At 40.7% G+C, this 288358-nt stretch overlaps 5 protein-coding genes, 2 long non-coding RNA genes and 4 other non-coding genes across 24 annotated transcripts in view; 7 read left to right on the forward strand and 4 right to left on the reverse strand.

Moving 5' to 3' along the window:
• Positions 1 to 2132: 2132 nt before the first annotated feature.
• Positions 2133 to 2204, forward strand: TRNAD-GUC. Its single transcript has one exon. It is a non-coding gene; the product is annotated as a tRNA-Asp (tRNA).
• Positions 2205 to 2383: 179 nt separating this feature from the next.
• Positions 2384 to 2455, reverse strand: TRNAD-GUC. The gene has a single exon. It is a non-coding gene; the product is annotated as a tRNA-Asp (tRNA).
• A 717-nt stretch (positions 2456 to 3172) lies between these two features.
• TRNAW-CCA lies at positions 3173 to 3244 on the forward strand. The gene has a single exon. It is a non-coding gene; the product is annotated as a tRNA-Trp (tRNA).
• Positions 3245 to 5731: 2487 nt separating this feature from the next.
• LOC117878842 lies at positions 5732 to 9884 on the forward strand. The gene is made up of 2 exons (XR_004646111.1): positions 5732 to 8294; positions 9347 to 9884. It is a non-coding gene; the product is annotated as an uncharacterized LOC117878842 (long non-coding RNA).
• Positions 9885 to 16796: 6912 nt separating this feature from the next.
• TMPO (thymopoietin) lies at positions 16797 to 65195 on the forward strand. 12 transcript variants are annotated; one of them, XM_034773316.1, is made up of 10 exons: positions 16798 to 17245; positions 35573 to 35699; positions 40509 to 40667; positions 54113 to 54213; positions 58048 to 58167; positions 58281 to 58376; positions 58946 to 59056; positions 59912 to 60016; positions 60343 to 60437; positions 63228 to 65195. In XM_034773316.1, exons 1-10 carry the CDS (start codon positions 17000 to 17002, stop codon positions 63520 to 63522), a joined length of 1455 nt encoding a protein of 484 aa, XP_034629207.1. In that variant the 5' UTR covers positions 16798 to 16999; the 3' UTR covers positions 63523 to 65195. The 12 variants fall into 12 exon arrangements, with proteins under 12 accessions (XP_034629234.1, XP_034629207.1, XP_034629244.1 ...); XM_034773309.1 differs by having other exon boundaries at positions 16802 to 17245; positions 58943 to 59056; XM_034773343.1 differs by lacking the exon at positions 58048 to 58167 and having other exon boundaries at positions 16797 to 17245; positions 58943 to 59056.
• A 4452-nt stretch (positions 65196 to 69647) lies between these two features.
• LOC117869792 lies at positions 69648 to 71929 on the reverse strand. The gene is made up of 3 exons (XR_004643858.1): positions 71472 to 71929; positions 70649 to 70722; positions 69648 to 69690 (listed from the first exon to the last, which is right to left on the reverse strand). It is a non-coding gene; the product is annotated as an uncharacterized LOC117869792 (long non-coding RNA).
• Positions 71930 to 76437: 4508 nt separating this feature from the next.
• On the forward strand, positions 76438 to 87090 carry SLC25A3 (solute carrier family 25 member 3). Of its 2 annotated transcripts, none has more exons than XM_034773443.1 (8): positions 76438 to 76585; positions 76741 to 76894; positions 80265 to 80389; positions 83221 to 83400; positions 83585 to 83766; positions 84606 to 84778; positions 85543 to 85653; positions 85732 to 87090. In XM_034773443.1, the coding sequence occupies exons 2-8, from the start codon at positions 76747 to 76749 to the stop codon at positions 85890 to 85892; spliced, it is 1080 nt and encodes a 359-aa protein (XP_034629334.1). In that variant the 5' UTR covers positions 76438 to 76585; positions 76741 to 76746; the 3' UTR covers positions 85893 to 87090. The 2 variants fall into 2 exon arrangements, with proteins under 2 accessions (XP_034629334.1, XP_034629324.1); XM_034773433.1 differs by lacking the exon at positions 80265 to 80389 and adding an exon at positions 80554 to 80678.
• LOC117871407 lies at positions 84019 to 84261 on the forward strand. The gene has a single exon (XR_004644217.1). It is a non-coding gene; the product is annotated as a small nucleolar RNA SNORA53 (small nucleolar RNA).
• Positions 87091 to 91172: 4082 nt separating the features above from the next.
• On the reverse strand, positions 91173 to 113191 carry IKBIP (IKBKB interacting protein). Of its 2 annotated transcripts, none has more exons than XM_034773465.1 (4): positions 113054 to 113191; positions 108108 to 108334; positions 105283 to 105400; positions 91173 to 93381 (listed from the first exon to the last, which is right to left on the reverse strand). In XM_034773465.1, the coding sequence occupies exons 2-4, from the start codon at positions 108293 to 108295 to the stop codon at positions 92626 to 92628; spliced, it is 1062 nt and encodes a 353-aa protein (XP_034629356.1). In that variant the 5' UTR covers positions 108296 to 108334; positions 113054 to 113191; the 3' UTR covers positions 91173 to 92625. The 2 variants fall into 2 exon arrangements, with proteins under 2 accessions (XP_034629356.1, XP_034629346.1); XM_034773455.1 differs by lacking the exon at positions 91173 to 93381 and adding an exon at positions 99591 to 101348.
• Positions 113192 to 113321: 130 nt separating this feature from the next.
• Positions 113322 to 191819, forward strand: APAF1 (apoptotic peptidase activating factor 1). The gene is made up of 28 exons (XM_034777184.1): positions 113322 to 113552; positions 113876 to 113955; positions 123019 to 123199; positions 123720 to 123909; positions 125116 to 125313; positions 125799 to 125982; positions 130076 to 130188; positions 131020 to 131151; positions 131598 to 131836; positions 135504 to 135671; positions 138319 to 138450; positions 141468 to 141587; positions 141648 to 141664; positions 144038 to 144164; positions 149179 to 149304; positions 150247 to 150378; positions 152254 to 152379; positions 157147 to 157308; positions 162840 to 162968; positions 164227 to 164352; positions 164916 to 165035; positions 177118 to 177243; positions 179295 to 179420; positions 181231 to 181350; positions 182063 to 182188; positions 186108 to 186233; positions 187231 to 187377; positions 190189 to 191819. The coding sequence occupies exons 3-28, from the start codon at positions 123062 to 123064 to the stop codon at positions 190333 to 190335; spliced, it is 3597 nt and encodes a 1198-aa protein (XP_034633075.1). The 5' UTR covers positions 113322 to 113552; positions 113876 to 113955; positions 123019 to 123061; the 3' UTR covers positions 190336 to 191819.
• A 12964-nt stretch (positions 191820 to 204783) lies between these two features.
• Positions 204784 to 288358, reverse strand: part of ANKS1B (ankyrin repeat and sterile alpha motif domain containing 1B) — a 757754-nt gene continuing 674179 nt past the window's right edge. The window contains exons 18-26 of the mRNA XM_034778452.1: positions 277110 to 277217; positions 273321 to 273500; positions 258006 to 258080; positions 252093 to 252221; positions 249176 to 249247; positions 233905 to 233991; positions 230424 to 230561; positions 213979 to 214146; positions 204784 to 206640 (exon numbers count right to left, since the gene is read on the reverse strand). Of these exons, the coding sequence (XP_034634343.1) occupies positions 206530 to 206640; positions 213979 to 214146; positions 230424 to 230561; positions 233905 to 233991; positions 249176 to 249247; positions 252093 to 252221; positions 258006 to 258080; positions 273321 to 273500; positions 277110 to 277217 (1068 nt within the window). The 3' untranslated portion in view covers positions 204784 to 206529. The remainder of the gene's footprint in view (positions 206641 to 213978; positions 214147 to 230423; positions 230562 to 233904; positions 233992 to 249175; positions 249248 to 252092; positions 252222 to 258005; positions 258081 to 273320; positions 273501 to 277109; positions 277218 to 288358) is intronic.

Raw genomic sequence — 288358 nt, forward strand, 5'->3', positions numbered from 1 at the left:
AAAACCTAGCTTAATGCTGAGCCTTGCAAAAACATTCTCACACTCTGGTGCTTGACAAGAGATGCAGAGGAGATTGTGCTTTCTGGTAGCAGCAGCTGCAGTTTCCTTCTAACACAACCCAAGTGTGAGCCCTCTGTGCCCCACCTCGTGCAGTGCTAAGGGGGCAAAAGTGCATCACCTACCCAACTCGGGGCTGGAGGAGAGCGAGAGCTGCTTGGTGCATAGTGTGCTCCCCATCCTGAGTCAGCCTCTTTCGGGAGCAGCTACTGGTTCAGGTGTTACGGGAATTCAGGGTGTAAGGGTGCCCTCCCTGCCCTAGAAAAGCGGTGCCATTGTCAGTATATTTCCCTGCAGAAGTTAGTGCTCTTGCCCATGGCATCAATTGCTAATCGGCTGCAGAGCCATAACTAGCTATTTTTGCGCCCGAGGCAAGAATATAAAATTGCGCCCTCCCCCTTCCATATAATTTCATAGGGTCTTGTTCAATAGACTGGAATAAAAATTAAAAATACATAAATAAATGTATTAAATTCGTCTAAACATTAAACAAAATTAATATATTATAGAGATCGCAGGTGCCCAATCTGTGATCTCCATAAGAAATAAGGAATGATAAACAAAGGCACTCTGTCTCTATTGCCCCATCCCCTGCTGCACCACCATCCCATCCTGCTCCTCTGTCTCTATTGCCCCATGCCATCCTGCCCCATGACCTGCTACACCCCGGCCCCTGCTGAACCCCGTACCATCCTGCCCCTCTGTCTCTATTGCCCCATGCCCTGCTGCCCCATGGCCTGCTACACCCAGTCCCCTGCTGCCCCCCATCCCATCCTGCCCCTCTCCCTATTGCCACACATCCTGCTGCATCCCCCTCCCGAGCGGCGTCCCTCTCCCTGCCTTGGCCCACAGGGGTTAACCCCCAGGCCCGCCCCGTGTCTGACGCTGCTTCCAGCGGGGCGGGGGACCCGGGGCTGGCACTGCGGCCCCTTTATCCAGAGCAGAGCCGTCCGGCCGCCTTCCTCGGCCGGCCCCACCATGGTGTGCTGACGGGCCAGGAGGCCAGAGGCGGGCAGGCCCCAGCGGAGCCCTACCTGTGAGTGGTGCAGGGATCCCTGTCTGCAGACAAACGCATTGACATCATCTTTTTCTGCACTCCTCAGCTTTGCGCGCCCAAGGCAAGTGCCTCACTCGCTTTACCCTTGTTACGGCACTGATCTGCTGGTTCGAGTGCTCCTGGGTGCAGGACCAGCGTGGCCACAAAACCAAGCAGGCTGCGGGGGCTGGAAGCAACACACAGGACAGTGTGGCGAGGGACAGATGCAATGCGCAGAAAGCCCTTGGTATTGACACCTCCTCGTCAGTTATTGGGAGTGGACCACATCCACCCTGACTGAATTGGTCTTGTCCACTGGTTCTCCACTTGTAAGGTAACTCCCTTCTCTTCATGTGCCAGTATATTTATGCCTGTATCTATAATTTTCACTCCATGCAGCTGAAGAAGAGGGTTTTTTTTTACCCACGAAAGCTTATGCCCAAATAAATCTGTTAGTCTTTAAGGTGCCATCAGACTCCTCGACTAGATTGGGGCAGGACGAGATGCCCTAAAAATCCTTGTTGGATTTTACGTGGTTTGCCAGCCACACGCCTTGCCCTCTCTGCGATCAGGGCCGGCGCAACCCATTAGGCGACCTAGGCGGTCGACTAGGGCGCTACAATTTGGGGTGCGGCGACCGCGGCAGTATTTCGGCAGCGGGACCTTCTGCCATCTCTGTGGGGGGCGGCATCATGGGGCGGGACCTTCCGCCACCTAGCGCGTCAGAAAAGCTGGCGATGCTCCTGTCTGCGATTAACCTCACTGTTCCCCCTGAGTGTGGAACAGCCATTTTTTCCTTGTGGTTTTCCTAGTTAGGCAGCTGGCTGGGAAGGGATAATAAAGTCTGATGGAGAAAAGGCTGCACCATCTTCTGCAAATTCTTTCACTCAGAGGGATCAGATAGGTGACTGTGTATTAAAGATCTGATCCAAATTCCAGTGGAGTCACTATGAATCTCACCATTGACTTTAACAGGCCTTACAACACTCTCACTAAGTGATGTGAAATAGCCTTCTTGCGGGATTCACTACCAGCCAATTCCTCGTTAGTATAGTGGTTAGTATCCCCGCCTGTCACGCGGGAGACCGGGGTTCAATTCCCCGACGGGGAGGCAAATGTACCTTTTATTCCTGTACTATTTTATTTATTTAAGGTAACAAAAACCAAAATGTCGTTCCTAACTAGAAACGTTAATTTCTTTCACATTTTAAACATGCTTTAATTCTTTAATGTTCTGGTTTATTTAAAAAAAAAAAATGCTCAACAGAGAACGTTTCAAAAAATTAATGCCTCCCCGTCGGGGAATCGAACCCCGGTCTCCCGCGTGACAGGCGGGGATACTTACCACTATACTAACGAGGAGCTGCGTGACAACAGCTCGAAGATGCCCTCACTTGTAGCTGATGGAACAGAACCCGCGATCGTTTGTAACCCTGCAGGGGTTGGCAGGGCGGTGCTGAGCGCAAAAGTGAGCGGGAGCCTTCCGGGCGCCGCTACGGACGGAGCGGGTGAGGGCGCTGGGCTTGGAGAGGCAGGAGATTAACCCGGAGAGGTACTGGGGACTTCATGGGAGTCCAGAGAGTGCGGGGAGCGAGCGGAAGTGGAGCCATGGGGGGCACGGGGTGGCGCGTGAGTTGCTGCCAGGGATAGGTGGGGGGCTGGGAGTGGGGGGTGTTGTTCTCTGGGGGCGGGGGCTGCCGCGCAGTGGGGGCTGGGCGGGCTGCTCGGGGAGGCTGCCGGGCTCTTCCCGCTCGCTCTGAGGCCAGTGGTGGCTGCCCCGCCACGTGGGGGGGAACGGGGTGGCCGAGATTCCGTGCGCGGGGGAGGTGCCTGACCGGGCCAGGCTGGGGGGAAGGGGCCGTTAGGAGCCCTGGCCGCGAGGCTCCCGCGGGTCAGAGCCGGGAGCGGGAGGAGTTCCCTGCCACGGTCAGGGCGCGCAGGACAGAGCCCGTCACTGTCGGGCCGTGTCCCCAGCCCCCTTCGCCTCCGCCAGTTGGGACTCAGCGAAGTTGCACGGGAGCAGCCGTTAGGTTGTGGCGGTTGGTGATTTCTAACGCTGGGCGCCGCACTGCCCAGCAGGACCTCGTGGCGCAACGGTAGCGCGTCTGACTCCAGATCAGAAGGCTGCGTGTTCGAATCACGTCGGGGTCAAGTGAAGTTCTTTTGGTTCTTCAACCGGCTGCCCTGCATAACGCCCGCTGCCTCCCAGTCCTTCGCCCTGATCTGCTCACTGCCCATTAGCGGTGCTGTGGGCGGGGACACAGCTACAAAACGGGGAGCGTCCCAGAGCAGGAGACGTGCTTTCAGCATTTCTGTGACAAGAAACTGGGGAGAAGGATTTTTTGTTTTTCAATAAAAGGAAACCTCAAAACCCCCATTTCCTTTCCCCCGTCTCACATCAATCACAGTTCGCAGCTATCTCGCATTCACGCACCTCCCTGCTGGGGGACCCAAGGGTGCGTTAGTGAGGAGTCAAGGAAGATTTGAGTGTGAGAAAGAGGTGTCTGCGACTGCGTGCACCGATCTGAGGTGCATGGATAAACCTACAGTGGAGCACCCATATAGAGACACAACTCGAAGAAGAAGGGGGTTGGACTAGATGATCTCCTGAGGTCCCTTCCAGCCCTGATATTCTATATTCTATGAAAAGGTTACTCACCTGGCACAGTAACAATGGTTTTTCAAGGTGTGTCCCCCTATGAGTGCTCCACTGTAGGTGTAGCCACATCCCGGGCCCTCAGATTGGGGATGCAAAGACACTTAGAGTGCAGCAGCCATAGGGACACTAGCTGAGGAAGAATCACTATTTCCTGGTAAAACTACATTTTCCGGAGAAGGGTGTTTTAGCAGGCCACGTCTCAGCCACCACTTAAGCATGGTTTGGTTTGGTTTGGTTAGCTGGCTTTGTCCATTAAAATTATGAATGGTACCTGAATACTGCGAACTGCAAAAATAATAACTTTGAGGCACTGACCTTGTAAACGTAGGGAGCAAAGACATACTCTTTGGGCGTCCAAGCCTGGAGATGTATCTAGCCTCTCCGGTATCTTAAAGGTTTTGCCTGACAATAAATAAAAATTGTTCTGACCAAATCGTGATGCCATGCAGTTATTATACTGCAGAATATACTCATCCATGAGTAAGACTATGATTTAGTCCTGGGTATTTTTGGTAAAAGTCATGGACAGGTCATGGGCAATAAACAAAAAATCACAGCCCGTGACCTATCCATGACTTATACCCCTGATTAAATCTTGGGGGAGGGGACCACTACTGGGAGGAGGTGGGGCAGGTCTGGGGAGGCTGCTGCTGTGGGGAGCTGCTGGGGACCTCTGAGGAGTGGCTGCTCCAGCCACCCAGGGACCAATGCTGGGGGCCACTGACAGCGGCTACTCAGGTAGTCCCTGGGGCCAGCCTCACTGGTCACGGCTCGGGCAGTCCCCGGGGCCACCCGAGCAGTGGCTGGTGTGTCTGGCCCTGGGGCCACTCCACCGCGGCTGGTGCGGCTACCTGCAGGGATGGCTGTGGAGCTGCTTCAGCAGTGGCCGGTGTGGCTGACCCCAGGTCAACCTGAACAGCTGGCCCTGTAGCCAGTTGCTTGGGCAGCCCTGGGGTCAGCCACACTGGCCGCCACAGAAGTCACGGAGGTTGCAGAAAGTCACGGAATCCGTGACCTCCGTGACAAACACGGAGCCCTATCCTTGAGCCCCAAAATAAATTGTCTTGGGTGTAGAGTATCTGTGAGTCAACATTCTGATTTTACATTATTTCTACAGTTTTTACTTTTTATCCATAAGGAAGAAAACATTCCTTGGACTGATTATTATGTGAAAAGAAAACGAAATGTACATACATGATTGAGTCATTTAAATTCCTGGATTTAAAAGTGTCTCTTTATATGTTTAGTATGAAAATAGAATCCTACAGCGAAACACTGCAAGTTGACTGACCACTTTTCACTTATCAATACTTTAAAACATATCTAACATCTGACAGTCTGATACTAGTTAATTGTATAGTCTTTCAGGTTTCATGCATCAGATTGGCCAAATCATAGAGTTAATTTGTTTTCTAAATCAATTAGAATGGAAGAAATATAGGCCCTGATTTAGCAAAGCACTTCAGTGCATAGTTATTTAAGTGGCAATTCTTCAACAACAAAAACTTCAAAAACAGACTCCAAGGTGAAGCTGCAGAACTGGAATTAATTTGCAAACTGGATACCATCAGATTAGGTCTGAATAAAGACTGGGAGTGGTTGGGTCATTACAAAACCTAAACTTAATTTCCCCAATACTCATTTCTCCCTACTCTTGCGTCTGATGAAGTGGGCATTCACCCACGAAAGCTTATGCATGCTCCAATACTTCTGTTAGTCTTAAAGGTGCCACAGGACCCTCTGTTGCTTTCTCCCTACTGTTACTCACACCTTCTTGTCAACTGTCTGTAATGGGCCATTCTCTTACCACTTCAAAAATTATTTTTCCTCCCTTGGTATCCTGCTGTTAATTGATTTATCTTGTTAGACTGACCTCACACTTGGTAAAGCACCCCCATCCTTTCATGTATTTATACATGCTCCTGTGTTTTTCACTTCATGCATCCGATGAAGTGGGGTCTAGCCCACGAAAACTTATTTCCAAATAAATTTGTTAGTCTCTAAGGTGTCACAAGGACTCCTCGTTGTTTATGCTTAACCAAGCACATGAGTTCATCACTATTTAGCTTCAATGGAACTACTTGTGCTTAAGAAAAAGTGCTTAGCCGACTCAGGGCCATAGTGAATCATTATTGCTGCACTAATATAATAGTAAAGATCCCATCAGATAAAATTGTTACTATTTCTTTATTTATAGAATGTATAAGAGTGGTTTTTTACTTAGTCCTTGTGCCAAAGATTTTACCATTTAAATTAGATAAATATTATATAAAGACACCAGTACGCACACATGAAAGTGAGGAGATATTCTCAAGAAAGAGCTAGCAGGGTAGGTAAAAAGAGTGATTTTTGTTTACAATTTGTAAAGGGATTTGTTTGTAAGAAGAGAGGAAGGGAGCTTCGCACACAGGAAGCAGGAGGCTGTTTCAACTTCAGAAAGTGGCATAAAAGAAGAAGGGAAGCAAAGACCAAGGGAGTTTTAAGGGCTGGGCGTGGGGGGGAGGCGTAAATGAGAGCAAATATGTAGGAAGGGAACTGTGTTGTAAAGAGTCTTGAAGATGAACAAAAGAAGATTGAATTTGGAGTGAAAGGAGAAAGTCAACAAAGGCATTTCAGGCATTGATAACATTAGAGGGGTATGACAGGCAGATGATTTCAAAGCAGCCTTTGGACAGATTGGAGTGGGAGATGCCAAAGGCAAGAAGTCTATGAAGGAGAAAGTTACAGTAGCCAAGACATGAGATGATCAAGACAAGAACTAAGATTTTAACAACTGGGATAGAAAGGATAGCATTTAATGAAGTTATAAAGGAGGAAATTACAAGATTTGGTGACAGCCTGGATGTTGAGGAAGGAGAAAGAGGTGTCAAAAATAAGAATAAGGTTTCAGGCTTAGGGCATGGCTACACTGGAAACTTCAAAGCACTGTTGCGGGAGTGCGAATGTGGTCGGAGAGAGCTCTCCCAGTGCTCCTGGTAATCCACCTCCACAAGCCTCCCAGTGCTCGGAGTCTGTCTACGCTAGCGCTTTAAAGCGCTCAGACTTGCTGTGCTCGGGGGGGTGATTTTTCACCCCCCTGAGCCAGCAAGTTAGAGCACTATAAAATGTAAGTGTAGACAAGCCCTTAGGTATAGAGAAAATTGTTTAGTACCATTTAAACAATGACAGAAAAGAATGAGATAAGAGGTTTAGGTGAGTTTTAGATCTACATCAGTCAGGTGGTATCATAGAAATTAAGTTACTGAAATTAGCAATGTTCTGTGTGTCTTGCTTTGAAAATAATTCTCTTTTCTTCTCCTAAACATTAAAGACCTGGAAATCTACTCCAGAAACATAAAGAGGAAAATCAAATTAGGTGCATATTCTGCTAGAAGCTTCCCATCAACATCAGTCCTGAGAAAGTCCTTCTGTTTCATCTTCCAAGCATTCACTCTGTCAGTGAAAAGGAGATGGATATAGGGAACAGCCAAATTGGCATGTATCCCTCTAACACCCTCCTGATAGCTTAGGGCTTGTCTACACTGGCAATTAACAGCGCTGCAACTTTCTCACTCAGGGGTGTGAAAAAAGACCCTCCTGAGCGCAGCAAGTTGCAGCGCTGTATAGCGCCAGTATAAACAGTGCCCCTTATTGAGGTGGTTTTTTTAGAGCGCTAGGAGGGCTCTCTCCCAGCACTGCACCACGACCACACAAGGCACATTAAAGTGCTGCTGCTGCTGCTGCAAGCATTATTATCTTCTGCTAGGTGCCCTCCATTACATGTACTGGAGAGTCATTCACTGGCTATTACAGGGGTTACATTTTCAGGGGGTTGCAAGTTTTTCAAAGAGATTGACATTTTAACAACACAGCATTATATTATGTAATTGGCTTGGGTTGTTCCATATGAGCTTATATGTCTCATTGTGGTACAAGAAAATTTGGGGAGTGGCCTTTTTACAGTTAATTGTTGGCAAAGGCAGTATAATTTTAAAAATGTGATTGTAAGTGCATCTGCCCGGAGGCAGAGACAACTGGCATGCTTCTTAAATCTAAAAAAAAAAAAAAAAAAGATTAAATCTACCTAAATCTGTCAACCAATTTGTCTGCCTTCTTCATGCCAGTGAGACCCTTCTTTACAAATTCAGACTTTTGACTTTCCCTAGGCTTCTAAGCTTTTACCTGGATTAGACTAATAGTCATGGAAAGTCTATCCAGCTTTGTGTTCCCTTAACAATACAATAGATTCTGTCTCCAAAAGAACCATGTCTAAAAAGCTATCTGTCTATATCTCTCACTGCTGTTCCTAGGGTTGCCAGGTGTCCGGTTTTCGACCAGAACACCCGGTCGTAAAGGGACCTGGTGGCTCCGGTCAGCATTGCTGACCAGGCTGTTAGAAGTACCCCAAGCGCCAGCTCTGCAGCTCCCATTGGCCGGGAACTGTGGCCAATGGGAGCTCCGGGGGTGGCGCATGCAGATGGGATAGCGCACAGAGCTGCCTGGCCATGCTTCCACGTACGAGCCAGAGGGGGGACATGCTGCTGCTTCCGGGAGCTGCCTGAGGTAAGAACCACCCAGAGCTTGCCCCCTTCCACACCCCAAACCCCTGCCCCACCCTGGACCCCAAATCCCTCATTCCTGGCCCCACACCAGATCCCGCACCCCCAGCCAGAGCCTTCACCCCCGCCTGCACCCAACCCCCTGCTCCAGCCCAGAGCCCCCTCCTGCACCCCGAATCCCTCATTTCTGGCCCTACCCTGGAACCTGCACCCCCAGGCCAGAGCCATACCCCCTCCCACACCGCAACCATGTGCCTCAGCCCATAGTCCCCTCCCATACTCTAAACCCCTCAGCTCTACCCCCCCCCCAGTCTGAACCCCAAACCTCTCATCCCTGGCCCCACCCCAGAGCCTGCATCCTCAGCCGGAGCCCTCACCCCCTCCTGCACCCTAACCCCCTGCCTCAGTCCAGTGAAAATGAGCTAGTGAGGATGTGGAGAGTGAGCGACAGAGGGAGGGGGGATGGAGTGAGAGGGGGCGGGGCCTTGGAGAATGGTTGGGGCGGGGCCTTGGAAATGAGCAGGGCAGGGGGCAGGGCAAGGGTGTTCAGTTTTGTGTGAGTAGAAAGTTGGCACCCCTAGCTGTACCTTGCCAGGCCTGCAACTTCATGGCCATGTCAAGGCACATTCAGTCCAAGGGATACATACTTCTGTAGCTAACATGCAGTCAGTTGACATCTAGAGGGCCTACTCTCCTTCAAAAGGTTATGACAAACTCACACTGAAGTGGGAGAATGGGGCGCCAGGAGCTTTATAAGGTGGCCACACACAACTCTTTTGAAAACATTTACAAAGGATTATTGCTTGGACTCAGCCCCATGGCAAAAATCAAGGTTGACCTATTGGCATTAGCTTTAGATTCTCCAAGAATAGAGACATCCCACAGCATATGTTGTATCTTTGAAGAAGAGATAATTGTGTGCTTGTAATTGTTATTCTCTGAAGATATACTGCCATTTAGAACAGAGCCCTTACACTCACCTCTTCTGAGGTTAGGGGTCTGTAATTCTGTTACTCTTCCCCAAATTTCATAACATTAAAACTCTTGCTTATATAGGAACTGTTGCTTGGGAACACTTATGGTGGCTATATCCCCCTGCTGTAGCCAACAGCTTTGGAACATTAAACTAAAGAAGTTTCTGTCTGCTCTTGTGCTGGGAACACACACTTGAATGGAGATCGAGTACAGTGTTTCTCAACCTTTTTGATATAAGGGACTGGCTTGCTGCCTTCCTAAACTGTCAGGGAGATCTCAGGGACCGTCACTAGTCTACAGACCAGTTGCTGAGAAACACTGAAATTCTAGTACACATGTACATCTTCACAAAACAATTATAGATAATCTTTTTTATAAAATGGTATATGGAATGAATTTGCAAACATTTATGAAAGTGAGAGATGACTAGAACTAATTGGAGGTTGGCATAGTGTGAGCAAGTCCTCTGAACTAACTGATACTAGTCCATAGCTTCTCTGGAACGGAAACTGCATATTGTGCCAGACTACGATGTAGCTATGATGTAGACAAACATCCCCTAGGAACTAAGGTGAAACCACAAAGCACATGTCACTTGTGACCAGATCTAAACATGTGTCCTAAGAATGGAGGGGTTAGTGTATTATAGCTATCAACCTGAAAAGCTTATTGTATACATTTTTGTTATATTACTATGGAGAAAAATATTTCTCTAAGCTGGAAAAAAAATCTAAGAAATGACCCTTTAAGCTTACAATAGTAGTTTTATGGATGGTGACTAGAATTTCTGAGTTACTGTTTGTATATTATCAAGTTTAAACTCACATCTGGAAATGATTCAGCATGGAAAACTATAAAGTAACCATTTTTTACATAATTTCGAACTGTCAGTTCACTCAAAGTAGGAACTGATACTTCTATTTTCAGTCCTCATTCGCTTAGGCTGTGTCTGTCAAAATGCCAGTAGCAAAAAGTTTAAAATATTAATACAATTCAATTGTGATTTTTTTTTCCATACGAGTAAATCATCATTTGGGAATTTTTATGCTTGAGTAAAACAGATTAGGCAAATTCAGCCGTGGAGTAACTCTGTTTTAATTAATGGAGTTACACCAGAGATGAATTTGGCCCACTACAGTGAGATATGTTTCTTTCGTATGATTTTGCAAATTCAATTTCAAGTGTATTAAAAAATGAACCTTCTGATGAGAAAACTAGAATTATGTACAAGTAATTTTTTCATTTTTTCTCTTTCATTCACTCAAGAACATGGAAAAGCAATGTGATTTAACTAAGTATAATTGCAGTGTACAATTATGATTAGGCAACTGTTTCTCTTATTTATAATAGCAATTCCCACCTTCTGTTGCAGACTTAGTAAATACCTTTATTTTCTTTGCCAAACTTTGTCATGCACCTGGATTAAATTAAAATTCAATTTTATGTTTTTTAAAGTTGTGTTTTAGATAAAGGGATTTCCATTTTAATAGCTAAATCTTATAAATCAAGGTGTTTTTTTAAAAAATCACATTCTTAACATTTAAATTTGAAGCTCCCTGTTAAATGCTTTTCTCATCAGTAAGACATGGTGGGTGAGGTAATATCTTTTTTTTGGACCCTTCTGTTGGTGAGACAGACAAGCTTTCTATTTTATACAGAGCTCTTCTGCATTTATTGTTATCTTTACTTTGCACTTAGAGTTAAATATGAAAAAATACCTTTAAAATTTCTAACAGATTAAATCATCATCCAAAAATCTCCATTGGAAATGCATTCTGAATCATCTTTTAATACACAAACTGAGAAAGTAAAAATCTTACATTACAATGCTACATGAAATGTACTTTTTGTTTTATTCACAATGTTATAGAACAAGGGTCATCAATAAAGCAGAGGAAGCTCCCACTAAACTCAAGATTTGAGATTATTCAAAAGCTAGTCAGCCTCGGCCCCTCGCATCAAAGAAAAGTCTTTGACTGGAAATCTCTTCTCACTTTCTGGAAAGCTGAGGAATTCTGGTAATTTGGAAGGGTCCTGTACAGAAAGTATTTTTGGCTTTTGCTTTCAACATATTTCACATTTTTAGGCAGGCTTACAGTAATTTTTCAGCAGTTGAAAATGGACATAATCTCACACTTGTATCCCTCTCTTCTGTTTTCCTCTTCTCGTTAGCATATATCTTGACAATAAGTAAAATACAACTACCTGTCTCTCAGGTAGAGACAGTGGAGAATGTGATTATTACTGATTTAGCCCTTGAAAAACAGAACTCACTGATAGATACAAATTTAGCCTTAATTTCAAATAACGTAATGCTTCACAAAAGGTGTCACCAGCCAATAGCTTTGCATTCAATACTCTATAAGATACAAGTTAGCTAATAAACCATGCTGGCAGTTTTTTCCTATAAAAACATTGGAAGCAGGGGGCCATTTGGGCTGGCTTGTAGTGACTTGATATGTTTTTCTAGCTACTGTCTGGTACTCCAGAATCTAAGCTCTCATTTAAAAAAAATAAGGGCCAGATCCTCAGGTGGACCTGATCTTTAATCCCAGAAGTAGCCACAGGCCTTCAAGGCCTCCAGTATAAATTATAGTAGAAGCAGGAGATTCTGGACATATCACCTACTACTCTTTCCCTATCCCTGGCATGCCTCTAAACACCCATTACACCTAGGAGATGTAGAGCTGGCTATACCATCTTCATGCCATCCAGGGATTCCCCTGTACAAGGTGCACCTCAGGGGCCAAGAATCTGGCCCTAAGGACTTGTCTACATGAGGAAGTTTTACTGGTATGCATTAGAATGTGATTTAAAGTGCCATAGTTATACCTGGATAACACCCCATGTGGACACTCTTATTGCAGTAGAAGAGTACCCTTTTCCAATTTAGCTTATATTGCCTTCTAAGTAGTTTAAGCTAAACCAATAAAGCCACTCTTATCCCAGAATAAAAGGCATGTCTGTAGGCACTACAGCAGCACAGAAGTTTTTCCTTTGAGATAGGTAATCCACCTACCCGAGCAGCAGAGGAATTTTTCTATCAGTCTAGATGTCTACACTGGTGGTTAAATTGACTTAAATATGGCACTCAGGGGTCTGAATTTTTCATACCCCTGAGTGATGTGTCTAGGTCGATCTAAATTTTAAGTGTAAACCAGGGATGAGTCCCTGCGTGGGGGAATTATACCAGTATAACTATAGTGGTTTAACCATACTGGTATAATTATACCAGTCTGACTGGTATAATTATAGTGTACTAGTCTACACTTAAAAGTTAGGTCAACATAGCAACATTATTCAGTGGTGTGAAAAGTCTACGTTTCTTTTGACATAATTACCATAATCTGGGGAGGTGATGTTCCTACACCAATGGAAAAAAACAATGTCCTGTCGGTGTAAGCTGCATCTATGCTATGGGATAATGCCAGAGTAGCTACTGTCTCTGAGGCATAGATATACCTTGGGAAAAAAATGTTTTGTGCTGGCAATCCCTTAGCCTCTAGTTCATATGGTTGGGGAAATAACCTTCAAATTGTAAATTGAGTGTGACCCAATGCAGTGATGTCTACCATAGTCTATCTCTACACTGCCACTGCAGGTCCCGGGTATGAATAGCAATGCACACCAAAGCGTTGCGCTGTAACTCCCCTGTGTGAATGCTGTGGGCGTGAACTAGACAGGTCCTAGTGCGCAATAATGTAGTGCTCTTCATCCACATGGAGGAGTTACAATACAGCACTGTGGTGCTCACTGCTGTTCATAGCCCATAGTCCAAACTGTGGAGCAGTGTAGACAAGACCTGAGTCTGCAGATAGTCTGTAATAATAGCCTTGAGAGGTGTGAAGTTTGCTTATTGACCACAATACTATGTTAACATGGAAGTATAACAATTACAAGTGCCAACATTTTGAACTATTTCACTGTTGGAGGAAGCACACACAGAAAAGAGAGAACCAATCATATTATGAAAATATGCACAGTCTAGTTTGAGAAGCAGCTTAATCCTGCTAAGGGGCAGCAGGGGAAACCTAACTAGAGATCTTAAATACAGAAATCATGTTATTGTTTGCACAGACTTTCAATAGTATCAATGGCACTTTTTGTAAGATGAAGGGGTTTTCACTGATGGCTTTGATCAACATTTTCCAAAGACCATTCTCTCCTTGCAAGCTTTTAAGTCAGTGGTTCTCAAACTTTTGTACTGGTGACCCCTTTCACATAGCAAGCATTTGAGTGCAACCCTCCCCCCCCTTATAAATTAAAAACACTTTTTTATATATCTACCACCATTATATATGCTGGAGGGAGAGAAAGCAGGGTTTGTGGTGGAGGCTGACAGCTCACGTCCCCCCGTGTAATAACCTTGTGACCCCGAGGGGTCCCAACCCCCAGTTTGAGAACCCCTGTTTTAAGTAGTGTAACTCTGTTGACATCAGTTGAATTATTCCTGGTTTACACTAGTGTGTAAGACCAGAACTAGTTTTCCGACACAGCTTTTGTGCAGTATGCTGTTTTGCTCTGCTGCTGCCTTCTTATCTAAGAGTTAGATGTAAGTCAATAGTGCTGTGTTTATGTATGCTTGCAGTTTTTGAAGCACTTTGAGGTTGTTCTAGATGAAAGATACTATTTACATTTTAAATTATTAATTTTAAATTGGGGCAGGGATTCTGTTTTTCTTAAGCATTTCCAAGAACCCATTATGTGCTATCAAATCCGTATGAACCTTGGGTGAGGTTTAATAATGATTTGTTTCATACAAAGATGGAAATGGATGACAGTGGTCAATATACCTTTGTTTAGAAATACTTGCTTAAAATGCTGTCAATAAGGAAAAACAGTCTCCATCCACAATTCAAATTAATTCTCTTACAAACTGACCTTAATACTGTAATCGTACTTGCTCTGTGACACTCTTTCTTCAATAGATGTGAAATTATTAAGAATGAAGGCACACAATCATAGTTCATTAATGGTTATTTGCACTGCAAGGTAACTGAAGTTCCCAAGCTAGCTTCAGCATGGACTTCATCTGGCACAACACTGATTCACCAATGGCAGAAAATCTGTTCCGGGGTGGAGCTGTGATGGTGTATGGGGCAGTCAAAACTCCTTCTGTAAAGGGAGTCCTTAGCTGGTCAGCTCTGCGCTCGAAGTAGCTGTTGCTATGTGGGGAGGAATCATGAACAGTTTCTGATTCAGAAATCTATACACAGGTTTCTAAGGAGCCTCAACTGCAATTTAAAACTGACAGCACTGGAGAACCCCAGAGAAAGATTAGGGGCCTAAAAATTGCCTGTCACCTTGGGAATGAATTCACCAGAGTGCAGCAGCCCTCACTAGTTCTGGGAAGTGCAATTTTGGAAAAAGCTGTAAAAAAATCGAATTTAATTTTCATCACAGGCAGCCGCCCCTAGCCCAGGCTGTGGCCCCACCCTCATTCCCTTGAAGCCAGTGGGGTCTGATATAGGGCCAGTTGCATGGAGCTCAGGGTTCACTGCCCCAGGGACCTTGCAATCTAAGGTCCCAATCCTGCAGCCTATTCCCCATGGGCATGCGCCTGGGGAAGTTGTGGTATTGGAACTCAAGTAATGAGCAATGTCCCTTTCAAGCTTTGCAATACACTAGAAGGGATTTCTTTCTTTACTTTTTATATACTTGTAGTAGGTCCTAGCCGGGGCTCGACCCTTCTGGACAGGAGGGGAGCCACACCGACTCACTGCTGTGGGAACAAGTAGTCAGTTAGTCCCGGAACTCCGGCTCTTTAGTGCAGAGTCGGAGCAGCCACAGTTAAAGCTCAGGCCCTTGACTGCAGGGGCTGAGCGAGCAAAGAGTTCAAAGCCCAGGCCCTGGATCAGGGCGGGGCAAACACGGTTGGCTCAGGCCCGGGTTTGCAGGGGCTGAGCGAGGAAACAGTTCAAAGCCCCGGCCCTGGATCAGGGCGGGGCCAACACAGTTAAGCTCAGGCCCTTGTTTGCAGGGGCTGAGCGAGCAACTAGTTCAGAGGCCAGGCCCTGGATCAGGGCGGGCCAACACAGGTAAGCTCAGGCCCTTGTTTGCAGGGGCTGAGCGAGCAAATAGTTCAGAGGCCAGGCCCTGGATCAGGGCGGGCCAACACAGGTAAGCTCAGGCCCTTGTTTACAGGGGCTGAGCGAGCAAATAGTTCAAAGCCCACGCAAGGCACGCCTAGGCTTGCTGTAGCCGAGTGTCGGGTGAGGGGGATGCCTGCCACCCGTGAGTGGGGGTGGCAGGGGGGAACGCAGGCCCACCCACTCCACTGCGTTCCAGCCCGGGGCCCTAACAGCGGTTGCTGCCGCTGCTGGTCAGTGGGGTATCCAGACCGCAACACACTGACATAGGCTCACATTCAGTTGCAGCCGGACCGGGGTCGGCTATCCCCGGGCCACTTCCGTGATCCCCCTCAGATCCTACCTCGCTCGTCGCGCCGGGCTCAGGCCAGTCCACCTGCATGGGCTCCTCTGGGCCGGGGCTCGGTGGCAGGTCCGGTAGCTCTGCCGGGAAGTCAGGCCAACGGTCCTCAGGCGGCTCCTCTGGGTAGCAGCAGGGGCGGAGGGGTTCGGGTACAGTCTCACCCTCGGGGTTGGTGGGGTGAGGCTCCCAGGGATTCTCCCAGTAGCGGGCGTGAACGGGCTCCGGCGGCCCCTCCTCGTAGCGGGCCCGGGGTAGCTCAGGCCAGCTAGGGTCTTCGACGGTCTCCTGGCCGGGAGCTCCCGGCCGCACGTCTGCTCCCTGTGGTGGCTGGCCGCCGACTGAGCTCTGGCGGCCGGCCTTTATACTTCCTGTCCCGCCCCTTGACTTCCGGGGGGCGGGGACAGGGGGTGGTGGTCCCACCCACTCTGGTGCCGGCACGTGGGCTCCCTCTTCTGGACAGGAGGGGAGCCACACCGACTCACTACAATACTATTCACAGCTTTTAATGGCAAGGGCAATGTCTTGGCTGGATTTTATCTCCTCCGCCCGCTCGGTGCCCAGATCAAAGATGTTTCCTGAAGAATCCAGGAAGGCCAGGCCCGCGTGTGAGGAGGCACTTCACAATGCCTCTGAAAGTGACAGTTTTGAAAAGCAAAGGACACACATGGGACAAGCGGTGCTGTGTAGGGCTGATCGCGCCACTGGGGCTGGCTTCAGACGACCTGCCGCGGCCCCACGCGACCAATGGGAGACTTCAGCCGGGCTCTAGGAGGTTCTTAAATGTCTCACTGAAACACTGGCAGCAAAACCCCCTGTGCTCCTCTCCCAGACAGCGACCACAGAAGAGTCGGGCAATTCCTCCCCAGCCAGAGGGTCTCGCCCCTGCCCTTCTGCAGCTGCAAAGACCTCGACCTCCTCTGCGTATGGGCGGGGGGTTAGCGGCGGCGGGAGCGCCTCTCCTGGGGGAGGCGTCTAGACCATGGCACCTCCCCGCCTGGGGGAGGGAGACGGCATAACGCCAGCGCCTCTCCCGCCTGAGCCGAATTTAAACTGCGTTACTACTCTGCGCGCAAAGCACTACTGCTGGTGGAGCCCTCGCGCCGCGCCCCACTCAAGCCCGCAGCCAATAGCAGCCCAACTTCGTGACTCGCCCGGCCAATCCGGACACGCTTTATTGGAGGTCGGCGAAGCTCTCGCCGAGCGCGCCGCGAGTTGTTGGGTTCATTGCGCTGGGCAGGGGAGGCGATTCACTCCCCCCCCCCTTTGTTGGTGTCTCTCCCGGGAGGGCGGCAGAGGCCGGCGATGCCCGAGTTCCTGGCGGACCCGTCGGTGCTGACCAAGGAGAAGCTGAAGAGTGAGCTGATCGCCAACAATGTGAGCCTGCCGGGCGGCGAGCAGCGCAAGGACGTGTATGTGCAGCTCTACCTGCAGCACCTCACCGCCCGCAACGCGCCCGCCGCGCTCGCCCAGCCCGACTTCTCCAGCGACGAGGAGAGGGAGCCCACCCCGCTCGGCGCCAGAAGCAGAGGAGGAGCCGCTCCCGGCCGGGTAGGAGACCATCCCCCTGCCGCTCGGGTGACCCCAGCGCTGCTGTACAAAGGGCTGGGGCGGACACTGACCGCCGCTCGTGCTCCCGCTCCTCAGCCCTTCCCTTCCCGCGCATGTAGACCCGTCCCCGGGGAGCTGGCCGTAGGCAGGCGGCGTGCGCCGCCTCCCGCTCTATCGGAGGTGCGGAGCGCGCTCTGGCGGCCCCGGCCTGTCTGCGGAGGTTTAACTCGGTTTAGGGGAGAGCTCGGTGCTTTCCTCTCACCCAGAGTTCCTGGCGGCCCCCGCTTGGGGCAACAGCGGCTCTCGGTGGCCGATACGAGCTCCTCGGCGCAGACGTCTTCCCCCGGGGGTCTTCACTCGGCGGGGCGCTCGGGTCTCTGCCCCGTGCTTAGGGAGAGGGGCGCTCTGCCAGAGGGATTTCCTTTCCTAGTAACTTCAAACTAGGGCGTACTCCGTTGTCTGGCACAGCCCACTTCGCCCTGCAGCGCGGGGGCTCGCTGAGTGTCGGCTGCCAGCGCAAGGAGCATCTGCGGGACTAAGATGTTTGGCTAGGCTGGGAGATCGAGGTGTCTTGTTGATGCCTCTGTAAACTTTAGTAGTGAAGTTGCTAGATGGCAAATCGTCTGATGGATGCTTATTTATAATATGTAGAATAAAATAATATGGTAATATCTCTCGTGTTTGTAGCATGCCAGGTTCTTATGCTGTAACTCAAGTTGGCTAAAGAAGTTGTCTTTGTGTGTGTGTTGTTTAAAAAGAAATGGAATTAAGTAAGTAAGTTACTAATCTTTAGACCAATTTGCCCATGACTTTAATGTCCTGAAACTTAAACTTCATCAAAGGAAGAGAGAGTCGGGCTTCTTTCCACAAGACTGTCTTTGTGATCTAAACAAACCTACAGCTCTCCTACAGAGTTTGTTGCATTGAAATAACTCAGACAGGTGTGAACGTTTCTGTTCACATTGGTGGATTGTTACTAAGTCTACTTTTCTTTTCTTTTTTCTTTTTGAAGGAAAAAAATACTTAATAATTTGATCTAAAGAATGCTTTAAGTGTGACTGTACTTACCTGTATCTGAGTGGATATGCTATAGGGAAGTGCCTTGTTCAGTGCACGTGTTTGGGTAAGAACCAGCAATCTAAGAAAGCTGGTTCAACCCCGCAAGTATGCGTGCAAGGAGAAAGTGGGGTGATGGACATGCAGGCCTTGCCTATACTGGGTAAACTTTATTTAAACATTATTTGAGAGGAAATAATTTTGCTTGTAATCTAAAATACATCGAAATACCATGGGGATGGGCCTCATATAAAAGACTTGTAATAAATAATCATTGCTAGGTTGAGTTTTGAGTTGTAGTTCTTTTGATGTTTATAATCCAGGTGACTAAAATCCTGTATCTTTTAAAGGTGATTTGTGAAAGGGGAAACAAGAGTGTCGAGAACAAATCTATCTTCTTCTTTTTTAACACTAGAAATTCAGACAAGTAGTATAGTGAGTACACTAGTACAGCTTGGGTGAAACTAGTACATCTTGGATCAAGAAACTGAAAGCTGAGCAATTGAAAGAGGAAGGGATTTTTATGTATTAAACTTACTTTTTGTTCTAATGCTGAAGTCAAATGCCTGAGTAGAATCTGAGAGACTGTCTTTCTTTAAAGCTTAATGTTTCTTCCTTCAAGAAAATTTCTTGCAAAACCAGGGAAAGCCGGACTTGACGTGCTTCACAATTCTGAGGCACCAAAAAAACCCAGCAGGAAAATATCAAATGTAGACAGATATTTTTGGTCCTCTCTTGTACATCATAAAGAAACAAAAATGTAGTATAAACCCAATTTTAAAAAAATCCTTTGCAGGTGACCTTTTTAAAACAACGTTCTAAACTGAACACACAGCTCCGATACTTTTCCTAAAAGACCAAAAAACCCCACGCTGCTGCCGTGACTACAGTGAAGAATATTATTACATGGGTTATGTAACAGTTGCAAGAACAATAAACTAGAGGTTTATTGTGTGTCTGATGGTGAAGTACTTTTAGCATAAAAATTACAATAAATTATCTTACTGGGAGCTTGTTCCAGTTTGAAAATAGTACAGTTGGTTGTGGCTTACATAGTGGGATTAACACCTCAGTGCTTGGTAACTGATATAGCATGCTAATCTTTCCTTATTTTGGAGTGGGGAGCTATTTAAGTAATAGTCTCCTGCTGTTGGGGATTCGTCATGGAGACGACTGAAATGTTAACGGTCTAGAGATAAATAATTGTAGTTTGGCAATCCAAAAAATTGTTGCTTTTTAATAGCATTGGTTAAAAATTAACATCTTAGGGCCATGCAGCCTTACTAACATAGTTGCAGAACATAGAGCCCTAATATTAACTCAAGAACTCGAGCTCTGTTTAGCCATAAGGGGCAGACTAAGTGTGTGGAAGCTTTCTGCTGTATTCCCTGTTCAAACTTCAATACAAGACTTCAGTTCATAGTTAACATAGTGAGTTTCTGGATCTCTAATGTGCTCTGGGTGCAGGAGTTGCTCTCAAGGGTTTTGATTTGTGTATGATCAATCAGGTGTGCCTATTCACTTTCTCTTAATACAAGAAGTGGGGGGGCACAAAGTGGAAAGGCAAACCTTAAAATATGTAGGAAAAAGAGAACTGTCAACTAATGATGGCTGGTTGAGCAGCACTTGAGAATGTAGATTTAAAAAAAATCTTCAAGGATTTACAATATCAAGCTGTGAATACTATTAACTTATCTGTGATCTCATTACACACTCCTCCTCTGCCCCTTTTCCCTCATACTGTTGCATTTTGTTTCAAATTAAACTTGGTGTTTGGGGCAGGGATTTTTTTCTTTTCACAGGCAGCTTGTTAAGGTTCAGCATTACCCATGATCAGACCACTTTTTCATTTGCTTATAACTTTGCTGAACTTTAATCAGCTGGGCTGAAATTTTTCATGCTGGATGTCTGCCTCAGGCTGAGAGCAAGGAAACTGTCCTGTGTTCTCAGTGAACCTTCCCTAACTTCTGGGCTCAGGCAGTTTGGTGGAAGAAACTGTGTGATTCTAATGCAAAGGGGACAAGAGGGAGGCCTGCCTGAGGGTTGGGAGGGGAGTAGACTGAGACAAAGAGCCTGGAGGATTTTGGGAAAAGACTGGGAACCATTGGGGTGGAGGATAGAGAGCTCTACGAAGAGTCAGGGTATGGGGGGAGAACTGAGACCGATTGTCCAAAGACTAGGACAAGGAGCTTGGGGAGTGGGCACACTTAGGGTACTTCTATACTTACCTCCGGGTCCGGTGGTAAGCAATCGATCTTCTGGGATCGATCCCGGAAGTGCTCGCCGTCGACGCCGGTACTCCTGCTCGGCGAGAGGAGTACACGGAGTCGACGGGGGAGCCTGCCTGCCGCATGTGGACCCGCGGTAAGTTCGAACTAAGATAGTTCGACTTCAGCTACGGGTTTGAGCATTGGCCTGCTAAACCTAGGGTAGCTGAAGTTGCGTATCTTAGTTCGAAGTGGGGGTTAGTGTGGACCAGCCCTTAGGGCTTGTCTACACTGGAAGTGTTAAAGTGCTGCCGCGGCAGCGCTTTAACATGCCTTGTGTGGTCACTCCCAGCGCTCTTAAAAAAAAACACCTCAATGAGGGGCGCGGCTCCCAGCACTGGGTCAATGTTTACACTGGTGCTTTACAACTGCTGCGCTCAGGAGGTTGTTTTTTAACACCCCTGAGCGAGAAAGTTGCAGCGCTGTTAATTACCAGTGTAGACAAGACCTGAGATTGTGAGCTGGTGGGGAAGGGGAATGTAGGTGGGTAGAAGGGTGTGACTGTAGATTGAGGGGGAGGGGCATGCACAGGATAGATCAGGGGTGGGCAAACTTTTTGGCCTGAGGACCACATCTGGGAATATAAATTGTATGACAGACCATGAATGCTCACAAAATTGAGGTTGGGCTGCGAGAGGGGGTGAGGGCTCCAGTTGGGGGATGTGGTCTCTGGGGTGGGGCTGAGGATGAGGAGTTTGGGGTCTAGGAGGGTGCTGTGGCTGGGTTTGGAGGGCAGGAGAGGGATCAGGGCTGGGGAAGGGGTTCAGGTTCTGGCTGGGGGTGTGGGCTCTGGGGTGGGGCTGGGGATGAGGAGTTTGGGGTGCAGGACGGTGCTCTAGAGGATTGAGGGGTTTGTAGAGCGGGAGGGGGATCACGGCAGGGGGTTGGGGCATGGGGAAAGGCTCAGGGGTGCTGTCTCTGAGCGCCGCTTACCTCAAGCAGCTCCCAGAAGCAGTGGCATGTCCCTTCTCCGGCTCCTACACGGAGGTGCAGCCAGGTGGCTCTGCATGCTGCTCCATCTGCAGGCACCGCACCTGCAGCTCCCATTGGAGGAGCGGGCCATGCTGTGGCTTCCAAGAGCCACGTGGAGTGGCCCCCGACTTAGCAAATTTTTTAAATACTTGTTCAGTGTATGGCCCCGTGGCTTATGGCACACTACTCAAACCCTGCTTCTGAAGACAGAATTATTAATTTCCTTATGGGGTTATCACTATAGTATCTGAGAACTTCATTAAACTTGAAGTTCTCAGATATTTTCACAATGCACTGGGTGGTGAGGAGGTTATTATCCCCATTTACTGAGGCAAAACTGAGGCACAAAGACTAGCACAAAAGTATCCACTAACTTTGGGTGCTCAATTTGTGATGAATAGATCCTTATTTTTGATTCCAGAGCAACTAGCATTATATAAAGAACGAGGAGTACTTGTGGCACCTTAGAGACTAACGGGCTTATGTTCAAATAAATCTGTTAGTCTCTAAGGTGCCACAAGTACTTAGTCTGTATCAGCAAAAAGAACAACACGGATACCACTCTGAAACCTATAATGCGGTAAAGCAGTGCTCGGAGGGGGGGCTGCGCACTCCGGTGGATCAATGCAAGTTTGATATAACGCGGTTTCATCTATAACACGTTAAGATTTTTTTTTGGCTCCCGAGGACAGCGTTATATCGAGATAGAGATGTACTTCATTTGCAACTGCAAGTGCTCAGTACTTGAGCAAGTCAGACACCCAGAAAATGAACCTCTAACTATTGACCATCTAAGAAAAGTTTTAAATGACTTGCTTAGCCTCATGTAGGAATTCTCCAGCGGAGTCAGGGATAGAATCCAGGTCTCCAGGGTATTCAGCTCCCTTATCTGTGAGGTCATAGTTTCTCTTCCTGCAGTCCCCTGCCTCATTGACCATACACTTCAGCAGTAAATGAAGCAGGGGCCCTCCAGGCAAGTCTCTGATCTTGTTCTGGAGATGAATCATTCTTTACACTGGATAAATCAGGGGTTCGGGGTGGGAGGGCAGAAGGAGAGGGAGTATGTGACCATTAAAGACTGTATAATGATGAATACACACAAGAGGGCTGAATTAAGGTTGCATGGGTAACCTTAATTTTAGCATTTCCTAACTTTTGAGTGCTTGACTTTACAACTTTATCTCTCAAGAATATTGAGAACATTAGAATATGTAAAATCTTTGTACAGTACAGGAACTTATGCCGATTAGAGCCTTTAAGTAATGTTGGTATACAAACAGAGTGGATTTGATTTAAATCATTAGTCAGGAAGAGTCTATTTAATCATGGTTTTCTACATAAAAGTGCATTCTTGTTGGTTGGTAAACCTTAATACATATTCTTCACAACTCAGAGATAGATGTAGGTTTCATTTTTAGAAGGTACACACTATACATTTTTAAACAGTGATTTATTTTGAAAACTTTTCAGATTCGTTTTACAGCTGTATCTTAAAATGAATGATTGTTTATTTCATTTACCAAAGGTAATTGAAGCAGATAGTTCACCTCCCAATGACTTCATAAATATCTCCAATACAACATGCTAATCATTTAGTATTTGGAGGATTTTCTTGATATGCTGTATTAGGAGGAGAACATCACCAGACAGACAACTAAAACAATTTAAATGTCAAGTACTCTGGATTTTTTTTCTTCAACAGCAAACGTATATTTTAACAAAACAAGCATATGTCCCTCGCTTCTCACATTTATCTCCGGACTTCTTCTCCTTGTCCAGATCTATTCTGCCCCGAACAATCTTCTATTCATTGAACTTTTTGAAACTTTGCACTTTTAGAGAGAGGTAAGGGATTGACTCTGTGTACACAAATTTGCAGAGGGACAATATAATTGCTATTTCTCAACTCTATATATTGATTTATTTAAAAACATTTTTGCTGTTAACAAGCATGTTACCTCTGGACACACAAATCCACTGTTTGAGAACTGCAAAACTAGGCATCTCAGATGGTATCTTGTAGACTGAGCACTGAGTCCCATTGGGTAAATAGAAAGATTAACCTAAATCTATACAGAAGCATATGGAACCCCATAAAATTGGATCCCTAATCCATGAACTATTGGAACTCCTTTACAAAACATTAGATTAATATATTGTCTTGTACTATAGAATTTATAATCCCTATTCCATGATGAGATACGTTTGAGCTATAATAGTTTTAATTAAGATACATCTTAAGTTTTTCCTCAAAAAGCATTTTATCTAATCAAAAAAATCCGATTTTAAATCAAAAATCCAATTTAAGTTTTTAAAAAAAATCATTGATATATTTTTTTTTTTATCCACCCTGACAAACGATAAGTAATGGCAAGGAAATAATTACACCAAGTGCAAATGTAACCTAAAATAATCATTGCTGCAAGGTATTTGAGATCAAGAGCTTAGTCAGACTCCATAAAGGATTAGACACTTTTGGATAAAAACATCCTAGTTACATTAAACAAAAAATATAGGAGGAATACAAATTCACATGCTTTATAGACCAGCCCTCAGTGGTTGTCTCATCATATATTAACATTTTTTTATATTAATAATTCCCAGTGTACATAGTTTCACTTTTGGCAGCAGACATGTGGTGTTGACAAGACTTGTATTAAGAGAGCCCCGTTCTGAGTAGTAGTAAAGATGCCTGAGCCTTGTCACTACCAGTAGTGGAGCTGCACCTGTTTGGGATTAAGGCTTTAGAAAATCCTAGTGTAAATGCAGTGTAGCTGTCCTCATTTTAGGAAGAAACCTCCTCTTATTAGCAGGTTATTTCATAGTTGTCCAAATGATTTCTGGCCCCTTTCATTAAAGCATGTGGTACCAGCTACAGTTGAAGACAAGCCATTGGAGTAGTAGAACAACTGATCTGACCTAATACAACAGATCTTAACTCTTGGCAAAATTCTTCTAGTCATTTTATTTTCAACAAGGGTCCTGGTAACCAGCAATCTCAGTGTTCGATCTTTTCTCAGCAGCAAAGGTGGGGGTAGGACAACATGTAGAAGTGATTTTTTTTCTCTTTTGCATTCTTTCACCCTCCCCACCCCAATCTTAGTGAGACTAGTTAGTAAGGATTCAAGGTGAACAGCGACAGATCCTTCAAAAACCTGAAGAGAGAGTGCAAGTCATAAGCTGTAACTTGTTTATAGTGTGGGTGTAAGGCTAAGACAACAATCTTAGGAAAAAATATGTGGAACCGCCATTGATTTTAATTGCTTGTTTGGACATTTAGGGCTCAATTCTCCAGTCTAAGTTCCAGATCCTTTGCACAAGTAGCTAACGAACATGTGATGGGGCCTTGCTGCTAAGGGTAGAGACTTCCACTTCTTACTTATGGAAGATGGGTAAGAAGTGGATTTTCACTGTGTACTCTTGCTCCTAAAGCCAAAGGTTTGCTTTACTATTATGTTATTGCAATATTGTATACACTTACTAGGTTATAAAAATTCTACAGTTCATATATAATCTAATGTCAAAGGTCTCTCTGCATGTAAAAACGGCAACTCGTAACGCAGCACATCTTGTACCTGTGCGTCTAAGAATCGATGCCATACTTTGTCAAGTTTAATAACAGCTGTGACATAATAGCTTTGTGTTTGCACAGATAGTCAGTCCACACTACTTTACTTTAGGAGAGGTAGTATTCTCCCCCCACCCCCCAATTGAATACAACTTACTGCTTGGGACTTTCAGCGCATGTGTCTCCCTCTTTATGAAATAAAAATAACATATTACCTGTAAACAACTGATTTTTCTCTCCACCTGTTAAATAGTTCCTTGACAGTCTATTTTTAGTGCTCTATAATATATGTGAGGGCCCCCCTGCTTGTATTTCTGGTATCGCTCTGGAAAGGGTGATGGAGTCAGGATGATCAGATGTTGGATTGTGTCTCTTCTAAATATACAGTAATCTGAGGAAGAATAGCTGCACTGAGTGGTAAAATTCCTGTCAGGGTCGCAGTGAAAGGCTAAGCTTATCTGTTTTAGTATGGACTACTAAGGATGTAACCAATTCTGTGGATTGTGATAAACATTATGCTCCTATATTTAGTCCATTAATTCAAGCTGATAATGTATAGTGAACACTAGTGTTGTACATCTGTCTAGAGCTAGAAAGACCGATTGTTTTGACATGTGAAGTGGAAACACTCCTCTTAAACTGTGGTATTTGTAAGCTATCACTTATTTATATTGCAATATAGTCTAGAGACCTCAGTCAGGTGTCAGGCCCTCATCATGATAGGTCCTATAGAAGAATACAAGAGAAACCTTGTCCTTAGCTAAGAAGCAATTCTGTGATGTGGATCTGAAATATTACGTAGTTGTATGTGTTGGTCATGAGTCCATGCAACCAGATAGTTATTTGAGCCACTGTGTGTGTTGCTCTCTCCTTTCTTCCTCATCACCAACTTCTATCGAATGGAGAGGGTTTTTTTTTTTTTCCCCTCCTATAAATCTCTAATTTAAGAAATGAGAATTTTTTTATCCATTCAAAGGTCTAAGAGAAGCTTGGATGAAAAGCCTTCAGATATACATTCTAACTTCAGAAAGGGAGTATCTACATTCATGCACTCTGTAAGTTAGTAAAATATTAAAAAATAAATAAAATTCTAAAACATGTTTGCAATTATTTAGTGGACCTCTGCTAACCAAGCTGCTGTGTCAGAATTTATGTATAGTTATATGCGCTGAAAACACAAAGTGCTTCAACTTTAACAACAAATACTTAGTTAGCCCTGCTATGAGCAAAATTCTTTGTAATCCAAAAGAACCTGAAGGAACTAATCTGGAGTAGTTACGTACCTTATCTCCCAATGCCACAGGAAATTCTAAACTTCAGTGATACAGAGCTAGAGATTGGCCCAGACAATGTTAAGGGGCTGGATAGGATCTACAAGAAAGTCTGCTTATAACTGTAACTCATTTATCAGGGTGGATTTAATTTAAATCACTAGTCAGGAAGATGCTATTTAATCATTGATTTCTACATAAAAGTGCATTCTTGGTTGTTATAAACTTAACACATATTCTTTACGACTTGGAGATAGATGTAGGTTTCATTTTTAAAAGGTACACACTATATTTTTTTTATATATATATAGATAGATAGATTTAAAGGAACATTTTATTTATATATATATATAATTTTCAATGCAGCTTCCTCCTGAGAAGGAATACTTCTCGTGATGTTTCATTCGGGTGACGAGGCCTTGCATTTCTTTGTTGCACTGTTTGCATTTTGCACCCATGCCTGTCTTACCCATAGGTAGAGGAACTTCATTAAAATATTCCCAAACTGAGTCTCTTTTACAGCCTGCTGCCATTATAGGTTTTCCCTTCTAGTGAGAGAATGGTATGGTACATCTCAAATCAATGAACGCTATACTCAAAAGACCTCAAGACTTCTGGAATATGCTGCTCAAACAGTTTCACTTTTGTTTCTACTGCCTGTCCCTCCCTTCCCACATTTCTCTCCAGACTTCTTCTCCTTGTCCAGATCTATTCCGCCCCCCAACAGTCTTCTATTCATTGAACATTTTGAAACTTGGCACTTTTAGAGAGAGATAAGGGATAGACTCTGGGTACACAGATTTATAGAGGTACAATAGGGTTGAGGTCTGTTATTTATCTCTCTCTCTCATATATAGATTGATTGATTGATTTAAAAAAAGGCTGGGGACGGGGCCCTTAAAGTTTTTCTGAACGCTGTTAGCCAGAAGACTAAGCCTACCAGCAAGGGTGGAAACATGCCTGTGCCACAACTCCTCTCCCTTCCATCACCCCCAACCCATGTCCCAGGCAATGTAAAGGAATTAAAACCAGTATGTGCTGTTACATGCTGCATTGAACTACAGTGTGGTCAATCAACTATTCTCTTAAATGTATTACTACTAGGGCTGGCCAAATGTCGGGGGGGGGGGGATTATGAATATATTTGAATTTCACTGGTATTAATATCTCATTTGGTTGTTAATATTTGCCCAGCTGTAAGATTGGTCAAATAACCCAATGTAATAATTGAAGTGTGACAAACACTGAAACTTTATCTAATATATGAGTAATGTTCAAACCTAATTAAGGCTGTCAAACAATTAAAATCAATACTTGGTCCTGCTAGTGAAGGCAGGGGGCTGGACTCAATGACCTTTCAAGGTCCCTTCCAGTTCCAGGAGGTAGGATATCTCCATTTAAAAAAAAAAACAAAAAAAACCAAACAAACACAAAAAAAACCTACTCTTAAATATCTCCAGAGGTGGAGATTCCACAATCTCCCTAGGCAATTTATCACTTGAGTTAAACTGCAATTAATTGACATCCCTAAACCTAATTTTTCTTGCTTCTTTCTCTTCCTGCCATAGTCTATTTTTTTTCTCTCCCTTGCCAATCATAATCATGGCATATCTATCTCCTGAGCTGCTGTCAGTCTATTTTCTTTTTCTCTGTGTTCAGCTTCCTATCATTTCCCCACTTCTCTCCCAAAACCACCTCTGTAGTAGTTTTCTTTAACTTGTCAGTTTCTTTTGCCCACCCCAATCCCATCTGTGCACCTATTCCTTGGGCTTGGAGATATTACACCTGGTTTTCATAGAACTGGGCCTACTAGCAGGCTGCCATAGAGCAGTGGTTCTCAACCAGGGGCCCAGGGCCCCCTGGGAACCCATGAGGAAGTTTCAGGGGGTCTGCCAAGCAGGGCTAGCATTAGACTTGCTGGGGCCAGGGCAGAAAGCCAGAGCCACACTACATGGGGCTGAAGCCTGGGGCCCCGAGGCTGAAGCCTAAGTAACTTAGCTTTGCAGGGCCCCTTGTGGCATGGGGCCCTAGGCAATTGTCCTGCTTGCTACCCTCCCCTAATGCCAGTCCTGGCTTTTATATGCAGAAAAACAGTTGTGGCACGGCTGTGGAGTTTTTATAGTCTGTTGGCGGGGAGGGGGGCAGAAAGAAAGGTTGAGAACCCCTGCCATAAAGTCTATAGCCTTGAAATTCACTCTTGCTTCAGAACTATGACCCAGAATCCCAGCTTCCCCTCCCCTCCCCCTTTTTTTTTAAAGCTTCTATCATTGATGGTTGCAGAGTTGGGCTATCAATTGATTGCAGTTAACTCACAGGATTAACTCCAAAAAAAAAACCCAAAAAAAACCCCTAATCTTGATTAATCACCGTTTTAATTGCACTGTTAAATAATAGAATACCAATTGAAATTTATTAATCAGCATGGACACGTTCTCTGGAATGGTGTTTGAAGCATGAAGGGACATATGATTCTCTAGCACATCTGGCACATAAATATTTTGTGACACCAGCTACAACAGTGCCATGTGAATGCCTGTTCTCGCTTTCAGGTGACATTGTAAACAAGAAGTGGGCAACATTCTTTTCTGCAAATGTAAACGAGCTATTGGCTGAACAAGAAGTAGGACTGAGTGGACTTATAGGTTTTAAAGTTTTACGTTGGTTTTTTGACTACAGTTATGTAACAAACAAAAACCACCTTGATTTGTAAGTTGCATTTTCATGTTAAAGATTGCACTACAGTACTTGTATGAGGTGAATTAAAAAATACTATGTATGTAATTCAAAATAACAAGGTGAGCACTATACACTTCGTATTCTGTGTTGTAACTGAAATCAATATATTTGAAAATGTAGAAGAACATCCAAAATATTTAATAAATTTCAATTGGTATTCTATTGTTTAACAGTGCAATTATTTTTTTTTAATCGCTTGACAGCCCTATTTCAAAGATAACTCTGAAAATGTGAACCAAGTGCAAAATTATGGAAAGAGGTCTGTAGAGGGCATTAAACAGCCCTATGATATGCTCTTCTCATCTGGGTGAGAGGCCATTGGTGTCTTGACTACAGCCATTGAATTTGGTATGTTTCCAAGATGCCACAGAATTCTGTTGTCCGTGTGGAATTTGCTATTTTGCTGCAGCCAGGCACCCAACTATTGTGATATACCTGCAGCTGCCTCTTGCTCTCCAGCTTTCTCCATGAGGAGTGTTAACTGGATTATAGTGCATGCTGTCTGCACTGTTCTGTGGAGGAGGGTAGCAGGGGCTTAGGGAGCAAAAGATGGTATCCAGTTGGCAGTTAGGGGAAAGAACCAGAAAGGCAGCTGGGTTGCATATACAAGAGGTCAGTAGCCAAGGCTTGAAGAGTCAGATTTCCAGTGTCTCATCTGCCTGCCCCCCCCCCCCCCTCCTTTCTTGGATCACAGTAGCTAATGATGCCTATGGAGATGGTTCAACTGAGAACACAGGGAAAAAATGATGGTTGTTGGACTAGTTTTGTAACAATTACTGATTTATTTTTGGTCAATAAGCCATAGTTTTTGTTTTTGTAAAGGCAGGGGGATGATAGAGCAAATGAACACTTCAGAATTTAGGGATGTTTGCATTGTGCTATGGAGGACATGAAAGATAGGGAAGGATGACTGTTCAGGTGCACAATTTGTGAGAAATCAATCCTTGTAGCCTTTAGCTGTTGGGAGAAGACTGAGATTTCCTACAGGGATGCTGTCCTTTGAGCCCTGCTTAGGAAGAGTGTTGGGGGGGGGGGGGGGTCTTAACTTCTGCCTCTGGTTATCTGATAAACTTGAAGTCTTTCCACTCCCCACTCATGTTGCTGGAAGTGGGGGAGAAGGAAGAAAATGTTCTCTTATCCCAGAGCCTTCTGGTTGCCATGAAAGTAGGTTGAGAGTTCTCACATTACTCTTCCCTAAAGCTTCTGGCTTGTGAAAGGGTGGTATTGTTTCCACTATTTAACTCCCTCTTCCTGTCCACACCTTCATTTGAGTGCCCCTTCCCATGGAATTGCTGTTGCTCAGAAGCTTCCCAAGCTTCTGCGGGATGAAATTGAATTGATTCTTACCAATTTCAATGCTGCCCACAGAGATCTGAATAAACAGCAATGAAAACTAGCAAGAGTAGCCAGTTTTCACTCTGCTGCAGCTTGTAGAATCTCCAGGATAGCTGCGGAAACACTAGAACTGGCTGCACAGTTAGGACATTTGTGCACCATTTTAACCTCTGTGGCTGGAAGGTTTTCCTTGCATCCTTAACATCTTAAAAAACTTTTCAAAATGAAAGCTCTGAATTTGGAAAAAGTAATAGCAGTTGCTTGTGGAAGTTTCCTACTTGCCCTAGATGAATTTGTCTGTCCAGAAAAACAGTAAATCATGGTAAATGTTTTATTGCTGGTAACATTCTAAAATTTTTCTTTAAATATTAAATGTCTGTAATTGTTTCCCTCACACCTAGCTGTACTCCTCTGGCATGCTGAGGTATTTGGGTTTGTAATGTCAGTCTGGTCAGTGATGTGGCCAGTGCCTTAACACCACTACAATACAGTACTAGCCTAAACAGATGCTTACTAGAGAATCCAGCATGAGTTTTAACATGCTGACTAGAGTTTGAATCTTTAATTATTTCATTGCCACTAAGGATAAGTAAGAAAAATTGAGCCAATGTGAAACTGGTTAAGATAAATGCCATGTTTAATGTTACAAACTAAGTGTGGCTGACAGACCAATAAGTAAACTTTAAAAAGGCCTCTCTTATAAATTGAGTTCTTCTATTATGTTGTAGGTTTGATAGTTTTTCAACCGTTTTGGAACTAGTTATTGAGGCAATTAAAATGTTTATATGGAAAACCAAAATGGGGTACACGTGGTTTAGGGATATGACTAATCCCCTAATTGGATTACATTTGCACACTAATCTAATCTCCTTGAGATTGCTTGGAATCCCTTAATTCCTGAAAGTGTAAAGAGTTGATAGCTTCTACTGAAGATACCTTACCATTCTTGCTGTGGGCTTGATCAGGCTCAAACTAGACATTGAGAAGCTTCCATTTTTGCATGAGTAGGGAGAGCAACATGCCATGGGCATTTATGGGCTAAAAGAATCCAAGTCTCTGCTCCAGAGCCCAAGAAGATACATATTACTTTTTGGAAAATCCAGAGCAACTGATAACCAGCCAGTTTCAGTTGGGATGCTGATACTATCAAACCCTGGCACTAATGCCCCCTTTAATTTTATTTAAAGTAGTGTGATCCCTAAAATAAGAGCAGATTTGTTTGCAAATTTATACAAAGCTGCTCTGAATGGGCAGCTGCTAGACAGTTGCTGGGACTCTGGCAGAGGGCAGCCTGGCAGAGAAGGCTAAGTGGGAAAACTAGACATTGTCTCCTGCATCTCCTCTGCTGATTAAGTGCTTACATGGAATCTGTGCCTGTTCTGTGGAGACCCAGGCCTCTGAAGTGCTAAGGCAGGGGCAGGGTTTCTGCAGCCTTCCTCCCTGAGTGGGACAGCTCCCAGAAAGCAGTGGCAGTATCTCAGTAGCAAAATCCCCGAGGCCTGGCACAGATGACTGCATCAGCCTGGGATCAGCAAGCAGTGGCTCCCTTTCTCCTCTCCCCTCCCCCACAGTAGGCTGAAGCGTGGTATCAAAGAGTCAGCAAAGCTTCCCACCCAATCACCAAAGTCCACATTCTGACACATTGTCTGGCTGCGGAGCAGCTGCGCACTGCTGCTGCAGTGGCGGAGATCTACTGACAGGGATCCAAGGACAAGGTGAGCCTAGTATGGGGCCCCTGAGCCCAGTCCCTTCCTCCATTCCTACCAGCAGTGTAAGTCCATTGCAGCAAATGGACAGAGGACTCCCTTTGAACGTCCATGGTCAGAGCCTGGTACCCATCACATCTCCAGACCACATGCAGGAATCTGACTTGAACAAAGCATGAGACCCTGGGAAGCCCTCTTTCTGACCCAGTCCAGCACAAACCTCCTCTTTTTCAGGAAAAGACAGCTGTGCAAAAGAGTAACCACAAGGACCACCCACTCCCCTCCCCAACCCCCAGGAACCAGAAGTCCGAAGTTTCTCTCTCTCCTGAGGAGGAGGAGGATCAAGGGGAGGCAGAAGAAAGTGGTCTCTCAGATGTTCAGATCCCCCTAGTTGCCCCAACATAAAACACTCAAAAAAAGAAAATGTTCTCTTATCCCATCTTCTTAAGAGTCGGATTCATGGGATTCCTCTAGTTGGCACACAGTGAAATCAGTTTCCCTCAAGCTGCATAATTCTGCAGAGTGTAGCAGGGCAAATAATACTCAGCACCTGGTTCCCCTGCTCACGTCCACGGAGTATAATGGCAGATACAGTCCTCCAGAGAGAAGCTCACCACCTGATGCATTTAACTGTGCATTCCTTTTGCCCATTTGCTCCCTAAACATCAAAGTCAAAATGGAATGTTGCGGCTGACTGCTCCGAAGGCAAAATTAGATAATTGAGAATGGGAACTATTGCACTCTTCTGGTAAAGAAATTGTCTCTCCGCAGTAGCTCTATTTGTCTCCGACTGGAATCACAAAGTTTTAGTATTGTTCTCTTTCTAGTTGGTTTACAACCAAGGCAACAGATACCTTGTTGCAAAGATGATCAAAAAGTTCCTCTCTATGCCTTTGCCCCACTTTTCCTCTCCTCACCAGAATGCTTAAGGAGAGAAAGTAGCACTGGTAATTCTGGTATCCCCAGTCTGGCCACGGAGGGCTGGTTCTCTGATCTCCTTGACAAGGTATAAATACCTCCCATGTGCTTTCCATTCAGAAGAGAGATGATCTTACAAGGGCTACTGGATAATAAAGTACAAGAGCATTTGTCTTTCTAACCTGACCTGTGTGATGAATATGCACTTGAGAGGTCTGGAGACATCCATATACCAAAATTTGTCTTTGGAGTACAACGGAACTGGTCGGAGTTCCTAAGTCAGCTATCCTGTGCTCAGACAAGACTATCATCATCAAAAAAAAAGGGGGGGGCACTTTGATGGTTAGATAGTAATGAGACACCCTGCATTTGAACCACTCATTAAGGTCTATAATGGCACTGAGATCACCACGTAAGATTCAGTAAGAGAACTTTATGCAAATCGGGAAGATGTTGCTCTCATAATAAAAAAAAAAAGTGCTAAAATGCTGGACATCTGGTGAAGATTAAATTCACTACTTATCTACTACACTAAGGATTCTAGACAAAGCAGCAACCTGACCTCTGAGAGCCTGAAGTGCCAGGCCTAATCCAAGTACATTTTGAAGAAATCCTGAGAAAATGTGGTATTGATGCAGATATGGGGGACAACGTTGTTGTCCTAGCATCAGTGGTTTAAACATCAAATGGGTCCATAAATATGCTGAATTAGTATATTTCTTTCTGGACGCTAAAGTTGTGGATATTGGCACACTAAATAATCTCTTTGGCCTCAGAGGCTCTGTTCAAGAACCAGGCAGCTAAGCTAAGACTGTCTGAATTCTGATCCAGACCTCTCTAACCTGACCTGTGTGATGAATATGCACTTTGAAAGACAAATGCTCTTGTACTTTATTATCCAGTGTCAAAGGGAAAGCGGGTTTTTGAAAGTGGCTGAGATGCTGCATCTCAGACGCATAGCATAAAAGTCAAAAAGCCTAATTCTATTTTCCAATATCAGAGCTCACTCCACTAGAGCTGCGGCACTTTCATGGGCAGAAATATCATTTGCCACATACAAGAAAATCTGTAAAACTGCTATCTGGTCATCTTGTTCATATCACCTTTGAATTCTACAAGCTGGACATCCAGTCATTGGATGCTGGTTTGGTAGATAGTTTTTGTGACATTACAGTGAGGAGCACCTATCAGGAAAGGGTTATCCCCTCTAACATCTGTACATAACAGTATATGGTCCTCTTTCCCACCATCTGAGTGGACACCGCTATAAAATCCTTGTTTCACTGATCTGCCATGTACTTCATTGCATTACATTCATTCAAGCAAGAATAGGAAAATTTATCTATATCTTACTTGAACTCTCTTTCTTGGAGTAAAGAAGTCTGCACATCCCACCCACCCTGAATGGGCTATTCATTGGAAAAGGATAGCGAATTAATTGGCATTCAGTTAGTTATTCACTGAAATCCTTGCTTTGCAGGAGGCTTTTTCTGTTTAGTCTTAATACTTAATTTTCCTCTTGGATATAGAGGAAAATTAACAACTGGCAGTTTCTCAGAGGTGAAGCCACACCTCTCCTGCCTCTGACAGGTTTGGTCAGCCTCCAAGGCTGCAGAGAGCAGAGTACCCAATGTTATGGATCTGCAGGCTTCGTTACTCCAAGAAAGGAAATTTTCAGGTGAGACATGAATACGTTTCCTATTGAGGAATAGTGCAGCTTGGCAGAGAGTTATAAAAGTTGTAGACCATGACTGTTTGTTTGCTGATTGCTCCTGGCTTTGTCTGCAGTGACCAACTTAGAATTTCACCAGTGGTAGCAATAGTGGCAGCAATAATGTAGATAGGATTTGGGTGGTGTGTGTTTATTTGTTTGTTTTTTACTAAAATGTATGCAACTCTCCAGAGAATGGTGAGGAGTGGCAGGAGCAGAGGAGCTCATGAGCCCATTACTACCTTAAGAGGAAAGAGGTGCTCGAAGGCCCAAGACTTCCTGTGTGTCCACAAAGGTAGTGGAGATATGCCACTGGAAACTAAATACACAGAGCTTGTGCGGTGTGATGGCAAAGGTATTTTTCAGCTTGGTGGGCTAGTAGGTGTAGTCTTCAGGCAAATAGGTGTTGGGGAAGTTTTCAAACCTGATCTATCCATTGTAGGAAAGATAAGACTTGTGATGGCCTGTGCTAGTCTCAATCAGCATAGAAGATAAGAAAAATGTGTAGGATCTGATCTCCGAGGCTCTTAAAACATATTGTTCTTTAATGACAACTGGCCTATGTTCATTTAAGACTTCCATGCTGGGTGAAATATTTTTATCTAGTATTGATAAAGGTAACACTACTAAACAAAAATGAGTGAATATCAAAACTGCTGTCCTCTATTGCTTCAGTACAGCCCACATGCATTCTCTCTACTCCTTCAATAGGGACAAAGACTTTGGTTTTGTAATGCGTGGAGAAATGGTGTAATTTTTTTTTCCTTTCTTTCTTTTCCCTTTACAGAAAGCCACAAAGAAAACAGACAAGCCCAGGCTGGAGGAGAAAGATGACCTAGATGTAACAGAGATCAGTAATGAAGACCTTCAAGAGCAACTTGTAAAATATGGCGTGACCCCTGGTCCAATTTTAGGTAGGTAAAATATATCAAATACTACTGATTTACTATGTATAATTACATACAACTATTGCATCACATAAGTAATATATGGTCTGTGCTGCAGAGCTTACAGTGTAAAGAGCTAATACGGTAGTCTAAATTTTCTGTGAGAAGTATGATTTAAGTAAAATAAAATACACTTCTGGTTTTTTATCAGAAGGTAATTGCAACAACCATTGCTAAACAGAGTTTGTACTCCAAACAGGTAATTTAACTTACAAATATCCATACATGTGAAATTAAACAATTTACATTAATGAGAAGACTAATTGTACAACCTTAGAATTAGTGGATTGATTTTAAATCAACAATTAGCATACCTTGATTTAAATCTATTTTAATCTTGTTTTGCTTTTGTACTTTAGTTACTTCCCTAAAAAGAGGCTAATTGGTTTGAGCATGTTTTAATGATTACACATTGCCAAGAGGCCTAGTCAAAAAAATTGACCATGGTTAGGCTCCTGGTGTGCTGCCTCTCATGCTGACCGATATTGTCTCATTTCCTTTCATTTCCCGGTCAGACTCTCACCATCTTTTGGTGACTGATGCGTTATTTACTAGATTAATTTTTTACTTGTGATTTGTGTCAAGCTCTGTTTGGGTGGAAACTGGAATGCAATTAAAAATGCACAAAACCACAGTATTTACTTTTTTTGTTAAAAATAAAGCTACTTTAAATGTGCTGGATACACAAGGTAAAACAAGCTTATCAAAACGTATCTTACATTTAAAACTAACTGACTGTAGTTACGTGAATTGATTTGTTTCTGGTCATCACATCCTTCCAAGATTTTTAGAACTGTAGCTCTCATCCTTTCCCACCTAGTTCATGTTTGTAGTTTGGAAGAGGAAGATAAACTTTCCTGCTGTTTCAACTCCATTTCAGTTTATTCACTTCAATTACTACTTCAAAGCTGACAAATTCATGAAGAGAGCATGTGTGGAAGAGGCTATTGCTGTCAAAAGATAGTTCAGTACTTCAACAAACTGGTTCCAATTGCTTAGCCAGTGACTTCCACCAGGTCAGTCGTCTGACTACCTTGAAAACTTCAGGTTCAAACATATACTGCATAATAAGAAGAACATAAGAAAGGCCGTACCGGGTCAGACCAAAGGTCTGTCTAGCCCAGTATACTGTCTACCGACAGTGGCCAATGCCAGGTGCTCCGGAGGGAGTGGACCAACAGGCAATGATCAAGTGATCTCTCTCCTGCCATCTATCTCCATCCTCTGACAAACAGAGGCTAGGGACACCATTCCTTACCCATCCTGGCTAATGGCCATTAATGGACTTAACCACCATGAATTTATCCAGTTCTCTTTTAAACACTGTTATAGTCCTAGCCTTCACAACCTCCTCAGGTAAGGAGTTCCACAAGTTGACTGTGCGCTGCGTGAAGAAGAACTTCCTTTTATTTGTTTTAAACCTGCTGCCTATTCCATTTGGTGACCCCTAGTTCTTGTATTATGGGAATAAGTAAATAACTTTTCCTTAGCCACTTTCTCCACATCATTCATGATACCTCTATCATATCACCCCTTAGTCTCCTTTTTTCCAAGCTGAAGAGTCTTAGCCTCTTTAATCTCTCCTCATATGGGACCCGTTCCAAACCCCTAATTATTTTAGTTGCCCTTTTCTGAACCTTTTCTAGTGCCAGTATATCTTTTTTGAGATGAGGAGACCACATCTATACGCAGTATTCGAGATGTGGGCGTACCATTGATTTATATAAGGGCAATAATATATTCTCAGTCTTATTCTCTATCCCCTATTTAATGATCCCCCAACATCCTGTTTGCTCTTTTGACCGCCTCTGCACACTGCGTGGACATCTTCACAGAACTATCCATGATGACTCCAAGATCTTTTTCCCAACTCGTTGTAGCTAAATTAGATTGTATGTATAGTTGGGGTTATTTTTTTTCCAATGTGCATTACTTTACATTTATCCACATTAAATTTAATTTGCCATTTTGTTGCCCAATCACTTAGTTTTGTGAGATCTTTTTGAAGTTCTTCACAGTTGAGACCAAAGCAGACTATCTTGAGCAGTTTAGTATCCTCTGCAAACTTAAATAATATTAAAACTTAATTTACATTAGATAAAATATTATCTAAGTTAAGTTTAGGCCTAAACATAGGTTGCATACCTTCAAATTTAAATTTAAATAGGCTTATTTTTATAAAAATATTTAAATCATCTGATTTTTTTAAGTCACTTTCATCTACCTTGTTCAGAATACTTTTTTCTATAGTCTGAACAAATACAATTCATGGAGTAGGTTTTAGAAACTGGGCATTAGACCTCCATGTAGCCAATAATTTATATACCTTTCTGTGGCTCATGACTTTCATAGGTCACCTGCACACCAGTCAGGAGAGAATTTGCATTACTCAGCAAGCTGACTTGAAGAAACATGATGCACAGTAATGTTAGGGAGCTGTTGGGAATGCAGAGGTGGAAATGTAAATATAAATGCTTTCACACTGCAATTCCCTGTTATAGGTTTTTGTTTGTTTTCTTCCCTGTCCCCGAAAAATCCCTTTTGAGTATGCATCCCCAAGACTAGTAATCGCAGAATGTGACTGCAGTGAGATGGTGCCAGTAGTCTCTTTAAAACAACAAAGATTGAACTTTCCTACTCTAAACTGTTTGCTATTGGACGACTCCTTCCCCAGTTGAAATAGGTTCAAACATCTAAATTGCTGGTGTAAGTATATACTTAGCCTGTTTCGTATCCTCTGCAGCAGAGCTCTAATGGAACTGTTGGCTACAGAGATATGTTAGTCCACGTTGCCTGTCTCAGATTTTTCTGTGCTGACTTTATGCATACTTTGGGGCAGAAACAGCCAGTGCAGAAACGTACATAAAAGCCTTAAAGTAACACTGGAGGAAGAGCCACCTACAAAATCCAAATGCTTAACCTATAATTGGGAAGATTCCTTAATTTGAATCGGAACAGACATGGTGACCTACCAAAAATGGATATCACGGTCTTGAGAAAGACACTGCCACTCCCTCCAAAGGAAAACTTGGTAGGCTCATGTTTGAGTAGAAACAAAGCAACATCAGCTACTTTCAGGGCATTGACAGCCTCCATGGGGTTTGCATGAGCATCTCTGATATGGAAGAGATGCACTTGACCTCATACATCTTCAGGCTATAAAATTTTTGTGAGTAGAAACTCCACTTTGAAAGATCTCTGTAGTTACCTAAAGAGGCAGCTGACGTTATTGTATCCTGTGTTTCATAGCTGGAATAATAGACTACAGTGTTGTCTTGTATTTATACTATACCTAGTGGAAGTGGGCATCCAGGCCAAACAGTTGGCACCACTAAGTATTAAGTGGGAAAGCTCTCTGGACAAGAAGTTAGGAAGGTCCTAATGTCTGAATCAATACAAGAAGAATATAAGCCATACTCAAAATCCTATAAATCCAATAGTTCTAAAGTTTCTTAGCAAACAAATACAAGAGAACTAATGCAACGGGGGTAAATAGATTCAGGGCAAATTCATAAGATGCTTGCTAAATTCCTTAAAGCAGACAGAATGATTTGCTAGTATACTTCTGTTTGCAGAAAGCTGGATGCTTACCACATTAGATGAATGACTTCTGGATATAGCCCAAAAGGAATATGAGGAAAAATTGATCAAAACTCTCAGATGCAGATTTAAAACTTTAAACAACCATTTAAAAAAAAGCGAGTAGGAAGGAAGTAATGCTACTTTTAGATATCTCTAATAGAAACTGTTTTCTTGCTTGCCAATCTTGGTTCACAATTGATCGTGTGGGAAGAGAGAAATAATTTATCTGAATTACTTTTAACAAGCTTCTGAGAGGCAGACACTAATGTACACCCTAGTAGCTATCTCCCAGAGATTTTTCTCACCAATAGACCTGAAGGAGATATGTCTTACATACCTATCTGTACTGCTTGCAGGAGGTTCCTTCATTAAACAGCATTTGTCTGTCTAGCCACAGCTCGTTGAGTACTTTCATAAAAGTACTGATATTTCTGATAGGAAATGATTTGTCTGTCCCTCTTATATGAAGTTGTTTACTTAAGGTCCCCTCCAGAAACTAGCCTATAGCTGCCAACTGTGTACAGACCAGATCCTGGAGAAGCTAAAAACTGCTATTTAGGAGGTCCATGGTTCCTTTGATTATTGTGCCTCTAGGGGTTGATTTTGTGTATGGATACCTAACAGTAGACCAAATTCCTTTTGATACTTCCACACTTTCTCCTCTTATGCCATGGATGTCAGGCATTTGCCCAAGCAGCATTCTTTACTTCCAGTGACTAATTCTGGGGGCAGAACCAAACCTGTGAGCAAGCTGAAGACTGACAGGCAGATCTGTGTGCCTTACTAGTTGAAGAAAAGATATTCTTAGCTCAGCATTAATACATTTTCCTTTTAACCCACCAACAACTAAACAATGAAACTAACCTGTCACTTGCATTGATTGGGGAAGGGACACTTATGGCTCAAGCAAAGATCCAGCATGCTCTCTTCATATTATAGGAATAAAACAGGTGAGTCGAATGCTCTGACTATTTTATTATTTCTTATTATTTTTAATTGTCTTAAGCAGGCACATCCTGTGTTGAGTAGCTTTTTACTTTCTAAACCTGTTTGGCCAAACAGACAGAGGCAAGTCATAAGAAGTAGCCAGTAAGACTGCTAAGGGTCTGTAAACCAGGAAGGTCCAACATTGGAGTCAAGTAAAGGTGCACAATCTATCTTAATTCTTTGAATATATTTTCTGCCTTGTTACAGCTACTACAAGAAAGATCTATGAGAAAAAATTGCAGAAACTGAAGGAACAAGGCCCAGAGTTGGGGTCTTCGACACTTCTACCAACAGTTTCTTCATCAGCTGAGAACACCAGACAGAATGGAAATAATGATTCTGACCAATACAGTGACAATGAAGAAGGTAAAACTAAAGTGGAAACTCAAAATAAATATAAATTGCTTGAGTTAAGTTAAGAATGAGTACCGTATATACTCTATCATAAGCCGGTTTGCTTATAAGCCTCCTTCCCCCCACCCTCCGAAGATGGATAAGTAAAAATGGAAAATTTTTATAACCCATTCATAAGCTGACCCTATAATTCAGGGGTCAGCAAACTTTGGCTCCCAGGCCATCAGAATAATTCGCTGGTAGGTCGAGATGGTTTGTTTACCTCGAGCGTCTGCAGGCATGGAAGTAAACCTAAGTAAACAATGTGTCCCGGCGCACCAGCTACTTACCCTGAACAGGGGGGAGAAGCTGGAAATCAGGGGAGTAACCCCTGTGACCACCCTCCACGTGACCCACCCCTAGCCCAGGACTCCCTCACTCTCCCCACCCTATCCCTTCCCACCTTATCTGTGGAGGGCTAGGGGAGGATGTCTCCGACCTTGCTGGAGCTGCTCCAGCAGGCGGGGCAGCGCGGCCGCGGGCTGGGCTGGAGCTGCTCTAGAGCTGCAGCTGCTTCGGAGGCTGGAGGGAGAGCAGTGTGGCCAGAAGCGGAGAGACTCTGGTTCCACCTCTTCCCTTCTGGCTGTGCTGCCTCTCCTTGCTCCCTCTGGGGGGAGGGACTGTGTCCCACTGCTCCCTCTCTATATCCTTCTGAGCAAGAACAAAACATAGCATTCTTTCACACTAATGATGTGTTGGAGACAGAATTAACTTTTCTCAAAATTGGGATGGGCTCTGAACTTGAGCTCACCAATATTGGCCCACTGTATCAGGGTTTAGAAAAAACTTGGTGTATGGAGCAAGTCGGCGTTTGGACATACGAGTGGGCTGACTAAAGCTAGGGAGCAGAGTTGCCGGCTCTTTCCTCTTTGGGAAGTTATCAAGCCAGGCAACAGAGTAGCCCAGGAACTGCTCCTTTGAGTACTAGCTGTGAACACAGTATCTCAGACACTACCACTTCTTCATGAGGAAGGAGGAAAGCCAGAAAATAGAACAGTTGGCGCTGTTACTTTCCGTGGATAAAGTGAGCTAGGAATCTAAGCAAGCCAGATACTCCTGCAGGGAAGCAGACATGGTAAGGGGGGACAACAGGAGTGAGCCTGTGTGTTGAGGGGGGAGGAGGAGGAGGAAAAGATAAATTTGTCAGAGGGAAAATGTGCAAACCTCTAACTGTGAGGAGAACTAACCACTGGAATAAATTACACTTCTCTACAGCCAAAATGCTTCTGAAATAAAAGTAGTCAAACTTTACTAATTCTGGGTGTCAGAACGAAAATTATGCTTAAAATTGTTGATTGGCTCTAGTTTTCAAGATATGCTATTGGGTCAGTATATACGACCCTTGACTTGGGAATGATGGAGGATAAGTGAGTTATGAAGGGAAGAGCTCTCAGTTTAAACTAGAAATGACTAAAATACATCTTTGACAGGATCTATGAATAAATCTATGACTGGGTTTGGACAGTACTTGCTTTTTATTCAAAACAATGAATGATGCAATCTGAAGCTGGTATTGCGTCATACATGATATGAATTTCATCACGTTATTCCTAGAAGTCATGGATGATGCAATCATAACGAAGCTTACATCACTCTGCTGAACAAATTGCCCTATATCAGCTCTAGAAATCATAGTGTTGTGCTCTCTTATTTGTCAGTGTTTGATTTTTGCAAAGGGACACATTTCTGTTTAGCCAAAGTGAGCAGAGATGCCTCGTACTTGTGTGAACAGTGCAGATAACTTCTGCTATGTTTGTGGTGAAGTGACTTTTGCATCACAAAAGCGCAGTATAACCACTATGGTTCAGAAAGCCTATCACCTTTATTTTGGCTGCAAAATTGGAGATCAGGACAAGAGGTGGGCCCCACACATATGCTACAACACAACAAATCTTCGCCAGTGGTTGAACAGGAAAAGGAAATCTATGCCTTTTGCAGTGCCAATGATTTGGAGCGAGCCAACAGATCATACCAGCAATTGTTACTTCTGCATGGTGCCTCCAGTTGGGAAAGGTGTGTCAAAGAAGAAAAAGTGGACTGTGCATTATCCAAACATTCCATCAGCTATACGCCCAGTACCCCATGGAGAAGGACTGCCGGTTCCTGATGCACCAGAATCATTCTCACTTGAGTCAGACGAGAAAGAGGATGAAATTTCTGGTCTTGAACCATCAATGTCACAGGACCCACATTTTCTCCCATCCTCCTCCTCTGAACCACACCTCATAACACAAGGTGAACTGAATGACCTTGTCAGGGATTTGGAACTACCCAAGAGTAAGGCAGAGCTGTTGGGCTCCAGACTACAGCAGTGGAATCTCCTGGCAGGTGATGTTAGGGTTTCCATGTTCCGTGACCGTCAAAAGGATCTTGTCCCATTCTTCTTCATGGAAGGTGATCTTGTAGCCTGCAACAACATCGATGGTGTGATGGCAGCCCTCAACATCGTTCACGATCTAGATGAGTGGAGACTGTTCATTGATTCATCGAAGATGAATCTTAAAGCTGTTTTACTGCATAATGGCAATGTTTTGCCATCAATTCCAGTTGGTCATGCAGTCCATATGAAGGAAACCTATGACCACATGAAACAACTTTTGAGGTGCATAAACTATGACCAACATCAGTGGCAGCTTTGGCGATTTGAAGGTTGTTGCTCTCTTGCTTGGTCTGCAGACTGGATACACAAAGTACTGCTGTTTTCTCTGCGAATGGGATAGTCGTGCAAGAGAGTCCCACTACATCAAGAAAGATTGGCCACTCCAACAGTCATTGGAGCCTGGGAGGAAAAATGTTCAGCATCCACCACTTTGTTGAATCAAGGAAGATTTTGTTACCACCCTTACACATCAAGCTGGGTCTGATGAAGAACTTTGTCAAGGCCATTGACAAAACACAAGGAGCTTTCAAGTACCTCTGTGGAAAATTTCCAAGGTTAAGTGAAGCTAAGATAAAGGAAGGTGTCTTTGTTGGTCCTCAGATTCGTGAACTTCTTCGAGATGATGCATTTAACCATGCACTGCGTTGCAAGGAAAAGATGGCATGGAAAGCCTTCCAGTTAGTGACAATACATTTTCTCGGAAACAACAAGGCAGACAACTACAGGTTGTTGGTGGAAAACCTCCTCAAGGCATACAAAAGCCTTGGTTGCAACATGTCACTAGAGATCCATTTTTTGCACTCTCCTCTAGATTTTTCTCCACCGAACTGCAGAGCAGTGAGCAACGAGCACGGCGAGTGATTTCACCAGGACATTGCAACAATGGAGAAACGCTATCAGGGCAAATGTAGCCCATCGGTGCTTGCAGACTATATTGCTGGACAGTGACAAGAGATGCTCCATTTAATGAGTACAAGAGAAAAGCCAAGAAGCGCCGAGTAGACACTGACTAGGACTAAACTATGTACATAATAGTTTTTTGCCTTTTGTTTCATAACAAATTTTATTTATATAACCCTTTTGCTGATTTTTAAAGTGTTACATAAACCGGACAGGTGAAATATTATCATGTAAAGCAACCATAAACACATGAAAAGACCTAGGTTTACAATTTATGATTAAAACTCTATCTACACAATATACATAGACATAAAATGTGAAAACTTAAATATCTTAGAAACAGTAGCCCATCAGTTGTTTTAATTATCATATTTGAATTCAGCACATCAAAATACATAATAAATAGCACATTTTATCTCTGAAGCAGACGACTTCTCAAAAATTGTAGACCAGTGTTACCAAGCAAGACGGTAAATTTTTCATCACTGAGATACTGATTTTTTTTTTTTTTTTTTTTTTTTTTTTAAAGATGATCTGGTTCAGCCACAAGTTATTAGGCTCATTGCTGGAATTACTGAAATTCAGGAGGTTAAACTTGATCTGAATTGTCTCATCCAGTCTTGAAATCTGTGGGGAAAAGGAGAGCTGGAAAAGATAAGTGAGATGTTGGGGAAAAACGCAATATAGAGAGTCTTTCCCCCCCACACACCCCCCTTAAGCCTGGTAAAGACATGCTTTCTCTTGGAGTTGATTGGTGGAAAAACTCCACAAAGGTTAAAGACGAATAGCAGTTGTTATTTGTCAAGTATATTTATTCCTTAGACATAAAGACACACATTGTCCAGAATGAAGGGATTGCAGTTCTGTAAGTAGAACACAATAAAAGCTTCCAGTCTATTAAGTAGTTAATACTTATTGCTTTTCAGTTCTAGCTCTCAGAGCATTTTACAAAGAAAGGGAAGTTTAAATATACCTATCTTAGACTTGGGGAAACAGGTCACGTTACCATTCAGCTGCAAAGTCAGGAATAGAATGCACATCTCTGAACTCCTGAACAGTATTGCTACGTCCACTTTTGTATCTAGCCTTGGATAGATACACACTGATAGAAGTACTCTTTATTTAAAGCACCTAACCCTTTAAAGTCTTGCCAGAACAGTCCAGACCTGCTAAAAATATTTATATTGACGTTGTTGGACAGGAAGCAGGGTGTCTCTTTAATTCAGAATTCTATCCATTTAAATTGAACTTGAACTATTTTCTGTGGCTCTCCAACAATTTTTCTATCACTTTGATCCAATGAATTGTCATGATTTTACAAGCATAGGTTTGGGATAGAAAATTCAGATTTTTGATTTTATAGTCTTAAATCAGAGCTGTTCCTTTTTATTTCTGTGAATTCTTCCCTTTCTGGGCTCAGCTTATGACCTTTTATATTTGTAATCGGCTATCAAGCTAAACTTCTGTCAGCATCTCAGTCGTAGTGTCACTGTCACTTCTCCAACATTACCTTCAGTTGTTTATGTAAATTCAGGACCTCTGATACACTTTACAACAGGATTCTATGTTATGTTTTTGATCAAAGTCCTCAAGCTCAGTGCAAACTTCAGTTTGCTTACATCAACTGGATACAGACGTAGTGATTACATCTGAAACTCCCAGAAAAATTGTCACTAAGAAGCTATGGCATCCATCCTCCCTTCTCAGTCAAACCTGAAGTTGCTGAGGGCGGTGAAAGAATTTATGAAATTCTTGTATTCTTGAGATGTGCATAGATCTCTTTAGTTTGCTGCTTAACCCTTGACAATATTTACATTTCAGAAGAATTTAGTTCTCACCGCTTCATTTAGTTGAATAGTTTTCTATCACCTCAACTTAAGGTTTTTTTGTTTTTTTTTTGTCAGTAATTTATGCACTGTTTTGGAATCGCTACTAACCTGGGTACAATTAGAATGGAGTCTTGTGGACTCTAGGATGGGTAAGGGGAAACTTAGTTTGCTAGAATCTTGCCTGTAATAAAATCTTTCTACAGAAAGCTTGCTACCTCATAGTATTTCTTTCTGTCTTCACTGTTGACTTCACTGGGTGGTGGTTTCTTATTCTAACATTCATATAAACTCACTTTTTTTTTTTCCCTAGGAAAAATAAAGCTTCAAGCTGCTTTAAAAAAAAAAAAAAAAAAAAAAAAAAAAAAGCATAGATACTGCTTAGCTCATATGTGTTTATCAGCAATATTAGCATATGCCTTCAGTCTTGCCCACTCCCTACCTCTGCTAAACACCAATGTCAGCGCAGGAAGATGGACTCCTTGCTTTACTAATGACCATCCACCTGCATTGTTAGCATACATTTCAGTAATTTGGCCTGGTAACTGTAGAAATAGGCACACCTCTTCACTAATCATTCTATCATCTTGTACAGTTGTGCACTGTTTATCAATAAGGGGGCATCCAAAGTCCCAAGTGTTTATGGAGGTCATTGGACTTTGTCCTGAACCATTTCATGATTCATGTCGTTGAGGGCAGCATTAACTACAGAAGCTTCAACACATAAGCAAACTGATGCATTTTCTGGGTTGCGGTTATGGGGGTTTGGAGCCTAAACTCTCTAAACCATAATCTTCCAATGGATTTTCAATGACTGGGCAAGCAGCCTACAGGCTGGCCTAGACTGATTTTGTGTTTGACTAACAATGCCTTTCTTCAGGATTGTGACTCACAAGGTAGGGGTTCTGAGGACAAAGTTTTTGGTGGCCACTCTCGCACTTTTTCCTAAAATACTTAATTAGCTTTAGGAAAAACATATAAATATGCACATGTACATGTCCAAATCATCGTAATTTATTTATTGCTAGCTAGTAAGTCTGTTGTGAAATACGATATTAACAAACATACAAGTATTACATTTCACAGCAGATTTAACTTGTCCCCAGGTATGGCAGGACTGAGGACGCCCTGGATGGGGGGCAAAGAAAAGCAGCAGGAAGCCAGAGCCTATCACCCCAGGGCTGAAGCCCAAAGCCTGAGCCCCACCGCCCCTGGGAAGGTGGGGGAACTCACTGGCTGCCATCTCCTCCAGCATTGTGTCTCCTGAGGAGGGTAGGGCCTACCCCCTGCTGGCGGCCCCAGCAACCAAGATGGTGCATCTAGGACCAACAGGGAGGGGTTGCTATTTTGCCTGCTTCTCCCCCTCCCCCCAATCATAGCCCAGGAGGCTGTGGTCACAAGAAAAGACCCTGGTGGCTGCATTTGAGAAACACTGCTTTAAGGTATGCTTTCCTTTCTTTGGTTCTCTGCTCAGTCACTTCTCAAAGTCAGACACAGTGAAATCTTCCTATTGTAGTGCTGCTTAATTTCAAGACGAGTGACACTTCCTCCAGTCACTTAGTGGAGCAACAATCCTGTATGGAAGCTTTTCTGCCCATAACGCCTGCATTAGAGACCAGTTCCCTTCATACAACTAAAACTGACTTCTCAAGTGGAAGGATGCGTTTACAACAGAGAACTTTTCTTGCAGTTTGTAGGCAGAGTGCCTCTCTGTGGATGGATAGCTATTAAATAAAAAAAAATTATTTATTTTTTCATTCAGTGTGAAAAACCCTCTCCTGTTCACTGCAATAGGTGTTAGGGCTTGTCCACACTTGAAAACTAACGTGGATTAAGGTAGGGTGTACATTTATAGTGCTTTTCCTTAATAACTTCATGTGTGTACACCTTTTACTGGTCTAACCAAAGTAATGACTAACTGTGAAAGGTGGGTTGGAGGACAAAATGAAATCCACTACTGGTATCTATACTCATCGTTTCTTCCTACCTAGTGTTTCTTCTAACTAAGAAATCCTCAAATGTGGAAGGAGAAATGAAAGTTGGGCTCATACACAAGGTTTTTATAGCTCTTTGGCATTCAAAACAGCTGAGTGTAATGATGTATGGGAGCTGGAGTAAGAAGGCAACATATGGTAAAAATTACTAAGGCTTTGTCTACACTGGCAAGTGAAAGACTAAAATTTTGTCATTCAGAGGTGTTAAAACCACCCTCTTCCTGCCCCCCCCACCCCCGAAAGACCGAAGTTTTGTCGATGACAAGCGCTGGTGCAAACAGCGCTTTGTCAGCAGGAGCGCTGTCCTAGCAACAACACTAATACCGCTCATTGGGGGTGGAAGCCTTTTGTCAGCAGGAGAACTCTCTCCTGCCGAACTACACGCCTTTTAGCAGCACAGCTGTAGCTGTAGCAGCGCAACCGTGTCACTAAAAGCTGCGTAGTGTAGATGTAGCCTAAGTTGTTTGAGAGACTAGGTGGGTGAGAATATCTTCTATTGGACCAAGTTATGTTGGGGAAAGAGACAGACAAGCTTTCAAGCTCCACTGTGCTCCTCTTCAGGTTTGGGAGAGGTAATCAGTCATAGCTAAACACAAGGTGGGACTGGTTAAGTGTAGGATTTAACATGTTGCAAAATGAAGTGTCCATTAATACCACTGTACTTAAAGCAGGCTAGTGGGTTACAGATTGTTGTAAAGAGATCTAGAATCATAGAATTGTAGGACTGGAAGGGACCTTGAGAGGCCATCCAATCCCCTGCACTCAAGGCAGGACTAAGTACAGTGATTCCTCACTTAACGTCGTCCCAGTTAACGTTGTTTAGTTGTTAAGTCGCTGATCAATTAGAGAACATGCTCATTTAAAGTTGCGCAATGTTCCCTTATGTCGTTTGGCAGCCGCCTGCTTTGTCCACTGCTTGTAGGAAGAGCAGCCTGTTGGAGCTAGCTGATGGGGGCTTGGAACCAGGGTGGGCCAGCAGCCCCCTATCCGCTCCCCTAAGTTCCCTGTGCGGCTGCCACCCAGCGGGATATCAATGGCCAGGCAGTTCAGGTGTCCCTCCCCCCCCACTGTCGTGTGCTGCTCCTGCCCTCTGCCTTGGAGCTACTCCTGGGAGCCTCCTGCTTGCTGTCTGGAGGGGTGGGAAGAGGAGAGGGGTGCTGATGTCAGGGTGTCCCCCTCCCCCTGCTCCTGTATCCCATCTCCACAGGGTGGGGTGGGGTGGCGGCATGACAGCTCTCAGGACAGGGAGCTTGCTGGCAGCAGCTGCTGTCTCAATTTGCTGATCTACTTAAAAAGGCAGTGTACTTAGAGTGGGGTGAGTGTACTTAAAGGGGCAATGCGACACACACATACATGATGTGTGTCTGTCTGTCTCTCACACACACGCATGCATTCCTCCTCCTCCCCCTTCCCCTCCACTTTGGAAAGTGGAGAGAGAGGTGCGGTCGAGTGGGATAGTGTGGGTTCATCATTACATTCAGTTTCCGCAGGGAATGTTTGCAGCCACTGCCATTTGTCTATGTCTCCTCCCTCCGTTTTTGCTGCCTTGCAGAGAGTGAGGCTACATTAACAACAATGTGTTAAGCCTTGAGGGCTCAGGCGAGTGCTAGTTCGTCATTTAGCAGTAAAGCATTCCCTGGGAAATATCCCACTCTCTTCCATCATCTGACTCCATCACCTCAACCAAGATTCACAATCATTGCTGTGTACCATATTAAATTTTGTTTAAAACTTGTAGTGTGTGTGTGTGTGTGTGTGTGTGTGTGTGTGTTTATAATTAATTTTTTTTTTCTCTCCCTCGAAACCCACCCCCTCCCACCCCATTTACATTAATTCTTATGGGGAAATTGGATTCACTTAACATCATTTCACTTAAAGTAGCATTTTTCAGGAACATAACTACAATGTTAAGCAAGGAGTTACTGTAGACCATCCCTGACAGGTGTTTGGAGATTAAGAGCAGGTTAGACAATGGAGATCACACAACCTCTCTAGGCAATTTATTTCCGTGTTTAAGTACCCTGAGAGTTAGGAAGTTTTTCCTAATGTCCAACCTAAACCACCCTTGCTGCAATTTAAGCCCATTGCTTGTACTATCCTCAGAGGTTAAGGAGAAATTTTTTTCTCCATCCTCCTTGTGTCAACCTTTAATATACTTGAAAACTGTTATCATGTTGTCCCCCGAACCCCACCCCCTCAGTCTTTTTTCCAGACTAAACCAACCCAGGTTGTGTGGTGGTGGTGTTTTTTGTTTTTTTTGTTTGTTTGTTTGTTTGTTTTTTCCAATCTTCCCTCATAGGTCAGGTATTCTAGACCTTTTATCATTTTTGTTACTCTTCTCTGGACTTTCAGGAAAGATATGGAGAAATATGCTCCCCAGAACTGGACACACTACTCCAGTTGAGGCCTAATCAGTTTGGAGTAGAGCAGAAGAATTACTTCTCGTGTCTTGCTTGCAACACTTCTGCTAATACATCTCAGAATGGCAAATGATGTTTGCTTGTGTGGTTTTGTGGGTGTAACTGTTGACTCTTATTTAGCTTGTGATTCACTATGATCCTCCAATCCCTTTCCACAATACTCATACCTAGGTAGTCATTTCCCATTTTATAAGTGTGCCACTGATTGATTTTTCCTAAGTGAAGTACTGTGCATTTGTCCTTATTGGATTTTATCCTGTTTACTTCAGACCATTTCTCCAGTTTATCCAGATCATTTTGAATTTTAATCCTATCCTCTGAAGCACTTGCAAGCCCTCCCTTCTTGGTATCATCCACAAACTTTTTGAGTGTACTCGGTGCCATTATCTAAATCATTAATGAAGATATTCCCTGCGGTACCCCACTTGTTATGCCCTTCCAGCTTGACTGTGAACCATTGATAACTATTCTCGGAACGATTTTCCAACCAGTTGTGCACCCACCTTATAGTAGCTCCATCTAGGTTGTATTTCCCTAGTTTGCGAAGGTTATGCGAGATGGTATCAAAAGCCTTACTAAAGTCAAGATATACCACATCTACCACTCCCCCCTCCTCCAATCCACAAGGCTCATTACCCTGTCAAATAAAGCTATTAGGTTGGTTTGACAAAATTTTGTTCTTGACAAAGCCATACTGACTGTTACTTATCACCTTCTAGGCGGTTGCAAATTGCTTATTTATTTGCTCCATTATCTTTCAGAATACTGACGAAAGAGAAGCTTTTTGCTCCCACTAAAATGAGCAGCTATGGACTTTCTGTAGAGTGAGGCTAAAACTGACATAAGTGAAACTTGAATCCGATCAGGGAGCAGTTCTTTTTCACTGTCACTTTTCAAACGAGTATCACACATGAAACAAAGGGGTGTTAGCAATACAATTAAAATATATTGTTATAGTCTCCCCCCCCCCCCCAAAGTAGGCCATATATACTCTGGGTGTGATTCACCCTGTGAAGAGGACCAGCACAAAGTCCCACTTAAACGTCCAAGTGGTGAATAGGCTTTGAGCTTACCCTTTGCACGTGGGAACTTTTGCACAGTCTGAGCTTGAAACTACTGCATTTCAGATTTATAACATAGGAGTGATTGCACACTGGATACACTATGTGCTATTTTTTAAGCTGCAAGTTGTAACCTACCTTTGTGGTCAATTTCCTTAAATTTCAACAATGATATTTTTGATTTTTTTTTTTTCTATGCCATAATATTGTGTCTATTGGTTCACTTAGAGTACAACTTAAAAGGTTTGGTAGACTCTCCTAAAAATGATCATAGTTAAATGACACATTAATTTAAGATTTTGCTGTGTGTACTATAGCTATGCTTGTGGTAAACCACTATGCAATAATCTCATTCTAAATACTGGAGGTGATTGAATAGTGGGAGTGGAGGGGAGAATCCATCTTGAATATTCATTCATATTTAAAAACTACCTTGGATTTGACCATGTTCACAACTCTCTTGTGTTTGCTTTCCATAAAGACTCCAATATTTGAACTTTTTGAGCAAAAATACTCCTGGAAAGGTAAATGCTTAGTTCAGATAATCATAGTTGAATTTTAAATTGTATATTCAGTTGTAAAATTCACAAATTGCATTATACTGGCTAATTGCATAAGTCACATTGACTTTTGTTTCTTGTTTGGATGCTTTATGTCCTAATCCCAATTCATGCTATGTTACAACTAAATATAAGCAATGCTGAGTGGGTTAGTTAAATTCATTGATTTAAATTACTATGTAAATGGATCAAACTCCATCTCTACACCAAGAATTCTTCCTTTAAGAAATTCACAAATAATTGACATATAAATTCAAGCGCTGACCAGAGCGGTCAGGATAGGCATTGTGGGCCAATTAGAACGCCATAGCCAAGTACAGCGTCTACACTGATGCTGCATTGCTCTAACTATGCCCCAAAAAGCTCTGTGCTGCTCGCTGAGGAGGCTTTATTATGCCAACATAGTAGGGGAGTTACAACAGCAGGAGCATTTCAGTGTGTACACTTCCACAGTTTTGTTGATGAAAGCTGACTTTTGTCAACAAAACTGTACAGCGTAGACGTCCTAGAGTACCTTTCCCAGACCTAAAGAGCTCTGTATAGCTTGGAATCGTCTCTCACCCACCAACGGAAGTTGGTCCAATAAAATATTCTCACCCACCTTCTCTCTCATAACTTGGGAACAAGGCTGCAAATAGTAAATTATTTCACTGGACAGTATGTAGCTTACATTTTTAAACAGGGAAATTAAATTAGAAGAGCAGATAAATGAACCTCCCCAACACTGTGTAACTTACTTATTTTATCAATAGATCTGGATATGGTATACAGGCCCTCAAGTGAAATCTTGTAAACTTATCCTTGTACTTTTAAATGTAACTACAAGATAGTATGTCATATTATAATTTGAGGCAAACATCTTTGATTTTTTTTATTACTCTGTCAAACTGAGCAAGGACTTTTAAAGGACACTCTGAAAATACATCATTTCAAACAGTACTCAAAGTGTAATTACAGGCTTTCTAGGATTTGTCTGGACATTTAAAGTATGTTCTTGCTAGCTGGAAGGCAGGTGGTGGAATGCACCCCTGTATTCACACCCTAAACACTGTTGAAATAATGTTAGCTCCATAAGGCATGTCTTGTACAATCATTTGAAAACTCATAACTTGCTGATTACTAATGACAAAATGCTTGTGTAGCAACACTTATATAAACATCAGCTGAAATCATGACTGAAGTGTGTTTCCTAGATAAGTCTGGGAAGTGGCTAAACCAGTTTCTCAAAGACAGAGGGCAAACTGACACCCTGGCCAGGTATCAATAAAGCTGATAGGCCATCACCCATCAAGTGGCCATTCTTTGGTAAGAGAGGGGAGCAGGGACAAAAATATCCGCATCTTAGCAAAGAAACATCATGAGGTCTCCTTCCTCCACTTGATCCCAAGTCTCTTGGTTATCAGTTGGAAATCCTTTTCAAAAAGGGACTGAGGTGGATTAACTGTGCCAATGGGAGAGCTCTCTCTAGCCGGTTTAGCGTCTTCATTAAATGTTTTAAGTGTAGACTTGCTCAAGAGGAGGAGGAGTTAGACTTTGGGAGAGGAGTCCTGACCTGAAGAGTTTGGTCAGTAATGCTGCTTAGAAGTCTATGGTGAGAAACTTTTTGCTTTGAATCTAATAAATATAGTTTAAGTTGGGTACTAGAAAACACTTTATCTTTTTTTTTTAATCATTTCTGACTTTTATGCCTCATTGCTGGTACTCAAAATCTATCTTTTTATAGTTAATAAACTTGTTTTATCTAATCTAGCATGTTTAAGTTGAAATGTGTAGGTAATACCATTTAAGGTGGCAAGTTGTGTGTGTATATTCCCTTAAAGGAATAATGAACTTTGTATATTTGGACTGCCCAGGAGAGCTGGGCATACAAGACATACATTTCCTGGAAAATCCAGGGCTGGAAGCATTTTGGAGTCACCTTGCAGTAAAACCATGGCTGGTGAGAGCAAGGATCAGACTGGCAGGCTGGGGTTACACAAACCCATCGGGGAGTGACCTGCATACTGGCAAGCGGTATGTCACAATGCAAACTTGCCCATATTTGTTATATTAAGAGAATATTACAAGTTATAACTCAACCATTCTGGCAGCTAAAATGGTCTATTTTAATAAAGTGCATTATTTGGGTTAAAAGCAACAGAGTCTTTGGGTTGTTATGGTCTTGACAGTTACTTAACATGACACCTTTTTTTTTTTTTTTTTTAATATTCTAGGTAGAATGTTTGATTTTGGCTCTTTCAGATGCCAAAGAGTAATGGTGACTGATTTTATTCTCAGATCCCAAGGTAGAGTTCAGACTTGAGAAGAGAGAACCACTGAAAGCCAAGACAAAGACTCCAGTAACACTCAAACAAAGAAGAGTTGTTGAACATAATCAGGTATTGTTATTTTAATGGCATTTTCTTATCAACTTGTAATTGTGAGTATACTTGCAGTAGCTGAATTTTTCATATTGCACTTGACTAATATTCACATGGTTAATATTTTAAGTGGGCTAAACTGTTTATCACAAGTTTTCCAGGAATCATGTAGAAATTAAACACAACCTAAGTCTTAGCTAATCCTGGAGCTATTTTTTAATATTTTGCCTACTCAGTAACACTTAACTTTAGCAAAATATAGCTGCTAATCTTAGCTTTTGCTTTTTTCTATGATATTGTAGGCAGCACTGCTGTAGTTAAGGTTGCATAACATTTTCCATTATAAAACCATTTTCAGTGACTTATAAATTTGCCAAATTTATTGAAATTTCCTTGTTGAATGTCTCCAAGAAACATTTTTGGAACCTTCAGCAAAACCAGCTCTGTAAAGTTCTCTCAGAACAAAGTTAGGGAAGATAATTGTTTGCTTAATTAAAATATCCTGGTATCTGTTTGAGAGGCTTTAGTGCCTCTGTGCTTTAGAGTGAGGACTTAACCTCCCCACCAATTTTATCCTAAGAGAAGAACATATTATGTGGGGGAAAAACAGTCTTCAGTTGTGGGGTCAAATACTATCAATGCATACACATATGGGCACTTACTAACTTTTGAGTGCCTCACTTTGAAATGCTAATACACTAGCTTGCTTAATGAAGGCTTTTTGTGTTTGGGTTTTAGGGTGTGTAGATTCATTTTTTAAGAAATGAGTTGATCGTGTGGACTTCAGGAGTTTGATTTATCAAATACCTGTAGCTAATCAACCCTTGTGAAGTTAGCATATCAATGTGAATATCCTTTTGTCCAGATTAGTGTATTTCATCAGATGATCCAGTTTTGGCTGGTAGTAGTGTAGTGACCTGACTAACATTTCTTTTTGCTGAAGAAAGGTAGTGGAATCCTTGTGGAGCAACTATTTGAGTAACTGGCTTTTGCAGAACTTTGCAATCATCTGTGCTATGTTGATGAGAGTGGGCTGGCAGTATGAGGGGACAGAACAGAAAATTTTCTTTTAAAATGGTGTTTCAGCCACTGATACTAGTGCACGCTGCTCTGAATCTTTCCTTTCTCTGGAATTTGTCACCAATGGCTGTTTCAGAAATGGTGAACTCTTACTAATTTTGTCTGTTTTGAAACAGACATCCAAGTACCACTTAATTTTGTCTGGGCTGGGGCATATATAGACATATGCTAATGTAACTTATTGTCACAACTGTTCCAGTTCACTTTGATGGGAATCAAAATCAAGGAGTCATACTGAAACACTTCTGCTCTTTCCAGTTGAAGCAAAAATTCAAAATTGTTGACTGCACAATATTATTTTAAAGGATATTTAAACACTTAATCAGCCAAGAATCCTTTTTAAATGAATACTTCAAGTTAGATTCCTAAACAAGTTGCCTGATTTTCCTCCCTCCCCCCCACCCCCCCAAAAACATTGATGCTCTTCCAGCAGCTCCCACTGATTTCAATGTGTCAGAGATGTTGGCGTGTCCAAATCTCTTGAAAAATCAGGCCTCTATCCTGGGGTGTGCATATATTTTTCAAGAGAGAGCACACCAACATCTCTATCTTGTTGAAATCAGTAGCATCCTGTTTTAGAACCATAATGGGAAACAAAGTTAAGACAGAGTGTTGTGAAGTCATTGCTTTAATGTCCATTTTATTAAAATGTGCCCCTTGAATGGACCCACTTGGCAAAATAAACATGCCTGTACTCTGAACAAACCCCTTCTCTCCCAGGACCCCAAGAGATCAAATAGACCTTGCAGTGTCACCTGAAGTCTTTTATCTTAGCAGTTTGTCAAACCAACAGGAGAAATATATGTGAAAGAACACCCTCAGAAAACAACCTGCTTTCACAACCTCCTAGATTAAACAAATAGATGTTAATTTGACTTTCTCGCCTGATCTCTTGAGGTATCTAGGACCTCAAACTAAGTATTTCAAATGTATATAGTCTGCCAAAATAGTACTCCACTGAGTCTGAAATCTGCACCTATATGACCCAGTGGTAATTCAGCTGGTATCTTATCTAATTCACCGGGTTGACTCAAAGAGAATAGTAAAACTCTTCATACAAATCTTTCAAAATGATGAATAATTACTGGTTTAAACCATAATAACCCTCTCTTTAGCTAGGCTGACCTGGGCCCATTAATATTCTTTAAAACCTAGTAAATGGAAATGCTAAATGCCTACAGTAGAAGCTGAAAGTACTGTGAGTGGTTAAAGCTGCAAACAATATAATCTAAAACCTGTAACAGGCAAAGATTTATGAATGACCTTCAGTAAAGTACAGTAAACTTTCAAAATTATCCTTCCTTTTTAGGAAAGGAAATAATCCAAAATTTCTGGGGGGAGAGGAGATGGGGTTAGATTTGGAAGGAAAAAATTGTTTCAGTTGAGAAGAGTTTTTTCTTACAATTTAAAGAAATATTGCCAACAGTTGAGGCTCAGATTTAGCCTACTCCATGAAATTTAGGATCTAGTGGGAAGTGATGTTTTTCTCAAAATCCAAATTAAAAGTTCACCACTTAGTAATTGAAAAGTTTAGGAGACTATAACTTGTCTTACCTACATAAAAGCTTGTACTCCTTCTACTGGATTTGTAGCAACAATAAACAAGCAATCTTTTTTTTTCTTCTCTCTCTGATGTGTTAGGAAGAGCTATCTTATAAATGATAACAACAAACTACCAAACTTCCTGAATTTATTAAAAGGAAAACATGCACATTACATTTGTTTTGTTACTCACTTCAGATTATTGCTCACTTTTTTTACTAGTGTAAACTTCTTTTCCTCAAAAATAGTTTGTTTTTAAATACAGTGGTAACTCTCTAGTTTTTTAACTGTTTAATATTGGCTATCTTATGGATTTGGGATTTTTAATTGTGTTTCAAGTTGCTAGTGTAAAACTGCAGCTTTTTATGCTACTTCTGTAGATTTGGGGTCTTTCCTCACTCTGAGACTTAACCTGAAAAAGATGGCCCCAGTTACTTAAACCCATAATACTATTATTACTGTGGTGAATGACCTCATTCCTCCACTGGATATAAAGCCATTGGAAAACTCCTACGTTAAATCTTATTCTAATACTAGTATGACACTTGTTTTTAGTATCTAATGGACTGGTTTAGGTTTGACCAATTATGTCTCAAGTCTTGGCCATAAGGAATGGGCAAAGCTTAATTTATGGATATAAAACTTGTTACAATTATGGGGGAGACTTTCAAAGGCACAAATGGTATTTAGGCAAATAATTGCTGATGAATTTCAAACTGCTGTATGTATCTTTGGAAACCTCCCTATCTTGTGTTCAGAGGAGATAAAACTGCATCTGAGTAAAGGGTTTTGGTAACACCTGTTTCCACAGATGCACAAGAGGTTTGTTTTTTTATCTATGCAGAGATATCTGGGTTAAATGTAAAATGGCATATCGGCTCATCAGTGGTTATCCAGGTTCAAGCCAGAGATGAGGTTTTAGCCAGTGACGATGTAAACCATTTATACTCTACACTTACTGGAGATAGTAGCTGTCACTTTGTTCTGATAATCATAATACATTGTCTGTTCAACTCCATATAAATAGGAATCCTCTTAAGGATAGTGTTGCGTATAATCACTTGATATCCAATATTAATGCAGGTATTCTACAAAGCAAGATATTTGGAAAGCAAGTGTGCTACACACCTACATCTGGAATATGCATGCTTCTATGGCTTTTAGTTATGGACACTTCAGTGTTGGGACATGACTTTTATATGCTTGCTAATGTATTTGATGCTTGAATAGAACTATTCTCAAGATGGAGTTACTGAGGCTATCTGGACAAGTGGATCTTCAAAAAGTGGACCTCTTCAGGCAGTTTCTAGGGAGTCTACAAGAGTATCAAGAAGAACACCAAGGAAAAGGGTGATGAGAGGCTTATTGCAATCTAGACTCATTTTACTTTTTCCTGAGATTGTCAGGGCCCTAGAGACTCTTTTTTACACTCACTGTTTTTGTTTTGTTTTTTAAACAAACAGGTGGAAACTACAGCACAGTTGCCTGTAGATGATGCAGTAATGTCAGAGGGTACTCCCATAGCTGAAACTATAGTGGCTTCAAGCAACGAGACCCTAGTAAATATATCTAATAAATTATACAAGTGGTATCTTTCTGTAATGTACCTTTTAACTTACACTAGAAAGCGTTTTTACTTTAAACAAATCTAACTCTACTTGATAGCCCCCAATATTTAATGTATTTTTACTTTCTGTCAGATATGCTTCCCTCTCCATTTTATCAGTCTTATATGAGCATATGTTCTTGCACCAACCCCTGAAGCCTCCTGCTGCTGGCGTGGTCTGAGCCAGTATGATAGTTCCTATCTTCTTAAAAGTGGAAGATTGGAGAACTTCGGTACCACAGCCTTCATGGAGGGTCCATTTTATTTAATATGTGCAACAAACCTGCCTTGAGGGTTTGTGAGCTTCTGTCACTAAACAGCTTTAAGAAAAAAATATTGAAACTATGTCGCTAATGTATTTAGAATGTTTTTTCCAATGTAGCTTCTCTTAAATCATCTATTTATTTTTTTTTCCCCGAGTGGTAACTTTTAGTATCCAAATGTTTAACAAAGATTTTGTCTTATTTTTGTTTTTCTTTTGTATTTTGGTTAATTGAGTCTGAACAATTTGAATCTCAGCAGGTTGTCAATAGGGTGCCTGGAAATTTCAAGCATGCAGCTCCTACACTGTCAATCAGTGAATTCTCAGACTTGCCCAGAAGAACACCAAAGAAACCATTGATGACAGCTGAAGTAAATGAATTAAAATTTAGATTATCATTATTTCTGGACAGAGTTCTTGTATTTATTCATTCCTGCAGAAGTGGGAATGAGGGTGTAGTTCTCTAACAAGTGGCATGAGGATATTCAGATCAAACTAGCATTATATCATGGCTTGACTGATGAATGTAAGGTTTAAAAGTTTGGCCAATAAAATACCTGCTTAGTTTTGAGCCATTCTGCATTTCTGGGATCATGTTTGCAGTTTTTGTGCTGCTTCTGTCATCAATGTAGCATGTTGGGGTTTTTTGTACAATTCCTTGTCAAGTTAGTTGAATAGAGAGCGAGTACATGGCTCTCGAATTTTGAAAAATTGATCAAGTCTGTGGCTTAATTTAGAGCATCAAATAGCAGGATTATTTTAACCAAAAGCCTCCAATGTAACATTACTGGAGTAGATCTGCCTCTTCTTTTAATAGCTAAAATGCCCCTGCTTCTAGAGTGTTTGTTTGACTATATTATCTCTGGAAACCCTTTTTTTTTTATGTTAAAAATTTTAGACCTGATATAGTATGCTATTCTGCAGCATTTCTATTTTCCTAATAGAAATCAATAGGATTTATCACTTTTGCATTGCTCATTTTGAGTACAACTCATTCTTAAAAATAGATAAGAAATCTTTAATTAAAAACTAGTGGCTCTGCTTTAAGATGTGTGTCCACGTCTTCATGTAGTATGTGAAATGGGCTACCTCATTTGCTTAGAGATGATCTGACATCATGTTGGTAACTGAGCACTGAGCTGATACCCATTAAATTTATTAAAAACAAGTGCTTTACTGTCTCAAACCCAATAAGCCTTTGCAGTCGGTGTTTTGCTATATTGCAGCACTTTCGCTTACCAGAGCAAGAGGAAACAGGTCGTCCTCATAAACATACTGTTAACATTGGTCACACACAATCCAGTGATCTGCTCAACACAGCCATGATAGAGGTGATGACTAGTCCCTTTTGATCATCTGTATTGTTGTCTGATTGGTGTATAAGTACTGCATAAGTAACAACAAAGTATTCTTCATGTTGAAGGAAACTGAGGACAACGCTGAATACATCTGGACACCAAAAATCACTAGACAGCTGCCAGTAACAAAGCTTAAACCAACAATTAAAATCCAGGAAAGACTTCTTAAAATTCACTGGGTGAACCAAATTCTCTCTTTCAAATCACCTAGGGTTATGGTCACTCTAAATATCTATACTAGAGGGGAAAAAAGCTATTGAGTTTGGTAAGGTTTATAATTCTTCTATTTGTTCCCGTAGGTGGTGGAGAAAACACTAGCAGAAGAACGAAGAGTAGAAAGAGATATTCTTAAGGAAATGTTCCCATATGAAGTATCAACACCTACAGGAATTAGGTACAATTAAAGTATCTTATGTTTCTATCAATCATGATAGAAAAAGACTTTTTCCCCGTGTTTAATTAGGTTGTATTGCTAAGAAATCTCTAAGAATTAATCCATATTCTGTGGCTCAACCTCAGAGCACACCATAGAGCTAGATGGCATGCCTTTCTGCATATAAAATTAACTTATCCCATTAGATCTAAACTGAATTTACCTGGGCTGTAGTATCACAAACATTATTGAAATGTGGTGTGATTTAGGCTTCAGATACTACAAGTAAATAAGCCTTTTATAAACAGAATTACTTCAGATAAGGAATCTTCTTTTTAAAATGACACAGATTGATTAAACCAGTTTAATTTCTTCTGAAATGAAGTCCAGTATTCCACCATGGAATTTTAAATAATAAAAATGGTAAAACTTTTGAGGCTAAAAATATCCTGTTAGCTTGTGTTCCAGGCAGAAAGATATGCACATTTTTTAAAAGTACTGCTTCAGCAGAGCACTGAATTCTGTAGCCATAATCCGCTTAATGGTCCATATCGAGACCAGACACTGGACTGACACTGGTCAGTACCAGCTACTTCAAAGGAAAGTGCCAAAAAAAAGTATAGAAAATTATGGAATAACTTGACCATAACTTTCCTTTGTTTTCTAATCTCGGTCAATTAGTGATTTGCCTTATGCACTGAAGCATGAAGGTATAGGCATCCCGTTTAATGTAACGAGATGTTCTTATCTGTATAGAACTTCCAGTCCTAAATCCTATTCTAAATTTTTTTTAAGCTTTTGGCCACAATATCTTGAGACAGAGTTCCCTAAGTCAGTAGGTGTGGTGTTTTTTTTGTTTGTTTTTTGTTTTTTAGCTTTTTGTTAGTTTGTTTTTGTTTTAATTTAAAAGGGATTTTACTCTAAAAGCATGTTGCCTTTTGAATTCCATTAAATCTCCTTTCCTTCTTGTATAATGTAGGAAGGTAAAAAGAAATGTCTGACTTGACTTCTCCATACCATTCATTATTTTGCATTCTTGTATCATATTTATCTTATAAACTAAGTAACCCCAGTCTCTTTCGAGGTTTAACATACCAAAGACTTTGTATGCTTCCTGATTCCCATCACTTATTTATATACTCTTTCTCTCATTCTTCAGCATCCAAACGCTTTGTTTTTGATCTCCACTTGTTCAACAGTAACACCTAAAGGCCAGAGACCTATTGTGGTAGTAATCTTACAAACACATAATAAAGATGGTCTGTGCCCAGGAGCTCTTATAAATAGACAACACTGGCAACTGCACAAACTGGAAGTGTAAGATGATAATGAGATCATAGTAACAGACTTTCATTGAGCTACCTGCATTGGTGCCCATGTCTTTTCCTTAAAGAATGGTTGTACAGGAACAGCTTTGTTATCTGGCATATTGGGGGAATGGGGGGGTCCCGGTTAGTCAAAAATCCCAGTTAACTAAGTTATATTTATCAGTGGCAGGAGGGAGCTTAGGTGTGGGAGGGGGCTCAAGGATGGGGGAGGGAGTTTGGGGGAGGGAGCGGGCATGGGAGAGGGTTTGGGGTGCCAAATCTGGCGGTGCTCATCTCAGACGGCTGCCTGCAAGCGGCGACATGTCCTTGCAGCTTCTAGGTGGAGGCGTGGCCAGGCAGCTCTGCGCACTGCCTCTGCCTACAGAAGCTGTCCCCGCAGTTCTCGTTGGCTGCAGTTCCTGGCCAATCGGAGCTGTGGAGCCAGTGCGTGGAGCGGGACAGGGGCAGCACACAAAGCCCCTGTGGCCGTTCCTCCATCTAGGAGCAGCAGGGACATGTTGCTGCTTGCGAGGAGCCAGGTAGGGAGCCTGCCGGCCCCGCACCAACTGGACTTTTAATGGAAATATCAGACATGCCAGTTTCTAGAACTTTATGGTTGGTGAAGTGCCTGATAACACAACTTTTACTGCACTTCATTTCAATGAAGTGTTGAGTATTCACTGCTGGTTTGCAGAAAGCATTGATATTGTTATTGGAATTTAAAATGTCCCAACAGAGACAATTTGACGCACATACGTTCTAATAGTTAGGAAATGATATCCATGAATGTCTGCACCCATGTCCCTAAAATCAGGGACTTCCTCTTTATCAGTATGGAATCGTCTGCTTGCTGTGGTACTATTGTAGGGCAAGGAGAGTAGTCCTGCCCAACGCAGCTTTTCTTGTTTTTTGGACTGCTGGTTTGACTAACTCCACCTCTTTACTCTTCCTTCCCCGAGGGACAAGAGTGATGAGAGCTAAGATCTCTACCAAAGTTCTTTGCTCCTTAAGTAGAGGGGACACTAATCACGAACAAATCTTTTTGCCAACCCCTGGAGCCTCATCCAGTCCACCTTGGCAAGCATTCTGTGTAATTAAAATCAATATATTTGAAAATGTAGAAAACATCAAAAAATATTTAAATAATATTCTATTATTGTTTAACCGTGCCATTAAAACAGCGATTAATCGCAATTAATTTTTTTCATAGGTATCAAGCAGGGCTGTCAAACAAAGTCTGGCTATTTGTGTATCCTATCAATCTTTCTGCATATAGGGTTGAAAGACACTCTTCACATTTTACTTTCTCTTTCCCATCACTGGTGAACTGTATGCCTGAAAGCTTACCCATGGGCAGTAGAGAAATCTGTCCTTAACATCTTAAAACAGAGTATCTGATGTGCATTCTGATCCTTAACAGATCTTTAATCCGTTTAAACTAAAACTTGTATGTACTTTAGATTGCCACTTAATCATGTGACTAATTATTCTTTTTAATTAACAGTGCTAGCTGCCGCAGACCAATCAAAGGAGCTGCTGGCCGACCTATAGAGCTCAGTGACTTCAGAATGGAGGAAAGCTTTTCATCTAAATATGTTCCAAAATATGTTCCTTTAGCAGATGACAAACCAGAGAAACCAGTAACAAAAAAACGCTCCATTCCCATGTGGATAAAGATTCTGCTGTTTGTTGTTGTTTCAGTCTTCTTGTTTGTGGTTTATCAATCTATGGAAACCAACCAAGGAAATCCTTTTTCTAAATATCTTGGTGTCCCTGAGGCAAAGATCCAAGATGATTGATCATCTCCTATGGCACACCCAACTTGATCTGTTTTTTTTAATTGTAGAAAAAAAGAACTCTTCTTCCCTACTGTTGTCGCAAGGACTGCTTACAACTGTGATTGCAACTTGACAAATTGAATAATGAAGCATAAATAAACAAGACAGTATAAATGGACATCAGTAACTTTTTCTGGACTAGTAGGAGATAACTTTGTGCCATACGAGTAACATTTTTTAGATCTCTGGGACTTTTTGTAGTCTTTATTTTTTTAATGTGGACATCTTTAAATTCATTTTTGAGAAACTATATTGTTTTTGCAAACTTGGAAGCTGAGAAGGGCAAAAATGTAGTAAAATGTGAAGCTGTGTTTAAATGCTTTGACTTCGTACAGAAAAGAGGTTGTACTTTTTTTCTCTACTACACAATGTGGGGGTAAGGAGGGAGGAGATATTAACTTGACAAAGGGAAATGCATCCTTGGATGCATTTTATTGTAACTGTTCAGCTGAATTTGATATATTGTAGCTTGTAGGGAAAGTCTGGCAATAAACTCTTCTGTAATACTGTAACTTTTTAGTAAATGTAACTGTAACCCTGCTGTATTCATTTCTGTAAGGTCTAAGTAACTTTAGTAACTCCACTTAAGAATAACATCATTTTTTAATTGTAGCTCTTAATTTTAGTGCTTAATACTGTTGTAGGAACCTAATAATTACAGACCTAGTTGGCAACAGATCTGTCTTTATAGAGGAACTTATTTATTAGTAATCTGTGTGAAAATAAAATTTGCATCAAATATAATTTGCTACCAAAATATTCTTTGAATCTGTTTTTTGTTTATTGAAGGACTCAAAGTCTAAAGCACTGTGCTACATCTTAAATCTTTCACCAGCATGATTCAGACTGCAGATAAAATTACTGCAGGGCTAGGTACTTAAAACAAAATTTGTCCAGTCTTTCCCACAGCTTGAGATGATACTCCTTGCAGATGTTCATGTAAAAATGAGTTGCTTCTATAATCATCTTGGATACTCCCTATATCACGAAGTTTCATGTTTGATGTGAAGAGGGCATTGTTATGCTTTGACTTTTAATTTAGGTTAAAATTACTCATCTTGGATTCAGTTGATTATTTTCTTTTTTCAATGGAAATATGTCTAAACGTTCTCAATTCCATAACTTAGTTACAGGCAACAGATTTTTCCACAACCAGTGAAGTCTGAAATAAAAATAGAATATAAAGTGAATGTATAAAATTGGTGCACTTAAGTCTGCAACATATTGCATATTCTATTCAAAATTACAATTGTAACCTTATAAAAGTGGTACTTTTTTTTAAAAAAAAAAAAAAAAAAAGCTTAGGATATAAATTAATATAGTCGTATCTTTTTTACTGTAACTAGATACAATGTAATATTTAGTTCATAGTTGCTCTTATGGAAACTTTTACTTGCTATGTACCTGAGGCAACTTTTACTTATATTTGGTAGCAAAGCAATAGTTTTTTGTCTAAAATAAATGCTTTAATTCTTTTAATTTCTGTTTTTAATCAAATAGTAAAACTTGTGTTTCATCCTCTAGAAAATTGTAACAGACAACATTAATTTTTTGGTGTCAAACTGTGGAAAAATAAAGATGTAATGTGTACTTCAGTGCTTATTTTCATAAGAACTGAAATCAATTACTTTTAATGTGCTGTCTTGTGGTATTGCTAGAATGTATTCTATATGAAGGGCTTTGCTTTTGCTTCTAATCTAAAATGTGTAGAAATATATAATATTTTAAAGTTCTCTGCCACTGAAGTAAAAAATTTTAAACATTCCCAAAATAAAATTTCACTGTGTAATAATCATTAACAGAGATTCCAGTTCCCTCTTTGTTTTGGGAAAATGTCTTGTTTACAGTAATTCTTAATTGAGCCTATTTTTCTCTACCTATATGTACCAAGATGGGCTTTGCTCCATTTTGCTTTTACTGAACCGAGAGGTTTAACTAACTTCACTTGCTGTGGCATAGAAAACCTATTACGGCTCGGTATAGTTTTACAAAAAGAAATATTGTGTATTGACCTGTCTCCAAACTAATTTGTTGACAATTGAATTGTACTTTCAGTGAATGTTGTTTTGTTTCATTCAGCTGTGCTTACTTTAGAGATTTATATATACCTTCTAAAGCTACAGCAGAAACAGCATAACTGTACATTTTATTGGATTAATGGCACTCATTTATGGCATTATGAATGAATCCTTTCAAGTATTAAGAATTGTTTGCCTTCTATAAATACTGAAGTATACTCACTTTCACTTACAGAAAGGAGTTGCCCTTTATCTGATAACTTTAGCATGGAACCTTTCTAAAGGTGCTGACCATGTGCATTTTCAAAGGATTGCAGGGAAGTTAAGGTCCCTGAGCACTTACGGGAAAATAAGCCATTAGCTATCAAAGGAGTAACACTTATACTGGTCAACTTCATCTTATTTCTCCAACATTCAGGAGTGGGCTATTGGCTAGATTCATAAAGGGCCTAAAGTGCTGCAATGTTGAGTTGCAATGCCTAAGTTGTAGGAGCCTTGCTCTCCAGTAGAATACACAGACCTCCTTGCCCAATGTAGGGAGAGATTTAGGCACCCAAGAATGAGATTCATAAAAGCCAGAACACTGATTGGGAAGTCACCTAAGGTAGCCAGTAAGAAAGGGCTTGGACCCCATCCCTGAGGAAGTTAAGCACTTATTACATCTTGGAATGCCTTAGTCATAGAGTTAAGGCCACTGAAGCATGTAATCTGGCCTGTATAGTACAGGCCACCAACACTGCCCAGTACCCGTACACTAAACCAACGATTTTTTTTTTTTTTTTTTTAAGAAACTTTTAGCCCATGGTTAGAGTGATGTGGAAGACTCAGGTTCCAATCCCCATGCTCTAATTATTTAATACACTGTGAAACAGGAAAGAGTGAGGCCTGCTCCGTTATACCCTCTAGCCCAGTGATTAGGGTACTTTCCTGAGGGGGAAGGGAGGAGACCTAAATTCAAATCCTTTATCCATATCAGACAGTGGGACAATTGAATCTGGTGTCCTACCAGCATGCATGTTCTAACCCAGGGGTTCTCAGACTGGGGGTTGGGACCCCTTAGGGGGTTGTGAGGTTATTACATGAGGGGGAGGGGGTCACGCCTGTCAGCCTCCACCCCAAACCCTGTTTCACCTCCAGCATTTATAATGGTGTTAAATATATAAAAATGTTTTTAATTTAAAAAGGGGGGAGGGGTCGCACTCAGAGGCTTGCTTTGTGAAAGGGGTCACCAGTACAAAAGTTTGAGAACCCCTGTTCTAACCACTGAGCTATAAGGGAGGCACAACCTCTGGCTGTTTTGTATGGGAATGGGCATGCTTGTATACTACCTAGGCAGGGGAAGCACTGAATTTGAGGATTCTGCTGGGATGTATGCATGAGATGGGCACCTAAACTGAAGTAGCTGTGTGCATGCTCACTGGCAGAAACTTTAGTGCCATAGAACTCTAGCTGCCTACAGAGTTAGTAGCTGAGAGGGTGTTTTGATGATCTTGGTGTCACCTAAAGTGGCAGGTGCCTACATTTTTCTTGGTAGATCTGGCCCTCAGACTTCTTAAATTACAAGCTTTTAGGGAAAGTCTTTATCCCAGTAAAATTTTCAGAAGCAACTATGTGATTTAGGCTCCTCAGACCTATTGACTTCCAAGAGGTATTAGGTGCCCAAGTACCATTTTCAAAAGTGGCTTAGGGTAAAATTTTCCAAAGCAGCTAATTTACTAGGCTCCTAAATCTATTGCAAAAATATATATGAAAGGAATTTAATAGGGCATCTTTCTTGGGAGTCCACCACTTTAAGGTGTGGCATTCATTCATTCATTCATGCATGACCGTGTTGGTCACTAATGATTGGCTAGATCCCACAGCTCCCAGCCTGAAACGTTATATTCAGACTTGTATTGAAGCCTAACTACTTTGGACTGCTACATTTGATATAGGGTGGCTAATAACTTTAGGGGTGTAGAGATTTGCCTAGTGATCAGTACTCTACTATTCCAAGAGGTCTCCGATCAAATCCCATTCTGGTCCTGAAGCCTTGAAGGTATTTGTCAATTGCAGGGTGGGAGATTAGTTCCTTAGGCTACTTGTTAGTATGCTGTATTGTCATATAGGACACCCTCATTTCCTGCCTTGATCTGTTTGATCGAGTGGGTAATGTACCACAAAAATGTTTAGAGTACTAAAATGTAAATTTTGATAAGTAGCTTATACTAGACTGCCTCTTCTATAAAGAAACACTCAATAGAGCAGCAAAACTCTTTGCATAATAGTACATAAGAATGGCCCTACTGGGTCAGACCAAAAGTCCATCTAGCCCAGTATCCTGTGTCCAACAGTGGCCAATGCCAGGTGCCCCAGAGGGAATGAACAGAACAGGTAATCATCAAGTGATCTATCCCCTGTTGCACATTCCCAGCTTCTGGCAAACAGGTACTCAAAGTCAATAAAACAGGAATGAAAATGTCACGCATAGAATAAAGTGACTGCCTAAGATAGGAAGTTGCCCACTGGAGGTTCTTTCATTTAGTCTTCAGCATGTATGACAGGGGAATCATAGGACTGGAAGGGACCTGAAGAGTCCAGTCCCCTGTAGTAATAGCAGGACTAAATATTATCTATTCCATAATCACAATAATAATTGCTGCTATTAATAATTCCATCACTAAGTCACTCAGGGCTGTGAAAAATTGAATCCCCTGACCACCATAGTTAAGTGGACCTAACCCTCTGTGTAGCCATGGCTAGGTTGATAGAAGAATTCTTCCATCAGCCTAGCTACTGCCTCTCGGCGAGGTGGATTAACTACATCAATAGAAAAATCCTGTCCTTTGATGGTGGAAGCATCTTTGCTACAGAGACACAGCTGCAGCACCATAACTCTGCTGCTACAGATGGTATATTGCAGATGTGCCCTTAGGCAACGTGATCCAGGGGTGTACTTAAAGAAAAACAAACAATCTAGTATAGACAGCTCTATATTACACTGGCTATAGATGCATTTATGGGATAAACACCCTTGAACCATATAATCCTGTATCCTTTTGAATAAAAAGATGACTCAATATAAGTTATACAGTTAAAATAATTTAGGCACCGTTGTCTATATCTTTTTGAATTATTTCCCTCTGAAGTACTCTAGTTTCTTGGCATCCTTGTATAGTAAAACAAAAATAGAAAAAACTAAGTACTATTTTGTCTGGATTGTCTTACATATTTTAGTTTTGCTTACATTTATGTATTTTACCTGTAAGGTTTTATCAGCGCCACAAGAAGCTATTCTCTGTCCATCCTTGGAAAAGCAGGCATGGTAAACTGCATCTGTATGGGGATGGACAACCAAACGGGAGATGTTCTTCATGGATTTTTTATTTCTACAACACAGAAATAATAGTCAATGATTTAAGAAAAATACTAATACGTGAGGTTTCTTCTTTCAATCTAATCCACACAAAAAATGCCTGTACATCTATGTTTTGCAGAACACTTTAATATCTTTCACTTTTGTCTTCCAGATTTCAGGGCATAGGAGTAACATATATTGCAACTTTCTACATGCACTGTAAGGGCTCGGATAGCTATACGATCTGATCATCCAAAAGTGGGATAATTTTTGTATGAAGAGTTAACAATCACCTATGAGCTAACTTGTTGCTCACTAGTAGTGCACTTTCCTTCCAAAAGCATATTTAGAACAAGTACAGAATCACAGAAGTGCAGGACTGGAAGGGACCTCAATAGGTCAGTTAGTCCAGTCCCCTGCACTCAAGGCAGGACTAAGTAATAACAAGACCATTCCTGGCAGGTGTCTGTCTAACTTATTCTTAAAAATCTCCAATGACTGATATTCCACACCTCCCTAAGCAATTTTTTCCAGTGCTTAACTACCCTGACACGTTTTTCCTAATGTCCAACCTAAGCCTCCCCTGCTGCAATTTAAGCCCATTGCTTCTTGTCCTATCCTCAGAGGTTAAGAACAACAATTCTCCCTCCATGTAACAACCGTTTATGTACTTGAAGACTGTTATCATGTCCCCTCTCAGTCTTCTCTTTTCCGGACGAAACAAACCCAATTTTCTTCAGTCTTTCCTCAGAGGTCATTTCAGGGAGGAAACACCTTGTAAAATTGAGAGCAGATTTTTACAAACAACAAAAACCCTGTAGATAAAAGCCATGTGATTTCTCAAAACATTGCACACTAGGTAGGCCAAAAACCTAGGTATAATCAGAGCAATTTTTAGGGCAGGTCAAAACTGGTGTTTGCCAATTTGTTTCTGGTTTTAATTCTCCATGGGAGGTTGGATAACACCTACATTGCTGAAACTTCAGTTCCATAATGTGAGTCCACTATTAGTTAATATTGGTTACCATCCTGATTTAATGACATGACTTAAAACAATCACAAAGAAGCCCTGTTATGCTATTCCTTAATAAGCAAAAGGATTGATCAGTCCAGTAAATGTTACATATTTCTCCTTTCTGCTACAACTTTGTATTTTATCTGTAGGAAGAAAGCTAGGGTTGCTTTTTGCCTACGCAACAGCAAGCCTTCACAGATGCATAAACACAGTAAAGGTATAACTTAGGACTTAGGTCTAAGTCTAACTGACTTTGAAATGGCCATAAAAGTGGCACAATAGAATACCTATATGCTTCATATAAACATCTAACAAACTTTATTTTTCAAATTACTAGGGATGGTCAAACTCATTTGCCTAACTTTAAAACTCTCTAACATTGTTGGTCCAAAAGCTTGACTTAAGGTATAATGGTCTTGACTTTGTATGCAAGCTAGGCAAGACTCCTTTTTTTTCATGGCGGAAAATGCAGAATAAAATTAGGGAGGAAGATGAAGCAAGAAGGGTGCAGAGTAGGAAAAACAAATACAGAGAAACTCATGAGGTGGGAAAACTAGGAGCAGAGGAGAGAACGTCTAAAAAGTATTTATACAACAGGTGGGGTGTGGGCTACTTAGGGAAGATAGATTTGAATGCATTGCACAGAGCTCCTTTAACAAGAAAATCATGTTCCTTTGGAAGAAAAAAAAAGTTTTAAAAGGAAGTTTGCAAACTCACATGTTTGGCAAAGCCCACAATGTAAGATCTACTAAGCTGCAAACTCCTCAAGAATTCCTCTTTCCTTCTGACATCTATGATAAAGAATAGTATTAAATTAAACCAATTATATATTGTAAATACTGATGTCCACTTTTTCCTAGTCATAGATCCACCAAATTGCATAGTGCAATACATAATATTCAATGTAAATACATTAAAAGTAATTTGAATGTCCTTTGCAGTTGAAATATTATCTCTACTAATCAGAAGATAAGTTTATGGAAATCTACATGTACAAAATATTAAATGATATTGGCCCTGCTCATTACATATCTGAATGGATAAAAATAACATTTTGATTTAATATAGCTGCTCTCACTGTGAACCTTACTGCTTTTGATATCACAAGTCAATATGTTTTCATGTCCTCATCACATAAATAACTACCTTTGCTCTGTGTGTAAGAAAACAAAGAATAGTATGGATTTTTTATAAAGCTCAAATTACAACTTTCTAGAACACTCCATATTTTATCAAATCAGACACTAAATCTGAGTGATCATGAACAAAATTAATCTGTTTAACAGGTAAACTTCCCCTAATAAATTAAGTGGATCTCGTTTGGTTTGTTTGTTTTATCTGTAACTTATAGAATCACAGCCCTAATACTCATTACAGTTAGCAGTTACTAAACCATTCCAACGTTTTGTGAGTGAGAACATCAGCATTTCCCTGTTGGATAAAACTATGTTTCCTAGAGTTCCTGGGATACACGTGACTACACCAGGACATGCAAGAACTCATTACAGGATAGAAGAGTTCATTTCAAAGTTTTCTTTACCATGTACTTAGAAACAAAACCGCCTGCTGTATTTTAAACCTCACAATCTGAATTGCATGTCGCGCTCTCCCCCTCCAATGAACTGAACTATGCACAGAATGCAGCTGTATTTCAGCTGACCTTGCCTTACTTGGAGCACACTGGAGCCTGCCCAATCTGGTTCACTCAAGATAGGCTTGACACTACCACGTTTTCTGGCTGGCTGTTCACCTACACGTCATCTTGCTCAGGCAATGCAGTCTGAATTTGCCCTGAAGTTACGGCACTTCTGAGGTAATCAGGCTGCACACTGGGAAGTTCCCCGGGAGCCAGTGAGATGAAGGGATCTTGCTGTAGATTGGCAGCAGAGCTGTGCCATTGCTGTTACTACACCCTCAGGACTGCAGCAGCTTGCATGGCTGATGTGTGAACCACTCCATACCAAGGAATGGCTAAAATTTCTACTAGCCGTATCCCACTCATCTCTCTGAATGCTAGGGCTTAAGGCAGCCTCTGCAATGCATCAGTGTGAAGCTGATATGGGGTCTTAGCATCATAGTTCTGTCGAGGGCAGGAGCATCGATTAAAAAGAACACTTTTGTCACCTGTCCTTAATTGTACAGGAATTTTGACCAGTGTGATCAGACCTACTTATAGGAACCATGGGTGCTCAGCATATCTGAATTCAGGCTCCTAACTTTAGGCCCTTGCTTGAGAAGCTTGACATACGTGATTTCACAAAGGCTACAGTGGGGATTTGTGTTAGAACTGGGATTAGTTCCTTGTTCCCAATCCTATTTTTATCCCATTAGACCATGCTGCCTCTCATCCTATAGAAAGGCCCCTGCTTGTGGCCGGAGGTCATATAGCTGCTCAGCAGAGGAGATGCCTCGATTGATAGGGTGTTTGTGGCAGCACTTCCACCACCAGCAGTAGTCTGGGTGGAAACTGCCTCCCGCAACTGTGAACTAATCTGAGGTCTTCCCAAAAAACAAGGGACCTATTACTATGTTTTTTCCAGTTCCCAAAGGACAGCCCTGAGTCACTGTGAGGAGACTGTGAATAACCTTCTCAAGGGAAATTAGTGACCCAGGCTTGTATTGTTTAACATTGTCAAGGTTATCATTGCAAGGGCTAGAAACATTCTCTCTCTCCCCACTCCCCCAACATGATAGGTGATATTTTCCCTTTACATTTCAACTTGGGATGGGGGTATGAGATACAGTACTGGAGTTTTAAGGTCTACAAAGTCCATCTCTGAAGACAATCAAATTTTAGTACATATGATTTTAGTTATTTTGGTCAACAACCAAGAAATCCTCTGAGAGGGGTATCTTCTGAAAATCAACTTGTTTAAGTAGGAGGAAGAAGAAGAGTGAAAGGTAACAGCAGAATATGAATTTTAGCAAAGAACAGCGAATAGAAGAATCTTATTTTAAATCTTGCATTATAGCTGTTCCTGTATCCTCCTTTCCTGTATCTACATTTTGATAGAATGCCTTTGTAATAAACAAAGTTAATGCGGATACAGACAGAAATGTTTCAAATTCACTGACCAGCCTTTCCAAATCCACACTTAAAACAGTCAAATGGTCAGCTCAAATATCCAAAAACTCAATACCCCCTCCTGATAATGGAAGGAAAAGCTATCTGCTCCTAAAACATAAGAAATGTATGGGGTATGTATCAATAATACAAACACATGCCCCTACCTTCTCCCCAGGAGAAACCTGCAAGGTTTTAACTGAAGTACAAGGCTCATGTTGGAGCATACCTCTGCAAAATAGTATTTCCAGATAATGTAACAGCTAAAAATTTACACCAGTCAAAAGAAATACAGAAAACAACAACACTGTGATTCTAAGGCAATTAACATTTAATTGAATTTAAAATCAAACCAGATGGAAGTTTTCAGAAGAAAAATTAGCAATTATCTCTCCTGTGACACTTGTCTGTGTACTACAACTGTTACCATTTCCGGCCACTGTGTTTATAACAGAGTTTGTACTAGGGGTGAGGTGGGATTGGGTGAGTGGTAGGACAAACTGTTAAAATGATGTTGCAGATCCAGGCTATTGCCCAAGTCTTTACAGGATTGTTATGTTGTTTCATAAGTTAAAAAAACTGTTTGGTCTGTCCATATCGGCAAAACTAAACTGTGCCATAATATGTTGCTTCCAAAACAATAGAATCTGTAATTCAGAAAAAGGACTGAAAAAACTGATTCACCAACCATCGTGCATAGTTTTGTATCTGACAGACAGAGAGCAAGAAGGGTGTCACCAAATAGTGATGTGTTAGGCTGATGCATTTTGAACACAAAAGGCCATTTTTTTTGTGAGCAGCACAAATTATGTGCGTGTTAAAGTAAATCAATATCAGTAGTTACCATTAACAATTGCTCTTTGGCTGTCTCTCTTTGCAGTCTCTCATCTTTTTCCTCTTGAATTTCTGTTTCACCCTTCTCTGCCCTATCTTTCTTATGCAATGCTCCACCTGTTATTTTTCGCTCTCTCTTAGGGATCTATTTTGCAACCATGGAAGTCACTGATATATCTCCTATTGATTTCGGTGGGGGCAGGATCAGATACTCAGTGCCCACCATTTTTAATTTTATTTGTGTATCTTTTATTCCCTTTCCTTCCCCTTTGTTTCTGCCCTCCCTGGAGAATTCCCCTAGCAAAATAAATATAATAAACACAACTGTTCTTGTGCTCCTGCTTGGTACTTACAGTACTTGCTATTGTGCACCAGTTTGAAGGTGAGAGTTAGCTGAGGCAGAATAGGATGATACCTATAACAATTAGAATATATATTTACTTTTTTTGTTTATAAAATATATAAAGCATGAGGAGGTCTGCAAATTGGCTAGATCTTACACACACAGAAAGTAAATCCCAAACAGATTTATCAGTAGAGGCAAAAAAATAATAAACCTGGGAGGAAATTCTCAGTGTTTGAGTAATTTGCAGTGTACTTAGTTCACAGTAGATGAATGAATATTTCCCCTACTTTATGTAACATCACCTTCTGTTAATAGAATCAGACATTAGATTGTGCTGCAAAGCTGGTGTTCTGTGGCAGCTTTAACTATGATTTTTTCAGTCTGTACAATATGTCAAGGAATCTAGCTCGGTCTCATCCATTTTTTCCTGATACTTGCATATCTTTTATTATAGGTTACATAGATTTGGTCCATATAAAGCTGGAAATATATCTCATTTAAAGTCCATGAGCTATTTTTCTGTAATCACAATAACTGTGATTTCTGTTCCAGAGACAATCTAGAATGTTAACTCTAAAGTGCTTCCTTGTGATACAAAATCATTTTTGGCATGACCTTTTCTTAATCACCTCAGTTGGCCTCTAATATTTAACAGTTCTTTCTTATCCATAGGATATGTTCTGGACATTGGAATAAGATCTTGTATATATGGGGAAATGTTACCAAGTTAAAGAGATATAGTTATACTGGTATAACCTCTCATGTGAATACTCTTATTCCAACATAAGCGTAGGTTACCAAAAGGAGATCTGATGTGGCAAGGAGAACAGGAGGACAATCTGAAATTGTGCAGCTGCAATGCATACAGCTTCCTGTTTACAATGGGCAGAAATAGTTGCAGAATGCATTGCTTCAGACCTGAAATGAACTAAAGACATTGGAACTGATTCTCCACTACTCGTTCCTGATGTAGTCATTTACATCTGTGAAAAAGTGAATACAAAGTGGATGTAAAATACTACCACTGGTATATGTGAGTGGAGAATTCTAATTTTACACTGACTTTTCACAGGTGTAAATGACCATACAAGGTGCAAAGCAGTGAAGAATTAGGCTCCTGGTTTTTGCACTGAACCAACTGCTTACAATTAACTCTTGTAAAATGTCTGACAGTTGTATGTGAATACAAGGTGCTGTGGATACAAAATTAAGTTGTTTCAGCTTATGGGTTTGTCTGGGATTTTTTTGCATTGCCCTTTTCCCTGAGAGTAAACAGGGTCAGAGAGTGAAGTAATATAAACTGGACAGAAAGAAATATGAGAGGATAACAGAAACAGACAATAAAAGAAGACAGGGAAGGGGAATGTATAACAGATATTGTAACTGACCCCATTGCAGGTCATTGCTGTGAGTGTAGTGGTACACCTGTCTGTAGCTATCTGGTACCGTGATAGATTTACCACAACCTTGGAGATGAATACTGTGGTGCTACAAGTACTAGGCTCTTCAGGCTCTAGCTTTGGGAGTTCCCAAGAACACTTGCACACATCAAGTAATAGAGAAATTTCTTTGCAACTTATTTCTGGCAGCCTTAGTAAACACCCTAGGCATGATTGCATTGTTACAACACAAAAGCGATGATAAACTCAACATTTCCTAACTCAGGGGCTGTCCAGTCCAGAGGTATACAAGGTAGCAAGGTCCTAGGTTTTCTCCATACTCAGGATGAGGAGTTGCAAAGAGGTGACTGGATGGCCTGGCCAGCCAGGGGCTTCTGTGGGGCAGACACTGGAGCTAACAATCAGGTCCATTTACTGAGGTACCTGGCACGGGCCTTAGGTGGGGGGGGGGGGGGCATTTTCAGCCTGGTTCTAAATCTGGCCCAACTACACGGATGTCACAACTTGCCAAGGCCACAGAGATGGCCCGTTAGAGCCCTTCAAACCCGGGTTAGCGGGACTGATTCAAAACCACCTGGAAAATGTCCCCCGCATAGACACAGAAGTGGACTGTCAAGAGCTCCGCTTCCATTGACGCCAGCAGCGTCACCCCATCAGCCCCCGCCCTCAGCAGGCTGGGCTAGTGCCAGGGCCCCCACAGTCCGAGGACAGAGAATGACTCGCTCTGCCCCTCCCCCCCGCTCCCTTTGCACCGGGCGCTTCCGCGGGGTAGTGGTATAAAGGAGTGCGCATGCGTGAGAAGACGAAGGTTGGAGTTTTCGAGGACGTCAGCGTGGTGACGCCTGTCCGCTGAGCTTCTCCGCCAATCACATCGCTGCTTGTTGGCCGGCTGTCCCGCCCCCTGCGTCGGAGCAGGACAAAGTCATTGAGCAGGGTCGATAGTCGGCCTCTGAGCGGAGCTGCCGGTGGAGCAGCGGAAACTTGAGTGGGCGCCTCCGCCATTTTAGAGGGTGAGTGTCAGTGAGCCGGGCCGAGCCGGCGCGTGCTGTCCCCGGAGCGCGCGGGACGGGGCTTCTGGGTCCTGCTCGCTGTGGGGCTGCGGCCTGTGCCCCGGCGAGCGCGCGGCCCCTGCTAACTCCCGCTCCGTGTCCGCCTCTCTCCCCAGGCCGCCATGTTCTCGTCCGTCGTGCCGCTCGCCCGCCTAAATCCATTCCACGCGCCGCATTTGCAGCTGCTCCAGGACGGCGTGAGGAAGCGCCCGGACCCCGCCGAGCCGCCCAGCCCCCGGAGGAGTCTGGCGGCCGCCGCTATCGCGGAAGGTAAATGGAGCAGCTGGAAGGGAGGCCGCTGCCGCCGTCCCGCGTCCCTCCATTCTGGGGATGGGACGGGTTCTGCCCGCCGGAGCTTTGCGGGGGGGACCGCCCTGGCCCTGGCCCTGCATGTCGGCCCGGCTGGGGAGGGGCCGCCTCGAGCGGGCCTCTCCGGTGCTGTTTGGAGGGCAAGGAAGGGCACGGGGCGGGGGAGCCTTCCCGGCTTGTGTCGGGTCCCAGGTGCTCAGGGTCCGATTGCCCCGCCCTGCGCCCGTGTGGCTCACGGTCACCCCTAGTGCGTCGCGCTCGGGGCGCCTCTGGGCCCGGCTCTATCGCTGTAACCTTGGTGCGGCCAGGCCGCAGGCCTGTGTCTCCCGCTTCTGGGAGAGCCAGAACTGCCATCTTCCCCAGTGCGTGAGCCCCTGAAAACTAGGCTGGGGCACAGGGCAGTGTTGCTGCGGCTGGTTCACAGCCACCCAGGAAAGCGCTGGTAGAGACTACACGGGCTGCCAGTCACTTATTCCTTCCTCTGGGTATTTGCCTGGCACACATCACTAGAGACTGGACCCACCATCCATGTCTTAAATTAAAGCAAGGGCATGTTACCTGTAGAAAGTAAATCTCATATGGCCCCCACCAGAGCTTTTAAAGGGAAGAGGAAGATCTTGGTAATAAAGGGAATAGATCTGGCATATATTGAAAATCTTGAATGGCTTGGATTTTTTTCTGTAATGTGAACTCCATTTGAAAGACTTACAAATTCTGTAAATGTTTAAAAATAATTGGATGTAAACTGGAAATCTGGACCACTTCATCAATTAGTCAAAGTACCACCCTTCTCTCTGAATATCCTAGCCAAACTTTCAGTCTCTAATTTATGCTTTTTTTAAAGAAATCAATATAAAGGCATTTTCTATACATAAAGTGCTGTGAAACTCTGCAGTGTGGCAAATGAAAAATATTTCTATCATGTCATGACCCTAATCTTGTGTGTGTAACAATAGTAATTAAAAATTAGTGACACTTTTATATCAAGGAAAATTTCTAGTTAATAATATCAGCAATTTTCTTCATTAAATCTCCATCCTCTTTACAAAGAGGTTTATATCACTATCTCCATTTTATAGACTGAGAAATTAAGTCATAGAGGTGAGGTGATTTGTCCAAGGACGCTGGCAGGCCAGTGGCTGAGCTGGAAATAGAACCCAGGTCTCCTGATTTGTGGTTTGCTGCTCTAGCCTCTCAACCACACTGCTTCCCATTAAAAACGCTGGGCTTTAGTATACAAAATGAATATAGAGCTAAGACATCTTTTCTTTAAGAAAAGATTTCTCCCTTCTTGGTTGCACAGACACTAATGATTCCATAGAGGGATAAATACAGGCTTTTCTTCAGTGATGAGTAACTGAGCACCTTGCATGCTAATTTATATTTCAGGATGTAGAAAAATATAACCACCACTTTATAAATATGTAATTGAGCTGAGTAACAGTGGCTTTCCCAAGGCTGCACACAGACACACTGGGAACAGGATCCATTAGTCTTGATGCTAGTCAAGTGCACCTAACATAAGATCATCCTTTCTCTGTCAAGACTGTTCTTAAGAGTGAAGTACATGACTTTTGTAGAATATGCCCTATATTGGTACTGGTTTATCAGTTCTGTCCTATTATCATTTCAGAGAGGCTTTATTTGGCTCCTGGGAAAATAACTGTTGTACCTTTGACTTTGTTCTAACCAAGACTCTGGATTATTCCTGAGAAACTGTACTTGCCTATTCTTGTAGAGGTGGCATTGGCCACAGTGTATTCTTCTGGAAAGTTGTCCTTTAAGTTATTTGCTTTATTATATTTAGGTTAGAGTAAACATTCATCTTTCTTTTGTTTGGATGCCACTTGACACTGTCCCTGATTCTTACACTTCTTCGGTTTACTTGGAAGTCAACACTTGTCATTGTCTCTATGCGGAATAATTTGTTTGTACAGTAACAAAGGTGAAAATACTTTAAGTGTGGCTTCATGTGAAGGAAACATCCCAGAATAAGACTCTGAAAGTGTAACTTTTAGATGTAAGATTACTTTGAGTATTTCTGCCCCTGGGGCCCCTTGGAGGGGGGAGAGGGTGTGCTTGTTGCTCCGCATGCTGCTCCTCCCTGCAAGCACTGCTCCTGCAGCTCCCATTGTCCGGGAATGGGGAACTGCTGCCAATGGGAGCTGTGGGGACAGTCCCTGCAGAGAGGGGGCCATAGGGGTGTGATGACAGCTTCTGGGAGCTGTGTGGGTCTGGGGAAGGCAGTAAGCCTGCCTTAGCCCTGCTGTGCTGCTGACCAGGAGGTGCCTGAGGTAAGTGCTGCCTTGCGGGAGCCCGCCCCAGAGCTCTCTCCTGGAGTCAGCCCTCCATAACTCCTCCTGCACCCTGAACCCCAGCTCAGAGCCCCCTTCTGCACCCTAACTCCCTCCCAGAGCTTGCACCCCTCACCTCTTCCTGAACCCCAACCCCCTTCCCCTGGCTCAGCCCGGAGCCCCCTCCCATACTCCAATCCCTGTGGCTCCAGTCCAGTCCCACACCTCATCCCGCAACCCAACCCTCAGCCCAGTTAAAGTGAGAGTTGGGGAGAGCAAGCAGTTTGGGGGGGGGGGGGAGGAGGAGTGAGTGAGGCAGAGCCTTGGGGAAGGGGTGGAGTAGATCCTGGGTTGCACTTAAATTCAAAAAGTGATCTTGTGCATAAAAAGGTTGGAGACCACTGAACTAGAGGTATTGTGTTAAACCAGTGGGACTTCAGGTATATGGATTCTCTTACATATGTTTAATCATGCTTATGTAAGTGTCCTTACCAAAGCTGCGCTGATTCAACTAACCTGGTTTAACGACCAGTGCAGTTTTGTGCAGACCAGGCCAGAGTCCTAACTGTTTCACTTTCTAGCTCTTCAAATGGCTTTTTTCGATCTGTGTTAAATTTGTGCTTGAATCTAAATAAAACTCAAATGTAAAGACTGAGGTGCTCTACTAAATTAAAAACGTAAATAGTTTGCTCAATATTTCATTAAAAGGACAAGCTTCCTCAGTGAAAACTTTGACAAATGAGAATGTAAATAGACACTTTCAAGTTGGCAGGCCTGGAACTCGACCTAGCTGCTCTTTCTTTCGTCCAAAAAATTAGGAGTGAAGCCAGGAGCCAGTGCCGTAGTATTTGAGCAACCCATTAGCCAGCTAGTATCTGTATCAGGGAGATAGAAATCATTAAGGCAATTACTTCTAATCTAATGTGCTGGAGGATTATTGGAAATGGGTTTTAAACATGAAATACTAACAGTGTCTTCTTCACAGACTTGTACAGTTAAGTGTACAAACTTTAACACTTTTCTTTCTGATTAAACAGAGGAATATAGCTGTGCATATGGCTCAGGCAGATTCTTTCTCCTTTGTGGCCTTGGTGGGATTATTAGCTGTGGCACAACACATACAGCATTGGTTCCCCTAGACCTGGTTAAATGCAGGATTCAGGTTTGTTTCGCATGTTGAATGTGATAAAACTCATAAAGCATGGTTATGAAGTGTGATACATGTCTGCTAACAGAAGCTGGAGGAGTAAGTTATCCATCAAGCAAGATGTTCTCCAGCTGTGCATGGGGCTTATATAAAAGCATGGTGTCTTTGTTTTGCTGCAGAGGAATACAGTTGTGAATATGGCTCGCTCAAGTTTTATGCTCTCTGTGGTTTTGGTGGGGTCCTAAGTTGTGGCCTGACGCACACTGCAGTCGTACCTCTGGATTTAGTGAAATGTCGTATCCAGGTTTGTATCTGAATGAAACGGAGTCCAAAGCTTCTTTAACTTAATCTATTTTCATATTTAGTCTAGAGGTTGTATGTCATGTGAGTTTTACAAGGGGTATAATGTAATACCTTAACACTAGTGCTAGTAGAAAGAAGTAATAATCAAGCTTTAATTTTCTTTTTGGATTAAATGAACATCCATTGGATTAATAAAAAACTTTGCATCCTTGTGATGCAGATGAACGATAGCATAGATGAATAGGGAAAACTTTTAACCACTTTGAGATTTCAGCCTTAATTTGTTTTAGCCAATTACAGTTGAGAAACATGCTTTTGAATAACTCATGGCAAAAGTTTCCCACCAATTGTCTTAAGTATCTTGTGACTAAAAACTAGTGAAGCACCTCTGTGGGGGGCATAGGAATAATATGTTTTTCTTATCATTCTGGAAGTAGGGGGCAATTACCTTCAGAGGATCTGAGATGTATATGATGTGCATATGTAAGAATTAAATGAAAATTAGTACAGAGGACTTTGTGCATGGATTCTGGATTGAGTTTTTAATTTGAGCCTTTCTTATGAACAAATGGAAAATGCATAACAGTTGGAAGCTAATGCTTATATTAAAATTATACTAAAACTTGGAATTACTTGAGTTGCAAGATCAAATTAATGCTTGCATGGTTCGCTATCAATAAGGATAGGAAAAATGCTGTGTAGGCCAACAGTCAAATGGTAAAACATGATTAAGTAGACTTGAAGAGACTGAACACCCATTCCATTTGAACGTTTAAATTACTTACGTGGAAATATAAGGATCTAATTATCATACATTCTTTGGTTAATGACATAACTAAGCGGCTGTTTGGCCAAAGGCTTATGTTCCAAGAGTCAGGTAGATTAAAGCACATCTCTAAACTGCTAGAAATTCACTGGCTTTCAGGTTACTGTGTGAGGTGGGCAGTATTTCTAGAACTGGCAGTATTTCTAGAGCTAGCAGACATCTAGTGGTGGTAAAACTTCTGAGACTGGGAGAAATGGATGTGAACGTTGTGCCAGTGCAACAGTTCCTGATTGCTTAAAGGAACAATCTTGATATCCTTTCATTTGGAATTGCATGTCATTTAGAGATCTCTAAACCTCCTTCAAGGCTGGAAGTTGGTGTATTTTTTTGGGAAGTTGTGATCCCATTATGAAAGATACAGTGAACTTATAATGCATTTGACTGAATGCTAGTTGCTTCAGGTGAAGGCATCATAAGCTCTTATAAATGGTTTGGGTTGAAACCACTGGAGTCAAGTACATATTCATGTTTTACCAAATAAAACCTGCAATTTGTTAAATGTTTTACTTAACATAGAGTCAGCTTCCTTTCTCTCTAAATAGAGGAATAGTCCTAATTTCTAAAGTATACAGGTAACTGAACACTTCTGTAACATTGTACTCTGAAACTGCCTCCATAAAACAGGCTCTAAAGAGGCATCAGGTCCTGAATTTTAAAGTAATTAAATATATATACTTGACACTTCTGAGTTATTAACTAAATGGACAGTTATATGAAATAGAGTGTCTTTTGATTTTTTTATTAAAGATTTGTGCTCCACTTAACCCCATAGTCATCCCTATCTGTTCTTGTGGCTTTGTGTGGCATTTCCTTCTTTCATATTGCCCTGAGTCTCAAATAAGAGAAGCTGATGTCAAGTGTTAAATGCACAAAAGCAAGAAATAGACGTCCTCTAAATCTTTATCACAATCTCATGATGTAGCAGTAGTATTCCTGGCTTCCTTTACTATTACAGCATTAAAAAGCTAGACTAGCTCTCCGAACATTACTGAATGGAATACTGGCTTATTACTGAAATACCACTCACATATTTTCACAGTACAAAATGTACATCTTCTGCAATGTATTCCTGGTATACAGAAGTAAAAATAGGAAATAAGTTAGGCCCAAGATCTGTAGTTTCAAACACACACACAAAAAAACCCCCCCCTAGTAACTGAAAAATACTCTTCTGTTGCTGAGCAAATGGTGAGGTGAGCTTTAGGGCTCAGTCTACACTTAAATTTTATACCAGCATAGCCATGTCCAGTAAAATCACATTCTTAACTGACATTGCTATTCTGGCATAATCCTTAAAGTGTGGACATGGTTATACTGATGTAACTGCTTATTCTAGTTCAGGGAACTGGCATAAGCACAGTTATGCCCATATAAATTTTCCACACAATCCTACCAGTGTGGGAACGCTATCCAGCAAAATTGCTAATGTAGTCAAAGGGCCACATCTGTTGAGACTATAGATATGGGGAACAAACAGTAAAAATAATTGGGATTAGCATAACTTCCCATGTCAGTATCTGAAGACTATGAATTTCAGCCGACAGTGGCAAGCCTAATAATTGAGACTAGTTAATGACCATTAAGATTATAAGTAAAGGTAATTTAGTGTAGCAATCTGTATCCTGGTGCTATGGGAAGAGGGTAGAAAACTTACTGCTTGTGTGTGTGAGAACCTACTACTGCCTGTACCATGTAGATAACTTTCCAATTTGTTTAGGTGGACCCACAAAAATACAAAAGCATCTTCAATGGATTCTCAGTTACAGTTAAAGAAGATGGTGTTCGTGGTCTGGCTAAGGGATGGGCTCCAACTTTCTTTGGATATTCTATGCAAGGGCTCTGCAAATTTGGTTTCTATGAAGTGTTCAAAGTCCTGTATGGCAACCTACTAGGAGAGGTAAGCTTTAAGTTGTCTACTATATATATATATATATATATATATATATATATATATATATTTTTTAAACCCCGTTTGTATGTTGTATATTTCTGTAGCTAATTCACTTTACTGTATAATGGAAATACTGAGTTCAGTTTGAAAGAATACAGTATAAAAATCTTTGGTTCCATTTGCATTTCAGGAAAACGCATATTTGTGGCGTACGTCACTATACTTGGCTGCCTCTGCCAGTGCAGAGTTTTTTGCTGATATTGCTCTGGCTCCAATGGAAGCTGCAAAGGTTCGCATTCAAACACAGCCTGGATATGCTAACACTTTGAGACAAGCTGCTCCAAAAATGTTTGCAGAAGAAGGTGTATGGGCGTAAGTATCTGTATCAGCTTCTCTCTGCTGGAATGTAACAATTTCTTGATCCGTATTAGCAAAGGAAAATAATTCTTCTGTTTAGCCTTAATAGTGGCTATAGCATTAAGTAAAATCTTTGATGCTTTCTACCTTGTCATATTGTACATAAGTAGTGAAGGGTACTTTGAAGATTCTGTATATCAAAATGGAATATCAGGAAATCTTTTCATTGCTAAAACAGGCTGCCGACATCAGCAAGTTAATGTAGTCAACATGCTCCTTAGATCCATCTTTGTGGATATCTCTTGTGCTGAGTTCTGCTTTTTAACTTTAGTTTCTGGTAGTTCCAGTCAACTGATATTCAGCAACTTTTTGTTGTACAGTCAAAGATGCTTGAGTCATTGGCATGTGAGAGTATTATACCTGCACATTTGCCTTTTGTGTTCTGATATCAATGGCTGTAGATCTACATGTCATTTCTCACTATCAGGACTTGGCTGGTATGCAGACATGAGTTATTAACTTGCACTTTCAACAGGGAAATGACTACAAAATGTCATCACCTTAACTTTTCTGCTTCCTGTTACAGCTGCTTATCTTTCTGATAAACACTTGAGCCTGTACAATTGTTTAAATTCTCTCTCAGTAGATGGCACGAGCCAGAAACACACACCTTCACTTTGCAGGTCTGGCAGTTAGATTTCCTAACTGTAAAAATAAGCAAACTACTTAGACATACAGGCCGCTGAGATAGTAAATGAGAACTGCTTCAGTGCTGTCTAGTTTCTTTTCAGAGTAGAATTGCACTCCAAAATAGGCTAGCATTTGCTACAATTCTTACTCTCTCCACTTTTAAGGTTCTACAAAGGTGTTGTTCCTTTATGGATGAGACAGATTCCATACACAATGATGAAATTTGCCTGCTTTGAACGTACAGTTGAAGCTCTTTACAAGTATGTGGTTCCCAAGCCCCGGAGTGAATGTTCCAAGCCAGAACAATTGGTTGTCACATTTATAGCTGGCTACATTGGTAAGGAAGCCTTTGAATGCTGATTCTTGCAGAAGTGTCTGAAAAGTGTGAACAATCTTATGTCCTGGGTTTTTACTACAGTGATTCCAGAAACTATGTAATTGAAAATAGGGACTCCGATACTCTTGTAATTTTTTCCCTGCCTAACCTCATTAAAACTTTCAAAGTTATGAAAAGAATGAGTAGCTAAATGAAAAATGGTCTTGGTTTTTTTGACTCTCAATTGAATTATGAAAGGCCATGAACATTTGCACTTTACATTAGGAGCAATCATGAGCTCCTTTGTGGTTCCTAAGCTGAAAGAGGTGCAGGTTTTGGCAGGAGCACTAGCTTAGCACAGCAAAAGAAGACTTGCAGGAGGAAGTGATTACATAATTGACTCCCTTAAATTTGTCAGAATGAAACTCCATATCTGCACTGCAGAGGAGATTCACAGGAGCAGTACAGCACTGCCTAGGGCTCTCCAGTTAGGGGATCAGCTTTGCAGAGACTCCCTGTTGAGATAGGGTAGAGGTTATCACAAGAGGTGAGGCTTGCATATGACTGCAGTCCAGGGCTCCTAAGCCACACAAGAGCAGACTCGGCTCTGGCAGGATTTAAGAGCTATGGCAGCCACCTTCTCCCTGCTACATGGCTACTAACTTGCATAGAAATGTGGCCCTATTTCTTCCTTTGCCTTTTCCCTTAACAGCAGTTACATGCTAATGGAAGTTCCTTTGATGGTACTATAGCAACACTAAATACTGTATTGATAATTTTTTCAGCTGGTGTTTTCTGTGCCATTGTTTCTCATCCTGCTGACTCTGTGGTGTCTGTGCTGAACAAGGAAAAGGGCAGTTCGGCTTCACAGGTTCTAGTGAGGCTTGGATTCAAAGGTAAGAACTTAAAACTCCTGTCCACGTTAATATATAATAATCTTTCCCAGTTGCTAATGCTTGTGCTTTACTCAACAGGGGTATGGAAGGGTCTGTTTGCCCGTATTATTATGATTGGTACGCTGACTGCACTACAGTGGTTCATCTACGATTCTGTCAAGGTGTATTTCAGACTTCCTCGTCCACCTCCACCTGAAATGCCAGAATCCCTAAAGAAGAAGCTTGCTCTAACTGAATAGACAAATCATGGACTGACTCTTCTGGTTGACCAGCATTAATGAGAAACTTCGCTCATTGAACTTTTATATATTTGATCATGTAGGAGACTAAAATTCTGTATCTGATACAATTATTGGTTGTGCCCTTATCCCAACTGAGGGTTCAAAAACTTCTGTTGTCACTATCTGTTTAAATAAATGGGAACTAGAGTGATTAGTGTGTCATTTGATATCATACATGTAAATTTAAAACTTTGCAAGAGTAAATATTGTACCTTGAATCTTAAGTGAGCCAGAAGCTTAGAAGCTCTTGAAATGCAAGAACTGGCATCTCATAAAGGTCTCTAAGAAAGTCTCTCTCTCTCAGATCTTGAGGGAAATGGTAAGCACCATGTCCCTAGCTATGTCTGAAGAGCACAAATGCAATTATAGGGATACAAAGGTGGCATAAACTTGAATTTTGCATTCTAGTGACCTGGGGCTGCTGACTGTGGGACAGTCTCTTGGAATCAATTTATAATAATCTGGAGGAAGACACCATAGCTTTGAGCAGCCAGCAGTCCTGACTGAAATGGCAGCCAGGGAAGTGCAGCATAGAGGCACCCTGTGGCAATGAAGAGGTGGCATCAGCCCCTTACATAGTAGGTCTTTTTCACTTATCAGTCCAGATAACTTCTGCTGGCTTGTTGACCAGATTTTGCTTTTGGTGTGGTGCATAATCCATATGATGTGTGGACTCTGTATGACAGCCACCTATTTCTGTGATTCCCAACTTTAGTAAGGAGCATTTTTCTTTCAACCCACCCAGGTGCAAATTCATAGGGGGGAGGTGAAGGGTCTCAGTCATAGGCCAGTGTTCTTCTCCTTCTCCTTTGCTGCCACTGCCTCGACACCCCACTAAAGATGCATCAACCACCCACAGTAGCACCCTCTGCTCCAGCACTTGCAACTCTAATCCCATCTTGGAGTAGAGGGGAGAACCCAGGGTAGAGGGGGAGGGGTTCTCCCCTCCACTCTGCTTGTGTACTGTCTAGAGGGGAGCAATTCTCTCCCTTTTGTTGCTAGCATGGGAATGGCAACCGGATTTGATTATGCATATGCTGGCTTAGAAGTACAGAAAACTGCTTTCATTTTATGTATATCCAAGATTATGCTGTACCTGTCAAATACACCTGCTTTCCACTAGCACAGTATTAAAATTACTAGGTGTCTGCTTAAATAATGCTTCTAGTATTTATTTGGAAGTATGTACTGTTTAAGAATAATAGTCTGGTTACAGACAATATGGATAGTTGTAATTCATTTACCTTTCTATCTAAAGAGATGATGCAGTGCACAATGACAAAATATAATAAACATCCAGCTTGGTTCTTATAGTGAATGAGTATCTCTTGAAAATTTTAATTTTTGTTGTTGTATGATACTCTTCCAAAACTTCAACAGAAAAGAGTGGTGGTGGGAGAACTGGAAGAAACTTGGTCCAGTTAAAGTTACTAGCTAAAGAACAGGGTAGATTTGAACTCCTTTCTCCCCCCCCCCCCCCAATAGCAGCTTGAGAGTGAAGAATGAGTCACAGGTGCAGTAACATAAAATGTTGGCAAATATTACAAAAACCTTTGGTGAGGAACACATACTTACAGAGTTCATCTTAACATTGTAACAAAATACATGCTGACCGCCCTTAATGACCAGGATATGAGTGAAGGGTAGTACAGAAATAAGCTTTAAATCACTTCGCCCATCACTAGGAAATCCACTGTCATTTTCTTCACTAAAGACACATCATAATGCCTTATTCTGTGACCTTACATACATTATAAAGCTGCATTGGAGTAACTGATACCAGACATCCTAAATGCATCATTACAGTATATCTTTACCAAACTAGGAAGTTCAAGAATAGTTGGAGGTTCATAAGGTAAATGAACATAAGAGCAGCCATACTGGGTCAGGCCAAAGGTCCAGTGAGCCCAGTAGCCTGTCTTCCGCCTTGCCCGTGCCAGGTGCCTCGGAAGGAACAGAACAGGTAATCATCAAGTGATCCATCCCCAGCTTCTGGCAAACAGGTTAGGGACACCATCCCTGCCCATCCTGGCTAATAGTCATTGATGGATCTATCCAGTTCTTTTTTGAACCCTGTTATAATCTTGCCAGGGGATGTTGTGAAGACCAAGGAGTTCAACAGGTTGAATGTGCATTGTGTGAAAAAATACTTTGGTTTGTGTTAAACTTCCTGCGTATTAATTTCATTAGTGACCCTTAGTTCTTTGTTATGAAAATGAGTAAATAACACTTTATTTACTTTCTCCAATCCAGTCATGATTTTATAGACCTCTTGCATATTTCCTCCCCCCCCCCCCAGTGATTTAGGGTGGAGTGAAAACACTTTTATCTACCTACTGCCATCCTATACAATATTCTAGCAGCATTCTGGGGAATGAGGGTAAAACTTCTCTAACATCACTCTTGTACTCCTTTTGAAAGAAGCTAAAGTGGGAGGCAAAGAACCTAAGCTCACCCAGTTTCCTGCAGGAGGAGCATTGTTCTGGCCAGCTGGATTTAGTTTAAGTTTAGCTTCTGGCAGGATTACTCTGACTTCTCAGGCATAGCCTGCAGTAGTAGGATACTAGGTGTCTAGTATGTCGTTCCATCACAGGCAAGAACTGATTTACAACTAAACAGCTCCCATTTTTGGATACTCCATTTACATCCGTCCATGGCTGGAGTTTAGTGGGGTTTTTTTGCTGTTACAACTAATCTGAATTTCTAATTTTCTACTGGTAATATCTAGCTGTTGCTAGATGGATGTTCCTGCACTTTTGTAATAGAAGTAATCTGTTTGGGTGTCCATGTAAAATTACACTCCAAAATAATTCCAAGAGTGAGGAAAAGTGCTGGTTAGGATCAGAAGGAATGGTGTGAATGAAATTGAATCAGCAAAAGGTAAACTTAGGCTATGTCTACACTACAGACCTTACAGCTGTACTGCACTATTGTAAGGTCTCCTGTGTAGCTGCTCTATGCTGACAGTAGAGAGCTCTCCCATTGGCATAATTAAACCACCCCCAGTGAGTGGCGGGAGAACATTTCCTAGGGACATAGCACTGTCCACAACAGTATTTTTGTCAGTGAAACGTATGTTGGTTGTGGCTGTTCCCTCTCCCTATCCCCCCCGACCAACAAAAGTTTGATGAAAGTGCTAGTGTAAACATAGCTTTAGGTGATGCAACATGCAAAATCAGTAAGCTGCTATCACCCCCACACATGCACGTTTATCTTGTCTAGCAGTGTATTCCAGAAACCAAATCTGTAACACAATTGGGACATAGGCTGAAAAGGTTACATATGGCTCTCTAATTGTACTATTGAGCCCTTATCTCTTTATACATCTTAGGTGCTCTGACTGGATGACTTTTGAGTGATGGCTCACTCCATTCATTCCAATAAGGACAACTATCTTCACTAAATTTGCTTAGTGTGTGGGATAGTATTGGTGGCTTGTGCTATACAGGAGGTCATAGTAGATGATGTGGTGGTCCCTTCTGGCTCTAAAGTTTCCTGCTCTTTCAGTAACTTGCATTTGGTTTGTCTTTTGTTCTCACTCCCTTGAGTTTTAGTGATGGAAATAGGATTATTTTGTAGTTCTACTCAGTCATTATAGGTTTGAATGACCTCAGAAGCAGAGGTGCTCTTACACATAACCTAATTAAATACTGGAGTCATTAAGACAGTATTACTTTACAGCGGTGCAACTTTCTTGCTCAGGGGTGTGAAAAAACACCCCCCTGAGCGCTGCAAGTTTCAGTGCTGTAAAGTGCCAGTGTAGTCTGTGCTCCGGTGCTGGGAGCTACTCCCCTTGTGGAGGTGGTCTTTTGTGGAGGTGCTGCAACTACATAAGCCACGTTAAAGCGCTGCCCAGAACCATTCTCCAGCAGGAACATTAACCATGACAGATACCTATTCCCTAGAGACTAGTATTCAGCATTTCATTATTGTGCCTGGTTCAACTCATAATATTCGCACTGATGATCCCCTGCAGAGAGCTTGCCCTTCTGCCAAGATAGTTGCCTATGCCCTGTTCCCCCTGGATCTATCAGGCTGGAGCTCCTGAGCCTCTTTATTTTCCACTTACCAGCCGCAATGAGCAAATATCAAAATGTTTAGATAAGCATCTCAGAGGTTGGCTGACTTGTCAATATTCCCTCAACCAGGTCCAAATGAACTTCTAATTTTTCATCACGACCATACAATTTCCCACTTTCACATTGAGAACTGTATGTATGCTACAAGATAGGGGATCATATAAATATATTTGGTCTAGAATGCATTTATCACTTTGAATAGTATTGCTACACTGTTGATAGATCTCATGTGGTCTGTGAAACTCTGGCTTTGAAATCTTTCTCACCACCCATGTGAGCCAGCTTATTCACAAAGCCTGTAGAAGAGTCCCCAGTGTATTAATTTTGTACTCACTTTATAGCTTAGGTTGTAAGGTCTTTTGGGTATAAGCTGCACTTCTGGGGTGTGTACAGTGCCTAGCATTTTGGAGGTACTACTAGAATACAAAGGATGAAATAAGTCTGAGGAGGAGATCGTGGCCTTTGGAATATTTCCCAGTACTACTGCCTGCCATGAGACTATATACATGAAAAAGCCTGATAGAATCTGCCATATATGCATGTTCTATTATATTTTAAGAAGCAGTCCTTTGCTTTGAGTAACCACCTGACAAAATTATCATAGCTTCTAATATTTTGATCAACCTTTAGTTAAAGATCACTTCTACTAAGCAACCTGTTTTTCTTTCAGAAAGTCACTTAACACAGGTTTCACTATACACTTGGCTGCTGCTACCCCACTTCTGATGACTGTTAGGAATTTACTTGATCTTCACAAACATAACTTGATCCAGCTAAATTGGGTAGTAGATACCCAATTTTAATGTCCTGTTGGGAGCAAGGACCTTTTTCTTTTGGTATGACTCCTTTTACAGTGATTGCCTGAAATACATTTTAAAAAAATCTTAATTCCTTTAAGACTTTGGTGCCCTCCAGAGGCGAGAGTAGTGGCTTCACTGGTGGTGATTTCTACATGTATGATTGGTTTTATAGAGGAGAGAACCTAACGCTGCACAAGAAATCCACAGATGGGAACTCCCCAAAATCAAACAAACCCAGGTATTTTATATTTTTACCTGTTGTTTCAAGGATATTTTAGATAGCAAGTGCTTTGATCCTATGTGTGTTAGTTCTAGCAATGAAATTTTTTTGATTGGAGTGGGTCAAAGAATTGAAAACCTTTATTTCAAAATAATTTATTGTACGACTAGGAAAAATAACCAACTTATTTAGAGTATTATTTGAAGGAAAGATAAGGGAAGCAGAGTGGGAGGTACCAGTGAAAGAGGAAATAGCTTGATGGAGCAACCATAGGGGAAGGGACATGGAATAAAAAAGACAGAGCCGATGAAAAGATAGGAGGAGAATGACTGGAATTTTCAGTGCATCCATATATAGTAACTTCAAAAAAAGTCAACTAGCACTTACTAACTGCTAAACAATCAAGTTCTGGGGACCTTAGCATTCCCTAAGACTTCTGGCTGTGACTTGGTCTTACAAGGATTTTCTTAACAGGATTTTCTCTCTCAATCTATTTCCTTCATAATCATTGCTGTTCTTATACCATGGCTTTTTATTTTCTCACCTCTGGTATATCTATTTGCATTCTCTTGTACACCTCTTCCATCTCTTACTCTTACCTTCCCCTCTCAAATCTCAATGGCTCTATAAATGCTTCTCTCTTACCAGAGCAATATCACATTGGATGGGGGCTGTTTTGATGTTTCTGAGCCTAGACAGCATCTCCTTCTGGGCTAAATTTGGTCTTCATTCTAGCACTTTACAGATAAAGTGATAGTGCACGTAGGGGACAAATGAAGAGCAGAGGCACCTCAGACATGGAACCCAAAGACATTGGAATGAGGGCCCTCTGCTAGGGTTAGTATTTCTTTCATGACACTGTCCCTACATAGAGTTCTGCTTTGCTGTAGAAAGAAATCCTAGAGCTCCACTCTGTTGTGACTACAGTCCTGAATAAAGGATTCCATTTAGTTTGCTAAAAATAATACTGTGCATTTAACATGGAAAATGTCTAACCATCTTCCCTTTTCAGAGATAACACTAATGTATTTCTGGCCATTACTCCTTTCTATATCCATAATACACTGATAGATTTAAAACAAAAGTGAAACCCCAGACACTTTGGGAAAATCTTGGGGTTGATATTTATTTGAGAGGAACATCAAATGAAGCTGCAGTTTTGTGAACTTGTGTTTAAGCCTGAATCTGGAATCCACAATTTTATCCCTGACTTCAAAGCAGCAGGGAAGGTTGAAGACCCACTTGTCAAATCTGTAGGCCTATCTGAGACAAGAAAGCAAACTTGTAGGTAAGAACAAAAATAGCAATTAAATCGTTTACATTTTTAAAATTATGTAAAAATATTCTACTTTAGTTATACAAAACAAATAGTTAATGGAAAAAACCCCTGCTTTGCTAATGAAGAACCTGATCCGGGTCCCTCTCATGTAAATGGGACTTTTGTCTCTCTTCAAAAGAAGGAGGATTTGTTTCAGTATGCTTTGAAAAGAAGCCTTTAAATGTCCCTTTCAGTGTCTTAGTACCAAGCTTGATTAGGTTATCGCTCTTCAAATGCTACAGCATTTTAGGCCATCCATAGTTTCAGAAAGTAATTAATTCATATCTAAAATCTTGGCTATTTCATCTTTCATATCCTTGATCTCAGTCTGAACTGTAGTTAAATTGGACAGTTTTTCATTCAAGAAAACAATTTCTTTCTCTCTTTGTAATATATCATCAACCAACCTTCCTATTCTTAATGTTAGCTCATTTATCATTGGTTCCAAACGGGCAAAGTCCTTCTTCAAGTTGTACACCTTGGGTTTTAAATCGTTTGCAAATGTAACTGTCTTTAGAACTTTTGCTCTGGTACTTTCCAGATTTAAAAGCCTATCTGAATGTTTGTTGAAATCACCTCTCAAGTCAGACAATGTGATTTTAATCTGCTCAATTCTTTTTGCGTTATCAGAGGCAAAACTTCGTAGCTTTGCAGTACGGTCAATGCTACTTGTAAGTAGATCACCTATATTTTGTACTGTCTTCTTTTCAGCTTTATCTACTTTATCTTCTAGTGCTTGCAGAGAATCAGTCAATGAGGTCACATCTGACACTAGACCTGAAATGCGTCTTATGTCAGTTTTTACTGTTGCAATCTTTAGAGATACATCTTTTACTATAGAAGCTGTACTCTGCTCAACTTTTACAACTGCATGAAAAAGAGTTGTTAAGTTTTCCTGCAGTTCTTCTTTTTTTTGGATTATGCTCTTAGACCATGTTTTCATGCTGTAGAGATCCTCTTGTAGATGTTTAACATGAGAAATTATTTGAAGAGTTTCCAGTTGTTCCATTAAGTCTTGAGTCTTTTCACACTAAAGGGAGATACAAATAAAAGTATTTCACAAGATAAGCACAAGATTTTAACTACTAAGTTCACGTCAAAACTGCAGTTAAGTTTCACTGAAATATCTTTCTGTTCTGAAATCTTAATCAACAGTGATGGATCCATGGACCTGGGTCTTTAGAGAACAGTATTTCTGCCACAATGCATGTGTCCCAGACTTTCACTGATTAATTCCATGTTTCCACATAAGTATAGGCAACAGGCTCATATGCATTACTAGAATTCTCCTTTTACTGTTGTTATAACATAGATTCATAATTTTTTAAGGCTGGAAGGAACCAGTATGATTTTCTACTCTAACCTCCGGCATAGCATGGGTCACAGAACTTCACCTAGTAGTTTCTGCATTAAGCCCATAACTTCTGTTTGAGCTATAGCATATCTTTTAGAAAGACATCCACTTAAAATAATTAATTGTGATCCATGAATTTTCTGTAAAGGGACTCTATCCTGTTTTTACTAGGGCAAACACAGCATAAAAATTCTTTTGAGCATTTATTACATTCACATAACAAAAAGAAACAAAACAGAAAATATAAAGACTTGGAATTGAAAAGTTAAATGATTATTCATTTGGGGCAAATTTTTAAACTATATTCAGCAAAATCCTTCAGAGGGAAAACATAGTTTAAACAGTTTCCTGCTCTTACTAAAAGTTATCTTAATGAGAGAAGATTCAATCCACTCTTGGGTTTTGTCTTAACAGATGTTTTTAAAAGATCTATTCCTGCTCTTCAGACAAACATGCAAAAGATGAGACGAGAGAAAAACCTTCTGCCATATACCGCTTTATTTGTGGGTGAGGCAGGATACAGTATGCAGACATGTTGATTACAAACAGGTATACTTTAGTCTGTAGACTATGATTTAGTTCTCCAGTCCAAGAGGAAATCCAGTTGGCATTCTCTGGTCTCCTCCCACTGGTTTTTCTTTATGCTGAAAAAAGGCCGGTTGCTATCAGAGCATGTCATGCTGCTTATGATGGTGAAATCATAAAGTTAAATTAATTCCAAAAGTGGTCAAGTTTAGAAACAATTAGAAAGAAGGCAAAAGGATGATGAGAGAGAGAACAGAATTGATAGCATGTAACACACAAGGGAGTGTAGGAGCAGAAATTTCTTAGGAAATGACCAATCTGGTGTCTATGGTCTAGCACAGGGGTAGGCAACCTATGACACGCATGCCAAAGGCAGCACGCGAGCTGATTTTCAGTGGCGCTCACACTGCCCGGGTTCTGGCCAGCGTTCTGGGGGGCTCTGCATTTTAATTTAATTTTAAATGAAGCTTCTTAAACCTTTTAAAAACCTTGTTTACTTTACATACAACAATAGTTTAGTTATATATTATAGACATCCCATTACAGCTACAAACGAGTATTTTGTTTTCAAACTTGCATCACTTGCTATTATACCCTTGTGGAGCTGACATTGAAAATTAAAGCGTTCTTTCCCTTGTCTGTAAGTTCTTGTATATTACTTGTCTGTAAAAACACACTGTTGGGGTTATATGAATTATAATGATTACATTTGAGGCACACAAGAGCTCAATTCTGTTGCAAGCTGGAAATTCTGCAACTTGGATTGCACAGGAAAACATTCAAATAGGTTTTTATTGAATTAAAAATTAAAATAATAAATTTGATACTGTAATTTTTATCTAATTTAATTGTGATTTTTAGTGGATATGGGCCCCATGTATAATTCTGACAGCTGTCTGCCAACCACTTATTAATTCAGCTTACTTTTTTTAGCACTGATCCTGACGTTTTTAACTTTATTTCTAATTATATCCATATTTATTATCTTGTTCAACAGCTGCTTGTGTGATAAAACCCCAAACTGAAATTTTCAGACTGAACTACCCTCTTTGTTGTTCTTTCTATTAAATTGATCAGATTTATAGGACATGGTTAATTTTTAGTGAATCCATGCCAGTGAGTATTACACCACTTCATCCCTAATAAACTATTTAATGTACTATTTTTCCTGGGATAAAAGCCTAGTTTATCTGGCTGTAATTACCATCTCATTTTCACAAATTTATACTTAGCAGACCTAGTGTGAAATCCTGGCCTCATGGAAATCAATGCCAAATCTCCTATTGATTCAGTGCAGGCAGAATTTCATCTCTAGTCAAGATCCTTGGTCATCCCCTGTGAACGTAGGATCATTTGGTATAGCCTGTGATTCCCAAACTTTAGATTTTCAGGCAAGTCCATTAGTTTACTAGACTAAGAACTCTGTAACACCCAGTGCCCACTACCTTCTGTTCAACTGTGTATTCTAGCCTGCAATGGAATTTGGGTTGATCCAAACCTAGAGTCTAAAGATGCTGAGAATGGGATTTCAGTTCTTATTGTTGTTAACCAAAAATAATTATATGAAAGAGAAAATTCTAAGTTGAAAAACCAAACTTATGAAAAGTATAAAAACTTGTGTTTAATTGCAAAAATTCTTTCCCATAAAATGTTAAACAAGAGAACAGTAATGTAGATAGCCAAGTAGACTTTGTGCCAGCTGAGGCAGAGAAACTTTGAGAACACACGTTTATTGAGTAGAAAAGTAAATAGATACAAAAGTGACCATCAAGGTATATTAATTTTTTTTTCTATTAGGGGACAAATAGGTTTAATATACCATATATGTGCAGCATTAACTCTTTATTAGAGATTATTTGTATAGAGTGCTATGTAAAATAAATAAATATTTGAAAACTGAGACCAGAACAGTTTCATGCAAACTTCTATGGGCATATGCATATGGGCATATGCAGCTCACAAGGCCACTTATCATTTTGGATATCCTGAGTCTTAAATCAGGAGTAGTCAAAATGTGGTTTGTAGACCCAATGTGTGAACACTTTGGGTATGTCTACGCTACAATAAAAAACCTGCAGTGGGCCCGTGCCAGTTGAAACAGGCTTGCGGGCTCAGGCTAAGGCAGTGTTTAAGTGCAGTTTGGGCTAAGGCTGGTGCCTGAGGTCTGGGACCTACCCCATAGTGGGGTCCTAGAACCTGGGCTCCAACCCAAGCCCAAACGTCTACACTGCAATTAAACACCCTCTTAGCCTGAACCCTGCGAGCCTGAGTCAGCTGGCATGGGCCATCTGCGGGTGTTTAATTGCACTATAGACATACCTTTGAGTTTTAAAATTCAGCCTAAAGCTGCCCTCAACTTCAATATAAGAAGAAAGGCCTTTGCATACTACAAATCCCAGGGTGTAGTGCTCCAGTTTGATCTAAATAGATCTGTGAAGGTTACATTTCTGCATTTAAAATAATGGTGGCTACAATGTTCATGTAACTTAGGCACGTCTCTCTGGCTCCAGTAAGCTGCTAGTGCAGCTCTTGATTGGGCAAAGTTTGAACAGTCTTGCCTCTTAAACACCTCCTGATAGCTGAGATTATATATTAGTTGTGTTTTGACTTTGGAATGGAAGAGTTTATATTGGAAGTCACATAATTTCTTTAGGCCTACCAGTGTGCTATTCAAAAGGAATGATTTATTTTTAAATATAAATTAGATCCTGTGTGTGATTAGCACCAAGTTCAAGTGCCTTACACAAGGACTAAAACCTGGCAATACTGACATGAAAAGGGGTTAATACATGGCACAAACTAATTTCTTTTAAAATTATTTAAGGAAATATAAATGTCTTGGAATTAACTTTTTAATTTTTGTTTTTCATGAAAAGTTGGATCCCTAATGTTCAGCAATAAATTTAAGTAATAAAGGGTAGGAAAAATCAGTGACAAAAATAGTCTGTTTCAGAGAGTTGGGCAGGTATAAATGGGAAAAGAAGATTCTGGGGGAAGATGTGTTAAACCTGACAAGGAAGTGATGCTAGCAAACTCACAAAAACTGAAATCATGGAAGGCTACTAATAATAATGTTGTACTCAGGTTGCAAACTCTACAACTAGTCCTACAGACTTCAGTGAGAGTGTTCATGCAGAATGGTGCTATTCAATGTGAATAAGGGTATCTCAATTTGTCACAATGATATTAAGAATGTCAACAGTAAAGCGTGGAGTGAGGAGGCCACTTGCATGTGGCCAAGGAAAGGAAGGAGAGAGAGAAATTTAAAGACCAACTGTTGTATAATCCATTAACAAATATAAAATCTCAAGAGGAGGGGATATTTTAGCAAAAGTGGTATGGTATTCTGCATTGCAATCTGGCGTTTTCAAAGAGCACCTGTCACCATGAGAGGGGACCATGTTCTTCTCTCATTTATACTGGTGGAATACTATTGAGTTTAAGAGGGCTTGTAATTCTGTAGTTCAGAGGGGAATCTGGCCCAGCATATAGAAATTGTGTTAAATGTAGATAATTTATTACCAGTAATCCAGAATTTCTCTTATTCTGCTGTCATTTTAAACTCAAAGCACTGTCCTTGCAAGGACCCTTAGATTTTGGGTCAGCACCTAATTGTATTAGGATTTTCTATATTGCGAATAATTATACTATCTATGCTTCAATGGAAGTGAAGTGTGTACGTGTCTAATCTCTCTCTCTCTTTCTCTCTCACAAACACATCCTTCCACTGAAGCAAAAATATTAGGGCTGTCAACCGATTAAAAAAATTAATCGCGATAAATCGCACTGTTAATAATAGAATACCATTTATTTAAATAGTTTTGGATATTTTCTACATTTTCAAATATATTGATTTCAATTACAACACAGAATACAGTGCTCACTTTATATTTATTTATGATTACAAATATTTGCACCGTAAAAAATATTTTTCAGTTCATCTAATACAAGTACTGTAGTGCAATCTCTTTATCATGAAAGTTGAACTTACGAAGGTAGAATGATGCACAAAAAATTACTGCATTCAAAAATAAAACAATGTAAAACCTTAGAGCCTACAAGTCCACTCAGTCCTACTTCTTATTCAGCCAATCGCTAAGACAAACAAGTTTGTTTACATTTGCAGGAGATAATGCTGCCTGCTTCTCGTTTACACTATCACCTGAAAGTGAGAACAGGCATTCGCATGGCACCGTTGTAGCCGGCATTGCAAGGTATTTATGTGCAGGATGCACTAAAGATTCATATGTCCCTTCATGCTTCAACGACCGTTCCAGAAGATATGCGTCCATGCTGATAACAGGTTTTGCTCAATAACCATCTAAAGCAGTGCGGTCCGACGCATGTTCATTTTCATCATCTGAGTCAGACGCCACCAGCAGAAAGGTTGATTTTCTTTTTTGGTGTTTCGGGTTCTGTAGTTTCCGCATGGAGTGTTGCTCTTTTAAGACTTCTGAAAGCATGCTCCACACCATGTTCATCTCAGATTTTGGAAGGCACTTCAGATTCTTAAACCTTGGGTCGAGTGATGTAGTGATCTTTAGAAATCTCACATTGGTACCTTCTTTGTGTTTTGTTAAATCTGCAGTGAAAGTGTTCTTAAAATGAACAGCATGTGCTGGGTCATCATCCAAGACTGCTATAACATGAAATATATGGCAGAATGTGGGTAAAATAGAGTAGGAGACATACAATTCTCCCCCAAGGAGTTCAGTCACAAACGTAATTAATGCTTTTTTTTTTTTTTTTAAATGAGCATCATCAGCATGGCAGCATGTCTTCTGGAATGGTGGTTGAAGCATGAAGGGACATATGAATGTTTAGCATAACTGGCACGTAAATACCTTGCAATGCTAGCTATAAAAGTGCCATGTGAATGCCTGTTCTCACTTTCAGGTGACATTGTAACAAGAAGCGGGCAGCATTATCTCCCGTAAATGTAAACAAACTTGTCTTAGCTGAACAAGAAGTAGGACTGAGTGGACTTGTAGGCTCTAAGGTTATACATTGTTTTATTTTTGAGTGCAGTTATCTAAACAAAAAAAAAATCTACATTTGTAAGTTGTAAGATAGAGACTGTACTATGTTACTTGTATGAAGTGAATTGAAAAATACTATTTCTTTTGTTTGCCATTTTTACAGTGCAAATATTTGTAATAAAAATAATAATATAAAGTGAGCACTGTCAACTTTGTATATTGTGTTGTAATTGAAATCAATATATTTAAAAATGTAGGAAAACATCCAAAATATTTAATACATTTCAACTGGTATTCTATTGTTTAACAGTGCGATTAAAACTGCGATTAATCGTGATTAATTTTTAAAATTGTGATTAATTTTTTTGAGTTAATCGTGTGAGTAAACTGTAATTAAATCGACAGCCCTAATAATTATTAAAATTATTGCAGAAGAGAAAACAATAATATATTTAGATGCAGACCCAAAATCTAAGGGTCCTAATAAGGACAGCGCTTTCTGAATTTAAACTCATGGAAGAAAACTTTTGGATTAATCCACTAAGTAAAATTAGATCACAGTTACAGCTTTTTTGGGGGCACGTGTGTGTGGACTACTAGGATATCCTGTATGGAATAGTATTGATGGACTCCTGGTCAAATTTTCTGCTTTCAGTACATCAGTGTAAATCTGGAATAATTCCATTCTATTAACCAAGAACAGAATTTTGTCCCCACAAAAGAGGTGTAATTGTGATCTAATTTTACTGAATAGAACCAAATTTATGAAACTGTTGGTTTTTATAATCAGTATGGTATGTTAGAATCAGACTACAGTTCATAGAACCTGCTCAGAAACAGGTTTTTAATTTTTCATATCTTATAGTGTAGCTAATACATAAGCATGAAATATAAAAATTTGCAAAAAGCTATAATTAGAAAAAATGAATATAAATTTAAATACAGAATACTGTGCTTAAAATTCTGATTTAACATCCAAATGTTCTTTCATCTAAATACTTTGGTTAAAATTTCATTTTGATAAAGAACTTCATGGACATTCAAGATAATCATTATAAAATACATGAAAAATAGTCTGTCCCCCCTATCCCATTACATTTGCTTTTTTTTTCCTCTCTCGTATAGTTTAGGCATGTAAGGTCTGATCCAATGCCAATAAAAATCAATGACAAGACTCCTGCTATTTTTAACGTTTGTTGGACTAGTCGTTTTTGGTTATTGTTGGTTTATAAACACATTAACATAACTGAGCTATAAATATTGTCCATACTGTCAAGTAATATACTTAAAATGAGTCTGAATTTATTGATCATCACCCTCACTCTGTTCATTTTCTAGATTGTATTCTAAAGGTACTACTTCTCTTGTATTTGAAGATACTGTAATGTCAAATACTTTTTCTTTTAAAACAATTATTTCATTTTGCAGTTTTAATATGCTGTTGTCATACTGCATGCTTTCAAGAACCATTTGCATTTCCATTATATTTGACACTGTTTTCAGCATCTCATCTTCCATCGTAAACATCTGTATTGTCAAGTCTTCCATTTTTTTCTCTATACCTATCAGCTCACTTGATACTCTAAGAATAGACTGAACGGCATTTTCAATTGTTGGCAAGTGGGTCTTGCATTCCTCAACTTTTGGTTCGTAGTCTGTAAGCTTCTGACTCAAATCTATGTCTCTGGCTAACAAAGTATTCTGCTCTTCTTCTAATTTTTCAACTGTCTTTGTATCCAACTCCAGCTGCTGTTCAACTCTAGAAAGTTCATCTTCTTCCTGTCTTTTTAATGTTTTAATATTTCTTATTGTACTGTCTTCTAAATCTTTTAACCTTTCTGAAAGAGACTTCATATTTTGATCAGCAGTATTTATTTGGGCCGTAACTTCAGTATGTATGAACTTTGCTTCAGATTTTAAACTACTAGTGTTTGCATTCATTTCATCCAGGCTTCTTTTCCAGGAGTCCATAACATTTTGGAATGTGTCATTAATGCTTTGCATCTTTTCAGAGAATGTCTGCTCACTGTTCTGAATGTCCTGTATGATGTTACGGAGAGTGGACACTTCCTGCTCAAACTGGGTCATCATAGAGATGGATGAGGTAGCTTCCTGCAGGATACTTTCGGAAGACTCAAGCTGCATTTGTAACACAAAACAATGTCCATGTCTACTTAATATTAGACTGGAAGAGCACTTATATTTATACAAGTGGGAGTATAATATATACATAAGGCTCAGTCAGTCTCTTCGAGAAATCCCACCTGACTTGATACACATTTCCAAGCTTCCTATTTACTTTAATAATTTATGTTTAAAATATTATTCTTCCAATTTATTCTGGCATGTGAAAGCTATAAAGAGAATTTCTATGGCAGTTTTCACACATATATTGTTACTTAGGAATTAGTAACTCTAGTCAATTTGTTACTTAGCACCAGAGTTATTACATTCAAGTCACCTGGACCTCAGTTATAAAAAATGAACTGCCATAACTTATTGCTGTAAAAATATCGAGCAACAAACTTAGAACAAATACCTTCAAAATACAAATCAAATATCGTGACCTAGAATTAAATCATACAATTAAGAGTATTACTAAAAAGACTAAGTGATAAAGGGGTAGATCAGCAGTCTAGTGTCTCCACAATGCACTACCATATAGGGAACCGGACATTGGGTTACATATTAGTGGTTCTTCACTGTGTGAGCTAGCAGGAGATAAAAGAGCACTAAGAAAACAATACCCTAAACTCAGGCAGAAGACAGGGTGAAATCCTAGACCCAGTGAAGTCAATGGGAGTTTCGCCACTGACTTCAATGGGTTCCACAATTTCAGTCAGGGAGCACAGGAGAGTTTTGTAATACTCTTTGATCAACTGAGGAACACAAATGAAGCTCTAAAGGGTGCATAAAAATATTTCAGTTTAGAAACAACTGAAATAATCTTTACAACACAGTTTCAGGGAAGGGGAAAATTTATTCATGTTTTTCTGTATAATACATGCAATTATCCTTGGATAGCCAACCCTTTGTTTCAATTTCCTCAATGGGACTTTCTTTTACAGTAAAAATATTGTACTGCTGAAATTCTGCACAAGCAGGGTGGACTGATTTAAATCAGCAATTTAAATCACCAAGTGGAAAGCCTCAATTTAATAATTGATTCTAATAAAGGAAGTACAAATGGAAAAGTTTATTTTCTAAAGAAAGAAGCATTCCCATTGGTTGATATAACCTTTAATATCTATTTATTTACAACTAAATAGAGCCTATTACACTAGATTTGGTACATCTTTTTGCTACCAAGGAGGTACACTATAAGCATATATATTTAAGCAATTATGTAGCTAACTATTTTCAGATTCTTATTAATTCTACATTTTTAGTGTTTTAGAAAATGGTGAATGGTGTTGCTTATTTACCTAAAGAAATTTTTACACAAGATTTCTTTCAAGCTGCATTAGGATGGTAACTGGAATTTAACTGAACACACGACAGCATCTACATTTTATTATTACACAAAACAAGCCCTTAATACATTTACCTATTATATTTATAAAACTTGACCTCAAAAGTTAGATGTTTTCCCCCTGACTCTCTCTTTATACAGAAAAGCAGTTTTTTACTCCAAGTTTTTGATAGAGGCTCATGGATTTAGCATATTCATTTTTTAATTAAATGTTATAAAATATTATAATAAGGTTAGGCCTTAACGTATTTCATATTAAATTCAGATTTAATTTTAAACAGGTTAATTTTTTTTAAAGAAAAAATTACTATAATTTAAAAACAAAAAATCCAATTTAAATAATAAAAAACCACATTTTAAAAAAATCATTGATTTTTATCCAACCTGCACACAAGAGGAAATTCCAAGTTTGCAGTTAGCTCTCTAGACTGAAGTGTACATAGATTCAAATTGCATCCTTTGTGACTGACAACATTTTAAGATCAATGCTAAAATGGTACTATAGGCACTTGGTTTGCTATGCTTTCATCATCATCATCTCTACCATACAGGGAATGATCTTGGAGTAAAACTAATGTTTTTAACAGATGACACAACACTATGAAAGGAAAAGAACACATTGCTGCAAATCAGCAGTGTGATATAAGAGCGGGGGAATAGCTCCCTTTTGTGGACACCCAGCCGGCTATGGAATTCCTCTTGGTGGTTGTTGCTTTACCCGTAAAGGGTTAACCAGCCCACAGGTAAAAGGAAAGGAGTGGGCACCTGACCAAAAGAGCCAATGGGAGTGCTAAAACTTTTAAAAATTGTGAAAAAAACTTCCCTCTGTCTGTGTGTTGTGCTTCTCCAGGAAAGAGGGGAACAGTGAGCAGTTATGCTGTGAGAAGCTGAAAGCCAGGTATGAAAAACCATCAGAGCATACCTAGAGATTGCTTATCTGAAACCCCAGATATGTACGTAAATTAGGGAATGTCTCGGAAGACGCAATTAGATTTATTTCTATCTCTTATTGGCTTGTGGACTCCTCTGTGCTAACCCCAAATGTTTCTGTTTTGCTTGCAACCTTTAAGCTGAACTTCAAGAAGGTTATTCTTGATGTTTAATTTTTGTAAGTGGATTCTTTAAATCTAGCAAAAGCCTAAGTTCCAGATGTATTTCCTTTCTTTATGTTTTTAATAAAATTTACCTTTTTTTAAAGAACAGGATTGGAGTTTTGGCGTCCTAAGAGGTTTGTGCATATGTTGTTTAATTAGCTGGGGCAACAGCTAATTTCCTTTGTTTTCTTTCTCAGCTCTTTCCCGGGGGGGGGGGGGGGGGAGAGGGGAAGGGGTGTGTGTGAAAGGGCTTTGAGGGTACCCAAGAGGAAGGAATTCCTAACTGCACGTTTCTGGTTTCAAAGGGGTTTTTTGCACTTGGGTGATGGCAGCATCTACCCATCCGAGGTCAGAGAGAAGCTGTAACCTTGGGAGTTTAATACAAACCCGGAGTGGCCAGTATTAAATTTTAAAATCCTTGCGGGCCCCCACCTTCTGCACTCGAAGTGTCAGAGTGGGGAATCAGCCCTGACAAGCAGTTTTAAGATTTTAAATTAGTAGTATAGAAGACATAGACTGAAGTGGGAACAAGCCCAATTTACCATACAAGAATTACTGCCAAATTTCTTTAAAACAATACACCTCTACCCCGATATAATGTGACCCGATATAACACGAATTTGGATATAATGCAGTAAAGCAGTGCTCTGGAGGAGAGGAGGGGAAGAGGCTGTGCGCTCCGGCAGATCAAAGTAAGTTTGATATAATGTGGTTTCACCTATAACGCGGTAAGATTTTTTGGCTCCCAAGGACAGTGTTATATCGGGGTAGAGGTGTATGTAGCTGAACTATATTGAGAACTAAACTTCTAAATTGAGCCATATGAATTTTAGGGAGGACTTAAGTTTCTGGAAAAGAAACCTTAGGATACAGTTACTTACTATGCCTGGTTAATGGTTGGACAAATTTAAGCTCCAAACTTGACATACTTTAAGATTATAATCATCTGGTGAATTATGTCATACATATTCTAGACAAAAAAAAATAAAAATTGAGCACTTTGTTGCTATGAAATTACAAATGAAAATAGTATTGAAGGTGCTGAAGAGATCAACAATGAAAAACAAAAATATAAGTAAAGGGAAACATTTTCAAGAAGCTATTTTGCACAGGGTGAAATACTGGCCTTACTGAAGTTGATGGGAGTTATGAAGTTGACTTCAATGAGATCTGAATTTCTTTAGCAATGTTAGTATCTCAATATAAACATCCACCTGTCTGCATGCTTTTACTTAGATAAGTGATATTAAGCAATATAGTCTTAAGAGTTTAGATCAGAACAGAAGCCAGATCGAATGGCCAATAGATGTCCCAATGACTCCCATTTCGATGACTGAATAAACATTCAAAAATGGTCTAATTTCAGAGATTAGAAATTGTAATTCTGGTCATCTAAAAATGTCCATAATCTCAAAACACATTTGTTAACTTTGACTAAATCAATATGAACGAATACATTTTAGCTAATGTTCAATATAAGTTCTCAAATTAAAATTCCAATTATTACCTTTTCAGAAATTAAGTTAACTTTATTTTCCATATCCTGGCATTTTCCAGCTTCCAGCTGTAATAAATGATACTTTTTTTCCATGTGAGCAAGTTGGCCTGACTGCTGAAATAGGAACCTGCAAATCACGAAAAAATTAGTGAATATAATTGGTATGCATTAAATGTTTTAGGCCTCGATCCTGTAAGGAGCACTACATGAGCGTAGAGGTTCTACCTTCACACAACTCCTTGCATGATCAGAGCATTAGAAAAGAGAAGGGCTTTTTTAATGAGTTTGGTCTGTTTCATATTGGAGTTACCAAAATAAGGAAATGGACAAAAAATAATAATTTGCATTTAAAGTGTGTGTGTGTGAGAGAGAGAGAGAGAGAGAGAGAGAGTGTGTGTGTGTGTGTATGTATACATGTGTGTGTTCTACTCAATTAGCTATCACAATCCCACATAACCGCTTCATTGTGACCTAATCTACATATGTGGGACAAAAAAGTACCTTCATGGGAAAGGAAGCCCATAGTGAAAATTACTTTTTTAAATGGTTTAGCTGATTAGATAGTCAAGTTAGGCCAAATTATCTTGTTTTGTTTTTCTTCCTAGACGTCTCAAAACCATATGTGGGAACTCTGAATTAGGAAGGGCCAAGCTAGTTCTAATTTTGTGTTAATTTTAGCCATTGCTATTGGGTTGTGGGGAAGTTTGTATTGCTGCTGCCTGTGATGTACCAGTTCTGTGGAGAAACAGACTTTATTCTACAGGCTCTCAGTCCAGCACCTCTTTCAAGCATTAAATTTATCTTAAACAACAAAAAATTTAGTTAAAATTATCTTTTTTGGTAGGTTTCAGGGTTGCCAGTTCTGTCAAGTCAACAACTTAAACATATAGTAATAAAGTGGGTTTGACAGAACGTACCCATGACCACACCCTACACACTGTTGTAATAATCTTAGTACAAAGAAGGTTTTGTGAGATATTATCCGTAAACTCATATATTGCTGGTCAATATAGTCCTGAATAAATGTGCGACAGCATTGTTTATACTATTTTCCTGTATAATGTTATTGACATGTTCCAAACCATAGCAGAAGCTGGCGAACAGGTCAGTCTCAAACAAAAGAATATGTGCTCTGCTTAATTAACATTTAAGCAGTAAACAGAGTCATCAAGCAGGGAGGGAGACAAAGGGAGTTCAAACAGGTGGAAAAATCAGCAGGGAATATCCTTACATATGCACTCTGGCCTTGTCAACACATACAGCACTGCAGCAGCGCAGCTGCGCCAATATAGGCCTTAGAGCAGACATTACCTATGCCAAAGGGAGAGCTTCTCCTGTCAGCATAGGAACTCCACCTTCCTGAGAGGTGTTAGTTATGTTGACAGGAGAAGCCCTCACATCTACATAGTGCTGTCTACACTGGGTGTTAGGTTGGTATATCTGCGTTGCACCCCGAGCGATGTAGTTATACTGACAAGTCTGTAGTGAAGGCCAAGCCTCTGTCTCCTGAATCTCCTGAAATGTTTTCCAGAAGGAGGACTGACACTATAAAAAGGAGAAATAAATGCCACAAAGGGACCCCTTCCTCTCTCTTTCTATCGATTCACAGCACAAGAAGGGACAAAGGAAGCAGCCATTAAAGAGAAGAAGGTATCCTGGCCTAAGAAGTTTGGCCAGTAAGACTGTTGACGGTATGTGGTGAGAAAAACTTTGCTTTGAATTTAACTTAGTTTATTAAGATGGGCATCAGTTGTGTTTTTTCTTTATTTTTCTTGTAACCATTTCTGACTTTTATGCCTCATTACTTGGATTCACTTAAAATCTCTCTTTTTGTAGTTGTTAAATTTGTTTTACTGTTTTATCTAACTCATTACTGTTTTATCTAATCCAATGTGTTTAAACTGAAGTATCTGATGAACTATTTGAAATAATAAAATATCATATTTTTACCTTAAAGAAATAATAGACTTAACATACTTGTATTATCCAGGAGAGGGCTGCACAGTACAGGACATATATTTCTGGGGGGAAAGCTAAGACGGGGAGTGTATTGTGGTCACCCTGTACTATACCCCAGGCTGGTGACAGCCAAGGTGTGGTTGGCTGCAGCTCTCACACAGGCATAGCTGGTAGTGACTTACATGCTGGAAGCTGTTTGTGAGCAGTCCAAACTGGAGGTTACAGCAGCAAAACAGTGTAAAGAGTACCCCAGGTTAGAGGGCAGGGGCAGCACAGCTATTTATTTGTCTGGATTGTACCTTGGGTATGTAACAGTGTCTTAATACAATGAGATTGCAGATGGGGACATGTAGGCAAGCAGCACCACTATAGCTGAACCAGGATGAAATGGGAAACAACAGAGAGGGTCCTAAGATGGCAGTGAAAGAAACTTAATTTGCTGAAAGCTTATCAATCCCAAATCAAGATGGGGATAGTGCAGGCTGTCCAGGTATCCTCTTTTTGGAATCAATTTATGTAGAAGAATATTTTCTCTCACATAGATTTTATAATGCATTATTTGTTACAATAATGTACATCAATTGAAGTGAGAACTCCAGAGCATCTGTAATAATGGACTGTTGAGACTGAGGTCTGGAGCAAAAACTAAGAAATGGTAATCTATACCTATCCCAGATGTGGGACAGTTTAAGCAGAACCAAAATTATGCAATTTTTATTTTTATCTTTTTTAAACTGGGAACACCAGAACTGGACACTATTCTACTAATGTCATATATAGTGGATTCCATTGTATATGACATGGAGGAAACCAGAAAGAGTAAAATTGAAAGTGTGAAACTAACTGTATCCAGTTACCTTTAGAGGATCACTTACCAGGTCAGCAGTAAACAAGCAACAAGGGAAAGTAGGTTTAAGGCTGTCCGTGAGTCTATCCAAAAGGAATTCCGACTATTGCTGCCGCTCCTGGGACTTGAGATCGTTCCATCATTGCTCTGCTTTTGTGGATCTTCGTTGTGCTTCGGTGAAGGAATAGCTTTCTTTCTTTGCTTCATGTCAGACATTTTAAGAAAGTCTTTAGGAAACAGAAACCAAGCAGAGATCTAGCAGAAGAAAGCAAAATAAGTTATGTTTAGTCCCTTCCAAGTTAACACAGAGACTTACCAAAATATGCAGTTAGGCAATTGCATTAAAAATTAACTGCTTCCTGCTGATGTCTACCACACTGATGTTTATTCAGTTACATTAATCATTTTCAAGAAAATGTCACGATAACTATTCATTTTTCCATTACATAGCTATCCCCTTCCATATTTTCGGAATAGCAGAAATTGTCTAATTCTTCATAGCACTAAGACTATAGATTTAATGTCTTTTTAAAAAATGAAAGCTTAGATTCTACATAAGCTGATGGCAATTGTCCAGGAAAACTTTCAACTCCTTCAGGGTGCACAGGCATCTGGAGTTTTCAAGATGTTCTTAAGATTACTGTAAGTAAAAGAGATTAGAAGACTTTTTTTTTTTTTTTTTAAGACAGCACTATGTTTAGTCAGTTTCACAATTTATCATGTTTGATCGACTGATTTGTTGTTTTACTATTCTTTGAGTCTTTCACACGGAAAAGGGGAGAATAAACATTTAAGACATAGAAAATATGTGATCGTGGATCATCTTGGGGGTCTAATTTAGGAATATTTCTATTATAACTTTTTAAATATGTCCACCCATAAAGCCAGGTTCATTATTTACTGTATACTCCTGGGAGCATTCTGTGCAAAAGAATTAAAAATTCTGCATGCAATATTTTAAAATTCTGCAAATTTTATTTGTCAAAATAACACTACATAATCACACCAGTTTCAATTATTTTGGTAATTTATTTCAAAATACCCGTCAGCAAGTATGTCTAAAACAATACAGACACACAAGAATTCTCCCAGGAGTAGAGAGTAAAAGAAACTCCTATGACAACCCAGTTCCTGTTTCTCTGCCCCCTTTCCCCACCTCCCCCCAAGCCCAGCCAGGGGGCCAGATCCCCAGAACCCTCCCCCCCCGAGCCCAGTGTAACACTGCACCCCATATTCTTCACAGTAATATTATTATGACATAATCATAATGTATTTTATGCAAGATAGGTCATGTGAGCTATCATTGGAAAGGTTATGATTTACTGAATATGATTATCCTATTTGTATGCGTGTATCATTTTTGTATCTAAAGTTAGGAATACTGACTATTTGTATTACAAATGTGTTTACACCTGGGGAACGCCAACTAGGCAAAAGATGCTCAGTCTAGATGGCTGGCTGGGAAGGGCCAATTCAGGTTGATGAGCCATTAGGAGAAAACAATAGGCCTTAGAAGAAGCTTATCTCCCATGGGTGAGAATTTGCTACTCATATCCAATCCCTTTAGTATATTAAGCTTAGTTTGCCTGTTTTGTTTGTAATCTGCTTTGATCTTGTTATTCCTTGTAATCACTTAAAATATATCTTTTGTAGTTAATAAACTTATTTTTGCTTTGAATAAAATCAGTATGTGGGAGTCATAACTTGGGGCAGAAAGCTGTTGCATATCCTTCTTCACATTGAGGGAGGGGGCGAATTTCATGAGCTTACGCTGTACAGATCTCTGTGCAGCGCAAGATGGTATAATTTTGAGTTTACACTCCAAAGGGAAGTGTGTGCTTCAGTAGCTGGGCAGTTCCTTAGCTGTAGCATCCCCATGCAGAGCTGATCACAGTGTCTATATGTACTGCAGCTGGGTGTGTCCCTACCTGTATGTGTGCTGGAGCCTGGGAGAGGGCTTGGCAGGCTGGACACAGCAGTATAGTGTAAAGGGAGCCCAGGTTGGTGGGCTCAGTGGTACCCCAGTTCCAGGTGGCACCCCCAGGGGGAACCCGTCACACCCAGCTGTGGGGGCCCCCCAGCCAATACACCCAAACCCCATCCCCCCAGAGCCCAGCTGCAGGGCGCTTCAGCCCAGAAAGCTGCACTCCCTCCCCCACAGAGCTCAGCCACAGGGCCCTGTCTTGTCCGGACACCCGCATCTCCATCCCCCCCAGAGACCAGCCACCTGTGCCCCCCGAGCACAGGGATCCAGAGGGAGAAACAGACTGATGTTCCTTCCCAGGCTTGCATGGAGTTTCCTGCATGCTGCCATCTCCTGCCTTCAGGGCATGCTGGCAACTGCAGTTGCCAGGAACCCTCTAGCTTCCTCCCCCTCCCACCTGCAGCGTCTTCTATGTGTGAGCTGGGGTCTGCTGGGTCCAGTGGCCCCTAGCTGCACTGCAGCCCATTTCTGTGGGGAAAGGAAAGTGCACACATAGTTGTCTCTATTTAACAGGGTGTGACACTTTACCATATTACAAAAAGAGCATAATTATAGCTATGGCTTATTGTTTCTAATGATTTTATTAAACTGAGTGAATTACACATTTAACAGACCAGACAGTCAAAAAAATTGGACGGGGTGCACTTTTTTTTCTGCAGGTGGATGTATTTTGAGTATCAAATAAATGGTAACCAAATATCTATTTGTTCTCCATTTTGCTGGGTATGTAACTGGTGCATTAATATTTCCATAATAAGCTCCTGTATTTTTTGAGCCATTCCCCTAGAACTGGACTAATTTCTTTTCCAACGAGAAGCTAATAGTAGTGTAGTAGCTACAGCAGATGAGAGTTTAATTCTTCATTTCCTTTTGTGCAACTGTTTATTTAAAAAGCTGGTTTAGAAATAAGTCACCTTTTCGAAGTCCAATATCTCAGATATTTTTGGGGGCTAAAGGCAAGTCTCGTTGGGTTTAGGCAGGAAGCTGACAATCTCTACTTTCCAATGCCACAAAACTCGTGTTTCTAGACTTTCGGGATCACAACGTATTAAAACAGTCACACTTTTAAATCTAGAAAAATGCTGTAAATCACCTAGAACAGACTCATATCAATCATGGAGTTTGGGTTGGGGTTATTTTTTAGGGGAAAATTTCATGTCTGGGGAGAAGAAAAATTTTTTCTGGCAAGTTGAAAGAAAAAAATTGTCTGAAGCAGTTTTAGTGGATTAGTGGGGGAAAAGCAAATGAAGTGAACAAAGATGTATGATGTATGATAGTTTTGCAATTTATAATAGGGCTATTCCCTCCAAGTGTGTTTATATCTACAGCTCCCATCCTGCCCACAGAGCTGTGTGCCTGGAGTGGACCACTGCACCCGTACAGGGCCCAAAATGAACAGGAGTACCTTAGAGAGTAACGAATTTATTTGAGCATAAGCTTTCGTGGGCTACAGCCCACTTCATCAGATGCATATAATGGAACATATAGTAAGAAGATTATATATACATACAGAGAACATGAAAAGATGGAAGTTGCCAGACCAACTCTAAGAGGCTAATTAATTAAGATGAGCTATTAGTAGCAGCAGAAGTTTTTTTTTTTTTGTAGTGATAATCAAGATGACCCATTTCAGGCAGTTGACAAAAAGGTGGGAGGATACTTAACATGGGGAAATACATTCAATTTGTGTAATGACCCAGCCACTCCCAGTCTCTATTCAAGCCCAAATTAATGGTATCTAGTTTGCATATTAATTCAGTGGGGCTCTGCACATTTCTCTTTGCAGGACTGAGACCTAAATCCATATCCATAAATAAATATAAACATTCTATAGCTATACAGATATTTACTTACTTTGTCTGGTACTTCTTAAGGACTAAGTCTATCAGAAATATGAAGCGTCAAAATAAATGTTTGTGAGTTACCCAAATGCAAAGAAGTGTCAAAGGGTAGGTACCTCTGGGTCCGGCGGTAAGCAATCGATCTTCTGGGATCGATTTATCGCGTCTTGTCTAGACGCGATAAATTGATCCCGGAAGTGCTCGCTGTTGACGCTGGTACTCCAGCTCGGCGAGAGGAGTACGCTGCATTGACGGGGGAGCCTGCCTGCTGCGTCTGGACCCACGGTAAGTTCAAACTAAGGTACTTTGAATTCAGCTACGTTATTAACATAGCTGAATTTGCGTACCTTAGTTCGAAGTGGGGGTTAGTGTGGACCAGGCCTTAGGCTAGGTCTACACTACCCGCCTGAATCGGCGGGTAGAAATCGATCTCTCGGGGATCGAATTATCGATGTGACAATCGATCCCCGAATCGATGCTCTTACTCCACCAGCAGAGGTGGGAGTAAGCGCCGTCGACGGGGGAGCCGCAGAGGTCGATTTTGCCGCCGTCCTCACAGCGGGGTAAGTCGGCTCCAATAGGTCGAATTCAGCTACGCTATTTGCGTAGCTGAATTTGTGTATATTAAATCGACCCCCCCCGTAGTTAAGACCTGCCCTTAGTGTGTGAAGCATGAAGAAAAAAAATCCCTTCGCTCAGCACAAAAATATCAGAACCGATTTTCTTTAAACTTGTAAAAAGTTGCTTTGGGCAGAGAACAAGGCGAGTGCTGGAAATTACAAACCAAACCGAATTTCGGAAGGAAAGTGAAAAGTGACAAAACCAACCCCTCCGCTTTAAGGATAGCAACGGCCTCACTGTAATGCCGAGGGCGAGGGGAAATCACCAGTCACACAAAGCCATGCAGGGAGCTGAGTCTCTTCTGCTGAAAGATGCCCCCCCGTCACCAACGGCCCCGCCGCCTCCCGGGATCTCCCATCAGCAGCGCATCGCTCCTTCCCCAGCCCCATTCCGGGCACTCCGCAAAGCCACCGCACTCCCTGCCGTCCCCATTCCCCCACCCCATCGCTCCCCCGATCTCCTCATCGCTTCGCGCCCCCTCACCGCCCACAGCCTCCGGACTCCCCGCAGCTCCCGGATCCCCGTTACCTGTCGCTCGGGGAGGCCGGGCGCGGGATAGTCCGGCTCAAACAAACTTCTGCCCTGGGCGCGCGCCCCTGGCGGCGGTTGCTGCTCCCCGCAGCCTCGGGCGCGCCACGTCAGGCGCGTGCCCGCCGCTCGCGCTCTCTGCTACGGCGCTGGGCGCGTCTACGCCAGCGCGAGCCCCCAGCGGCTGGGGAGGGGGGTGGAGTCTGTTGCTTTGTGCCGAGGTCCTGGGCGCTGGGGGGGCGGTCTGAGGCGCGCGGCCGCCCGTCGGGGGTGAGTGCTGCCCATTGCTGGGGATTGGGAGGCGGCTGCCGGGCTGCCAGCTGTTCTTTCAGCCCGGCCAACCAGCCCCTGGGAAGGAGGAAGTGGCCGCTGGTTCCGGGGCGCCTCTCCCCGGGCTGGCGGCGCCGTGCCTGTCCCTGCCGGGTCCGGCATCCGAACCTGTTGTTTCGAGCCGGCGACGGCCTCCCCGAGACCCTGCTCCGCGCGGGCTGCCGGCCAGGTAACCGCGCGCCCACAGCTGCCCTGGGGCACGGGCGGGGTGGGCTGAGGGGACCTCGGGGGTGCAGCGGGCTCGGCCTCCCCCACTTGCTGCCGCTCTGGCTGTGAGTGTTATGGGGCGGGGGTGTGAAGTGAGCCGACGAGCTTCATTTTTCCGTTGGCGCCTTAGCCTGGCGGTCAGTGACCCCGTGTGACGCCCGCCGGGCGCCCAGGAACCTGTGTGGCGCGGGGCCCCCGTGGCGCGCCCGGCGGATGGGAGCGACCCCCGGCCGGGGAAAGTTGTCCGGCCGTGTTAAGTTTCGTATTTCCACGACTTCCCTGTAGGAGGCGCCAGACCCTCTCCGTTCCCGGAGCCAACGGGGCGAAGCTTCTGCCGAGACCAAACGCCCCTGGAGTTTAATGAGGTAGGGGCACCTGGCACGTGCGGGGCGGGGGGTTGCCGAACTGTGCCTGGGAAGTCGCCTTTGTGCTTTTGGGGCTGGAGGGTGCTATTGACAGGGACTGTTGTAGCTGAAGTGGTCCTGCTGAGCTGTTCTATGGAGATTACAGAGCGGTTGTTGTCGTCTTTGTAAATTATCTCACATGAATCGTTAGTGCGTGTCTGGTTATGCATTTGAATTCTGTTTATATTTCGGAGGCAGTTTTTCTTGCCTGGATATTTTTTTCAGTCTGAGTTTTATTTTAGTTGGAGCTGTACTTCATGGTGTTTGCAATGAATCACTTGCAAGAAAATGCTGGTTGGGTTTTTATATTACTTCAGTGTATTTATTATATATGAGAATAAATAGGAACTATTTTGTCTTTATTGGACAGTTGTGTGTTCTGTTTAGTACATGCCTTACCTAAAGGATGGCATAATATGGAGATCTGTCTCTTTGGGGAGACTTAGAACATATATTACTCTTTCCTTAATTAAATTCAATAAGAATTTAATTAATATTACTCTTTAATTTAAAATAAGTAGTTTAGGCCCAAACTTTGATTTAAGAGATTTCATGATTTATTTTAAACACACTTATGTAGTATTGAAAACCAAAGGGTGGTATATTGTGTTAATTCAGGGGGAGCCTGTAGTAACAGAATTTGTCAGACTTGAGCAGACCAGTGATTTGTTTATTTCAGTACTACTGTCTCTGATAGTGTCCAGAACCAGATGTTTCAGAGGAAGGTTTAAGAAACTCCATATAATACTCCTAGGGGAATTCTGTCCACTGTGCATGGGCAGTTTTCTTTGTTTCCCTGCAGAATAATAGATTCTGACTGGGAAGCAAAGAGAAGGCATGAGAAGAATCACATGTTCTTCCCCAGCAGCCGTCTCAAGCACAGGGCCGTCCTTAGACATACGCAGCATAGGCGGCTGTGTAGGCCACCACTAAATTTGGGGCACCACCGCCAGGACAGGACAGCAAGCAGGTCAGAGCGGGGTTGGGTTGTAGAGCTAAATGCGCTGCGCAGCAGTGCATTCTGAGGAAGAGTACTGATTGCTGAGGTCTCTGGGAAGGGGCGGGGGAACTCACTTGTGTGTTACTTTCTCCCCACCATCGTGAGATGAGATGGGCTTGGTGGCTCCGGCGGTATCCTTTTGCTGCCCATCATAACGTGTCCCGTCCCTCCTCCCACACGCACACGGGGGAGGGGGGCTGGGTGTGGTGCAGGTTATACTACTATATGGAGCTATACATATCTCATAGCACGAATCCAGTCCCCTGCCTCACTTTCTCGGCAGCCAGCCTGAGCGCCTCTGCTCCAAGTGACCGCACAGGCTGATTGGAATGCACACAACTGGCTGGGCTGTGGAGCGTGGCAGCCTGGCAGTGGCTGCCTGGCAGTGATCCCTCCGGATTGGATGGAGACGCGCCGGGCAGGAAGAGCTGCTGTGGGTCCTGCGGCCCCAAGATGCCACACTTCACCGTGGTCTGTGGTGCACGGTGGTGTGACCTGACCTGAGGGTTTGCTGCTGCTGTTGCCACTCTGCACCCCAAAAGGTGGATTTTAGGGTTCCGTGGCTTTCCACCTATCGCCTTCTCTACTGCAGCTGTTGGACCAGCAGGCCGGGGGTGAGCCAAGCATGAAAGCAATACTGTGTTGCCGTTGATCAGCTTTGAGCATTTTTTTTTTTTCAACCTTATGTTTTGCGCAGGGTTCAGAATAGACCGGTTTTCCCTTTTTTGCTAGAGTCTTGGTGACATTTTAAATAACAATTGAACATGACTTTGATAAAGGTATTTAACAACTTTGTTTGCCAAAAATGCTTGCTAACAATCCTGAATCCAATTTCAATATTTAAAAAAAAATAAAAATAAATCTTAACCAAAACCAGAAAAGTAAGTTGACAATTATTTGTGACAAGTTTTGTTTGGGGGTGGGAGTTGGCCAGTTTTCATCAGTATAACAAAAAATGTTGACAGGCTTTCCTATAGTCCTGTTACTGCTAAATAGAGCCCTCCAACAACTGTAATATGCGTATCTTCTTACTAGTGTATAGAATGACCACATGTCATACTAAGATTCTTTCTTTTTTTTCAGTGAGTCAGTATAATTTTTGCCAGTCCAGAGGTTGGGCAGCCAGTGTCTTAAGTTTTCTCAACGTTTTGTCCAACTTTAATAAAGTAAATACATGGTTAACATGAGTTAAAAAGGCAAGGGACACTTCCTTGTGAAGAGTCTGTGCAGCAGATTCCACTGCTGTAGTCTGGAGCCCAACAGCTCTGCCTTACTCTTGGGTAGTTCCAAATCCCTGACAAGGTCATTCAGTTCACCTTGTGTTATGAGGTGTGGTTCAGAGGAGGAGGATGGGAGAAAATGTGGGTCCTGTGACATTGATGGTTCAGGACCAGAAGTTTCATCCTCTTCTTCTTCCTTGTCTGACTCAAGTGAGAATGATTCCGGTGCATCAGGAACCGGCAGTCCTTCTCCGTGGGGTACTGGGCGTATAGCTGATGGAATATTTGGATAATGCACAGTCCACTTTTTCTTCATTGACACACCTTTCCCAACTGGAGGCACCATGCAGAAGTAACAATTGCTGCTATGATCTGTTGGCTCTCTCCAAATCATTGGCACTGCAAAAGGCATAGATTTCCTTTTCCTGTTCAACCACTGGCGAAGTTTTGTTGCACAAGTGGTGCAGCATATGTGTGGGGCCCACCTCTTGTCCTGATCTCCAATTTTGCAGCCAAAATAAAGGTGATAGGCTTTCTTAACCATAGTGGTTATACTGCGCTTTTGTGATGCAAAAGTCACTTCACCACAAACATAGCAGAAGTTATCTGCACTGTTCACACAAGTACGAGGCATCTCTGCTCACTTTGGCTAAACAGAAATGTGTCCCTTTGCAAAATCAAACACTGACAAATAAGAGAGCACGACACTGTATGATTTGTAGAGCTGATATAGGGCAATTTGTTCAGCAGAGTGATGTAAGCTTCGTTATGATTGCATCATCCGTGACTTCTAGGAATAAAATGATGCAATTCATATCATGTATGACGCAATACCAGCTTCAGATTGCATCATTCATTGTTTGCCTAAAAAGCAAGTACTGTCCATTCCCAGTCATAGATTTATTCATAGATCCAGTCAAAGATGTATTTTAGTCATTTCTGGTTTAAATTGAGATCCCTTCCCTTTATAACTCACTTATCCTCCGCCATTCCCAAGTCAAGGGTCGTATATACTGACCCAATAGCATATCTTGAAAGCAAGAGCCAATCAACAATTTTAAGCATCATTTTCGTTCTCAGTGACCCAGAATTAGTAAAGTTTGACTATATTTATTTCAGAAGCATTTTGGCTGTAGAGCAGTGTATCCAGTCAAGATTGCAAGTGATCAGAAGTTATCATCATTTGACAACTCAGTTATCTATGTAAAATGAACTAGTGAGGGAAGTTCAGTGTCATGTTTATCAGAAAGGATGAGTGACAAAACCTGGAGAGGGTCCTTCTGTAACAAGGGCACATTAGGTTAGAAAAAGAAATTAGCTGGTCTCTGTTCATGCTGCACTAATTTTAGTGGATAGGACTTCTGTAACATTTCTGTCCTATCTTACGCCAGATGAGATGATTCTGTGCTGACTTCATTTTGGTCACTTTGTGCTTTACCTAGGAATAAAATTAGGGTCCTATTTTCCTGCTGCTTGGAAACCCAGCTTCTTAAACTGGATAATGCCATTGGTCTGTTTACACTATAAGGTTTATATAGAGTTGTAACTAACATTAAGACTGACGCCCACTACACATTTAAAACTAAAAAGTGACTTTGTAAAAATGACATGGGTTTCCAACTCTATTGTGTTTCAGTCAGGGTGGAGCGCCTTGTGAGGTGTCTCCACACTAACTCAAGGTCACAGACTCATGGCTATCCTATATTAGTTATTTTAAATAATATTTCTGATAATTTGACAATAATTTAAACAGTTATTTCTTTAAAAAATACCCTTATAAGTTATGTCGTATTGAAAACAACTTTCCGTATCACAAAAAAAGAAAATGGAAAGATGAAATAGAACTAGCTATACAAGCACAGAAGGGTTCTATACTTAAGTTTATACGTCATGAAAACAACGAAGTTGATCAAGATCATCAAAGAAAATCAAAGAACTGCCGAAGAAAATTTTTATGCAGATGAAGCTCAAGAAACTCAACAAAACATGAAACAATCATTTGAAACAGATGCAGACACAAAACAAGAATTTACAACAGTTGAAACTGTACTAGCATGGGATATGGATGACATTGGTGCATGGCTGCAATCTTTAAACAATGAATTACGCACCATTATACTTGAGAGAGGCCCCGTGAAAATAGAAGGTCTTGAATATACTAAAGACATTAGAGGTAGGAAATTCACAGAAAACAATTACTACAAATGACTTTCTAACTGTGAAATTGTCAACAGACGGTGGCTTGTGTACTCTACATACAAGGATGCTGTATTTTGTTTCCCGTGCAAGATTTTCAACAGTTGCAATTTTAACATAGCGACCGTGGGTATTAATGATTGGCAAAATCTTAGTCACACAGTACACCACTACCCCGATATAATGCGACCCGATATAACATGAATTCGGATATAACGCGGTAAAGCAGCGCTCCAGGGGGGGGCGGGGCTGCACACTCCAGCGGATCAAAGCAAGTTCGATATAACGCAGTTTCACCTATAACGCAGTAAGATTTTTTGGCTCCCGAGGACAGCGTTATATCGGGGTAGAGGTGTACCGCAACATGAAAAGGCACAACACCATATTGAAAGTATGCACAAATGGTCTGAGCTGAGTGTAAGGTTAAAAAATTAGACAACTCTTGATGCCCAAAATCAAAGATTGATGGAGTCAGAGAAGCAGCATTGGCGTCGTGTTCTTGAACATCTATTATCTATTGTTGAATATCTATCAACAACAGTCTTGCTTTTAAAGGAAGGTTTGATAAATTATACCAGCCCCAAAATGGCAATTTTTTGGGCATTGTACAACTGCTGGGAAAATTTGACGAATGATGAATGAACATCTCTGAAGAGTAACTGAAAATGAAATACATGACCACTGTTTGGTCAAGAATTCAAAATGAACTGATCATTCTAATGAGTGGTAAAGTGAGAGACAAAATTGTTTCATTGGTTTCTTTGGCAAAATATTTTGCTGTAATTCTAGATTGCACTCCGGACATAAGTCATCAGGAACAGATGTCGTTAGTAGTGAGATTTGTCGACATTAGTGATTCAGCACAGATTACAGTTAAGGAATCACTTATCACATTTTTAGAAGTAGAGGACACTACAGGTTTTGGACTTCTTCAAGCTCTCCTTGATGAACTAAAATGAATGGGATTGTCCATAATGAGCATTAGAGGACAAGGCTACGATAATGGCGCCAATATGAGAGGATGCATTTCTGGCGTGCAAGCTAGATTGCTGGCAGAAAATCCACGAGCCTTTTTTGTTCCCTGTGCATGCCACCGCCTTAATTTGATTTTGTGTGATATGGCCAAGTCTTCTGTAGAAGGTATTTCTTTTTTTGGTTTGTTGCAACGCATTTACGAGCTCTTTTCAGCTTCCGTTCAACGATGGCAAATATTCAAAGCACATGTCAGTGGTGTTACTGTTAAGCCTCTATCTGAGACATGCTGGGAAAGCAGAATAGAAAGTGTAAAAACTTTGAGGTATCAATCTGAGGAAGTTTATGAAGCACTGGTTGCTATTTCGGAAGAAGCCAGAGATCCAAAAGCTAAAAGTGAAGCACAGTCATTGGCCTCTAAAATATCCAGCTTAAAGTTTCTAGCATCTGTCATAATCTGGTATGACATTCTTGTTAAAATCTCAAGTGTAAGCAAAATAATGCAGAGTCCAGTGATGCAGCTTGATTCAACACTTACCTTACTAAACAACGCACAAGACTTTTTAGTGAAATACAGAGAAAATGGATTCAGAGAAGCACAGGTTACAGCAAGAGAGTTTGCAGAGGCACTCGGTGTAGAATCAAAATTTCCATGTCTGAATGTGATGAGTTTCGAGGAAAAAAATGGCAAGCGGAATATGAAGGAGCAGATGAGCCCATTAGAAGATCCAGAAAAGAAATTTGAGGTTGAATTTTTTAATGTGATGGATAAAGCAATATCTGCCATTGATGAAAGGTTTAATATCTTACAAGCACACTATGAACAGTTTGGATTTTTGTATGACATAACTAAATTCAGTGAAATAGGAAAACAAGAGCAGCTAATGACAAAGTGCAAGAACCTAGAGAGCCTCCTGAAGCACGGTGATAGTTTTGATTTAAATGGACTTGAACTGTACGAAGAATTGAGTACATTATCAGTGTTGCCACATGCAAAGTTGGTGGTGGACATTGTACCGTTTATTCATACCAGCAAACTTGTTGACATATATCCTAATGTGTACATTGCCACTCGTATTCTACTGACAATTCCTGTAACAGTAGCATCAGGAGAACGGAGTTTCTCAAAACTAAAGCTCGTTTAAAAACTATCTCCGCTCTACAATGAGTCAGGAATGCTTGACTGGTCTTGCTATTCTTGCAATCGAACAAGACATCACTTTGTCTTTGTCATACAATGACGTTATTACTCTTTTTGCAGCCAAAAAAGCCAGAAAGATTGCTTGTAATTAAAAACAAATCCTTGTTTCAATACCGCTTCATAGAAATTTCCAATAAAATGTTGACAAATTAAAAAATATATATTATTTGGATCATTCTGTCAATAAATCAGAATTTTTTCTATAACAGTACTTCTTTAGTGCAAGTATGGTCCATCAGCATTATAGTGTATTTAATTTGTTTAAACTGGTTTTAATAAAGGGCATGTGGCAAGTTTTCCAATACTGTAAGCTTATGTTTGTGTTGCTAAGAGCAAGTCGGGCATAGGGGCACCAGTTTAACAATACTTGGTAGGGTACCATAAATCCTAAGGATGGCCCTGCTCAAGCAGGCACGTCAGAAGCAGCCGGGAGAGACATAAATCACTGCCTTGGGGAGTGGGGGGCAGGGCTAGGCTGGGTGAGCTTGCAAGACTCTGTCTCTATAGCTCACTGTCGCAGTGCGCCTAGCGCAGAGGGGCAAGGCCCCAGTGTGTTTATGGGACAGGCCCGGCCCTTGCGCTGTGTCAGGGTCGGGCGCAGTCTCACCACTGAGTCTGTGTCCTGGGGGGAGGAGGGGCTTCAGGGTGATTTTCCCCCTTCCCCCCAACCTCCATGCAGCTAGTGGCCTGTGCTTCCCACTGAGAGGCAGCCTCAGTGCACACCACTTGTCCCCATCGCTGTGCCCGCCCTACAGAGGCATGGGGATAATAGAAGCTTTTATGGGGAAGTCCTGGGGTGCCTTGGCCAGGAGTGCCATTTAGGGAGGGCAGGGTACCCAGGCATGGTGGGAGAGCATAGGGTACCCTGTGGTGGTGGGGTGTTGGCGGTTGGGGGCCAGTGGGGTGTCAATCTCAATAAAAGAAGAGGTGAGGCCATAGGGCTGTGCCTTGAGGGAGGGTGCAGTGAGTGTGGGAGGAGCAGCTAAGAGGAAAACAGTCCCTGGGGCAAGGATCCTGAGGGAGGGTGAGCTGAAGAAGGGTGGGGATTATGAGCAGCTAAGTGGCTCTTGGGGTCTATTTGCCCCCAGAGAAGCAGGGAGCACTTTCTCCTCTCCCTGGGAAGAGATTGGGGACAGACACCATTAATATAATGCATTCTCTCAACTGATTAATTTGATCTTTGCCTTCCTCCCCATCTGTCCCACTTTAGGGTAACTTATACCTTGATCCTGCAGTGAGGATCCATTTGAGCGCAGGGGTTTCTTTAACTCTCTACTCCTAGGAGAATCTTTTGTTTTGGGGGCTTTAACTTTGCCAAACTTAAACCATTTGGGCTGAAAATTTCCATACTGGGTGTCTGCCTAAGGCTGATTTTTGGTTCCTGAGAATGAGATTAGGAAAAGTATGTTGTTTGCTGATGTTAAAAATAAATACATTTCAGTGATTTTGTTAAGAAGCTCAAACACCTCCATGCTTTGGAGAAGGGACTTGAATTTTGGCCGGGGAGGGTGAGGGGACTTGTCCTGTCCTGCTGTCAGGGTTGTACCTTTTGCCTTTCCTGTGAAAATTTGCCCAAATCCATAAGTCCTTGAAAAGTCTCAGTTTGTACATGCTTAGGGGAGGCTTGGTAGAATTTGGCAGCTAAATTCTCAGAAGATTCCATCTGCACTGAGCATACTCCATCCCCACACAGCTCGTGTCTGCAACTCGACTGCTCATGCACCATCCCCATAGAGCACCTATTGAGCATGCTCTATGCTGGGTTTGCAAGAGCTGAACAAGACTTGGTTAGCAATTTCTCCTGCTGCTGCTGTGGTACCAGGCACAGGAACTGAGAACAGGGAGACTGAGAGCATGGGAAAGAAGATGCCTTCTGCTGGCACACAGCGAGCATGGAGTGGAAGAGGAAGCAGCCTGACTCAGATGTAATGGTGGGTGGAGGAGTTGGAGCAGAAGCCAGAAGGGTGGGATAGGAGCCTGGAGGTTGGGGAGCATCAGTAGGAGCCAGGCATTGGAAGAGAATGGGGAGGATAGGAGCAGGAGACAGGATTGATGGGGAAATGGAGTGGGGGTGAGTTAGAAGTTAGGTAGGAGTTTGGTGGTTGGGAATGGACAGAAGCAGGAGGTGGGATTTTCCCTCTGTTTTCTTAATCTGTTACATTCATCAGCCCAGCTGGACATAAGCATCTGAGCATTTTGGAGAGAGGATAATATGAAAATCTTTATAGTGTTCTCAAGAAACACCAGTAGTAGGCTGAAATGTTGGTTGCTTGTATACTTTCTAGTAAGAAGCATTCATAACATGAAACTAAGTGAAGATCAGCTATATTTCACCTGGAGTTAATGTTGGGAATACTGTTGTCACTTTTCTTAAGTTGCATTCTGTAAAAGGAAATATATTTTGAAATTGATTAGTTTCTTAATGTCTTGACTAGCTCATGTTCCTGTGCAAACTTGTTTTTTCTGCACTGAGGAAAAATGGATGTGAAATCTCGAAATCATTTGCTTCTGAATCAAGAAGCATTGGTAAGAGACATCAAGACCTCTTACATTATGGATCATATGATTGCCGATGAAGTACTAACATTACAGGAGGAGGAGAAAGTAAAAGCACAGGTAAAATGCATATCTTCTTAATCACTTTCCTATTCCTAGACTGCTCAACATGTTTTAGAGTACTCGTCTGAATAGTTTTCTGACATCTTAGGCCAGGGGTGGGCAAACCTTTTGGCCTGAGGGCCACGTCGGACGGTGAAGCGAGTGAGCTGAGGCTGCGGGGGAGGGAGAACAGCGGGGAAGGGGCCGGGGCTAGCCTCTGGGCCAGAAGCTCGGGGGCCAGGCAGGACGGGCCGCAGGCCATAGTTTGCCCACTTCTGTCTTAGGCCATGATTCAGCAAGGTACCTAAACTTGATATGGGACTATTTACATACTTTAATTCAGCAAGATATTCAAATACACACCTAACTTTAAGTCTTAATGCAGGTCCATTATCTGACCTGTAATAGCAGCAAGTGGTCCTGGCAATAAGAAGCCCAGTCCTTAACTAGCCAGGTGTTGGAACTAGATGACCTAATAGATCTCCCAATTTTTGTGATTGTATATAACAGATTATTTTATTTTGTTTGCTTCTGTTAGACTACACAGAAAGAACGAGCTGCTATGCTAATAAAAATTATTCTTGCAAAAGATAATTATTCATACATATCCTTCTATAACGCACTGCTTCATGAAGGGTACAAAGACCTGGCTGCTCTTCTTCAGGATGCGATCCCTATTATCTCCTCTTGTAATGGAAATAAGTCTATGGATGGAGTTACTTCGTATGGTCAGTATAACGCTTGCATTCTCTATTCTTGAAGATAAAGAATTAAATCCTAGTTTAATTACTATAAAATGAGTAAGGATATTGCTTCAAGTACTGCTTCCTGAGGCAGTTTGATCTGGCACTAGCCAATGTTTCCATATTTCATCTGGCATATGAGGCGGGGAGAGAGTGGTTCTGTTTGAAAATGGTGCAGTTTCATGTCCAGTAACTTTATTTTAAGAAATGTTTTGTTGGTTATTATTTAAGTGAAGGCTTACATGTCCCACATTTCCATTTAAATCCAAATACTTGACTGTGAAGTGGTAGTCAGGAGGAAGACCTTTCATAAGAATGGCCGTACCGGGTCAGACCAAAGGTCCATCTAGCCCAGTATCCTGTCTACCGACAGTGGCCAATGCCAGGTGCCCCAGAGGGAGTGGACCAACAGGCAATGATAGTTTGCCATCCATCTCCTGACAAGCAGAGGGTAGGGACACCATTCCTTACCCATTCTGGCTAATATCCATTAATGGACTTAACCACCATGAATTTATCCAGTTCTCTTTTAAACTCTGTTATAGTCCTAGCCTTCACAACCTCCTCAGGTAAGGAGTTCCACAAGTTGACTGTGCGCTGCGTGAAGAAGAACTTCCTTGTATTTGTTTTAAACCTGCTGCCTATTAATTTCATTTGGTGACCCCTAGTTCTTGTATTATGGGAATAAGTAAATAACTTTTCCTTATCCACTTTCTCCACATCACTCAAGATTTTATATACCTCTATCATATCCCCCCTTAGTCTCCTCTTTTCCAAGCTGAAGAGTCCTAGCCTCTTTAATCTCTCCTCATATGGGACCCATTTCAAACCCCTAATCATTTTAGTTGCCCTTTTCTGAACCTTTTCTAGTGCCCAGTATATCTTTTTTTAGATGAGGAGACCACCTCTGTAAGCAGTATTCGAGATGTGAGCGTACCATCGATTTATATAAGGGCAATAATATATTCTCAGTCTTATTCTCTATCCCCTTTTTAATGATCCCCTGTTCTGGGGACAAGCAGTGGATTTCAGCAACTGGTGATCCAGTACTTTTTATGATGGGGAAAAAAGTTTTGGGTTGTTGGGTTTTTTGGGGATGGGTAGGTGGTTTTTTTGTTTGTTTTTAAAGAGCTGGGGAAAAATCACTTAGAAATTATTTCTGTGTATGGTGGTGTTTTTTTTACATTTCAGTGAGGACAGTCCTCTGTGAAGGTGGAGTACCACAAAGACCAGTTGTATTTGTTACTCGTCCAAAGCTGGTAAAAGCAATTCAACAGAAACTGTACAACTTAAGAAATGAACCAGGTTGGGTTACTGTTTATGGAATGGCAGGTTGTGGGAAGTCTGTTTTAACAGCAGAAGCACTACGGGATCACCATCTCTTGGAAGGTACAGATGCCCTTTCTTTACGCACATACCAAATTTTCATAATTATTATAGAGCCTAAGTCCCATTGCAGGTAAATGGGATTCAGGTTTCTAAATGATTTGGGCATTTCTAAAAAATCTCATCCAGTATTTATACCTCTGATCATCATCTGATACTCTAGGATCATTGGATATTGCTGTAATTCATAGAAAAAGGTCCCCAGAGTATCTTTCCATTCTGGATAGTATTTTAAATAAGGACATAAGCAGTTCACTCTTACTTTGGTGATGTACAAATGTATTTGGATTTAGAATTATGGAAGTATTATTCACATTTCAAAATATGTTTATCTAGTTTGACAACTGCTTATCAGAGCCTAAAATTTATTCCCATCTTAGCTATATATAAAGTAATTTATTGACATAATTTTGCTTGTATTTGTCACTCATAGCAAATATATTTCAACTAAAAATATGAATTTTAACTTTGCATCATTTCTTTGTTAGATTGCTTCCCAGGAGGAGTACATTGGATTTCTGTTGGAAAACAAGACAAGGCGGGGCTCCTAATGAAACTCCAGAATCTTTGTAGTAGACTAGACCAGGACTTCTCTCTTTCACAAAGGCCACCGCTTAATATTGAGGAGGCTAAAGATCGCCTTCGTCTGCTGATACTACGCAAATACCCCAGGTACTGTTAGTGGGATAAAAGATGTGTCGGAGGAATTAGGCTATATGTAAAAAATCATGATCTTGGTCAAGTTGCTTAACCTTTTTGTGACTTGGTTTCAAAACTTGTAAAATGAGGTAACACCATGGTCACCCTTTCAATTCTTTCCAACTTAGTCTTTGAATATCCTTGGAGGTAATGCTGTAAATTGTGAGGAAATGTTACATAAGGCAGAACCAGAAAGATTTTCAAGAAGTTGGGTTACTCTTAAACATATTATGATTCTCAAATGAAAGTCCCTATATCAGGATTTCCCAGACACTGCGTGGTGGATTCAGGAAGGCATGCCAAAACGGAATTACATACACGAAAATGTAAAAGGATTTATAATGTGCACTATGTAGTAGTATATCCCTTTTAGATCAACTTACTGTTGTAAAGCGAGAACCCTTGCCAGTGATTCAGCGTAGAATTGTCTTGGATGTGAATATGCGCATGAATATGAAAATTCTGCTGATAGAGTTACATGTTTAACATGATTTGTGCCTGGACTTTATGCAGAATAGTGGACTTCCCATTAATCATGCACACCAGCCTTTCAGAAGTGGTGTGCTGAGTCTTCATTTATTCACTTTAATTTAAGGTTTCGTGTGCCGGTAATACATTTTAACGATTTTTAGAAGGTCTCTCTCTATAAGTCTATATATAATATAACTAAACTACTGTTGTATGTAAAGTAAACAAAGTTTTCAAAATGTTTAAGAAGCTTTATTTAAAATTAAATTAAAATGCAGATCTTAAGCTGCCAGCCTGCTCAGCCCGCTGTGGGCCTGGGGTTCCGTTCACCTAGGCCGGCAAGGGGCTGAGCGGGGCCTGCAGCCGGAACCCCGGTTGGCAAGGGGCCGGCAGCCAGAACCCCAGGTTGGCAGCGGGCTGAGCGGGGCTGGCGGCTGGGCTGGCAGCCAGAACCCCAGACCAGCGGCGGGCTGAGCGGGGCCGGGACCCCAGACCGGTGGCGGGCCGGGCGGCTCAGCTCGCTGCTGGTCTGGGGTTCCGTCTGCTGGCTCCTGCCAGCCAGGGTCCTGGCTGTCGGCCCCGTTCAGCCCGCTGCCAATCTGGTGCTCAGGGTGGGGATGTGGGGAGTGCAGGAGTCAGGGCAGGGGATGTGGGGGGGATGCAGGGAGCTGCGGTGCAGGGGTCAGGGCAGAGGGCTGGGGGGGTGGGCTGGGATCGGGGGGTGCTCCCAGCCCCCTGCCCTGAGCGGCTCATGGCAGGGGGCTGGAGGGATACGCCCCACTCCTAACCCCCTTCCCCAAGGTCCCGCTCCTGCCTCCCTTCCCCGCCTCCTTACCGGTTTGAGCAGCGAGGGCGCTGGGGCTGCTCTTCTCCCCTCCCTCGCAAGGGCCATCGGCAGCAGGGAGGGAGAGGAGGCCGGGCTCGACGCAGCACGCTGGGGGAAGAGGCGGGGGAGGGGGAAGCTTGGCTGCCGGTGGAGCCTGCTGTACAGCAGCAGCTGGCAGGAGCAAGCTTGCTTCTGCCCCCTGCCCCCGCCAGAGAGGGCCCGGGTCGGAGAAGAGCAGGCTGGGTCGGGCAGGATTTTTAATGGCACGCTGCTACCTGCCGGGGTCTGGCTCAGCCCACTGCCGGGACCCCGGCAGGCAGCAGTGTGCCATTAAAAATCGGCTCGCGTGCCATCGGTTGACGACCCCTGATGTACACCATGAAGTACCTATGCACACAGACTATGACAAAATGTGTCATTAAGAACACTAGACACGGTGTTTGTGATTGTTCACGACACCCCAGGGCAGCGCTAAGCCTTACCCAACCATGTTGCTTTCGTTGTTCAGTCTATGTTGGAGATTAGTTCTGGCTGTGGGATGACATGGAAAGAGGAGTCCTTTTGTGAAGATGAATCTTTTGTGAAAAAGTCAGTGATAGTTTATTCCAATGATGGTTCAGAAGGCAAAAAGAAAATATAGAAATACTACGTATGGTTTCTCACTGATTGACTTGAAACCATAGCTTGTGGTTAGATCTGAAGTTATGGCTGCCAAGAATATGTAATCTTTGAAGTGGTGGTGATATTCAGAAACCAAATATCTGTCATTGAAAGAGAAACCTGAGGAGAAATCAGCAAGATTTAATTGCTCTATCAGGAAATGTCAGACAAATGTCCTTCAGATATCTTGCATGTGTCACACAACAATGTAAGGCATATACCGTTGCAGAAAATCTTATCCTTCTCTAAGGAATAGACTTGGTTTCAAAAGTTGTTTGGCCTGAAGCAGGTTCTTAAAGTGAAAGTAGTTCTTTATTTAAATGATAATTTAGTGTCACAGTAATGATATGACTGAGTATATCCAACAGCCCAACTACTTTCAAACTTTAGGAAAAGTGACAAATCAGCAATTGACTGGAAGTGTCAACTAACATCTCTGGTGCTGCAGAACTTCTGACATGTTTGAGATATGTTTCTGATTGTACTGTAAAGCAGTGCTAGAACAAGCAGGAGAGGTATCTAAAAATGAACTTTGAGGAAGCAGTCAGAGACTTCTATATTTAGTTGGAGTAGTAATATTGCAAGCTCCATAGATGGTGTCAGGCAGAAAAATAGAGAGCTGTTCACACACACATTCTTTGCTTTACTGTTTCATATGTTGCAAAATTTTTGTTTCCAAGAAAATGCCTGAACACCGATGTGTAGTCCTCCATGAAGCTTTTATAGTAATGAGCTTTGGTGTAAGGGTCATTCCACTAATTCTTGATTTTTATTTTTGTTTTACTTTGTGATGACAGCAACTCCTACTCCTGGTTGAAGTGCGAGAGGTTTAAAATGTGAAGTGCTATCCTGATTCTTTCAAATAAGAGAAGTGCAGATTTTTATGAAAGATCAGCAATCCTCCCTTGTTGACATATTCAATAATCAACTTTAGTGGCACACTTAACCTGCCTTTCTGAAATCTTTGGTCACTTAAACTCATTTTTTCTCACTAGCAGCAGAATCTGAATATTCAGTTCATGCATGACAGGATAAATACATTCCCCAGAAAACTTGGATACTGGTTTTCCTGAGCACAAAGAGGAAGCTTGGTGTTGTTTCCTCATAGTTCCCTCAATGAAGTCTGAAACAAGGATGCAGTTGGTATCCACCAGGAATTTATAAATCAGCATCTCAGGGAACTTCAGACCCACCTGTGGAACTATTTCCTGATTGTCCATGGAAGAGAGAGATTAATCACCAACCTCTTTATTCAAGGGGCTGTTGATTTGAGAGCACTAACAAAGCCATTTCAAGACAAACAGACAGATTCCACCTAGGACTTGATGCTACAACTGACGTTCTCTAGCCAGGAATTCAGCAGAGTTCAGCTACCTCTGAAAGAGGATCTAGCATTAGTTGTGAAGATTTTCAAGTCTAACTCCATTTTTATCTGTCAGTTTTCTCTTTGGTGATGAAAATAAAGCATTCCAATTGCCTTCGGTCAAAAGTGAAACTGGACTGTGTTTTCCCAATCAGTACCTGGGAATATTTTTCTTAACAAGACAACATTATTCATCATATTGGATTGTGATTATAGTTTAACACTCTGTACCTCACTTCTTATTGAAGTCCCCTTTTTCGGTATTCTGATTTTCTCCAAAATGAATGAGTGCTGGCCATTGATGCTTAGGACATTCTCTGAAATTTTGGAATTGATTGGATGCAGTGTTCAAAAGTTACACTTCACAAACATACCTACACAAATAGAGAAATGCTGTTGAGAGGAGTGTAAGGCCTCACAAGCTTGGCCAACAAACACATTTATTTATCTATCCTGAAAGATATTAAAAAGAAAAATCTCAAAATGCTTGCCTAATATTTCTCCTGTGACAAATATATGCAGCCTTAAATTACAAGCAAAGATGTATGTTTTCCCTATTGACAAAGCCACGAATGGCAAAATCTTTTAATTATTTTCTGAGATATTTGGCTTCAAAACATACCATTCTTTCCTGAATTGCAGTGTTTAATGCCTCTTAAAGATAGCATTTTAATAATGAAATAACTTTCCAGAGTATTTGTTTGAAAAGTGATCAGTTGACCATGATTTTTTTTTCTTGTTTGTTTTAGGTGTCTCATGGTTCTGGATGACATTTGGGATTCATGGGTATTAAAAGCTTTTGATAATCAGTGTCAAGTTCTTATTACTAGTAGGGATAGGAGTGTGACAGACTCGGTGACTGGTAAGGATTGTTTTCTTCCTTGCCTAGGTCTTGATATTATGTATATATGTTTTTAAAACTAATGAATTTTTATTTAAATGTTTGCGTTCCTTTTGAAAGGGTACTGCTTTCTTCTCCTTCACCTCGGTTATAAAAATGATTCCTCAGGTATGCTCTACCTCTCTCAGGTGCAGGTGACTTAAGTAATAGGGAATCTAAGGGACACAAGGTAAAGTTGCTGCCTGCTACACTCCAATTCCATAAGTATATGCATAGAAAATTCTATGTGCTGTTAACAAAGACCATGAAAACATTTAACAGCCTGTGAAGTAGATTCTGTTGTCTCATGTGCAAAATAGAAAAGCCTTTTAGAATCCTACCCTTCCTACTTCCTGCCCTCCAATACCCTTATGTTTAGAATTTTTACAGTTTCATAAATACCTGTGGTATGACAAAAAACACACTTGCAAAATCTATACAGTCAGTGATGTTTTACCTAAGCTGCCGAGATCCACCATGTTTCCTTAGTATGTTTTAAGTACTAACTTTATTGAGTGGGGAAGGAGATGGCCTCAATACTAAACTATAGCCTAATAATTATCACTGTAACAGTTATTTTGAGTATTATTAAATGTCAGTTTGGTTTTGATAAGTGCAATTTCTGCTCCTTTTCCCACCACTCTTGTGCAAAAGTACTTTAGTATACATACAGAGAAGGAAGAGCCAAGTCTCCAAGCATGTACCTTGTTTAAAGTTTTGTTTTGGAAGTCCTCTAACCTCTTGCACACAAGCTAATTTAAATACTTCACATACATCTTACCAAGTTGTTTTTTTAATAATTTAAATCTCCAGGCAATAAATATGAAATTCCTGTGGAGAGTGGATTAGCACATGACAAAGGACTTGAGATTTTGTCTCTGTTTGTTAATATGAAAATAACAGATCTGCCAGAAGAGGCTGATAGTATTGTAGGGGAATGCAAAGGTATGTAGTTTGCTAGTTTTTATTTTATAATCAGAAATATTTGTAGTTTTTAGTTTCTACTTTATAGAAATCAAGTAAGGGACATACATTCTGTAATACAGTATCGTTTTAAATGAACAACGTAAGTTACTGCTGGACCTCTGCTTGTAAGCAAAATGGATGTTTATCTTGGTTTTTGACTATACAGCTTTTTCTACACCTCTTCTCAATCTGTTTAGAGTACATACAGAAAGGAGTATTCAGATGAATTTCCAAAAGTTTCATATCACAAGCACATAGATAAACAGCATATTCTGTTCGCCTGGCCTCCACCGTCCTCAACCTTTGTTGATGGGGAAGTCAGGTCCGGTTCTTGTTTCTTCAACAGCTATATTTAACTATTGGATCCTATTGCTTAACCGTTTATCTCCATTTAAGATTTTAACCTTTTTCTTCATGTTTTTCAGGTTCGCCTCTTGTAGTGTCATTGATAGGTGCATTATTACGAGATTTCCCAAATCGTTGGGAATATTACCTCAGACAGCTGCAGAATAAGCAATTTAAAAGAATAAGGAAATCATCATCTTATGATTATGAAGCACTTGATGAAGCCATGTCCATGAGTGTTGAAATGTTAAATGAAAATTTTAAAGACTATTATAAAGATCTTTCTGTCCTTCAAAAGGATGTTAAGGTGCCGACTAAGGTAATAACAGCAAAACTGAGAAGTTTTATAGTTGTTTAGTGAGATACAACTCCTCACTTTAAAAGAAAAAAAAAAAAACACAACTGGTTTTAATCAATGTGTATGACCTAATGAAAAGAATTTATCACCATGGTGATTTAAAAAAAAAAAAACTGCAGCAGACTAGCTCCATCATCATATAATACCATCTTAGTTTGATATTTAACAAAAGAGCTGTTGAAATGATATAATACCTCGCTCTTGTATAGCTCTCTTAATCAGACTTTAATTGATTTAGCCAAAAGTTGAAAAAGCATATCAAAAGTGGTTAGCAGTTGAGATAGGTTGAGTAAGTAAGCATGATCGCCATTGGTCAGAACATGCAGATGAATGAAGGCAGACACAGGGGTGAATTAAGTGGCAGGCTGCCATTTGATTAATTTAGCACTCCTTCCCAGTGGGTTACGTGCCTCATCTATCTCTCTCTCGTACCAGGTATTTCACTGGGCCCAGAGAGGGGTTGTATAGCTCCCCACATATGACCAATAACTTGAGACAGACTCTCCTCAGTTCACTTCTGATTCCTCTTGCCCTGCCCATATAAGGGGGTACTGAAGTGGTATCTAGATCTTTGAAAAGTTCTGGTCTCCCCTTTTCCTTAAGCAAAGTTCACAAGCAAAATCCTGGGTGTAGTTTAAGAATATAAGAATGGCCATACTGGGTGAGACCAAAGGTCCATCTAGCCCAGTATCCTGTCTTCCGACAGTGGCCAATGCCAGGTGCCCCAGAGTGAATGAACTGAATAGGTAATCATCAAGTGATTCATCCCGTTGCCCATTCCCAGCTTCTGGTAAACAGGCTAGGGACACCATCCCTGCCTATCCTAGCTAATAGCCATTGATGGACCTATCCTCCATGAACTTATCTAGGTTTTTTTTTTTTTTTTTTGACCCTGTTATAGTCTTGGCCTTCACAACAGCCTCTGGCAAAGAGTTCCTCAGATTGATTGTGCGTTATGTGAAAAAATACTTCCTTTTGTTTTTGTTTTAAACCTGCTGCCTATTAATTTCATTTGGTGACCACTAGTTCTTGTGTTGTGAGAAGGAGTAATAACACTTCCTTATTTACTTTCTCCACACCCATCATGATTTTTATAGATCTCTATCATATCGCCCCTTAGTTGTCTCTCTTCCAAGCTGAAAAGTCCCAGTCTTATTAATCTCTCCTCATACGGAAGCCATTCCATACCCTTAATCATTTTTGTTGCCCTTTTCTGAACCTTTTCCAATTCCAATAAATCTTTTTTGAGATGGGGCAACCATATCTGCACGCAGTATTCAAGATGTGGGTGTACCATGGATTTATATAGAGGCAATATGATATTTTCTGTTTTATTTTCTATCCCTTTCTTAATGATTCCCAACATTCTGTTAGCTTTTTTGACTGCCGCTGCATATTGAGTGGATGTTTTCAGAGAACTATCCACAATGACTCCTAAAATCTCTTTCTTGAGTGGTAACAGCCAGTTTAGACTCCATCATTTTATATGTATAGTTGGGATTATGTTTTCCAATGTGCATTACTTTGCATTTATCAACATTGAATTTCAACTGCCCTTTTGTTGCCCAGTCACCCAGTTTTGTGACATCCTTTTGTAGCGCTTCGCAGTCTGCTTGGGACTTAACTATCTTGAGTAGTTTTGTCTGCAAATTTTGCCACCTCACTGTTTATCCCTTTTTCCAGATCATTTATGAATATGTTGACTAGGACTGGTCCCAGTACAGACCCCTGGGGAGTCCCAGTACAGACTTACAGATTTACCTCTGCAATGTGGCCCATTAGCCTTTATCTGTGCTGGCCATCAGTTGCAAATTGTAACAAAATAACATTACTATAAATTCCTCATTAAACTTCCACATTCTATTCCTTTTATCTTGCCTCCGTGATATTACAAGGAAGGTGAAATAACTCTCTGTGCCTCTGCCAGTTGGCCCAATGGGAAAAATTCTTTCCTGATCCTAATACTGGCAGTCAGATTTGTAGCATTCTAAAAACAGCTCCTATACTACAACTATGAGAAGGGAGGATGGGGCAGGCAAAGGGGACAAAAGGCCCTGAAAGCACAGGAAGAAATTTAAATTATTGGGAGAAGAGGACAAGCGTTGGGCCAATCAGTTCCTTTATCTACCCCAGCTGGCCAATGAGAGCCTGAGAGCCAAGGGTGAAGGAGGTGCCTAGCCTGAATATGCATGCTCTCTCCCTTGTGGGCTGTCTACCCACTCCCAATCTTCCTCCCCTGGCACAAACTCCTCCAAAAACCCCAAACAGTGTTTGTTAATGGTAGCCTGTGCTGCTACCTATCACGGCTTTTGATGAATACCATATATTTTCACTTATCTTAACGTTGTCTTCAAATGCATTGATTACCTCCCTGTGCAGCTTGCGTCTTAAAGGAGACTACTAAACCAGGTTGACTTCTATTTCAAAACTGCATAGGTATGGTAAGATTATTAAATGAAATTGGTTACTAATGGCATATGGCTTCTACTAAAAATATACACTATTGACTTTGTGTGTAAAAATAATAAAATCAATTAAAGTAATTATTATTTAAAACTTGTGTTCCCTACTCTTAGAAAATGAATTAGATTGTTATTAAATGAAAATATATTGTACTTGTATGGCCTTTCTTATGTCTGATACACTACCCAAAGTGCTAGGTTGTTTTATTAAGATAGTTGGCATTCATAGGAAACGATTTAGATGCAGTTCAATTGAATGTTTTCCATCCCCTTTCAAAACTTCAAGACTCTTTACACTTACTGAGAAGCTGTAAGACAGAATCAGATGGTCTCAGAAAGGATTAGACTAAGAATGTTGGTTCTTAGGGCATGTTTCCAAATGAAACACTTTCAGAGATCTGTGGCTATATAGGTGTGCATCATGCAAGAAGTGAGAGAGGCAGGATTTGGGGGAGACATATTTTGATTGTACCTTGATAAAAAGTATTTCTTTACTTTAGAAGCAAAGGTTAACTTCTTGGTTTGTGTCATTCTAATATTTGCAAGATATAAGTAATAAAAAATAAATCCACTATTACAGGTAAAAAGTCCTCCTTAAATAATCCTACCCTTTTCCAACCAACAAATTAAGTAAACTAATACAAGCCTTACTCCCCTCTCCCAAAAATGAAAACCTATTGTTATTTTTTCTCAGAAACTCATATCTAGAGTGTGTCCTTACCATGTTTGTCATTTTTTCCCCTGTGCATTTTAAATACACTGACTTCTTGCCACCTGGTCCAATAGTAGTCTAAATATTTTTGGACGTCAGACTCCCCTTCCCTTTCCCTCTAGTTATTTTAAGCAAAGATTCTATATGTGCTTGTTTTGGAGGTTGAAATCCCTCCTCAAGAACTTCAGGCATTTCTTGGTAATATTTAGTGCTAATAAAACGCCTAAATCTTGCATTTTTATGTAAACCTAGATTGATCTGTAACCTAGTTTGGTATGAAAAGTTAACTTTACTGACCTCATTGTTTTGTCTGTTGTGTAGGAAGTTTTATGCATTAATTAATGTGTTCTTTGTTGTCAAAGAAATAAGTAATTTTGTGACCTCTTGTAATTTTGGGGTAGTCATATTGCTTCCTTAGTCCTACCCCTTTTATGTTTTAAAATGTTTTTTTTAGGTGCTTTGTATTCTTTGGGATATGGAGACTGAAGAAGTGGAAGATATACTGCAAGAATTTGTTAATAAATCTCTCTTATTTTGTGATCGTAATGGGAAGTCATTCCATTATTATTTGCATGATCTTCAACTTGACTTTCTCACAGAGAAGAATTGCGATCAGCTTCAGGTACAGTAACCACAACTCTAGTTTATACTTACTCTTTAACATTGGTCAGCCTAGTGCAGGGTTAGGCAACCTATGGCACGCATGCCGAAGGCGGCACACAAGCTGATTTTCAGTGACACTCACACTGCCCGGGTCCTGGTCACCGGTCCGGGGTGCTCTGCATTTTAATTTAATTTTAAATAAAGCTTCTTAAACATTTTAAAAATCTTATTTACTTTACATACAATAGTTTAGTTATATATTATAGATTTATAGAAAGAGACCTTCTAAAAGCGTTAAAATGTATTACTGGCACCCGAAACCTTAAATCAGAATGAATAAATGAAGACTCGGCATATCACTTCGGAAACATTGCCGACCCCTGGCCTAGTGTGTTAGATACACTTCTGTAACAGAAAATAGCCATGGTCTAAAATCATTCCTATGTTATAGAATGTTAACCAACCATTTTTGTAAAGATAGATTCTAAATACAGTGAACTTTAACTATGCCTATTAAATTAATTAAACCGTTTTTTCCCCCCTACCTCCCAGTCATTCATCATTTCTGACTATTTTGATACTGAGTAATTTGAAAACATTGAGCTGGGCTGACAGTGGGCATGTCTGGAGTTATGAGATTCTTTCAAATACATTTCTTCTCTTGTTTCTCTGGCTATAACCCATTGCTAGTAAAAGATGATGCAATAGCCACATCACTACATGATATCAAGAAGTGTCAAGATGACACTAGAATTGGAATTAGCACTTCTATTTTGGTCTATTTGAAATGCAGAAAATAGAAAAGTGTGTGCATATTGGTGGTCTCTTGAATGAAACCTAGGGAAGGAATGAGATAGTGATTGCAAATAGTCTGTTTTTCTCAGTTTCTCTCCCCATCACCTTCTAGCTCACACTCATTTAGCAAAACTAACAATGAGGAAAGAAAGCAAAAGAACAAGATCAACAACGAGTTACTTATGCAAGTTACAAGGGCTTTACAACTCAAGGCTGACTACAAGCATAAAGTCTTTTAAATTTAGATCTTAAAAAATAGTTTCCCATATTTCACTTCCAGTTTATTTCCATAATTGGAGCATAATATTTCCAAATTCATATCTTGGACATACCAAATGGTCAGCACATTCAAGCTCAGTGGATGACTTGGAGAATAAAGTTAAAAGTAGGTCAGGCAAAGGCTGAACTATTATTAATTTTGGTTCTATAAACCCACAGTAGTACTTAAAATAGATTAGCGTTATTTTCTGGCAGCTAATGATGAGAGAGGGTGTAACAGGGCATCGTCCTGCTCCTGTCTCTTTTCTAGCCAAGAACTGCTTGGAAATCTTTTTTTTCTTTTGTAATTTATTTACAGTGTTCTTTCCCACCACCTTTACAACTTGTGAAGCTCAGAATTTACAATAGCATATACTTGGCAACAGCTCACTCAGCCAAGGATGGGGGAGACAGAATGCATCTTCCCTCTGAGTGATCTCTCCTGGCTCTGCCTCTGAAAAGCCTTCCAGTCTCTCTCCCTCCCTGAGCATCCTTCTTGTGCTTTTTCTACTTTCTGGGTAGTGGGTTAATTAATCTTGTTGCTCTCTCCTGCCCATCCACAATCTATCAATTTACAGCTTTTCCCCTGGAGGCTTACTCTAGGGTGATTTAATTGGTGATCCAGTGATCAGAGTGCTGGTGTAACTACTGTTGCCCAGGACTCTGTCACAGAGGGATAACTAGCTTCAAGAAGAATTTGAGCTTAGCTATTTAATAATGCATCCTCTGAGGCCTGAAATTAATTATAAACTGAGTTTTTACAGGTACAGATTATGAAAGCCTTTTATTGTCTCGCTTTTTCTAGGTTTGACTGCAGGTGGTCCTGGAGCGGGAAATACATGAAATCCTCCTCCTAGTCCCACCAAAAATCATCTCACATCTAGGGATGCCATAGTTTCACTACTGAATGAATAGTGAGCGAGCCTAGTACTTGGAGGGCATAGAATTTAGGGTGGGATTTTCAGAAAAAAACCTAGGTGACTTCAAAGTATAGGTCCCATGATTCTCTTGAAACTCCCACCCTAAATTTTCCAGGAACTCAGAAGATAAAAGTAGCTAAAAGTGATCTTTTCAAAAGCAAGAAAGAATCTTCATAAATTCAAGACCCTTTCTCTCCCTGAAGACAAAATATCTTTCTCCTACCTCCATAAAGTAATATTTTATATGCAATGCAAAAAAGGTAAATGCTCACAATAGTCATGTACTGCACTACAAAAACAAATAGATGACTAGTTTGTGCATATAGAATGTGAGCTCCTACGGTCATAGAATGATTTTATTTTGTAAAGTGCTTTATACATTTACAATGTTCGACAAATATGGTGTGATGTTCCCAGAACTTTGGGATTTCCTTTAGTGAAAATATGGTCCTGACCTAGACATGGGAGTACCTTAACGATACTGTGGAAAAATTTTGCAGGAGAAAAATTAATCTTTCAGATTGTGCATTTAGGGAACTTACATGCTTATTTCACTTTTTATAGAGATGGTAATTAAAATTTTGAGTTCATTCATTCAATAAAATATTTTAAAACCAAAAACGAATAGGAATATTTTAGCCCAGGATTTGATATAGTATTAATTGAAAATTTTGTTGCTGTTCATTGTTGCAGGAGCTGCATAAAAAGATAGTAAATCAGTACAAGAAACATTATAAACTACATATACCTACTCCAGCCCAAGAGGACTGTATGTACTGGTATAACTTCCTAGCATACCACATGGCTAGTGCCAACATGCAGAGTGTAAGTTCAGACTCACGTACTTTCTCTCTGCTTTCTCCCACAACCATGTATTCTCTCCCTACATAACTATTTCCTACAAAAGTTTCTTCCTCAATATTGCAAACTCCTGTGATTTCATTGCAAGTCTTTTAATATTTGGTGTGGTGTTGATTGATTTTTGTTGGCTTTTGTTGTTGTCATTGTGTTTTGTTTTGTTCTACAAAAACCAAGCCCCAGCTCTTAGAATCAGGTGGTTACGCCAAAATCTTTGTTCATTTCAAAACTTTCTAGCTTTCTCATAATTGCAGAGAAAAGCTTAATAACATGAACGTTAAAGGCTCAGAAATCAAGGAAAATGAAAAGAACCCCGACTTTTTATTATTTTAAAAGTTCATGATTTTTGGGAGGCTAATGTGACAGGGGACAGTATCGTGGACAAACTTTAAGTTAAATCTCATTGAATTAATGTTAATTGTATTAAAAATGCAGGTGTTTGTATTGTGAGATTATATGCAACTTCTCTAGAAGGAGGGGGTATGCTAATGTAATTCCTTTGGTTATCATCACTTTGAAGCCACCCACTGGAGAGGTTTGAAAATACTAGTTCAAACTGGATTCTCCAGGGAACCACAGACAAAGAAAGAATTTTTCGATAAAATAGCCTAGTTTCAAACAGACTCAGTGCCGCCTTCTTGATCCAGCAAACGGACAGGACCTCTGGTCCACCAGAGGACCCCTAATCCTTAGGGAAGGATTGGAAAGACTTGGCCTTCTGGCTGGGTCTGTTATGAACTTGTGATCACAGAAGAAACCCCTTTGTGGGTTTTAAGGACTAATCACCTGACAGAGCCCATGTTGGAGTTGGGGTGATCTCTGGTAAGCTTATTAGCATGCGTGTAGTTTCGCTTATGGTTTTTCATGTTTTTTCTGTACTTACTGCCTTTGCCCCAGGAATAAATAGAAAGAGCAATGTGGTAACTTATAACTCTTGACAATCACTCTCTTATTACTCTCTGAAAAGAAAGTAAGCAAAACTGCTTATGCAGAGTCCCTTTCTGAGAATAATACAATAAAGGCAGAGAACTGTGCAGCCTGGAAATACCCTGGTCAGAAGGGAGAGAGATGCAGGTCTCCACCCAAGAGAGGCAACAGCTGGGGAGCTGGAAGCCAGAGAATGCATGCCCCTTGATGGATCACTGAGGTGAAATACAGGTGCAGTTGTCCTGAACTGGGACACCTACCTTGTGATTTTTAAATACTTTGGATTTGCCATACTGCTTCTTTCTTACATTACAAGTAGCTTGTTTTGGGTAGGGGGAAATCCTTAGGGAGGGGAAATAGTTTAGATTAACTATCTCATCAGATTTAATTTTTGCTCTCACCATAATTTTGTTATATGTTGTATGTGAGCCATTCTGTGGATGTGGAGTTGAGGGATGTCTACATAGATGCCTTCATCTATCTATCTTACTGGGTTTTATTTTCTGTTAACACTGGTCAAAAAGAGAAATGTTATCGTTTAATTTTTTCTTCCTATTTGTATTTTTTTCAAAATATGAAAAATTTCAGTTAGCTCTATAATTGGATCAAAGATGGAAGGGGACGCTTTATGAAAACTACATCAGCTTCTCCCATTTTTTGTTTTTGAATTTTGAACTTTTATCAGTTTCAAAATTAGAAGTGTTTCTATCAGGTTTTATGTTTCTAATTATTTTTATTATATAAGAAAGAGATAATTTGTTTGCAGGGTCCTTATTCGTGTTGTATACTTTGGAAACTCTATTTGTGCTAAAGCAAAAAAAAGAAAGAAAGAAAGAAAAGAGAACTTGTTTTTTTTTTTTTGTTTTTTTTTTTTTTGGTAAATTTTGAAGCATAGGATTGTCTTTCATTTCTACAGCACTTAGCAGACTGGTGCTACCAGAAATTAACAAAAACAATCTGGTAGGGTAAATTGGGGACAGTTGGAAGAAGATTAGTAAGAGATTGAATCTGAAAAAAGTAACAGCTGGTCAGCCATATGTAATTTACATAAAATATAATTTTCATAACTTTTTTATTTTTTGTAATGAATGGTGCTAATGGAACATTTCTTTAATATATTAAAGATCTGTTACTTGTTGGCTAGGACACATTCAAAACAAATGTCCTGTGTCCATATCTGGGATACAAGGCATTACAATTCTTCAAAGAAGTGGTTAGGGTTTTCATCTCACTTACTTTATAGAATATTTCCCTTCCACTCCTCCCTCACTATTATAAATATTTCACTGCTTAGAAGTGGCGGTAACACTTGCTACTATAGGAGGGGCATTAAAATCTGTCGACCAGTTTTTCAAGTTATAAACTTTTTCTCTGCTAAAAAAGAGGTAATTAGTTTTATATAGTGTGGTGCTCTTGGGTAATCAGGTTAATGCACAATAGAGGTGATGTTAGAAACAGCTTAATCCTTTTGCTAGACAGAATTTATTCCATCCATTCTGGTTGTTTTATCCTGAAACTGCTTTAAAGTTTGGCAATGGCAGCTTCATGCATAGTAGTTATACTTTTGATTTTTTTTCAGGACTATGAAAGCTTTAAAAAGTCTTCTCTATCAATCTTTGTAGGACATTCTGTTGGATTATATTCTTGTTCTTGACCATTTAACTAAAACTAATATTTGGGAAGTTTATCCTTCCTCTCTTTCCATATGTTACAATACTAAGTAACTTCAGGCTCTGGCTGAGGATCCCTCTTTCAGGATCTTACATAGCTGTCTCTGACTCTCTCTTTAAGTGTTCGTAATTGATGAGGCCTGTTCTTAAATTTTGCCAGTAATAAATTTTAGATTTCATGACTTCTTTTAATATTGATATTTAATATTCTTTTTCCCTTTGATTTCCATCTATTGTCAAACTTTAAGCTTTGAAGCCTTAGAGGGATGTTGATTTTTACTGTACACATTTAAAAAATACTAGACACAGCAATTTATATATAGATAGATAGAAAAAAGTTACTGCGTACATAAATGCGTGTGTTAAACTTATTTTTTTTTCTTACAGGAACTTTGTGCTCTCATGTTTTCTCTAGACTGGATAAAAGCAAAAACAGAGTTGGTAGGGCCTGCCCATTTGATTCATGAATATGTAGAATATAGCCATATATTGGATCAGAAGGTATGTTACTTTAAGATAAATGACTAATAATCTCTAACCATACCTTGTTTTTCTGTTTGATTTCAGGTTATTAAAAATAATCGGTTAGAGGCCAAAGGAAAGAGTGGTGAACTATGGAGTTGCCTTACAGTAAAGCCTGTAGTTTGGGGAAGAAAAAATAGATTCTTGGACATTAATATATAGATGAATAACAGACCATATAGTCATATATTAACTAAAAATAGAGCATGTATATATGTGAAGACTGAAAATAAATAATAATTTATGTAGAGTTGTAAAAATGTTGAATAATTATAATTAGTAAGAAGTAACACTGTGGTAGGGTTCCTGTAGTCCCCATATCCCCCACAGATTCTGTCACCCTTACTCTGTGAAATAACTGGTTGACTTTAAGAGAGCTGCTTTGGGATTAAGGGACTACTCAGTGTGAGTAAAAGTGATGGTATCTGGCCCATTATTTTGGGGGAATCAGTGTAATACATAGTGACAGGTTTCAGAGTAGCAGCCGTGTTAGTCTGTATCCGCAAAAAGAAGAACAGGAGTACTTGTGGCACCTTAGAGACTAACAAATTTATTAGAGCATAAGCTTTCGTGGACTACAGCCCACTTATTTATTAGAGCATAAGCTTTCGTGGACTACAGCCCACTTCCGAAGAATAATAAATTTATTTTTCTTCCTCTAATAAATTTGTTAGTNGGAATGGATGTAAGTAGTTGCAAACCATCTTGATACACTGGTTTCTTGCATACAGGAAACTAAACAACTCTTCTGAAAACTATTTTCTATGTACAATTAATCCACAAACATTTTTAGAGAGCATTATCATTTTTATAAGAAAAAGAAATGCAACTATTTGAGGAATTGTAAATCTAAAAATTATTTCAAAAAGGCGAAAAAGATAATATGGCAGATTAATTCAATTGGGGTAGGTGGTCATTGTTGTTTTTTACTTCTATACCTAAACTGTACACTGCCAAGTTTGGTTCTTAATGCTGAAAAGAGTAATTCATGTAGGTATAGAAAGAAATGATAAGAAAATAGGTAGATACAAATTAGGATGACCAGATGTCCCGACTTTATAGGGACGGTCCCAATTTTTGGGTCTTTTTCTTATATAGGCTCCTCTTACCCGCCACCCCTGTCCCGATTTTTGCTGTCTGGTCACCCTAATACAGATATATATATATAAAAAAAGTAACATGTATGGAGATAAGTCTTGGTAAGGAAGCTAGGATTTCCTCACCTGTAGAAGACATACATGGGAGGGATTGCAAATGCTTTGGAAGATGGGATTAAAATTCAAAAAGATCTGGACAAACTGGAGAAATGGTGTAAGTATATAGGCTGACATTCAATAAGGACAAATGCAAAGTACTCCACTTAGGAAGGAACATTCAGTTGCACACATACAAAATGGGAAATGACTGCCTAGGAAGGAGTACTGTGCAAAGGGATCTGAGGGTTATAGTGGATCACAAGCTAAATGAGAATCAACAGTGTAACACTTGCAAAAAAAGTGAATGTCATTCTGGTTTGTATTAGTAGGAGTGTTGTAAGCAAGACACGAGAAGTAATTCTTCCACTCTATTCAGCGCTAAGATCTCAACTGGAGTATATTGTCCAGTTCTGAGTGCCATATTTCAGTAAAGATATGGACAAATTGGAGAAAGTCCAGAGGAGAGCAACAAAAATGATTAAAGGTCTATAAAACATGACCTATGAGGAAAAATTGAAAAAATTGGATTTTTTTAATCTGGAAGACTTTGGGGGGTGGGGGGGGAGAGGACATAACTGTTTTCAAGTTCATAAGAGGTTGTTACAAGGAGGAGGGAGAAAAATTGTTCTTCTTAACCTTTGAGGATAGGACAAGAAGCAATGGGCTTAAATTGCAGCAGGGGAGGCTTAGGTTGAACATTAGGAAAAACTTCCTAACTGTCAGGGTAGTTAAGGACTGGAACAAATTGCTTAGGGACGGTGTGGAATATCAGTCATTGGAGATTTTTAAGAACAAGTTAGACAAACACCCGTCAGGAATGGTCTTGTTATTACTTAATCCTGCCTTGAGTGCAGGGGACTGGACTAACTGACCTATTGAGGTCCCTTCCAGTCCTGCACTTCTGTGGTTCTGTACTTGTCCTAAATATGCTTTTGGAAGGAAAGTGCACTACTAGTGAGCAACAAGTTAGCACGTAGGTGATTGTTAACTCTTCATACAAAAATTAGCCCACTTTTGGACGATCAGATCGTATAGCTATCTGAGCCCTTATAGTGCATGTGAAAGGTTGCAATATATGTTACTCTTATGCCCTGAAATCTGGAAGACAAAAATGAAAGGTATTAAAGTGTTCTGCAAAACATAGATGTACAGGCATTTTTTGTGTGGATTAGATTGAAAGAAGAAACCTCACGTATTAGTATTTTTCTTGAATCATTGACTATTATTTCTGTGTTCTAGAAATAAAAAATCCATGAAGAACCTCTCCCGTTTGGTTGTCCGTCCCCATACAGATGCAGTTTATCATGCCTGCTTTTCCAAGGATGGACAGAGAATAGCTTCTTGTGGCGCTGATAAAACCTTACAGGTAAAATACATAAATGTAAGCAAAACTAAAATATATAAGACAATCCAGACAAAATAGTACTTAGTTTTTTTCTATTTTTGTTTTACTATACAAGGATGCCAAGAAACTAGAGTACTTCAGAGGGAAATAATTCAAAAAGATATAGACAACAGTGGCTAAATTATTTTAACTGTATAACGTATATTGAGTCATCTTTTTATTCAAAAGGATACAGGATTATATGGTTCAAGGGTTTTTATCCCCTAAATGCATCTATAGTCAGTGTAATATAGAGCTGTCTATACGAGATTGTTTGTTTTTCTTTAAGTACACCCCTGGATCATGTTGCCTAAGGGCACATCTGCAATATAGCGTCTGTAGCAGCAGAGTTATGGTGCTGCAGCTGTGTCTCTGTAGTAAAGATGCTTCCACCATCAAAGGACAGGATTTTTCCATTGATGTAGTTAATCCACCTCTCCGAGAGGCAGTAGGTAGGCTGATAGAAAGAATTCTTCCATCAACCTAGCCATGGCTACACAGAGGGTTAGGTCCACCTAACTATGCTGGCCAGGGGATTCAATTTTTCACAGCCCTGAGTGACATAGTGGTGGAAGTATTAATAATATCAATTGTTAATATTAATGTGAGACCACCAGACACTAATGTAACCATAAATTCCTTTAAGTTCAAAGGTCATGAGGTATTTTATACAATTGCGCTAAACATGGCTGACAGCCTAAAAATAAGCCATCACTGTATCCAGCACATTAACAAAGTATTCATAAGCATGTGGTCAGTATGCTGACAAATAGGCCAGACCTGGGGAAAACCATCTCATCCTGGTGCGCTCCCGCATGATCAGGCATAGTCTGACAGAGAATCTTAAAATTAATAACCTCTTTTTTTTTATTCCCTTCAACAAACAGATGATGTCATAGCCAATTACCTTTTTAGCTAACACCTAATTTGATACCGTTGATTTTAATTTTCAATTTTAATCCAGATGAGATTTACAATCTTTTTTTCCTCCTTATCTCTTCCTCTTCTTCCTGCTGACCAACAGCCTTTTTGTTGCACCTGGGTTCAGATAGGCTTTATTGTTAAGATAATACTGCTATGTGGAGTGGGAAGGTCCATGTTGGCTCCTTTAAAGACACATTCTCTTTGTCTTCAGTCACCCCTATTGGTCAGAGGCCTTCTTTTTAGAAACTCTTTCATCTCATTAATTATTTTTTGAACCAGACATCCTCTCTACTCCATTCATTTTGGCCTTATAACTCATTGTTTTCAAGGCCTTCCTTCTACTTGCTAGTCAGGGCCTTTCTTTACAGCACACATTTTCTTAACCAAACTTAAGCTAAATCTAATCCTTTAATTTCGTATTTATTCTACACATAGCTATGTTGTTCAAATTTTTAAGTGTCAACTAGGCCTAAGTTAACCTCACACAAAAATGCTTTGCCTATTAATGTAGAACAAATGATACTGTAATTCACCTTAACCTTCCTAAAAACGGAAAATTAGTTTGCCAATGCTGGAGGAACCCTGTACTGGTTAGTACCAGTTATCCATATGGAAATTGTAAAACTATATGTAGAGCGGGGTAGGCAACCTCTGGCACGCGTGCAGAAGGCGGCACGCGAGCTGATTTTCAGTGGCACTCACACTGCCTGGGTCCTGGCCACTGGTCCGCGGGGCTCTGCATTTTAATTTAATTTTAAATGAAGCATCTTAAACATTTTTAAAACCTTATTTACTTTACATACAACAATAATTTAGTTATATATTATAGACTTATAGAAAGAGACCTTCTAAAAACATTAAAATGTATTACTGGCACGTGAAACCTTAAATTAGAATGAATAAATGACAATTCGGCACACCACTTCTGAAAGGTTGCCGTCCCCTGATGTAGACATTTAAAATGGTCTCACCGCTTTTGCATAAAATATTTTATCAACCCAATGCTAGTGGAGGGGTGGTGGTGGAATGAGCTCCAGAAATGAGAGATGGGAATAGAGTGAAAATTGAGACATAAGGGGAGGGCTTTGCAATCAGAAGCTGGGTGAGGGGAACTTCCAAAAAGGAAAACAGAGGAGAGATGACTGATGCTAATTTATCAATAGTCTGCCTAGAGGGAGCCTGCCAGCTCTCTGAAATGCTAGCAGTCAGTCACCCAGTACCCCAGAAAGGTGTACATATTCCAGACAGCCAAAGTAAGTGTAATGAGTAACTTTTTTGCAAACTTTCTGTATCATTTTGGATGCTTACTAAGTTGAATATTCATCTTAATTACAAGTGTGTTTTTTAGTTTCTGGTTATACACTGTTAATGTAGATATTTCATGTACTGTATATTGCTGTTTTTATTTGCTGGCTGCTACTACAAAATCCTGATGACATCCTGTTCAGAAAATACCTTGTGTATGTACTATTTGTTTTGCTTTGTTAATGGCATTATGCTGTGCTTCTGTAGTTAATGGCTTTATTAGTGAAAGAGTACACATTTCTCTTTAAAAAAATCAGTCAAAACAGATGGGACCACTAGATTACCCAGCACTCTCACACTAAACCCAACAATGGAAATCAGACCCAAAGGAGACTAGACTGTTTGCCACAGAAAGAGAATAGGAGGGAACAAGGTACACCAGTGTTTGAGGCCCCGGCAATGGTAGGGAAATGATTAAGTGAGAAATACTCAGATAATACTGGCAAGTGACTTGTAGTCACATGCTGCAGAGGAAGGTGAAAATTCCCCACAGTCACTGGCAATCTGATTTGGGAGAAAATTCCTTCCTGACCCCACAAATGGTGATCAGTTAGACCCTGGGCATATGAGCAAGAACCAGCCATCCAAGCTCCTGAGAGAGTGTGTTTGTTTGGTGCCACCTCAGAGACCTGGCCCACCCTGCTCTGTGCCCCATTTCTAGTTGTGGCCATCCCTGATACATTTAGAGGAAGCAGATAAAAAAGCTTCCCGGAATACATTAGGGGGAGGGGAGAATCCCCTTGCAGGCGGCTGGTTAAAACCCTGAAGCATTAACTTTTAGGAATATGAGACATAAACTGAAAGTGAGCTCCAGGACTGTTGACCCCTGCCCCCCACCATCATAAGGAAAACCACCATATAGTTGCACTTATAAATTTATCCAGCTCTCTTGTAAAACTAATGAAGTTGTTTTCCCTCCACAACTGCTATTGGGAGGCTGTTCCAGAACCTGACTGCTCTTATGGTTAGAAACCCTCTTATTTTCCAGCCTTTCTGCATGGCCAGCATATACCCATATGTTCTTGTGCCAAAATTGTTCTCTAGCTTAAACTGGTATTTACCCCCCTAATGTATTTATAGAGAGCGATCATATCCCCTCTCAGCCAAGCTCTTCCAGTCTTCTATCATCCTTCTCTGCACCTGTTCCAGTTTAAATTAATCTTGAATTTGGGTGACAGTACACTCTTCTGGTCTCTGGATCTGGTCTGGTCACAGGCCTATTGTTTCTTCTGAGTGGAGTCCTACATCACATAGACCTGTCTCTTCTTGGTTTTGGTATGAATCTGTTTTATGTTCTCTCTCAGTTGTCTGTGCATCTTCTTTATTTTTCCTTAGGTTCCAGTCCCTGGCTATCTCATTCCTCTGTTCAGCATCTTTTGCCTGTTTCTTGTCCTTGTCCCCCAGTGTAGTGGAGGGAAAATATAGCTGTGTATAGAATGAAATAGCCTTTGAAAGGGAACTTGCCTAAATTTTGCTGATAATTATTCTATTCCTTGTTAAATAATTCTATTGAAAAGGTTTTTTTTAAAAATTGGAAATACACTACTATTCAGGTACCCTCCACCACAATCAATACCTAAAGATCTTGTCTGAAACCAAAATATGATGGTCCTTAGATTTGGGAAATCCAAATTTTCAGAATTTATTACAAATTCTGATTTCCTGGCACTTTAAACATAATATTCATGATTAGATTATTTTTTAAAATCTGTTTCATTACCATTCTTATTCCCTTTCAACTCAATAAGAAAGCGAAAACGTAGAAAAACCAAATATAAATTACCTTGGACCTGCTTCAGTTGGCATCTCAAGATTCACTTGAACAATTTTTTGTTGAGGCTCAATAGCTATGAGTAGGGAAGTTTAGTCTAGATTAAGCAAGGGTTCTGCATTATCATAAAAGTAAATATGAGAATGTTTGGCAAGATGATGGAAGTATATGGTTTCTTTTTCCCCCTACTTCTTCCCATTCTGAATCAGGGAAACTCAGGAATGAAAGATTTTGTTGTAGCGTCTTTCTCAATAAGACTTTGAAGTGTCTTCCCTTCTTCCTCAAAATCATTTGCTACTAGAAAAAGTCCTTAATATACCAAGTAATCTGATTCTCGTGATCTATAGACCTAGAATTCCTCATGTTAATGTAGACTCCAGGAAACAGTTATCTACATGGAGGATAAAAGGAAAAATATTAATATATATAAAATATTTTTGTCCTTGGGTTTTAAAATTAAAATATGAATACTACCACTTGACAACCAAGTGATTGTGTCCTTTATACATTCAAAATTTTGTACACTAAATAGTGAAGAACCTGAATAGAAAAACAGTTGTACCCAAAGATAAATTTATTTTCATATTTTTCTAATTTGTCTGTCACCACACACACAATCTTCCCATCAGTGTTTGTTTTTCATCTCAAGCCTAAATTGTAACCTCTGACAATATATTTAAGAATAATTATCACCCTCCCCCAGATTTCACTTTCAGCATTCTTATTGTTCCCGTGATCTCTGATCTGAGCTCCAGTTTTGTAAAGAATGGATATTTAAAATTCTGGGCACACATTCTATGAGATTATAAACATTTTCAAGGTAAAAAAAAAATTAGCATGAACTGTTTGGCAATTTTCCCTTTAATATTATAAGGAACTCTTGAAATAAGAAAATTGAGAACATATACTGCATGAGGCATAAAATTGCTATTTTGAAATTAGCTCAGAGTACTGTAGGCATAAGATTTCAGTGTTTGTTATCCTCTGCCTATGTAGGTGTTTAAAGCGAAAAGTGGAGAGAAGCTTTTGGAAATAAAGGCTCATGATGATGAAGTACTTTGTTGCGCTTTCTCTGCAGATGACAGATTTGTAGCAACTTGTTCAGTGGATAAAAAAGTTAAGGTAAGGCAATGGTGGTGAGCACTTTTCCTCTGAGTAGAACAAGTAGTTCTGTTTCTAAACTTGAATCAATTTAAATTGAGCCAATTTTAAGATCTTTTGTTTATGTATACTTTATGTGGAGAACAAGTATTATAGGTACGGTTTTTCAACTTGAAAATATTGTAAAAGACATGCTTTTATTTTAGATGTGCTTAATGTAAAGCGTAGTTTTGTGTAAAGCATAATTTACTATCATAGTCTCTTATAAGAGGATTCTGCAGTCTGGCTGGAGCATAATAATATCTGAGTGTGTGAGAACAGAATCATAACAACATGAGTGACATCAATATCATAATAGCTTCCTTCATGCTTGTTGCCAGTATTGTTTCACTTGCTTCTGTTTGTCTTGTTTGGTTTTATAGGCTGCTTCTGTATATTTCTTTAATATTGAAGTGGGATCATATATGAAACTCAAATCTTTTACTCAAGAATTTTTTCTAACATCACCTCAGTTTTTCAAATGTTTCAACAAGGTGCAGGCCTGTCCATTTTAGTAATACCCAAAGACTATTTTTGTGGTAAGAGTAAATTGATGTGAAAAGTTACTTCCAAGCATCTTCTTGTGATCACAGTTTTAGTAAAAGCTTATTGTCTGACCACTGTTATTTTTAAAAGCATCCTCTGTTTTCCTCTCTTAGCCACAAATTGTTATTACTTGGATATAACTATTTTTCATTTTAATTTCACATTTTCCTCATCTTCTTTCAGATATTACTGGGAGAAATACTGTTAAATAGTTACAAACTTATGAGAAAAGTGCATTTAATTTATATGAAATGTTCCAGCATAGTTGTGTAAAAAAAAAAAAATCCAACAAAAACACACCCTGTTGTTTTTAATAACTGTATAGAATATATTTCAAACAGGTTTTTTTGGTTGTTTGTTTAAATCAATTCTGTTTAGATCTGGAACTCAAGAACAGGTCAGCTTGTACAGGTATACGAAGAACATGGAGAACAGGTCAACTGCTGCCAGTTTAATAACACAAATGATCAACTTCTCTTAGCCACCTGCTCAAATGATACTTACATCAAAGTAAGTGGGAAATGCTGAGATTATTTTTATGCTTCTTACTATTAAAAATGAATTGTTGCAAGTGTACATGCACTTTATAAATACCATAAAACAAGTTCCTTGACTCAAAAAGCTGACTATGTGACTTATTAGATAAGACAAATATATGACACGACACATGACAACAACTCAGGTAAGGAAGAATATAGTGATAATTCATCAGGAGGTAGGTAGAATTCTTAGAAGTGGATTTTTACAGGGGCTAGCAAGGAAATGGAGTGGCACTTAGCTGAAGAGAACAAGGATGCTGCCTCAGCAGTAGGGGACAGTATGCTAAAAGGTATGAAGATGAGAGTTTGGGAAAAGATTGGGAATGGAGTAATGATAAGAGCAGAAAGTTTGGAGAAGGAAAGATTATGTATGATCTTCTAATTCAAAATCCTGATCCTTGCCTAGATATTAGAGGGAACAGAACGCTATTGAAGAGACTCAGGGGGGAAGAGGGTTATGCTGAAGTAGCAAGAGAAATAGATGTTTTTAGCAACTGCATTTTGGAATGATTGGGAGCAGTGGGTGGAAGAAGTAAATTGGAAAAATTCAGAAAGGAAAACTCTAGTAATTAAGGCAAAAATGACCAATGCATGGAAGATTATTTTAGCAATTGGGCTGGTGGATATTGAGTTGGATTATAAGTACAATAAAAAGAGGAACCAAATGACTTAAGAGACTGGAAATGAGAAGGAGATGGACGAATCAAATGGCATCTGGGTTGCAGAAAATAAGAATTGATAGTAAATTGTAGTTGTTGATGGAGATGAGAGGCAGATGACAAAGATTAGAAGAGATTTAGTTTTGGAGAGGCTGCACTTGGACATCCTAGAGGATGTGTCTGAGAGGACTCTTGAGAGTTGGGACAGGCTGCAGTGATAGATTTAGATATTTCCTCTATAAAAGTAGTAAAAACCATGGGAATAGATGAGGTGTTAGGATAGTGGACAAATTTTTCATGTGACTAGTGACTTTGTATGCCTCAATTTTTGAGACACCTTAAAGGGACCTGATTTTTCAAAAAGTGCTCAACACCTACCCACTCATTAAAAATTCAGGCCCCTTTAAGGTATCTCAAATTGGGCACCCAGAATCACCAAGTCACTTTTAAGAAGAGCTGCTAAAGGTAATGCTGAAAGGCCAGTTAGGATGAGAATCAAGAGAGATCATAGATTTAGAGAAATTAGGAGAGTGTGATCAAAAAGTTCAGAAGTTAGCAGACTAAGAAAAATTATAGTGTCTTTTTGATTTAGTTACCAGGTCATTAGTGACCTTGGTGTAAGGGTGGATTCAATGGAGTACATTAATAGGATGTAAGACTATTTGAGGGGATCGGAGAGAGTTTAAGAATTGTTAATAAACTGCTCCTGAACTTGGAAGACAAGAGGAAGATAAGATAAAAGGGAGGTAGTTTGAGAAGCATTGGGATCAAGGCAAACTTTCCATACCTTTCTCTCTCTCTCTCTCCCCCCCTCCCTCCCTCCCTCAAGGGCCTTGTCTTCATTAGGGGGAAAAAAGGCATGTTCTTAGTTTGAGTTAGTTAATTCAAGTGAATTAAAAACTTGAGGTAAATCCTAGTGAAGACAGGCAATTTTTAGTTTTCACATGAGTTGGTAGATCAAGGTAAGAAATTTGAAAATCTCAGCCTAAAAGTTCAGGTAACTTAATAAATGAGTATTGCCACTGGCTTCCCTGTGTTGCTGTGAATATGAAGAAAAATCTGAATTAAAGCTTTTCTTCGGTTTTTGAACGTGGATTCCTGGTTTTGGTAGGAAAGTTTTTGATGTTCTTAGCTTTAGATCATTTTTTGGTTAAATAGCAGTTGTGTTGTGTTTACCTTTTATGCAGCTTTGGGATTTGAACAAAAAGCATTGTCGAAATACAATGTTTGGTCACTTAAATTCTGTCAGCCACTGCAGATTTTCACCAGATGACAAATATGTGGCTAGTTGCTCAGCAGATGGAACATTAAAGGTATGCTTTGTAAATAACCAGTCTGTTTTTTTAATGGAAATTTATATTATTGGCTTATAACATACTTTGCATTTTAATACTGCCTTATATTCAAGAATCTTAAAGCCTTTTACAAATGGTAATGAATTAAGTCTAGTATTTTCACTGTGAGGTAGCTGAGTGGCATTCCTATTTTAAAGATGAGAAACCAAGGCTCAGAAGTTAAATGACTCATTAAATGAATAATTCTGTGTTATAGATGGAAATAGAACCCAGGGTGTCTCATTTTTAGTCCTTTATCTTCACCATCCTTCCTGTCATGTAACTTTTTTAATTGAGAGAATAATTTTTGGGATACATTTTTAAATCCTATGTGTATAATAGAAAATTTAGATTGATTAGGAAAGAGATCTGACATAAAAATATATCTTCAATATGATAGGAATGACTAACATTCACTGTATTCTTGAATTTAATGTAATTTTACACAAATGAGCTCAAGCAGAAGTTTGGGGGTTTTTTTTGGTTAGGATAGCTCTTTTCCCAATACTGTAATGTTTTCTTCTTTTAAAAAAGGAGGTATAGTTGCTAATTACAACCTAAAGCTTGTACCTTTTTAGAATCACTGTTCAAAGAAGCTTTTGTCTTGCCATAAGAGAAGCTAAATCAGGAATGTTAAAGAGCTGCTAATGCTGCTGTTAAAAACTGAAAGTTAAAAGTGGTTTAGTTTGTTTTTGGTGAATGGATCAATGAGATCTGGGGACAGAGCTTGAAAAATTTACCAGAATCCTTTTTAGCTGGTGGGTTTAAATATTGTCTAGAGACTGCTTGTCTGTATCCTCCTTAGCTGGGTCCAGGTACAATATCCTGGCCAGAAACCCAGAATTCTCCCTGATTGGAAGTAGTCCCACCATAAAACAGTCCCCATCTTTCATGTCTGCTTTGGCTTGTGGTTATTTGGTGCTCTTCCCAAACCTAGGCAGCTGGGAAGAAGTGAAAGCTTTGTCGCTTGCTTACTTCTTGCCCTTTTCTCCCAGCTGTTAGGGAAAAATTGTTATTGTTTCTTGTCTTTCTCCCACATCTTTCCTTTTTCTGTTCCACCACTGTGCCAGCTGAGAGGAGACTTAGCTTTTCTCTTGTCTCCAACCCTTGCTGCTGTGATTGGGGCAGGATCCCTTGATGCTTCTGTGCTACTTGTATGCTTCTGTGGGAACAAAGAACAATCACTTTGGATAGCTGCTCAGAGAAAATATACAAAGAAGCCAGCCAGGTGGGCATTGTTAATTCTGTAGCATGCTTCAGAGAAGCAGGACATTTAAAAGCAAAATACTCACAAAGAATGAGTGCCAGCAAACTATTCCAACATCAACTCATTCAGTGCAAGTTTACATACATAATTCTTTTTAGTATCTGATTTCGGTATACCAGTCCCCCTTGTGCTGAGCTTCTTACACAACGTAAAGTTAAACTTGCCTGCTGCAGACAGATCTAATTTGGGTGTCATATAGTCCATCTTGAGAGCAGTTTAATCATGGTCACACTTCAGAATAATAATTTCAGTACAATAAACTACCCTTGAAAAATGTGCTTAGTTTACTAGGACTCCATTTATATCCAGTATGTATTTTTTTGACATGGACAAATATTCATACTAAGAAATTTCAGTCTGTATTTTTGAATTTTTGCATTTACAATGAAGCACTTGGTATGTTGTGACATAAACTTTAGTTTCAATATATTTTCTTCTTTTAAGACTCCAGTGCTGGAGAACTATTTGTTTACCTTCATTTATCATTCATCTTTCTGGCCAGGGAAATTCAAATTCTACATCTTAACTTGTGAATATTCAGCCTGTGATTTCACTTCGCGAGAGCACATAGTAGAAGATGTGAAAGCCACATCTTTTACTGTATCAGAAAAATCAGTCTAATCTGCCTCTTTCTTTTAGTTTATACTGTGCAGCATTGTCTATTTGTGGAATTGTATGCTCAAAAGTGGAGGATCCCTTTTTGCCAGTGCTCTACTTCAGTATAGTCAAGGTCAAAGTCACCTATATGTGTACAATAACTCCTCACTTAACGTTGTAATTATGTTCCTGAAAAATGCAACTTTATGCGAAATGATGTTAAGCAAATGCAATTTCCCCATAAGAATTAATGTAAATGGGGGGGTTAGGTTCCAGGGAATTTTTTTTGCCAGACAAAAGACATTTATATACATATACAGTATAAGTTTTAAACAATTTTAAACAGTTTAATATTGTACACAGGAATGAATGATTGTGAAGCATGGTTGAGGTGGTAAGTAAGAGGGTGGAATATTTCCCAGGGAATGCCTTGCTGCTAAATAATGAACTAGCACTTGGCTGAGCCCTCAAGGGTTAATACTCTGTTGTTAATGTAGCCTCACACTCTACAAGGCAGCACGGACTGAGGCAGGAGGGAGGAAACACAATAGATGCAGGGCAGTAGCTGCAAACACTTCCCTGCAAAAACTGAACATGATGATGAGCCCACGCTATCCAGTTGGAGTGCACCACTCCCTCCTCCTGACAGCACATGCAGGGCTGCACAGGTGCTGACTTTCCAAAGTGGAGGGGTTGTGTGCATGAATGAGAGAGAGAGCAAGCAGGAAGCTCCCAGGAGCAGCTCCAAGGCAGAGGGCAGGGCAGGAGCAGCATGGCAGTGGGGAGCGGGACACCTGAACTGCTGCTGGGCAGCTGCCAAGCCACATACCTTACAGGGGAACTTAGGAGAGCTGATTGGGGAGGGGGGCTCCTGGCACCCCCTGGTTCTAATCCCCATGAGGAGGGGCTGCTCTTCCGGAGAATCAGTGGACACAGCAGGCAGCTGCCAAAGGATGTTATAAGGGAGCACTGTGCAACTTTAAAGAAGCTTATTCCCTAATAGAGCAGCAATGTAACAACGAAACAACGTTAAGTGAGGAGTTACTGTAACTACTCTGAGGTGGAGAATTATCTGTGTTTATTGTTCTACAGGTAAAGTTAATTTGAGTTCTTGCAAATAAAAATCTCACTTCCGTCACAGGACTTGGGTGACTACTACTGTTATGTTTCAGAGTGCTAGCCATGTTAGTCTGTATCAGCAAAAACGTCAAAAACAGACTCCAACTGGAAACTGGATGGTGTCCCATTTCAAAAACTAATTTCCCCATACTAATTTCCCCCTACTGTTACTCACACCGTCTTGTCAACTGTTTGAAATGGGCCATCCTCATTACCACTATAAAAATGATTTTTCCTCCCTTGGTATTCTACTATTAATTGAATTGTCTAATTAGCACTGACCCCTCCCCCCCCTTAGTAAGGCAACTCCCATCTTTTCGTGTACTGTATATATATACCTGCTACTGTATTTTCCACTGCATCTGATGAAGTGGGTTTCAGCCCATGAAAGCTTATGCCCAAATACATTTGTTAGTCTCTAAGGTGTCACAAGGACTCCTTGTTGTTTTTACTACTGTTATGTTATTACTTAAATTATGTTTAGAATTGTGTGTGCTTTATTTCTATTTTGGGGCTCATTGTTGATGATAAATATTCTCATTTAGACATAAAGGGAAATCTAGGTAAATAATTTTTGTAAAAAAGAAAAAAGTTGCTCCCAAAGTTTGGCTGTGATGTTTATTAAACTACCATTCACTAATAGTTTCTGCTAGTGAGCATCTCGACAAAAGTTGGACAAATGTCTGGTAAAGGAGGGAGTTTGATAGTACATCTGGTTGGTAGAATTTTAGGATAAGGTAGAGGGTTACCATAGGCAATTGTATTTTCTTGGTTTCAAAAAGTCAGTAGTAGCTGGCCTGTAGTTTTACTGTGGCCTCAGTGCTTCCCACTGAAGGGATTGTGTAGATAGTTTTAAAAAATAGATTGATAGGAAAAATGTGTATCCGTTTGCACATTTTATATGTAAGTGTAATATTTGAATATGGAAGTTTTGATGGAAAAATTGCAACTAAGTCCCCGTGGAATGTGTAAAATATGTTTATGTAGACGTTCAGTACAAAGTTTTTCAATTTCCAAACTGGAAATTTCTTCAAAACATTTTAATTTAATACAAAATAGTCTTGTATATAATGACATATATATTAAAATTATGCCTACAGGAAAGTATGTTGTGCTGTTTTTACTTTGTCGTGTGCACATGAAAAACTACAATAAATGTAATCCATAAAAAAAAACATTCTTTCTGTTAGGGATTATAAAATAATCTTGCATTTTAAACCCAGAAATGTTAGGTTTTTATCTGAAATATGTTTATAAGAACTTTGAGGGAAAACTGCTTTGTGCAATTTTAGTATTTAATAGCTAAACATAACCTATAACTAAATGCATTTCATAAGCAACAAAGATTAAAGTGTATTACATTATGTTTCCCCCATCTCTTTTTGGGGGTGGAGGGCAGGTGAGGTAGGGCATATAAGATCTTTTAATCTTTCCTTAAAAGTCAACATTTCAGACCTGCAATAATTTTGTTGCTCTTTTCTGAACTTCCCCCAATTTTACAACACCTTTATGGTACAGAAATGCCCAGAACTGAATATGCATTCAAGTGCAATCTCAACACAATAGTGTAGAGGGGCTATCTTCTTTTCCCTCTGACCTGTTTGCATACATGAATGTACAGTAACATTCCAGTTGATCTTGAAAATTAAAATATTGTATGTTCTTTTTAATAACCAAATCAGTATTGTAATCAGTTAATGCTAATTTCTGTCATTTACACTAATTGATTTTTAAGGCTGATTTTAATATATTTGTTTTTGAAGCTTTGGGAAGTGTGTTCAGCAAATGAACTGAAAACTATTGATATAAAAGACTTCTTCAGAAATGCAGATGAACACCAAGATGATGTGGAAGTGTTAGTGAAGTGTTGCACCTGGTCAGCAAATTGTGCTACAATAATGGTGGCAGCCAAAAATCGGCTTTTAGTAAGTACTTCATAATATTCAAACTCTTATTTCTTCCTGTGTTCTGTTTTGTTTTACCTTAGTCAAATTAAAAAAAAATACTTTGTTGCCAAAATATGTGTGGGTTTTTTTGGGTACAAATTGTTAGTGGAGGATAGCAGGAACATTTTATAGTATAAGGAGAAAAAAATGTTTGAATTATGCTCGTTCCTACAGTGCAACTGTCCTGGAGATCAAGATTCACTAGTTCTGATATATGGTGGGGAGTAGAGAGGTATGAGGAGCTATGACCAGTTTCTTATTCATATTCTGAGGTAGCACTTAACAAAGTGGGGTCTGAAAAACTAGCTAGGAGCAGACAGTGCAGATGATGTATAAATTAAGATCTGTACACCTTATAGCAATATATAGCAAGAGTTCAGGGATTTTCCTAAAGGAGGGGCCAACTTACAGAGTTTGGGAAATGCTGTTCTAAGGATTGGTGGTAAGAACTACCCTAATGGCTGGAAGACTTGGAATGAAATATAGTGTACTAGGGAGGGGAAGCAATTCTGACTTCTGATTTTTCAAATTTATAAAACAGCTTATTCAGAAATTGTATGGAGCTTTATAAATTAACCTGAAAGTTAAAACTGCTTGGTGAAAATTGTGTTCTTGGTTAAGACAGTAATCCTCACTAAAGCCATTGGTATTGTTCAGATATAATCTATGGCAGTATATGGCCAACAGTATTTCGCTAATATCAAACAAAAGATTCTTTTGGTTTGAGAAAAGTGGAATAATATGTTTAGACTGCAGGTTGCTGTGTTCTTTAAGATTCTGAACCACGTTTTCATAAGTGCTGAGCATTTGCAGCTCCTGTTAACGTGTGCTCAGAACCTCTAGAAATCCGGTTCCGTATCTACAAAGTGTGAAGTATTGCAAACCTCAAAAGTTTAAAAAAATCAGACCCGATCCAAAATAGTGAATTAAAAAAATTAAACCATGTGTTTTTTGTCTGCTTTCTGATTTTTGATCTCTTGCCCATCTCCAGTGTGTGTGTAAAAAGTATTGCCAACTTTCAAAAACTTGTAGTGAGTAAGGCAGTTTTGGCCCCTGCTGCAGGAGTTCTCATGTGAGGACATAACCAAGATCAAGCCCTCATTGTGTCTGTACAATGCATGGCACGTGGTAAGAGAATTCCCTACTATGAAGATCTTAATCTAGTCTCAGAACATAGTGGTGATTTTGACAGTAGAGCTGGAACTGGGACTTGCAAACTCATCTAATGTAGGGTCTACTGAACTTCCATTATATGGGAACAATTTTTAATCCCTGCTGAGGTGAGGAGGATTCAGACTGGTAATCTAAAAGTGAAAAGTGCTGTACCTCATTAGCAGTGCCCTAAGGCCTTTGAGAACAAGGCTTGCTTTCTGAAAAGATAGTTATTAAATCAAATTCTATCCTTTCTGGAGTTCACAAATTCAGGGTCCTCCCCTCTTTGAAGAAACAGGCAAAATCTCGCACGCATTGCACTGCATGTCAAAATGCTGTCTGCCACATCCTGTTCTTACAAATTCCAAGGCCAGAAGGGAACATTTGATTATTTAGTCCAGTGGTAGGCAACCTATGACACACGTGCCAATTTTCAGTGACATTCACACTGCCCGGATCCTGACCACCGGTCCGGTGGGCTCTGCATTTTAATTTAATTTTAAATGAAGCTGCTTAAACATTTTAAAAACCTTATTTACTTTACATACAACAAGAGTTTAGTTATATATTATAGACTTATAGAAAGAGACCTTCTAAAAACATTCAAATGTATTACTGGCACACGAAACCTTAAATTAGAGTGAATAAATGAAGACTCGGCACATCACTTCTGAAAGGTTGCCGACCCCCGATCTAGTCTGACCTGAATAACACAGGTCATAGATCAGAGGGGTAGCCATGTAAGTCTGGATCTGTAAAAAGCAACAGAGAGTCCTGTGGCACCTTTAAGACTAACAGATGTATAGGAGCATAAGCTTTCATGGGTGAATGCCCACTTCGTTAGATGCATCCGACGAAGTGGGCATTCACCCACAAAAGCTTATGCTCCTATACATCTGTTAGTCTTAAAGGTGCCACAGGACACTCTGTTACAGGTCATAGAACTTCTCCAAAATATTTCTCAGAACATATATTTTAGAAAAATATTCAATCTTGATTTAAAAATGGTCAGTGATGCGAATCTACTGTGCCCCTTGGTAAATTGTTCCAATGGTTAATTACTATAACTATTTAAAATGCATGCTTTATTTCTAGTCAGAATTTGTCTAGCTTCAGCTTCCAGCCATTGAATCATGTTATATCTTTCCTTGCTAAATTAAAGAGTCCATTTTAAATATTTGTTCCCTATGTAGATACTTATAGACTATAATCAAGTCACCCTTTAACCTTCTCTTTGTTAAACTCAGAGTTCAATCACTGTGAGGCATGTTTTCTAATCCTTTAATCATTCTTGTGACTCTTCTATGAACCCTCTCCAATTTATCAACATCTGTCTTAGAAGGACAGCTTCCATTAATCAAAATACCAACACTAAAACTACAGCACTAAGACAAATACTAACACAGAATCCAAATTCCTTTTTAAATACAATATTTTGCAATATAAATTATGCCAACAATTACTGCAGGGACTTTATATTAACTTGCATACTTACACAGACACACAGACACACACACACCCCGCACTGATATCAGCAGGGTTTGAACTCATAATTTTCAGATTCGTTGCAGAGACCTCTTCCACTTTAGCCATAGGAATAACTGGTGAGAGAGAAAGCATGCTGATATGTGTACAAGCCCACAAAGAGGGCGCAACACACTGCCAGAGGGTTACATAATATTTGTGCAACACAGAGGAGCGCTGGGCATCAGGGTTCTTGATTTTTCTTTCTAGCTCTGAAGCAGATTGTGTTCTAGGGTTACAGACACCATAGCCAACATCCTTGCTTAGGTCATTTGTAGGGACTGAATCCAGGACTTCTGGATGAGTATCTTCTATTTGAGCTCTGGGGACTGTGGAGAGACACCAGCATAGTTTTTAGAGAGCCCTGGAGGCCTGAGTTACAGGAGCCTCCCTGGACATTTGAAAAGCTGCCCCTCCTTTTGAGCCTTCTGTGGTAGCTGCAGTGGAGGGGAAGCAAAGCAGCTAATTGGATGTAAAACTAGTTTGAAAGTCATGGTGACAACAGCAGGAGGAGGAAAGCCATAACCCTGCACAAGCTTGCTCCTCCTTCATGGCCCCTTTGAATAATCTGTGGAGGAGCATCAGCAGGCCAGGTCCTCTTTGTGCACAGAGGGAGTTACAGATGGATGAAAGTGGCCAGCAGGCCGTAGGTGTGACACCCTGCGACTAGTGGGCATAGAGACACATGGGTAACATTGTAAATGTGTTCCATGAAGGAACAAGCATAACTGTGTTTGTGAACTACTAAATTATGGTAGCCTGCTTAAAGGCATTTGAGGGAAGCTAGACAAGATGTCAAATCATTGTGGATTGAGTCAGGAGATGATTCAAAGTCTAATTTTGCCATTATGTGATAATTAGTATTGTAAACTCAGTTTTTTTCAGGCTCCTACAATTGGGTTATTAAAATAGCTCAGGATTAAAAATTGGCATAGGATTAGCCTTCTGTTTATTAGAGTTTTGATAAAGCATTCAGCCTTTGAGTTCTGGTATGCAGAAATAAGATACTTTCAGGATTAGTTGTACAACTCAAAAATGTCTTTAATTTTATTTAATAAACATTATATAATGGACTACTTACCAGATTTAATTTAATAATAATTGGTGATTTGAAAAAAATGAAACGACTGAGGAAAAGTTAGTTTTACAGCATGTTGACTATAGTTGATGGAGCTAGTACTAATGCAAAGTTGTTTCCTTTAAGAATTGGCTGCATCATACAAATATTTAAAAGAAAAATATTCATTTACACAGTGTTCTAAGAGTAACTGTAAAGCCATTGTAGCATGTTTTGAGGTCAAAAATACTATATATTTTTAATATTCTGTACTCCTGGAGGAATTCTGTGCAACTGCACATGTGCAGAATTCATGTCCTTCGCAGTTTTTTTTGCTTCTCTGCAGAAAAATGACTTTCTGATGGGGAAGCTCCAAGAGCGGTCATGCGCCTGTCCCCAGCAGTGTGGGCAGCCGGCGGAGAGGTAAACCACTGCAGGGGTTAGGGATGCCCTGGCTGGTGGCTCCTAATCTGCACCTGGCTCAGCTGCTAGTCTCTACAAAACTGGAGGCGGATGGGAGTTGCTCTTCCCCTGCAAGGAGCTGCTGGGACTGGGGCAGACCCACCCCCAGAATCCTCCCTCGGCTGCAGGAAGCTCTGCTGCCCCTCCACCCCTCACTTCCTGCCCCATTGCTCCTCAGCCATGGGGGGAGGGATCAGTGTACAGGGAGTTGCTCCCCTGTCTGCCGCTCCCCTGTCTGCCCAACTTCCGTGTTCTGGATGCCTCCATACTTAGACTCCACTGCTGAGCCTCCACACCTGAACCCCCATCCCGCCGAGGCTTACCACTGCATCCGGAGCCCCTATGCACCCAGATCTCCCTAATCCCCCCCCCCCACACCTCCTCCTGAGTCCCATCCTGCACCCATACCACCCTGATGAGTCCTCCGCACCCAGACCCATTGAATCCAAAGTAGCTGCACCCAGACACCCACCCTACCAAGCCCCAATCTCCCAGCATCTGGACACCCCCCCCCCGCTAAACCCTTCCATGCCCCCCTCCCCGCTGAGTGCCAGCCACCATCAGCTGACCCCCCACCCCCCAGAGTCCCATTGATTGCCCCTGCACCGAAACCCTCCAATGAGCCCATACATCCAGATCTCCCCCCACTGAGCTGCCTGCACCTAGATTGCCCTGCATAGAACCCTCTCACCCCACACCTGGATCCCCCCACACTAAGCCCTTCCTTACTTGGATCCTGCCGGGCTGAGCCTGCCTGCTCACACCTGTTGCACCTGGCACAGAGGGGCAGGGCCCTGGGATGTTTCTGGGGCAGGCCCGGCCCTTGTGCTGTGTCAGGGTCAAGTGCAGCCTCACCGAGTCTGTGTCCTGGGGGAAGGAGGGGGGCTTCAGGGTGATCTCCCACTCTGTGCAGCCAGTGGCCTGTGCTCTTCACTGCCATGCTGGAGCCTCCGCGTTTATTTATTGACAAATACAATTTGCAGAATTTTAAAATATTGTGCACATAATTTTTTTTTTTTGGTACCGAATTCCTTCAGGAGTAATTATTTTGTATTAAAGTGTGTATTTAAATATGCTTTAATTAAATATTTGGATGATATAAGGTCTCTGAAAAAGGAGTAGGTCTGTTAATTTAAGGAACCACATTCTTCCCAGTTGGTGAATACATGTTGTTGAGTGCTTTAAACTACTACTAATGATCATAGTTAATTACTTGGCAGCAGTAAAGTACATATAAATCTTATAGTTTTTATTGAACAGCTAAGTAATAGTCATGATAATACAATATATTTATTAGAATTGTATATGTTTGCAGCTTCTTGATGTTATAACCAGTGACTTGATAGCAGAAGTCCTTATAAGTCACCATAGTACAATCCAGTACTGTGACTTTTGTCCTGGCAATCAGTTGGTAACAGTTGCTTTATCACATTATTCTGTTGAGGTAAGTGACTATCCTTGTTAACATAATTTAAATAGTACTCCTGGGATACTATAATGGATTTAGACACCCCATTTTCTCCATAGTTTTGGAGAGCTAGAACTTTTCAATAACTGCACGTGTGTGTGCGCGCGCGCGCAAAATGTACTTAGTTACTTTACTATTCTTAGCACACAATGTAATATTTGAAATTCATTTTTCTATTTTATTTTACTCATTTTATTAGATGTATAATTTTGAATGGTGAAATATTGTTTTTGAACTATACATACTTTTCATTTCGAACATAGTTTATTTTTATATTTTCACAAGTTGCAAAATGAACATTTTATTTAACTATACATGTTAAAAGAAAAATAAATCAGTAAAACTCAGTCTTCAAGATATAATATGGTATAAAAGACTCTTGTACAATATACCAGTACACTACAGGGCTTTTGACGATTCAGCCAAGTGAAAAATACTTAAGTACAGTAACTCCTCACTTAAGGTTGTAGTTATGTTCCTGAAAAATGTGGCTTTAAGTGAAACGATGTTAAGCGAATCCAATTTCCCCATAAGAATTAATGTAAATGGGGGTTAGGTTCCAGGAATTTTTTTTGCCAGACAAAAGGCATTATATATATTTTAAACAATTTAATACTACGCTGTGTGGGGGGGTAGTAGTGTGCACATGCTGTGTGTTTACAAACATACTGTACATACAGTACAGTACAATAGTTGGGAGGTGCCCCTGCCTTACCCTACACAGGCACAGCCCACTGGCACTGTAGATGAGGCAAGCAAGGAGGCTGAAGGTGCTGTAGGCTAGGAGAAGCACATTGCCCAACTTTAAGAGAATGTTCCCTAATTGATCAGCAATGTAACAACGAAACAACATTAACCGGGATGACTTAAAGTGAGGAGTTACTGTAGTGGATGGAATACTTACTTTATCCATTCTAGTCCTAAAACATTTGAGTATCATATTTTCTAAAACTGATACATTTAAGTCTACATTTGAGCACTCCATATATTAGATTGATTTAGTTAAATAACTGAGAAGGCTGATCTTTCAAAGAATAAATATCTATAGTAAATAGTGACCGCAGAAGACAACTCCATATTACAGTTAGTGTACTCAGGATGAGGACTGAAAGCAAATACTAATAGAAAAAATTGGTATGTTCTTAGGTACTATTGTATGTGCTTTGTGTTTCGTACTTAGAATGTAGTGGTGATGATATAGTTGAGGTCTTCCTTTGTTATATTTTTGCTATAGTTATGGAATACAGAATCCTTTTTAAAAGTTGCTGATTGCAGAGGACATCTGAGTTGGGTTCACTGTGTGACATTTTCTCCTGATGGATCTTTATTTCTGACATCGTCGGATGATCAGACAATAAGGGTAAGGTAATTTATTTCCAGTTGTATGGGCATATTTACATGTTACTTGTTTAGGATATGTACTTGTGTATAATATCTGTGCTATATTTTTTGATCCCTCCATTCATGTGATAAATTGCAGTGCTACCATTAGCAGAGGTGACCCTGTTCTTTTCCTTGTTGTTTCTTTCCTGACTTCAATAAACAGTATTCATATTCTTGAAACTTCTTATGCAAATGAAATATATATTGCAGTAGCTGGTACTTTCATTTTAAAAATTCTTTTCTTTGATTTCAAGTTAGGAACTGGTGAACTTTGTACATGTGACTTCTCTGAGTAGAAGTATAGGGGAGTCAGTCAGTATGGGGAAAATATCAATATTGCATTTTATCTATTTGGATTGTACTTCCCTACCTAGTAATCTAATAACTGAAAACCATTAAAAATATTGAGCAGTTATTCTCAATGATTTAAAATGATTCCATTTATGAGTTTCTTACTTTTTGTATGTACCCTTATTTATTGACTGAAAGTTTTATATCCTGTTCTTTATAGAACCTTTGATACATTATTCCCTTTAACAGATTTGGGAGTCAAGTAAGGTGTGCAAGTCCTCTGCTGTTGTGTTAAAACGTGAACTAGATGTTGTGTTCCAGGATGATGAAGTGATGGTTTTAGCAATTCTCAATCAGAAACATCTACAAGTAAGTGTATTTCTGTATGGACTTCAATTCATAAATCAATAATATGCCCAAGGGTCTCTGTAATCTACAGAAAAAGTACATTAAGAATTAAGTTATTTTTGTTTTTGATTTTAAGCATTTGGATCTGGCATGTAAATGGCTAATGTTCTGTAATTCACTCTTTAAATGATTGAATTACTATACATTAGGTCCAGACAAAGGAGCTATGGCTATTTTAATGAGCAAGATCTGTTAAAGTTTGTGGGCTTTTTCCCTTGAAAAGGAAGATATGCAAATTGAAGCTGACTGCATGGAGAAGGGTAGAGGACCTTTTCAGTTATAAAATAACTGTTCTTAACTAGGTGTATACCTTATATTTTATTAATTTTGGGTACAATATTTATGTATGGGCTAAAAATACAAATTGTTGTCGATACACTGGTGAAACTAAAGTAGTTGGTATTCTTAAACACACACATGTAGCTGCCTTCACTTTTGTAATAGAAATATTTTTGAATTAGCATGTATCCTTCCATAATTTTATGTCCAGTTATATCAGTTATGTGATGACATCCTGTAGACGTGATGCATCAAGTGGCTAGTGTAGCTAATTTAGAACACTGACATGCTTAACTACAGTAGCTTTCAAGAAAACATGCTTATATTAATTTTTTGTTACAAAAGGCTGTCTGTTCAGAATTTGTCAAAATGTTTTTCATATTAAATGTCAAAAATTCCTTTCATGTAAGTATGTTGCAGTTTAACTTTTTTTTTTTAGAAGTCAGATCAGACAATTACTTAAATATACTAAGTTGTCAATGGTCTTCCCTATACAAATTTTTGCATTATCCTTATGTATCTATGTCTGAAATGCAGGTTGTCCTAAAAGATCCTGAATCCTTCCTTTAAAAAGATGGACCCAAGACACAAGGCTTGGATCCAGATTTTCTCATAGTTTTGACATGTTTAGACATATCTCTAATCCTTGAGCTATAAAATCCTGGAGTATCAAAAAAGTTCTAAGACAAAGGTAAATTGAAAGTAGAGCATAAATAGTGGGGTGAGCAGAATTAAATAATTTAGACTTTTTTCGACAGTTTCTTTAGGGACAAGAAGTAGCTGCAAAATGTGTTTACAAGACCCCAGTACATCTGACAAAATAGGGTGGAACAGTCTGTCACTAACCCTTTCTGAATTATTTCTTGCTGTGTGGGACACTAACAGCATCTTAGGTATAATACCCATTATGGACCAAATTCTGCTCATCCGTGTGCAACTTGTTTCTTCTGTGGGAGTTCTGCATGCTGGACCCTAATGCAAACTGTCTAAAAATCTTGCTTGCTGGGGATACGCTAAGTGTTTGTAGGCCATGGAAGAGAAAGAACGAGGTAATCCTTGTAGCTGAAAGTATTTTTTCAGCCTGTAAAATGCCTTTTCTACCCAAAGGAAATTGAAAAATTTAAAGCTTCAGGAATGACAAGGGGGAATTTTTTTTTACTCAGTAGACAATTGTGTATATGACTTCACTGGTCCTTTTGCACATCCCACAAGAATTTTTGCTGAAGTGATGTATTTTAAAGCAACGGCACTAACTTTTATAACTATGAAAACTGAACACCCATATTGCATGGCACCAGCAAGGTGATCTACATTTCCTGTGTAGTAATTCAGACTGTCAAATTCTAAAAATTTTCTGCTGGTGAATGACAACTATCTAATGTTAGCATTATCAATATTCTTATCTGAGAGCAGTGAATGAAATAATGAGGAATCAGCATCTTCCCCCAATTCTAAGTTATTTGTTCACCTATAATTAGTCTTCATTAAGCATTTATTTTCAAGTATAATTGTTTGAGTCTTTTTGTCTGTGTACATATATGTTCGTTTGTCTTCTGGCTTTTTAATGTTTTGGTTTTTTGACTTTCATTTTAACCAAAACATTTCAAATGGAAAGTAGAATTCTGTGTTTCTTGATAAAGGAGTGAAAAACATTTGTATGTGACGTTATAGCCACTGACTTTTTCTTTCAAGTTTTACTTTTTTTAGAGCCAAATGTTGCCTTCAGATCAATTCCATGAATCTCTAAATTGTGAATGAAGTAATTGAGAGACTGATAAAACTCTTCCATACTTCATAACTTCTATCCTCCAAAAAATGTGGCATAGCATATAAAATGCAGACACACATGAACTGTCCTGTCGCAATAGACCAGTGATCCTTTTAGTCTGGTATTCTGTTTTAGTGGTTATTTAAAATTCTTTAGGCTCTGTCTACAGTAGCTTTTTCTCTTCACATTTCCCACTACTACAGCTTTACAGATGGTGGCAGTAGTGTGAGTGCTAATGAAGATAGGTCTCCAGAGTTTTAACCACTTTTATCTAAACCTACCTTTGACCAGGAGAACAACTATTTTCAGTTGCTTTGTATCAGCCATGATTAGCTGGCAGGAGGCCCGGCAGCCCTTCCTGGGTGAACAAATTGTTCTGGCTGCCCATAACATGAAGTGTGAGAGGATAGCTGAAACTGATTTTTCTGCTGCTCTCCTTTGCATGGGGCATATCTGGGTCATGTCCGTTCTTCTGATTAAAGGAGGTTGTTACAGCATTCCATCTGTGCAAGCCTGGCTGAAGGGGAACCTCCCTGACAGCTTCCCTTCATAAGTGTTTGCCCCTGCAGGAGGAAACATGGAATCTTAGGTACCCCATCCTTTTTACCTTTTAGTCTGTCAAGAGCTCAGAAAGGGATCTTCCTCTTTGCTGGGACCTTTTACCTACTTTTTTCCCCTCCTTTTCTCTCTTCTCTCCTATTTTCTGTCTTTCCCCCTCCTCCATCTCCTCACCAAATTGTCTGTCTCTTCCTCTGTCTGGAGAACCTGCACCAAGGCTAATTAAAAGGCCTATAATGAAGCAATAGGCCCTCTTCCCTTTCCTCCAAAGGTACTGTATGTTTTTCTACTCAGAGCTGCTGTGCCCCATCCCCTTTTATTGGACTGTTTAAGTAGGAGGACATGGAACACGTGGGAGTGGTTGGAGCCCCTCCAGAGAACCCAGCAGAACCAGAATTTTTGGCTCAGAGCCAACAAAAGCATTAAAAGAAAGTCATTTGCATCATACTTTATACAGCAAAGCATGGCAGAGGAGAAATTCAGTAAATGAGGTGAAAATTCTCATAAGGCAAGCCCACCAACTTCTCCGCATCAACCAAGCAGCTTCTCGGTCTTCTGTTTCATTAGTTGGCACCTCTTCCCATTCCGTCCAGGGATATACTGCATTCGATAGTTATCGCTGCAGGAAAACTGGCAGATCACCCTCTGCAACCCAGAGATTTCCTCTTGCTTATTTCCTAGTATAGGTTACTGCAGGGGCACCCTACGCCTGTGCCATGGATGCCTTCCAGAAGTGTGCTGCATTTGATACATGACTACAGAAAAGCTGCAAGATTTCAATCCAGATCCTTTCATACTCAGTACATAGTACATATTGCTCCAAGGACACTCTCCATCAGCAGTCTCAACAATAAAAGGAATATACTACCCCTTGACTTGTTTCTCTTTGCTCCTTCCAACAGAGGTGCTAGAGCGTAAATAAAAATGAGGCTTTCAGAAAATTCCTCAGCTGACCCTGATTTGACTCCTCCCTGAAGGAGTGAGAGTTACCTGAATCCTGTTTGGAAAAAATCACACCTAGAAACATCCACTCCTAGTGGATTCAACCAGGGTTGAATGGGACCAGCTGTCTAGAAGGTAATACATCCATCTGATCATCGGTAAAAGTTGATAGGATGCTACCATAGGGCCAAAATTGATTACACTGTGATTGTAGTAGGTCAGATAGTTATTTCCATTGACTCCATCTTCTGAGGGATCAAGTAGACAGAAAGAGGGCCCTGACTTTGCAGATGCTATGAAGCAGAGGTGACACCATGCCTCAATCACCTACTTCACTATGTAACTGCACTCTTTCACCTTAACAAGCTATTTCTCTAGGACATTCCTCTCACGACACACTTAACTAAAACACAATTTGTTGCAGAAAACAACGTGCACAGACCCTACTGAACGCTGGTTTTGGTGCATCATTCATCGTAGCTCGTGCCATTTGGACACCTTCCAGTTATCCATTTTGCTTCATAGCTACCAGTTTAGTAAAAAGAGATTTATAGTTCTTCACTTGGAAGGCAGACCAGCAGGAGAAGCAGCTGGTGGAATCTGCCTCTTACCAGTTTTTCCTTGACAAAGTGGCAGTGTAGTCCTCGCATCCTCATTGCAGGTGCTTCCTATGTACATACTGATACTGTAGAACCAATGGAAGGGAATCCTGATTGAGCTGAGGGAAGATGCAGAAAGGGGACCTTCAGAATTCAGGTCATTCCACCTCAAGTGACACAGTGCATTCCATATTACCATCTGCCAGAATCTGAAACCCCCTCATTTGATGAAGGCATCTTTCGTGCTTCCTCCTAGTCTGGAAAAGATCTTCCACCAAAAAAATGAGACCTGGAGAAAATCTAAAAGAATTTGCATTTGGTCTTTGAAAGAATCGGAAAGTATTGTTTTCACTTCTATTCTGAAGAAGTTGCAAGGAGTCAGAGCTGTCAGATCTAAGGACCTCGACAAATGCACCAGATCTAGGGGATTGTGAATGGAAACTTTCTTCCATGCTAATGAGTGTTCCATTCATAGGATTTTTTTTAAAGTCAGTAGGCCTCAAGGAAAAGCCTACCGTCGTATCAAATCACCACATGCCACTAGGAGTTTCCTCAGGTTTTCAGACAAATCCTTCCATTATAAATACAAGGGGTCCCAATTTATCCTTGTAATAATGCCCAGAACATTCACCAAGGAATACATTGTGTCCATTTCTGGATAACATGCTTGCAAGAGATGTTGATTGCTAGATTGCATAGCAATAGAGCTCTCACTGGGATCCTTTTTTGGGGTCATGTCCCCAAACAAATAACCTAACATCTGTATTACAGGTCACAGGGAAGCAATGCTAATGTTTTCATTAGTCTTTTTTAATGATGGTCCATGACAATGGTCCTAAAGGGAATTGTAAATGTAACAGAAGAACACCTGATCAGATACATGTCATAGCCAGGAGAGTGAAGTTTGTTTCAGTGGATTCCCTTGAAGCTGGCTAAGCCACTCATCACCTTGTTTACATTAGCCAGCAGATTTCTGTAATAATACATATATTACAAGATGAGGTACTTGTTAAGGCAAATGGACTATAGGTGGCAGCTGTTGGCACCTTTTCTAAAGAATGGGCAAGATTGCTGTGTGATTTTCCCCTATTCCATTGCTGACCAGAGTGATACAGAAGATCACTGAGGACCAGAAAAGAGTTGAGCTCCTGGGGTCACATTTACAGGGAAAGCTGTAGTGCTCTTGAGATTACTCACTGTGCTGCACATCCACTCCTTCACCTTCCGTTACAAAAGAATCGTATAAGCTATGGCCCAGTGATGCATTAATATCTGAAAAACCCAAGTAGTGCACAACGTGGCTGTTAAGCAAAGTCAGTTGGGGAAAGAAGTAATTTCAGTTGGGTCCTTAGTACTCTCCCAACTTCTTGGGAAGAATCACATTCAGAATGTGCTTCTCTTGCTGAAATGAGTTTGTGGAATAGTGCATAGAAAGGGTGATTATAGTATGAATTATGCAAGATTCAATAGGCTGTTACCAATGCAATATCTTAAATTCAATGACCGTATGCGTCCTCATACTTAAGGGCACCATCCTGGAAGCCATTACAACTGAACACATTAAGAGTTAGGGATTTTGTCTAGTCAGACTCATTATATGATTTTAATTACAGGAAGTGTTTCTAAGAAAACTAGAAGTTTCACATATAAAGAGAAATTTTATTTCAGATGTTCCTTGCTGTCTTTCTAATCAGATGCGAACATTAGAGAACAACTCTGACACATTAGATATCAGAAGGGCTTTGAAGGTTTTTCTTTAGCAGACCTGAAAAGCCAAGGTCCTGTTTTTCTGCTGGAACATGAGATGCAGGAGCCAAAATGCACTCACAAGAATACCTTTACTACAAGAATCTGTAACTGTATCAAAGATGTATGCAAGGCTGACATGATTTGAGGATATTTGTCCAGAACAGCCACATCTTCCTTGGTGGAAAAGGCTGGCAAGGGAGAAATGCAAGGTAGATATCTAGTTCAACTCTACATTCCTTTTATAAAACATTAAGCTCACCTTCCAGGGGTCTGATGATGCTGCCTTTGGTAGATGAGACTTCAAATCAGTTGAAACTATCTAGTATAGTTGTCTGTGCTTCTAAACTCTGTATTACATATCCATACTCCCTTATTTTGCTCTTTCAACTACTGGCTATTTCCCACAAGTAGAGCAGATATATACGCACAAAGGGGAGAATGGGACAAAGTCTTACTGATCAATGTATTCTCTTTTCAGATCAGTCCACCCTTAAATTTTTTTTAGGGAGGGGGAATAGTGAATCTAATTAGTTGAAAGTGTTAATGTATTTTTGCCAACATTATTTGTCCAAGCAACTCATATGCAATAGCATAACTGGACTCTTTTCTAAGGTAACACATGATCTACTTACTTATGATTAACAGATGTATTTCTGAAATATAACAAGTTTCTGTGGTAATTATGGAAGAACTGTTTTAGAGAAAAGATGGTGGGCAAGTCCTGTACCGACCAGGCTCACCTAGATCTAGAATTCTAATTACCTCCATCCGATCAACGGAGGAGACCCAACTTTACAAGTAGAGGTCCAATTTATATGCCCCTTCATGAAGAAGAGAAATTGACAAATCATAAAAAGATTTGGGCATTGTGGTAGAGCCAGAGCCGCCGAGAGCGGGTTCGGGCCGTGGTGAAAAATATTTTTCCAGCCCCCCAGCAAGGGCGGACTGGCTAAACAGGGCCGACGAGAGGGGGGGAAGCCGGGCCCCGATAATTTGTACCGGCTTCGCTTCCTCCCCTCTCTCCCTCCCCCCCCCTGTCAGCCCTGGGTAGAGCTGAAGATGAGATCCCAGTGCAATGCTGTGCCCAAAAAGGCTAATGTGGTCCATAAATCGATAAACAGGGGAAGTAGGAGTAGGGAGCTAGAGGTTATTTTACCTCTGTATTTGATGCAGATGTGACTGCTGCTGGAATAATGTGTTCAGTTCTGGTGTCAACAATTCAAGGACATTGATAAATAGGAGAGGGTTCAGAGAAGAGCTACAAAAATGGTTAAAGGATTAGAAGACATGCCATATAGCAGTGCTCTTCACTCTTTTTGAAGCGTGGGCCACTTTGGCAAAAAATCTGCAGTGTGAGAGCCACATCAACTACTAAATTAACACATTGCTTACTATTCCTTAATGATGTAATGTTACAGAGCCACTCGTATAACTAAAACAGTCTACTTGTACAATAAAATGATACTTCTTTTATAAAATAATAACCAGGAAAATATATTAAAAATGCACCTATGCGAGTTAACTTTTTAAGAGCAGATAGTGCAAAACTTACTTTAAAAACTGGATGAGCGAGAGTGTGCCTGTTCCTCCTTGACTTTGTTCATGCAGTATTTGTAATCTGTCCTCGCAATCCTAGTAAGGCAGTCCAAATGTCCATTGGTCAGTTTGCTCCTCTGTTTTCTTTTCAGCCCTCTGGCTGGGGGTGAGGGCTGCAGGGTGGGGCCGGGGATGAGAGGTTCAGGGTGCACAAGGGGGCTCAGGATTGGGGCAGAGGGTTGGGATGCGGGGGGGGGGGGGGTGAGGGCTCTGGGGTGGGGCTGGGGATGAGGAGTTTGGGGTGCAGGCAGGCTGCCCCCGGGCTGGGGCCAGAGGACTCCCCCCAGCCCTCTCCCTACCAGCAGTAGCTGGCTCCAGAGAAGGGGTCTCTCTCCCCCCTGCCAGCGGGCAGCACGGATCTCCAGGGGAAGAGCCCTCTCTTCCCCCTCCAGCATCAGGGAGCGCCGGGGGAGAGGCCCGCAGCAGCCCTGCAAGCCCCAACTTGCTCCCCTTCCCAGTTCCCACCCACCCCCTACCTCTCTCCTCTCAAGGTCCCTGCTGTGAGGCCCTTTAGAGCTCCTCCATGGCTGTTTATAGCCTGCTGCACGGCCACGCAGCTTAGAGGGGACTTAGAGAGCCGCTCTTAGGGTCAATAGGAACCGCCACTGGCTCACGGGCCTTGTAATGAAGAACACTGCCTTATAGTGGTAGACTCAAAGATGCTCAATCTATTTAGTTTAAGAAAGAGGAGGTTAAGGGATAACTTGATTACAGTCTGTAAGGGGCCCTTCTGGGGAGCAAATATTTGATAATGGGCTCTTCAGTCTAGTAGAGAAAGGTATAACATGATCCAATGGCTAGAAGTTGAAGCTGGACAAATTCATACTGGAAATGAGGTGTAAATTTTTAACATTGAGGGTAATTAATCACTGGAACAATTAATCAAGGGTCATGATTAATTCTCCACCGCTAACAATTTTTAAATCAAGATTGGATCTTGGTTTCTTTCTTCTTTTTTTTTTTTTTTTATTTTATTTTTTTTTAAAGACATGCTCTATTTCAAAAGGAATTATTCTGGGGAAATTCCGTGGCCTGTATTATGCAGGAGGTCAGAGTAAATGATCACAGTGGTCCCTTTTGGCCTTGGAATCTATGTATCTGTGACTTGTAAGGCCAGTTCAATGTTAAGCAGAAATTCAAAGAGTAAAATTGAGCTCTGAACTTCTTACTGCAGCCAGGCTTTCTCTCTCAACAGCGCTTACCCTGCAGCATTACTTTTTTGTTTGGGAGAAAAAAAAAACTTTTAAAATTTTATAGAAGAACAATAGAGAAAATTAAAAGCTTGACGTGAAGAGTCGGCACTTCTGAAATTTGGGCCAAATAGTATCCAAGTATGTGGACTAAGAATGCTTGGGGTGAACAATAAGCATCGCTGCAGGTGTATTCATTTTTTTAATTATATTAACTCTTGAATTTCACATCCTATCTACCAGAATTGAGATCACATATAATTAGTGACTTAGTCTTACTATTTACATCACTAGAACTTAAAATAACAGCTTTTCATAGCCTTTTTTATGTCATTGTTTGAACTAGATTAAAACTAGAGAGATTAAATCTTATTTTCAAAGTAACTTCAGAAGTCATGGGTACAGATTTATCTGTACTGTACATTTGCTCTATATCTATTGCCCACCTTACAATAATATCTTAAACTAATATAACATCTTCATTAGGGACTTTGCAGTGACTGTGCTTATGCTTTGCAAATCCAGCAGGCTTCAAGAGGAGGGGAGTGTACTCAGTACCTCACAGGGTTTAGTCCTTGTTCAACAAGATTAGAAAAGCAGCATAACTTTTCTTGTTTTAAAGCAAGAATAATACATTACAAAATGTATTTGGTTCTTTTGCAAAGCATTTTGTCTAGTTATAATATTTTGTAGTATATGTTGTAAAATTAGTGGAAGGTATAATAGACCTCTCATGGCAGCTCTCTGCTACTAAATATTTACAGTAAAGTAGGAAGAGACTGCGTATATTGATGAAGTGTTGGTAAGTGAGGTTCTGTTGTATACTTGACATACACTGTTAGGTTGCATTATTTTATATTTTAAGAAAATATCAAATATTTACCTACTATTGGGCAAATCTGTTACAACTATTTGGACCTTTATAGGAAAGGACCTTTATAGGACCTTTTTTCCAACATCCTTTTCTGTCTTTGGACATTTGAGCATCTATGTATTAGAGGATCTGAGTGCATAACCATATTCCTCATGGAGAAAAAGGTTGGTAAGATACTTGAACATTTTCCCAATCTTGCTTGTCTGTTTGGTTCTGTCTACCTGTTTACTCAGTACTGTCTCTTCTTATATGTGTTTGTGTTTGTTTTGTCATCTTACTATTTGCAGTGTTTTACATTAGAATGTGTCTTCTGCTGTCCACATGTTTTTATCCCCTTTTCATTAAGGAATACTCGAAAGGAGTGTAAATAAAATAACTTAAATTATGAAACCTCCTCCCCCTATGAAACCTCCTCCCCCAGCAACAAGAATTTTTTTTAAAAGCATTCTTATTTTACCGATACAATTGCAATTTTTTGGGGGAGGTGGTGTTAGACTCTAAGGATTTTCTGTTTCAATGATTGACTTTGAAACTGTTTTAGTCTCAAGTTCTGATATCATTTATACCTGGTTTCCACTTTTTTATAAGAAGCGATATAGAGCTATGCACTAGTTATAGTGATTCAGTATTCTCTACTTCTAGAAATACACCGTTGGATTTTTTGAAACTTTGAAGTGGGATTGGATGACTCCGAGGGTTTGATTATCAAGTATAGAATATTTCTCCTCTAGGTTGCAAGTTGAATTGTGTCCAAGGTTAGGAGTGACCAAGTCCTTTCCATCTAATGGCTGGCATATGAATGTGTTGGTTCTTAGACTACTTCCCAGTGAACAGATAGCCACTTGCCATTTAAAAAAAAGAGTTGACTTCTGATTTTCAGAAGTAGATGGACTTCAGTGCCTACTTGCACACCAAGGAAAACTTTCCACTTTGCCTCTGATAGTGAATTTTTTAAGCTCTTCTAACATTTTTGTAAACAATTTGAACAAATTACCTATGTTCATTATCTAAAGGAGGTTAACCAATGACAATCAGAAACCTGCCATGGATCTAGGAAGGGACCGATATAGGAACACACACAAATGCTGTTGGTTTTGGCCTGTGACCATCTTTAGAATAACCTTCCCCAGTGAAAGGTTTCAGTCTCCAGCCCATGTCAAAATCAATACATGCGTTAAAAGAATCAAACCATGCTATTTTTCCTCAATACACATGTATAGTTACTTTTGCATATCCATGGGAGAATAGATCCCTAACATCTTGTTTGTAAACTACTGTAAGCAAAGCTTTTTTTTTTCTTTTTTTCTTTCAGAGACTCTTTAAAACCATGGTCACCAACCGGTCAATCGCGATCGACTGGTCAATCCTAGAGGATCTCCCAGTCAATCATGATCTCTGGCAGCACAGCGGGGCTGCCGCTAAGACAAGCTCCCTGCTTGCCCCGGCCCCATGCTGCTCCCGGAAGCAGCCAGCGCGGCCCCAGGAATGGGGGGGGTAAGGGTAAGCGTATCCCCTGCTACTGCCTGCAAGCACCACCCCCGTAGTTCTCTTTGGCCGGGAACGGGTAGCTGTGGCCAATGGGAGCTGCAGGGGCGGTGCTTTCAGAGAGGGGCGGTGTGCAAAGCCACATGCCACACGTGTCGTCCCCCCACCCAGTCTCCTCCCAGAGCCAGCCCCCCGAGCTGCCTCCTGCACCCCGAGCTCCAGCCCTGCTCTCCCTCCCGGAGTCAGCACCCCATATCCCTTAAATTCAAAAAGTGATCTTGGGTGTAAAAAGGTTGGAGACCACTGGTTTAAAAGAAGCTTTCACTTGTTTGTAAATCATTGCATTCCAAAGATCCTTCCATGAAGATTACATGAAAGTGATAGTTGAACTGATGTGGACAGAGGTGACATGTAGTTAAGACCTACTTTACTAGATGTGTATATTAATCCTTTTTGAATCATACCCAGTTGCTAGGTGTGTAAAATCCTGACTGTATTGATGTACTTGAAAAATGTTTTGCAGGAGCTGTAAAATCTTGTCAACTTAAATTTGTTTTGTCTGAAGAACAAGTGCCTAGAGCTAGTTTATACAGCTTTTATAACTTCTTTCTGGGGTAGGCCTAGTCTACACTGTGGGGAGCGGGAGGGATCGACCTAAGATACGCAACTTCAGCTACGAGAATAGCGTATCTGAAGACGGCGTATCTTAGTTCGACTTAACTTCGCGTCCTCACGGCGCGGGATCGACTGCTGCCGCACCCCGTCAACTCCGCTTCCGCCTCTCGCCGCGGTGGAGTTCCGGAGTCGACGGCAGAGCGATTGGGGATCGATTTATTGTGTCTACACTACCCTTAGAAAAGCACATCTGAATGTACTATATCCTATGTTCAGGTAGGTATGCTAAAACAGTGGTCCCACAAAAGATGTAGGTTTGTCATGTGTTTTAAAGTAAAGATGCTGTACAAAGTTGCTCTAGTTTAATAATCCACATTTTTGGTTGTAGCTAATTAATGGAAATACAGGCCATACTGACTATCTGACTGAAGCCCAGGAATCGCTTATTTGCTGCTGTTGCCTAAGTGAAGATCTTCAATATGCAGCATTTGGAGAGGAGAATGGAACAGTAAAGGTACTGTACCCTGATTTTTGGGCAGTATTGAATAAATCCACTGGTTTGTGTTTCTAATGATTTTTGACTAGCTTTCTTTAACATAAAAGTAACATTCTTGTTTAAATTCTAGAAAGAGAGAGGATAAGTAATTCAGATACTGCTTTTTGATGACACAGTATGTTTTACTCTTGAAGATTAAAAGAAATGGTATTATAAACCTGTATTATGGGGAATCAACTGCTCCCCTACCGAAAAGAAATGGTATTATAAACCTGTATTATGGGGAATCAACTGCTCCCCTACCCAACAATGAGTACACCAACCCAGGTCACTCCCTGCCATGAGGAAAAAACAGTGGGAATGGCTTTAGGGAAGGAAAACTGAGAAGTAATCCGTGAGGAGTTTCCTCAGAATTCTGTCATCAGGGTTTTCTCCCCTTCTAGCAAAAGAAGCAAGATGTTGGATCACGACACCAATATCTGCATGGATCTAGGGATCTACTGGAGGGCCTATGCCTCTGTGCTGCCTGCATGGTCCCCTTTAGCTGTCCTCTGCTCCCTCTCAGAACGGCTACAGTGGGTTCCAGAACGTGGAGACCACAGTGTAGAGAGAGTACTGCTTGGAACTTAATAGAGCCTCATGTCCTGAGTAGATTCCTGATGCAACTGGAGGTACTAGGAAAGGGAAAACAATATATTTCCCTGCTGCCATGCATGTTTGGAGACTAAAACATTTATTATCCAGTTTATAAATATCAGAACTGTCTTGGCATTTATCCCCATACTTTTGTCCGCTCACATAAAAGGAGTAAGTAGAGTGTTATTAGTAATAGTGTCTTACACTTGTTGACCGCTTGACTCATTTCACATCTCTCATTACAGAGACAAGTGCCTACAAATTTTGAAAAATTGCACTTGCCTGTAATCTGTTAATTGCTGAGCATAACATAAATTTAGAGGCTAATTTGCTGTGTTGCAATCATGTTAACATAAAACATGAAACATATAACATGTTGATAAATTGTATAGTCAATAGTTTGACCACACTTCAGCTTGTTATGAAATATATTTAAGAGACCAAATAAACTATGTGAGTTAGGTTTATTGATACAAGCCAATAATAATATAGTACAGAAAAAGGTTTTATAAGATACCAGTTTCCAGGAAGACATTTTGTGCAGCATTATTACATTCACCTTAGAAGATATGCTTCCAAAGCTAACCCACCTAAAGCCATCTTTTCATATCCAACCTTTTTACAACTGCAAGGTACTGTAAACGTTATTTGAAACTGCATTTAACCAATTAGCTTTTTACTTTGTTTTTCTGGTACTATGGTGTACCCCTCATCTCTTTGTTACGAATACATATATTCCAGGTACCAAAGGGTGTGAAGGCACCTCCTAGGTCTGTATTAGGATAGAACAATCTTATGTTTTATGCTTTTCCTTTGGGACATTTCAGTACTGGTCTGCAAGAGTAACTTTCTTCCTGTTGCTATGGTAAAGCATTCATCTGTCCTGGTCTTGACCGCTTCCCTGTTTGCTTAAACCAAAACTCACTTCAGTGAATGGAGGGGGTTATGGAATACTTAACATAAGTGGGCAGGGTTATATAAAAAGCATAGGCCAATTAAGGCTATATAACTGCTATTATATTACTTTTATGTACTTAATACGTACTGATATCTATATGATGCGAATAATACATATTGGTAATGTGATGCACATATGCTATCGCAGAATATATTAGTCAACAAACACGAACACACACAAAATTTCACCCATAGGTTGGTACATACATGTCTGATACCCAAAGGAAATTGAAGGACTTGTAGCCAATTTTTAACAATGTAGATTATCTGCTCACTTTTTCCAAGGGTCAGGCTAACATATGGATTTTTTTCTCACCTACTGGTTTAGATTTGAGACCTCCCTTTTGTGTAGTACTGTATAGTATTCCATTATTTTTACTTCAGATGTTTTGCTTACATGTCTTTCTCTCAGTTTATTATATGTATGACTGTATTTTAATTCTTCATAAATGATCTCTCTGATTTTCCTTATAAAGGTTTTGAAATTGTCAAATAAGAGAGTTTTCAAATCCAGGACTGGACATGAGAAATCTGTACAACATTGCCAGTTTACATCTGATGGACAAACCCTTATTTCAAGCTCTGATGATTCAACTATACAGGTGTGGAAAATGTTTTAAACTTACAATGGAGCATTCAAAGCTACTAAAAAAAAAAAGTAGGTTTACACTACAGATAGTGCAGACTCAATACACTCCATGCATTTTCCATATTGACCATTGTTAGTCTCATGGTCCATTTGGATGGAGGACCATCCACAATTGAGCAATGTGGACTGGCATGTAGATGTCTGTTAGTAAGGTCATCTCGTTTACTTCTCCTAACCCCACCATTGAAACTTGCAGGCTGTCTTTCTAATGGCATCATTCACAACTTCTCTACGCTCGTGTTCAATATAATTTGTCTGATTTGTGGGTTAGGGACTAACCAAGTTCAATAGCTCTGATGGTTTATAATTTGAAGTTACAAAATCTGAAGTACTTATTTTGTTACAAATAAACCTCCACTGACATTCAAATTTGGGTCTTTGATATCAATGGATATGTAGAGTTTTCAGACTTTACTTAGTTCAGGACCGATAGATGTTGCATTTTTAAAAAATTTTATAGAATGGGGACAGCAAATTGCTTCTTTTAAGTAATTATTTGTGCATACTTATCTTATTGGACAGAAACAAAAAGAACCAAGTCAGAAAAAGGAGCACTTGCTTGATGGCCTAGAAAGGACCAAATGTTTAGTAAAATCTAAAGCAGTGTGGTGACCATTGTGTGTTTTAGAACTTTTCTATTTTGTGTTCACATAATAATGAATTACACCCTTTTAGTAAAATTTTGCTGAAATAGGTGTCATAGTTGCAAAGAAATATGGATTCTCAAAATAGACAGTTCAACCATTTAGTAATTTAAGAATTTTGGGACCTGATCCAAAGTACACTGAAGTCAATTAAAAGACTCACTGACTTCAGTGTACTTTGGATCAGGCCCTTGATTGTGCCTTTATGGTAGCTGACTTAAATATGCGGAGATGCACACTTGCACATGGGAGGCTAGGACTGAGCTTGAAGTCTGATTCTTTTTCTTTTCTTTTTTTGTATTTTTCTTTTTTGCACCCATGTGGAGGTAAGAATTACTGAATAAAGGAAAATTTTATTAAGTCCTTTATTTAACTTGTCTGACAAGTTGTTTTTTGTTCTAGGATTCCCTCTAGTGGCTAATTTAAATTTTCTGGATTTTCATCCACATACTTTTCTTGGCTATTGGCTAACCCTTATTCTTTGGTGCAGAAAGCTATAGGTTTAAAATAATTTAAAAAAAAATCTTGAGCTGTTTAATAATTTCTGTAAATAAAGTAACATCCTTTGAATGTTTAATGCACAGTTGCTGAAATTAAAAAGAAAAAACTATACAAACTTTTAAAACAAAGTGATATTTGATCAAAAATGTATTTTAACTGTATAATAAATCTGACTAAAATTGCTTTACGGTAAAATAAATCTGAGTTAAAGTGTGAAAAGTTATTGGTTGAAATCAAGGTTTTTAGGCCCCACATTTGAGTTTGCAGGAGAAGTTTTCAAACTCACTAATAATGGTAGCTAGTTATTGAAAGTCACATTATATAAATTTTATTGGGGAGGCTTTTTCCCTTTTCAGACTTTTCTCAAGAGTTACTTCATTCACATGAACTTTCTACCAGGTGGCCATTATAATACAATTTTGTGGCTGGCTCACATTAGTGCTTACCCAAGGTGAGTTGCAACAAAGCCAGGTACCTTCGATAGTTAACATGGAATGGAAGACAATGGATATTTTCTGCTGAAAAGAACAAGTTAATCATTGTTAAATTATATTTGCAATGTGGAGGAAGAACCCATTGTTTGTTTTAAAAGCTTACACATTTTATATTTATAAGCAGGTGTGGAATTGGCAGTCAGAAGAATATATATTTTTAAAAGGTCACAAGGAAGCAGTGAAGAATTTTAGGCTTTTGGAAAATTCAAGACTTCTCTCCTGGTCATTTGATGGAACAGTTAAGGTAAATATAAAATATCTTTGTATTGACAAATTACAGAAGGTGCATTGTGTCTTTAATTGGTAGCAAAAAAACCATAAAACTGTATATTTAATTTTCAAAGAATGAAACTTAGGCCTGGTCTATGCCGAGGTTTTTACCTAGAAGTGGAAACTATGTGATATAGCCGCACGCACCAGTGCAAGCTCCTTTTGTAGATGTGGTGTATCAGTATAAAGTGTGATTTTTATTTTTATTTTTTTCCCCACCAGAGTAGCTATACTGGATGCTAGAAAACCCAGTGTAAACAAGGATTAAAAGTAGGCGCAACTGCTATATTCAGGAAATGCAAAGGTTTTAGAGTCAGTCCAGTAGGAAGATATGGCAATAAAAAAAAAAAGTAATTCAATATTTTGATTATAGTTTGCTTTTTCTGCTCGAGTTAATTCTGCATTACATTACATTATGTAATTTAGCACCAAAAGTATAAACTGCAACATTTTTAAAAGCTCAAATTTACATTTTCATTGTATTTCTAATTATTCACCTTACTACTCCTTATTACACCCTTCCTATTTTGCATATCTGTAAAGAGCCACAACCATTTTTTTTATGGATGTTCTTGATGTACTTAGTCCAGTGTATGTTGTTGTATTAGAATGGTTTTATAGATATTGAATTGATCAAAAACTGCAAAAGAAGCCTGTATATTTTAAATTTTAATAATATTTTATAGGTGTGGAATATTTGTACTGGAAAAATAGAAGAAGATTTTGTTTGCCATGAAGATGCTGTTCTTTCTTGTGCTATTTCACCTGATGCCACCAAGTTTTCATCTACCTCTGCTGACAAAACGGCCAAGGTTAGTAAACATAATGTTGACAAATCTGCACAGTGAGGTAAGTGTATCTTGGAATTTGTGCTAAAGACCAACTTCATTAGGTAGCAAACAACCACTCCAAATACCTCTATGCATTACAAAATATCATATTATATATATGTATCAGGTGACCATCTGTTAGTTTGTCTGTATGTTTGCTTACTTGCTGTGTGCTTGCGAGGTTATAGTGTGATCTGTTTTGGGGTCTGTGTTCTGAGCCAAGTTTCCGGCTAGGCTAGACTGAGAGTTTACTAATGAGCCTGCTGTCCTTTGATTTCCCCAACCCCGTAAAGTGCCTTGACAAGGGGGCAGAGCTAACTCAGGGAAAATATATTCTTCTTCGAGTGCTTGCTCACGTCAATTCCATTCTAGGTGTGTGCAGCTGGGTGTGTGCAGTTGTCAGACACTTTTGCCTTATCGGTATCTGTAGGACCTGCTGTGGCAGCAAATTCAATTCAATTCAGAAATTGCAGTACCTCCCATTTGGTCCATGCTGGAGCTCTTTTGCGATTCTGGGACTCCAAGGTCACCTGTGCTGATGAGCACGTCAGCCCAGGTCACTGATTTGCCGCTACTGGTTGCGGGCACCACGCTCTTGGCACCGGTTATCTTTGTGCTGTCCATCACCATCCCCAACACCTTGGGAACACACTCCCTATTCCCAGCACCGGTCTTATCATTCGAGGCACCAGACGTCGATGACCCCACCCTGGTCACCGAAGGGGGATTTCTCCAACACAGGCAGGGAGTTCAGCCCCTCGCCGAGACAGCACCGTAGCAACTAGGCTCTGAAGGAGCATCCACCACAGCAATGCTGACCTGGCAGCAGGGCCAGTGGCCAGTGCAATGGCCTTACTGGAATGCCTGGGGCATGCCGGTTATGCTGATTCCCCCGTCTCACCAATCCTTGGTTGCCGTGTTGGACAGACCCCAATCGGCACTGGTGGCGCCAGGCTTGGTGCAGGAAGCACCAGCGGGTACTGCGGTGGAGGAACACTTGCCCACCCCGAGACCCCCTGTCCCTGCAGGGGATGATGCCCTGGGCCCTTCCCTGGTGGTTCAGTCATCATTCTTCTCTCCAAAGGAGACAGTAGTGGGATTCTTCCGTGCTAGCCCACCAGACAACTTTAGGGAGCACCAGTGGGACTCCCTCCACAAGTTTAAGGACTCCGTGCCCAAGTTGATGGCCCAAGAGTTCGGGGCTCTTGTGGAGGAAGGTACCACAGCAGCTCAGTGCTCCATCCAGATGGCCTAGGATGAGTCCGATTTAGTGGCCAGGGTGGTTGCCTTGGTGGGGCATGTGGCACAGCTTGTGGCTTCAGACCTCCGGCCTGTCCCAGGAGATGCAGTCGTCCATACAAGAGCTTGGGCCACCCTCCACTCCCAGGAGATGCATATGCCTCAGTCTGCGAGGAGCCATTCCAACTGCCCCCACTGCCAAGGCCTTAGCAGCCTCGGCAGGGATCTACAAGGAGAAGAGACAAATGGGTTCAGTTACCACTGCCCTTCTCTTCCTGCTCACCTGCACAACCTGGCTGGGTGGAACACGCTGGAGCCAGAAGCAGGCATTTTGAGGGTGTGCTCGAGAGCGACGCCCCAGTCACCTCCCCGGATCTGCCCCATCTTTTCCTCAACCATCTCTATCCCTATGCTCCGTAGTTAACTACTGAGGATTGGGAATGTTTGGCCTGAGTCCAATAGGTCCTACTAGGGAGTAGAAAGCCCTCCACTAGAGAGACCTACCTGGCCACCTGGAAACAATTCATGTGCTGGGCCTCAGCCCAAGACGTTAGGCCTGAGCAGGCCTCGCTGCAGCTGATGCTGGACTACCTTATGCATCTCAAGCTCCAAGGTTTGTCCCTTTTATCAGTTAAGGTCCACTTGGCTGCTATATCAGCCTTTCGCCTTTTGTTCCAGGGCAGATCAGTCTTGGCTCATAGCACGATGGTCCGGTTCTTAAAAGGTCATAATCAACTCTACCCTCGAGTCCTGGACCCAGTCCCTCTGTGGGACCTGAATCTGGTGCTCGCACGGCTTGTGAAAGCTCCCTCGAGCTGTTGGCATCCTGTTCCCTTCTGCTCTCCTGGAAGGTGTCATTCCTAGTGACAATAACTTCTGCCTGAAGGGTCTCCAAGATTAGGGCACTTACATCAGGGCTGCCCTATACAGTGTTCAAGGACAAAGTCTAGTTGCAGCCACATCTGACTTTCCTGCCCAAGGTGGTTTCGCAATTTCACACAAGCCAGGACATATTCTTGCCTGTCTTCTGCCCAAAGTCTCATAAGTCTGAGGAGGAACGTAAGTTGCCCTCCCTGGATGTCAGGAGAGCACTAGCCTTCTACATCAAGAGGACCAAGCCATTATGCAAGTCGACGCAGTTGTTCATCACGGTGGCAGGTAGGTTGAAAAGTCGTCCAGTGTCCACACAGAGAATTTCTTCTTGAATCACAGCCTGCATCCGATTCTGCTATGACGAGGCAAAGGTGCTTCCACTGGCGATTGTAACCGCCCACTCAACCAGAATACAAGCCTCGTCGGCAGCCTTCCTGGCCCAGGTGCCAAGCTTAGATATCTGCAGGGCCGCCACCTGGTTGTCTGTACATACGTTCACATCTCACTATGCACTTACCCAGCAAGCCCGAGACAATGCTGGCTTCAGTAGATCGGTATTACAAGCTGCATGCCTGTGAACTCTGAGCCCAGCTCCAGGGATATTGCTTGTGAGTCACCTAGAATGGAATCAACATGAGCAAGAACTCAAAGTAAAAACGGTTACCTACCTTTCGTAACTGTTGTTCTTAGAGATGTGTTGCTCATGTCCATTCCATTTTCGAAAGTACTGAACACCCAGCAACCCTCATTGACATCAAATCAAGTATGTTCCTAAAAATGGATTTGTGAATCTCGGTTTAGGCTTCTGTTTTTGAAAATTGTTGTCCTACTTTGTATTTTGCCCCTTGTATGTCCAAGTGTTAATTAGCAATCAGATCCTTATTGTCTGCAAGTCTGCTTTTAGACATCAAAATTATTTTGTGTAGTACTTGTAATTCAAATATTTTTATAAAAATTGTATTTCATCAGAATATGCAGTTCCTTCAATATCAAAACACTTTGTGAAATCAAGTCTGTTTTGCTCCAATTTTGTTTTGGAAGAAAACCCGAAAAACAAGTTCCAACATGTCTAAATGTTTTGATTTTTCATTTTAAAATTACTTTTTGTTTAGAATTTTTAAAAATTGTGTATAATATATTTTTATATTATATTGTCTAAACTAAATGTTCTTAATGATTCAAAATTATTACTTTTCAGAATTTTACTTCCAAAGAGTGTCAAAATTTTCTGGTTTGATTCCTGTTCAGAAAAAAGCCACATTTCAAAATTTCTAAATATTTTGAGAAATGGAACTTATTTTTAAGTATTATTTTACAAATAAATAGATCATTTAAGGTTCCCTTCAAGTTTCAAAGAAAATATATAGACATCTTTATTAAAAGACCACCTCCTTTGAGATTACTTTTTGTCAGCCCTGTGAGTGGACAGCTTAATACATGTTCCATTGTATTACATTCCAGAGTGTGCTTCCGGTGTATTTTTTGATCTTATAAAATATCTTAGTATTGATTCATGAAGTTCCTTTTCCTTAATAACTTCATGAACTTTCTGTCTGACAGGTCCTGAGCTTAAAATGTGTAATAATAAAAGAATTGTGCACACTTTTTCAAATAATACCTAACCAATATGTGCCTCTCACATTTAATTAATCTGGGATTTATGTACTTTGAGTATTTTTAATCCCTATGTTAACACGTGTTTCTGGTTGGAGTGGACAGATAAAATTGTGTAAATTTTCCATGAAGTATGACTTATCTTTACTTTTTTTCTTAAACGTTTCATTTTTAGATATGGAGCTTTGAAAGTTCATCTGTTCTTCATGAGCTTAATGGTCACAAAGGCTGCGTGCGGTGCTGCACTTTCTCCTTCGATAACAAATTCTTGGCCACTGGAGACGACAATGGAGAAATAAGGGTACATTTGGAGATATTTTAGTAATACATTGAGTCAAAACTACTCTAGGGGTGCTTAGCCCAGTGTACTTGCCAGATATGAATTTGGGTAATTATATTCTGCCTATCTAATTTCCCTATGCCACTTAGGGAATATTGCAGGTCAGGAATAAATAGTAGATCCTTTGCCATCAAGGTGGCAGCATTTTTTTGTAGTGGGTGCACAACTGAGCTGAAAGTCATCTAGAAACTATAGGCTTTAGAAAAATATCTAAAAGATTAGACTGAATAGAGGGTAAAGACTACAAAAATACAATAAAAGATCATTCAGAATAGATGTGCATGTGTCCCTCTGGATTGGATCACCTGTTTTTGCACTCTTTTTTATCATTGATGTTCCTTGTGTGGTGGGACTCTGGATTGTCCATTTTGAGGACTCCTGGTTTACAAAAAGAAGAACAGGAGTACTTGTGGCACCTTAGAGACTAACAAATTTTTGCGGATACAGACTAACACGGCTGTTACTCTGAAACCTGGTTTACAAATATACTCATGGATTGATTGGAAAGGATTCCCTTTTTTGGGGTTCCTTGTGAGTATTTTGTTTTAAGTTTGATTTGCACAAAAAAAAGAAGAAAATGTAATGTAAGGTGGCTTTATGCCCATTCCTCACTTCCTGGAAGCAGAAAATATATTTGTCATGTTGACTTTGTGGTTTTTTTATGGTGGTCTAGTGGTGATGATTATGGTGCTCTATAGATGGCTGGCATTCTTTACTAATTAGTCTCCCGCGAGTCAGTTGTGAATTAAACCCTCCGTATACCATAAAGATACAAGATTAAGAGTTATTATCTGAATTGCCCGCTCACTTTGCAACCAAATATAATGTTTGAAGTAAAGGTTAGATTTCTCTAGTGCTAAAAAGAGAAAAAAATAAATCCTGTCATCCTTGCAGCAATACTCCTTTTTATTTAACGCCATTAATAGTTTGTATATATTATTAATTATGTCTCTCTTAGATTTGGGATGTCTCAAGAGGTGAATTACTTCATCTCTGCTCCCCTGTTACTGTAGATGAAGGAGAATCAACACATGGTGGCTGGGTAACAGACCTCTGTTTTTCTCCTGAGAGTAATATGCTTGTGTCATGTGGAGGATATCTTAAGGTAAGCCCCACAAAATACTGCTTTAATTTAAAGTACAGGAATGAAAGGTGACACCTTTGGTGTCCTGGTCATATTCGGTATTTTAGTTTTAAAAACTGTTTCCCTCCCACAGCCCCCATTTCTAATTGCTTACAACTTTCTCAAATTTCTTTTGGGGATGACATTTTTTCATGCTTGGTTTCTGTCCAAAGGTTTAAAAAAAAAAAATTGAGTAAAATCGATTGTGTCTTTTGAGTTATTTGAATATAGCATTGGTGGGAAGCTTTCCTATATATCTTAAATGTTGAACCAGTTATGATCTATAAATCACTGTATTTGCAATGCCAGAGAAAATGGAATTGAATAATCAGTTATGCTGATCAATGGATTCATGAGCATTTCTAAATCTCTCTGATGTTGTATCTAGCATGGTAAAACAAACGTCTTGGTAACAGAACTATTTAATAGGCTAATCAATAGAGTTTCTTTTTACTTAGAAGAAGAAAATAAAAACAACACAAGAAGAAGTGACAAATCTTAAATGACTATGATTAAGAGTAGAAACTGATGTTAGCAAAATACCCCTGCTAACAAATGTTCTTATATTAAGGGCATGATCATTGCTGAACACCCTCAGATCTCCTCAATCTTGGGTGTTCAGTGCTTCCAAAACGTAAACTTCAGAAAGAGTTGTGTGCTCTGCATCTTGCAGGAGTGGACCCTTATTTTGTAAGATTTGAACATCAAATACTGGGGTGTTCACTTTTTTTTCATAAATACATAAGAGTTTAAAAGGAGTTGGTGATGATATGTGGTCCTGGTCTCTAACTAGGTCTCCTACAGGCTATAATAATAATGTGACACTGTACTTTGGAAAACATACTGTAAAAATCCTCTGAAAGGATACAAGTTAAAACAGGAAATTGAAATTTGTCATTGGTGGAGGAACTTCTAATGGCTACGTTTGTTTAATCCTTTAGAGATTTACAGTAACTATTGTGGTTAGATTCATTGAGCTGTATCCTATTATCTGTTTTTTTACACACAACTTCCAAAGATTTTAGTATGAGTTCCATGTGTGGAAAATGATGGGATATCATAGAACCATAGGACTGTAGGGCTAGAAGGGACCTTGAGAAGTCAAGTCCAGCCGCCTGCACTGTGGCAGGGTCAAGTGAACCTAAACCATTCCTGACAGATGTTTTGTCCAACTTGTTTTTAAAAGTTTCCAGTGATGGGGACTCATGACCTCCCTCGGAAACCTACTCCAGAGCTTAAGTACCCTTATAGTTAGAAAGTTTTTCCTAATATCTAATCTAAAATCTACCTTGCTGCAGATTAAGCCCATTACTACTTTGTCCTGCCTTCAGTGGACATGGAGAACAGCTGATCACCATCCCCTTAATATATTGGAAGACTGTTATCAGTCTTCTTTTCTCAAGACTAAACATGCCCAGTTTATTTTAACCTTTCCTCATAGGTCAGGTTTTCTAGACCTTTTATCATTTTTGTTGCGGACAAATTGGAAAGAGTGTAGAAGAGAGCATCTTTCCTAAATTGTGGTGCCCAGAATTGGATCCAGTACTCCTAGCTGGGGCCTCATGAGTGTCATGTAGAGCTGGACAATTACCTCCTGTGTCTTACATACAGCATTCCTGTTAACACACCCCAGAATCATATTAGCCTTTTTTGCAGCTGCATCATTGATGACTCAGATTCAATTTGTGGTCCACAATAACCTCCCAGATCCTTTTCTGCAGTACTACCATCTAAACAGTTATTCCCCATTTTGTAGTTGTGCATTTGATTTTTCCTTCTTAAGTGAATTACTTTGCACTTGTCTTTATTGAATTTTATCATCTTGAATTCAGGCCAAGTCTCCAATTTGTGAAGGTCATTTTGAATTTTAAACCTGTCCTCCAAAGTGCTTGCAACCCCTCCCAGCTTGATAACATCTGCACATTTTATAAGCATGCTCTCCTACTCCATTATCCAAGTCATTAATGAAAATTATGTTGGGCCTTTTGACTTTACTAAGAATTCCAGAATCAGCTACATATTAGGGTTGGCAGCAGATGTTGGAGGGCAAGGGCAGGGGGGGGAGTGGAAAAAATTATTTTAATGTAGTATTGAAACATAGAATTGCACCCTAGGAATTGCCATGTTGGACCAGACCCTTGATCCATGTAATCCAGTGTTCTGTCTCTGACACTGGCTAATGCAAGAAACTTGTTTGTGGATAATTATGGAGTAAACTTCCCATGGGAAAGTTCTTCTTGATTCCTAGTATTTAGTGGTTAATTTATGCCCTGGAAAACTTGAATTTATATACTTTTAAACAAATTTTCTATTCTGCTAATGTAATTGGATAATGATCTCATTATCTTTTAAAATGTTTAATCCTTTTGTGACCCCAACTAAGCTTTTGGCCTTAATGATATCTTTTCACAGTAATTATGTTATATAAAAATATATCTCCTCAGTTTTGAATGTTATTTCTCAGTTTAATTTGCTCCTGTACTAAGAGAGGGGTAACAGGGGTATCTGACTTAATCTTCTTTCTTCCATTTATTTTATATATGCCTTTATCATGTCTCCTCTAAATTAAACAGCCCCAGTCTCTTCAATATCTTCTAATCTGAACATCTTTCAGGCTTCTAACAATTTTTGTCCCTCTCTGAACCCCTTGTTTTATGTAAGATTGTTGACTCTTTCCTCAAATGCAGAATGAAGGAAAAAACTTGACAGGCAACTAGGCCCACCATGCTAAACCTATTTTTATAACTTCTTATATTCTATTCCTACTAATTTAAAATGTTTCTCTTTTTATAGTGGTGGAATGTAACTACTGGAGAATCCTTACAAACATTCTACACAAATGGAACAAACCTCAAGTCAATATATGTGTCCCCTAGTTTCAAAGTGTACGTGACCATTGATAATCTTGGTATTCTTTATGTGCTACAGATGCTGGAATAAATCCATTGAGCACAGTGGATATTAAAACTCATGCAACTGATACACAGAGTTTTGAGCTGGAAACAAAATTCCACTAATCTATTTGACATTCATTAAACTGTGAAGTGTTTTTCAGTATTGCATTCATTAAATGTTTGTATGTATAATGTTTATGTAAATTTTTGCAAATGAGCTTGCATTTAATCTTGTTTTTGATCAGCATTATTATTGTTAATGGTTTGTCCTTAAATTTTGATTTGCATACTAAGTATGCACCTTATTATTACACTGTTGGTAAAATTATATTAAGTTTTATTCAGATAGGGTGAGATAATTGTTAGCAGAAGACATAATAGGAGTATAATACATGGAAATCATAGTTTGTAGAAGTCTGGTGGCAAATGTTTTCAGGTCATGAATGTGACTGTAAAATACCAAAAATTATGATCTTTTACTATGCATGTGTGACATTGTTTTAATGAATACAGAATGGAAAGAATTAATGACTTCGTTAGAATTTCATTTTTAGTACAAACTTGGTATTGTTTGAGGAATATAAAAATATTTAAGAGAAGAATCAAGTAGCTCTCCACTGGTACAGCAGCACTGCTTTGTACTACTGTATTGAACCATCATGCTTTCCAGACTTATGGAGATGAGGTGCATTATAGAAGGGTAGTGAGTTTGGCTTACATAGGGAGAAGATAATTTGCTGCAGCTCCCTTTAGGCACACGCTCAAAGGGTGTTGGTAATTGCATTGGTAGAGATTGTGTACTCATTTTCTAGTCGGAGGAAAGATATGATAGCCAGCTAAACTGAGAATGGAATTGGGTCAAAAGGCTTTTGTTCAGAAATACTGGCGTCTATGGTGTGACTAAAAATATAGAATTTTTCCTTTTGTTTAAGTTTAGCTTTCACTCCAGTTTGTGCCATGAAGATGATAATGTGTGCTATCCTGGTCAGCTTTGTTTACAGGGGATCCTCTGCAGAGGAATCTTTTTTGCCCCCAAAGTATGTGATTTTTTTTAACATATTTGTTGATCCTGTAAAAGGTATAATGTGTCTGAGATATTCTACACTAGCTGCCTTTTTTCTTGACTTAGATTTTGTGACTATTTAATTAAATAAACTATTTCTAATCAAACTTAAAATAAGCCTTGTTCTAGTAAGTTGATTCTGACTGTTAGTTAACTTGCTCAGGCAGTAATAACTGTAATTTTCTTATTGTGCAATTAATTGCAAAAACCTTTTTAATGTCAGTATTTGGATGTTTAACATGTTAACGTGTCTTTATCAATTCTCAATTTCAATAATTGTTCATCTTGTATTTCAGAATAAATTTTAAAATATTGGTGTTTTTTCAATGACAACCAAACTTTTTCATTTCTTCATCTATAATCTTCTGCAATTAGACTGTATTAAAGCAATATTGAATACGGGTAATGTAATGAAGTTATACAGTCAGACATGTAAAAAAATGTAATTAAAAATAAATGTACGAGAAGTGTGTGTGGTTTTTTTGTATATTGAATATGTATATGTAAAGCATTAAGAAACAATCCAGGCTGCTTCAGTCTAATTTGTGACTAAATCTTGGAGCTCTTCAGTTTATACTTCATGGGGGCAGGGGGTTCAAGGATGAAAAAAATGCAGAGTTTGCTGAAATTCTTTTTCTTTTTCACGAGCAACATGCACAAAAGAGAAGCAGAGACAAATAATCTCTCCATGTGTGTTACCAATCTAAATACATAAAATATAATGAAATTTCAAACTGCATAATATAATACTTTGCAAGTTAAGTAATAAAGTCAGCATTAAATAACAAAGGTTGAAGGAATATAAAAAGGTAAGGGGTGGGATTCTGGCCACCTGTATGCCACTCCATCCCTGTGCTGGCCCCTCCCAAGCCATGCTACAGCAAGTGGAAGCTGGAGCACTGAGCAGCCAAGGAGATTCTTGGCTGCTCCAGGCTACAGAGCAGCCCATAGATGGTGGCTATAAATTACATCAGCGCTTTGCAGCTCTAATTTACACTTGGGACCATACTAGCAGCCCAGAATCCCAAGGGTGCAAATGTGGCTTTAATCCACCTTCACCTTCCATGCTTCTTCCTCATAAAGGCATAGCACAGAAAGTCAGCCAGCATTTCAAATGTATTTGAAAGCAGCCAGCCAATTAGGTAATGAGCTACAGGAAGGATGTGTCACATGAGCTACAATAGAAAGGCACTCACACTAAAAGCAGTGAGATCATGGGGTGTGGGGGGCAGGAAAAAGCCTGGTGCTATATTAGTGGAGGAAGTGAGGAACAAAGTAGAGCTATACAAAGTCTGTGAGAGATGGGAGTGAATCCCTGGAGGATTTTAATTTTAAACTGGGTCCTAAGATGAATAGGGAGCCAGTGTAGGCATTTGAGGGAGGAGATGATGTGGAATACACTGTTTTGTGCATGAAGGCAAGGCTGTAGCATTCTGCACATGTTGCAACCTGGACAGCTAAGTCTTGGAAAAGTAAGTGTAGGAAGTTGTAAGGCAAGAATAGAAGGTGGTATAATTGAGGTTATCTGTAGAGGTGGAGTCAAAGCAGTAGTTCATATAGGCAAACAAGGCATTGGTGTAGGAATGAAGGGAAATACGTCTTTTGTAGTTAAAGATCTATAGCAGTTGTGAGAAGGCCTTAAAGAAAAAAATGTTACTGGCAAGATAAGCTGCAAATATGCTGAGTTCAAAATGTAACTGATAAAAGAAGCCTCTAATTGTCCAAACCTGTTCTAACATACCAATGCTATATTGAAGAAAGGAGCCCAGTCATATTCTTGTCTGTTCCTGGCCTAAGAGAGTCCAATCCCAAATTGCCCAAAACTGTTTTTTTGCAGAAGTCAGCAAGTGGCAGTAGGGTGACCAGACAGCAAGTGTGAAAAATCGGGACCGGGATGGGGGGTAATAGGAGCCTCTATAAGAAAAATACCCAAAAATAGGGACTGTCCCTATAAAATCGAGAAATCTGGTCACCCTAAGTGGCAGTGGCATTGCTGTTCGTTGAAAGGTATAAATGGTGAACTCTTGAAGGGGTCATTAATAGTACCTGCCCTAACCAAGTTGGAGCCAGCCAACATGGATGAGAGTACCCCCAAGGTCTAGTCCTTTTGTGAGTATCTTAATCAAATGTCTATGAATGTCTTTTACTGATTAGATGTAGTACTTATTTAGGCTTTTAGGCATGGTTAGAGCAATTATATAAATGCCGTTTGGCCTTTGGATTTAATAAAGGAACTTATGGTTGAATTTGTGTCACGGTGGTGCCCTCTGTTGACAATAATTCCAATAGCTGGCAATTGGTAGCCTTGTAAATATAGCTGATGAGAGAAGAGTCAATAATGTTGCTCAAGTTTCTGAACAGAGGAGACAAATGGAAGATGTGAGCTGTGAAAGGAGAATGAGAGAACATAATATCTACATGCTACTTCATATAAAATCATATTGCTAAAAAAATTAAAATGAAATAGGGACCAAATATACCAGCAATTTCTTTTAATGAAAAGCAATAATGCAGTTAAAAGACAGTTTTATAGCAACATATAGGGGGGGAAATACAGCTTGGTCAGCAAATTCAGTAGTTTTCCTTGATGCTTAGCTATGTTCCAATTAACACAAAAGGAACAAAATTTAGCCAGAAGCAGCTTATCTAGATAGCGTTAGTACTCCCATTATCTCTTGTAGTGCCAGATCAAATAGAAACATTTCTCCCTCCAAAACTAATAAACCAATTAATGAACATCTCCAGTTTTGTTATCTAGTCTCCTTATCGTCAGCTAAAATCAATAACATCATCATCCTCAGTCTCTGGATGATGATGTGTTTTAAGTATTCTTTTCAGAAACCACTTTCCTTATCTAAGCTGCTGCAGAGGTTTTCTGTCACTTCATTATCTTTAAACGCTGCCCTTAACCCTTTCACAAATCTTTGCTTTCTTGAGTTTCCTTACCAAGGAGGAAGGCTAGACAAACCCACCACAATACCAATGTTTTCAAGAAACCTTACATTGCCTTAACTTGCACTATCACTTTAATTATTTTTCATTGTTTTGTCCTTTCTAATCTGATGTTCTATATCACACATTCATTTTAATAAGACTGATTACTACTTCTAATTTCTTTNTTTTTCATCTTACACAATTGTCTGTATAGGTATTTCTGGAGCATTCTAATAGACAAGAGTGTGGATCTATTATACTACACTTTTAAAAATGGAAATTGCGTACCTGTAATTCTTATTGTAGTTATAATTGGTAGTAATTATAGCAGATCCATATTCTTCTTCTCCACTAGACTCAAAGTTTATTAAATGTTTGTATTCTTGAAAACCTGCTGGTTTAGGGCAGTTTACTGGCTCAGCCTTTAGCTGTGTGAAGCATTCTGAATATTGTTATGCATCGGGAGTAGGGATCCAAGAGTATGGAACTGCTACCTTCAGAAAGAGAGCGCATTACAGGTAATTTTCGTTTCCCAGGCATGTCAGAGTAAACAGTTTATGAAGAAAAGAATAAAACTCAAAATTACTATGAGTGTTTGCTCATGTTCATATACCTCATTCCAAAGGGTAAGAAGAAAGATTAGGGAAGTAGGAGGAAATTTGTTTTTGGTTTAACCACCGATCCCTAGAGAGGGATTTAATAGACAATATGGAGGAGCTGACATGTTTTTTAACATAGAATTAGAAAATGCCTAGCGTATGGTGGTGGTTTTTTTAACAGAACATTTGCAGAAAGAACAGATGATCAATTATAGATAAGTTTTCATAGGCCTGTATCTCCAGAATACAGCAATTACCTCCTGTTTTTTGTTTTGTTTTTATTTTTAAAAAAAGCTTCTGAAGTTTGCATCTCTCTGTTGGTCAGCGCACAGGTAATAGCATTAGTGTGTTCATGGGACTCGATTGGATGTTCTGTGCAGTTCACTGAGGACTACAGGGCTGCAGTTGAGGCTTATAGATCCAGATGTGTGAACAACAGATATTGGAAGCAACTTCTAAAAGTAAGTTGTCCAACATGTGAATTGCTCAAGAGTTTCAGTTTAGAAGTATGAGTGGTGTGAATACGGTACATATTAGGATATAAACTTATACTGATTAAGAGAACTGAGGTAAGCTTCTGGCTGACGTATTAGGAAAGCTTCAATCCATTTTTTAAAAATAGGCACAATATAATTTCTTTGCTACTTTGAGGTACCTAAATTTTCATAAATTATTTTAAAACATTAAAATACCTGGTAGGTGCTTCACTATATTAATTTCTCAAACAGAAGCAGAAAAACTATGTTCTTTCATCTGCTCTAAGACTAGTGAAAAGAGGGACTGAATAAAACTCATTTAGCTGGTTTTGGAGGGGGTCAGCTGTCAGACTGCTGCTGGGACTCAATAGCTGGTCACTGGAAGCAATAAATTTGAGGCAAATCTTCAGGGTACAATGTTCGTCCTTTCAAAGTTACGTGTTGTGGTGGGTGGCAAGATAGAAATCTCTGCTAGAGCTTCTAATGTCATTGACTATCACAGTACCCAAAGAAAGATCCTCTCAGGGGATGACTGCTGGAGACGAATGCAAACTGATTGGCTTATGGAAGCCACTAAAAAGGGCCTTTAACTCTTTGTGTAATAAGTTAACAGTCTGGCCAGGAAATTTTAATTTGGCTTGGGAAATGTATTAATAACAACATATGGTAACATGTAAAAAATCTGCAAACTTATGATCATATCATATCTCTTTCCACAGCAATACCTATTGAAGGGAACAAAACTTGCAAACTCTGTCAGGGTAGGGTTTCCTCCTTTGTACCCCTGAAATGCACAGGGGCTTTGGTTCTTTAAATCCCAGATGATACCAAACTGGGAGGGATTGCAACTGCTTTGGAGGACAGGGTCATAATTCAAAATGATCTGGACAAATTGGAGAAATGGTCTGAGGTAAACAGGATGAAGTTTAACAAAGACAAATGCAAAGTGCTCCACTTAGGAAGGAAAAATCAGTTTCACACATACAGAATGGGAAGAGACTGTCTAGGAAGGAGTATGGCAAAAAGGGATCTAGGGGTTATAGTGGACCACAAGCTAAATATGAGTCAACAGTGTGATGCTGTTGCAAAAAAAGCAAACATGGTTCTGGGATGTATTAACAGGTGTGTTGTGAGCAAGACACGAGAAGTCATTCTTCCGCTCTACTCTGCGCTGGTTAAGCCTCAACTGGAGTATTGTGTCCAGTTCTGGGCACCGCATTTCAAGAAAGATGTGGAGAAATTGGAGAGGGTCCAGAGAAGAGCAACAAGAATGATTAAAGGTCTTGAGAACATGACCTATGAAGGAAGGCTGAAAGAATTGGGTTTGTTTAGTTTGGAAAAGAGAAGACTGAGAGGGGACATGATAGTAGTTTTCAGGTATCTAAAAGGGTGTCATAAGGAGGAGGGAGAAAACTTGTTCACCTTAGCCTCTAAGGATAGAACAAGAAGCAATGGGCTTAAACTGCAGCAAGGGAGGTTTAGGTTGGACATTAGGAAAAAGTTCCTAATTGTCCGGGTGGTTAAACACTGGAATAAATTGCCTAGGGAGGTTGTGGAAACTCCATCTCTGGAGATATTTAAGAGTAGGTTAGATAAATATCTATCAGGGATGGTCTAGACAGTATTTGGTCCTGCCATGAGGGCAGGGGACTGGACTCGATGACCTCTCGAGGTCCCTTCCAGTCCTTGAATCTATGAAAAAAAACCATAGATGCCCTAGGTGTTGTGGAGTTCCACAGACTTGGCAAAGCTGCCTATGCCACCTATGTGCCTCCCATTAAGTCCTTTGCCACTGGCCCCCAACATTCCTGTAAAGGGTGGTTCATATTTCAGAATGGGTCACTTCACTATGCTGGTGGAGGAATCAGTGCTGTGAGGAGATGCTACTGGAGAGTTGCTATTGCACTTCAGACTTGATACGATAGAAATGTGTGTAGACTGTTTATTTTTCAGTAGGAACAAAGCATTTAGAGAAAAAGGATTCTAAAAACACACTACTTTTGCTTTAAGAAGGCTAGCTGATCACTGTGTGTCAGTGGCCACAGCTTCTTAAGGGAAGAACAGCAGGTGTCTGAACTCAGCCAGACCTACTGGGTAAAGGTGGTTGATTACATTAGCCTATGGCCCAGTGTAGGAGTGGGGGAATTGTGAGGATGCATTCAGAAACCACAAAGAGGACAGAGGTGAAGCTAGTCCTGTAATCATAACAGCGGTGCGCTCTAGACTGGTGAATTTCCAGTAAGTGACAGCAGCAGTAAAAACAAAAGCATTGCTTATTTTGTAGTAGGAACAAAGCTTTTATTCTTGTGTGCTCTCAGTGGTTTCCAACCTGTGGTCTGCAGACCCCTGGAAAAATTGAGGGGAAGTTGTCTCTTCAGTGCGCTAAAAAAATGACACCGCGACAAGAAACTGTTTCCACCCACCCTCTCCCACACACATGGATGGCATTTCAGCAGCTGAGGCACTCTGGGGTAACAAATTTTATGCAAGATCATTCAAATGTGATTAGATTCAAGTGCCACTGGAGATAAGGACCAGGAAAATATCAACACATTAAGCAAAGACGGACGTTACAATAGCTGTGTTCCCACAGGAAATTGTTCTTAATTTAGAGTTAGGAAATGCATTTAGGCAGCCTTATCAGTATAATCATTTTTGGGGGTGGAGAAGGATCAGCAGTTACACCAGTATTGCCATTCATACCAATCTCTGCTCAGATGCCATAGTACCCAAACACAATCCAGCATTCCACCACAAACTCTCTACAGTTCTGACACAGAACCATTCACACATCTGATTCCTGACAGTCCCCCTCAAACACAAAACCATAACTCCAACCACAGCCAGATTAATACTCCCAGATAAAAATGATGTTAAAATAGAAATAAGGGTAAGAGTACAAACAGTAATTTGGGGGTAATAATACATTATAGGGTTGTCTCATAACAATGAATTTCCTAGGTTTAAAGTTGAACATAGATTCAAATATGCTAAGGTATGGTAAAACACAGGATACCCAAACAACCTTAAAACTGCAATGCAGTGTGGTTATTGCATAAGGCACTGTAGTGTTCATAGTTTCAGAAATTTAACTTGTTTTTAAAAACCAGTTTAATCAATTTCTTCTCCTCATGGTGTCACTACAGGACAGAGTTAAGGTTGTTTAAGTGCCCTTACTGTGCATTTCTATATCTTAGCATTTTTGGATTTCTTTGGATGTTAACCTTAACTCTGAATTTCCAGGGTTTATAATGCTTGTTTTGCGGATGATTATAACATCTCTGTAATGTATTTTACTTTGTTAAGAATAGGGAAAGGGCACATTAGTAACAGTTTTTGTCTTGGAATTTCTGTGTTTTTTTTAAAAAGATTAAAAATGTCAAAAATACATAAACACTGGACAAGAAACCCAAATCGAATCTTACTGTGTAATATTTCTAATAATTTGAAGCGATGATGTATCATCAACAGTCAATCTTAACTTTTAGGGCAGGGGTAGGCAACCTATGGCATGCGAGCTGATTTTCAGTGGCACTCACACTGCCCATGTCCTGGCCACCGATCTGGGGGGCTCTGCATTTTAATTTAATTTTAAGTGAAGCTTCTTAAACATTTTAAAAACCTTATTTACTTTACATACAACAATAGTTTAGTTATATATTATAGACTTATAGAAAGAGACCTTCTAAAAATGTTAAAATGTATTACTGGCACGCAAAACCTTAAATTAGAGTGAATAAATGAAGACTCGGCACACCACTTCTGAAAGGTTGCCGACCCCTGTTTTAGGGCCAGATTCGGCTGAACAGGCATAGTGCAAAGTAGCCATGCTGGCGAGTTACCCTGGTGTGTCCATAATATTTTACAAGTAGATGTGCCTGTGGTGTTAAAGGCTACAGTGTATTAATTGTACATGAAAAAGAGTCCCTCAGTTACACCTGTGAAATTGCCTCATCAGTGTAAGGTCTCAGATACCTGTGCATGAGTTCAGCACATAATCCAAAAGGGAAGTTAAAAGCTATATAATCAGAGTTGCTGTGCAGCCTACCACGAGTCAATGTGATGTGACAGAAACAGCTATAAGCATGGTTGAGAGCTCCTTTGTTTAGAATATCATCGGGTTGAATCATCCCTGGGGTTTGTGAGCTGTTACCATCCAATGTTTAACTTCTCAGCCATTTTTTGGCTTTTTTATATTTTACAAATAAAAGCCTGGTGTGTTGTACAGGTGTCATCTAGTACAAAATAGAGTTCACAATTTGACCCAGACCCGTCCAATTGTCACAGGTTCACCTTCGCTTACCTCTTTAAGCCACCCTCTCCTGCTTTCCACTTTCTGTCCAGGCTCTGGCTGCCGTCTGCAAATAATGACAAAAATCCAGCATGACCTTACCACAGTCCCAGCCTGATGGTCATGGCCACTACTGCTGAGCTGTGGGCGCTAACGGACAGGGGTGTTGCTGTGCAATGCTAGGGCTCAGCAGGAGCTGCAGCCCGTGTCCCCTAGTTGTTGGGTGTGCAGGCACACAGGGTCACTCTCTACCTTCAGTGCAACAATGGCTCTTCTAGCCCCTAGGTCAGTGACCTAATCCCAAAGCTCCAGGCGAGGCTCTACCAAGCCTGACTTAGGGGTTGCAACACTCAGCATTGCAATGACTAACTTTCAGGTGCTTAAAAAAATAATTGAACAGCAGTGGGAACCACAAAACCTGACAGAGTCCCGAGGCTCCCTATATAAAAAAAACAAGGCGAGAGAGGCGGCGAAGAATGCAATCCACAAAAGCCAGCATGGGATCCAGCTCACCACCTGAAATGCCAATGAGAGGGATGTGTCCTTACTCCCTCCCTTTGCTCAGTTAGGCACCTTAGTCCAAGCTGTAGGGAGGTACCACACTCTGCTTGCTATTCATAGCCAGGAACCCCTCTCTTGGAAACAGGCAACATGGGGGCCTAAGTTGTTTTTTGTAAGAAGGACTTAAATGTGCCTGCTGTTCTCCATACAAAATGGCTGCATGAGGCAGGGGTGACTTTATGCCTTTCAGCCCAGAGGTTAGAACACTCAGCTGGGATGTAGGAGACTCAGGTTCAATTCTCATAAGAACATAAGAGCGGCCATAGTGCCTCAGACCAATGGTTAATCTAGCCTGGTAACCTGTCTTCTGACAGTGGCCAGTGCCAGGTGCCCCAGAGGGAATGACCAGAACAGGCAATCATCAAGTGATCTATCCTCGGTCGTCCAACACCAGCTTCTGGCACTCCAGGCCTAGGGACACCTAGAGCATGGGGTTGCATCCCTGACCGTCTTGGCTAATAACCATTGATGGACCTATCCTCCAATAACTTACCTAATTTCCTTTTGAACCCCATTATCCCTTGGCAACAAGGTCCACAGGGTGACTGTGCGTTATATGAATAAGTTCTTCCTTTTGTTTGTTTTAAACCTGCTGCCTATTAATTTCATTGGGTGACCCCTGGTTCATGTGTTACGTGAAGGAGTAAATAACTTTCTCCACACCACTCCAGTCATGATTGTATAGACCTCTATCATATTCTGATCATTTATTCCTACCTTATGTTTCCTCTCTTTTAATCAGTGACTGATTGATGAGAGGATCTTCCCACTTATCCCATGACAGGGCTTATGGTACATTCTATTTTCCTCAGTAGGATTTGGCTTCCAACGTTTAAAGGAGTCTTTTTGCCTCCAACTGCTTCTTTTATTTTGTTTAGCCATAGTGGCATTTTTTTGGCCCTTTTACTATGTTTTTTTAATGTGGGGTATATATTTAATTTGCACCTCTGTTATATTGTTTAAAAATGTGTCCATGCAGCTTGCAGGCATTTCACTTTTGTGACTGTACCTTTTAATTTCTGTTTAACTAGCTTCCTAATTTTTGTGCAGTGCCCCTTCCTGAAGTTAAATGCTACTTGGGTAGACTTCTTTGGTGTCCCTCCCCACCCCAAGGGTATTAAATTTAATTACATTATGGTCACTATTACCACGCAGTTCATCTATATTCACCTCCTAGCACACGTGGTGTGCTCCACTTAGGACTAAATTAAGAATTCTCTTCTCTTGTGGGTTCCAGGACTAGCTGCTCCACGCAGCAGTCATTTATGGTGTCCTGAAACTTTAGCTCTGCATCCTGTCCTGAGGTGACATGTACCCTGTCAATATCAGGAGAGTTGAAATCCCCCATTATTTTGAATTTTTATAACCTCTCTAATCTCCTGGAGCATTTCCCAATCATCTCCCGTCTCTATGAAAGGGAGAGAGAGGATTTGAACAGGGGTTGCCCACCTCTCAAGAGTGTGCTCTGTCCATTGAGCTGTGGGCTGTTCAGAAGTGGGCTTGTTTCAAACTCTCTTGCTGAAGCTGTTCCACTGTGTATAAATAATTAGAGTCATCGGAGCAGGGGAACTGGACCTTCCAGGTGGGTGCCCTCACCACCAGGCAGATAGACACACATGCTCTCTCTTTCTGGTCCAATGACTCTTTGGTTATCTATCCAAAATGGAACATCTTCAACAGGAGAGACTGAGGAAGCCTCCTTCCCCCATCAGGCTAGCCCATAGTTCAGTGGTTCGAGCACTCACCTGAGAGGCTTGGAAGACCTCTGTTCAAATCTTTTCTCTGCATCAGGCAGATAGGGAAAATTGAACCTCTGTCTCCCACAGCCAAGCTGAGGGTGCTACCAGTGAGCTAAAAGTTATATGGTGAGCAGTACCACCACCTCGTCCTCATTTTTGAATGGGACCCAATCCTGTAGGCAAGCTCTGAGCACGCCTTGTGGTTTGGGCCACGAGGTGAGCTAGGTGGAGGAATGCCTGGTTCACAGATCACACTGGGTCTTAGGCAGGAGGTAGGTGCTCTGATGCCTAGAGGGAGGCACCACTGCACTTTCCCAAAGGTAGAAACTTAGGCACCCAGTGAACTTTTACCCTGAAAACATAGTTGCCAAATGAGTTTACACACCAACACGGTTCCGATCACACTGGCACCCTAGTACCTTTGTGGATCTGGGCCCCAGTGATCATGCCTACTTCCTATAACCTTCCCTCAGCTCCACCCTGGCACCCTGCCTCCACTTCCTATAACCCAGCTCCACCCTGGCACCCTGCCTCCACTCCTGCCTCCCCAGCCCCGCCTTTTACCCCAAACATCACTCTGTTTCTGCACCACAGCAGCTCCTGCCTGTCTCAAAACTAACCCCTGGCAGCTTGCTTCCCTCCTCAAGCTCTGTCATTCTAGCAGCTCCCAGGTGCTTGCTCCAGTCCGCCACATCCAAGTAGCTACCTCAAACCCAGCATCTCCCCTGCTTACCTCACTTTGACTCATGCTCCCCTCGTCCCCGTCCCTGGTGTCCACCCACTCCCCCGCCATTTTTGCCAACTCATCCAGCACGGTATCCCAGTTAGTCCTGGCATCAGTGCCTCCAAAGCCTGAGATTCTCTGTCCCTCAAAACTGGCCTGAGTGTGCTCCCAAACTCTTCTCTTACCTTAGGTGTCTCAAAGGGTAGTGGCTTGCCAGGGCCGACTCTGGCTTTCTGGCCACCCCAAGCAAAATAAAAATAAAAATAAAAACCTGCGGCACGGACAGAGCCAGGGTACAGGGGGACTCCCTGCCCTGCAGATGTGCCCCGGCTAGCGGGGGGAGGGGGAGGGAGTGGGGGGAGAGAGAGAAGAGGGGAGGCCAGGGCTTCACCGGGGCACTGCCACGTGGCTCCTCCCGCCGTGCCCCCTGCCGGGAGGGCTCCGCACCACTCCGGTCAGCTGGGAGGAAAGGACGCGGGCTGCCCTGCCGGGCTTGGTGCAGGGCGCTCCCGTCCTCCACACCACTGCCCCCTACAGGGCGGCTGGAGCGGAACAACAACAACAAAAGTGGCCGTGCTGCCCTAGGATTGGGCAGAATGCCTCCTCCTACAAGCTGCCGCCCCAAGCACCAGCTTGCTCGGCTGGTGCCTGGAGCCGGCCCTGTGGCTTGCCATGCTCTGTTGCCTTCTGGCTGTGGCTGTTCACCCCTCTCCGCCATCTTCATTCTTGTGGGGGAGGGGGGAACCATGAAAGGGGCATTATCCCACACTCTTCTAGAACATCAGGCTTTTTAGAGGAAGGGCTGCTGCCCTCCCACACAAGCTACAGGCGATAAGGACTAGCTGGTAACTAACGTGCCAGGTCCCAATAGGTGTTTCTTTGGGCTCTAGTGAAGCCTTGCCAAACACGCACAAGGAACCCCTGAGCACAGGTAAACTCTGCCAAGTGGGGCCTTCAAGGGGCTTGTTAGAAAATGTGTGGCCCGGTAAAACCCTTGTCCAACTTCCCACCTAGGGTGACCAGTTGTCCCGATTTTATAGGGACAGTCCCGATTTTTGGGTCTTTTTCTTATATAGGCTCCTATTACCCCCCAACCCCCTGTCCCGATTTTTCACACTTGCTGTCTGATCACCATATTCTCACCCCAAACCCTGGTAGTAAGGGTTCAGGGGATATATTTCCTCCAAAAGTCCCTGTGAAGGATGGGAGGGAAGTAAGAGAGAATGTTCTTTTTTTTGGCTGGGGCCTAAGGAGGGGCCCCAAAAATGAAGCTGAGCACAGGGCCCCACTAACTCTAAATCCACCATTGCCTAGAGCTATAAACTTCTCCCTTTGCCTCCTATCCTCACTTACAGCATTGGGAGGGTCACCATCATTCATTAATTGACCTTGCCTTCCTGCCTTTCTCCTAGCCTCAGTCCCTACCTTCCCAGCAGCCTTTTACTCACTCTGCCTTCTAGTTAGCCAGTCACCCTCAAGTCTGCCTGGCACAAATCCAACCTTTCATCAAGCCAGCCTGGATATCTGGCACCCACCCATCCACCATACTTTGCACCCACCTACTCGCCCTGATATCTTTCCACCCTGCCATCAACCAATCATGCCCTCCTCTTGGTCCACCCCCTTCCCAAATCCTTTTGGTTGCCTCTAGACAGAATCCCCACTAAAACACTCCTCCTGCCTTGTCCCGATGGGCTGTGTCACTATCCTGCATGACAGGCCTCCTAGTTTTTCAGCTTGAAAATCTGATCACCCTGTACGACCTCCTACATCTGCAGTCAAAGTGTTCCAACAACTCCCACCTCTGGGCCTCTCTCAGGGTGGGATAGCCAGTTGGCGGCTCAGTGATGTACCTGAGAACCAGTACATTTAAGGACTTTAAAGGGTAAAACTTTAAACTAAAACTGGGCCCTTAACGCAAAAATTGTGTAAATTTTAATCAATACAATGTATGACCCTGTGTATGCATGTGCATTTTCCCCTTGAACACTCGTCTGATGCAAAACCCATTGACTTCAAGGGGCGTACTTGTACTAAGTTCATTGGACTTCAGAACAGGCCCTTTATGTGCTACAAGAATAACAGACTGGCACACAAAGCAGTAGTGACTGTACAACTTCATTTTATTTTGTGTGCTTTTATAGGATATAAATAAATGACAAAATTACAAAATTTATAACTGGAAGCCCAAGCATATTTACATCTAAGTATTTGTTGCAGTGAGGCTATTATTTACTTTGTTCCTATACAATTTTCCTTTTGGTACCATATTTTTCAGTTATTTTTACTGTCAATTTACTACATACATATCAACAGTGAATAAGCAAAATATGTACAAGGAACTATTTGTTCAAGTAAATTGAATACTGTATTAAAAGGCTTTCATTACTCAGAGCTATAGGCTTAATTAAACCATATACAATTATCAATTTTAAACCAAGTCCAGTTATCCATTTTTGGAATTCACCAATTGATGATTGTAATTGAAAAGCTCAGTTAGATATGAAATAATAATAATAATAATAAAAAAACATTAAGACAACCACACAATTTATCAATATCGCTATAATGAACTTCAAAATGATTCACAATTTGACTGGATAGAACAATATACATTAAAATGTCATTTTTCTCCTATAATGATATTTGCACCGTTATAATTCAGTTCTACATAAATATACATTATGGTATTATACAAATACTCCACAGACATTAAAAAAATTAAAACACTTTAAAGAAAATGTAAGTAAATTTCATTTAATCAAGCAAATGCTTAACCATTTTTGTTTCATGAAAACAGATTTATTACTTTGGAATTTTTTTCTCTTTCTTTCTTTATTTAGAAAAATGTCTGCAGAAGAACTTCTTTCAAACAAGCTTTCTTTGACAGAAACCTTGATAGCAAAATCTGTAGTTTTGATTATGTTCTCTAGAACCGCTGTTGAGATTTTTAAAAATACTAGTAGAATTCATGACTTATAGCAACATTAAACTGTATAAATTGTTGTGTGTGTAGTGCAATGACTAGTTTGCTTCTATTCTATTCCCATCAGATGAAGCAACTAGTGAATCCACCATTGATATTTTGCTCAAGGTACAGTAGCAATTGTTTAGTCAACCTTAAAATAAACAAAATCTTTCATAGTTAATCTGACTTCATCTCCCATAAATATTTCTACGTTCTCCCATAGTATTCTCTTCCATAAAAATATCTAATACAAGACACAGTTTCTGTGCATTATTAATTCCTCTTTTTAACTAATCATAAAATTCTCATCCTTTGTCACACTGTGATAGGTTATTTTTTAAAGAGGCTCAAAGGACACTAATGATTACATATAAAACCGGCACACACAGAAATTGGGGTAACTAATTTCTTGTTATTTTATTATTATTTTTAATACTATAAAGAGTAATTAATTCTTAGGCATTCAGGGGTGTCATAAATATTGTATTTAATAATTCTATTTCAATTAAAACCTGCCAAGATTTAAATAACCAACCAAATCTCATACTCATAGGCAGCATTAATGTTAGTTTAGAGAACTTTTTAAAAAGTAGAATCCTAAAATAAGAAATCAAAGAAAGCACTGTGGCAGAGTCACAAGAGGACTGCTTGAAAAATATTTCCTCACTCTCCTTGCAGACTGTAATTTAAAAGTCTTCATATAGTGTCATTCTCCTGTCAGTGCTGCAGGAAGAAATGATTACCAGCCTTTTTTTTGTTAGTTACAAGGCCACTCTTACAGTGCAGTCTTCCTCTCTACTGGATTGAAACGTTGCCGTAAAGGAAAGGCTGTGCTGTGACTACTTGGAGTGCAAGGCACAACAAGAACCAGAGGACAGTTTTGTATCAGAAAATTGTAGTTTCATACTTGGTATTAATTCCTCTTTTGGCTTCTTGTCCAGGTTCTACAATCCACGGTAGATTGGCAAGAGTCTTTTGTTCAGATGGATCTATCTGCTTTAAAACAAATACAAATAAATACACACACTTAATTGGATCAGCACTTTTGTACAAAACATCTCAAGTACTAGTTTTGCATCTACTGAAGAGGTCATAGAATAAATCCCATGGTTTTACCATCACAGAGAAATCTATACGGGACTATCACTTACTTATAACTAAGGTTTATTAAGGGCTTGATCCTGAGATATGCTCTAACCTTTTTTAATACACCTCTACCTCGATATAACGCTGTTCTCGGGAGCCAAAAAATCTTACCACGTTATAGGTGAAACCGCGTTATATTGAACTTGCTTTGATCCACCGGAGTGCGCAGCCCCGCGCCCCGCGCCCCCGGAGCACTGTTTTACTGCGTTATATCCGAATTCATGTTATAACGGGTCGCGTTATATCCGAATTCGTGTTATATTGGGTCATGTTATATTGGGGTAGAGGTGTATAGAGCCAGATGACAGCCCCAGTGGCCAAAATTTTTTCTTTCTTAAGATAATCTTTTACAAAGCTGAGCATTCTGACATACATCACAAAACAGCAAGTTAATTACCTTATAGTAACTGGAGGTTCTTTGAGATGGGCGGTCCCTATCTGTAGTCCACTGTGGATGCGCATGTGCTCCATGTGACCAGAGCTGGAGAATTTTGAAAGCAACGTCCATTGGTCCACGCATACACCCTGGCTCATTTCCTACCTCCAACCAAGGAGATAAAGAGCAGGGTGAACTGACCACCTCTCCAGTTCCTTCTCTACCGCAAATCAGAGAAGACTCAAAGCAAAGGGGAAGGAGAGCGGGTAGTGGAATACAGAAAAGGACCACACATCTTGAAGAACCTGCAGCTATTATAAGGTAAGTAACCTTCTGTTCTTTGCATGCTGGTTCTTAAGTGTATTCCACTGTGGGTGACTGACAAGCAGTATTCAACCAGGAGGGAGGTTGCGAGGCTATAGGTGGCGGAGCCGAATGAAGGTCTGCCGTTCCAAAAGATGCATCAGCAGAGGAGTCCTGTACCAAAGCACAGTGTCTCGCAAACATGTGGACAGAGCTCCACACAAGTGATTTACAGATGCTGAATAAAGGCACCGCTTGAAGCGATGCCATAGACATTGCTTGGGCTCTTGTGGAGTTCTTACCCCAGAAGGTGATGGAAGATTAGACAGTTGATAGAGCAAAATACAGCCTGAGATCCATTTTGAGATTTTTTTTTATAGCCTGACCCCTGACCCTCTTTTCTTCAGAGTATGAGAGTGGTTTTGGGAAGAACACAGGTAAGTGAATTGTCTGGTTCAGGTGAAACTCAGAGACTACTTTGGGGGTGAATTTAGAGTGTAAACATAATGAAACTTTGTCCTTATGGAATATAAAGAAAGGAGGATCTGCCATCAGCACTCCAAGCTCATCCGGCTGAGGTGATGGCTACCAGGAATGCACCCTTCAGGGACATGAGAGAGACATGAAGGAAGAAGCTAATAGTTCAAAAGGAGGCTTGGTGAGTATTGAGAGAACAAGGTTCAAGACCCATTGAGGAGTATCCCCTTTTTTTTTTTTCAGGCGGAAAGGTTCTGCTTAGGCTTATCCAGAATCTGCTAGTCAGTGGGTGTGCAAAGATTGAGTAGCCCTGTGAAAGTGGATGGTATGCACTGATTGCCACCAAGTGGACCCGTTAGGAGCTGACGGATAAATCTGTTGTCTTTATGGAAAGGATACAGTCCAGAATGAGAGCAATACCTGCAGCTTCTAGGGGTGTGTGTCGTTGATGTGCTCAGACAGAAGAACGCTTCCACTTGGTTAGGCAACATTTCCTAGTGGAATCCTTCCTATTGTTAAAAAGGATGTTCTGTACAGATTCAGAACATAATTGGTCTAAGGATGATGCCCATCCAAAAACCAGGCTCTGAGATGAAGCGGATGTGGGTTGGGATACTTGATCTTGCTGTTCCTCTGGGTCAGATCGAGAATGTTGGAATAATGATCAGTGCCCGAGACAACATGTGTAGTAGGTTCAGGAACAAAAACTGTATGGGCCAGTTGGGGACAATGAGAATGACTTGTGCCCTGTCCTGCCAAATCTTGTGCAAAACTCAAGACAGGAGTGGTAGTGGCATAGGGAAGGCATAATTCAGATGGCTTGACCATGGAAGCAGTGGAGCATCATCCTGTGAGTGGCAACCTATGGCTCCCCTGGAACAGTATAGGTTGCATTCCATGTTTGTTTGGTAGGTCAACAAGTCCCTGGTGGTGGGGAAGTCTCCCAGAGAGCGAGAATATTGTTCATCACAGAGTCGTGTAGCTCCTACTTGTAATCAACAGAAAAGTGTCCGCTGAGAGAGTCCACTAGCACATTCCGGTTTCCTGATAGGTAGACTGCTGACAGGGTAATCTGATTGCTGATGCCCCAGTTCCACAGACTGACAGCTTCTGCATATGGGGGATGGATCTCGCTCCTCCCTGTTGGATGTAAAAGACAGTTGTGATGTTGTCCAACATTATGAAGACATAGTGACTTTGAATGACCAGGAGAAAGGCTTTGCAAGTCTTTAAAACTGCTCATGGCTCTAGAACATTGATGTGCATCCTGGACTCTGGAGATGTCCAGGCGACTTGTGTTTTATGATTGTCCATGTGCATACCCCAACCCAACAGGTAATGATCATCCTGTCTGGTGCAGAAGCGAGGAAGGGAATACCAACACATACCTGGTGAGGATTCTTCCACCATAACAGGGACAGTTTCACTTTAGTGGGAACAGTCACTATGGTGTTCCTGGATTGTTGGTTTGGCAAGTACACAGTTTGGAGCCATGCTTGTAGGCAATGAGGATAGAGTCTTGCAAATAGCATGACATAAGTACATGAGGCCATATGGCCTAGAAGACAGAGACAGGTCCTGACAGGCACTCGTAGGTTGCTTATGACCTGGTCCGTAATAGTGTTCATAGCTTGAAACCTGTCCTAAGCAGACACGCCCTTGCCGTGGCTGAATTTAAGGAAGCCTCGATGAAGTCTAACTTCAGTGTAGGGGTGACGATGGATTTTTTCAGCATTTATGCTGACCCCCCCCCAAAGAAGAGAGGAGTTGCAGCATTGTCAAAGTCAATGGACAGGCCTCTTGGCATGACCGGAGCCAATTGTCAAAGTGCAGATGATGGTGCATCCACAATGTCTCATATAGTTTTCTACTACAGAAAACACCTTAGTAACTACCCCAGGGAGGTAGCAATGCTGAAAAGGAGTACTCTGTATTGAAAGTGGTCAGAGCCCACCATGAATCTATCTGAGATAGTGTCTGTGAGCAGGGTGGATGTCCACGCGAAAGTAGGTGTCCATGTCAAGAGCTGTAAACCACATGCCCTTTTCCAAGGATTGAATTATAGATGCCAACATCACTATAAGGAACTTGAGTTTGTGAATAAAGAGGTTGAGATGGCAGAGGTCCAGAATGGGTCTCCAACCGTCCTTCTTTTTGGATATTAGGCAGTATGGCAAGTAAAAACCACCCCCTTAGTACTGCAGAGCAACCCACTCTATCACTCCACACTGTAAGAAATATTCCACTTCTTGCTTGAGACTGTTCTAGTGCAGTGGTCCCCAAACTTTTCAGGGTCATGCCCTCCCTTACTGCTGTCCGTGCTCCCGCCCAACTGAGACCAGGAGTGTTGGTGTGACTCGGAGCGGGGGATGCGGACAGGGTAAAGGGGGTCGAGGCTGGGGCTGTAGCAGGGAGTGGGTCTGGGGCCAGGGCTGGGAATGGAGCCGTGGCGGGGGCGGGGCAGGAAGAGGTGGGGCAGGGGTGGGGGCTTGGGGGAAGGGATGCAGTGGGGGTGGGGACTGGGGAGACCAGGGGTCACGCACCCCCTGGGAACAGGGGAAGTTGGCACCTCTGCCCCTCATAGGTTTATAACCTCTCTCAACAGGGAGGGACCCAATGGAGTGGGAGACTCTGGGTCTGGGGGAAAGTGAAAATATCCTCAGGAGGAGTGTAGGTCTCAGCTCTTCCTGGAGTGAGAAAGGTCCTGGTCACCCAAACCACAGTCTGTGCCACAGCTATTGAAGGCAAAGATGGTACTGTGGCTAACTGATGCTCTTAGCTGATTGCTCTTCATCCGTGCTGGTGGATCCCAGGGTTTGTGTTTGGAGGGTACCAGAGGCACCAGTGTCCTCGACCACAATCCAGTGCTGATGGACACCCTTGACTTGAGGGCTTTCTAGTCATGGTTTGGAACATACTAAGTTCTCTTGGTTTGAGCTTGCTCAGTTTAGGCAGGGATGAATCTGACTTCTTTGAAGTGGGTCTGGAGGAAGATTTAGCCTCATGCTTATGGGAATTCTCCTAGCTCTCCTGAAAAGACCCCACTGAAGGATCTTTGGGGGTAGACTCCTTCACTTTGGACTCGGACCTTGTGGCAGGAGATGGACTCCTTGCTGAGTCAATCTGATATGAGGGGCTGGGGGTTCGCTGGCCTGGGTCTGACCGAGGCTTCATGGTCTTTTCTATTAGGTGCTTCCTAAGGTGAAGTTCCCACACTTCCTGGGTCTGGCAGTGGAATGAAGGGCAGATACTGCACCTTGCCAGGATGTGGGTGTCCCTGAGGCACTACAAGCAATGTTGGTGGTCAATGCTGATCAGGAAGCCCAAATTTTGAAGCTGAGAGTCCTGGGCATAATGCGGTACCCCCAGGTCAGGGAGACTAAGTAACTCTGAAACACTAAAATGATCAGATACAAACTTTCAAACTCCAGAACCATGAAAACTATTTACAGATATGTACATATATTCACAGAAAAAGGAGAAAGCTGAAGCTTTGGACTCTGGAGGTTCCAAACCAAACTACGTGGCGGTGAGAAGGAACTGGGGAGATGGTCGCCCCACCCCATCTATTATCTCCTCAGTTGGAGGCACGAGGTGAGCCAGGCACGCATGTGCGGACCAACGGACACTGCTTTCACATTTCTCTGGTTCCATGCGTGTGGAGTGCGTGCATACCCACCGTGGAATACACATAGGGACAAGCACTCCAAGAAGAACAATACCTCTGTGCCATTTTCACACTTCAGAAGGGAGTTTTAAATTGAGTTAAATTAATAACATATATACTGGCCTTGCTCATTGTTCCATCAGGCCTTCATTTGGGAAGGGGTATCAGTTTAGATGAAACAACAACTTCACCAAAAACCAAACTATATCTGAACAATTTTTATTTTAGGTTAGAAATGTGGCTGCCTTCTTTTCAGTCCCGACAGATGCTTATTAGATCTTCTGAGACTTCAATATTAGAGCTGATCAAATTTCAGACTTTCCAGTGCACAGAAAATTTTGACATTTTGCAATTTAGTTTCAGCCTGAGTTGGATGGGTCAGTTTCACTGCTGCTATTGAGTGGTGGCCACCAGTAGAACTGACATGAATCATGTCAGCAGCAGCTGGGGATTCTGACAGCCATGGGTCTGGGGCAGGTCTGCCATGCAGCTCCCAGGCCAGCTGGCTCCCCGACCTGCCCAACTCCTTGTAGCCTGCGGCGCTAACTGCCCTGGGAGTCCAGCTCAGCCTCAAGGAGCCTGAAAACCCCCAGACTCCCAAATCAGCTGGGGCTCTCAGGACTTTCAGGTTGCCTGCTGCAGTGCTGGGATCCCAGACCCTGAGAGTCACGTCTTGTGCTATGTATCAGAGGGGTAGCCGTGTTAGTCTGAATCTGTAAAAAGTAACAGAGGGTCCTGTGGCACCTTTAAGACTAACAGAAGTATTGGGAGCATAAGCTTTCGAGGGTAAGAACCTCACTTCTTCAGATGCAAGAAGCTTATGCTCCCAATACTTCTGTTAGTCTTAAAGGTGCCACAGGACCCTCTGTTGATCTTGTGCTATGGCTCCCAGAGATGCCATGCTCCTGACTGCAGCAGCAGGGAGCCTGGAAACCCTGAGAGCCCTGGCTCAAGCCAGGGTTTTAGGGCTTTCAGGCTCCCTGGTGCTGGAGCTAGGAGCTGAGTCACAGTTAAAGTTGGGACTTCCAGGATTTCCTGCCCCATTACAGGGAGCCTGGAAGCCCCGGGGTCCCTGGACCGAGGCCAGACCATATGGTTGCCCAGGAACCATGGACCCTTGAAGCCCACTGTTCCCAGCAGAACCGTATCCATAATTTGACAAAAATTAATTGAATCCAAAGTGTTTTTGTGAAACATTTAAGCAAGTCAGCATTTTTTGATTGAACTTTCTAGTTGGACAATTCCTGACTAGCTCTACTCAAGCTAGATTTTAGCAATCTCTTGGACTGCTGACTGTCTTTAGAAAGAAGTTGTGTGTATGGTGGGGGCCAATTAATTCTGGGACATCTTTAAGTTCTACATGCCCCAAATAATATTTGACTAGTACAACTAGTACCCAAAGATGAGACTGAAGACCTTTCCTTCTTAAGTGGAATGTCACTATAGATAGTGGTTTTGTTAGGAAATGTGGAGAATGAGATCCGGTCAGGGAACCTGTTTTGGCTTATGGAAAAAATATCAGAAAGGCAGGTTGGGTTCCAGAGAAGAGGAGATTTGAAAGCAGGGAGACTGTTGAGGGTCAAAAGACAGGAAGAAAAGAGAATGAGGTGGTTCTGATGGAAGGAGAAAGGTAAAAGGATAGAATATGAAGAAAGGAGGAAAAGGAAGATAATTGAAAGTTCAGTCAAGTCAAATTAGGATTCAGTTGTCAGAGGCCTTATCTGAACCAAAATTCTGTGCCTTCAAAATTTGCCAGTCATTGATTTGCATCTGCAGTGATCTTGTATTGGGGGAAGTCACAGGCACTCAGTTAGAAGACACAACAGGATTATTGTGCTAATACATGATTGTCCTCAGAGATCTGGTTTTTAGTTAGTTTTGAAAGATGAAGATGTCAATGTTATGGTCCCATACTGGTATCAAAGCTAAACAAAAAGGGTTAAAATACATCAAGCTAAATTTTGTGTTGATTTACACCTTGTCGCAATTTCAGTGAAGTCAATGTGATCGCACAGGTTGTAAATCAGAGCTGATTGTAGTCCATGGCATTTAAAACAGTTACATTAACACATGGAAATAAACACTGAAACACGTCAAGCAGTGGAATAACAGCATAAGAGATGCCTGACTAGTACTACATATACAACTCCATAAGATGGAAGGGTCTGAGATAAAGTGTTGCAAATTGATGGTGTGCTGAGATTCTACAACTCCTTGCAGACTGACTTTGGAATGATGAGTGGATGTGGCATAGCTTATCTTGGGAGGTGCTTTTCTGACCAAACAAATATGTAAACTACTATCAGATTCATGCCAACATATTTTTTTGTACAGCTGAGTTTTGATTTTCTTATTTGCTACTTACCACAGACTTTCGAATACTAACACGTGGTTTTGGAATTGGTTTGGTGGGTTTATTTTCAAAGCTTTCTGGGAGGGTTGAAGAATGGCCTCCTTTTCGTGCTTGTAGTGCGAGCTGGTAGGCTACCTCGAATGCCTGTCCAAGTGTTAGAATTATTTCATAGGCTAAATTCTGGAACAACAACAAAACATTCAAAAATAGAGTTAGGAGACATTAGCATTTATGAATATTAATTAAGGACAATCCTGCCTAGTGCAGTCGGGTAGACTTTTACATGTCTATACTGTACAAGTCAATGCTACTATATAAATAATACAAATACATTGAAGATGGCCTGCTAGATCTTTTCTATCTTCAACATCTGTGATTCAATGTATAGCTATCAAAGGGCAACCAAAGTGTGATTGGCCTTAGTGAAAGGCATTATTCCATTATTGTACACAATCTCTCAATCGCTAAACATTAAAACAGTGACCAGATTAGGTTGGTGTGGCCTGTTGACACCACATTACCAATACATAAATTGATGTTCTTGTATTTCTTCTCTGTGGTTTCATTCTGTGTTCCAGCATGATAATTCAAGGGAAATTCCTGTAAGTTTTATTTTAGTGACAGATCACAGAACTGAGCCAGTGGAAGGGGAGGGTGAGCCAAATCACATGCTTCTTCAACCAAGTCTGTGTGCATTATCCCCCAGCTAACCTTCATTGACTCGTCTTCAAGATGCCACCCATCTTGTTCCATTGTTTAACATTTTAGCCAGCTCTGCTTCAAGCCTGATCTCCTGACATGCCCTTCTTCAAAATCTGCAGTCTGAGTCATTACTTCCCTTCTCTTGTGTCTCTGAACACTCTGAGCTGCACTATCAGAGAATAGCAAAGGAGCAGGAGGGAACTCCACTTCAGTGAGCATTTCCAGAAAATCTGAAGGAAAATGTTACAAGTGCACCCTTCACTTTACTGGGCTGCAAGTTGAAAATGGTGTGAGCAACATTCTCAGGCTTTGTCTTCTGCTGGAACTGGCCAAAGGGCACTTGGGTGGTCGGATTCTCATTTAGAACTAGAATATCAGAGAATCCTGGGAGGTTACTGTGCACTGTTGTGTGTTTGTTATCAAAGAAGTCAGATTTTTAAGAATAAGACCACTGGGTGACAGCATAACTACCGTAGAATAATATGAGTGCTCAGTGATTGAGTATATGCAAAATGTAGGATAAAATATTTGTTAAAGCAGGTGCTTCCTCAAAAAGGGAATTGGGAATTTGGATTGAATGGATTAGTGTGACCATTTCCTTTGGTTTTGAGTAATGTGGGTTCAACTCCCCTGTGGAACCTTTGAGCTTCAGATATGCACAAAACCCAATGCTTCATTCAGTTTCAGGTTGAAACCATGTTGAACCAATCAGCCATACATTTGCACAAGCTCATTGAAAAGATTAGTGAAGCCTTCAGTTTACCATGTGTATGTTTCTAGTTTCTAGTAAACAATAATGAAGCCATACACGATTTGCATAAATATAAAATCTGCCCTTCATTAGTTAGGATAAAATTATAAGGTCTATCTCCTTACTTCAAACCATAAGGCAAACCCCCACTGTCGTCGTGAAGGTATTCTCTCTCTTGCTCTTGTAACACCCACTTTAGGAACAGTGTCCCAAATTCAGACCTTCTGAAAGCAGGTGCATCTCCAATCACTTCTGCTAATAAAAGGGGCCAATTATTCCATCAGTTGCACAGATGCAACTCCTACTGCCTTATGTGACAGTTGCATCCATGCAAATGATGAGATTAATTGTAATTGGGTCCTGGATTTCCATTTGGCTCATTATAAAACCTTCTTCTGAAGCATCCAGCATTGGTCATGGTCCAGTGATAGACTAGATAGAAAAATTTACTTTTTAATTTGTCCATCCAAATGTGATCAGCTGCTGTCAAGATCCCTGGGTAGGCTGTCCCTGCTAAGACCTTTTTCCAGTCCACTGAGTGCACTCTTTTCAAGTGACATGCCCATGCCCTCGCTTCTGTTTGGGATGGGATCTCATGAGCCAAACACTTTCTGACTTGGTCTCTGGGTTACACTCCCCTAGGTGCCAATCATACTGTAACAGCATATGTTTGCAGTGATACAGAAATAGCTTATTTAAAACAAAGCAGGATTTATTTTTCCAAAATGTACAAAGTGCCTCGAGAAGTGGATTTAAAATAACAGAGAGACCTATATGCATATTTCCTTACCTAATCTTAACCTCTATCTCTATAGCTCAGGAAGGTCTGTCTTATTCCCCAGCTCTGAGATGGGAGAACTAGCTTACACTTCATGCCGCATGCGCCTCCTGCCTGTGAATGAGTTCTTCCAGTGTGTCAGCTTTTTCATTGACACCCCCAGGGCCAGTTCTCCCAGCTCACTCACCCTCCTCTTCCCTTTTCTAGGATCTTTGGGGTTTTAGGTCTACTTTGTTCCCCCGGCTTAGTCTTAGGGAAGTAAAGACATTCTAAAATGGATGGAGCCAGCGAGGTAACTTCTCCCCCTAGCTGAGGGCCCAGTCATTGTTCTCTTAGCTGCTTTGCAAGTGTGTACCTGAAGCTGTCTTATATCTTAGTACTTGTGGTGGTTCCTGCCCCTAGGTCAACCTCAAGCTCCAGTCTGTCTTAACCTTTTGCATTCAAGTAGGCAGCAATACAAAAATTGAACAGAGACACCAACTCATCCATAGTATTCATAAGAAATAACACAGACATTTTCTCAGTTCATCACAGTTGCTATGATCACATCCACCATGACAAGCTTCTCAAGGTTTCATATCTTTGACACTGAAATCACCTACCTGAACTCACAAGATTAGGGCCAACCACTTGACTTAGGGAAACCTGGTCAGAACTAGTCAGTGCTGCAGATACAGTTTGCCACCAAAAATTCACAGGTTTTAAGGCCTAAAGGGATCATTATGCCAATCTAGTGGGAATCCAGCTGGACATAGGCAACAAATTGAGAAACCCATTGGTCATATTTGCCACAAATGTATGATACATTTTATGACTCCCAATTGAGTGCCTATGCTAATGTCACAAGATTAAGACTTTAGAGACACATCCTGCACTGCTGTAGTAACATGACAGTGCACTGTCCCACAAGATTGGATTAACTGTAGTGAAGATTATATATTGATAAGGAATACGTTGACAGGACTGGGTAGAATAATGGCCCTGGAAAAGTAAGTTCAGCACTATTGTGATAGTGCACTTTATAGTGTGGCATACAACGTCATCAGGACACAGTCTGCAGTGGATAATTATGAGATGACAGAGTAGATGGGAACATAGAATATGCCATGACAGAAGAAATGTCCAGCTAGTCTGGGACCCTGCCTCCAGTAGTAGTTAAAAATAGTTCAAGAGATGCTGCAAATTATTTTCCTCTTTAGCACATTATATAGTGGGACAACAGCCATGCCCAGAACCTGAATAATCCACAGAGGCGCTGGACAAGCAGTAGTCATATGTGAACAGAGGCGTGCCTGGTAAATATGTTCAACTATATCCTAGTAGAGAGAATGGACCATATTACATTAAAAATATTATGTCTGTAAGTGGGAAAGGAGTCATACATTATGTATTAAGTTAGAGAGCACCTTGAAACCAGGCAAGGATGCAATGGAATTAAGGCTTCTGGGGATTTTTAAAACAGGAAAAGCCAACTGCAGAAAAATATCTAGATACAAACTGGGTTAGTTTTGGGGATTTCTCATTTACAGTGTGTATTCAATACTGTAATGGGAATACTGTACTGAAGTTGACCAATATGAGTGCCTTACATGTGCTATGCCTGAGTAGGGGCGTGGAAATGCCACAAGGTTCCCTTGCAGAGTTTCCACTTGGGGTGTTTGTGGGGGGAAACAGGTTTGGTCCCAGTGGCATAACCAGGAGGTTCACCACTGAATAAACAGTGAATCCCCCAATATTTGTGGAGGACTTCAGCCTCCACAGCCCCCTTCAGGCTCCCTGGAAGTGAAGCACAGCTGTTGGACCCATGCGGTACTTGGGACTCCTGCAATGGCTGGTGGCCAACCCTTCACCCAGGGATGATTGAGAAGGAAAGTAAGTAAATTAATCCTGCCAGGGTATGTCCAGAACATGACAAAGGAATTCAGAAGAGGTGGATTGTCTTGTTTTGTTTTTTTGAAGTTCAAGTTGTAACACGTACATGCCTCAGCATGCCAACCTGACCCAATAGTCTCCTGTCACTTGTATTCTAATTGTTCTATTACCATTTTATATTTGTTTTATTTAGGACTGTCAAGCGATTAAAATTAATTGTGATTAATTGCACTGTTAAACAATAATAGAATACCATTTATTTAAATATTTTTGGATGTTTTCTACATGTTCAAATATACTGATTTCAATTACCACACAGAATACAAAATATACAGTGCTCACCTTATATTATTATTTTTATTACAAATATTTGCACAGTAAAAAACAAAAGAAATAGTATTTTTCAATTCATCTAATACAAATAATGTAGTGCAATCTCTTTATCATGAAAGTTGAACTTACAAATGTAGAATTATGTAAAAAAAAATTGCACTCAAAAATAAAACAATGTAAAACTTTAGAGCTTACAAGTCCACTCAGTCCTACTCAGCCAATCCTCAGACAAACAAGTTTGTTTACATTTGCAGGAGATAATGCTGCCTGCTTCTTGTTTACAATGTCACCTGAAAGTGACAACAGGGTTTGCATGGCACTGTTGTAGCCGGCATCGCAAGATATTTACATGCAAGATGCACTGAAGATTCGTATGTCCCTTCATGCTTCAACCACCCTTCCAGAGGACATGCGTTTATGCTGATAACAATAATTCTGCTCGATAACAATCTAAAGCAGTGTGGACTGACACATGTTCATTTTCATCATCTGAGCCAGATGCCCCCAGCAGAAAGGTTGATTTTCTTTTTTGGTGGTTCGGGTTCTGTAGTTTCCACATGGAGTGTTGCTCTTTTAAGACTTCTGAAAGCACGCTCCATATCTCATCCCTCTCAGATTTTGGCAGGCGCTTCAGATTCTTAAACCTTGGGTCGAGTGCTGGAGCTATCTTTAGAAATCTCACATTGGTATCTTATTTGCGTTTTGTCAAATCTGCAGTGTAAGTATTCTTAAAATGAACAATATGTGCTGGGTCATCATCCGAGATTGCTATAACACGAAATATATGGTAGAATGCATACAGCAGGAGACACATAATTCTCCCCCAAGGAGTTCAGTCACAAGTCTAATTAATATTTTTTGTTTTAAATGTTTTTTTTCCATCAACATGGAAGCATGTCCTCTGGAATGGTGGCAGAAGCATGAAGGGGAATACGAATGTCTAGCACGTAAATACTTTGCAATGCTGTCTACAAAAGTGCCATGCAAACGCCTCTTCTCACTTTCAGGTGACATTGTAAATAAGAAGCATTATGTCCTGTAAATGTAAACAAACTTGTTTGTCTTAGCAACTGGCTGAATAAAAAGTAGGACTGAGTGGATTTGTAGGCTCTAAAGTTTTACATTGTTTTGTTTTTGAGTGCAGTTATGTAACAAAAAAAAGCTACATTTGTAAGTTGCACTTTCACAATAAAGAGATTGCACTTCAGTACTTGTATGAGGTGAATTGAAAAATACTATTTTTAAAGATTTTGCCCTCTCCCCCCCTTTTTTTTGTATAAAGAGGACCTGAAGGGTTTCTGCTGTTTCATAAAGATTTTGTTTTCACTTCTTTTTCTTAAAGCTCTGGATTGTCAAGTCTGGTCTTCACTGGTGTGGTGGAATGCTGCCTGGTTTTACTAGATAAGCTTTTCTGGATGTATGTGGGTGTCACTAAAAGCTTACTGTGAGCTAACACATTTCAGTAGAAAGAAGGGGGCAGGTTAATAAGGCTATCCAGTGTCCCAAATATGGGAGTGAAAATAAGTATTAGCAAAACCAACAAAAATACAGTGGAGTTTTAAACAATTGACTAAAAAACCCTTCCCTGCTCAACTGCTAACTTTCAGTTTCTTGTCTCTTGGGATTTCATAATTTCCCTAGTTCTCAGTCACAAAAGAGTCTTCAAGGGCAGACGAGCCCAGAATTTCTAATGTAGAGACAGTCGGGAAACTTTTTGTTTTTTAAATAAATTTTTCAAGCTGCCTTTATTCATCATAATGAAGCAATAAAACAGAACGAGTCCAGTTTTTCCTTTTGAAGGTCACCTTTAACATTCCTCTTGCTTTTCCACGTGATATGGATATACATAGGGCCCAATTCTCTGACCCAGCCAAGAGTGTTCAGTGCAAGTCTAGAGGGAGGCAAAAGAAGGAGAAGGTGGCTTTATGTTGTGCAGGCTTTGGTCTGGTCTGGCATGAATTAGAGCAGGCTGAAGGCTATTCTGATCTGTGCCGGCTGCTTTCTATCCCCAGGAGCCACGGACCAGCTGAGCTAAGGGCCTGTGCCCTGTGCTGAACGGGAATTTGGCATAGGATCTACCATGGTAACTTTTTATTGTTGGAGGATCCCTCTGTGGAGGAGGACATGCTTCAGTGGCAAGTGAAACCAGGTTGAGGGCTGCTTTGTGCTACTGGACAGTGCAAAGCAGCCTTTGTTGTACTGATGAATCAGGTCCCACCTTTGTACAATATTCTCAAAGTCTGATGCTTTGGGTATTTTCATGCAGAAACATTACTCTGTATGTGATTGTGCTAAGCTGCACATAGTCAGCCCTGAATACTAAATATCAATATCAAATATCACTAAATAGCAAATCTTGTAGTTTACCTCTCCTTACATTAAATTTGATTTCTTCTCCCCAGAAAAATGTGAAATTAGAAGAAGCCTTTTTTACAAGATAAAAGAGGAGCAAAAGTTAAGTATTGTGTCTCTATAATATTTATTTTATAGTTGCCAAAATATAGTTAGAAATAAAAATAAACAAAAATGTACATTTTTCTACTGACACAGTTGGATTTTCTGGAAAGAGCTATTGTAATATGCTGAATATAAGAACAACTTCTGCAGTTATCCATAAATGTGGTATGTAGCCCAGGACTGTATTGTTTCTATGGGCAAAAATCTGCTTGAAAGCTCAAGCTACCATAGGAACAAACAAGTACTGTACTTTAAATAGAAAAGGTGATCTCAATCTACTGTATGTTTATGTTGTGCATATTTAGCTTTTTTTTGACGGAGCTTATGCTTGCATCAGAAATGTTACATCCTGAGAAAAAAAATATAACACAGAGAGAATATTTGAACAGGCGGCACCCTGGTGAGAATTATATAGCAGGAGAATACTATGTTAAAACAGCGAGACATGAAAGTCTATCTGTACATCTTAAAATAGCTATTATAAGTGTTTAACCTCCCCCATGGTAAGGAAGATATTGGAATTATCCTGAATCTCTAGTCTCTACTTGGAAGGCAGAGAAAAACTGAATTATATTTACTACATCTGGAATTCTACATGTTTGTGGTTAAGCCTTATTGACAAGAGATAGTACACTGTAGCTATTACGAGCTTTTCAAAGGATTGGGAAAATTAATAATCCATATTGACTCAATTAGGGCCATTCTAACTGGTTCACTTTTCATTAATTCCACCCTCTTTAATTAATAACACATCTTGTTGACTAAGGCCTAATATTTTTAAATATAAATTTAAGTTTTTTTCTATTCCCTATTCACATCAAATCTCAGCATTAGGAAATGAATCAATACAAATATTTAATGAAAACTAACATTTCTTCTAAATGCCTTGAACAGCTATTTAAAATAATTAAACCTTTGTATCTTACCACTTAGCAACACAGCCTGTCTTAGCTGCTACAGCAGCATGTTCAGACATAGTTGAATTGTTTCTGATGTATCTAACTGATCTATATTCATGGGAAATGTGTTTCAAGAATACATGCACAATATACTCTGAGGATTTTACATATTTGTGCAATTTTTACTCAGGAGTCAACCCCAACACTCCTCAAGTCGGCATTACTCGGTGGTGAACCCGAGCCAGGGAATGCCATTGGGTTCTTGGCCTCCTTGGCAGGGACCGGTACACTTGGAACTCGTGGGTGTTTCCCCCAGTACAGGGACCGCAGTCGAGGTGCTCCTATTCAATGGCTTCTGAAGGAAGGGCTCTGCTGCCCCTTCGGGCAGAGTCCAATCTGGACTCTGGTACTGAGTATCAGGAGCTGGCGCCACGAGATCCAGTCTGTACAGGGGTGGAGGGGGTGCCCTCAGCTGGTGCTGGCCTCCTCCTCCTCTTCTCCTGACAAGGCTGTATCGAGAACGGGCATGTCACTTTCCCAGGACAACTACAAGGCCCAACAGGAGCTGCTGAATAGGGTGGCCAAAAAGTTGGGCATACAAGTGGAGGTAGTAAAGGAGTCCTCCCATAGTCTGGTTGACATTCTGACCGCAGTGGGCCCAATGAGAGTGGCCCTGCCTCTCAACAAAGCCATCATGGACCTGACAAAGGCCCTGTGGCAAACCCCTGCTGCCCTACCTCCCACAGCCAAGAGGAAGTACTTTGTTCTGGCTCAAGGATATGAGTTCCTGTATACTCATGCCCCCACCTCCTCCAGATCCCTGATAGTGTCTGCTGCCGGTGAATGAGATCAGCAGAGTTTGCAGAAGGTGACTCCCAATGCAAAGGACTCAAAAAAGGTGGACCTGTTTGGTAGCATGGTCTATTTGACTGGGACTCTCCGGTTCAGGATCACTAACCAACAGGTGCTCCTGAGCAGATATGACTTCAACATGTGGGACTCCATGTTGAAGTTTAAGGACTTGCTGCCACAAGAGGTTAGGCTGGAGTTCTCCTCACTAGTGGAGGAGGGGAAGTCCATAGTGAGGGTCCGTAGTGGCCATGCATAGGAGCTCATGGCTCCAGTCCTCAGGCCTCACACAGGAGGTTCACCAAATCCTCCAGGACCTTACTTTGAGGGCGCTTCGCTCTTTTCAGAGTAGAGTGATGCAAAGCTCCACAGTCTGAAAGATTCCAGGACAACCCTTAAGTCCTTGGGTTTGTATACCCCGGCAACTTCAAGGAAGCACTATAGGCCTCAGCAATCCTCTCGGTGCTTGCCTGGCAGGACCCAAAGAGAAAAAGGAGCAGGGGCGTTAGACACAGACCACTGCCCTCTTCCTCCTCGGCATCAATGCCTGCCTCTGCCAGACATTTAGGCGGTTCTAAGCAGACATTTTGATGGGATGCTCGAGTACTTGTACCACTCTCAGAGTTTCTGGATCCTGTTTCCTCTTCATTTGCAGACAACATGTCCCACTTCCTCCAGGCATGGTCGCGTATTCCTACGGACCGTTGGTTGCCAAGCATGGCAGAAGTGAGATATACCCACCAGTTCAGTTCCACCCCCCGTCCCACCCTCCCCCCCCATCCCTCTTCAGGGATCCTCCTCACAAGCAACTTCTGACCCAGGAGGTTCAATCACTCCTACGGGAGGGAGCTACCTCAAGAAGCTAAAGTTCCATATGGTCTCATTGGCTTCCATTATTCCCTCCCTGGACCCAGGGGACTAGTATACCACCCTCAATTTGAAAGATGCCTACTTTCACATTTCCATCTTCCAAGGCCACAGAGGTTTCCTCAGGTTCCTCATGAACAAGATGCACTACCAATTTGCAGTACTCCCATTTGGCCTGTTTGTCAGCCCCACAGGTGTTCATAAAATTCATGGTGGTAGCGGCAGCCTTCTTGAGGAGATGGGGGCAGGATGTGCAAGTCTACCCATATCTGGATGACTGGCTAGTCAGAGGCCAGTCCAAAATTCAGGTAGTGTCCAGCCTCCACCTCATTTACTCCACATTCCAGGCCTTTGGCATGCTCATAAACGCATAGAAGTCTACCCTCATTCCAATACAGAGGATAGAATTTATTGGAGTGGTGCTTGACTCCACCCACACCTGAGCCTTCCTCTCAGAAGGATGGTCTCAGACGATAGTACACCTCAGGGACCAGTCCATTCATTACAACAGCCCATTCTTGTCTGAGGCTGTTGGGTCACCTGGCCTCTTGCAGATATGTGGTGCAGCTTGCAAAGTTACACCTCAGGCCCCTTCAGACATGGCTGGCTTTGGTGTACTTGCCAAACTGCCACCATCTGGACTCAGTCCTCACAATTCCTTCCCTGGTTCTTGCCTCTCTCAGTTGGTGGCTGGACACACTGGTGATTTGCGTGGGCGTTCCCTTCGCACAGCCCCATCCTTCAATATCCCTGGTCTCAGACACATCAGCACTAGGCTGGGAAGCTCACCTAGGGCTCCTCAGGACTCAAAGCCTGTGATCTCCAGAAGAGCTCTCACTACACATCAATAGCAGAGAACTCAGCAGTTTGCCTGACCTGTCAAGCATTCCATTTTGGGCTGGTGCTTATGGACAACACTGCAGCCATGTTCTACCTCAAAAGGCAGGGAGGGTCTCACTCTTTCTCCCTGGGTCAGGAAGCTGTCCTCTTACTGGATTTCTGCATAGCCCACTCAATTCACTTTGAGCCTCATCACCTTCCAAGAGGGCATAATGAACTGGAATATTGCCTCAGCAGGTCTTACTCCAGTCACCACAAGTGGTCACTTCACTTGGACATCGTGAGGGATGTTTTCCAGAGATGGGGGATTCCCCAGACAGACCTGTTTGCAACTAGGCACAACAGAAAGTGTCACCAGTTTTGCTCCCTGCGAGGCCACAGCCCGGGATTGCTCACGGATGCCTTCTTGCTCCGATGGACAGGTCACCTGTTCTATGCTTTTCCCCCATCCCACTCGTGCACAAGGTTCTGCTAAAAATCAAGTGGGATCGGGCACGCGCCATTCTCATTACCCTAGTGTGGCCCTGCAGCACTGGTTCACCACCCTGTTAGGCCTTTCTGTGGCTGCTCCAATTCCGCTCCCTCTACATCCAGACCTGATCTTCCAGGACCACGGTCATTTGCTCCACCTGAACCTCAGCTCCCTCCACCTGATGGCCTGGAAGCTCCATGGCTAAATCCCAGAGAGCTGGCTTGCTCAGAGCAGGTTCGCCAGGTGGTATGAGGGAGCAGGAAGCCCTCCACTAGGGCTATGTACCTCTCAAAATGGAATCGGTTCTCCATATGGGCTTCCCAGCGTGGAGTCTTGCCCATGCAGTCGTCTCTGCAGAACATTCTCTACTATTTGCTTTGCCTGAAACAGCAAGGTTTAGCGATTCCCCCAATTAAGGTCCACCTTGCAGCAATTTCGGTGTTCCACCCCCCTGGTGGTAAGTTGGTATGTTTTTTCATACGAGATATCCATCCATTTCCTCAAGGACCTGGAAAGACTATACCCCCAAATACGAGAACCCGTCCCTCCATAGGACTTAAACCTGGTCTTATCAAAATGTATGAGCCGTTGGCAAGGTGTCCCTTGTCATAGCTTTCATGGAAGGTGACTTTCTTAGTGGCCATTATTATGGCCAGAAGGATCTTGGAGATCTACGCCCTCACGTCGGAGCCTTCATACACAGTTTTCTTTAAGGATAAGGTGCAGCTGCGTCTTCACCCCAGCTTCCTCCCAAAGGTGGTTTCCCAATAGGGAGGAACGTCTTCACACTGGATGTTAGATGTGCCCAAGTGTTCTTTAGAGAGGTCCAAACCATTCTGTAGATCTACCCAACTCTTCATAGCGATTGCTGAAAGGATGAAAGGTCTCCCTATCTTGGCTCAGAGACTTTCGTCGTGGATCATATTATTCATTCATACGTGTTATGAGCAGGCAGGTGTTCTGCCACCAGCTATCCTGACTGCCCACTCTATGAGAGCACAGGTATCATCATCAGCATTCCTGACTTAGGTCCCACTCAGGGCATTTGCAGAGTGGTGACTTGGTCATCAGTGCATATGTTCTTTAGTCATCATGCCATTACTCAACAGGCTAGGGACAATGCCAGTTTCGCTCGAGCTGTTTTACAATCAGCATGTCCATGAACTCCAATCCCACCTCCTTTGCAACTGCTTGGCAGTCACCTACATTGGAATGGACATGTGCAATCACTCGAAGAAAAAACAGTTACCAACCTTTCTGTAACTGTTGTTGTGCAACAAGATGTGTTGCACATGTCCATTCCGCCCCTCCTATCCCTATTTATTGGACCCCCTTGGCCGGAAAGAAGGAACGGAGGAGGTGCGGGATCAACTGGGCCCTTTATACCAGTGCTATGAGTGCGTGACACCAAAGGGTGCCAGAGCCACTCCCATGGGTACCACTGACAAAAAATTTTCTGGTGACTGTACTTGTGGCAAACACACACCTACATTGGAATGGACATGTGCAACACATCTCGAAGAACAACAGATACGGAAAGATTAGTAACCATTTTTTTCTGATGAGTTTACAAACCACTTGAGATTCACTGTGGTAGCTAGTTACCATGGTGTCCTCAGGATCTCTTGAGAGGTGTATAGCCTTGTAGTTCAGCTATCTATGTGATCTCCTCTTTAAATATAGAATATATTTTATCAAAGTAAATGTAAACATTTGATACAAATATTTTCATGCCATTGTATATATTAGCAAAGAAAGTTTTATACCTTCAGCTTTTTAGTGTGTAATTAATTGAACACACTGTAAAAATCTAAAGAAAATTTAGAACATTGCAAGATCAAGCCCCTTATTTTTGAGCACTCTGACCCAGTACAGGAAAAACCTTAAACACACACAATCATAGAAATGTAGGGCTGGAAAGGACCTCAAGATGTCATCTAGTCCAGTCTCTTGCACTGAGGCAGGACCAAGTATATCTATAGCATCCTTGGCAGGTCTTTGTCTAACCTGTTCTTAAAAACCTCCAGTGATGGGAATTCCTCAACCTCCCTTAGCAGCCTATTCCAGGGCTTAAAGTACACTTATAGTTAGAAAGTTTGTCCTAATATTTATCTAACCTAAATCATTCTTGAAGCCGCTTAAGGCCATTACTTCTTGTCATCCCTTCAGTGGACATGGAGAACAATTGATCACCACCCTCTTTATAACAGCCCTTAACATATTTGAAGACTTATCTGGTCTCCCTGGGTCTTCTTTTTTTCAAGGTTAAACATGCCCATTTTTTTTAACCTTTTCTCAGAGGTCAAGTTTTCTAAACCTTTTATCATTTTTGTTGCTCTTTGGACTCTCCAATTTATCAACATCTTTTCTCAAGTGTGGTACCCAAACCAGGACACAGTTCTCCACCTGTGCCAAGTGGAGCGGGACAATTACCTCTGGTGACTTACATACAATACTCCTACTAATATACCCCTGCCTTTTTAGCAACTGCATCACATTGTTGACTCCTATTCAATTTGTGGTCAACTACAACTCCTAGATCCTTTTCAGCAGTAGTACTACCTAGCCACTTATTTCCCATTTTTAGTTGTGCATTTGATTTTTTCACCCCTAACTGCAGTATTTTGCATTTGTCTTTGCTGAATTTCATCTTGTTGATTTCAGACCAATTCTCCAATTTGTCAATTTGTTTTGAATTCTAATCCTGTCCTCCAAAGTGTTAGCAGCCCCACTCAGCTTCTGTCATCTGCAAATATTATAATCATACTCGCCACTCCATAATCAAAGCTGTTAATGAAAATATTGACCCAGTATGGGACCCAGGAAAGATCCCTGCAGGACGCCACTAGATACATCCCCCACTTTGACAGAAAACCATTGATAACTACTCTTTGGAAATGGTCTTTCAACCAGTTTTGCGCCCATTTTATAGTAATTTAATCTATTCTAGACTACATTTTCCTGGTTTGCTTATGAAAATGTCATGTGGAACTGTGTCAAAAGGCTTACCAAAAAATCAAGATATATCACAGCTACAGGTTCCCCCCCATCCACTAGGCCAGTATTCCTGTCAAAGGAGGAAATTAGGCTACTTTGACAGAATTTGTTCTTGACACATCCATGTTGGCTACTACTTATAACCCTATTAGCCTCTAGGTGCTTACAAATTGATTGTTTAATAATTTGTTCCAGTACCTTTCCAGGTATTGAAGTCTGGCTGACTGGTCTATAATTCCCTAGGTTCTCTTTGTTCCCCCTTTTAAAGACAGATACTGTGTTTGCGCTTCTTCAGTCCTTTGGGACCTCACCCATCCTCCATGAATTCTTGAAGATAATTGCTAATGATTCCAAGATTGCTTCAGCTAAGTCCTTAATTATGCTAGGGTGATTTTCATCAGGTCCTGTTGTCATCAAAACAGCTAATTTATCTAAACATTCTTTAATCTGTTCTATCTCTATTTTGACTTGTGTTACTTCCCCCCTTATTGTTAATATTAATTGTGTTAAGTATCTGGTCACCCTTAACCTTTTTAGTAAAGACTTAAGCAAAATAGGCACTAAATACCTTAGTCGTCTTGATGTTGAACATTATTAGTTCTCCTTCCCTGCTAAATAGAGAACCTACACTTTCCTTCATCTTTCTTTTGCTACTAATTATAGAATCTTCTCTTCTTGGCTTTTATGTCCCTTTCTAGGTGTAACTCACTTTGTGCCTTAGCCTTTCTGATTCTGTCCCTATATGTTTATGCTATTCTTTTGTACTCATTCTTAGCAATTTGTCCTTGTTTACACTTTTTATAGGATTCTGTTTTGATTTTCAGGTCATTAAAGAACTCCTGATGAAGCCATATCAGCCTCTTAACTAGCCTTCTTATCTTTCCTTCACCTTGGGATAGTTTGCTGTTGCGCAATTAATATTGTCTCCTTAAGAAATTGCCAGATCTCCTGAATTCTTTTTTCTCTTAGATTTCCTTCTCATGTGACCTTACCTACCAGTTCTCTGAGTCTGCTTTTTTGAAGTCCGTTGTCCTTATTCTGCTGCTGTCACTCCTTCATTTCCTTAGAATCATGAAATCTAGCATTTCATGATTACTTTCACCCAAATTGCCTTCCACCTTCAGATTAGCAACTAATTCCTCCCTGTCAGTTAGCATGAAATCTAAAATGGCTGTCTCCCTGGTTACTTCCTTCACCTTCTGAAACAAAAGGTTGTCCCCACTACAGTCCAAGAACTTACTGGACATTTTGTGTTTTGCTACATTACTTTTCCAACAGATTCTGTGTAGTCAAAGTCCCCCATTACTACCAGGTTTTGTGTTTTAGGTATTTCTGTTATTTGTTCTAGAAATGTGTCATCCACCTCCTCCCCCTGATTTGGTTGTCTGAAGACCCATAGCATGATGTCAGTCCTGTTTTTCCTCTTTTATCTTCAATCCAGAGACTTTCAGCTGCTCTGCCTCTCACCTCCTTCTGAATCTCAGAACAAGTGTGTATATTCTTAATGTATAATGCAACACTTCCTTCCTTTTTTGCCACTTGTCCTTGCTTAACAAACTATATCCCCTATATAAATATTCCAATCATAAGATTTATCCCACCAAACGTCTGTGATGCCATTGAGTCATAATTTATCTTATGGACCAATACTTCCAGTTCTTCCTGTTTATTCCCCAGTTTCCTTGTATTTGTGTACAGACACCTAAGAAGTTGAGCAGATTCTCCCACTGTTATCAGCTGTTGATTCTCCTGATGCTCCTATGTACCTATTGTAATTTTCCTTTTCCCACCCAACATTTAGCCCTCTGTTAAGGTCATCTTTTTTAATACTTACATGTGAGCTTTTGCTACTTCCCCACTTTGAACCTAGTTTAAAGCCTTCCTCACTAGATTGGTGAATCAGTGTGTGAAGATGCAGTGTGTGAAGATGCACATGTTAGATCATCTCCCTCCAGCAGTTCTCCTTCCTGGAACAGCATCCCATGGTCAAGGAAGCCAAAGCCCTCCTGTCAACACCATTTGCTCAGCTATGCATTCATTTCCAGGATTCACAGTGCCATTGGCTTCAATGGGACTACTCACATGCTTCAAGTTAAATTTATGTGCTTTCCTGGATCGAGCCAATTACTCAACTGCTTGTTGGATAAGCCCAAAAAGTGTAAAGTACATCAGTCCAATTCTGCAATATGTTGTTGTTTTCATGGAAATAGATCAGAGTTTGAGAGTATTTAAGATTTTTACTTCTTTGTAGTGCCCTGAGATTTCAGAAGGGGTGACCAAACTTTTTGTAAAGAACTTTTATGAGCCACTACCATTGCAGCCAGTTAAAGGAATTGTATGTATTACATAGCTTTGGAGAAAGCTGTGTGCTAAACCTGATCATTAGAATCAACAGCTGAGAAACAAGAACAAACTTGTTCCAGAGGAAAAATTATTCCATAGAGAAGTGAGGGGAAATGAGCTAACATCTCAGAGAAATACTTTGTAATCCTGCAGCAGTGTCATTTCATCACCTAGCTGGCTCTTTCTAAACCTTTTCAATATATGTAACATTTACTATTACTAATTTTATACTGATAATTTTTAATGAAAATAATTTATAAAGGAAATTGTCAAATGAAACAGCTTCCGTAAACTGACCACGTCAAATGCAGTAAATACATGGCAGTAGTGGTGATTAGTCTTCAAGTCTTTAGTGATGTATGCAAACGTCGAGAGGTCTTCAGGGTCTTGTGCAGCACAGGAAATGTTGCGGATTTCATGTTCAGCAATAATATTCTGTTAAAAAAAGAACTAAAGTATCACTATTTTTCAGTCAACACAGGAATTAAGGATAGATGCCCCTTATATAATAACTTTATCTGTTTTTAGCATTTTACGGCTATAGTCATCCTCTGTAGTAAAATATTTCAAAGGTACTTTGTCTTTTAATTAAAATATGATTAAAACACCACATGTTCAGCTTCTTACACAGACCATTGAATTCTGGCCCCTCCAACAGTATCCAAAGTATTATCTAGCATCAATAGTGAATCCTACAGGAAACTGCAAAATCCTGGAGCTTTCCTCCAGTTCTGGGTCGCTTTTCAAATGAGAGCACTGTACAATTTCCACGGTATCCTGTGACAAAGAGGCATCTTTCATGGGACACAGCTGAGAGAATAACTATAATAGACTATTAATTTTCTACGTCTATGCCCATTGATACTGCTGTTTCTGTTCTAACAATCAGTACCACTGCAGCCCACAGGTAGATGGGACAAGGTAGGACAGTGCAGGTGCATTCTCTGGATCTTTGCATGCACAGTTTGAAGAAATTCAATCTGACTCTTCCACCTCAAATAGAATGAACAATACTCATCAATGTACAAGCATGGAGTTGTTAAAGGGGTTTCAGGAAAAGGATTACTTTGGAAAGATGTGGCAATATATCTCAGTTTACTGTCAAGACCATCCTGCAAAAGGGATATGGAGAAATTAAACTGTTCATGTAGAGAAGGACACGTATGTAATGGCCAAATTAAACTACAGAATGGTACTGAGGCAAAGACAAGACATATCTGCCTGATGTATGAAAAGACGACTTTGTCTAAAGCGTTGGAGAAAATAATGAACGTTTACCTGTGTAAAAATACTGTTGTATCTTTACCTTGTTTAGGCCAGAGGACCCAGGAAGCCAAAGAGGAGGCTGAATTATGGTCATAGATTTAAGCCTCGATTTCAGCAAAGGCACATGCTCAAAGTGAGTCAACGAATAAGGATAGTTTTCACCATATGGGTAAGTGCTTTCCTAAATCATAGCCTTATTCAATGTGGCTACTGCATTTCCACAAACACAGACTATTCCTGTCTGCAGGATGACATCGCTACTCCATCAAAATACTATAGTGCTGCTACACACTGTTTTTTTGGCACTAAGCATACAGTATTATCATAACATATATGATGTCTAATGTCACAGTCAGTGAGATCTATGGCTAAATGTTGTGTCAGTAACATCTGTGCAAATTAAAAGCATTCTTTGAGCATGTCTCTTTTTTTGGAGGGGAGATTATATGTAACTCGGTCATTTGAATCACTCTCCCCTGTCTTCTTCTAACCTGCCAAGATATACTTGAATACTTGGCAAGTTTTCCGAAAGGCCTATTAATATCTAATTGAGGAAATAATGAGTGAGTAAACTCTGGATAATAGGGCAGCATTCCAACACTTTTTTATATTTCAAATTATGCAAAAATCCAAAATAAGGAAATTGTAACTGAAGACACAAAATAATCCTCTTAATCTTAAACTGTTGCAGCACATTATTTGCTTTCTATTTCTGTATAATGTATTACTCAGACCAAATGACAATAAACAATTATTATGCCTTAATGGACACCCATTTGTGAAAATCTTTATACTTAATTATATTTAATGTTCATTTGATTTTATGTTGCTTTAGGCAAAACTCAATAATATGGTTTTCTTTATATTTCTTTTGTTCACAGTTTGAGAACTGTTGGCCTAGACAAAGATTTTTTATCAGAATTAAAATGATACTAAAAAGCAAGGTTTTAGCTTCCTACAAATAGAGCTGTAATACATTACCATATGATCATGGTGTGTTACCAATGTTGCATTAAAGATGAAAAGGGACTAATGCTCAAAAGATATTAGAACTATGTGAAATATTTACCCCCAAATCAGTAGCTACATAATACTCATCTGGTTTCAAGTGTGCTATACGCTTGAAAACAGGTTCAGCTCACTGAAAGTTTTGCTAACCCAGGGGTAGGCAACCTATGGCACGCGTGCCAAAGGTGGCACGCGAGCTGATTTTCAGTGGCACTCACACTGCCCGTGTCCTGGCCACCGGTCCAGGGGGCTCTGCATTTTAATTTAATTTTAAATGAAGCCTCTTAAACATTTTAAAAACCTTATTTACTTTACATACAGCAATAGTTTAGTTATATATTATAGATCTGTAGAAAGAGACCGTCTAAAAACATTAAAATGTATTACTGGCACGTGAAACCTTAAATTAGAGTGAATAAATGAAGACTCGGTACACCACTTCTGAAAGGTTGCCGATCCTTGTGCTAACCTTTGTAAAGCTCTCAAGTGACCCTGGACTGAGTAAACCTGCACTGGTTTAGAGCTTTGTGTTTTGAAACTAGTTGAAACTCATGAGAGTCTTTTGCCTATTTTAACTTGAAATCTCGTGGTTTTTGGCATTTATCTATCCTGAGATTTTTCCTTTGAAGGAAGGAAGAAAGAAAGAAAGAAAGAAAGAAAAGAAAAGAAAGAAAGCCCATGAATTTCCAGGGTCCAAAACAAACAGCTGAGTTTCACTTTATCTAGTTTTTGCACAAAGTCCTCTCACTCCATAAGGGGTTGCTTGCAATGACCTAGATTTCCCTTGGGACACTGCCACAGCAGAACTGTACTCTTGCTTTGTAGGCACTGAAACCATTATAAACCAGGCTGGAAGTACTAAATTATACCTCCAAAGGGGGCAAATTCTGTATATCTGGCCTGTGTGGACTTTTTAAGGGAGCCTGAGTTAAAGCAAAACTGAGGCGCGCCTCAGCAGAGCCACGCTTGGCCAGAGCGGAGAACTAAAGGGCAGGCACAACTTATGACACTCCCTTAAAATGGTTGGAAGCTGGAAGACGATTATACCAGTCTCATACCTCTTGACCTTTGTTACGTTGGGTCTTGTATAAAACCCTACAATTTTAGTACATGTACAGGGGGTGGGAAAAGCCCCCATACGGGATATTTTGTGTTTTGAAAAGCAAGGAGCACATACTTTTCTGCATAATGTACTGTAACGGGAAAATAGGTTGGGGGATTTTGTCCAGGTGAGGAGGGGCATTCTCCCAAACCCTTCTTGTGATGAGCTTCCCTTTGAAGGGGGAAGACTGGACACAATTCCCTCCAGAACTGCCATCAGTGCTGCTCTATTTGTCCACAGGAGTGGGTTTCTGGAGAGTGAGAGAGGTACTCTGTCTGTTCAGGGTAGGAGAGAAAAAAAAAAGGGGGGGGGAATCCAAGCCTTGATCCCCATGTGGCTTTTAATAGATAAGCTATCTAGCACAATGAGGAATAAAATCTGATGTCCAAAAATTACACATACCTTATTTGTTGCATCAATAAATTTGACTCCCTTGTAAGAAACTGATAGAACAATAGTAGGGACTTTCTTCATTTGCTCTGTAGACTTCTGAAATAAAAATGAGACAGCTGTTAGAACAGTTTGTTCTGCAGTGGCAAGTGTAGCCTGTTCAATTTTTTTTCTTCTTCTTTTTCTCCCGCTGGTAAAATATATGTGAATTAAAGTAAAACAAAACTTAATTTAAATATTTGTCTCTTTCTCTTGACTATGCTTTGGGCTTGTGAAACAGCTGCCAACACAGCCTACAACACCGATATTGATTTGCTAGAGTAAAGGAATGCAATGGATACCTTTGCACTTTAGTAAGGTGAAATACAAGTAGGGCCAAAACTCTACCATATTAAACTATTTTAGTATGGATTAGTAGTTGGTTGGTAAATAGGGTTCAGAGAGTACTCATTCATTGTGAGCTCTACAAATGGGGAAAAATATGAAGTGGGATCAGTGATTTATTTTTTGGACAGGGAAAACAAATTCAGCTGCAATCAAATATGGAGATAACACCAAAGTCAGAAAGAGTAAACGGTGAGAGAGATCAAACTGCAAAGTAACCTAGACAGATTATTAGAGCAACTAAGTAAGATGAAATCCAATATTTATGGAGTGTCATATACATAAGATCATAAGCACAGATCTAAACTAAGGAATAGCTGCTGTATCTGGAAATAATGTGTTTCAGAAAAAAGTAGAGTTAACAGTAGATAGCAAAATAATCATGAGCTTGAAGGAGAGGGCCAATGATCAGATCTTCTAATCGGCTCCTGCTCCCTCAGGACTCAAACAGAATTATACATTTGTGACATGAAATTCAAAACCAAAGAGCCAACCAGATTCTGCAATTATGTCTGTTTCCATGAACAATGAGGGTAACTGTCTCTGCTAATCAAGTTTCATAGTTAACCCCTACATATATTTTGTGTGTGTGTGTGCGCGTGCACGTATGGTTGCATCTCTCTTATTAATGGTGGCAGACTGAACAAGACAATCTATACTGGATAAAGATTCTTGTAACCAGAAGGGCTAAAACGTCCTTTTTTAAAAAGGAAAGCTTAAATGGAAATTCCAGAGAATATAGCAAAATCTGCATGAAGGTATTAATTCCATCCATGTTTCTCTTGAGCATGGAAAAAAAGAGTACTGATGCCAATGGAATGTGTGTGTGAAAAAGATGTCAAATATGAGCTTCTTCATAAAATTCAGTGACAGTTCACAGAACGCGTGACAGTGAATTCATGAAAGCTTCTGTATATCCATCCATCAGAATAGCAAGCAATACACCCAGCCTACACTTAGTTCCAGACAAAATATTCATAAACATGACAACACAGATTTAATCATCTAGCAACCCAGCTTCTAACTTCCGTCCTGTTCTTTCCACCCCTACAGCTAAATCTTTTGTTCTGAGACTCTGTCTCTTCTCTTAATTTAACTGCCTCCTGTCTGGCCTTCCTAACAACACTATCCACTCCCTCCTAATCCATATAAAGCACACCCACTAAATTAATCTTCTCTGTCCATTGGTCCAATCACATCACCATCTCTTTTAGTCTCTCCACAGGACTCCCTTCCTCAAATACATCAAGTTCAAGCTTTATCTCCTTGCCTTCGAAGCCCTGCATAGTTCTGCCCTCCCTATTTTTTCCATCCTGTCTGTTTCAATGTCATTCCTTTCCTCTCCATCCCCTTTAATCTGCCAGTGATGCCAGCTTTTACATGTCATTAGTCCACTTCATTAGTCCTTTGGCCTTTTTCCATACCGCCCCCTATGGATAGAACACCCCCACTCAGATCTGGTCTGCAAGGTCACTATCTGCATTTAAATCCTCCCTGAAGAGCCAGTTCTATGTAACACCTGCATAAACTAGCTGATCTCCATGTCAAGGTTGGGGATTGGTCCTGCTTTGAGCAGGGGGTTGGACTATATGACCTCCTGAGGTCCCTTCCAACCCTGATATTCTATGATTCTATGAAGGTTCCGAGGTAACAGGGGATAGAGTATTTCTAAAGAAAAGCAACAATAACAAAAAGAATGAATGTTATTTACTCTACAGTAACTGTGGTTCTTTGAGATGATGTTGCCAGTGTGGAGTCCACTGTAGGTGCCCATGTGCCTCATGTGCGCAAGATTGGATTCTTTTGAATACCAGCATTTGTCAGGCCTATGAATAGGCCCTGTGCATCCTCATGTTCCAACAGGAAGGCATAAAGGGTGGAGTGGCCATGACCCTCTCTCAGTTCTCTTGCAATTTGAAACCTGTGTTCACTGAGGATTCTGAAAGTGGGGATGAAGGGTGGATTATAGGATCCAGACTGACAACAACATCTCAAAGAACCATTCTTTAGTAAATAACCTTTCTTTCTTCTTTGAGGATAGCAGTGTAAATCCCATGATAGGTGACTGGCAAGCAGTACTCTGTCTGGATAGTAGGTAGAGTAGTATCAGCTGCATTAGTCAAACAGAGATTGTAGTACTGCTCTCCTGAACTTGGCATCTGCTTTGGCCGTCTAGTCCAGGGCACAGAGTTTGATGAATGTCAGTGGGTTACTCTACATTGCCGCCTTGCAGCAGGAAGAAGGCACACAGATTGATTGGTTGATTCAGATGGAATTCTGACAACACCTTGGGGATGAGCCTTTGATGAAGTTTCAGCACCACCTTGTCCTATGAAATGTCCTAATAAGAGGGTGAGCCATAAGAACTGTCTTCAGAGTGAGATGAAGTAAGGAGCATCCTGAAAGCCTTGAGAAGATGATGCTGAGGTACTAGGTAGGGGCAGGTTCTTTTGACCAGTGGGTGAGTACGTAACAGGCCCTTGATGAATTCTGATAGCTCTGGGTGAAAGATGGAACATGACTGCACAGGTGGATGGCAAACTGATATTGCTACTAGTTGAACCTTAGTGGAGCTGAATGAAAGGCCAGACTGTTTCAGATGCTGCAAACAGTCCAGGCGCTTTGGTATTGAAGCATGCAGAGGGTCCAAGCCACGCTGGCTCTGCATATCAAGAACCTCTTCCATTTTGACAAATTAGTCCCTCTGGTGAATGTTTTCCTTGTCTATATCAGGATCTCTGGGACTTGCCTTTAGCACTCCATGTCCACGGTACGTAACCAGCCAACATCCAGGCTATCAGGTAAAGGGACTTTGAGTCTGGATGGACTATCTGACTGTGGTGCTGTGACATGAGAATCAGGCAGTTTCAGAACTAAATCAAAGGGTGAATGGGCATCTTTAAGTCAGTCAGCCATTGGCCAGTAGAGAGAATGAGGAGAATTACTGTGGGTTTGTTTCTTTTGATTTTTGAAGTCACCTGGGTATCAGGGAAGTTGGGGGAAAGGCAAATGGAGGCTTGGATTCCATTGCAGAAGAAAGGTGTCTGGCAATGACTCCAGGTTCATGCCCCTCTGGAACAAAAATTATGGCACTTGGAATTGTCTTTGATAGTGACCAGGTTTATCATGGGACCCTTCTCCCCCAATAGAATATTGGCTTTGATGGACCTCTGCAGGGATCACTCATTATTGGTCACAATTATTTGCTCAGGAAGTCTGCCAGGTCATTGCTGACTTCTGAGAGGTGAAGAGCCAACAGGGTTTTCCCATGTTGGTGACACCATGTCCAGGGTTTGATAGCTTCCAGGAAGAGGGGTGATGAGTGGGCATCGGCTTGCTTGTTTATGTAGAGCATCATGGAGATGTTGCCCAGTAGGAGCTGCACTATGAAATTTTGGAGGACAGGTAGGAACATTATACTGGTTAGTCTGACAGCTCTGAGTTCCAGGATGTTTATGTGAATCCTATGTCTCCTGGGGACTAGGTCACATTCATTTGTGGGTAATCCAGGTGACATTACCCTGCCCCAGATGTTTCTGTAATCACAATCTTTGTTGGGAAGGCGGATGAGAACAGTACCACCTCCCACAGATTTTTGGGTTCCATCATCCCTATCACCTCTGTGAAGACATGAGGTAGCAATGAGACCTTCAGGTCACTGCAGTGTCTCAATGGAGAGTAAATGGACCTAAGTCAGAATTGTAGGGACTGCAGGTGAAGTCCAGCAAGCAGTGTCAAACATGTACACTCTGACATATGGCCTAACACTTCAAGGCAAGTTTGTACCATGTAGTGGGGTTTGATTTTTATCTTAACGAGCAGTGATTGCAGTGACAGAAACCTGTCTTTGGCAGGTACTCTCTCTCTCTCTGAAGTCGATCATAGTGCCTATCAGCTCTATCTGTAATGAGGTAAGACATGATTTTTCATATTTCAGCCAGAGACCTAGCTGGGTGAACGGAGAGGTAGCATATTCTAGGCTCACTGCCACTTCCTGCTGGGACTTGCTTTACAGTCATCCATGTAAGGGTGGACGTGGATGTTCTGTCTCCTCAGGAATTCTGCTACCACCACTTGGCATTTTGTGAAGACTGTCAGCACCATAGACAGTCCAAATGGCAGTATCTTGTACTGCTAGTGATTTGGTCCCACTTTGAATCTCAGATACTTCCTGTGGGCCAGGAAGATAGTTTTATGGAAGTATTTGTCATGTAACTCAAGAGCCACAAGACAGTTCTGAGTCTGCAGAGATGGTATGAAGAGGCAAGCATTACCATTCTGAATCTGATGCAGTGCATGTATTTGTTCATTCTCCTTAGGTCTAGGATAGCACAAAGTCCCTCCCCCCACTTTAGCATAAGGAAATATCAGAAGTAAAAGCCTTTTCCCCTGTACTGCTTAGGTCCCTCTTCTATGGTTCCTAGAAGGAGCAACAAGGTCACTTCTTTTTGTAACAGTGAGATGGGCCCCTTAAGAGGGACAGGGATAAGGTGTGGAAATGAACAGGGTAGACATCATTGCCCATTGTTAACATCCATTTGTCTCATGTAGTAGTGGATCAAACATGGTGGAAAGAGGTTAGGTGGCTTGCGAAAGTAGTGGGAGGCTTTGGATCAGCTCCGATGTGGCTCTCAACACTGCTATCAAATCTGTTGCTTTTGTTTTGTCCTAAGGTGTGCCCTCTGAGAACCTGAATTTCTCTTGGACTGTGGATACTACCAAGGACCCTGGATTTGGGTGGGTATAAAAATGTTCAAAGCCTTTTAAGGTCATCTGGTATTTCTTTTTTCCACCTGTTTTAGATGTGGGACAAAGACTGGCTCGGGTTTGCCAGAGTTCCTTACCCAGCTGAAGTATGTCCTCGTTGATGGGGAGAACAATCCTAGCTGGATTTGTTGAGCTTAGAATACCAAAAAGCTTGTTGGCACTTTTCGACGTTTGTACTGGGAATCCTCCACTCTGGGCTGTTCCCAATTCTGTGGAAGATTTGGAGGCTTAATCCATGGAGTGATGTTTTTACATCCTCCTTGTGGGATGGTCCTGTGTGGTGGTTGAAACTATATTTATGCACTATGTGGCGTTTTCTTTTCGCATCATGCTTCTGTGTTAGCGCAGATGTGCCAGCTCTGGTGTTGAGGTTGCCAGTGCTGAGGTTCTCCGTGCTGGCTTTGATAGCGTCCTCTTTGTTGCCATCCCTTTTCTGACTGATTAGGGATGTGGTTTCTGCTTGGGGAAGCATTGATTGATGTTCACTCTTTTGACTTCACTTCAGTTTTCATTTCTTCTGAGTCTGAAGTGACTCACATAGATTGCTTGAGCAGATGTCACAAGTCAACCATCCCTGGACTTGTGGGTTCTGGAAGAAAACTACCTGCATGCCGAGCTCTCCCCCGGCAAAGGCAGCACTGGCTGTGCCCATCGATGAGGGGGAGTCTGTCACAGGACGGGCAGGATTTGAACCTTGACAGCTTGGTGACTACCCTGTGGCTGGCAGTTGGTGCAAAGCATCTCACCCTGCTGTAAAGGCTGTGTGTGTCGCTTCTTTCTTGTACTTACACACACTTGCCCACACACTTAGAGCACCCAATCAAGGACAACAAGGAAAAACAAAGGGTGAAGATAATTTTTTTCACCAATTCAGTTTGAGAAATAATGGGTCGGACACTCACTGGGTTTCATCTCGCTCCCATGAATGTGCAGGAACTCAGGGATGGTGATGACTACTTCACTCTTTATGCCCTCACATAGGAGAATGAGGAGTCACAGGGCACAAATGTGGCCCTAATGGACGTTGTTTTTCAAAAGAATCCAATCTTATGCACACGAGACACTGATGCACCTACACTGGGATCCACACTGAAACACACTCAAAGAACATTGTGTTATCAATCCGCAAGCTACCATGAGATGGTCATTTACCACTAGCATGTTCTCTACCGTTCATCTGTTCATCTTTTTCGAGGAGGGATTGTGCTTCCTTTATATTTGTACAGGACATAGCACTATGTGGACGCACATGGAAAAAAATTATGCATAACAATAAAACAATAACTGATTATTACAGTTAAATCCCATTTAGTATTTATCAGTTAATATAATCATAGTTTCAATAATCTTTGAAAAGATCTGGAGACATCTGCTCAGATACCACAATAATCTACCATATTTTTCACACTTGTGTGGTATTTGAGAATCCCGTATCTTCTCAATGTTACATATTTGCCTCTTAGTATTCACTATTCTAGGACATCACTATAGAATTTGTATCAGACAATCCCCTTTGCTATCACATCACCAGCATCTGTTAGTCAATGACCTTGCACAGTTTAAGGTGTGTTGGTGTCCAACGTACTCTGTGAATAATTTTAAACATTATTTTTCTTTGTGACTGTCCTTATGAATTTGAAATATTTCCCCAATGGCTACTGTAGATCTGAACTCTCAGTTCTTTCTTCCATGTGACCTTTAAAGACTGAAGTGAATTAATTGGAAAGCTACACTCCATTAAGGTAGAATATATTTTTGAGAGGACATGTAAGGAAAGTCACACAATAAATAGCCTAGAAAGGGCTTGGCAAACATGGATATATACTTAATAATGCAGTGTCCCAGCTGTTAATATCTTATAAATCCTCTAGATTTAATTTCTGCTATGTTATGTCTATGTTATGTTCTACGCTTCCTGCGTGCAATGAAATATGGGACTGAGGCCTGAAAATCATCTTCTAGGAATCAGAAAATAGATTTCCACATTACTATAAATCCTGTCCTCAACCAATAAATCATTTCCTCCTATAGTTTGATTTAGGCATTGACCCAGATAAACACCTGCTCTGACAGCACGGGCAGTTGTTTACTTAGAAAATGAACTCAATTCAAGTCCATTTCATTTGAAACCCACCTGGCCATTATACACCTGAAAATCATCTTATTAATGATTGCTTGAGAGGCAGATGGGGTTTGTTGTATCTTATTTTATTTGTAATTAAAAAAAAAAGGAATGTATGCATAAACAAAACATATATTTGGTGGCATCTATCTCCCTTCACCTCACTGTTCCTACACTGTAAGCTCTTTGAGAGGGACCATATATTTCTATTTGTTTGTACAGCAACTAGCAGAAGAGAATCTCAATCCAATCTGGGACCTTTGAGTGCTACTGTAATAAAAATATAAAGTACGGCAGTCAAACGATTAAAAAATTAATTGGGATTAATCATGTTGTTAAACAATAATAGAATACAATTTATTTAAATATTTTTGGGTGTTTTCTACGTTTTCAAATATATTGATTTAAATTACAACACAGAATACAAAGAGTACAGTGCTCACTTTATATTTATTTTTAATTACAAGTATTTGCACTGTAAAAACCAAAAGAAATAGTATTTTTAAATTAACCTAATACAAGTACTCTAGTGCAATCTCTTTATCATGAAAGTTGAACTTACAAATGTAGAATCATGTATAAAAGAAACTGCATTCAAAAATAAAACAATGTAAAACTTTAGAGCCTACAAGTCCAATCAGTTGGGTCATCATCCGAGACTGCTATAACATGAAATATATGGCAGAATGTGGGTAAAACAGAGCAGGAGACATACAATTCTCCCCCAAGGAGTTCAGTCACAAATCTAATTAGGGTTTTCTTTTTAAATGAGCATCATCAGCATGGAAGCATGTTCTCTGAAACGATGACCGAAGCATGAAGGGACATATGAATCTTTAGCGCATCTGGCATGTAAATATCTTGCAACACCAGCTACAACAGTGCCATGTGAACGCCTGTTCTCACTTTCAGGTGACATTGTAATTAAGAAGTGGGCAGCGTTATGTCCCGTATATGTAAACAAATTTGTTTGTCTTAGCGATTGGCTGAACGAGAAGGACTGAGTGGACTTGTAGGCTCTAAAGTTTTACATTGTTTTGTTTTTGACTGCACTTATGTAACAAAAAAACCCTACTTTTTTAAGTTGCATTTTCATGATAAAAAGTTTGCACTACAGTACTTGTATGAAGTGAATTGAAAAATACTATTTCTTTTGTTTATCATTTTTATAGTGCAAATATTTGTAATAAAAATAATATAAAGTGAGCACTGTACACTTTATATTCTGTGTTGTAATTGTAATCGATATATTTGATAACGGAGAAAAACATTTAAAAAAATTAAATAAATTTCAATTGGTATTCTATTGTTTAACAGTGCAATTAATTGCGATTAATTTTTTTAATCATGGTTTTTTTTTTTTGAGTTAATCATGTGAGTTAATTGCGATTAATCGACAGCCCTAATAAACAGATTAATAATTTTATTATATTTTATCATTTGTTAACAACTTAATAAAATATACTGGCTAATATAAAATCATGTTAATTTCCTGATTTTTCCTCTCTAACCAATAAAACTGAATGTTGCATATACTATTTAAAGATAGGTTTCAGAGTAACAGCCGTGTTAGTCTGTATCCGCAAAAAGAAGAACAGGAGTACTTGTGGCACCTTAGAGACTAACAAATTTATTAGAGCATAAGCTTTCGTGGACTACAGCCCACTTCTTCGGATGCATATTTATTTAAAGAGATTACTCAATTATACCAAGCCATTAGCAATATAATACATACATACATTGGGAGTACAAGTTTATGACTTTGTAAAATCTTAAAGTTTAATCCAGGTTTTCCGTTTTCCCAAACGAATCTGCTAATTATGGCCTGTATTTGCTTTCAATAGCTATCTGAAGATATAGGTGGAGATTACCAAATATGTAATTAAACTGTAGAGTCAATACCATTTTCTGAAAAAGTCTGAACGTGACTCTACATTGTTAGTGGCAATTTGTTCCACCTCCCTCCCCCCCAAAGCTTAGTGTTTCAGTACAGGAATCACACTATCCCTTATTTTACCCACAAGTGCCTTACTTACAATTATTCTGGGGATTACATATCCTTACTGACTTTCTGAGTGGTCCACCTGGACAATGTTGTTTGCGTGAGAGAGAAAATAGTAACAAACATTCACTTTTTGTTCAATTAGTATTGTAGCCAGGCAATTTTGAAAGTACTTCATACATTCTATCCAATTAGCCAGCTTCTCTGGTTCCATGAGTTTTTACAATATCACCTATATTCTTATTGGATATAATACTAATGTAATCTCTTTGGATAAGAAAAAAGTCCAAAGCCATAATAAACAAAAGATGATACTGGAAGCATCCCTGCTTTACATCTATTGCAGTGGTTCCCAAACTTTAACAACCTGTGAACCCCTTTCACCAAAATGTCAAGTCTCGCGAACCCCCTCCTAAAAATGAATATTTCCAGGGATTTTCTCCTTTACCTGAGTATAAATTATAAAAGCAGTGATCTTGGAAATATAAAATTTGTTTTTATGACATGCTTAGTACACACTATTAATTATTATTTATCATTACAGTATTTTTATTACATTATGAAAACAGCAACACTGTTCCAAGATCTCACTTTCGTAGCTTGTATCACTTTGAATAAGCCTGTTATAAGACAAGGCTCCTATGTTTCATCAAGAAGTATCAGATGTGAAACAGCATGAAGGTATGTAAGAAGCCAATAAAAAGAGTTCCTCTTATACAAGCATTCAGGTCTTGAGCAGTTCAAGCAAACAACACACGTTACAACAAAGCTTAAACTTGTTCTTCATAATACTTTTAAAAACAATACTAGCTGCCTATTTAATTTTAAAAACAGCAAAAAATATCCACCTCCCTTTCTATTTCTTATAAGGAGTCTTGAAGTTTCAATCTCTTCAGTGTGATAAATGTGCTTACTTTGATCTGCTTAGCTCTTAGAAGTCCTGGGGCTCCGGGCTGCTGGTCCCATGCTCCCTAAGGACAGCTCTGTCCGCCATTAGGGAATTTTTCCCCGAGAACCCCCTGTAACATTTTGCGAACCCCAGGTTGGGAACCACTGATCTATTGATATCTCAAATGGTGAGAAACTATGCCCCAATCTTGCCATCAGACTCACAGGCGGATTCCTTGAGCCTATGTGGATCCAATTTGACAATCGGGATCAACATTAGTACACAGAATAGAAGCTGTTGGATTTAGCTAAAATAAATGCATACTATTAACCAAAAATTATGCTTTTTGAGATTAGCAAACAAACTCCTCTCCACCCTGTCAAATGCCTTCTCCACATCCAGCATCATGATGACAGTGTAGTCTGAATCTTTCATGTGCCACATTAGCTAGAAGAGACGTCATTAGTTCGTATTCAGAATTAATTCTTTTATAAACCACTTCCGAAATTATGTCCTAATCTTGGTGCCAGATCCTCCATTAAGCCCATAGGCACTCTTGCAATACTTTAAACACAACATTAATGAATTACATTGGATAGTACTCTGCACATGGCTGTAGGTCTCTACCTTGTTTCGGTATTAATGACATTACTACTTTATTCAGATATATCAAGAAAAGTCTATTATTGTCAGCTTCCTTAAATATTCCCAACAAGACTGGGGTCGGCTAAGCATTGTAGATCTTGCAAAATTCTGAACAGCATCACCCAGAATCTTCCCAGGGCTCAACAAGTGTACAGCTGTCAACGTTTCCTCCTACCTTACAAGCTTTTCTAGAGACTCTGGCTCATCTTCAGCAATAAAAGCCATATCAAACCTCTCTAAAAATATGAGTAAGCTACAGTCACCATTTATTTCTGATTCATAAAGTTTTTTAAAAAATAAAGAATACAAAAACTCTCTAGTTAATACCTGACAAACTACGTACAAATCTGCCATCTGATGTGATAATGATAGGTATTATTCATTGTGCTTGACGAACATTGACTTGTGCTGCTAACAATTTTCCCGCTCATTCTTCATATTCATAGTTTTTGTTTGAGCCCGAATAAAACACATATTTTGCACAAGGCAGTTTAATCACCCGGAGCTAAATACTTTTTATAGACATCTGACAAATGCTGCCCTTTTGCCTCAAGTTGTCAAGTATGATTTTTTTAATCAATTTTGTTTATCTTAGCCCTCTGAGATGCAAACATAGCTCTAATATGTGAGTTTCATGCTGTAGCAGATGAAATTACAGAACCCACATTTTAGGCAATGACATTACTTAAATCCCATGTGGGAATGGGGGAGGAGGGGAGAGTGGCAGGGGTACTTAGGAAATACTTTGCTAAGACTTTTTAAGCATGCAGCCTTCTCCTCCCCCCTCTCCGCATGCCCTGCCAACTCCAATGGCTGGCACATGTAGGATAGAGGAAATGATCTCTTTATCTCACTTTTGTTTTGGGGGGAAGGAATGACTGAGCCCAAGAGGCCACAATCTCCATCCAAATTCTCCTCTTTTCATGGCGAGGAGGAAAGATTTGGGCCTTGAAAGACTGCCCCTGTCTGTTCCATTTCTCCATTTCATATAAGGTACATCCGCTGAGAAAGACCACCTTCTGCTTATCCTTATCACTGACGATGGAAGGACTGAGCTGTGTAACACTTCCAACTCTAGTATTTAAATCCCAATTCAGCAAAGCATTTAAGCACACACTTTGCTGAATCAGGACCCTAGAACCTTGATTCCTCATATCCCCACACCCAGAAAAGTCTTCCTATTGTCTAGAGAGGTCCTGGGATCCAAAGAATATATCCTCTCATATAAATCCTCAAATGCCCCTATAGATCTGATTGTTTAGAATCTGAATGATTTGGCTGTGCAACTTTAGGGTTTTTTAATTACTGGCAGTGAAGTAGCGCCCTTACTTATGTGCTCACAGAACTGTAGTAAGTATAACATAGTGCCCTCTTGGCATAGTCAATATTCAAGGAATTCAGATATGTGGACACCAGTGTGAGCCTAGAGTAGAACCAGGACTCTGCCCAGCTCTAGATAGGAGACTTCTTTTTCAAAAGCAAAGGCATTGTATTCTGTCTTCCTGTTCCTACAGAGATTTGAAGCAAAGGCAATAAATCTAAAAAAACAGCTTTTACTATCTCCCAGTTCATGCTGAGAGGGATGAAAGTCCTTACATTCTTGGATGTATCTCTCAATATAATTAATAAAAGCATCTTGGGCCAGGACAGAAAAATTTAATCTCGAAATACCAAAGGTCACCTTATAGCAGGTGTGGAAAGAAGATAAGGAGAGTATGCTGTGGTCTGCAGAAGGGGGGAGAGATGTTGTAAGAGAAGTCATCGGAAATTGAACATGCAGACATAAAAAATAAATCCAGTCCAATCAAATTATGTGGATGGGAGAAAAAAGTAATCCATCTCATGGGTGTAGTTCTTGCCAAATGTCCATAGTTCTGGATGAATGCAAGAGCAGCGATAAGCTCCCAGAAGCAAGCTGTCCAAAGCAGTCACAATGGAGCACTCTGGGATAGCTCCCAGAGGCCAATACTGTCGATTTGCATCTGCACTACCCCAAATTCAACTCAGCAAAGTCGATTTTAGAGCTACTCTCCTCACCGGGGAGGAGTACAGAAGTCAATTTTAAGAGCCCTTTAGGTTGACGGAATGGGGATGGTTGCGTGGACGCAATCATTTTTAAATCAATCTAATGCGGCTAAATTCGACCTAATAATAGAAGAATAAATAAACCTAATGGTGCATAAAATACAGTAATTAACATAAGTAATGTAACAGGGTTAGGACCCAGGATGGCTTAGGACTATTTGATCCCCCTAAATCACAGATGCCAATAGTTAGGCTACACCAATGGTCCCCAAACTTTTCACAGTCATACCTTCCCTAACCCTTGTCCGTGCAACCCACCATGATCTGGGGCCAGGAGCGGGGTAGCAGCTCCTGGAGGAGCATAGACAGGGCCAAGGGGGCCAAGGCTGGGGCCGCAGCTCAGTGTGGGTCTGAGGTCGGGAGCGGAGCTGTGGCTGGGGGTCGAGGCTGGGCCAGAGCTGTGGCCATGCTGTGGTGGGGGCTGGCAGCTGGGGCCGCAGCTGGGTGTGGAGCCGGGGCTGTGGCTGGGGGTGGAATGAGGCTGGGTGGTGCTCCCTCCCCGCCCCCTGTGGGGACTGGCCCACAGTTTGGGAACCACCTTGCTACACACAGAGGGAGAAATTTTTGAATGCCAGATACCATTTCCTTCGTTAAAAGATTTTTAGATCAATGATTTTTTTTTGTCATTGACTTCAATAGGAATAGGAGAAAGCCCAAAAAATAAGAAGCACAAGTAGGTGAAATTCTAAACAAGAAAGATTCTATTTTCATTGCCATGAAAAATAAGCCCATCTGCAGAATTTTGTCTAAACAAAACGTTTTAAAAAGATTTGAATTTTAAAAAGCAACAGAATAGTATTTAATTGTATTATGTTCGATATAGCTTACCAATAAAACTATGTTACTATCAGGGAAAATCTAAAATTCCTATTCAACTGATTTTCATAAGATTCATCTTCAAGGAATGTAATTTAAATCTGAATCAAAGTGATGGCACATTTTAAGCACTTATAAATTGACCATAGCATATTTATAATGATTTTGATGTTGTTCTGAGTTGTCAAATATAATAAATTTATTGAGGATGTCACATATTACTGAGGTGCCAAATTCTGCCTTCAGATCTGTAGATGCATATTTCTGAAAAACAAAGTTAATACTGAGTTTGAGGGGCTTAAAACCTAAATTATAGATAGTACACTCTCCCTTTCTCCAGCCCCCAAAATCACACATTTGTGATTGTGGGTCCTTCAAAAAAGAGTGAATTTCCACCAACAGGGGGAGTTTCCAATGTGAGTAAGAATTATTAGTATGCAGTCAGCTGAAAAAACACAGATCTTCAGGCATTTATAAAGCATAAATTACTGTCAGCCCTTAGGAAGACTAACTTGTGTGAAAGCCTGTGTACTGTAGATATGTGACCAATAAGGAAATGGTTGTCTGACTGCATGAGTTTTACACATTTTCTAGCTCCACAGCAGATAACAATGCTAAATCTTGCACTGAAGAGGCATCATGCACGACGCCTCTAAGATCCATAAACCAATGAATGGATTATACTCATCCAGGCACGTAGTTTTTCATCTGCAATAGATTACTCTATAATTATATTCTTCATTTTTCTTGACCACTTCAGACTACCATGTGTATGAGAACACAGTTGATTGTAATGTGCACATAATAAACTATGTTACTATTGGATAGATATTGTATAGCTAGGCTGTCTATATTTTGTGTTTCTAATAGTATTATGCCTGTCGGATCTAAATCCGGCTTTCTAATAATTTCTCTAAGCAGCTAGAATGAGGCACAAGGTCAACACAAAAACTTGTTCTTAATAGTTTGCAAATATCTGCCATTTTTTCCTGTAAAAGGGTAGAAAAGAATTTATCTCCATAGGCCTGATCGTGCAAAAATGTTAAATATGTGAGTAGTTTCATTAACAGAAAGGGAATGTTAATGAAAGTAAAGTTACTCAAATGTTTAAGTGATTGCAGGGCTGTGCTCTATATTAGGAAATAATGACTTTGTAACATGTTAATAAATTATTCACTAGTATATATATTTCCATTTAGTAAATTATATTTATATTACTGTGCACGAGCCATAATATTAATGAAATCAAGAAGATTTATTCTCACTAACGTGCATGCTCAAATGTATGAAAAATACTTTGAAATATTTTCAAAGAATTAATAGCAAACATGGCACATAAAGCAAATATATACATACAAATCTTTTAGCCTTAGTGTGATAATTGAAATTTACATAAAACATCTATTACTTAAAATAAAGATCAAGGGCAGAATGGACTTTCTGTTGAATACCAAAGTAATATCAAGGATGGTGAAAAATAGATGGATGACAATATAAAGTGGTAACTTTAGTTCACTCAACAGTATCTACTATTTCAATTATTAGACATGAAAATATACATGTATTGACTTACCCTCATCTTTGCACAGGCATCCTGTGTTGATTCTGTGCCTCTAAGCTCTTTTACTAGCATAGAACCTAAATACTAAAATAAGAACACATTCAATTTTCTGTAGTTAAAATCCAGAGCAAAGATAAATCTACAAAAGACTGCTAAAAAGCTGAGGAAACCAGAATAGTAGTAGGTAGCCAAAATATTACATGATTTGGATTTTTTTACTATATACTTTTGATATTCAGGAATTTCAAATGGAGGTTGTTACTATATATTCTGTATGAAACAGGAACATTTACTAACAAATGAATGCAGAGGGAGAACTTATAAGTGGTACCAGCAAGTAGTCCCTCAAATTAAACAGAAAGCACTACAGAGTGCCATCTTAAAAAATTGCATCTGATTGCAAAATGAAGCATTTACCACTTCTTTTAAAGCAGCCATCTGCAAAAATCACATCACTGTATATAATTATAGGGTTTCAGAAGACAGTAAAGCTAAGCTATGTGCAGCTGATGTGAGCCAATAGATATGCACAGATAGTTAAAATATACTGTTTCTAGGCCTACAGTCAGAGAGTCTCTTTAAAGACTTTAGTTCACACCTGTGTGCCACAGATATACCAACCGGAAAAAGGCAAAAACGTACACACATTTCAGGATAGATAGTAGTGGAGCACAGTACAGTACTGAGGACCATTACCTGGTGCATTACAACTAAGATAGAAAGGTAAGCAAGCCCAATGCAACTGCATAAATATAGGGTAGCCTTGTTTTATTCAGTTAAGTATTGTAGATTATAAAATAAATTGAAATTGAAGCATTTAAGCTAAACATATGTGATTCTATCTAAGTCTTGGATCAAGTCCCAGCTGGGGCCTGATTCTGCTCCAGTGAAGTGAATGGGGGTTTTGTTATTGACTTCAGTGGAAGCAAGATTGGGCCCTTAGGGAAAAACATTCATATTGGAACAAGCTTTGATCTAAGAACATTTAAACTAAAGCAAATAGTCTTAGGGTTTGCTTACACTGAAACTGGTACAGTTGTGTTGTACTGCTTCAGTGTAGACACTTGCTACAGCAATGAAAGGAGTTATCCCATCACGGTATTTAATCCACCTCTCCGAGAGGCAGTAGCTAGGTTGACAGAAGAATTCTTCCATCGACCTAGCGTTGACTATACTGGGGGTTAGGCTGGTATAGCTATGTCTCTCAGAGGCATGGATTTCTCACACCCCGATGTAAGTTTTCAATGTAGACCAGCCCTCAGCTAATGTCTTTCTGTGCTCCCTTTGCTGTTATAGGCCAGCTCAACACCATAAACTTACATCAGTATTGGAAAAATCCACACCCCTGAGCAACGCAGTTATCCTGACCTAACCCCCTGTGTAGACAGAGCTATGTCGATGGGCGGGCTTCTCCAGTTGACATAGCTATCGCTTCTCACAGAGGTGGATTAACTATGTCGGCAGGAGACACTTTCCCATCTGTGTAGTAGCGTCTATATTGAAGCGCTACAGCTGCACTGGTGTAGACCCACCCATTGTTTATCTACAGTTTGGGCAAGATTGGCCTCCCTGTCTGTACAGGCCCAGGGAGAGGGCACACAGGAGCTGCCCCTTCTCTTTTGCTCCTGTGCAGGGGCAGAGCACAACGTGGTTCTTGTGCTGCTCTGATAGCAAGACACAGGCACAGCCACTTGACATTTCCTCCAAAACTTTCACATGGGCAGACAGGCATGGAAAAAATGTCTCTTTTCTCATCAATTTTGAGCCCGTGGCAGAAGGAGGGCAAGGGAAAGAAGGGAAAGCCAGTCCCAGCCCCTGAAGTGCTATTAGACATGCTCAACTCTCCCCACTAGCAACCCTGTGGGGCTAACAGCTACTGAGAAGACTCCTCACACCAGCTGAAGAGCAGAAGTGGCCAGATTCTTTTCATAAGGATGAAAATCCAACTTCCTTCTACTGCTTGTGCTCACAGCAAAGGGGATGAAGAGCTCCCGCCCAAAAGAAGGCAGAGGACAAAGCACAGGTGGCCAGGTGTGAAGGAGAAGGAATGCTGCATCCTCTTAGAGAGTGACAACAGCTTGGGCTCCTTGAAGATTTTGTCACAGAGCCTCCTGGAGCTACAGCTGAGGCATTGCACCTTTGCTCCACCCCAAATGAGAGCCTGTGCATAAAATAATGTTGGTGCCCTATGTGTTTTAATATCCTATCTTCTGACTGATACTGCAGGGGCAAAACTCATGATCCTTGGTTTATGCACATTTTCATCTAGTGTCATGGAAATAATGGGCAATGGTTATATCTGATTGACTTGACTGCTAGATCAAAGAGCAAGGTAAGATGAGCTTTGAGAGGAAAAGTTTCATTAAACACAAATAGCTGTCAATTAGTAAACTTTGTAAGGAAAAATATGAAAAAAAGCTGAAAAGTGAAATGGATTTCATTTTTTTGTCTGATACATGTAGGATATGGGGCCATGAGCCCTTGAAATTTTACCTGCATTTGTAACATCTTTGTAATAGATACATTACTATTTGAAAATTTGAACTTGTGTGCTGTGTGTATAAAAGTGTGTGTTATAAGATTGGGGAATGTGGCATGGCCACAGAAAGTGTACCATTTGCTTTCATTGTCACTTGGATAGCCCTTGAGCCTTTTTCTGATGGCATCATTTCTCAGTTGCAATGGATGCATGGGCTGTAATACATCAGAGAATCAAAACAAAAATATTTCTGATGTTTGCTTCTTATTTATTAACTATGGAATTGTTTCAGAGGAAATACCTTGGTCCATTAAAAATATAGAATGACTTCCTGTTACTGGAAAATATTATAAATTAAAAAAACTCAACACTGTCAGCATTTAACATGATCAGAAACACATATATATGCAATCTATGAGAAACCAAAGCACTGATTTTACTAATACTTACAAATGCTTTATAATCACATGACTGGAAGATGAGTTTCTCTGGGTGATGTTGCCAGTACTGTACTGGAGTTGATGCTGTCGCTTCGTTAGGCGGTCGTAAAGTAATTGAAGGTTCTCCCCAGTCTCCTGTCTGAAAATCATATTTATTCTAAAAGTAACATAGGTTGCAGGCAAATCTGCTATAAAGTAAGCTCTCTATTGCTGTATCTAATTTACATTTATTGTGCACTTACTATCCCTATGTTATGTAAATAATATAATATATGAACACAACTTGTATAGTACTTTTCATGGTTTAGTTTATAATCCAAGAGTCACCTGCTGTACAGTTCAGTGATGCTTGAACTTAATTTGTTTACTTTTCAAATAAAATAATTAAACACTTGAATTCTTTCAAAAACATGATTAAGTTTGAAAGATATGTATAAAAATGAGAGCTCTTGAAAAGTCATAAGATACAGAAAAATCCCTCCCATTCATAGAAAAATAATTCTGCTTTGTGTTTTGCAGACTTTTCTACACAGCTAACAAATTTCCTATTACCCCAATTTATGTCATTAATTGATAATATAATATGTATATTTTCCCAAACAATCCAAATAATTCAGAGCTTGATATGATTTACATACTTATTGTCTACAAACATATAAGGCTAAAAAGCTAAATATGCTGTTGTAATTAGGGACAATTTCACATATTAGAAAGCAAAAAACGATTCTGAAGAGTAAAATTTTGTGCCAGGACAGCTAATCAAGGACAATTTGTTGCCACCAACAGACATCAACAATTCACTATGGAATGAGGCAAATTCATAATATGATTATTTTTCAGGTTAACAAAAAATAATTATAAGCAGATCTTTGCTTAATTTACTGTAAATGTTTTGTGTGTATCAATGATCTTTGCTGTGAATAATTCTTACTGTTTTATATCATTTTTAGTTTTTCCCTATTATCCCCAAATTTTAGTCTCCTGAGCTAGGAGCTATGTTTTTCTTTTACTCATTTTTAAATCATTATAGTCTATATTATTCTTTCCTCTTTAATCTCTCTACCTACACATTTACTTTGATCACCTTTTATTGATGTCTGCCTGTATATTTAACACTATTTCCTTTTCACATTCAGGCTTAACATTTGTATTAATGACTACCTTTCTGTCTCCTTCTGTTACCCTCTTCTGACATTTTTCTCAGGGCCAGATAAGTCCCCAACCCACTCCAGGATAATCAGTGAGATTGTAGTTTTCTCCTAAGTTATTTCATCAGGGTCATTGTTTGCTCCCAGAGGAAAAGGTTGTAGAGGTCCAGTCCAAAAGGCCATCACAAACTTGATGATTCAGACTTAGATGTTCCCCATCATGTATAATTCTGGGGCTACGATCGACCTTCAGAAATTCTCTCTTTTTCTGCTACAGATCTCTCTCTCTCTCTCTCTCTCTCTCCATTTTCCTCTCCTATGTGATTATTTTTTACTTTGATTTGTTCTACCGTTTTCTCTACCACTACATCCACATCTTTGCAATACTTTTTTTTGGTTTGGGTTGGAATTGGCAACAAATTGTTGGCAGTTAATTAGCATGTAATTTAAGCTATTAATAGAAAAATGGAATTGGGTTAAGATTCCCTTTTTAAAAGTTTATCGAAACACTTAATTGATGTAAAAACATATGGAAATATTCTAATCAAAGAGCAATTTAAACGTCTAGCAACCCATCACTTTATCAATTAAACCAGGACAGAGTAAACAAAACAAGGACGGTACATCCATTTTCATGTGTCACACAGTAGTGAAAGGACAGAAACTTGCACAACTTTGCAATGAAAAGCAAGAGGTAAATCTGGAAACATGAATATTACCCTGCCAATGTGATAACTTAAAGCAAGTGTACACATCATAAAACAAGTAGAAGCCACTTAACGCCATGATTATTCCTCCCATCCACAGATGGTACAGTACAGTAATTCACAATCTGCCTATTTAATGTTGCTTAGATACTCCAAAAATAGGGACCTTATACCTAGTCAGATATATGGAATGTCCTTCTGCAGAAGTTAGTGGTATAGACTGCATAGCGGCCACATTCACATTTTGGAAGGAAAGCAGTGTTGCCACTGTTCCAGTTATGGCATATTGCAATATGTTCAGAGAATATTCACCGTCTTTTACAGAAATGCTGATTCAATATGATTAAAAAGAAAGGGCAGGGATTTGGAGCCTGATTTTTTTCTCTCTGAATTCAATGGGGATTTGCTACCAGCTACAAGGAGAGCAGGATTGAATCCTTCAGGAGAGTTTATGTCATCCCTAATAGTCAATTGTTCAAGGGCCCGTAGATGTCAGAACACTTGAAATCCTCTTGTTTTAAGACTTTTTTTTTCGCCAATAGTGGCTTTTAATGAACTAAAGATCTGCTGGACAATTTATAGGAGGAAACTGTTCAGCAGGGGGGCATGCCTCATGCATTTAGCAAGAAGACATTGCCATGGACCAGGCCTGATAAAAGGATGGATGGAGTAAAGAAGCCATAAAGGTAAAGCCTTTGATCCTTGCTTCTTGAACCCTGGCTATTCAAAGGATTTTAACAAGGTAGGAACAGGAGTCCCATAGTAGAGATGACACTGGGTCATGTCTCTAGACCCCCATGCTGCACTGATCCTAAGAGGATTTACTCCCATACACAGAAGACAGACAGCAGTAAGAGATTAAATGAGGAGTAAAATAAGTAAGTTAATTTACACTTTGGACTATTTTTGCACAAAAGATATTAAAAGTAAAAGTATTAAAAAAACCTTAATTTTTGTCAGGAACCAATATTTCAGTCTGTAAATGGACAGCAGTGGCAGGAGAAACAGTGAAGATTGCTAACAGACAGGTCTAATGTATAAAGGAGCTAAGAAGCGACAATCTCGAGGAAATAAGAAATAATCTTTAGCTGAAACAATAAAGATCAAGTATGACACACTTGCAGGGGGACTGTGCAGATACCATTCCTTTGTATTAATCACTCTATTAATAAGTACAATTATCGAAATAAAGACCCTATTCCCTTTCAATTTAGATAAAAAATAATTGATAAAATTACCCTAAAAGTGCTTGGGACTAGAATGGTGGATCTAAATACATAATACAGCTGAGAGAGCTACAGCAACCTGCTGTTACTGACAGACCATTGGAGTTGAAAACCTTTTGTGTATTCCAATCAGCATCTTCTTGTAGAGATAGCAACTACTAAGAAATGCGGCAAAAAATTAAACATTGTAAGTGTGGATTATTTTTGATTGATGAAAAAAGAAGGCATGTTACCCACAGAGCCCTGTAATGCTCTTTTGTAACTATATCATGTGTTCTTTAATATTCAGCTGAAGCTATGTTTTCATCTCATTTATTTTTGATTGCCTCCTACCAAGCTCCTTATAATTTTAGACAACGCTATTGCCAATACCCACTATTTCTCCTAAGTCAATAATAACAGTTACTATTTGAAAATACTTAGACTGGAACAAATATGTGCGCCTATATAAACAGAGCAGTAGCCTTTGTCTATCTTTACTCCATCGTCTCCCTCCTGCTTTTCACCTTCACTTGTCCCATCATGTCTAAAGTTAGATTGTAAACTCTTCAGGACAGGGACCGTGTCTTTCTATTTATTTTGTGGGGTAACAGGGCAGACTCTAAGCCCCTGTGTAGTAATAAAGGGCTTTTCTGTGAGTCACTAAAATTCTGAACTGAAATTTAGGACAATTATAGCTGAGTCATGTTGGCAGGGGAGTCCTGTTAATTCCATCCAGGCTATAAAGGAGAGGAAGCAGCTCTTTGGGAAAGAGGAGATCCTAAATGGAAACTGTAGGGCCTGAGGAGTAAGCTTAGGCTTAAACGTTTGAGTTACGAATAATGCAAAACCTGAGAGGTGAGTTTGGATACTAACTCATGGTCCATATATTGGGATTCAGGCCCATTCACAAGTACCTAATGCATTTTCAGCCACTATAAAAATAATACAATGGTCTCCATTTGTAAGCTAAGACACTGGACCGACCACATTTAATTTAGTTTTTAATAGCACATATGTTCTTATAAATCTTTTGATTTCAGTACTTTTATTTGTAAGACCCAGAGATAACCAAACAACTAAATATTTCATATTACAACACACCATATATGTGGAGGTGATATAGCTGCCATGAATTGGAGACATGTGATAAATGTATTCATTGCATGTCTTTAGTTTGTCACATACCAGAGCAATTTATCACATGCTTGTGGTAGCATCCCATGCCCACTAGTCTGTTTCCTTGGGCCTTATTTTAACATTCCATACCCTCCCCCCCAGCAGCTTCCAACAGCCACTTTGTTGTTTGTCTGTTTTCCCTAACTACCCTGAGAGAGAAATGTTTCCTTCTCTTCCGCCCTACAAATATGGATTTTCTCTCACAAAATTACCCCAACCCAAGATCCAGTGGGACAAGATTCAATCCTTTGTCAGTGATGGATTTTCTAGCCATAAATGTCAAAGCTTTTAAGTCAGGTATCTCATGTTCCTACAGTACTTTATACCACTGGGAATGGGGAGACTTCCAGCTTCCCAGTGGAACACACCATTCTTGCTTCTAGCCCTAGACAGGACTGATTTATTGGATATTAATTAAGTGACACTGAAAAAGTAGATTATAACTATTAGGGCATTTTTAGAATTGCTGCACGTACGCTTGTTTTAATTTTTCCCTCCTGCAGTTTGACTCAAGATAACTAAGGAATCTAACTGCAGAGACAGAGATTTCAGAAGTAATTCCCAAACATTTTTTTATAAACTCTCTAAACCATTCATAATCTCTTTCTAAAATATGGAAGGTACAAAAATTGACACAGAAAAGCTAGAGTAGGCCTGTTTTAGAGGGTTTTGAATTTTGTTTTTTAACTGGGACTATTTGTTGTAACTGTCCATCAGTAAAGCCAGGTGCCTTAGTGCCAGCACCATGCATTAGTTACCAGGACTATAAAGAAGAGCACACACAATACAATGCGTTTAGCTGAAATTTTAAATTTTTTGTCCCTGGAGGAATTTTAAGTGTTCTGTGGGACCAGCCAAAATCCAGTTCAATTTTTTTAATATCCACTATCAGAAGATAGATTTCCTATGGCCACTTCAGAACCTTTCAAATCTTTGTTTTTTGAAACAAAGGTAAATTTTTAAACGATTTGAAAAGTTTCTTGGTATGCCTGAAGAAACCCTGAAACTTTCTAAAGAATGGTAGCTGAGATATCCTCCTATCACAAAGGTCATTCAAGATGGCAGTCATGTCATGTGTATGGGACCTTCATGAGCCTTTTAAAAGTATCATATATGGGGAAAACGTAAACTATTGACAGAGAGAGTTCTGAATAGCATGTTACAGATAACTTTTTACTATCACTTGAATAGCACAGTTTTTCACATAAATTACACCAATTTGGGGCATTATCAAGGTCACATATAATTCACAAGAAATGGCTTACTGCCACAGCAAAGATGGCATCATCTCAAAGTTCATCAGTTAGGTATGAGGAATGTAGATCCTACTTATTAACAGGAAGGCTGATGCACAAAACAAGGTGCACAAACTAAGCAATTTACACATTCTTGCTTTTTAAAAAATGAGCAAACAAAAAGTGCTGGAACAGACATCAAATCTATCATTAGGTAAGTTTTAACTTAACTCTAGAACTAAAAATCTTCATCTTCCGTCACACAATCAACATAAAACTAATCACACACCATGATAAATGAATGTACACATACATAATCCCACGTGTCAGCAGACAGTACAAATTATTTTGCAATTTCAACATGACACCCATATAAGTACTAATGACACCATGGCAACACATTACACTTCCATACAGTGACAATGTAGCTGTTTATTACAGTATCTTACATTATGAACCTGATGCATCGATGAGAAAGGAAATCCTGCATTCTGGTTGGTCCATATCTCACAGACAGAGGACTGCTAATATAAACAGAAAACTACATCTCATCTTGTAAAATATTAATGCACTACAACCATCAAAAAGCAGGAATAATAAGTATGAAAAGAAAAGGATTGCAACAACAGTTTAAAAATGGCAGCACTTAGAGTCAGTTTTCATTTATTTGCTGACAAAACATTTTTCGGACTTACTTAAAAAATATAGTTTATTTAAGACTTCAGAAGAGATTTCACACTGCGCATACAATAAAAATAATTAATCATAAATGCTGGTGAAACCCAGCTCTGTAAATAGAAAATAAATAAATAAATGGGAAAAGTATAGAGAGGAGGCAAAATGGGTTGCTTTCAGTTTGTTTTTTTACCAGTCAAAAGGTCAGTTGTGTTTTGGTTTTTGAGTCACATTGGGGACGGAGGGTTCATAGAGATTTTTTTGGGTGGGGGTGAAATCAGGAAAAATTAGTAATAGTGAAATAACTTTAAAATTCCATGTGAATTGTAGCTATTAAAAGAGGAAAATGCAAGATAGTAAAGTGAAGTGATCATCCACCATCTCCCTCCAATAGTAATTCCCTTTCATTCAAACATATAGGGCCAAATACTGCCCTCTACTGAATTCCTCTGAAGTTAATCAAATGGGCAGCATTGGTCTCACACTGTCCATCCAATATTTTACAAGAAACCTGCGTTAACAACAGTAAAGTAAGGATCATATTGCAGTAACTGGAGCAAAAGCAACAGAACGATATAGGCATAGCATCTGTCGGCCCCTTTTGCATATTTCCTTAGTGGGATGCCATCAAGAAAGCCACTGTGACACTACAAGAAATGCTAAGATAACATTTCATAGTAGCCAAGCAACTAAAATAAGCGCCAGACGTGGGAACTGCCCACAGTATCCTGAGCAGGCAGCAACAAAAGGCACTAAACACATGAGAAATGCAACTGCAGCCTCTAGAATAGCTAGCAATTAATACATCAATAGTTTAACCACAATATACACAGCATAGCTGGCAGCTAAAGACAACACCAAGAATTTAATATCAGTGTCCAAAAAAGATAGCATTCAAATAGACACAATTGTGCGCAAGAAAGTGATTCTTGCCCTTACCTTTTGCTGTCTGAAATCTGGATATCTTGCAGGGTGACAGGCTACGTCACCGCTAACATTCTGGTGACTGGCAAAAGCAGATGGGCTTTCTCTGGGCTAACCTGCAAGTCCTCCCAGACTGGCTGGTAGCAAACTAGTATCTTTCACTTGTCTTTATTTCCCTCAAGTTTCCACAGATATTTGTTTAAAATGTTATCTCCCCCCACCAGTATCTTTTAAACCTTTCCATATCTGTTGTTCACTTTTTGCCTCCCCATTTTGTTTCCCAAAAGTCATATCTCCAGGCCCCGTATCCCACTGGCGACTTTAATAATTTGAGTTCCAGGATCCACAGGACACTACACTTTGATGTCACGAAATATCAAATGAAAACATAACCTGACCTTTCCAATTTCCTTCTTGTCCATCCTGATTCTGCTGTCCACCTCAAAACATATCCCCACACCTAAGGACATTGCTTCTGGCCCTCCTATCCTCCGCAGACTCACCCTGCTACTAACTATCCTGAAATACATTTCCCCAGTAGCAGGGCCAGGTGTTAATGCAACCCCAAATACTCTTCTTGCCCACATATTCTTAAACTGTTTCACAGAGTTTTCTTTCTGGTCACTTGATTCCTCTTTTTATCTACTCCAGATTCTCAGATCTTCTCATGCCTAGTCTTCCACTGAAGAGGCACTCCAGAATGACTTTTTGACTGCCTGCAGTGACACTTCAGTGAAGGAAGGAAACTATGCTTTTGCAAAACTAACTATATTTATAGTGCATTAGTAGTCTACAAAAGTACGTTTTACAGTTAATATTAATTCTCCTAAAGAATTACCTCAGCCCAGCTTTACTCTATGTAATGGAGTACAATCTTCTGTAGAACATATCTCATTTAGCAAGGTGTGAATCAAACAGTTAATTGAGTTCTAATTTGGACAAAATCTGGACAAAATGTCCATAGTGACGAACAGCTTGATCCTGCAAAAACTTACTACCTGGTATGACACTGATTCCTGTGTATAGTCCCAGTGAGCAGGCTACTCATAGTAATCAGCCATACACCCAGTAGTAAATATTTGCAGGATCAGGACTTAAGAGAAATGTTTTTTTTAAAAGTTCTGAAAAGAGGCACTAAAGTGATTTAAAGAGCATTCTATATGATTATTGCAACATCCAGTAGGATGTAGCACTTCTCATAACCCAGTTCTGTGCCTATTGATGTTTCAGTGGATAGAAAATTTAGGCACAGTGGAAATATTAATGTTATAAAGGACAGTGGGTTTTATGCAGAAACCAAGATTTTCCTGCCTCTGAAGAAAATAGTATTTAGCATTTACTCTATATATCTTCTATGGCTTCAAAGTGCTGAACAAACATTAATCAATGAAGTATTGAATTCCCTGAGAAGCCGCTAAGGAAGTTTGCTTATTTCTATTTTGAATATGGAGAAACTGACCAAAGAAGAGAGATTGAGAGTGACTGTCCAAGGTCACAAACTAGTTAGTAGGAGAGTTGGGATTAGAATTCAGGAGCTACCAGTTCCCAGGCCCCTAGAACATGTTACCTCAAAACAAGAAAAGAACAAAGTGTACAGCCTATCTGAACAATAGACAGTGTACACAAACAAAAAAAAAACTCGGGCACTTAATACCAGGGACACAGAGCTCTGTGAGAAAAGGTTAACAACTAGCAACATTTTGCAAAGAGATACTGTGAAGGACAGAAAAAATGTCAACAGCTATTCCTAATAAATATTACCAAATGCACAAAGAAATAAATGCAAACTATTAACATTCAAACAACAACACATGCATATTCATACGAAATCGCATTCCCCCAAAATATATACAGATAGATTATATATACAGGATGTTCCCCAGATCATTGTCCCATTACAACTTGGGACCCTTTAGAAGAATTGTGTTAAGAAACTTCCATTGCTTCTGTCAACATCGCCTTACTTTCATAAAATATATTCACACAAAGAAAAAAATATTACTAGCTATTTCTTTCCTGTGAACTTCCTCTACTATTTCAGACAGTCAGGCTTAATCCTCTCAGACATCCATTGTTCAGGTAGTGGCCACAGAATGTTTGAGCACTTCACTCTTTCCCAGTTTTCTTTTAATCTACTCTCCTTTTTCCTGCAGTCCAGTATTTCCATAAGTTAAAAAAATGGTAGCCCTGCTCTCTAAAACACGTCTAAAGCTTGTCTGAGAATGTTCCCATAAATCCTGAGACACATCTGCACCGGTGTAACCAAAATACTGGTGCAGAGTATATGTGTTCTAAAAAATACTACTTTTATCTGTCACTTAGGTCGTGCTTTTCATTTGTAGATTTGCAAGCACTTCACCAGCCTCATTATCTTCATTTTACAGATGGTGAAACTGAGGCACAGTCCAAGTAAGTGACTTGTCCATCATCCCACACAGGAGTCAATGGCAGAGTCAGGATTAGGACCCAGGTCTCCACATTCCAGGTGCCCTATGTGCCGGAACTGCAGTACCCCACCAAGTTATGAACCAGTCTAACTCAAGCTAACAGGGGAGAACAGGTGGAGAGGCTGCGAAGAGAAAAGGTTGTACACTTCTCTCCCTTCTTCCCTCATAAATGCAACATATGGAGTTCAAGACAAACAGCCCTTTGCCCCCAGCAAGTAGAGGCTGCATCTAATAAAATACTGAAAGTGAGCTTGTAATATTTTGAGAACTTGGGAAGGATTAATAGGCAACCACCTTATACAATTTCTGCTGTAACTCCATCCCCCTACCCTCAAATAAAATGATAAATGTTGGAATTGAAAAATGCTTTAACCTTGGCTATTAGACAAAGTGGCTGAGGTAATATCTTTTTTGGGACCAAATTCAGGTGATCTGAAGAAGAGCTCTGTGTAAACTCAGAAGCTTGTCTCTCTCATCAACGGAAGTTGGTCCAATAAAAGATATTACTCACCCAACTTGTCTCTCTAATATCCTGAAACCAACATGGCTGCCACAACATTGCATTAACCTTGGCTAGTTGTGAGAGACTGAAGGTCCTGTAGACTTATTCAAAGCAGGATCTAATCCATGCAGCGTAATTACAGACACTACACATCTTGCTGAACCATGGGAAAAATGAATAATGCTCAGTGCTTGTGATCTACGGGGCATATTCATGTAGCTTGCAGCCCCTTTATTCAGCATCTGTGTGTGTGTGTGGATTGGGGGGTCTCTGTGACTGAAGAGACCAGGGATTGGCAACCTTTGGCATGCGGCTCACCAGGGTAAGCACCCTGGCGGGCCGGGCCTGTTTGTTTACCTGCCTCATCCGCAGGTTCGGCCGATCGCGGCTCCCACTGGCCGCAATTCACCGCTCCAGGTCAATGGGGGCTGCAGGAAGCGACGGCCAGCACATCCCTCGGCCCGCGCCGCTTCCCGCAGCCCCCATTGGCCTGGAGCGGTGAACCACAGCCAGTGGGAGCCGCGATCAGCCAAACCTGCAGATGCAGCAGGTAAACAAACTGGCCCGGCCTGTTAGGGTGCTTACCCTGGCAAGCCGCGTGCCAAAGATTGCCGATCCCTGGAACAGACGCTCACAGTGCAATGCAGTGGCTAAGAGAGCAAATGGGATTCTTGGATGCATAAGCAAGGGAATACTGAGTAGGTGTAAGGAGGTGATACTACCCCTGGGCACAGCATTAGTGAGACTATTCCAGGGATACTGATTCCAGTTCTGGTGTCTACATTTTAAAAAAAATTGGTGGCAAGATTGTTTTAGAAAAGAGCTACAAGAATGATTTGTGCCCTGGAAAACCCACCAGCGAAAGGCTATAGAAGCTCAAGCTGTTTAGTTTATCCAACAAAAGGTTAACAGAGGACTTGAACACAGTACTACATGGGGAAGAGATTTCCGAAAGCAGAGAGCTCTTTAGTTTAACAGACAATGGCAGAACAAAAGCCAGTGGCTGGAAGCTGAAGATAAAATAAATTCAGACTAGAAATAAGATGCAGTTTTTTAACAGTGAGGGTAATTAACCATTGGAACCATTTACCAAGGGATGTGGTGAATTCTCCGTCACTTGACAACTTTAAATTGAGACTGGATATCTTTCTAAAAATATGTTCTAGATCAGCTAGTGATTATGTGCTTGATGCAGGAATCATGGGGTGAAAAATGTCCAGTCTGCTATGCAGAAAGCCAGACTAATATGATCATAATGATCTTTTAAAGTGGTCCTAATATCTACACTAGGGTAACTGTGGATCTTGCAGCAAGTTGAGTCTGCATAGTCATGCTTGTGTGATGCAACCCCCTGGTGGAACAGAGCTTGAGAGCTATCCAGAAAGCCGTCCCCCAGAGGGGACTGGGGCCTTGTGAGTGCTCCCTTGCTGCATGAAATGTTTGGAGTCTGTAGTAAAACGGCCCTCAAGGGGTTAACTGAGTTATTCAGAATATTATGGGTTGGAGCCATGTTCCACCCCTCCTTTCCTTCCTGTTTACTTAGTGGCTGTTTCCTCCACTCTCTTATGTGGCTGAATAAAGCAGCACGTTCCCAGCTTGCATTACTGTAAGTAGAGTGGGTTTCCTGTGCACTGAGTAGTCTCTTTACGGCGCCATCGTTATAAAAGAGCTGTGCAGATGTAGCTATCTCAATTCCTTCAGCTGAGTCCAAGAGAAGTCACATGAAAGCATTCTGCGGAAGAGGGGCAGGTGAGCAGTTGGCATGAACATGCAGCAGCAATGTTCTATTGTTTCCACTGCTCCTCTCCCAGGCCCAACAAACAATGGGTATGCATGTCCGTCATGAAGCATAAAATACACCCTTCTTACCCATGTCTACAGAACCCAGAATAAAAACGATATGTACATTGACACAAACTAGCTAACTAATTATAATTCAACTTTGCACTAAAAATTAAGGGAATTTTGGATTCAACCCACAGAAAATCATTCTGGGAATGGAGAGCAGGTCCTTAGAGCTGCAGGTGGCCACAGAAAGGAATGAAATGGGATGCCTGGGCTTACATGGTGATTTTATAATCTCATAAAAATAAATGTTCAGAGCAGAGAGAGGACTCATGCAGTGGATGCATTGCTTTCCAGAGGGTCACCAAGCTCTCAGGAGAGGGTCGGGGGAATGCACCTCACAAGTAGGAATACCCAAAGGTTAGTTTCACAAACAAGCCCTTTTGAGTGAAAATGGAGGGGGTGGGAGTTCTGCCTTCCTGATAATTCTTCACATGAGGAGGATCTGCAGAAAAGTGCAGGCCATCTTGAAGTGACATTTTCCTAAGAAAGCAACTTGAGCCATGACTACTTGTTCCCGGCATCTGCTGCAGAAGTACGTACCTTGTAGTTGTCCTTTGACATAAAGAGAACAAAGGGACTCCCTTGTTTGTCTGTGAACCAGCTGAAGACCCCCTTCATCTGACTCTGATCCCCAGGATGGAATTCCTCTCTACTCAACTACTGTGCCTGTGGTTGAGTTGAGCTGGTACATGCAGAGAGACTTGGTAGACTACAAGCTGATCTCAGATTTGTTTTCATCCCATTAAACAGGAGCTGGTTTCTTCCAGGGGAGATTGCTTAAGGTTCCTCCTGTCAGTTTTTGTAGACTATTACTGCCTTGTGTGATCTGAGAAAACACGCCAGTTTCCTCAGAAAAAGATGCATCGATACAGCTCAGAGTACTAGTGCACTGAATTTTTTGCTGACTGACCACTTCCCCTATGCTAATGTTTTCCCCACAAATGCTCCCCAGCCTGTTATCTTTGCCTCTGTCAGTTATTCCCTGACTGGACATCTCTGGAGATTGTCATGCTGGGCTTCCTGTGTGAATGCATCTCAATGCTAATACTATACAAGGAAAAAACAGACTGTCAACATCTTGATGAATTTAACAAACAAAATCTTCATAATCTTGGGACTGAAGACATTTCACCATAGCTACCCTGACTTTCTGTGCAGGTGATGATTTAAGGTGGAGACTGGAGCCAATGTGACACAAAATTCTGATCTAACAACCAATACTTAAGATCAGAGGACATAATATTAAAATTTGGTTGCCTACAGTCAAGCACCAATTATCCATATTTAGGCAGCTAAAATATATGGACTGCTTTTCAAAAAAGCACCCATAGCTCCAATGGATCTTTCCGGGAGCTAAAAGATTTGGATATTGGAGCTTAGAGCTCTTCTCTGGACTCTTTGCATTTTTTATTTTATTAGCTCTGAGTTACTTTGTCAAGAGGAACTGCCACTCTCCCTGGATCTTCCCGATCACCCTTACAAAAATAATGCTTGTATAAGTGAAAAAACCTGTAAATGAGTAGTTTCAGAGTAGCAGCCATGTTAGTCTGTATCCGCAAAAAGAACAGGAGTACTTGTGGCACCTTAGAGACTAACAAATTTATTAGAGCATAAGCTTTCGTGGGCTACAGCCCACTTCTTCGGATGCATATAGAATGGAACATATATTGAGGAGATATATATACACACATACAGAGAGCATGAACAGGTGGGAATTGTCTTACCAACTCTGAGAGGCCAATTAAGTAAGTGAAAAAAAACTTTTGAAGTGATAATCAAGATAGCCCAGTACAGACAGTTTGATAAGAAGTGTGAGAATACTTACAAGGGGAGAAGTATTCTCACACTTCTTATCGAACTGTCTGTACTGGGCTATCTTGATTATCACTTCAAAAGTTTTTTTCTCTAAGGGTACATCTACACTACAGCGGGGAGTCGATTTAAGATACGCAAATTCAGCTACGTGAATAGCGTAGCTGAATTCGACGTATTACAGCCGACTTACCCCGTTGTGAGGACGGCGGCAAAATCGACTTCTGCCGCTTTTTGTCGGCGGCGCTTACTACCACCTCCGCTGGTGGAGTTAGAGCGCCGATTCGGGGATCGATTGTCGCGTCCCGACGGGACGCGATAAATCGATCCCCGAGAGGTCGATTTCTACCCGCCGATTCAGGCGGGTAGTATAGACCAGGCCTTACTTAATTGGCCTCTCAGAGTTGGTAAGGCAACTCCCACCTGTTCATGCTGTATGTGTGTATATATAGCTCCTCAATATATTTTCCATTCTATGCATCCGAAGAAGTGGGCTGTAGCCCACGAAAGCTTATGCTCTAATAAATTTGTTAGTCTCTAAGGTGCCACAAGTACTCCTGTTCTTTTTGTAAATGAGTAATTATCACATATCTTGGTTTAGTATTTGTGGCATTAATTGCACCATTAACACCAACTATTAAAGTTGCACACTCTTCTTGGACTCTGTATGCTGAAGCAGTGTGTAGATCTAATCTACATCCCACTGCATCATTTCAAAAAGCAAAAGTGTGTCACATTTTTGAAAATATTAAGATTTTTCAAGTTGACATTACTGAGTTAGTTCTTAATTCCTTTTTTATAATTTACTTAGCCATATTCAGTATACTAGGAGGTGATATTTAGAGCTTCATAGAAGTGAGTTTGGTGAAATTTTGGGGTCATGACAGTCAGATCAAATAGTATACAAAAAGACAACATTCTTTCAGTAACATATTTATCATACAGTCAAAAATCTCATATAGTCATTTTTCCTCTGCTGTAAATTCAAGTTCTTCACAGTTCAGCAATCTTTCAGTATTTAAAAATATAATACATTTTAAAAAGGTGAAATTTTAAACACTTCATTAGGTTCTTATTGGGGTTTTCTTACATTACATCTGTCTTGTGTTCTTCAACATTTATATTTTGCATTGGTGGGTTGCATTTTGAAACAGAAGTCAAACTCTCAAACAAAAGCAGAACAAAAGATTTTCATCCACACTGGCCTCATCCTCATTTTACCATTTCTTAAATCCACTGAAATAGTAAAGTATTCTTTGCCATAATATATTTCATCAACAATTTCAACTGTTGATAAAACACATTATTCTCACTTTAATCCACTGCTTCTTGCAGATGATCACCTTGCACATTGGTCTCCTCCTTTAGACATTCAATCCTTAAGTTCCTCCATAATCTTTAAATCCCTCCAAAGGTGAGAGTGGGGGGAAAGAAAAAAAGAAATACACAATACAGATGAACGAACAAAAATTACAGACTCATGGTTAAAATCCATGACTGGGTTTCAGGAGGTTTGGGTTCTGTTAATGACTCTGCCACAAACTTGCTGTGTAACCCTGGCCACATCACAATCTCTCTGTGTGTCAGTTTCCCTAGGAGTAAATTGGAGGACATGATATTTACCTAGGGTAGCCTCAAGGACATCGTGAAGATAAGTTAATATTCGTAAAACACTTGGAAGATAGTGTGGAAGTTCAAGCTATAAAGAGCTGAAAAATTCTCCCTCAGCTCTTTTCAAAGAAACCTGTTTCTCCCTCTCTAGCTTTTATTACACTTTTAATTAACTGGAGATAATATTTAGTTGCTGCTAGTAGGTATAGTTCTACTTATGGTATAGGCTCCTATGTGGTAGTCCTAATACTTCAATCAATTACAGATCTACCAAAACTTCACATTCCACGGTAGCACCACACTCATTGGAATGACTTTACTTCAAATGCACATTCAAGCTATTACCCTCTTACATTACCTAGCCCTTAAGTTCTAGAATAGAACATCAAATCAAATAATGAAAACAAAGAACCCAGAAAGGCTTAAAAATGGAGTGGACATAGGCTTCAGCTCTGGGTGCCATCTTCAGTGAATTCCCTAGACCAAGAACATGTGAACTCAAATTTTTCCCCATCCTTTTGAGATATGAAACAGTGTCTTTCTTCCCATTACAACACTATTACAATACACAAAGGCCAAAATAATGAAGTAACAACAATGTCCTGATCTTGCGATCTTTGATGCATTTTTACTCTAGATGTTAGAATTTCTTTGTTGTCTGTAGAATCTTTAGTCTTAAAGAGCTGAGATTTTAAGCAGCTTTTCTTAAGGAACTTAACCAGGCTTCCTTTTCAAACCCATGATTTTCCCTGCCACAAATGTCGGATCTTCTTGAGGTTTTAGAGCCTGATCTTAACCTCACTAACTTCAAGAGGACTCTTTCCATTGTCATCAATGAGCTTTTCAGCTGGCCCTTAGTCTGCCCTGGAAAAACGATGTTTCTATAAAGTTTATCAGTTAGGATTGATGGTAGCTAACATCAGGATCATTAAGTGCACCATGATGTGGGCCCCACTGGAGAAGGCACTGGACTCCAAAGACTTGCCAACTACACTTCAGAAGCAGCAGCTTCCACCACTATGATCTCCTGTAATGCTCAGCAAACTGATCGGTGCTTGGCTCCAGCTGTCAGAGAGAAGGCAAACAGAGCCGAGCACTGCTCAGTGGCAGTGACATTTTGGAGCTGCGGAACTTTTCCCCACTCATACTGGAGGAGGCAGGAAGCAGGGCCTGACACTTGGATGAATCGGAGCCCCATTTAGCCGTACATCGCCCCAGTTAGGCTTCTTTGACCCCTATGGCAAACTAAGGATCCTGAAGTTACATATCTAGTCTGATTTTCTAAATTGACACTTTGAGCACACAGATTAATATTCTCCTCTGAAAAGAGTTCATTTGCCTGTGACAAGCTGCCTTTTGCTGACCTTCAGGAATCGTTTCACTCATTTCCCAAACAAATGAATCAGTGATTTCCATTCCAATTTCAAGGTTTAGTACACTTGAGTGTAACTGAAGCTACATTGAATATGCTGATTTGATCACGTTCATCTATAACTTGCAAGCTCAGCACTAAATCATCTTCTGCCTCCAATACCAATGATTCACAGGCTAGTCCGTCTTATCTAGATAGGTAACACAAAGTCCTTTTCATAATCAGCTGTGTTACATTTTGGCAATCTCTAGGACTTCCAAGATTTTACATTTTGGCTGGGATTTTAGAAGGAAATTCAATAAGATTTGGGTGTCTAAATTGCTTAGGCGCCTTTGAAAATTTCTGCATTACTCTTTTTTACCTCCCTGTACTACAAAATGACCAGAAAGTAAGTACTGCGATCATCTAGTTTGACCTCCTATAGTGGCAGGCTCACCTGTGTTAAATTAATTTAATCAATCTTGTCTCGATCAAGCAAATAAGTCATAGATATTTAGAAATAAGATCTGGGTATGATTTAGAAGAATGACATAAATCTTTTATCTTCTAAAGTATTAAATGGCCTTAACAAAAGCAGGATATCTAATGCAATAATCAGCATGCTTGATGATTAATACATAGCATATAGTGAAAATATGTGTCATTAATGACAGAACAATTAGAGTGCATTGATCCTTTTAAAATTTTTTTTTTGGATTTTAAATATTAAATTAAGGCTCAAAATAGGCTTACCAGAAAGTTACAAAATCAAATAAAGTTGAGAAAAGAGCTAAAGTGAACAGTGTGACAGAGCCATGCACTCTTTTTAGTAAGCTATAAATCTATAAACTGTCATTCATCCAGTAGCCTCTCTTCAATGTAAGCTAAAATGTGCCCATTAAATATGTGATGAAAAATGAATCTAAAAAATCCTTCAAAATTACAGCACTGAGCACTTGATCCTGCCGTCCTTATGTACATGAATCTCTCTATGGTGGAGTGTATATCCCTTGAATGGAACCTAGCAGAGAAAGGGTTAAGGGAAAAAAGAAATATGCAAACTAGCCCCAGTAACATGTGGTAGAATAAAAAAGGACTTGTCTGTGAGAAGTACTCTAGCTGGGGGCAGGATGCTTTCAATAACTGCTTGCGAAGAAGTCAGTCTGGCACAAACCAAAGGAACCTATAAATGTTTGGATCAGAATGGAATGCTAGATACAACAAAGTCTAGCGTGTCCATGCTTAGGATCAAACTGAATGCTTTACTTTCAAGAGGAATTTTTGGGAGAGACTAAAGATCTCGAACAGCCTTTCACTAGAAGTATCAGGGACAACAGACTAACCAGTTTTAAAATTGATCATAATAAATTTATGAATGGCTTACATAATGGATTTGCCTATGATAGCAGGAGACTGGACTTGATGACCCAGGAGGTCCCTTCCATAAATTTAGAATTTATGTTTCTAAATAAAGTTCATTTCAGCAAAGCATTTGGGACACATGTCAAGATGATGAGAAAAAAAATCAATTAATATGTCTATTTTGAGACCAGATTGGCTGAGCAAAGCCCAGTTTAACCTCCTAAAAGCATGACTCGGACAAACTGAGGATGATCACCACATGGAGTCATTGATATTCCCGTTGAAGTCAATGGGAGTTCTGCATACACCAGTACCACAGAACCAAATGCAGAGCTAGCAGAGAATCCAAGCAGATTTGAGTACAAATGCTAACACAGCCACCACTCTAAGCTATGATTTCATTCTGGATCTATCTTTTTTCATTTGGTATCTGAAGGAATCCTGAAGGATGACTAATCCTAGTTTTTCACTGAGAAAGTGAGAGAGAAGGGGCAGAAGGGCATTCACTGGGTACCAACTCCCAGGAAAAAAAATAACACTTAAGTGGTTTTTCAAATGCATTGAAGCAGGAGAGGTACTAAATGCCCTGTTCTCTCTTTGGATAGGAGGCACATATGAGGCCTCTCCAGAAAAGCAAATTTATTTTTTCCTGAAAAATCCCAATGTATCTGAGGAAGGGATGTTTCAGACCTCGCTGAAGGATCAGGACGTTAAGACAGGAAGAGAGGAAAGCGAAAAGGAGGCAGGCTGGGCTGCTAAAATGGTACATTAAAAAAAAAACCAAAAACATTAGAGACTGAAAGAGGAAGAGGGGAGTGTGAACCAAGTGATAAAATGTGCACAAATCAGTCAACTCAACCATAAATAATGAGATATTTCATATCCAAACATCCAAGTTTTGTGACCTTCAAAGAAGTATTTTACAGTAGGTAAGTGGTTAAGTAGGTACAGGGATAAATGTTCCCCCACACCCACACACATGGACTTCAGTCAAACTTCAGCTCACGGTGAAAGCCTAGCAGATTTTTGTTTGAAAGCAAGCTTGCACATCGGGCAACTGTCCCCAGTTTCTGGATTAGAATGAGAGCCCTAATTCAGTAGGATAAAATGATACAACAGCCAAGTTTTTCTTTGGAAAAAAAAAAAAAAACTAATTTCACTTTCCTAGAAATATTTGCCTTAACAAATGGAATTCATCAACTGCTCTTGGATTCCCAGGTAGCAGATGGGTTTCATTTTTCATTTACATTTTTAATTGCTTTTTCTCTACACACATTTAACAAAGAGATTGCAGCCTTTTCTCTATGATGTAGACCGTAACACAGTTATTTGCACAGTCTTTGCCACTTTAAGGTTGAACTACTGAAATATGCTCTACTTTGGGCTATGCTTGAAGACTACTTGGAAGCTTCACACAGAGCAGAATGTAGCAGCCTGCCTGCTTAGTGAAGTGAACTGTTCATGTTACAAATGTGCTCCATGAACTGCACTGGCTTCCCATCTGTTTTTGGGTGCAATTCCAAGTTTTATTTTTGATCTACATTGCAAAGCATTACATGATTTAGGACTTGGTATCTTTCTCCCTATGCACAAAGAGCGGCAGAGATCATCCTGAGGCACTTTTGCTGATAGCTTAACTTTATTGACCTTTAGAGTGGTACAAGACACATCTTTTTGTCAAGCATATGCTTGATTTAAAATCATCAGTACATTATTTCTGGTTGATTGAAGGAGTACAGGGAAGGGGGCTGGTTTATGCTGTCTTTTGTGGACAGTTTAATTTAATGTCGAGATGCATTTAGTGCTACGGTGATGGGCACATAAGTCATTATATAAATAAATTACAAACCTTTTAAGTATGTCCAAATAAACCTCAAGATTACAAAGTTCCTTAGAAAAGGGCGGGCACACTCAGTACAGGAAGCAGTCACACCCCTCATTAGTTTCCCTTCAAACCTGTTTGTCTTTTCTATCATGTTTGTCTTTTCTATAGTGAGGTTCTGCTAGCTCATTTTTACCTGGGTTGCTCTCTCAGCCAGTGCTAGGAATTGGCACCTTTTCATGAAAAGGAGAGGTGAAACTAATGTCTTCTGATACTGATGAAAACACAGCCTAAAATGGAGTTTCCTCTCAGGAGCTTGTACATCTGTCTGTATAGAACAGGCAGGGCAATACAATGGAACCACAAGGAACTGCTTATAAGAGGACTCTCAGAGAGCAGGAGCTACTCCTAAACTCTGCTCTAAGACCCATCAACAAGGATGGGATAGAGTCAGCAAAGAACAACCCTATTCAGCTCTGACAGATCCCACAGGCATGTCAGCAGCACCTGGGCTGCTATCAGAAAATCTGCATTAAGTTTCCCCATGAAGGGAAACTTTTAAACAGGACAGGGATGCCTTTAACATCAAGTGATGACTTCTTGAGCAAGGGCCTAGCAATTACTTGTTTAAGGCTAGTCAATATTTTGGCCTCCTGGAAGGAAGTATAAACAATCCCCACTAATAACTAATGCCTCCCTGGTGCCCTTCTTCAGACAGGAGAGTGTGGATCCATTTTACAGGGATCTGCCCAGAACAAGCAGACTGCAAGATCAGGGCCTAGATCTTTTTCTATGTCCTATTCTAACTTATTTCTCTATAAGTGAAGTTGTTTTCCAGAATTTCTTTCCTTACTACTGTCAAGTATCAGGGGGTAGCCATGCTAAGGTGCCACTCGACTCTTTAAGGTGCCACCAGACTCCTCGTTGTCTTCCTTACTACTATGTATTTCTTTCTTTAAACAAAACAAAACAAAATAGTTCAGTACTATGAGTTTAAAAATGTAGGTCCTGATCCTGCAAAAGACTCATTCATAAGATTAACTCTTTGCAGGATTGTGAGCTTCATTTTTAAGGGTATTTAGATGCCTAAAGATGCAATTAGGCACCTAGTGTGATTTTCAAATGCACATAGGCATTTACCTGTATTTAGGGGAATCTCAATATATTTAAAAATCTGTATAAAATAAAATACATACACACACTTTTGAAAAAAATATATATACATATATATGTGCAAAAACTAATCTAGTTTAGGATTCAGAAACCTGGCATACACTGCTTTGAAACTAAAAAACAACAAAAATGGATACTGCATTTGCTGATTTGGATCTGGCCCCAATATCTGAGTATGCAGCAATGACTAGATTTAATTCTTTGATCAACAGCATGAGGACAGCTTTTTAACCTTACCTGTGCCATCTGCCTCTCCAGTTTTGACCGGGGAATATCTTCAAAATAGCTTTCATTTCTTCTTCTCCTCGCATCCCCCTGCATGATAATGTGAGGAACGTCTAGGGAGCCACCAGTAGTGTAAGTGCTTTGGCTAAGTGAGGGAGACAACTGAGGAGGAGTATGGTTACCGCTGGGTTCCTAGATAGAAATGGAAAATGTAGCATGGTAGAATACCATTTTTATGTCTTCAAGCAACCTGTTTAAAACTATATTTGAACGATTGTCAGTACAAAATTTAGGAGCTTTTCCTGAAGAAAGAATTTATCATGAGTGAATGCTATATTGTATTACATTGTGACGTGCCCTACACAACTTGTAGAGGGCAGTAATGCACCCTTATTTTCCTCACGGCCTCCCCACATCACCGGTTTGTGAGCAGGCTCCATGGAGACACTATTCCTCCTGTGTAGGTGGAAGATGATGGAGGTGGGCAGCGCGGAAGGGGAAGAAATCTGCTACTGGTATAGGCTGGCAGAAAATTACGTCCCCATTTCCCAACTCTGAGTCAAGTCCGCTCCCAGAGCTGCTGCTGGGAAGATGCAGCTACAGGCCAGCCCTTGTCAGGGTCCAGGTAAAGGCATGATTGATGCCTGAACTATTTGTAAGGGGCAATATACTGCCACTTTGAAGCAGCAAGGTGATTTGTACTCCAGTAATGTCTCCCTTTGCTGGGAGAGAAAATGAGTGTGCAGAGATATAAGATACATATTTTACTTACAATTGTAATGGCCCTGCAGAATACAGTTTATACGGGGATATTAGAGAGAGAAACAGAACACAGATTACAACTCCAAGAGCTCCAGAAAACATTAGTGTATCAGTATCTAGCCAAACTGTTTGAGTGTAACAGATGCAGGACACTGTGGCCTTGCCTACACTGGAATAGTCTGGGAGTTGCATCCAACAACACACCATACATCCAAACACAGAATTGCAAACATTAGTGCCCAGGTGTTCATATTACCAGCAACGTTCCACTTGCTAGTAGGAAAGCTAAGAGCATGCTCTCTACCACCATGTCAATCTGCACGGGTGCTGTACTAGTAGGGACTGCAAGCACTAGCATAGCAATTGCACTGGATCAATTTTTCCTCCCATGTCTCTCCCACAATGCGCTAGTCACTTCTTAAGTGGACTCTGATCAATTTTCTGAACTCTGCTGTAGGGTCAAGTTCTCAAGAAGCCCTCACCTGCACAACTGGGCAGCACACCTTCCGTCTCCATGTGTGTACCCCTGTTTGCCAGCATCCACTTTGTGTGATCATCAAATTTCAGTGTTAGCTTCCCAAGCTGCTTTTGAATCACATCGCAAAAGAAGCTTTCGTGCAAGGATACCTAAAGCTGGCCTGAGGTTCACAAGAGTGCTTGTCCAGATCCGGGGTGACCAGGAGATACAGTTACAGATGAACCTCACTATCAGGAACAGTCTGGTTTCTGACTAGGTGTTGAGCAGATGGCCCAGTTTGGTATCACATGCACCAGGAAACAGTGACAGGAGATAATTTTCTTAGATTAAGTTCTTTGGGGCAGGGAATGTGCCAGTTTGTGTGTTTGTGTGTATGAACCATAACTATAATAGAAGTATTTAATATTAAACAATAATGGGCCTAAAGGTACCGTACAACAATGCCGAGATGCAAATGGCTGCTTTGGCGCAGGGAGGAAAACCTACCTCTTATTGTTTTAGAGGAATAATTAAAGTGGATTCTTGGTGCAGTTTTCCACAGAGCCAAACTAGATTGTGGATCGCATCAAGGCACCCTATTTCAAGCTGCTGAGAGACCAGGAGGAGAGTAAGGAGGCCTGGGGTGGTCTAATATGGTTGGTTGCTCTTCCAATGGAAGGTTTCTGGTCATAGATAAGAGTAATAAATCTCCGCATTTCATACTGTATCTTTGTTACTTTTGCTTTAATATTTACCAACGTTTAAAGCTACCGTAGGAACTAGAAAAACTGAAGTGGTGGTATGAGGCTATTAGCCCACTTAAGACTTATACTGGCATCCTTTTAGGAACAATCCTCACACAAAAAACGGTTCTTTCAATGTGCTATACACAAACAGATCTTCCTAAAGAAGCAGAAATACATCTCACCATATCCAAACTATTCTTCAGCTTGAAATAAAATTATTAGTGCATATTATAAGGTAAACACTACCCTATGTTTTTGTTTGAGTATTTCTATGGTACAGTATCCTCAGTTATTGAAGGAGTAGAAAATCTTAATCCAAACTCATGTCCTTTCCTTTAGGACTCCCAGTGAAGAAAACTGTACATTAAGTGATGAATAATATTTAGTTACTGTCTGCATTAGTAATTCTAGCTGTTGGGCAGTGAAATATTTTTCCTCATTCTGATTACATGAGGAGGAGATCTAGTGTACTTTTCACTGTACCTTGAGAATGCACAATGCTGCTAGTAACATAGTATATTAAAGCTTTTCCACCAGCAGAAGAGGAAACATCCCCACCTATAGAAATAGTTTTCCAGTCCAATGCATTGAAACCACTGAATGAGAGTGTGCTACTTTCAGCCATTGGCCATTTCTTTTTTATTTTAGCACTTGCAGTGTGCCAGGAGACCATTCACACAACAAACCAAGATATAAAATGTAACTAAAAATATCTATATTTGAGCAATTCTCTAGGGCAGGACATCATGAACTGAAAGACACTTTCGCTAGCACAATATTAAAAAACAGGTTATAGATTTCTAAATCCAAGCATTTGTATATAGCTTTTGAGACTAAAAAGGGTAAAAACAGGGAGGTCATAGAATCTATAATTTTCTGTTAAAATAAGATTATAAAAGGCAGCAGCAGCTCCCACTCTAGTTTTACCTTCTCCTCCTAACACCAGGAAATACAACTAGAGAGCACATTATGCCCGACAACTAGAAATCCATTCCAGAATGAAATTCCAATCAGAGGAGCAGTCACCATGGAAATACTCAAATCAAATCTACTCAAACAGGGAAGAACTGAATGAAAATGTCATAGTAAAAGGTGCTAATGAACATGAACTACCTTGACCACAACACAGTAAAGATGGGGTCCCCAGACCATAACATAATAAGAATAATAGATATCAAGAAAGCAAAATTTCTGGGATTAGAAATCTAGTGAATTTATTGCAATGGGAGGAATATAAAAATCAGTGAATGTGGAAAATCCTAAAAGGCATCATGACTAGGCTTGCAGGAGTGGGGTTATTAATGGAAACTGAGTAAGACAAGTAACTTTAGATACCCAGAAACACCTTGATATCTATACATGTTTATCTCACTGATTTCAGTTAGCTCTGTGTAACTAAGGCCTGGTCTACACGGGGGGGGGGGGGAGGGAGAGGCGAGCTAAGTCGGTCTAAGTTACGCAGCTTCAGCTACGAAAATAGCGTAGCTGAAGTCGACATACTTAGAGTCGACTCCCCCGTCAACTCTGCATACGCTTCTTGCTCCGGTGGAGTTCCGGAGTTGACGGGAGAGCGCTCGTCAGTCGATTTATCGCGTCTTCACTAGACTCGATAAATTGACTCCCGCTGGATCGATTGCTCCGGAGGTAAGTGTAGACATGCCCTAAAGCACAGACTTGCTCTACAGAACAGCAAACAAAAAGGAAAGTGATAAAACTCATTCTATATGCGTAGATACTAAGTGACAATTCTTTGTGTTTTCAGGGTTTTTTTTTTAAATATGATTTTTATAAAACGATTGCTGACTTTACAAGATACCAAATTTGCTAGGAACTTACCCTGAGGGTTATTGACCTAGGTGGTTTCTGAGGAGGGTCTTCGTGAAGCCTGTCTCCCAGAGATGCCAAAATACGTTTCCTGTGGCCAACCAAGCTGATTTTTAAAACCTGAAAAAAAATACAAGCTCAGGTAAGAACATTCATTAAAATCGTTAAACAAAGAACCAGTCAGAAACAAACACCTTTTCTATATACTTTTTAACAGGTAAGTACTCTGCATTGGTCAAGTGGAAAGAAATCGAGAGAGAGCAGTGGAAGGTGTACAAAGATTAGCAGAGTGGGTTACAGGTCAGAGAGGAGGATGCAGAGAATAAAAGGAGGCGAGAATGATATAGAATGGGGGGAAAAGCAAGGCAGGTACAGTTATGGAAAGCGAAGACAGGTAAAGCAGCAGAGTAGGGAGGAGAGAGAAATCAAAGTAGGGGGAGGGGAGAGAATTACAGACTGAATTCCAGATGGAACAGCAGTACCAGAAAAAAGGAAAAAAATAAAACCAGTAAGAAAAGACTGGGACAGAAAATGTAGGAATGCAGACAAGAGTGAGCAATGGAGAATAAAGGAGCAACTGAAATGGAGGAATGGTGGTGCTAGAAAAGTGGAGAGTGGCCAGACTAATGGTTAGAGGAAAAGGGGAGAGGAAAGAAATGAGAGAGGGAGGAAGTGACCAGCAAATAGAAAAGTTGGTACTTCTATAACTTTCCACCATAGGATTCTCAGAAGCAATCTCAGACTCCACACACAGAGTCAGCAACATCCTCAGGCAGGATGTGCACATAAGCAACACAGATTTGATTCCCCCCAATCCTGGTCAGACCCCGTCCTCCTCTAGACAGAAATAAAAACCCTCTCCACAGCAAGACAAAAAACAACTACCCAAGTGGACTGATCAAAAACATTTGGACTTGCCAAATTCTAAAACTTAATTTATAAAAAAACGATAGCTGATCAAGAGTTGAATAATTACTGAGTCACTACAACTCCCTAACTACTTCTATTGATGCTCTAGCATCAAAGCAAGATCTCTCTCTCTCTCACCTCCCTCCTCCCCCCCCACCCCCGGTTGTTGGAAATATGGCTGGAGGCTGAAGGGGGGTGTAAGAAAACTTGAGCATCAGTGGCAGAAAATAAAGTCTGATACAAAGAATTTCTACAAATCTATGCCAATGAGCTAGGAGGCAGAGATCCAACCTCTGCTCTGTCATAGATGTGGCAAAATCACACCTTTGCAGAATCCTTCCAGGCTTCAAATTGCTTCCTTTCTTCCTGAACACATCACCTTCCATTGTGGGACCACTACTAATAGAAACTGTCAACACTGACATGGATGCAGGGGATTTCTCTTTCACACTAAAACAGGCAATGGCCCAGACAGTATTGAGAAACCATTCTTCGACCCTAGTGATCTCCCAAACTACTGCCTGGTCTCTTGCATCCCTTTTCTAAGCAAGCTGATCAAGAAGTCAGCAACCTCTCAGCAACCAATGTCTTAGATCCCACTCAATCTGGTGTCAGAACAGGGCACAGTACAGAGACATCTATTGTTGCTTTGGTAGTTGACCTCCTCCTGTCCACAAACAGGGGAACTACATTTACACTCAGCCTGCTGGTCCTGTCTGTGCTATTTCATATTGTTGAGAATCTAACAGTCTGGTTGCCTGCAGCTACAGAGGCCACTGGAAACACCACAAAACCTTCTGTTCAGATTGAACCCTGAGGATCACTGTGAGTAGCTGTTCCTCCACAGCAGGCCGCCCTGCAGAGTCCCACAAGCTTGTTATCTTCATATTCAAGATATATAGGAAGACATTAGGAAAGCCAGTGAGACAACACAGGCTGAAACGCCAGTGGTATGCAGGAGACACTAAAGTCTCCATCCACTTTACATCAAATGTAAACAGGACCAAGATGGGTGAGGTCCAGAGGACCACAGAAGGGCAAACATAGAACCTATCTTTAAAAAGGAGAACAAAGAGGACCCAGGAAACTATAGATCAATCAGCCTAACTTCAATACCTGGAAAGATACTGGAACAAATTATTTAATAATCAATTTGCAAGCACCTAGAGGATAATGGTATCATAAGTAATAACCAACACAGATTTTCAAGAACTCATGCCTAACCACCCTAATTTCCTTCCAGGGTTTTTGGCCTAATGGATGGGGGAGGGAGAAAAGCTGTAGATGTGATATATGTTGATTTTAGTAAGCTTTTTGACACAATCCCACATGATATTCTCAAAGGCAAATGAGGGAAAAGTAGGTCTAGATGAAATTACTATAAAACGGGTGCACAACTGGTTGAAAGACCATACTCAAAGAGTAGCTATCAATGGTTCACTGTCAAACTGGGAGGGGGTATCTACAAAGGTTCTGCAGGGATCTGTTCTGGGTCTAGTACTATTCAGTATTTTCATTAATGACTTGAATAACAGAGTGAAGAGTATGCTTATAAAATTTGTGGATGATGACAAACTGTGAGGGGTTGCTGGCACTTTGGAGGACAGGATTAGAAATCAAAACAATCTTGACAAATTGGAGAATTGGTTTGAAATCACCAAGATGAGATTCAATAAAGACAAGTGCAAAATACCACACTTAGGGTGAAAAAAATCAAATGCACAACTACAAAATAACTGGCTAGGCTGTACTACGCCTAAAAGGGATCTGGGGGTTATAGTGGATCACACATGGAATATGAGCCAACAATGTGATGCAGTTATGAAAAAGGCAAATATTCTGGGGTACATTAACACTACTAGTCTATGTAAAATCCAGGAGATAATTGTCCCGTGCTACTTGGCATTGGTGAGGCCTCTGCTGGAGTACTGTGTCCCATTTTGGGGACCACACTTGAAGAATTATCTGGATAAATTGGAGTGCCAGAGGAGAGCAACATAAATGATAAAAGGCATAGAAAATTTGACCTATAAGGAAAGGTTAAAAAAACTGGCACATTTATTCTTGACAAAAGGCTGGGGAGGGATCTGATAACAACCTTCAAATATGTTGAGGACTTCTCTAAAGAAGACTGTGTTCTCCATGTCCACTGAAGGTGGGACAAGAAGCAAGACGTAATCGGCCCTATCTTCAGCAATTCTGTCACAGGTGAAAGTCATGGACAGGTCGCAGGCAAGAAACATAAATTAATGGAAGCCCGCAACCTGTCCCTGACTTTTACTAAAAATATGCTGGGGGCAGAGGGAGGGGGGACAAACAGAGCGCTGCTCTGCTTGTAGCTGTTCCAGCCCCACTGCTGGTCCTGCAGCAGGGGCTGACTACTGCTGCTCCAGCCCCAGGGGGGGGGCTGAGCCAACCTCAGCCACTGCTCTGGCAGGCAGAGGACTGCTGCTCCAGCAGCCCCAGGGCTGGTTCCCAACCAGCTGTCCCCACCAACCCTGGGGCTGGCCGCCGGTCAGCTGTTCCCACCAGCTGCTGCTCCAGCCCTGCCCCAGAAGAAGTCACGGGGGTCACGAAATCCATGACAGAATTGTAGCCTTAACTACAATGGTAGTATAATGGAACAGGCTTCCAAGGGAGGTTGTGGAATCCCTGTCCATTGGAGGTTTTTCAGAACAGATCAAACAAAGACCTTTCAGAGATGGTCTAGGTCAGTGGTGGACAACCCCTATGGCCTGCGCTGCTTCCCACAGCTCCCATTGGCTGGGAATGGCCAACCGCGGCCACTGGGAGCTGCAGGGGGCCGTGCCTGAGGACAGTCAATGTAAACCAACTGTCTCACAGTCCGCCAGCGGATTATCCTGATAGGCCATGTGTGGCCCGCGGGTTGTCCACCACTGGTCTAGGTATACTTGGTCCTACCTCAGTGTGTGTGTGGCGGGGGTGGTGGGGTGGTGGTAGATTAGATGACGTCTTGAGATTCCTTACAGCCCTACATTTCTATGATTACCATCTTTCTCAATGTCGAGCCATAAGCAGCACCTGGAGGAACTGCTGCTTGTTAAAGCCCAGCCAAGGCATTAGTCGGGTGATGCTGGTAGAAAGAGAGAACATCTTCCATTACTGAGGGCATTTGCCCTCAGACTGTTAAGTCACTGTACAGCCTTGGGGTCTTTTTGAACTCCTCAAAGCTTTGAATGCTCAGTTATCAATGGCAGGGAAAAAAGCCTATCTTATACTTGTTAGTTGCTTGAAGATTGGGCCCCATCACATCAGTCCTTGCCAAAGTAATATACACATTCATGACCTTCATGTTTGATCACTACATCTCATATCTAGGAATGAGACGAAAACATCCCAAAACACTCACATTGGTACAAAAAGATAGCAGATCATTTGTTTAGCACAACAGGTCACTGAACACATAACTCCAGAGCTCTGGTCTCTTTGCTGACTCCCAATTGAATGAAGAGTCCAGTTCAAAGTCTCTGTCTCGATATTCAAAGCTTTGCATGGGCTTGGCCCTAGCAATCTGAGAAATTGCCTCTCCCCCCATGACTAGTGAAACTGATGACTAAGAAGCATTAGCAGGATCGCTAATTAATAAATCAGACTTGTGTGTCACTTGCTCTTCCTGTGGCTTCATGCAACTGATGAACACCGTGACAGGGGAGGAATGAGTCCCTGGAATTTTGCAGGACAGGGCTCTGGAGGGGGGGTCTCCAATTGAGTATGCTCTTTTGAAAAAAGTGGGCTTAATCTGAAAACTGCACCGATCTCAGAATACCAGGAACACCATATAACCTGTATCACATTTTGTTCTTTCACAAAAAGTGGATCTTACCGTGAATCTGGATGTGGAAGGGTTTGAAGATGCACCTTACAGAAACGTATCATATTTGGCCAATAGGAAAATCTAATCACAGTTCAGGGACTAATCACTTTGTTAATGAAAGATGCTTTGTTTTTGGTCTCAAAATGCACAATGGCTCCCTCGTAATTGTCTTACCTGGAGGTTCATTGATCATCTTCCCAATAGGAAATGTCATTATCTGAAGCCCTTATACATTTGAGTTATAAGAAGAGAGTTCAACAGATAATCTCAAAAATTGTTCTGTGATAGATGATCCTCGACAGTATTTAGCAAAAATATCAAATATCAGAAATATGGGTCAATAGCATGTAATGGGAATGAGGCCTAGGACAGCATAATATTACAAGCATCCTAATGTTTCATACCAAAAGGTCGTAAGAGACTTGCACTTACTTGGTGCACACAGCAATCTAGTGCTCCATCAATATTTTCAAAATCAGGTAACACTGATAGGTAAATATTGAATTCTACAGTCAATTAATAGCATCGATATAATTGTTATGCAATTTAGTATTATGCAGTAAAGATTGTAGTATATTTCATACATGGCAGTGAAACGAGTTTTTGCAGTTTGGCTGTGATAAATCATATAGATTGTGTCATGACACTGCTACAATAGCTTAAGGCAGTGGTTCCCAAACTTGTTCTGCCGCTTGTGCAGAGAAAGCTCCTGGAGGGCCGGGCTGGTTTGTTTATCTGCCACGTCCGCAGGTTTGGCGGATCGCAGCTCCCAGTGGCCGCGGTTCGCTGCTCCAGGCCAATGGGAGCTGCTAGAAGTGGCGCGGGCCGAGGGATGTACTGGCCGTGATTGGCTGAACCTGAGGATGTGGCAGGTAAACAAACCGGCCCGCCAGGGGCTTTCCCTGCACAAGCGGCGGAACAAGTTTGGGAACCACTGGCTTAAGGCATTAAGATAGCGTAAATTTCGTATCAGAGACAAAAAAGCATGTGTGTGATATGCCTCTCACTTTGCCAACAAACATGACACATGCCACAAAAGAGTGCAAGCTCATATCACATTTTTGCATTAAGTATAACTTCCATTGTAGTGAGTTTACTTATACTCGGTGGAGTAATACAATTACAAGAAGAGTGGAGCAAGTTATTTGTCAAAAGAAAAAATGTAGGCAAAGAGATAAGGTAATATTATATTTATGTCTCCATATTCTCCATTCATTCCACTAGGGAATGTTACAAATTCACAAAATATGACTACAACATTTTGCATTTGGATTTTTGATTTAGCTGACAGATGTGAAAACACACACACACACACACACACACAAACACGATAACTCCCTGGTGACTACATATATACAGATGCTGGAAAAGGAAAAGTTATGTCTGCTAAAGTTGGCATAAACTTACACAATCATTTTTTGGGGGTGACTAAAAAGGCTAACAGAATTCAAGAAAACAAATTCTGAAAAATTATGAACTCTGGTGAATATTATGTAAGGACAGTTTAATAGGGCTGTCAGTGTGCCTGAAGCACCCCACCTTGTTAGCAGAAATTGATCCTGCTGGAAAAGGGATAAGTGGGTTCTGCTGAGTCACTGAAGCAAGTAGCTCCTTACCCCAGGCAGATCTAAGATAGGTGGGAGCATTTCTCTAGAGACGGTGAAGTTAGGATCTGGGCTGGGCAGTCCTGAATTAGAAACCCTAAGAGCAGTCAATCCTTGGTAGAGGGCTTGAGTGGAATATTATGTTACTTTTAATTTATTAACAAATCCACACCCTAGAAAGGGGGTGGGTTTTTTATTCTAGATAGTGTGTTGACTTGGTTTTGGAGTGCTTTGGAACAGGCACCTACTTGGAACAGGGCAGCAGTACTAACAGCCATGCCTGTGTAAGAAGGCTGGGGACTGACTCAGTCAGGAGGCAACAGCACCCCGATGCCATTGAGCTGGGAGCAGTACAAGAAAGTAAATAGAGCTCAGAGTAGTACTAACATTTTGCTAGTGGCATAATCAGTTCCTCCAGAATTTAAGCTTCATTTAATTAAAAAATGTTTCTAAGGCCTTTGGGTTGTGAAGGAAAACTTGTAAATATGAACCAATCAGGTGCTGTCTTCCTGAGCCTGCAGGTAAACATCTGAAATGTTAATTGAAATTCAACACTGTTAACTATTTTATTGCTGATCACTTTAGGTGAAACCATAAGCTTTCTGGGATTGTGTGCAGATAGTAAATTGAGTATCACCATTCCCACCCCCCCCACAGCGTGGCTCCTAGTTGGATAATACCAAACACCACCAGAATTAAGTGTCCAGAGCCCCCATATACTATAGCAATGGGTGCTTTAGAAATGCATGCGTAAGGCTATTATTCTTGTGAAAAGAAAGAATCCAGGGAACAAGAATCAGCCAGTGTGGAGTCATGAGGGTCTTAAAAGGAGACCTGGAAATGTAAAAATGAATTGGATTTCAATCCACACCTACACCCAGAGAATCAGTTTTGTAGTTGAAGGCCTGTAGAAATGATTCTTCCCCTACTTCTCCTCTGCAGATGCTCTTACTCAGCTGGGTGATGGGTACAGGGTTTGGTATGATAAAGATTTGGAAAATTTAAACATCTATAAATTGCACAGCCTGGATAGCAGAACTGCTGTTATAAGCGCACCTCCAAGCAAAATATCTAGATCATTTTCCAGATATGATCATCTTATGGTATGAGATCATATTAAGTATGGATACAAACTGTGTTAAAACATTCTACCACAGCACTGGAGCTGATAAGAAAAAGATCTGCCAAACCCTGAAACTAAGGCCTTGACCACACTAGGACTTGTACAGTAATTTGTATTTGGCTCTATTTTCAAATATAGTTAAAACAATGTTTGGTTGTAACTGCTCGTGACAAACCTGAGTCATCTTTGTAAGCCATTAGAGCATTAAGCTATAGCAGTTTCTGAATGTGTGTGATAACCTGATATACACAGTGGAACTTTATGCACTTAAAAGTATTAAAATATATTTTACATTTTTAAAATTTAAAGCATTTATATTCCTCCAGTGTGTTTTTTTAAATACATTTTAAAACATTAGAGCACAGGATTCATGTCATAACAGGGTCTGACAAGGCAGTAGTAATAAAACAGCAGAGTCTTTCCTGAGGAAAAATTGAAAGAAACAGAAGTACAGCAGTCCTGCTAGTGCACACATCCATCTTTCCTGATCTATAATTTACCCAAAAAAATTGGCCGTAGGCTGAAAGTTGGTATCCATTACATGGGGCAAATCACTTCCATTTTATTGGCAAATAAATATGGCTGAACCGTTAAATTTTGAACAGTTACTGTACATATATATGTAAACTGCAACACTGATACAATTACACTGAGCCTCACTGCTCTGTCCTGCTGAGAAACTTGCTGCAGGGTGGTATAGATGCAGGAAAAAACAGATATTCGCTTTGCAAGATTTCTTGCGAGGCATTCCTTTCTCAAGGGCATGTGATCTGAGGCCCCTAGGGTTTGCATGGAGTGAGGTGTCTCAACCCCAGGGATCCGAGGAATTGGTGAAGAAGGGACCCGCTAGATTTGGGTGGACAAACTATGGCCCGTGGGCCAGATCCGGCCTGTCAAGGCTTTGGATTCAGCCTGCAGGATTTGCACCCCTGTGGTGCCGCGGGCCCCTGGCTGTTCCCGTAAGCAGCTGGCACCACGTCCCTGCGGCCCCTGGGGGAGGGGCAGGGCTCCGTGCCCTGCCCTTGCCTGCAAGCACCACCACCCACAGGTCCCATTGGCCGGGAACGGGGAACTGTGGCCAATGGGAGCTTTGGGGCAGGTACCCGCAGGTGAGGGCAGCACACGGAGCCCTCTGCTCCCCCTCCCCCAGGGGCCGCAGGGACGTGGTGCTGGCTGTTTCCGGGATTGGCGCGGGGCCAGGCAGGCAGGCAGGCAGGGAGCCCACCTTAGCCCCACTGCATGCCACTGCTGCTCCAGGTAAGCGGCGCTGGGCTGCAGCCTGCACCCCGAACCCCTCCTGCACCCCGCACCCCCTCTCCCCCCACCCCCCTGCCCTGAGCCCCCCCACACTCCTGCCCTGATCCTCCCCGCATTCCACACCCCTCCTGCACCGCAACCCCTTGCCCTGAGTCCCTTCCTGCACACCGCACCCCACCCACACCGCACACTCCTTACCGCACCCCAACCCCCTGCCCCAGCCCTACATTCGTGGCCCTGCATGCAATTTCCCCACCCAGATGTGGCCGTTGGACCAAAAAGTTTGCCCACCCCTGCGCTAGATCCATGGAAGCAGGAGTTGTCTGCAATGGATACCTGCCCCTCCATGCTACTCTGCTGGGCCTCTCTTCCTCTTAGAAGTATGGTGGCATTGAAAATCAATCATGGCCATGTAGGTGCCATGCTGTCATCAGCTGAGTGCTCCTGTAGGCAGGAACAGCCACAGACAATGAACATTCATACAGCTCCATGCTGTGCTAACTCCTAGCCACCTTTTTACCCAGAAATCCAGGCAGCCTGCAGGGGATAGTACTGTAGAGTGGTTAGTTCCTTATTCTTCCCCATCCTAAACACAACCCTTGCCCCAAAACATCAGCGGATCGTTTGCATGCAGTAGAAGGATCCTTGGTGTGCATGAATGATGTATGCATTCAAAAAAGGAATACTCCGGTCTGCTGTTATCTTGAGGTAAAAGAGCTGTTGAAACACAGCTGGACACAACAAGATAATATTTCTGGTTGCCCTTGTTTCAGAGGAAGTCACTACTTCCATCTACATCAAGCTGGTGAGAGACTGGCTTATAAATGATACAGAGTATGTGTCATTATTCTACTGTACATATTAACCATTTGGAAACAGATGTCAAGTTGTCTTGGTGACAACAACATTCCACAAAGACAGATGGTTGTCTAATAAATTCTGTTTCTATAAGTCAGTCATGAAGAAGAGAGATAAATAATCTACCTGGAAAAATAAGGCTCAAGTATAACTCAGCTGCAGAACTGCATTCTAAGGGTTCTGATGGGCCAATAGGCGTATGTCTTCTTTAAGTATTGGAATTATGGGTCCTGATTCTGGTCTCATCTGTGCTGGTGTAAATTAGAAATAAATCCACTGAAGCCAACTGAGTTACACTGTTGTAAAACTGGTGTAAATGCAAGATCAGATTCAGGCATCTTATGTTTGTTTATTTAAGCATTATCCTGTATCACTGAAGTTACTGGGAGTTTGGTTATTGACTTCAATAGAAAAACTTTGATATACACTCTGGGCCCCATCCTGCCACCAACCTGATTTCAAAATTCTCATTAACTTCAGTGGTAGGATCAGATGTGTCTTAAGAAAATATATTAGATTGTAAGCTCTTCATGTTATTGAGTTCTATATAAAAATAATAATACTGATTTTGTGCTTGTAACTGACAATCTTTAATGTTCCAACTGAAAATTATTAGTTTCATTTCTTTATCATGGTCGTCTCCTAATTTCTATTAAATTAGATCTGGTCATTAAAGATTTTCACTATATCCCCTGATGACTGGTCTCAGTCTGCATGTTGAATCATTTGTTTAGAACAACTTTTACTTTAGTTTTTAATGAACACATTCATGGACTTTTGAAAACATCTTGATTTCATAGTTTTGCAAACCACAGTTGTAACAAAAACACACACAAAGATTTTATATATTTTTAATATGTAAATTCTTGTTTTATACACACACACACGGTGTTTGTATAAATCACTATATATATAGTGTGTGTGTATAAAAAATAATTTTGATTATATCTGAGGTTTGCAAAAACATTAAATTGAGATGTTTAAAAAGCCCATTGAACAATATCCTCTCCACCCCAGAATTATTAGAATCATGATCAAATTGGCTTATTCTGAGTCACAAGGCCAAAAATGATTTATCATTTTATTTAAACAGCACTTGATGAACTGTTTTATAGACACAAACAGTGAAATGCACTTCTCCCATCCTCACAAAGCCAGATTATTCAGGATCCGTGTGGGTGGAGTGGGTGCAGTTACACAGGTGAAATCCACCTCCCATCCAGTACTAGAACATGGAATTGCTATGTAGCTAACCCCTCCCATTGGCTTCTGTTCCTGCTGACAATTGAAATAATGTCTGCAACCCCTCAGACCCAGATGTGCAGAGTAGATGGGTTCATGGACCTGGGGAATCTCTTCTGGTCTACTCCTATGGTAGGGCTAACACAGAGACCCCAGAGTTCCAACGTGTTATCCCATTGTACCTTGCAATATTATTTGTATAACAGATAATCTAAAATGTGTCACTGGCAACATAATAAATCCCACACCATTCTTCTAATCTTTGACAGTATTTCAAATAGTTTGCTGCTAGCAAAGCATGTGAAATCTGTATACAAGGATGAACAGCCTTTAGGGTGGTGAAATCTAAAAAATGAAATGTGAATCTCTACAGCAATCTCTGATACTCACTGGGGTAAAATGGATGCATTTGCTAAGTATGACACAGTTCTAT

This window comes from Trachemys scripta, chromosome 1, assembly GCF_013100865.1.
Source record: "Trachemys scripta elegans isolate TJP31775 chromosome 1, CAS_Tse_1.0, whole genome shotgun sequence".
Taxonomy (NCBI): Eukaryota; Metazoa; Chordata; order Testudines; family Emydidae; genus Trachemys; species Trachemys scripta.

Coding starts and splice junctions, on each gene's coding strand:
- SLC25A3 (XM_034773443.1), top strand. CDS start 76,747: ATGTTCTCGTCCGTCGTGCCGCTCGCCCGCCTAAATCCATTCCACGCG. Junction 83,767..84,605: donor GCAGAAGAAGGTGTATGGGC/GTAAGTATCTGT, acceptor TCCACTTTTAAG/GTTCTACAAAGGTGTTGTTC. Junction 85,654..85,731: donor AGTGAGGCTTGGATTCAAAG/GTAAGAACTTAA, acceptor TTTACTCAACAG/GGGTATGGAAGGGTCTGTTT.
- APAF1 (XM_034777184.1), top strand. CDS start 123,062: ATGGATGTGAAATCTCGAAATCATTTGCTTCTGAATCAAGAAGCATTG. Junction 130,189..131,019: donor TGTGACAGACTCGGTGACTG/GTAAGGATTGTT, acceptor TTAAATCTCCAG/GCAATAAATATGAAATTCCT. Junction 181,351..182,062: donor CATTTGATGGAACAGTTAAG/GTAAATATAAAA, acceptor AATATTTTATAG/GTGTGGAATATTTGTACTGG.
- IKBIP (XM_034773455.1), bottom strand. CDS start 108,295: ATGTCTGACATGAAGCAAAGAAAGAAAGCTATTCCTTCACCGAAGCAC. Junction 105,401..108,107: donor GCTTGTTTACTGCTGACCTG/GTAAGTGATCCT, acceptor CGTGATTTGCAG/GTTCCTATTTCAGCAGTCAG. Junction 101,349..105,282: donor TTAACTTAATTTCTGAAAAG/GTAATAATTGGA, acceptor TTACAAATGCAG/CTTGAGTCTTCCGAAAGTAT.
- TMPO (XM_034773309.1), top strand. CDS start 17,000: ATGCCCGAGTTCCTGGCGGACCCGTCGGTGCTGACCAAGGAGAAGCTG. Junction 17,246..35,572: donor GAGGAGCCGCTCCCGGCCGG/GTAGGAGACCAT, acceptor TTCCCTTTACAG/AAAGCCACAAAGAAAACAGA. Junction 59,057..59,911: donor AACCATTGATGACAGCTGAA/GTAAATGAATTA, acceptor GCTATATTGCAG/CACTTTCGCTTACCAGAGCA.